General features: G+C 50.0%; 2 protein-coding genes and 2 long non-coding RNA genes across 10 annotated transcripts in view; 3 read left to right on the top strand and 1 right to left on the bottom strand.

Annotated features, from left to right (window-relative positions):
- The first annotated feature begins 57,691 nt into the window (after positions 1–57,691).
- Positions 57,692–102,504, top strand: GRIP2 (glutamate receptor interacting protein 2). The gene is made up of 24 exons (XM_077115090.1): positions 57,692–57,766; positions 71,582–71,662; positions 71,840–71,975; positions 72,921–73,066; positions 73,764–73,850; positions 74,319–74,394; positions 75,658–75,803; positions 76,948–77,095; positions 77,188–77,357; positions 79,632–79,757; positions 80,017–80,166; positions 82,380–82,566; positions 83,076–83,221; positions 84,401–84,481; positions 86,587–86,653; positions 86,745–86,890; positions 87,051–87,195; positions 89,147–89,286; positions 89,863–90,045; positions 90,979–91,177; positions 92,838–92,943; positions 97,408–97,551; positions 98,342–98,488; positions 100,015–102,504. The coding sequence occupies exons 1-24, from the start codon at positions 57,727–57,729 to the stop codon at positions 100,171–100,173; spliced, it is 3,156 nt and encodes a 1,051-aa protein (XP_076971205.1). The 5' UTR covers positions 57,692–57,726; the 3' UTR covers positions 100,174–102,504.
- Positions 102,505–104,758: 2,254 nt separating this feature from the next.
- Positions 104,759–184,837, bottom strand: SLC6A6 (solute carrier family 6 member 6). Of its 6 annotated transcripts, XM_077116427.1 has the most exons (16): positions 162,153–162,638; positions 158,753–158,862; positions 158,053–158,162; positions 144,779–145,018; positions 143,132–143,266; positions 141,211–141,445; positions 132,813–132,945; positions 125,839–125,973; positions 124,661–124,764; positions 124,407–124,531; positions 120,506–120,618; positions 116,303–116,440; positions 115,045–115,147; positions 114,414–114,514; positions 111,847–112,017; positions 104,759–109,312 (listed from the first exon to the last, which is right to left on the bottom strand). In XM_077116427.1, the coding sequence occupies exons 1-16, from the start codon at positions 162,276–162,278 to the stop codon at positions 109,172–109,174; spliced, it is 2,220 nt and encodes a 739-aa protein (XP_076972542.1). In that variant the 5' UTR covers positions 162,279–162,638; the 3' UTR covers positions 104,759–109,171. The 6 variants fall into 6 exon arrangements, with proteins under 6 accessions (XP_076972542.1, XP_076972546.1, XP_076972545.1 ...); XM_077116431.1 differs by lacking the exons at positions 158,053–158,162; positions 158,753–158,862; positions 162,153–162,638 and adding exons at positions 171,306–171,340; positions 184,586–184,837; XM_077116430.1 differs by lacking the exons at positions 158,053–158,162; positions 158,753–158,862; positions 162,153–162,638 and adding exons at positions 171,306–171,340; positions 183,144–183,572.
- On the top strand, positions 162,497–167,536 carry LOC143646956 (uncharacterized). The gene is made up of 4 exons (XR_013157763.1): positions 162,497–162,642; positions 162,833–162,945; positions 167,175–167,266; positions 167,358–167,536. It is a non-coding gene; the product is annotated as an uncharacterized LOC143646956 (long non-coding RNA).
- A 59,404-nt stretch (positions 184,838–244,241) lies between the features above and the next one.
- Positions 244,242–245,187, top strand: part of LOC143646036 (uncharacterized) — a 10,263-nt gene continuing 9,317 nt past the window's right edge. For both annotated transcript variants that reach the window (XR_013157233.1, XR_013157234.1), the window contains exon 1: positions 244,242–244,349. This is a non-coding gene — a long non-coding RNA (uncharacterized LOC143646036). The remainder of the gene's footprint in view (positions 244,350–245,187) is intronic.

Here is a 245,187-nt window from a genome sequence, read left to right as displayed (position 1 = left end):
AGGCCGCTGAGTTTTGCTGAGCTCAAGGAAGGGCCCCAAGACCTTTGGCTCCCCTGGGAGCTGTGCAAAAGACTGTACTGGAATGTCCTGGGAGGTGATGAGCTCCCCGTCAACGCTGCTACCAAAAGGGTTCCTGTACTGGGTGGACTCTGGACTAGGGGACTCTCAGGATATTTCTTTTTTTTTTTTTTTTTTTGGATTTTTTTTTCTTTTTTACAACAACAAGCAAACACAAACATTCTTAACATATGATCATTGCGTTCTACATATGTAATCAGCAATTCACAATATCATCCCATAGTTGCATTTTCATCATCATGATCATTTCTTAGAACATTTGCATCAATTCAGAAAAAGAAAGAAAAAGACAACAGAAAAAATTCATGCATATCATTCCCCTTACCCCTCCCTTTTCGGGATATTTCTTGAGGTGGTTTGACCACTGGGTGGGTGTGCCAGTTTGAAAGGATTTATGTGCCCTAGAAAAGCCATGTTTTAATGTTAATCGGTCTCGTGGGAGCAACAGTTTCTTCTAATCCCTACTCAGCACTATAGGTTGGAAACTTCATTAGGTTATCTCCATGGAGACGTGACTCAATCAAGTGTGGGTATTAAACTTGATTAGGTGGAGACCTGTCTCCACCCATTCCGGGTGGGCCTTGATTAGTTTACTGGAATTCTATGAAAGAGGAGACATTTTTTGGAGAGAATGCTTTTCTTTTCTTTTTTTAATTGACAAAGAAAAAAACAACATACAAACTCGAACATTCTTAACATACAAACGTTCCATACATGGTGTACAATCAATGACTCACAATAGTATCACGTAGTAGTATATTTATTACCATGGTCATTTTTTAGATTTGCATCACTCCAGGAAAGGAAATAAAAAGAAAAAACTCATACATACCATTGACAACTGGTATTTCCCTCTCATTGACAACTAGTATTTCTATCTACCCAGTATATCTTAACCTTTGTTCCCCCTATTTTTTTACTATACCCCTTAGCACTTCCTTTCATTGATCATTAGTATTTCAATCTACTCAATTTTAACATTCGTTCTCCTATTTTTTTTTAACATTTATGACATGCATATATTTTTGACATGCAAACATTCTCGACATGGTTACAATCAATGGCTCACAGTATCATCACATAGCTGTGTGTTCATCACCATGATCATTTTTTTTAGTTGCGTATTCATCATCATGATCATTTCTTAAAACATTTGCATCAATTCAGAAAAAGAAATTAAAAAACAACAGAAAAAGAAATAAAATGAAAACAGAAAAAAAAATTATACATACCATATCCCTTACCCCTCCCTTTCATTGATCAGTATCATTTCAATCTAAATTTATTTTAACATTTGTTCCCCCTATTATTCATTTTTATTCCATATGTTCTACTCGTCTGTTGACAAGGTAGCTAAAAGGAGCATCAGATGCAAGGTTTTCACAATCACACAGTCACATTGTGAACACTATATCATTATTCAATCATCATCAAGAAACATGGGCACTGGAACACAGCTCTGCATTTTCAGGCACTTCCCTCCAGCTTTGGAGAGAATGCTTTTTGAGAATGACAAGAAAGCCACAGCAGAGCTGAGCAGAGCCACGAGGCTGAGAGAACCACAGAGCCCACCAGCCTGCGACCTTTGGAAATGAGGAGAATGCCCCTGGGGAAGCTTCATGAAGCCAGGAGAGGAAGCTAACAGATAACACCGTGTTCGCCATGTGCCCTTCCACTTCAGAGAGAAACCCTGAACTTCATCGGCCTTCTTGAATCAAGGTATCTTTCCCTGGGTGCCTTTGATTGGACATTTCTATAGACTTGTTTTAATTGGGACATTTTCTTGGCCTTAGAACTGTAAACTAGCAACTTATTAAATTCCACTTTTAAAAGCCATTCCATTTCTGGTATATTGCATTCCGGCAGCTAGCAAACTAGAATAGTGTGTTTAGTTTTGCCAACTTGACTTGCTTCCATTTGGTGCATCTGCCTCTTTTCAGAGGACACAGTCTCCATACTCTCCCCATTGCCTCCCTGTTGATTCTCTCCTGCCCCTCTCACCAAACTCATCGGGAGCCAGAGAACCCAGTTATAAGATAAGTTAACGATCAAGGAACTGCAGCCCATGGAGTTGAACGAAACCTTGAGTGCGGCAGGGAAACAGGGGCAGTGAGGGGAGTCAGAAAGACTGATTCCACTCCTGTTCTATCCCTAACCTTGAGACCTTGCACAAACTTCTGGATTTCTCTGAGTCTCAGTGCCTTCGTTTGTGAAATGGTCCCAGTGTTGGTAACTACCTGTCAGAGTTGTGGTAAGATTGTTCTTTCATTCACTCTGCAAATGTTTACTAAGCAGCTACTATGTGCTAGGCACTGCCTTAGGCCCTGGGGACAGAGTGGTGAATAAGACAGACTAACACCTTGCTTTAATGAACCTTATATGCTATAAGGCTATATGCTAGTGGGTAGCCAGCCAAGTGTCATATAAATGAGGAGAGGTACATTCTGATGAAGCAGTATCAGGGGATAGAGAGGAATGGAGACTCCATTTCAGCTGGGGTCCTCGTGAGTGCCTCTCTGAGGAGGGGACAATTGGGCAGAATCTTGAATGATGAGCCGGGCCCAGCCCTGCAAAGAACTGCCAGAGGCAGAGGGAAAAGCAGGTGCAAAGGCCCTGAGGTACTGCATCGGTCAGGGTTCTCCAGAGAAACAGATCTGACAGGAGATATGTAATGTTAAGAGATTTATTATAGGAAACGGCTCACATGACTGTGGGGATTGGCAAGTCCAAATTACACAGGGCAGGCCACAAATTGGAAACTTGAGGAAGGTGATGTTGAATTCCCCAGGAGAAGCTGGCTGGCTGAAGCAGAGAAAGTAATTATTTCTTACTGTTGAAATGAGCAGTTCTTCCTCTAAGGCCTTCAGCTGATTGGACAAGACTTTTCTCATGGCTGAAGCCAATCTCCTTTGTTGATTGTAGAGATCATCAGCCATAGATGAAATCAACTGCCTGATGATTGAAATCCACAAAATAACCTCACAGCAACAATCAGACCAGTGCTTGCTTGATCCAACATTTGGACATCATAACCTGGCCAAGCTGAAATTAACCATCACAGGTGGGAAACAAGTTTGGCATGTTCTGGGAAGGTCAAGGGGCCTAGAGCACAATAAGATAAAGCATTAGAAAAATCTGGCAAGGTTCTTGGCCCAGAGCAACTACTCGTTGACACTTATTCCTCCTTCTCCCTGTCTGGGTGCTTTCCTGCTCTCCCTAGCATGCACTTGAATTGAACCTGTTATCTAGGAGAGAGGGTCAAAGATTCGTAAACTACCCCAAGCTGGAAAGGCTTCTCAACTTGTACAAAGATCCCTTTTGCCCCATCCTGCAGGTGCCTAAATCCCGTGAGTGGCCTCTGATCTCACCCTGTGCCCAACTTTCAGTCTCATTTAACCTGTTTAGTTATTAAACAAAGGGCTCTTATCCTGAATATATAATGAGTTCCTAGAAATCAACAAGAAAAATACAGATAACCTGTTAGAAAATTGGGCAAGAGACTTGAACAGACGTTTCATAAGAGAGGATGTCCAAATGACCAGTAAAAATATGAAGTGCTCAAACTGCATCTCACATAAGGGAAATGGAAATTAAAACCACAGTGAGACCCCTTACACACCCATCGGAAGGGCTAACATTAAAAAGACTGACAATACCGAATGTTTGTGCAGATGCGGAGTGTCAGGACTTTAGTGTGTGGAGGGTGGACTGAAATCAGACCTTCACTGAAGATTTCCTGGAGAGGTGGAGGAGCAGCTTACATCACACCCCACTGAGCAACGTGGAGTCAGTTCAGCCTGCCAATGACTCTTCTCCCTCCCAGCCTGGCTCCCAGGCAGTCCTGGTGCTGAGCCCAGTCCTTCTTTCTCTCCTTTCTTCCATTGCCCTGCTCATTAACTCTGCCTCCAAGTTTGCACTCAGCAGTGTACAGAACATATCGGGCTCGAGGGGCCAAACCACAGTAACCCCTTTTCCTCAAACCCACCTAAGAGGGCAGTACTAGTCAGGAAGCTTTTGGTTGTCAGTGACAGAAACCCAACCCCAACTGGCCTGAGCAGGAAAGAGATCTTATAAATGCACATCAGCTTCAGGAAGGGCTGGATCCAGGGGCTCAAAGGATGATACCAGAGCTTGGGCTCTCCATCCCTTGGTGCTCTCTTTCTCTGTGCTGCAGGCTTTGCTTCAGGTAGGCTCTGCAGACTCCTATCGTTCTATATTCTGGTGGGAATAGAGTGCACGGATGGCTCCAGCAAAGGTCCTGGGGCTGTCTCCTACTAGGCAGTATTATATCCCATGCCTGCTCCGGAGCTGGAGAATGAATTGCTCTGATTGGCTTAATCCATCTTTGAAGCAAGGTCAGCTCCATGAACCACATGGACGGAGGATGGGGAGGGGGGTTTGACAGAGCAAGATTGGGGAGGAAGAAGGGATGCTGGGGATGGACAGAAACAAGCAGTGTCTACTGCAGAGGTCTCAGTTTATTCAGAGGAGGAAAGTGGAGCTCAGAGAGGTAAAGACACTTCTCTGGCATCACACAGCAATTTAAAGTTATGTTTTATCCACTATTCAGGAAAGGGCAGGAGAAGCCACAAGGCCTCAGTAGCGTGAGAGGGGAAGAGAACTTTCTGGGGCCACCAGGACTTGGGCATGGTTTCTACTGACTGCTCATAAATGAGGATGGGCTCAACATTAGCTCTGGGAACTGGGACTTGGGGGCAGCCAAGACCTAGTCCCCACCCTGTAGGGGCCCCCAGCCTAAAGGCCAGAGGAAGTCAGCATGTTCGAGGAGGAATTCACAGTGGGCTGCAATGGAAGAGTCAGAGCCAGGTCTTGGAAGGCACTGGGGACCCATGGAAGGCATTGGAGCAGAGCAGTCACAGACACAATCACATTTACCTTTTTGAGAGATGACCTTGTCACTGTCCTCTGGAGATGGCTGAGGTCCCATCCCAGAGGGGCAGGAAGCCAGGCTCAGGAATGTTTGCTGAAACTCTCTGTGTGGTGGTAGTGGTGGGGTGTGTGCTCAAAGCTCGGTGCCCACTGGTTGCTTTCTCAAGCCCTCCTCCTTTCCTTCATGGCTGGGCCACTCAGCTCCTCACCCCTGTGGGCTCAGCCCACCCCATCCTTCAGGACTAATCTGCTCTGAAGCAGGAAGGATTTCCGGAGCCACGACACCTCGTTTCTTTATTTCACAATAGGGAATGGAGGAATTAGGCTGCTGGGCTTATAATCATAACCCTGGGTTATTGCCCTATCTGAATAGGACAATAAAATGCAGCTTTTGTCTTTATAACCTGATCTCTAAACACCCCCCTGTTTTTTTTGCTCATAATATTTTGTGTATATAGACACAGATAGATATAGAAATATAGTTCATGAATCTGCATAGGTTAGTATACATACAAATATTTCCTAGCTCTAAGACCCTTTCATTTATTTAATTTTTTGGACCATGTTTTGGTTTGCTAAAGCTGCTGGAATGCAATATACCAGAAAGGGGCTGGCTTCTACAATGGGGATTTATTAGCTTACAAAGTTGCAGTTCGAAGGCTATGAAAATGCCCACATTAAAGCATCAATGGGACGATACCTGGACTCTGAAGACTCCAGCCTCTGCTGCTCTTTCTCTCCCAGGTTTCATTGCTTTCAGCTTCTGGTTACAGTGGCTTCCTCTGTGGGTTCTCTCTGAGGTTTTCCGTGGCTTTTCTCTTTCTGGTCACCTCCATTTCATCTCTTTTAAAGGACTCCAGTCAGAGGATTAAGTCCCACCTTGAATGAGGTGGGTTACATCTCAATTGAAATAACGTAACTAGACGTCTCCGCCACAATCGGACTGTACCCACAGGAATGGATTAAAAGCATGGCCTTTTCTGGAGTATGTAACAGCTTCAAACTAGCACAGACCACTTAAGAAATATTTATTTTATTAGGAAGAGTTCCAAAGAAAAAATTTTTAAAACTTTTTATTATAGAAACATATACAACTCAAAATTTCCCATCTGAACCACTTTTAAGTAATTCAATGATATTCAGGTGTAATTCAGTGATATCAATCACACTCAAAATATGGTGCTATCACCGACATCTGTTACCCTAACTTTTTCACCCAAACCAGAAACTCTGCACCCATTAAGCAAAACTTCCCCTTCCCCTCCCCTGCCAGCCCCTGGTACATGCTGTCTCCTGTCTCTGACTTTGCTTCTTCTAGGTATTGCATAAATACAAAGATCGTACATAGTTGCCTTTTTGTGTCTCGCTTATTTCACTCAACATGCCGTAAGACCATTTTCTGAACTAACATTCGGAGGTTATGAGACTGCATCAAGGTCCCCTCAAGACCAAGTAGGGCAAGCCTTTCTCCACTCCATGCGGCTCAGCTTACAACTCGCCCCACCCACCATGGCCTCTTAGTTTTTCGTTTTTTTCTGTGAGGGGAAGGGAGAACCAGAAAATAGAGGGGACAACCTATGATGTAGGGGTCTCCTTGGATCTTTTTCTAACTGAGAAAAGGTTTCCTTGACAATTGGATTTCTGATACCTTTGCAACTATCCCCCCACCCCAACCCCTTTCTTTATCAATACTGAATTTCCATGGGCTGGAGTTGGCTTGTTACTAAAGGTCTGGAAAGTTCTAGAATGCGGTCCAGGCTGGTCAGGTTGGGTGTGGGGGTGAAGTCTGAAACTTTATTCATAACACATTTTGCTCCGGATAAGTTAAAACATGTTAAACAGAGGATGGAATTTGTTTTGGCTTTCCGGCTGCTAAAGCAAATACCACGCAGTGGGGTGGCTTAATCAGCAGGAATTGACTGGCTCACGGTTTGGAGGATCAGGTGAAGTTCAAAATCAAGGCATTAGCAGAGCGATGCTTTCTCCCCAAAGGCCATGGCGTGCTGGGGCTGGCTGCCAGATCCTTGGTCCTGAGCTTCTCCGTCACATGGCGGCCTCTTCTCCTTTCTCTTCTGGGTTCCACTGACCTCTGGTTTCTTCCCCCACGTCTTTCTCTCGCCGTCTTATTTTCACTCTGCTTATAAAGGTCTCCAGTAATCTGGGTTAAGTCCCAAACGGATTCATTTGGACCACACCTGAACTGAAGTGACATCTTGAAGAAATCTGAGTAACAATGGCACACCCCCCACCAGAATCTGAGCCAGGACCGAGAACATGTGCAAACTGGAGTATGTGCCTCAATCCACCACATAATTATAAAGGTGGGGGGGGGGTGACTTTGTTTGGGGTCTCTCAGAGGCAGAGCTTGAGATAAGGATTTGCGTGCAGCTTGCTTTATTTGGGAGCTGAGTTCCAGAAAAACCAGGGAAGGAAAGCCGGTGAAAAGGGGCATCATTGAGCAGGTGACCACTGGGGCAACTGGAGTTTAACCCAGGTGAGAGACACGGGGAGACAGCATAGAGAGTTAACCCCCGCAGGGGTAAGGGGGCTGGATGTTCTTATATCCATACCCTTCTGTCATTCCCGAGGGCTGCTGGCACCTCCAGTCTACTCCATGGGTGGCCAGAGTGGGCTTGAGGGCCACAGAAAGCCTTCAGGCAAAGAATTATAGATGCCAGCAGATGGCGTTGGGCTGGTGGGCAAAGAGGGGTTGGGAATCAGGGGTCACGGGCAGGGCACTGACAGCATCTGCTGTCAGGGACATCTAGGAGCTGCCTCAGAGGCCATGTCTCTAAAAAGATGTTTCAGAGTAAACCCCTCCTGTCTGTGAAACCTTCTGGAAGCTTCTTGGCATCCCAGAGCGTCAGCAACTCATCTGTAAAATAGGAGAGACCTGGTTAAGGATTCAGGCTCTGAATCCTAGCTAGCTGCAAGGTCATGCACAAATCACTGCTCTTGTCTGTGCCTCAGTTTCCCCATCTGTAAATCGGGGGTGAAAAGTGTAGCTACCCTGTGGGGTTCTTGTGAGAGTGGAATGAACTAACGTAGAAAGTTCCCCATAGATGGTGGCTCTCAATGCTCATTCTGAAACCGTCCTGCAAGGCGTTTTGGTTCTTCTCTCTCCTGGAGGGGGAAGCTGAGGCTCAGCCAGATAAATGGCCCATTTAGTGTCACACAGCTAGTGGGCGGTGCACCCAGCACTGGAACTCACATCCCTCTCTTGTGGGTTTTTCTGTCTTGTCGGGCTCCTTCCATAGAAGGAGAGAGATGCCATGTACAACACCATCCCTGCTTCTGACTCAGAGTCCTGTGGTGGAGACACCCAGGCTTTCGAGCACCCTGGCCACGGTGCTAGAAGAAGGGGGTGCCGCAACACCTTCCTGAGAAGCAGTCATCAGCAGACAGACCCAACTGGCTGTGCATGGGATGGGCAGGCCTGTCTGTGCTGGTTTGAAATTGTTACATACCCCAGGAAAGCCATGCTTTCTTTCCTAATCCAATGTTGTGGGGGCAGATCTATTGTTTAGGGTCGAAACTTTAATTGGATTGTTTCCATGGAGATGTGCCCCACCCAACTGTGGGTGTGACCTTTTGATTAGATGGAGATGTGTCTGGCCCATTCAAGGTGTGTCTTAATTCGTTTACTGGAGTCCTTTAAGAGGGGAGACCTTTTGGAGAAAACAAAGTTGCTTCAGAGCTAACAGAGACGACAGAGAACAGATGGCTAGGCATGGATGTTTGGAGATGCAGAGCCCAGCAGATGTTGCCTTGTGCCTTCCCATGAGATGCTAAGCAAGCCAGAACCCAAGGTTGTGTCCCGGAGGAGCTCAGTGAAGCCCACAGATGCTTAAGAGAGGAAGCCACTGGCACAAGAAGCTGGAAGCAATGGAATCAGGAACAAGGACCAGCAAATGCCAGCCACATGCCTTCCCATGTGACAGACATCGGCCTTTCCTGAGTCAAGGTATCTTTATCTGGATGCCTTAGTTTGGACATTTTTATGACTTTAGTAATGAAACTTATGACTTAATAAATCCCCTTTATAAAAGCCATTCCAAAAAAAAAAAAATGAAACACAAAACAGCTGTTCCATTTCTGCTATACTGCATTCCAGCAGCTTTAGCAAACCCAAACACCGTCCCACCCCACTGCCCACTCATGCGCCCAGCCCAGAAGAATACCTTCCCGAGAATGCTGTGAACAACACATGGAGCCACTGAGCCCTGGGGGGGCTCCTTCTTTCTTTATCAATACCGAATTTCCACGACTAGGGTTTCCTTGTTAGTAAAGATCTGGAAGGCTTCAGAATACGGTTCAGGCTTGTTGGGTTGAGTGGGGGGATACCCTGGTCTCCCCTTTGGTGGAATACTGGAGAAATCAACATTTGATGAGGGCCGACCATGCGCCTGTGCTCAACCCAGAGTCAGGGGCTCTGCTGTCCTTGGCTGAGAGGTTGGTTCTGGAAAACTGAGGCTCAGGGAAGGAGGCCACTTTGCCCAGGTCAGAGGGCATGCTGGTGAAGGTGGGAAGCTGGATTCCAGCCCAGGTGTGCCAGACTTCAGAGCTGTGGCAGTCTCACCTTCACAGGAGATATCGCCACCAAGCCTGCGCATTGGGCTGCTGTGCTTGTTTCGGTACCACCATAGAAAGAACCGTAATCTCTCCCTCCTGTAAATAACTTCCCAGCGTCACAAAGCTCCTGTATATCCATTGTCACATCTGGTCACATACCAGCTCTGGGAGGTTTGCAGGAAAGTTGTCTGAAGAACATTTTTTAAACATTAACTTTATCGAGGTATAATTTACATGTGATAAAATGCACTCATTTTCAGCATTCAGCTGATAAATATAGACAAACGTATTCCTCCGTCTGCTCACCATCCCAATCAAGGAATAATTACAACATTTCCATCAAACCCTGAAGTTGACTTGCACCCCTCCCCAGATAGCTCCTGCTATCCTCCCTTCCTGCTGGATGCAGGCAGTCATTGAACTGCTTTTTGTTTTATTTTATGTTGTTTTATCAGATGTGTCTTTTTTAGAATTTCAGTAATGGAATCATGCTGTATATTGTCTTCTCTCTCTGCCTTCTTTCACGTGGCATCCTGTTTTTAATCTAACAACGTCGTTGCTTGTTCTTTTGGTTGCCGAGTGGTATCCAGTGATTGGATGTACCTCCCTGTGTTTAACCATTTACTTGTTCATGGGCCTTTGGGTGGTTTCCAGGCTGGGGCTGTTATGAATGAAGCTGCTGTGAACCCTTGTTTTCAAGTAGTTTGCAAACATGTTCTCATTTTTCTTGGGCAAACACCTAGGAGTGGGATTGCTGGGTTGAATGCTGAGTCTGTTTAAATTGCCATAAGAAATTGTTAGACCCTTATGGAAGAGGAAGTTGAGGGGCAGAAAGAAGAACAGCTAGCGTGGGTTACACAGTGCAAATACTATCCGGCTCAGAGCTCTTTTACCTCACTATTGCCTTGTCTGATAAAGGGAGGGGGGGGGGCGATGCGCAGGGAGGAAAGAGAGAGAAAGAGTCACAAGTTCTTATTAGCACCTACGTATACTGTGCTGGTTTGAAAGGATGTATGTCCCCTAGAAAAGCCACGTTTTAATCAAAATCCCACTTCGTAAAGGCAGAATAATCCCTATTCAATACTGTATGTTTGAAACTGTAATCAGATCATCTCCCTGGAGATGTGATTTAATCAAGAGTGGTTGTTAGACTGGATTAGGTAACGACATGTCTCCACCCATTCGGGTGGGTCTTGATAAGTTTCTGGGGTCCTATAAAAGAGGAAATATTTTGGAGAATGAAGGAGATTTGGAGAGAGCAGAGAATGCTGCAGCACCATGAAGCAGAGAGTCCATCAGCCAGCACTTTGGAGATGAAGAAGGAAAATGCATCCTGGGGAGCTTCATGAAACCGGAAGCCAGGAGAGAAAGCTATCAGATGATGCCGTGTTCGCCATGTGCCTTCTCACTTGAGAGAGAAACCCTGAACTTCATTGGCCTTCTTGAACCAAGATATCTTTCTCTGGACGCCTTACATTGGACATTTCTGTAGACTTATTTTAATTGGGGCATTTTCTTGGCCTTAGAACTGTAAACTAGCAACTTATTAAATTCCCCCCTTTAAAAGCCATTCATTTCTGGTATATTGCATTCTGGCAGCTAGCAAACTAGAACATATACCCATTTCACATAATCCTTGCCCCAGTCCTATGAGATAAGTCATAATATCATCCCCATGTGCTGGTTTGAAACTGTTATGTAACCCAGAAAAGCCATGTTCTTTCAGTCCATTCTTGGGTGAGCAGATCTATTGTGGGTGGGACCTTTTGGTTAGGCTGTTTCCATGGAGATGTGACCCGCCCAATCCAAGGTGGGTCTTAATCCTTTTACTGGAGTCCTCTATGAAGTAAAGACAGAAAACATAGACAAATACAGAGAGCAGAAAGATAAAACCAAATGAAGGATGGAGAGAGAGAGAAGCCCTGGAGACGTTTCTAAGAGACGACCTGCAGGACACAGAAAGCTCAGAGAGGTATCCCCAGAGAAGCAAGCAAGGATACATGGAACCTAAAAGTGACAGAACCCGGGAGCGAAGGAGTAGCAGACACCTTCGCATGTGGCAGAGGAACCCCAGATGCCTTCAGTCTTTCTTTAGGGAAGGTATCTTGTTGATGCCTTAATTTGGACATTTCTATGGCCTTACAATTGTGGCTTGTAACTAATAAATCCCCATTGAAAAAACCAACCCATTTCTGGTATATTGCATCTTGGCAGCTTTAGCAAACTGAAATACCCCATTTATCAGACAAAGAGCTGAGGCTCAGAGAGGTAGTAGTGGTGTAACCAAGACTCAAAACCAATTCTGTCTTCTCTACTCTACTGCACCCACTAAAGATGCAGACAGAACAATACATACTCCCTTAGCCCATGTCTGTGACAGACATTGCTTATCAATCCCTCCACTCTTCCTGCTGTCTCAGCTGCAGAGGCTTTGCTGACATGGAGCTCCATGTGGCCAATCTGGATGGACTGGAGATGGCGTGGGAGAGAGATGCCTGCAGAGCCAGCCGGTGCCCCATCTCAGAATCTAAGCCTGCCCTGTGTTAGGTTCTTAGCACTGATATGACAATGTCCAAAAACTAGGTGGATTAAAAAACCAAAAATTTATTCTCCCCCAGTTTTGGAGGCCAGAAGTCTGAATAAAATCAAGGTGTCAGTAGTGGCTTGCTCCCTCAAAAACCTATGGGGGGGGTCAAGATGGCGGCTTAACAACATGCGCGTTTTAGTTCGTCCTCCAGAACAACTACTAAATAACCAGAAACAGTACAGAACAGCTCCGGGGGCCATGTCAGTGACCAGACACACAGCATACCCCAGTCTGGACCAGTTGGACTGGCTGCGAGCACCCCCCCGAACCGTGAGTTCCCAAAGCTGCGGTGACCAGCGCCCCTCCCACACAGGCCGCTTCCCAGAGGGGAAAGAAAAGGACTTTACCAGCAGCAAGGACTGGGCACAGTCAAACACCAATTGTGGAACTAATTAACAAATTCTGACTACTAAAAATAGGCTCCCAGCTTAGGTGAACTTGATCAAAGCGGAGGTTGCTCATTTTTGCCCCAGCGCCAACGGGGCAGGACTGACAGAAAAAGGGGGGAAAAGAAGAAGGAAACAGAGGTTTTTGTGGCTGTGTATCTACAAAGGCTTGACTGCCTCTGGATACAGCGGCAGGGCTTTTCAGGCTGCAACTGCCCCAGGCATAGGCAGAAGTGAGCTCTTTTGGGGGCTTGTCTGGAGCCTGTGCCTTCCCCAAGGGAGGGGTGAAGCCCAACTCAGGTGGAATCCCTCCATCAAGGAATTCAGACATCAGTGCTTGGTAATTTGAAGCCATTAAAACCAGCCTACAACCTCTCCTCTGTCTCCACCATGCCCCCCAGCGGGGAGAGTCTGCCAAAGTTAAAGGTACCGCATCATCTTATGCTGGTGGGACCTGCAGTCAGACAAGCGCTACACACAGGGCAGGATAAGAAAAACAGAGTCCAGAGACTTCACAGGAAGGTCTTTCAACCTGCTGGGTCTCACCCTCAGGGAAAACCGATACAGGTGACTCTTTCCTCCTGATAGGAGGCCAGTTTGGTCTGGGAAAATCTGGCTGGGGCCTATAATATCTAAGTAGACCCTCCTAAGTGTGTGTGGGAGGGAAGGCACCACACAAGCAGGGCAAGAAACAAGAAAAACAAGAACTGAAAAATTCTCCTCTGTTAAACAAAACTTAAGCTAAAGGTTCAGATAAAGCAGAACAGAATGTCAAAGAACAGATAGACAACAAATTCATCCAGCAAGAAAACCCTAGATAAAAGAAGTGAAAGCAATCTCCAGAATAAACTAATTAAGGTAATTAAATGCCTAGACACCAGCAAAAAATAACAAATCACACTAGGAAAATTGAAGACATGGCCCAGTCAAAGGAACAAACCAACAATTAAATGACATACAGGAGCTGAAACAATTAATTCAGAATGTACGAACAGACATGGAAAACCTCATCAAAAACCAAATCAATGAATTGAGGGAGGATATAAAGAAGGCAAAAGAAAGAAGCTGAAAGTCTGAAAAAACAAATCACAGAAATTACAGGAATGAAAGACACAGTAGAAGAGATGAAAAAAACAATGGAAACCTACAGTGGGAGATTTCAAGAGACAGAACATAGGATTTCAAAACTGGAGGACGGAACATCTGAAATCCGACAAGAAACAGAAACTATAAGAAAAAAAATGGAAAAATATGAGCAGGGACTCAGGGAATTGAAAGACAATATGAAGTGCACGAATATACGTGTTGTGGGTGTCCCAGAGGGGGAAGAGAAGGGAAAAGGAGGAGAAAAACTAATGGAGGAAATTATCACTGAAAATTTCCCAACTCTTATGAAAGACTTAAAATTACAGATCCAAGAAGTGCAGCGTACCCCAAATGGAATAGATCCAAATAGACATACTCCAAGACATTTAATAATCAGAATGTCAGAGGTCAAAGAGAAAGAGAGGATCTTGAAAGCAGCAAGAGAAAAGCAATCCATCACATACAAGGGAAGCCCAATAAGACTATGTGCAGATCTCTCAGCAGAAACCACGGAGGTGAGAAGACAGTGGGATAATATATTTAAATTATTAAAAGAGAAAAACTGCCAACCAAGAATTCTATATCCAGCAAAACTGTCCTTCAAAAATGAGGGGAAATTAAAACATTTCAGACAAAAAATCACTGAGGGAATTTGTGACCAAGAGACCAGCTCTGCAAGAAATACTAAAGGGAACACTAGAGACAGATACAAAGACAGAAGAGAGAGGTGTGGAGAAGAGTGTAGAAAGGAAGACTATGAGTAAAGGTAAAAAGAAGGAAAATTAGATATGACATATAAAATCCAGAAGGCAAAATAGTAGAAGAAAGTACTACCCATGCAGTAATAACACTGAATGTTAATGGATTAAACTCTCCAATCAAAAGACATAGTCTGGCAGAATGGATTAAAAAACAGGACCCATCTATATGCTGTCTCTACTCAAAGGACATGAGGCCAAGGACACAAATGGACATTTACACACCAATGTTTATAGCAGCATTATTAACAATTACCAAGAGATGGAAACAGCCAAAATGTCCATTAACAGAGAGTTGACTAAACAAACTGTGACATTTACATAAGATGGAATATTATGCAGCTGTAAGACAGAATAAAGTTATGAAGTACGTAACAACATGAATGGACCTTAAGGACATTATGCTGAGTGTGATTAGCCAGAAACATAAAGACAAATACTGTATGGTCTCACTGATATTACTGACATTAGTGAATAAACTTGGAATATTTCCTTGGTAACAGAGACCATCAGGAGATAGAAATAGGGTGAGATATTGGGTAATTGGAGCTGAAGTGATACAGACTGTGCAACAGGACTGAATATAAAAACTCAGAAATGGACAGCACAATACTACCTAACTGTAATGTAATTATGTTAAAACACTGAATGAAGTTGCATGTGAGAATGATAGAGGGAGGAGGGCTGGGGACATAAATGAAATCAGAAAGAAAGATAGATGGTAAAGATTGAGATGATATAATCTAGGAATGCCTAGAGTGTATAATAATAGTGAAATGTACAATGTACAAATTTTAAAAATGTTTTTGCATGAGGAAGAACAAAGGAATGTCATTATTGCAGGGTGCTGAAAACAGATGATAATTAATACTTTAAAATGTCACCTTATGTGTGAGACTAAAGCAAAAAATGTTTATTTGTTACAAAATTTAGATTTTGACTAGAGCATTTCCTAATATAACTCATGTAGATAGTTTGATTGAACACCATAAGTACTTGGAATCTCAGGTAGGACATGAGATTTTGTTGGTTTGTCCAGAGTGATGCCCCGATGAATCCCAGAGTGATTTGATCAGTGACTGGAAAAGTATTTGCAAGCCCCCTTCAGGGAATGGTGAGAGTGGGGAGAAATTCAACTTCCCCAAGTTGAATTCTTGATATTCTCACAAGCAGTGTGGACAACCAAAGCTATAGGCTGAGCCCCCAGTCTTGGGGTTTGTTCATATGAAACTTAACCCCACAAAGGATAGGTCAAGTCTACTTAAAATTTAGGCCTAAGAGTCACCCCCAAGAGAGCCTCTTTTGTTGCTCAGATGTGGCCTCTCTCTCCAGCCAACATGACTAGCAGTCTCACCACCCTCCCCCTCTCTGCGTGGGACATAACTCCCAGGGGTGTGGACCTTCCTGGCAACGTGGGACAGAGATCCTGGAATGAGCTGAGACTCAGCATCAAGGGATTGATAAAAACCCTAGAATGAGCTGAGAATTAACATCAAGGGATTGAGAGAACCTTCTCGACCAAAGGGGGAAGAGTGAAATGAGACTAAGTGTCAATGGCTGAGAGATTCCAAACTGAGTTGAGAGGTTATCCTGGAGGTTATTCTTATGCATTAAGTAGATATCACCTTGTTGTTCAAGATGTAGCGGAGAGGCTGGAGGGAACTGCCTGAAAATGTAGAGCTGTGTTCCAGTAGCCATGTTTCTTGATGATGATTGAACAATGATATAGCTTTCACAATGAGACTCTGTGAATGTGAAAACCTTGTGTCTGATGCTCCTTTTAGCTACTATATCAACAGAAGAGTAGAACATATGGAATAAAAATAAATAATAGGGGAAACAAATGTTAAAATAAATTTAGTTTGAAATGCTAGTGGTAAATGAAAGTGAGTGGTAAGGGGTATGGTATGTATTATCTTTTTTTTTCTCTGTTATCGTTTTATTTCTTTTTCTGTTGTCTTTTTATTTCTTTTTCTGAATCGATGCAAATGTTCTAAGAAATGATGAATATGCAACTATGTGATGATATTAAGAATTACTGATTGTATATGTAGAATGGAATGATATCTTAATGTTTTGTTTGTTAATTTTTTTTAATTAATAAAAAAAGTTAAAAAAAAAAAACCTATAGGGAAGAATCCTTCCTTGCCTCATCTGGCTTTGGGTGACCCCATATATTCCTTGTCTTGTGGTGGAATCACTCCAATCTCTGTCTCTGTCTTCACGTAACCATCTTCCCTCTGTGTCTCTGTCCAAATATCCTTCCTCTTAGAAGGATACCAGTCATATCGGATTTAGGGTCCACCCTAATCCAATATGAACTCATCTTAGTTAACGACATCTGCAGAGATGCTATTTCTTAATGAGGTCACATTCTGAGGTTCTGGGTGGATATGAACTTGGGAGGAGACACACTATTCAACCCATTACAGTCCACCCTCTGGCCTGAAGTCCAAAGCTGGAGAGACCCAAGCTCAGATCTGGGTGAGGATGGGGGCCACTGCTCTGTCGCACGTGAAGCCAGGGCTGGAAGGGTATGTGCTATACTGGATTCCTTGGCTGGCCCAGCAGGGTGGGGGCCACAGATGGTGCCAGGAGCAGAAAAAAACAATATCTGAGCACTTACTGTATGCCATGTGACCTGCTAGATGCGTCACACATGGAACCTTCTGACCTCATGTGCACCTTGCAAGCTGGGGGTTTATCCCCAGTTCTTACACAAGGCAGCTGAGACTTCACAGCTGGGAAACTGGGAAGAGACAGAGTCAAGATTCAAACCCAGGCCTATCTGACTCCAAAGCCCATCCTCTTGCTGGACCTGGGAAATTCCTTCCCTTATGCCCAAGATGTCTCCTTTTGTGGTTAGCTGGTCTGTTTGTCCATGGGTCATGTTTCCTGGGATGGACCTTTGCTCTTATTTTGATAAAACATTCCCAAGTAATTGAATGAGCAAACCAGAGCTGAGTGTCGAGAAGGGAAGGGCCTTCCAGGTTGGAGTGACTGCAGGATCAAAGTTCTGGTGTTGCAGATGCCCAACATCTGACTTTAGAGGGAGAAGCTGTCCAGCCTCCTAGTTTGGACCCTGTCCTTGGACACTGCTGAGCATTCAGGAGCTAAGCTATCATTTCATCTGTGTCTATATCTCCACTCTGGAGATCTGGGCTTGGGTCAGATCTGAGCTTGGGTATCTCCAGCTTCGGACTTCAGGCCAGAGGGTGGACTGTATCTCTCTCTGCCTCAATTTGTACTTGTCTGTTTGTCTACATCTCTCTAGGTCCATTTTTCTCTGTCTTCAGTCTCCTTTTCTTTCTCTGGCTCACAAATGTTTCAATTTCACATGAATTTCCCAAGAAAGACATAAAGACCATTTGTTCCTTATCCAAAGTGTCAGAAACACCAGTAGGAGAAACAATCAACTCAAAATAAAACCGACATCGGCTAAAATGGCACACGGTAAAAATAGATATTGATCTAAAAGTTGACAGAAGAGGTAAGTCTCCATGCCAACATTCAGATCTGCAAAATTTGACCTTAGATAATTGAAGTTGTCAGAAATGATGGCCAGGAAGGGAAGTCCACAGTAGCAGAAGTTGCCTATAATCGGTAGTATTTGATCTGGACAAAGAAATTGATTGATAAATCAAATCTTCATTACACATTTTAATTAGGAGAGATTTTATCTCAGTGAAATCGACTTCAATAGAAGAAAAATGAAAATGGAAGAAACTGGGAGTGCTTTAACTGTGCTTTTTGGAAGTTTAATCAAAGATTTAAATAGAGTTATTGGAGCTCATGCCAAAAAATGTTTCCTCACACTCATTGATGTTGGCGAAATTCCTACAAAAATGTTTGTATTTGAAATGTCCTTGCCATCTAGGGTCAAAATGGACTGTACTGTCTGGAGAAACACTTTTGTCTTGGAATCGGTGTCTGTGAGATGCTCGGTAAATGTTGAATGAGCAAGGGAATGTTCATTGATTGAATTCCACCAGTCTAGCATTGCTAGATCACTAGGTTCTACCCTGGCTGGAGAGGACCTTTGAAACACGTGTCTGATATCATCACACTCTCCCCACCTTCATTGGCTCCCCAGTGCTGTCAGGATCAAGTTCAAGGTTCTCCCGTGGCTCACGAGGCCCTGTGTGACCAGGCTGTCCCATGTGCCCTCTTCTCTGACTGCTCTCCCTCTCCTTGCTTGCTAAGGCCCAAGCCACACTGGCCTCCTTTCCATTTTTGGAATAAAACAAGCTGAAGGCAGGACAGTCTGGAACAGTGGGGGAAGAGTGTGGGTTCTGGTGCAGGATGGCCGGTGTTCAGATTCAGCGTCTGTAACTTATGAGCTGTGTGACCATGTGCAGGTTACTCAACCTCTCTGTGCCCCAATTTCCCATCTGTAAAACAGGGATAATAGTACCCCTACTAGAGTGTTGTCATGAGGATTAAATGAGTCAATGCGGTAAAGCTTCTGGAGCAGGGCCCAGTGCCTGGGAGTGATCAGTGGGGACTAACTCTTACTCTCACCCCGGGGCCTTTGCTCAGGCTGTCCTCTCTGCCTTGGATGCCCCTTGTCTGGTTAACTCCCACCAATCCTCCAGACCTCAATGCAAGCAGGTACTTTCTTGTTATATATCCTCAGAGCAACCACCTGGAGCCTATTCTCCATGGCACTCACCACATTTTATGACACATTATCTGTGAGCTCACCTCCATTCCAGCACATGCCTCGGTGCGTGATACTTTGCAGTGGCTGCTGGGGCAATAGCCCTGCCTGCTCCCTCCGGGGGTGACAGGGTGGCTGTGAGGCTTGCCCGCCCTGGGCCATGCAGATGGCACTGGTACAGCATATGCTGTCTTCTGTGGCTCCTCACACAGACGATGGGCCCTGAAGATTCCCTTTTCTCAGGCCTTTGGGAGATTAGAACGAGACTCGGCAGATGCCTGAGCAGATGCCAGCTGCCTTCCCTGGTGACAGCCCCTTAATTGCTTCCTCCCCATACTTTTTGTTTTCCTTAAAGGACTGTCAATTTGGCCTGGCCTCCAGTGTGGGCACATGAGACTGTCAGCCCCTCTGTGATGTGCCACTCCCCCTTCCAGTATCCCCCGGCACCTGGAGTTGTACCGTTAGAAATTCTTTCCTTATGCCCAAGCACCAGTCCTTTGAATGCCAGGAGCCCACGGGGTCATTTTTCAGGAGACTGGTGTCTACTGGGGCCCTCCCATGGTTTGGCCTCCGTGCCAGGGGATCACTTGGCCTCACGTGTGACACAGCGCTCAAAACCAGTGACGGCTCGGCCTGGTTTGAGAGGTGGGACCTGCTTACTTGGGGCTGGCTCTCTGGGCTTCCCAGTCTCCTTCAGGGAACCCACCCCAGCATGAGCTCTGCAGATGGTTTCCACTCCCCTCCCCCTGCCCCGTGTGGCTGCAGGACCTCATGGATAAGAACCTCCTGCACGTGCAGGTTTAAAATGCTCACCCCCAGGCCCCACCCACACCCGAGGAATCAGCATTGCTGGGAGAGAGCACTTTTTGTCCCTTTCATTTAAAATTGTAACATATACTGTGATGGTTTGAAAGGACGTATGTCCCCTAGAAAAGCCATGTTTTAATCAAAACCCATTTCATAAAGGCAGAACAATCCCTATTCAATACTGTATATTTGAAACTGTAATCAGATCATCTCCCTGGAGATGTGATTTAGTCAAGAGTGGTTGTTAAGCAGGGTTAGATGACGACATGTCTCCACCCATTTGGGTGGGTCTTGATAAATTTCTAGAGTCCTGTAAAAGAGGAAACATTTTGGAGAACGAAAGATTCAGAGAGAGCAGAGAAGAACGACACAGCCACGAGAAGCAGAGTCCACCAGCCAGCGACCTTTGGAGATGAAGGAAAATGCCTCCTGGGGAGCTTCATGAAACAGGAAGCCAGGAGAAGAAGACAGCAATTGACGCCGTGTTCACCATGTGCCCTTCCAGATAAGAAAGAAGCCCTAACTGTGTTCACCATGCACCCTTCCACTTGAGAGAGAAACCCTGAACTTCATCGGCCTTCTTGAACCAAGGTATCTTTCCCTGGATGCCTTTGATTGGACATTTCTATAGACTTGTTTTAATTGGGACATTTTCTCGGCCTTAGAACTGTAAACTAGCAACTCATTAAATTCCTCTTTTTAAAAGCCATTCCGTTTCTCGTATATTGCATTCCGGCAGCTAGCAAACGAGAACATATACCCCGAGGTAGCATAAAAAAGAATTAAAAGTTACCACTCTGGTGAAGAAATAGAGCCTTGCCAATTCCTTAGAAGATCCCAGGTACCTGCTGCCCTGACTTTTTTTTCATAATCTTTCCTGTGTTTTACTTTCTGGTGTTACCACTGTGTACACATCGCTGCAAACAGTTCTTGAACGTCATGTACGTGGAATCATACAGTGGGGACTCTTATCTGTCCAGTGTTTTCCGCTCAGGGTTGTGCTTCCAGGATTCACCGCTAATGCTGCATGTCGCGGGAGTGGTTATTTTTCAGGGCTATGTAGTATTCCACTACACAAATGCACTACGGTCTATTCATTTCTTCTTTTGAGCCTTTATGTTGTTCTGGTTTGGGTCTTCTATGAGATATGCTGCTATGAGCATTCTCATACATTTTGGGGCTGTACCTCAGAGTGGAATCTCTTGTCCATAGTGGATGCCTCTGTTTTAACAGCTTTATGGAGGTGTATTACATTTTTAGTAGACGCTTCCAGACTGCTTTTCAAAGTAGTTGTGCTATTTCAGCAACCCACCAGCAAAACGTAAGGATTTTAGTTGTTCCACATCCTCGCCATCCCACAGCACTGTCCGTCCTTTGGAGATTTTAATTTTATTTTATTTTTGCCCTGGATCTGTATTGTTATCAAGCTTCCTCCCACGTTATTTTGAATCAGGATACTCCCAGGATTTGGGGTGCAGACTTTTGTCGTCTGAAAAGGCTGTGTGCTCTCTGGTGTTTCCCCACGGGGAGCCTCTGCTCCCCCAGCTCCCCTGCCAGGTGGCCGTCCGTCTCCCAACTGCCTCTTGATTTATGGTTCTCAATGACCAGTTCTTGTCATTGCAACCTGTCATTCGTCTGGAGGCCATAACGCAGAGTCCCTTCTCTTGAGGCTGTGGGTCTCTGAGCTCCTTTTCGGGTGCCAAGATCTTTCACCGGCCCGGGCACCTTGGGAGTTGAGGCAGGGGTGAGGATGAGAGAGAGAGAGGGGGCGGGAGGCGTTGAAGACAGCTTCACCCCTGCGTGGACGCAACTCTGTCGTTTCCATGGCGACCTGCTTCGCCTGTTTCCTTGGCGACGGCCTCGCCTCCTCTGTGGGGTCGACTTTAGGGAGGGGGGATCTGAGCGGCCACCCCTTAAGAGTAAAGGATGGCACCAGGGGTTGCAAACTCGGATGTCCACAGGGGCTGGGCAGGCTGCCCTTGTGTCCATGGCCCCAGCAAAGACACATTCAAGACCTAGTCCCTGGCTCTGTGGATGTGAAACCATTTCTCGATAGGGTTTTTGGAGATGCTGTTAGTTGAGGTGACGTCAGCCTGAATGAAGGTAGGCTTAGTTCAGTGTGATTGCAGTCCTTAAAGCAAAGATTAGGACAAGGTAGTAGGACTGAGGACAGACAGCAGGAGACAGACGGCCATGTGACAGAGGCAGAGACAGCTACACATTGCCCGCGAGACACCACCAGGACGCTACATAACTTTGGAGAAAGCGTGATCCAGTTGACATCTTGATTCTGGGCTTCTAGCCTCTGAAACTATGAACCTATAAATTCCTACTGTCTAAGCTGACCAGTCTGCGGTGTTTGTTATAGCAGCTCTGGCAAACTAAGACACCATGTGAGTGAGGAAGGTGGGCAGGGAATAAAGCCTGACACACATGTACGCATGCACACCCAAAGACACGCGTACACACATAGACACGTCCCTATAGATCCACACAAAGAATTAGGCTATATAAACCAGCAACCAGTAGTTTTCAACAGCAGGCAATTATGCTTCCCAAATTTGACAACATCTGGAGATATTTTTCATTGTCACAACTGGGCACAGGGAATGCTGGTGGCATCAAGGATGCTGCTAAACCTTCTACAGGGCATAGGAAGGACCCCTATGAGGCAGAATTATCTGACCCGAAACATCGACAGTGCCAAAGCTGAGAAACCCTGTTCTAAACAAAATGACTTCAGTTTCAGTACACGTAAAAGTTTCAGGTCGTATCAAGCACTCATCTTTAATTTTGCAGCTTTATTTGATGTTGAATCACGCATCAGGCCGGGCGCTAGCTTCTTGTCCCTGGTCCCTGCCTTTGAAGCCAGTATTTTCTTTTTATTTTCAATCTGCTAGAAAGTGATACATTTGAAAGAAATAGAAAAATACAATGAATGATTAAAAAATGAAATTAAGACAGAGGCATGCAAAATACAAACCACTGATCACATGCATGGATGTCAGATGGCTGTAACAATTTCTAAACAGTTATTCTCATTTTCGCTACTGATCTGTTGATTTCCAGTGATAAATGTTTCAAGGACAGGCCCAGGTCTGCAGATTGCAATTTGAATAGCTCTTCTCTTCATCTTGTGAGGCTATAATTACCTCAGTATTCCCCTACTCCCCTCCCACCCCTCAATCCTGGCTCTGAGCACCCAAACACCCTCCAAGATTTCCTGGTGTCCAGGCGACATCCCACCCTTGCCCCTGACCTCTGGTTCTGAATTCCTGCTTCTGCTTCAGGGCTAAAGTCACATTAGCCAGCCCAAGAGGGCTGGGTGTGCCTCCGTAAAGCCAATTCGGGTCAGGCCATGAGACATAAATCCTGAAGACCCACCTGGGACAGCAGCTTCCACCGAGATGCTAACAGGTAACAGGTGATAGACAGAGCTTTCATTGCACAAACACACACATCTTCTAGTTAGATGCTCTGTCCTTAAAAATCCACCCCCTTCCCACTGAAGAATATTTTCCTAGATGCTCCCCACCCCCTCCCAGCTTTACCCCACTGCCTGAGCACCTCTTTTTCTTCATGGGCTCTGGAACCAGACAGTCTGGGTTCAAATCCTGACTCTACCACTTGCTAGCTGTGTGATCTGGGGCAAGCCACTTAACCTCTCTGAGCCTCAATTTTCTCAACTGTAAAACGGGGATAACAGTGGTACTTGTGGCAAGGGCCATAGGGAGAGATCATGGGTTAATACATGTAAAATGTTTAGGGCGGGCCACGGTGGCTCAGTAGGCAGAGTTCTCACCTGCCATGTCAGAGACCCAGGTTTGATTCCCAGTGTCTGCCCACGCAAAAAAAAAAAAAAGTCTAAATGTATTTAGAACGGGGCCTGGCACAGAGTAAGCATGATGTAAATGCAAGGCACGAGCCCTTCCCTCTCTCTCCTTGCCCCCAGCCACCTGACATTCTCAGTTCAGCCACCTTTCCCTGTTGCCTGGGCTCCTGATTCACTGGCCATCACATTCTCTCGGTCAGGTGTTTTCCCAAAGACATCTCCTCCCTAAAGGGAGGTCTGTTGCAGCTCCCCCAGTGCAGAAGAATGAGCATTGCTACAGAACAGACCCCTGACTTGATGCTGGGTGGCTTGGGAAATGGAAGCTGCCCCCGCCTTCCTGTGCCTCAGTTTCTCCACCTGTAAATTTGGGAGTGGGGAGAGGAAGGTTTGTACCAGAAGCTCTCTCTAGTACAGGTGGATTCTAAGAATCCAATCTCTGGGGACTGGCATTTAATGTTTGCGGGGACAGGATGGTAATCTTGTTCTTTCCCTGAAGCTGCAGTCCCAGGTGGGGACTCTGTCATGGTTGTCACTCCTGAATTAGTGACACGAAAGAGACCTGAGTCCAATGCAGACGATGGAAAGCAGGAGTGTGGAGCCAAGGCCTGTGAGGCTGGGCTTGGGGGTAGGAGGGTGGTGCAGCAGCCAGGGACAGTATGGGGAGGTGGGCGTGGGGGGCAGAGAGGGGAAGTCTCTGGCCCCATCCCCTTCTGGTGAGTCTGTTACCCAGCTGCCGTGTGCATTATCAACTGAGTTTATCAAGCCCCTGTTAGCCTTTGGATCAGCATTCTCCATCCATTTAGCCTATATAACTCACTTAGCAGGCAAGGCACCTGAGGCACAGAGAGGGCAAGTGATTTGCTGAGGGTCACAGAGTTGGGATTGGAACATGGGACATCTGACTGCAGACTGCTCTCCATTGCCTCCCTGCCAGGACATTTGCTATGTGCTGAGCGTTGTGCTAATGTCATACTTACACCAAGAAAACTAGAAATGTGTCTCTACCGCCCCCTTTGAGATTCTCACATTTCCCTAGGCACTCGGGGGCCCTACCCATCTCTCCCTCCCTTTCATACATGCATCCCTGTGGTCCCCTTCCCAGCTTTGCTTTCTAGCTGAATCAGGGGGCTTGTGAAGGGGGTGGGGGTGCTCCCCTGCCCATCTCAAACCCCGGACCTCATGCCAATGGACCCTCACAGCCCTCTTGCCCATCCTTGAGAAAGCACAGGCTTTGGAGCCAGATGGCCTGTGTCAGAATTCCAGCTCTGCCACTTCTCCACTGTGTGACTTCGGGCAAATAACTTAGCCTGTCTGAGCCTTGATTTCCTCTTCTGAAAAGTGGATGTAATTCTCCCAGCCTCCCAGGGTTGCCTGAATGCATAATGAGTCACAACTTACCTGGATCCCATGACATCTCACCCACCCTGGCCCAACCCGTAGCATCTCTCACTTGCATTATGATAGTGGCCTTCTCACTGGTCTCTCCACCTCCACTCTTGCCCCCCACAGTCGGCGCTTCCCTGGCAGCCAGAAGGATCCTGTTAAAACCTGAGTCAGATCACGTGCCTCCTCTGCTCAGCACCCTTCCATGACTCCCACCTTCCGTGGAGGAAAAGCCAGAGTCCTCCCTGCAGCCAACAAAGCCCTCTGCAATCTGCCTCCCTAACCTGCTTGAGCTCCTCTCCTGCTATTCCATTGCTTGCCTGCCTCAGGGCCTTTGCACTGGCTGTGTCTTCTGCCTGGAGCACTCTTCCCTCAGAGATCTGCATGGCTGGGTCCATCACTTCCTTCTTGCCTGTAAAGACTTCATCAAAGAGGCCTTCCCCATCACACAGTCCTCTAACCCTGCTTCGTTCTTCTTCAACATGCTTATTTCAACCTGATGTTATATTACTTATTTATCCATTTACTTGTTTATTGTGTCTCCCCAAACAGAAACTAAGTGCTGCAAGTTTTATTCACTCTAGAGCGTAAGAGCTCCTCAGCCACTTTTGGGTGAATGAATGAATGAATAATGATGTGGTACAGTGACTGTTTGGGGCCTGCTAATAAGTGGCGCTGGGTTATCATTAGTGTCATCCCTAATAATTTTTACCACAGTGCCTCTGCCGCTTGGGCCTCGGGCTTACCCTGGCTTGAGGATGGGCAGCGCCCACCCATAGGAGGCTGAGACGGGTCCAGCCTGAGCTCACTATAACACAAGCTATACCCGTCTCTAAGGTGGCATCTGCCCGCACCCCCAGCTTGCTCTACTGACCCCTGGATACTATGCGATGTTGCAGTATAGGGGCGCTCAGAGTCCCCAGGGAAAACCTAGATGTAATATCCTCATTAAATCTAGTCATAATGGATAGTTGGCCTCACGGAATTTGGCTTTTGGGGGTGGGGAGGGGGGCAGGGTACTGGGGAAGGGTTCTGGTTTATCTGGGAGGCAGAGTGCAGAGGCTGCGGGTTAGGGGGGCGTGGGAGGTGCGGTCCCATAAGTCCAGCAGTCAGACTTCAGAGTGTTTCTTCATTTGAGCGCGGTCCTTCCTCCGCAGAAGCTTGCGGGGAGGGAAGGCAGAGCGATCATTTCTGCAGATTATCAGAGGTGGGTGGTCCTCACGAAGGAGCCAGCTCCCTAATTTTACAGTAGGGAAACTGAGGCCTGGAGCAGGCAGGGATTTGTCCCAGATCACACAGTGGTCTTGTGACTGCCTCTCCCACCCAGCACCTTGGTGTGTGTGTTGGGGGGGAGCCTGATGGGGCTGCAGCAAGGTTAGCGTGGGATGGGGTCAGGGGCCGTGGTGATGAAGTTTGGGGTATCACAGCCTGCTTGGCAAGAAATACTGACGGCTCACACTGAAACTTCAGACAGTGAACGGTCTGGGGACTGATGATGCTGAGCCCCTTGCCCCATCCCCACCCTCCGTCTAATAACCTGTGACTTGGGTCCCCTCCCTGCTGTGGGTTCTATGTCTGTCACCCCAGTATTCTCTATGTGCTGTCCTAATGGACTGTGGCCAGGTGCCACTAAGTGTAATTCTCAGTGGTTCTAGCATTTGCATCTTGGGGCCTCATGAGTCTGTGACTCTGTGGCTGTGGGGGGTTTCAGTCTTCTGTGGCTCTGTGCCCTTGTGGCTGTTCTCAATTCTCCATGGCTTTTGGCTCTGTGGCTCCATCCCTGGGGGTTCTGTGGCCTTCGTGGGCTGTCCCCCACTTCCTCTTTACTGTCAGCTTTGTGCCCCTGTCCCTGGGGGTTCTGTGGCCCTCGTGGGCTGCCACTCAATTTCCTATTATCCTACGTTGTGGTGGCTTCTTTGAACCCCTAGAGTCACTGGACTTTGTCCAGGACATTGACACTGCTGCCCTATGGACAGCTGGACAGACAGAAGCTATCTGTCCTCAAGCCAGGCTGGGTTCCCTGAAGAGCCCAGAAGGCTCCAACAGGGCATTGACCTCTTTTTTTTTTTTTTTTTTTTCTTCAAACCTAGGTCCAGGGCAGAGCCAGCCAGGATGGAACAGGTGGCTGCTGTCTAGGGGGAGGCGGGGCTGGCGGGCCGGTGCCATGGCTTGGTCCCAGATGTGCCACTAACATGCTGCACGAATCCAACCCTCCCCCTCCTTTCTCTGTGTGAGGCTGAGGCTTTGATGGGGAGAAACATGGCAGGTTGAGGGGGGCCAGCACTGGTGGGGAGTTCAGTGGGAACAACGGCTGGGACTCTTTGTGTGGGCCCTGTGTTCCCGCGTGCCGGGCCTGGGGGTGCAGACCCACAGACTGCATGAGGGAAGGTGATGCCAGAACATGGCTCCTTCTTGGGCCCCCAGGGCGGCACTGCTCTGACACCCATTTTACAGATGCAGACACTCGTGCAGCCCCTTCTGACTGCAGCTGCACCGTCTGGCTGCATTGGGGGCTGGTTCTAGCCTCTTGGGCCTTTGAGAGTTGGCAGGGTAGGGTGGGGTTCTGTTTTTGCTACACCCTTTCTTGCCTCAGTTTCCCCGATGGAGGTATTCCCTGGCTGGGGTCCAGTAATACCAGCTCCCACATATACCCCTCCCAATCATGCAAAACGCCTAGCAGAAATCCTGACTGTGCATATGGGGAGTCCCAGGGTCACATGACTGGTCAGAGGCCGGACAGGGAGGCCCCCGAACCCCCTTGGCTGTCTGGCCTGGACGGAGGGGTCTCCTGGGGGAAAACAAGGTGGGAAGGAGCGAGAGGACCAGCGATCCGGAAGCTGGCCGTGCAAGGTCCTTTGCCGTGCTGTCCGCCCCTTTGCGCTCAGCATGCCATGTTTGCTTTATTGAATCACACTCACCCACGGGCTCACACAGAGACACACAACAGAGAGGAGCTATGTTTAGAACGACAGCGTGCATCCGAGGGCGGGCTGGCAGCCAGGCGGTCTGAGCGCCGATTCCAGCTCCACAGCCCACGAGCCGTGGACCTTGGCCCGCCGCCTGCCGTCTCTGTGCCTCAGTCTCCGCCTGCATAAAATGGGCATGCTCAGGGGCCCCACCTCGCGGGGTGGTGGAGGGGGTCCGTGTGTATTGAGGGCCGAGAACAGGGTTTCGCACTGAGGAACGCATCATAGATGTTATTTTCATCCCCGTTTCTCAGTCCGGGAAACAGAAGCTCTGAAAGCAGAATTGTCAACAGAGGTCCTCCGAGGCCCAGGCTTGCATTGTTTCATGGGACTGTCACAACCTCTTGGGAGGTGTTATTAGACCCACTTTATGGGTGAGCAAAATACCTTGGCCAAGCTGCCCAGGAACTGAGTCTTGGTACCTTGGTTCTAAGCCTCCTTGCCAGGCCATCTCCTTCCTGGGGTCCAGGAAGTGTGAGCTGGGAGGCCCAGGGAGCAGGGGTAAGTAAGGGTGGCCGATGTCTGGCACAGGACGAGCCCGGGCTGAGCGTGCCACCCCGTGGCCCTCGAGAACCAAAATTGCAGCGTTTCCAACACCAGCCTGAGTGCCCCACGGTTTAATCTGCATCCTCGTTAATGGTGCCTACCCAGGCGTTTGTTCCTAATGATCGTGCTGGAAAGGCTGTGCCAGGGAAATTAACAGGCATGCCACCTGTTTCCTGGCAGGTGGCCCTGTTGGTGCACCTGTCGGCCGACTGCCCTGGCCCACGCTGAAAACGCTTGGTGTCATTTTCTCTCTTGGCTCAGAGACGTCTTAGAGCCATCGGGTGGATGAGCCCCTCTCTTGTGGCTTCAGAGGGAGTCTGGGGCTGGAAGGAGACCTGGGTTGTGCTGGAGTCCTTTGGAAGCTGTGTGATGCTAGAGCAGTTGCTTTCCCCTTCTGAAACTCTGTGTTCTGCATCTTTATTACTGGGTGTGGTGAGGCCATGATTCCCCACCCTGGGGCACATAGAATCACTTGGAAGCCTGACAAAGATTGCACTGCTAGGGTGGGGTTGGGGGGATGGCAGAAAGAGGGGCATCACCAAAGTTTCTGATTCACTGGTGATATGTTAAGCTTCCCAGATGATTCTAGCATGCAGCCAGGTGAATCACCTTATCACCTGTGATGAGGTGGGGATTGATGCCTGAGGGCCTCTGAGCTCTGGGCACTAAGTAGGTGCTCAGTAAAGGCTGTTCTCCTCTTAAGACATGCACCTGGCTCTGAGCAGCCTGTGGGACATTTTATCTTCCTTTGTCTCTGTAGCACATCTGAACACCAGTCTGAGTTATTAACTATCATTTTATCAGTGGGGAAACTGAGGCCCAGCATGGCCAAGTGACCATGGAAAGAGGAAGAGTGGCACAGACCTCTGACTCCAGAGCTCATACTCTTAACCCAGAGAAAGGACTCTGCTGCTCTGCGAACATTTAACATTTGACCCTGGCAGAGGAAGGCAGCTCAGCCTTCCAAATGGGCCAGACTTCACACCTCTCATCACCTCCTCTACCCCCACCCAGCATGGCTCACTGGGACTGGGACTGTTGCCTCCTCGCTGATCCTCCTGCCTCCACCTTCACCACTCTGTGGTTTCTGCTTCTTCCAGCAGCTAGAGGGAGCATGTTAAAACCCAGGTCTGATCACATCCTTCCTCTGCTCAGTACCCTTCCATGGCTCCCACCTTCCTTCGAGGAAAAGCCAAAGTCCTTACGCGATGCCTGCACTGCGTTACCTTCCATTCCAACATTCTCTCCTCACTCACACCCTAATCTCCAGCCTCATTGGCTTCCTTGCGCTTCCTTGAACATGCCAGGCCTGCTCCAACCTTTTACTGACCTCCCTACACACCCACACACACACATTACTGGGGCACAACTAACCTCCTCCCCATGGCTCCTTCCCCATCTCTTTTAAGAAATGTCACCTTGTCAGTGAGGCCTTTTCTGAGCACCCTATTTATTTTCATTTTACATTTAAAATTTTCATTTACTTTTAAATGACACACACTGTACAGCAGTACCCCTGTGACATTTTCAGGGCAAATCTGAGACATTTTAAAAATGACATCTTATCTCCAACAAATAAAGACTTCTTCAGTATAATTATGATAATAGTATCCATCCAACAGAATTAACAATAATTCCTGACTAGCACCTCATTCTCAGTCCTTATGAAATTTTCCCTGATTGTCTGTGGAATGTCTTTTCACATTTGGTTTATTCAAATCAGGATCTAGCTATAAGGTTGGATATTGCATTGGGTTGATAGGTCTCTTAAGTCTTTTCTTAATCTATAACAGTCCCTTTCCCCTGTCTCGCTCTCTCTTTTCATTCTAATTATTTGTTGGGGAATCTGGGCCTGTGGACTGTCCTTGTGGTGTCATTTAATATATACTTCTGTCCTCTGTTCTTCCCGTAAACTGATCTTTAGGCCTAAAGCTGGATTCGATTCAGATTCAATTTTTTAGGTAAGAATACGTCACATGCAGTGCTGAGGGCTTCCTATTGTATCCTGCCAGGAGGCACAGAATGCCCGGCTGGCCTGCTTTTGACCAGCCATGGCATGGTCCCAGGATTCAAGTGCTCTCTACCCATGCCTTATCTGATGGCCCCTTCCAGCCTCCCTTGGGTGGTAATTGCCAGATGCATTATTCCACTCTAAAAGGGTGATTTTTTTTTTATTCTTCCATTCCTTCTGCACCTTTTGCTGTGATACTTCTATAATGAATGACTTTCCCTTTTCTGGTTCCCCCCAAATGCTGGGAAGCTGTGTGATACCGGAGCAGTTGCTTTCCCTCTCTGAACTTCAGTGTCCCCATCTTCGTTTACAGGGTGCAGTGAGGTAGTGATCCTCCCACCTGGTGCACATCAGAATCATCTGGGGAACTTGAAAAAAAAAAGACAGGATAAATGCTTAATGCTTTACGTTCACAGAGTAATGAGTTGGTGCTTTAACTACTCCCAGAGAGACCGGGAATTTTTTTTTTTTTTTTTTTTCTTTTGAGACTTGTTTTGAGCCCATGGATTTTCATATCCCTTGCAGTCATCATTCTTTTCGACACTCCCCTCGTCCCAGATTTGGCCAAGGGGACCCCTCAAGTTGGCCTCTGTGTCCTTTCAAACTTCCCCAACATACTTTGAACATTTCCTTACTTCCTGGTATCCCGGGATCATTTTGTTCTTACCCTGCTCCAGCCTGAGAATCAGCCATTTTCCTGAAAAGCCTGGAAAATCCTTTTAGTGGGAAAAGACATTTAGAGACTGCAGCATGGGTTCTGGGAAGCCACCCCCTTGCAATCAACAGCGTCTCCCTCTGTACTCTGATACCCCCTCATTTGCTCTGTTCATTCCTAGTATGTTTCAGCTGCTAGCATATTGCATCAATTCCCTAGGTATTAACTTCGGTCACTTGTTATGTCTTCTCAACTGGAATATCAGCACCCTTAAGCACTTAGATTTGTTCACGGGGTACCCTAGGGCTTAGCATACAGAAGGTGCTTAATAAAGATTGATCAAATGAGTGAATGAATGGATGGATGGTGGACTGTGTCTTTTCCCTTCCCCGGCCTGGAGAAGGGGTTGAAAGGGATCTCGCCCCCATCCAGTCCCCTTCCCTCCCACCTCCGCTCTAACCCCCCATCCCCCTGCCACCTCCAAGGCCTCTCTGCCTTATTTAATCATCTGCGTTGGATGGCAGAAAATGCCACCGCTTGGCCCACTGGGGGAAGAAAGGGCCGAGAAGATTAAAGGCATCTCTGATGAGATGCTAATTTGCTTGGGGAAGTGGGTGGGGCTGGCAGCAACTTGGGGCCTCTGGGGCTTTGCCAGGCTAAGACAGGAATGGAAAAAGGAGAATCGAGGGTGGCGGTGGCCTGAATCCCTTTGTGTTCTTTTTCTTTCTTTTAACCCATCTCTTGGGCTGTGTGCAACGTGTTTTTGAGGGGAGTCGGACAGTCCCAGGCTCAAATTCCAGCTTGGCTGTCTTAGCAGCTGTGTGACCATAGGACTTGGGACTGGACCTTGGGACACAGGAAGTGAGAGTTCCCTAAAGAGGGCGAATCCCAGGAGGACCATGATGTGCAGCCCCTTCCCATTCAGGGGGAAACTGAGGTCAGAGAACGGCAGAGACTTACTCAAGGCCACAGGGCAGTCCAGGGGGCCTCCTGCTGTTTGCTTAATGATTCAACCCGAAGCATAATGTGATGATCTCATCTCCTTTATGGGGTCCTGTGCTCCCTCACCTTCTCCCTGGGACTGCTGTCTTTGCAGAAGGAGCCCTGTGAAAATCCAGGGACCACAGGGGCCCCAGCATGCTGCTTAAATAGCAGGCAAGCTTTAGATGGCTGGAAACCATGCCGCCCTCCTGAGTGCTGACTCAGCTGTCTGCCTCATCTGCCGGTTTCACCTGCTCCCTGCGGCTCCGGTACAGACAAGGAATTAATTATCTAGCAGACTAAATTTGACTAAAATTGGGGGCTTGGAGGCTTTTGCTGAAGACAGTTTGGGGAGCATAGTAATCCATGCTTTGTTTCTCGTTCATTCTTTCTGCATTTGCTGAGCTCTTGCCCTGTGCTGGGACCAGGACTCTGCAAAGACATTGGAGAAGTCAGAACTCTCTTAAGTTCAAGTTACCCCAAACCCAATCCAAACTGGCTTAAGCAAAGAAGGGAATTTCCTGGCTAAATCACAAAGCGGTGTTACTGACTTCAGGCACGGTTGGTTGCAGGTGCTGAGATGACAGCATCAGGATTTGATTAGTCTCTCTCACTCTCCCTCTCTATCCGTTCCCGCCCCGCTTTCCCTGTCCCTGTCTCTCTTGCTCTGTATCTGGGCTCTACTGCCCTCTGAGTTGGTTACGTTTTCATGTGGGCTCTTCCTTCACGGTGCCACAGTGGTCACCAGACTGACACCCACCTTTTCTGCACCCCCAGTGGAAAGAATTTTTCCTTTCCCAGAAGGAAAGTTTCATCTCAAACCCCAGAATAGACTCTCACTGGGTCGCCGAGAGCTGATTGCCAGTGGCTGGGGGTTGGAATATGCAGGATGGCTTGCTCTGGGTCAGAGTCCTCTCCTAGGGCTGGGGAACAAAGCACCGCCCAAGCTGAGGCCAGGGGAGGTGCAGCTCCCCAAGGAAAATGGGGCTGATGCTGCCAGATTGAGAGGGGACAGGAGGCAGAAACAACAGGGCCATGTGCCGGTTATGGTGTTCAAAGAGCTCCCAGTTTGGGGAAACTGGACCTGTACTTGGGGAGAGAAGGTGTGTATTGAGCGCCTACTGTATACAGATGCTTCAATACATCATGTCATTTTTTTTCCTTCCTGTGGCCTCATGGGGTATAGATTCCTGTTTCCTAGATGGGAAACAGACTCAGGGAGAAGCAGCCATCTTCCTCAGTCAGGAACTCTTAGAGGGCAGTGACCGGGTTTTACTCAGCTCTGCTCCTTGCATTGCACCTAACACAAGAGATGGGGAAATAGACATCCCCTCCCACAATTCTTCCCTCCTGGGCCTATCACAATTTGTCTAGATTTCCACCATTAAAGACTTCTGGATCATACACATCTCTTCTAGTTCTTTCTCTTTTAGGGGAGATTCTTTCCCAAGAGTTGCCTCAGCTTACCCGCCCCACTATTTTATCAGACCCGCTGAGGTGTGTCTGAACTCCGTTTCACCTGAAGTTGGAACTCGGCTACATCTACCGCCACCAATAAAAACGAGGACACTTGTATTTACTGAGCACTGACTGTGCTGGGTACTTTTTAGATGCTTTATGTTCGTATCATCTTATTTCATCCACCAAACCTATAAGGTACATACTATTATTAACTACATTTTACAGGTGAGGAAACTGAGGCTCAGAGAGGTTAAGTAATCCAGTCAATCACACAGGTAGGAGGAGATGGAGCTGGGATTTGAACCCAGGCAGGCTGGCTCCATGGCCCGGGCCCTTCAGCACCCATATGATTTCACCCTTCAGGCATTTGACACCCTCTGAGTCCATGCCAGGGGGATCGGATGACTCAACCTGTCCCTCGGAGCTCCTTTTCTTCATTTGATGAAGGACAGCCCTAGGAGGGAGGGGGGCCGAGGTTACCACCTCCAGTTTGCAGCTGGGGAAACCGAGGGAGCCTAGAGAGGGGAAGCAACTTGCCCGAGGTTGCATAGTCTGGGAGTTCCTGAGCTGGGCGCTGTAGCCAGGTGTGTATGACTCGTGGACCCTTTAGCCTGTGTGGTTTCTCTAGGGTGGGCGAGCAGGAACCCACAGCACAGGACACCAAGCTGGGCTGATCCAACTTTCTATCCAGGTCTGGAGCTGGTCCTTGGGGTGCCTCACCTGTGAGGCCCAGGCCATTTGCACGGCATCCTCCAGGGTGGATCAGGAGACCTCCCCTGGGCTGGGATGTTGGCTCCCCACCGCTCCAAGATCACCCTTCTCAGCACCTATCTGTTCATCCTTCTTTACTGCGGTACTTTCCCCATGGCAATTTCAACTGGTGCTGGAGACCATATCCTGGGTCATCTGTCTTCTCATCGAAAGCAGCGGTGGAGGTGGGGAATGGCCTCGTCCCTGGCCAAAGCTTCTGCTCTGGATCCAGGCCCAGCTGAGTTCCTGCCCCAGCTGTGCCACTTAACAGGCTGCAGGGTTTGGGGTGAGCAGCCCCCCTCCCTGGGCCACAGCTTGCTGAGCTAAGCTGGCAGAGTGCCCGGCACAGAGCCTGGTACCCAGTAGGGGCTTTATAAGGGCTGCTCCTTTGCTCTTGATGTGACAGCAGCGGGATCTGGTGTCTGGAATCTAGACCCTGTTCTGCCTCTTGTCCACTGTGTGACCCTGGGGGAATCTCAGATCACTCTGAGCCTCAGGGTTTTACTCTCCCAGCCGCTAATACAAATACCATGCAATGGGTTGGCTTAAACAATAGGAATTGATTGGCTCACAGTTTAGAGGCCAGGGGAAGTCCGAAGTCCATGGACTTAGCAAGGTGATGCTTTCTCCTCGAAGACTGTGGCATTCTGGGCCTGGCTGCCGGCGATCCTTGATCCTTGTTTTTTTGTGTCACGTGGCAATGCGTATGGTGATATCTGCTCCCTTCTCCTCCAGATTACTTTGATTGCAGGCTTTTTCAATGTCTTTTCCTCTGTGTCCATTTTCCTTTGCTTATGCACTTCAGCCACATTGAATTCAGACCCATTCTCCGTCAGTGTGGGCACACTTGAATAACATCTTCAAAGGTCTTATTTACAAATGGTTCACACCCATGGGACGAGGGCTTGGGACCTAAACATGTCTTTTATGGGGGACATGATTCAATCCCCAATCCTCAGTTTCCTCTTTTGTGATGTGGGGGGTGGTCCTGGGTCCCGCCTGGTGTGGTGTGAGGATTAAACGAGATAGTTCATGGAAAGCATCTGATTCCCAACTTCCCGCCCACCTCTCTGGGCCTACTGTCTCCATCCACACACAAGGGGTTGGGCATGTGCATATAGCCAGTATTTGTTATTTATTGAGCACCTACTGTGTGCCAGGCAACCCAGTGCTCTGCGTGTCTGACCTTTCACAGCCCACACCATATCAGAGGCAGGAACTCACTGCCAGCTCCACCTGCTGGATGAGAAGATTTGGGGACACACTGGGGCATGACAAGTGGGATTTGAACTCAGGTCTGCCCATCTCCAAGGGTTATGCACTCTGATTTCTTCCCTCACTCTTACTGCATAGCTAAGTTTGAACTTTGCTGTTCAGCAAGAGGCCTGGGCTTCTAGTGGGGAGTGATGGAAGGTAGGGGGATGGGGGCAGTGGCCATGGGGTGACTCTCACACCATCCTCCTGCCTCACAAAGGAGCTGGGAAATCTTGCCCAAGTGCCTACTTCTAGCTTCCTGGGCTGGTCTCAGAGGCCCCTGCCACACCCTCCTTAAGGTGTGAAGAGACAGAATTCCCCAGGGGAGTTAGTAGAAAGGACCCCCAAACTTCAGGCCTCATTAAGCCACCCCCAACAGAGCCTCCCTTGGCTCCACTTTCTGCCAGGAAGCCCTTTCAGGGTGCTTGCAGGGTTCAGCTAAGATTCATCTGCCTATGGGAGGTGCTGAGCCTGGGTCTGTTTTTTGCTAAAAAAGGTGGGTCAGCATGCATTGAAGGCATGGTAGAACAAAACAGAGACTTCCTCTTGGAAGAAATCAAACGACTGGAAGATAATTGAGAAGGCAGTCATTCCTTGCTGTATAATTCATTTTTATGAATCCCGGATCTGTTTGCCTAAAATGGCCCTGAGTCCCTCCCTCCGCAGCATCCCTCACTCTGGAGAATGCTGGACAGAGGGTTGAGGGTGGAATCCCTGCCAAGGGGTTAGGCACTGATGAGAAGGCCGTGTGTGGGAGAAACCTCTGACTTTCTGAAGGGTGGTCCCTGCTGCCAGTTCATGCCCGAAGCCTAATTTCTGTGGTGCCCATGATTCCCCCTTGGGTATCTCGCCCTTGCAAAGTGTGGTCCGTGGCCTGATTTATGAGAGGGGTCTTACTGGCTTGGGAAAAGGGTGGCACTGCCTTGGTGGGGAAGGGAAAGGAGCCTGGGGTTCTCACCCCACCTCTGCAACCTATATGCTCTGTGACCACAAACAAGAGGCTGCCCCCTCTGCCTCATTCTCCCGGGTTACCCCTCTGACGTCCCAGAGAAGAGGCTAGGGGTGTGTGGGACAGGAAGGGATGCCCAGTGTTGAGATTCAGCGACATTTATTGAGCTCTTGTTGTATGTCTGAGGCATTCACATGAAGTCCAATTGATTCCACCCAACCAGCCAGTTGAGTGAATTCTCTCCTTGTCCCTGTGTTACAAACGAAGATATTTGGAGAAATTGAGTGAAGAGGCAGGACTAGATTTCAACATTCTACACTGATGATGCCCAGCCCTGTGCAGACCTCTGGGGACCCCGCCCTTATTCTCAGGATTTCCCAGTCTTGGAGGAAAGTAGACAATCTCAACCTAGTATGAAAAAGCATTGAGACCCAGCAGGCAGGGGCTTCCAGCAGTCAGGGGACTCTGTAGGCTCAGCAAACACTCCCAGGCAGAGAAGATCAAGGGATCCAGGCCAAGCAGGAAGGGCATTCATTCCACGTGGGGGGGCCCTTTGAGGCAGAGATGGGGTTGGGGTGGGGTGGGGGAAGGGGAGCACATCAAGCAGCCCAGCCTCGGGGAGGAAGGATCAGTAGATTCTAGGGAAAAATGGGTGGGCTCGGGGAGGCCTTTGGCGGGAAGACGGGGTTGGGGTTGAGGGGCGCCCGTGGAGGTAGGCCACGGGGTCTGGGACAACCCCAGATTACGGTGGAGGGAGGGCCACGGCACTGCCGCTGGCTCCGGGGAGGATCATCTATTTTAGCAACTTGGGGAGGGCCGAGGCAGGGAGCGCCCAGCCTCCAGTTAGCGCAGGCAGCTCCGGAGCCGCGCGCAAGAGCGCTGGGCTGCGGGGCGCGGGCGGCCGGGGACGCGGCGGGGCAGGCCGGGTGCTAGCCGGGCCCAGCCAGCCCGCGGGCAGGAGGATGCTGGCCGTGTCACTCAAGTGGCGGCTGGGCGTGGTGAGGCGGCGGCCCAAAGGTACCGAGCCGGGGACAGCGCGCGCAGGGTGGCTGGGCCGGCTGGATCTCGGGGGCGGGCACTGGGGACTCTGGGGACCCGCCGCAGCTCCAGGATGGGAGGCGGAGGTTAGGGGCGCTGATGGGACTTCTTGGACCTCCTCCTCTGAATGTGTTCCCTTCCCCGCCCAACGTCACACCCAGCTCCGCCTCGCCTCTGTCCCTTGTGGCGCTTTTTTGGGTTTCTCTGCTGTGCTGCTCTTTGAGTCTGGGTGTCCTTTCTTCCTAGCTGCGCGTTCCTCTCGCTTCTCTCCGGCCCGGGCTTCTCGCGGTGTTCTCCATCTGTTTGTCTGGGTCTCTGAGTCTCGCTATGTGTGTGTGTCTCTCTCTTTGCCTCTGTCTCTCTTGGGCTCTCTCTGTCTTTCTGTGTCCTTTCCTCTCTTATTCGTAGAGTCAGTATCCTTCAAAACCACCCCCCACCCCCAGTGTGGCATGTCCCCCACTGGGCAGACAGGGGGGATGTGTGGGGTGGGGGGACGGCAGACAGGGTGTGGGGAGTTGGGGCTGCGGCTGATTTTGAGTGGTTTTGCCTCTGGGTAAGATGGTGTCTCTGTGGTTTCCTGGTGTGTGCCACGTCCCATCCCTGGGCCCTGATAAAAGCCCCCTGGGGCCCTTGTGCCAACTCCAGGGTCTCGCCGTGGGAGGAAACCGAGACCCAAGCCTTGACTGCTGTAGCTGGAGGTTGGAAGTTCCCAGGAGGGAGCTTGGGGTGAGGGTGGGGTGTGGGGGAGTGTCTGGAGCTTGGCACTGAGTCCTCCCAGACTGTTATCCCAAGCTTCACACGTGGCCTCCCTGGGTTGCTGTTTCTTCTCTATCTATAGTATGGTGTGGGGGGAGGGGAGGTGGTAGATTCACCATTTCCATGCTTCAGGCAGGAGAGCTAAGAATAGTCCTACTATTAATTTTAGCGTTAATTCAGCACTCAATTAATATGTAACAGGCAATGCATTAACTCATTAATTCCTCACAATGGCCCTGTAAGGTGTGTCCTCACCTTATCCTGTTTTTGCAAAGGGGGGAGCTGAAGCACAGAGAGGTTAAGGAACTTGCCCAAGTCCACACAGTTGATTAAAGGAGATACACCAGAGCCAGCTATCATAACTACTCTGAGCATTTTCTAGACTTTGAGGGGCCTACATAAAGAAGGGCTGCCCCAGGGAGAGGACAAGCGGTGGAGGGGTCTTTGGGGCAACAGAGGGCTCTAGGCCCCCAGCCAGGTGGTTTCTAACATCCTAGAGACCCCTGGGAGACCTTTCCATAGGGACGGAGCAACTGATGCTGGAAAGCCCAGGAACAGAGTTTTCCTTGGGGTTTTCTAGGGGCACCTGTGTTGGGGCTGCTCCCAATGGAGGGGCCCCCATCTTCTATCAAGGCTAGTGTCCTCCTGTTCAGGTACACAGACCCTGGGAACCCCGTGAGATGCTCCCAAGCTAGAAGAATAAAAGGAGCCAGCCCAGGACTGCCCCAGATTCAAGCTTCCTCAGGATCTGGAAGAGAGCCAACCAAACGCTGCAGATCCAGTTCTGCCCCTTGGCAATGCTAGAATTGCTTGCATTGGCCCAGGCAGATCTGATTTCAAATTCTAACTCTGGCTTTTACTCTCTACATGGCCTTCAACAACCACTCGGAACCTCAGTTTCCTCATCAGTAAAATGGACATAAGAAAAGCCACACTCCAGAGGTAGGGCTGAAATTTAGGAGAGATTGGGGCAGGGCTTGCACCGAGCAGACTCCTGATAATTTTGAATTCCATCTTCCAATTATCAACCAGCCTTTGACTTCCTCTCTGCCTCTCCCTCTACCCCCTACCCAGACCCCAGGGCAGTCATGTCTGGGGAGCAGCCAAGCCTCTAACAGGAAGTAAGTTAAGAGAAAAAGAGCTCTCACCCTGACTGAAGGTCTGCTGTGTGCAGGGGTGTGTGTGGAGGGGGAGCAGGGCTCTAAATGTGGCATGTGAAACTTGTTTTGCCCATAAAGTGTCATCCGTAAAGTAATCCTACAAATATGAAAATATGAAAGCATAAGGGAGAAGAATTCAAGGAAAAAAATATTTTGGGGGGGTTTTCTTCTGTTTTCTTTTCCAAAGTATATATATGTTTTAATGTCTGGGAACACATCTCCAACTTTCAGCCCATATTCTTTTTTCTTAAACTTTTTTTTTTATATACATGGGCAGACACCGGGAATCGAACCTGGGTCCTCTGGCATTGCAGGCAAGCATTCTTGCCTGCTGAGCCACCTTTTCTTAAACTTTTTATTTTGAAATAATTTCAAACTTACAAGACAGTTGCAAAAATAATATAAAATCCATTCGGAGAACTCCAGTATACCTCTTCCAAATACCCAAATCCGTCACCTTTTAACATCGTGCCACATTTGTGGTATCATTTATCCATCCATCTATCTGTCTGTCTGTCTGTCTATCTATCATCTACCTACCTACCTATCCATCCATCCACCCATCATCTTTCTATCTTCTGCATATTCGAGGATAGGCTGTGCTCCTTGAACACATTACATTCCTTCCAAGCACATTTCCCGAGAACAGAGCAGCCCTTATTTTTCACAATGGGGTTTCCACTTTCCTACCTTTTCTGGGTGAGACAACCCCTCCTCCCCTCCTCGCCCCCCACCCCCCATCCCACCAGAATCTCCACCATGCAATTGCTTGAGGGGGGTCTTCAGGCCACGTGGCCATCGGAGTCTCCTCCCTTCTCCCCCAAATGGCGGTTTGAGGCTTTGTCCAAAGCCCCAGCCCAAGGCCTGGACTGGAGAAACACCTTCATTCCCGCTTCCAGCCATGGGTCCACTTAGGGCTGCGATCAGGGGACAAAGGGAGTGTACCTGATGTCAGTGCTTTGGTGGGAGGGGGCCGGTGGTGGCGGGCAGCTGGGCACCTGCCCCAAAGAGGGGAAGGGAAGGGAACCCTGCTTCAGTAGGTGTGCCTGGAGCACCTGCTAGGTATCCGCAGAGATAGGTGAGCCCCTCCGCCGTCCTGGCTGCACGTCCTCCCACCTGAGGACCTTACACCAGTCCCAATAGTGACCCTCCTTTTCTGAGAAAACAGAGGCTTGGAGCGGAAGCAGGCGTGACACCCTAGCTGGCCCGACTCTTAACAGCCTTGTTCTGGACTGAGGATGCAGCTATAACCCAGGCCAGGGAGCAGCCTCAGTTTTGTTCTTGATAGCTTGGAAACAAGGGTAGCACCTTCTGCAGAGAACACCGGTGGGGGCCTCTGCCATACAGAACTCCATCGTAGGGGCCACAAAATGGTGACATGTCATTCCAAGAGGGAGGGATTTAATTTGACGGTTGTCGGAGGGAGGAAGATGGGATTGTGCAGTGGTTAAGAGTGTAGGTCCCAGGGCTGGGTGCAAGGCTGTGCAACCTTGGCGAAACCTTTGGCTCTCTGGGCCTCAGTTTCCCCATCTGTAAAATGGAATTGGGTGGCTATGAGAACGATGGAGGTGCTTTTTTTTTTTGTATGGTGGGGGCTTCATTTCATTCTTTTCACATATGAGTATCCTGTTATTGCAGCACCATTTGTTGATTGTTGATTTTTTGTGGGAGGAGGTGCACAGGCCGGGAGTTGAACCCAGGTGTCCCACATGGCAGGTGAAAATTCTACCACTGAACAACCCTTGCACCCGAAAGAAGGTGCTATTTTTAAAGTGAGTAGGAAGAGGCCTGGCCTGTATGTAAGGCTTTTTGGCCTTATCATTATTAGCAAAAGCAAAACTGGTACACCCAAGTTGTGATGTCAAAAAAGGAGGCTAGGTTTTTAAAAAAAAGAGAAGTGAATCAATTGAAACAAATACTGAGTACATTAAAGCAGAGGCACGGCATGTAATTGTGGCATAGATTGTGACTGGTTTCTTGAGTGACTGGAGCTGGTGAACCCAGGGGTCATGGGTACAAAGACAAATGCCCCATGGCGGGCGCATAGCAGGTGCTCGTGGAAACTTCTGGTGGATTAAGGGAATGGCTTCCTGCAGGAGCCCAGCTGCTGGGCGGCTGCTTCCGTTTAAGGCAGGCGTTCTACCCAGGACCTCTTTCCCCACTTCTTTCCCTGTCTGTTGCCTTCTCATTATCCTTGATGCCCTGGGGCGAATGTCATCTCCTTGAGGAGATCCTCCCCATCTCAGGATTGCCTACACTGTGGGCCTCTGGCACAGGACTACCCTCTCAGAGAGGCAGGAGCCAAAAGTGGATCCCCATGCCTGGCCCATAGCAGGCGATCAGATGTGTGTCCAAGAAAGGACTTGATGGCTGAACAGAAGGTGGTCAGCTCCACACCCCCAGCACTTGCCCCACTCGGGCTGCCTCCATTAACATGAGAAAAGAATTTATTGTGTGGTCTCATTTGCCTTAATTCCCACCTGACTTTCAAGGGGCGTTCTTTCTTTTCCTTTTTTATAGATCAGGAAACCGAAGCTCAGAGAGGGTGACTCACTTGCTCAAGGTCACACAGCAGGTCAGGGAAGACCTTGCCTGTACCTGGGTCTGCCTGACTCTCCAGCTGGTGCTCCTCTTCTGAGGAAAAATGTTAAGAGGTCAGGTCCCCCTGACCACCTTCCCTCGGGACCTAAAGCTGGGAAGAGAGAAGACCTCTTCCCGGGTGATATGCCCAGTGCCTTCTCTTTCCCTTAGTACAAGTAGCCCTTGCAGTGGAGGGATGTAGCCATTCCACCCCCTGAGCCTCCAGCACTGTGCAGTAGAGCTTTCAGGGGGTGCCAGGGAAATCTGTCTGGGGATACTTTGGGGATTGCCCCTGCCTTTTTACCCCACCTACAGAGAACTGTCATTATCCTATTTTCCAGGTAGGGAAACTGAGGCATTGGGCGGTGAAATGACTTTCCAAAGGCCACGTGGTCAGAGCTCTTTTTTTTTAAACATGATTTTGTTATTATTAGAGAAATTGTAGGTTTACAGAAAAATCATGCAGAACCGAGCTCTTTCTGATAAATTGCCAGTCCTTCCTTTTCCTCCAATCTGTGAGGGCACCTGAACAAGGTGAGTTGTCCCCAAACAGTGGGGAATGATCTCACACATCAGCTCCCTTAACTGTGCCCCCGGCTCTGGGCTAGATGTTAGGGTCCCAAAAGGGACCCAGAGCCCTCAGTCCAGGGGGAGAAACACTTCAGGGAGGTGAAGTATCAAGAGAAGAATAAAAGGTACATTTGGTGCCTGGAGAAGGAAGCAATTTTGCTTGAGATAAGTCAGGGAAGGCTCTCAAAGTAGGGTCTTTAAGGATGAGTAGGAGTTTGTTAGGTAGCTAGAGGGGAAGTGGCTTCAGGCAAAGGGAGCCTTCAAGGGCCTGGAGGCTTTCAAGATCATCCTCAAGGAACAGAGAACACTTTGGAATGGTCCCGTGAAGGCTGTGGGGAGAGGAGGGGCCACGGTGGAAGAGTTGAGAAGGCTGTGCAGCTTGGGCTGTCCTGGAGCACAGGGAGCTGTGCAAAGTTCTTGAGCAGGAGAGGGTGGAGGGTAGCTTTGACTGTTAGAACAGGCTGTGGCTACTGTGTGGTGGGGATGTACATGGGAGAAAATGCTGTAGGGGGTGGGGAGGACTGATGAATGTCGAGGCTGGAAAATTACCAGGATCCTGCACCATTTCCTCATTCAACAAATATTTACTGAGCAACTGTTATGTGCCAGGTACTGTACCAGGCACAACAGAGAATGAGACAGACAAAATTCCCCGTCCTTGTGTAGCTGACCTTCTAGGAGGAGTGACAGAGAGTAAGCAAGACAAATAAGGAAAAGAGATCGTGGTGATGAGTGCTGTGGAGAAAGATAAAGCAGGGAAGGGAATGGGGCATACGGGTCGGTCGGGGTGCAGTTTTAAATAGGGAAGTCCTCACTGAAAGGCTGATATCAGAGCAGAGCCCTGAAGGAGGTGAGGGAGGGACCCACATGGGAAAAAGGTAGCTGGCAGCAGGCTCAGCCAGTGCAAAGATCCTGGGGTATTATCACGTTGGGTGTTTCCAGGCTGGCAAGCCTGGAACAGAGGGACTGGGGAAGAGGAAGGCAGAGGACATGAGCTTAGGCGAGTACCAGAAGTAGACTGGAGTGGGGAGAGTGATGGGCAGTTTTAGGGATGACAAGTTTGTTGGGGCCCATACTCCTGGCTGGCTGCGGGGTGAGGGCTGCCTGGACACAGGGGAGGGGCTGTACCTCAACCTCCCTGAGCATGTCTGCTCTGTGCCCTCTCCATGGGGCACGTCTGATAAATTCCTGCCTCCCTTCCCCCTGGCCCTCCTTAATGAGGCTCTCCTCCGTCTCCCACTTGCCTCCATGTCCAGCTCACGCAGTTCTCACACTGCGGCAGCGGCATCTCAGATCTCAGCTCTCACGCCCAGAGTGGAAACGAGCCCCTCCTTTCAGTGCCCGCTCAGGGACCCCGCCCTCCTCAATGCTGTGGGCACCAGAACCTCAGACCGGGATTTTCTTTCTTTATCAAGGAGCCAGGGGTAAACTCCCACCCCTGGGATTTTTCCTGAAAATGCTGCAGTGAACCTGTGGACGTGTTCTTTGCTCCCTGAGCGTTTATTTGAGGGCTTGCTGTGTGCCAGGCTCCGTGCTAAGTGGTCACATGCTTTCTCTCATCCTCACAATAGCCCCGTGAGATATGAAGTTGCTCCCCTCCCCCTTTTTTTTTTGCATGGGCAGGCACCGGGAATCGAACCTGGGTCTCCGGCATGGCAGGCAAGAACTCTGCCTGCCAAGCCACTGTGGGCCACCCAGTTGCCCCATTTTGCAGCTGAGGAATCCGAGGCTCAAAGGGGAAGCGACTTTCCAGGGTCACAGAGCAGGGAAGGAAGAGGTGAAGTCTGAGCCGACCCAAGCCCAAATGTATCATCACGAGGGCATTTCTCAAGCGGTCAGTTTGTCCACCCCTCTGTCCCCTCCTGTTAGGAGCAGGGATCCCTCTGTTGCATCTTCAGCGTGTGTTTATCTGGTCTCTACCAGGGGTCTCTGCTCTCTTTCAGCTCCCTCTCCCCAAGGGCAACCTTGCAGAAGCAGGGTTTTTCACCCCTTGCCACCTGGCTGCCACCTCTGCCTGCTGCATCCCTTGTACAGAGCAGAGCTCAGCATGGAAGCTTGGATTTAGGGAAGCCTGGGCAGGACAGAACAGGTGGAACAAGTTCAAGTCCAATCCACCCCACCCCAATTCTGGGCACAGACTTTGGGCAAACGTTTGAGAGCCTATTTGCCGTGCTCTTGTGTCCAGAGCCTGTACCGATCTCGTCTAATAATGTCCCAGCATTGTCTCCACTTGTCAGTCACATGAGCAATCCAGCGGGACCATCTGCCTGTCTTAATCGCCCGGATAATTGCAAGGCCACTGGCCCCATCTTTTCCCCCAAGGAGATCGCCTGATGAAGCAGAAAGAACATCCATCAGACAGCCGGGAGACCTGAGGACCCACCTTAAATCCCAGTGGCTCCTTGAGCAAGCCCCTGGGCTCCTCTAGGCCTCAGTTTCCCTTCTGTGCCCCCTGCCTTGTTTTCCTCTGGCTGGAAGGCCCTGTGCTGCCTCCCCTCCCCATCTGCCCACTTACTCCCCTTGGTCTGACCTTGTCTCTCCAGCCCCCACACTGCTGCCTTGGCGGAGGTGATGGTGACTCATAAGCAGATGCAGTGGGCAGGTGGGTGGATGTGGCAGTGTGTGTGTGTTGGGGGGGGCATGCCCAGAAACCTGTTAAAAACCACACAACTGGGTCGACCAGGGATCTAGCGGGATGTCTGTGCCCCTCACTTATCTCAGAGTGCCGTTTGCAGCCTGCATTGGTTGAGGCAGGTTTGCTGGGAGTTTGGAAACAGCTGGGAGTCATTTGGAGCCCAAGCTGGGACTGAGGTGAGGGGGGGGTCCCAGACTGGCTGAGCCTACAGCTGAAGTAGTCCCCAGAGGCCACGTGTCCTGCTCCCCATCCCCATCTCAGCCCACACATGCACCCCCACTTAACACATGGGACAACTGAGGACAGTTTTCTTCAAGGTCAGCTAGCTGGTCAGAGGTGATACTAGGCCTTGAACCCAGGACCCCCCGCTAAGGCCCCACTGGGGTTGTTGCTGGGGGAGGGTAGGTGCTGGCCCTGGGGATGGCTGCTGGCAGGGCAGGAGGGGGGGGCAGACTAGAATGTTCTTCGCTTATAGATCACTAGTTTAGCTTCGGGCTCATTGGGTGGTAGATGGCAAGGACACAGGTGGGATGTGCGGCAAATTGACAAACAGTGGGACAAAGGCGAGGGCTTTGGGAACCCAGATGAGGCACCAATGAGCTGGAGCGGGGTAGGAGATCGGGGAAGGCTTCCTGGAGGAAGGGATAGTGGAGCAAGAAAATTGATTCACTTGTAAGATTTAGCCAGGCAGACAAGGAAATGGGAAGAGAGCATTCCTGGAGGATGCAAAGCCTCGGAAATGGGAAACAGCTCTGATGTTTGGTGCTGGGGAAGCAAGAGGAAGCCAGTCTGGAGGGAAGGATAGGGCCGTTTTTTTTTTAAATTTATTTATTAATTAAAAAAATTAACAAACCAAATAACACATTAACATATATAATCAGTAATTCACAATATCATCACTTAGTTGCATATTCATCATTTCTTAGAACATTTGCATTAATTCAGAAAAAGAAATAAAAAGACAATAGAAAAAGAAATAAAAAGAAAAAAAAAGATTATACCTATCATACCCCTTACTGCTCGCTTTCATTGATCACTAGCATTTCAAACTAAATTTATTTTAGCATTTGTTCCCCCTATTATTTATTTTTATTCCATATGTTCTACTCGTCTGTTGACAAGGTAGATAAAAGGAGCATCAGACACAAGGTTTTCACAATCACACAGTCACATTGTGAAAGCTGTATCGTTATTCAATCATCCTCAAGAAACATGGCTACTGGAACACAGCTCTACATTTTCAGGCAGTTCCCTCCAGCCTCTCCACTACATCTTGAACAACAAGGTGATATCTACTTAATGGGTAGGAATAACCTCCAGGATAACCTCTCTGTTTGGAATCTCTTAGCCATTGACACTTTGTCTCATTTCCCTCTTCCCCCTTTTGGTTGAGAAGGTTTTCTCAATCCCTTGATGCTAAGTCTCAGCTCATTCTAGGATTTTTCTCAATCCCTCGATGCTGAGTCTCAGCTCATTCCAGGATCTCTGTCCCATGTTGCCAGGAAGGTCCACACCCCTGGGAGTTATGTCCCACGCAGAGAGGGGGAGGGTGGTGAGACTGCTAGTCATGTTGGCTGGAGAGAGAGGCCACATCTGAGCAACAAAAGAGGCTCTCTTGGGGGTGACTCTTAGGCCTAAATTTTAAGTAGACTTGACCTATCCTTTTTGGGGTTAAGTTTCATATGAGCATCCCCAAGACTGGGGGCTCAGCCTATAGCTTTGGTTGTCCACACTGCTTGTGAGAATATCAAGAATTCAACTTGGGGAAGTTGAATTTCTCCCCATTCTCACCATTCCCTGAAGGGGGCTTTGCAAATACTTTTCCACTCACTGATTGAATCACTCTGGGATTCATCGGGGCATCACTCTGGACAAACCAACAAAATCTCATGTCCTACCTGAGATTCCAAGTACTTATGGTGTTCAATCAAACTATCTACATAAGTTATATTAGGAAATGCACTAGTCAAAATATAAATTTTGAAGCAAATAAACATTTTTTGCTTTAGTCTCACACAGAAGGTGACATTTTAAAATATTAATTGTAGGGCCTGTTTTGTTCACCCATTGGCGACCTCCTTATGAATGTCCCTAAATAACACTGAGCAGGCCGCCTAACGCGGGGTGCCTCAGCTGTCAGCCGGGGGGCACTGGCCTGGAAATCTCGGGGTCGAGCCCTGTCCTCAATGAAGCCGTCTGTGCCAGGGCGCACTCCCCCCGTCTGCAGGGCTTTCTCTTCCCATCGCTCGCTAGGTCGGGACCTCTGCCAGTGGATGGTGCTGGAATATTCTGAGCTGCTCTGTATGGGGGAGGGGCCCCTCTGCAGTCTTTCCAAATGATCACGCTGCCTGCAATTCCCCTATTAGTCCAGGATCCTTTTTCAATATTTAAGTCCACCAGGTGGGCACCAAATAAGATGAGACTATCACACATCCACACAGCCCTTTTGAGAACGTGTATATACTGAACCGTGATTAAGGCTTTAAATCCAAAGAGACCTGGGTTTCTCAGTCTCCTGGCCTCTCTAAGCTCCGCTTTCTACATCTATAAGATGGAAGCGTTATCCCATCCTCACGGGAACTGAAGTAAAGGCCACTGGAATAAGAAGCAAGCAGGGCCAGGCAAAGCTTCGCTGGGATTGCTGTTCTTAGAGGTTTGTGCTTCTGTTCTCTTTCTGAGCCTCAGTTTCCCCACTTGTACAATGAGGCGCTAGGCCTAGAGGACGTCTTGTCCGCCACGGAGATGCCACATCTGGTGGTGGCTCAGACCCACGGGGCGCAGGGCTGCCCACCCTCTATGGCCTCACACCAAGGAGGAGCCCTTAGGGATGGGAGGGGAGCCACTGAGTCCCCACTGCAGCCACATCCAGACTCTGACCTCTCCTGCCAGGGTTTGGAGGGCAGGATGCGGGACCAGACACGGCCCTTGAGTCTATGCAGAGTGGTCCTGGGAGGGGCTCCAGAGGGGGGAAGTCACAGGGAGACAGGCTCCCCCTTAGATGAAGGGAACGACTGTCATCCCTCACAACTGTTCAGGAATCAGGTGAACTGCTGGGGAGGTGGTGAGTGCCCCGTGGGTGGGGGTGTGCAAGCAAGGACCAGACAGCAGAAAGGAGATGAATTATTGGTTTCTTGCCATTGTAGCAATTCAGAAATTATGTATGTTCATCTGTTTATTTCTCATTCATTCATTCATTCAGCAAACATGTATGTAGCAATTACTGAATGGAAGGCCCCGCCTGGGCAGTGAGTGTAAGTCAGTAATGCAGACAGTAGAGCATCCTCTGCTTAGTGGAAGGATGGAAAAGAAGAGGTGAGCAAACACATTGTTGGAAAGGCTGGGAGAGGGCAATAGGGGGCGTATTTGGCATGATCAGGGTGGGCATCTCGGTGGAGGTGGCATTTAGGCCAGTTTCTAAGGATGAAGAGAGGAAAGTGTGCTCCAGGAAGAAGGGAGAGCCCGTGCGAAAGACCTGAGGAGGGAAAAGAGGTGTCTTTTAGAAACTGAATGAAGCAGTGGCCATAGACTGGACTCTGATGGCCCCGAGCTTTGCCTCCTTTTAGCTGGGCAGCGTGGGTCAGCTATCTCTTCCTTTCTGGACCTCAGTTTCTCCTCCATAAAATGGGAGCAACCATGCCCACCTCTCAAGGCACCTGAAACATTCCACGAGACATACTGTGCATAAAGTGTTGGGTACCCAGTATGTGCTCAGTAAATGCCCCTTTTCTCATTTGCACAGAGGATAACACGTGGTCTGGAGGGGCAAATGGGGACTCCAGATACAATGTGAGGCTTCTCTGAGGTGGGTCTCTCCGCTCCTTGCAGTGGCCATCAGCCCAGGATGACGGGCTCTGTCTGTTCCCCATCAAAGTATCATCAGTTACTCTCCTTGTCTTACTTATCCGGCTGCAGGGAGGCATTGCTACAGTTGAACCCCAATGTGCAGAGGCTCCGGCTGCTTCTCGTGCCCCATCTTCTCATCCCCACTAAATGTGATCCACAGTGGCTGGAATGGCAGCCATTCAATGCATTTTTCCCCAGCCCACTTGCTCTTTTTGGTCCTTTGACTCCAGCCACGTCTGTTTGCTTGCCTTGCCTTACATGTATTAGATACCTTCCCACCTCCTGCCCTTTGCCCAGCCTGTCCCGCTTCCTGAAATGCCCTCCCTGCCTCATCTTGGAGTGGTTAGTTCCTTTGTCCCTTGGGATTTAGCTCAGATGCTGTCTCCTCCAGGCAGCTTTCCTTGACTCCTCATAGTACATCTTTGTGTAGCTGATGTGCTGATGTGTGTATAGTTCTTGGCCCTGTCTGAGCAGCAGGTGGGCCTTGCACCCAGGACTATATCTGTATGCTGAAGCATTTGACATCCTGAGATTGGGACACACAGTGCTCTCCGACAGCTTGCCCACTTATTTTCCCATCTTGCTTTTTCTATTTGGAAGACAGTGGGAGGGAAGCTGGGCAGAGTTGGAGTGACCTGAGTGGCGGTGGAGGGTGGGTGAGTGTTGATTGGTGTGCTGGTTTAAATCTGTTATGTACCCCAGAACAGCCATGCTCTTTTAACTGCTTTTGTGGGGGCAGATCTATTATTGGGTGGGAGCTTTTGATTAGGTTGTTCCCAGGGAGATGTGACCCCACCCATTCAAGATGGGTCTTAATCCACTTGCTGGAGTCCTTTAAGGGAAAGACATTTTGGAACGAGTTCAGAGAAGCTCAGAGACAGAAATGCCCCAGGGGAAGCTAAGAAAGAAGAGAAACGCCCAGAGACATTTTGGAGAGAGCTGATACAGAGAGCGGAGAGGTGAAGGACACAGAGGGAGCACAATGCCTGGAGATGCTGAGAGGAGACCCGCAGAAACCAGAGCGCTCAGAGGGGTGTCCCCAGAGAAGCAAGCAAGGACCCACAGACGCCCAGACAGAAAGCCACTGGAAACAGAGGCTGAGAGCAACAGAGCCCAGGAATAAGGGACTGACAGACATTACCACGTGCCTTCCTGTGTGACAGAGGCACCCCGGGTGCCAGCAGCCTTTCTTCAGAGTCAAGGTATCTTCCCCTTGATGCCTTAATTTGGATGTTTTCATGGCCTAAGAATTGTAAGTTGTAGCTTAATAAATCTCCTTTGTAAAAGCCAGTCCATTTCTGATATATTGTGTCCTGGCCGCTTTAGCAAACCGAAACAGCTTGGGTCAGCAGGGGGCCCTGCACATCTGTACTGAAAAGCCTCACACGCACCCCCACCCCACCACCTGGGGACTCTTGACACCCAGTAGTCTGTTCTCTAAAGCATTAGACTGACCCTGTCCTGCTCTCCCGTTACTTTCCCTGGTTCCCCAGGATCCTCAGAAGAGAGTTCCAATTTAACATACCATTCAAGGCATCTATTTCTTTTTCTTTTTTTTAAATGTATTTTTAACCCCAGGCTCCCGAGAGTCCAGCTAAATTCCTTAGTACATAGCACACATTGCCCTGGGACCAATCCAGAGCCCATTCTGGCTGAGTTTTTCTGATATTTTTCTCCTTCCTGCCCTGTTCTCACTCCCAGTTAACACCCTCTAAACTTTTACTCAGTGAAATAGATCTTTACACATATGTGTGTCATTGCAGCAGGTGTGCTGCTTTGTGTGTGTTTTGAATCTATAGACGTGATTCTATGGGATAGATCTTCTCCACCCTCCCTCCTCCCCCTCCTCCCCTCCCTTTCCCTCCTCCTTCCCCCCTTCCATCCCTCCTTTCTCCCTCCTCCCCTCCCTCCTCCCTCCTCCCCTCCCTCCTCTGTCTGATCCCTCTTTCCTTCCCTTCCTCCCTCCCTCCCTCCCTTCCTTTTTTTCTTTGCTTTTCAACTAGACACTGTGTTTTCCAAGATGCGTCCACATGGCTTTGTGGTGTCACACACCATGGGGTGTGGTCACCGCGTGACACCTGGCCCCTCCTGCAAGATGGAGACCCAGGTCACCTTTACTGATAGCATTCTCGTTCGTGCACCCTTAGGGATCTGTGGGGGCATCACTCTTTGACAACTGCCGGGAGTGAGGGTGCTGGGTAAGGAGTGGGCAGACACATCATTTCTCCAAACACCGCCAGGTGCCTCCATCATGCCTGCCTCAGTTTACCCTCCCATCGGCAGTGCCCAGGACTTTCCATCCCCCCATCCTCTCCAGCTCTTGGTGTTTTCACCTCTTGGGGCCATCTGTCTTACCCATTCTGTGCCCTGCCTGGTCCTAGTCGGTGTCCATTTTGGGGGAAGGATCCCCGTCTTTTTCTCCCTGTTTTGCAAAGGTGCGTCCTGACTGCAGGCGTCTTAGTTTGCCAGGGCTGCTATGACAAGTGCCACACAATGGGTTGGCTTGGACAACAGGGACTTATTGTCTCACGATTTTGAAAGCTACAAGCCTAAGATCAAATTGTTGGCAAGGTGGTACTTTCTCCCGGGCGGGACCAGTCGCTTCCTGCTGGTGACAAACCTCTGTCACGTGGTGTCTCCCTCTCCTCTCTGGCTTCTCCTGATTTCTGCCTGATTGCATCCAAGCTTCCTCTCTAGGATTAAGACCCACTCTTGTCCAGTTTGTCCACACCTTAACGAATAATGAGGTCCTTTTTACAAATGGGTTCACAGCTACAGGGACACGGATTAAGACGTGAACATGCCTTTTGTGGGGGGCACGATCTCATCCCCAACACCGTATTTTCTGACTTCTCCCACCAGGTGGTTTCCCCCAGACACACACTGCTGGCCAGCAGAGTCAGAAGGGCTTTGAGGTTCATCATTTGACAGAAGGGGAAACTGAGGCTCACCTCAAGAAGGGAGTGGCCCGAGGCACGGAGAAAGTTGGATTCCAGGTCTCCTGCTTTCGACGTGCCTGACGCACTCCCTCCACTCTGCTCTCCCTGTGCCATCCTGACCTTTGCAGCCCATTCCCCCCACTTTGAAACAGAAGGCGGTTCATGCCACAGTCTTGCTGAAAAGCCACTGGTGACTTCCTTCACACTTGTGAATCCTGCCTCCTCTCCCTGCCCCACACTGACCTTGTCTCTGGGCCTCACCTGCGTCTCCTCCTGGCTGTTCCTCAGATGCCCCAAGCCTGGTCCATCTCTCTACCTGGGATATTCCTCTTTCTGCTTTTTCCTCCTTATAGTTCTCCCCAGCTTAAATGTCACCTCCTCTCAGAAGCCCTCCCTGATCACCCTGCCTTGATTGTATAATCATTCCCGACATTCTAACGGTCTCTGTCACTCCCCTCAGTACCATTTGTGGTTAGAGATTTTTATTTTTCTTGTTTGATCTCTACCCCTCCCATAGATTGGCAGGAGACTCCCAGGAGACCAGGGTCTATGTCTGTTTCGTTCACTGCTGAAAGCGCTGGCCCAGCTGAGTTTCTCTCAGGTAGTAGGTGCTTAATAAAATAAAATATCTTTGAGTGAATGAGGGATGGGGCAGGTCCGTGATCATGCTCACCACCCCATATGCCCTGAACTCTGCAGTTTTTGAAGTGTTTTGCTCATTCACTGAGCTTCTCAACAAAACCCTGTGAAGACAACTTCATCATCCACATTTTAGAGGAGGAACCAGAAGCTCACAGAAGACCCCTGCACGGTTGTGCCCCCATGTACACTCTCTCAGGAGAGAAGCTATTTTTGTAGGTGTCCAGGGAAGTATGGAAGCTGAGGGATGGTGGCTTCAGCCCAAGAGGGACCTCTAAGGGACTGCCCCTGGACTAGGACCCACAGGGATGCTGTGTGTATGTGTAAGTGGGGGTGGAGGTGGGGAGTTGGGGCAGGGGGAGCTCGGCTGAAGGGTGGCTTAACTTTGGGCAAGAGGGCATCTCTGTTGTGCTTGGGTGTGTGCCATGACCCTGTTTAAAACCTCTTGGTGCCCTTGTCTCAACCCCAGGGTCTCACCCTCGGAGGAAACCGAGACACTAGCATTGGCAACTGTCGAGGCGGGGCAGCTTGGCTCTGACTGGCTGGAGTGGAGGCCATAGCCAAACAGGTCTCACCAAGAGGGGTCACCGACACCCCTCACCTATGGCTGGTGGAATCACAGACTGAGCCTCAGTTTCCCCATCTGTAGAATGCAAATGACAATGCTTCCCCTCCCTGCTTTGTGAAAATGTTTAATAACAGAGTCCGAGCTGGAACAGGACGAAGCAATTGGCCTGGCCTGGCCCCTGGGGGGTGGAGGTGAGAAGGGAGGGAGAAAGAAGCAACAGACAGCCCCCAGCAATAAAGGGTTTATCTCTTCTCCTCGAGTTGCCATCTCTGCAACCCTCCCGCTCAGACTTCATTTCCGGCTGTCTGTCAGGCTCCCTGGCCAGCCGGCTCAGGTCACGACTAGCCCCGTGCATGTGACATGCTCAGCCCTGGGGCTTGAGAGGAGGGACTGGTGGGGACTGCGGACAGGGTCCTCTCTGGGTCTCATTTTACCCATCTGAACAGTGTGGGGTTGGTCCGCAGTTGCTGGGCTTAGTGCCCCCGGGGTGGGTATTGTAGAGATGTTGGGTTACTTCCAGGATTTGGCCACTGCTGGCATTTAGGCCACCACTGGGCAGGGACCCTGCAGTATGAGGGACAGGTCCCCCACCCTAGAGAATTGTCCCAACAATGGCACTGGCCTGTCACACAAAAAAGAGGCTGCGACACGCCCTCCAGACCTGGCCTCACTTATGGGGAATGAATTAACCTGTGCTGGATAGCCCTTCCAAGGTCTCTCTGTCCCTCGCTCCTCGCGGATGGGGAAACGGAGGCTCAGAGAGAAGTGACTTGGTCTGTGAGTGGTGGAGCTGGAGTTCGAACCTGGGCACCTCTAACTCTGGGGTAGGTGTGCTCAGCCGCCTGGAAGTTCTGCCTCTCTGACCTGTTTCATAGCGTGGGTGTGAGACTCTTGGCAGGCAAGTGGAGAGATGAGCATTTTCTGATTCACTAACACATGGTCTCCCTAACTCTAGGGCTCGGTGCTTTTCCGTCCTACAGCCAAGGATGCTGGATGGTCCAGAAAGATTTGGGCATATGCCTATCAATAACTGGGCTGGGATCCCTCATTGATCTGTCTGTCTCCCAGTCCAACTGTCCACAAAGACAAAGACCCCAGCACAGTCCAAACCCAAGAATGAGCTCAGGAGGTATAGCCAGGGGATGCAGGAATGTCACAGCCTCTCCTGAAGATGGAGGGGCTTCCCTGCCAGCTTGGGGACCCTTCGTCTCCCCTCAGGCGTCCTGATTCCCTTCACATGCCATCCATGCTGTCACGGGGAGCCTCTGGCAGCCCCGGGTACCTGGCAAGCCTGTCTTCCAGCCACCGTGCACACCCAGCCATCTGTCCCCCTTTCCCTGTGCTTCCTTGCGGTTGGCTGCGTTGCACGAGAGGGGTCATCTTTGGACCTGAGCTGAGCAGCAGCTTTGCCTACTCTTGGCTAGCTCCCAGAAGTGGCCCTCATTGCTCTTTCCCAGGCCGCCTTCCAGGTGGAAATTCTCCTCCCTCCTCCCCTCAACTGACTCTCCGTGACTGAGGTCTTAGCAAAGCCTTCTCCCCGCCCCCCTTGCTCTACAACCATCCTAGGCTCCCTGTTGCCTGCAGGATGAAAGCCAAGCTCCTAAATATAGCATTCTCAAACTTTATACACATCGCCTGGGGACCTTGCAGAAATGCCGATTCTGATCCAGGAGGGCTGGGGTGGGGCCTGAGATTCTGCAGCTCTGACAAGCTTCCAGATGTGGCCAGTTGCTGCTGGTCCTTGGACCCCACTTGCAGGACTGAGCCTTTAGCAGATGCTTCGTGATCTGGCTCCCTCTACATTTCCTGCCTCATCTCCTTCTTCCCAGTCACATACAATTTCTTCCATGGACTCTCACACCTGGAATGTCTTTTCCCTTCTTTGACAGATTCCTTCCCATCCTTCGAAGTCAGGCTCAGAAAAACATTGTCGGTGTATCCCCCAGACAGATTGAACGGCCCCCTCATCTGCACTCCCTGACCTCCTTATTTACCCATTTACCATATCCCTGAAACACTGCAAGGCCTCAGAGCACCAGTGAGAAACAGCATTGTCCGCCCCAGACCACCTGGGTGTGAACCCTGATTCCATCCCTTATCCGCTGGGTGACCTTGGGCAATTTACTTAACCTCTCTGTGCCTTATTATTTACTTATACTCTGCCTTGTTCCAAAATGCACCACCAGTTGCTCCCAAACATATACTTGGATAAAATCAAAGAAAAATGAGCTCAGGAGGGTGATGGGAACAAAGGACAAAGAGAAAGCACTGCTTCCCATCTGTCTTTTCGTTTTTGGGACCCCCGTGCCTGGCACAGCCAGCACCCCAAGAAACACTGGAAGGAAGCTCTCCTGTAATCCATGACATGACCTTTCCAGGAGTTGCTTGTCTGCAAAAGTAAATTCCAAAATCGCATTGAGAGAGCAGAAACGTGGTGAGGTTTCCAGTTGCCGATCTTAATCGTGCATTGAAAAGCATTTGTCTGCGGAGCAAATATTTTCTTAAAAGAATGGACAGAGATAATTTCAAAGGCCTGTGCATCTTGTATGCCCTCTTCCCAGGAGGGGCTTTAAATGTGGGAGAAAGAAGTGAGGCCAGGGTGGGCCACGGTGGCTCAACAGGCAGAGTTCTCGCCTGCCATGCGGGAAATCAAACCAATGACCCGGGTTCGATTCCTGGTGCCTGCAAAAAAAAAAAAGAAAAGTGAGGCCACGGGGCAAGGATCTGTTGGAATACTTCCCTCGCTAAGAAGGGCCGTGGCTGGAAGAGCGTCTGGCCCCAAAGTGGCACCTGGTGTCCTGACGATGATTGGAGTCTTCATCACAAGCCGTTCCCTGAACAGCATGCACTTGCCTTCCCTGCCTGGCCTGATGCATCCATCAAATACCCACCCCTTTAGACCCTCCCTCTTTGACTTGACGCTCACCACTCTTTCCATGGCTGAGACTTTGACATCTCTCTTTGACCTTTGGCCTCATCTCTGGCCCATGTGAACCTTGCCTGCCCTCGGGCCTGGTGCCTGGACCCTGCCCCTGGGACATATACCTCAAGCCACCTGGAGAGGAAGGTAAGCTTGGGAAGTGGGCGACAGGGGAGCAGACAAGGCCTGTAAATAGAGGGGTACAAGTGGCCCAGACCCCAGATTTAGGATGGGAATTGTTCTGAAGGTGCCTGGGCTGAATTCCGTGGTGGGTATCGAGTGCTTGGGGGGGGACTCAGAAGCAGCCCATGGGTTTCCACCCACTGGACGACACTCTCCCATCTGCTCCAGGGCACGCAAAATACCACTGAGCCCTGCTTGCCCCCATGAGGCCAAGGGCTCCATGGGAGCTGGGGCCTTGTCTGTCCCATTCTCTTTGGCCATCAGTTGGAGAGGTGGTTCATACCCTTCCATGCCCTCAAGTCATTGCCACCCCACCCGGCATCTTCACAGTGTCTGGTACTCAGTTGGGGCCAACACACATTGCCAGGATGGAGAGCAGGAGCAGCTGGATCCAGCAGCCACCGCTTTTCATGGACAGCTGGATGGGCTGGATTTGTCCTGAGCTGGCATGGAGGGATCCTTGGAGTGTGCAGGGCAGAGGCCCAGCTGGTGCAGGGAGGGGGAGTTGCCAGCTGTGGCTGGAGCCTGTGATCAGCTGCCCCTGCCCATCAAGCCCAGAGGTGGGCAGAGCCTCTGCCCCAGCTTGCTTGGTGGAGACTCCGTGGGGTAGGGCCTCTGGGTCTCACCTTCACCAACCCCCACTTTACGGAAGAGAAAATTGAGGTCCAGGGGGAGATGGTTGGAAGGCCCCCCCCAGGGGGTGGGGGTGGTTCCAAGTGCAAAGGTTTCTAAACTTGGGATCTACTGAGATGTCTGGCATCTTTCCCACAAGAGAGGCTTTGCTGTGATCGTTTTTCCCTCCTGGGATTCTGAGCAAGCTTTCTGTTGGAATCTGCTGCTTTAAAAGAATAACATTTATAAGACATGACTCCCCTTTTCCAGATGGAGAGACTGAGACCCGGAGAGGGCAGTCACTTGCTAAACTCCCAGGGCAAGTTAGGAGCAGAGCTGAACTCAGGACCCTGAGGTCTCCTGCCTCCCTCAGGGCTCTGTCTGTCTCCTCCCTGGGGGGAGACCCTGGTATGTCATCCTCAGAGGCCTCCCCCCCAGACTCAGGGCCAGGGCCATGGGTGTTGGACCCCGTCCTGGAGCTGGCCGCGATGACAGCTGTGTTCCCTTTAAACGGAGGAGCTGCCTGCGGCAGTGGGTGGGCTCCGTTCCCAGCCAGTGGGAGCTGCGAGCTGCCCTCCCATGGCCCCTCCCTGGGGAGGGTGAGGGAGGGGCCTAGCAGCGTGGCTCCCCGAGGGGAGCCGGATGGGCAGCAGGAGAGACAGTTAGCAGACATGCTGTGTGGGCTCAGCCGGGAGACCCCCGGAGAGGCGGGTAAGTAATGGGGCACCCACAGGCAGAGTGATGGGGCAGCTGCCCAGAGAGAGAGGGGACAGGCATGGGCGAGACTGGGAGTGTCCCTCCCCAGAGCCCCAGGGCTTAGGAAGAAGGTAGGGGACTGGGAAACCTGACTGGACTTCTTGCTGGGCTGTCCTGCCGCAGAGGGAGCCGATGGGCCTTCAGGTCCAGCTTTTGCAAAAGCAAAAGCTATTGCCCAAGCTCAGGGACAGTCACAAGCTGCACGGCGGCGGTGAGTAACCTGTCCCAGAGATGTGTGAGCAAAAGCCGACTGTCGGGGCAGTGTGGGGTCAGCTCTTGTCCTGGGCAGGAGGCTGGACCTAAGAACAAGGAGGTGGAAGCCCCTGGCCTGGGGGTCAGGGCACAGCTGCCCACATTCCTGGGTGGGCCAAGGCTGAGATTCCTCAGGAAGGGGCCCTGGGACAGAATGGCTGCTCCAGCCATCATTGGCCTCTATACTCTGAACTGGCCTTGCTTGCTTCCTCTGACAGGGAACTTGTCAGGAGCAGGGCACATGTGCCCCTGGGGCTGCCCTCTGTGGATCTTTCCAGGTGCCACACTCTTGACAGCAGCTCCTTACAGCAGCCCCAGGGATAGGGACAGTGGTCCCATTGGACAGATGAGAAAACTGAGGCTCAGAGAGGGGAGTTGGCTTGCGCTAGCCTCACATCTACAATGCATCTGGAACCCATATGACTTTAACAGCAAAACGCCCCCAACCCTGTTTCCGATAGCCCAGTGAAGTTTGTCTCCCACAAACTTCCGTGGGGAACCACCCACAGAAAGGATTAGGGATGGAGCTGTGTCCCCAGTCCAGCCTTGGGCCCCCAGATTATAATAATGATAATGATAATTATAGCTGATGGGTGTTGAACTGTGACTCTGCTAGGCTCTATTCTGAGCTCTTTCCATGCATTCTGTCATTGAATCCTCACAACACTGTGAGCTGACTTCTGTTGTTCTCCCCATTTTATGGTTGGGGAAACTGAGGCGCAGAGATGTTAAGTAACTTGTTCAATGTTCAAGGTTCAAGTCAGAAGTGGTAAAGATAGGATTTGAACCCATGCAGTCTGCCCTCTTCTCTCCCCTCCCTGTAAATGAATGTGCTGGATGTGTTGTTTTTCTTCTCTTAGCTTAGGCATTTGGTGTCTGAGTCACAGGTGAATGGGGTCATTTGTCCTGCAGAGGGCATAGCCACAATGGCAGTGGAACTCTGCCCCCGCCCCAACCCCCCATGCTGTCATTGGAAGGAGCTTGCTAAAATGCAAAAAATCTACTCACAGCTCCTTATCCTGGCATTTGAGACCCGTCCTGACCCTTCTGGCTTTTTCTGCCTCTGGTGACTTACCTGAACCTCACCTTCACTACTGTGGCTTCTACCCTAGTCTTGTCCCCAGGTCACGGAACCTCAGGTCACACCTGCCTCAGTTGGAGTCAGCAATGAATGCTTTTTTTTAAGAAAAGCTCAGAGACGAGCATCAGGTACAGTGGGATTTAGGTGCTCAGTAACATTAGGACTCTGGGTCTCTTCATCTCTTGTTCTGCTTCTTTTTAGAGTAACTTCATTTCCAGAAAGACTTTCTCTTCCTCTTGGGGAGCCCAGAGGACCTCAGAGTTTGGAGCCAACCAGCTCGGCTACCCCTAAGGAGAAAGACCGTTTCCCATTTTCCCCGAGTTCTAGCAACAGTCCCAGGGCAGGCTCTGATCGGGTTAGCTTGATCACGTGACCATTCCTGAGCCAACCATTGGCCTCTGAGTGGCTAGACCTGGCTACGTGGCCTCCCATGGAGCTAGGGGCAAGGGCAGCTGACCCCGCCCTCCGCACTGTGCAGAGGAGAGAACTGAGGCCCTGAAGAGTCCGACAGCTCACGGTGCACCTTGGTACAAGAGCTAAGATTCAGATTGGAGCCTGGTGCTATCTTTCTGCCCATCCGGTGGGTTCTTTTCAGGCCCCACACCCTGGCCAATGGTACTCCCGTGTGCCTTGCTCACCCCCTCTTGCCCCAGAACCCCTTGCAGGAAGGCATTGTTACTGGCTAGGGCTGGGGCACTCAGGAGGCCCAAACACAGATTTGGGCAGGAACCCCCTCCCTAACGTTCTTGTGCCTGCAGTGATGGTGGGAGATCTCCTATGATCGCTGACCACAAAGGTGCCTCAACTCCTGGGCCCAGTGGGCCCTCAGCAGGTTCTGTGGACCAATCAGTGCCTGAGAAGGTTCAGATGGGAGGGGATGAGGCCCCCCTGGCATGGCCTGGGCTGCCCATTCCTCCTGCTCTGTGCAGGAGGGGCTGTAGTTGGGGGGAACCTCGGGCCCCCCACCACGGAGGCCGTGCACGTGGGGTTTGCTGCCTGGGCCTGCAGCCAGGAAAGTCTGGGTTTGCATTCCACCTCTGCTTCTTTCTGCATATATATATGACCTTGTGCAGCTCATTACACCCCTCTGATCCTCTTTCTCCTAATCTATAAATGGAAATTGCATATAAAAACTACTGAGCACCTACTGTATGTGAGGCAGTGTTCTCTGTGCTGGATACCCCGGACAGTGAACAAGACAGACAAAGCTCAACTCTTCTGGAGCTGACTTCCTAGTGGGTAGAGGCAGATAGTATATAAGTAAGTTTTTTAAAAATGAGCTTTGTTATATGGTGCTGAGGGCTGTGAATTAAAATGCAGCAGGGAAGGAGGTGCAGGAGGTGGCTGTAAGTTTAAATGGGGTGAGTGGGGATGTTGCTGCAAGATCTTGAAAGAGGGAAGGGACGGGGGGTGGTCTGTGGATATCTAGGCAGAGGGAACAGCCAGTGCAAAGGCCCTGAGGCAGGATCATGCCTGGTGTGTGGGACTGTGAAGAGACGTGTGTGCTGTGCCTAGGGTAGAGGACGCCAAGCAGGGAGCATTAGACAAGGCCGGGGAGGCCCTGGGTGGACAGGTAAGGCCTTGCCTCTCGTGGGGAGGACTTTTGCCTTCAGTTTCAATGGAACAAATTGCGTCTTTTCAGGACTCCCGGCAGCCACCATTGCAAAATAAAATCATTTCCTTCGTGATCCCGTTTTGAGGTCTTGCTTCTCGATGGGGCTGGTTTCAAGGGGTGAGGACTGGAGGGGAGGTGAGGAAGAGCAGGGCTTGTGGCTCCACAACACAGAAGGCCTGGCGATCACTGGAGCCCGTGTCCCATCCCTCATGTGTCAGAGCTATCGCCACCCCACACTGGTGGGCTTCAGCTGGGGTGTTGCTTTGGGCCCCGGCGAAGAGGAATTGGCTTCTGTGATTGGATTGGGAAGGGCCCCAGAACACCTTCTCCCTTCCTGAGCCTTAACGGGGGGCCTCCTGGAGTGCCAGCACTGTCTTCTTGAGTGCCCAGGTGCCCGTCTTTTGGGGTCCACTGTCCTTCTGTTCAGGGTGAGAGACAGAGCCTGGGATTAAGGGCATGGTCTGCTGAAGTGGGATTAGAGAGACTCAGATTCCAGTGCTCTCTGCAAGTTTACAGGCTGAGTGACCTTGGGCTTGTCAGTTTACCTCTCTGGGCCTGGGTTACCTCACCTTTGAGATGGAAATAATCAGTGAACCCCCCTCCCCCATCCTTCCTAGGAGAAATAAATGAGTTAATGCATGCACAGGGCTTAGAACACAGGATCGGAGTCCAACACACAGTTGCTATTGTTTTAATGTTCTTTTTCTTTGGCATGGAATGAATCAGCCTGCTAATTTTGTAATCCATTGATACATTTCTTGTTCCCCTTAAAAAGTTCATTGACAAGCTCTGTTGCCAAGCTGCTCTTTCCATGTTTTTCTGCCCACGGGGAGAGGCTGGGTTCTGGGGGAGGCTTGTCAGGTGTAGGGATTATGGGACTGTAATTAGGAGATCAGCCTGCATCCAGCTGGGGGAAGAGTGTTTCAGGCAGAGGGAACGGCAAGTGCAAAGGCCCCGGAGTGACATTGCATCTGGTGTGTAAGGCAGCAAGGAGATCCGGGCAGCTGGACTGGGCTTCAGTGCTTCTCCACCCAGTTGTCTGCCCTATTCCAGCATGACGGTCAGAGGGGCATTGTTCTGTGAGGAGAGCCCAGAGCCGTGGTGGCTGTTACCTGGAGGCCCCCCAGGACGGTCACGGATTGGGGAGGAATAGCAAGAAGAGGCCCAGAGGGCAGGGCCAAGTCTTTTAGAGACTCCAGAGCTAGGTAGCCTGGGCTTGAATCCTGGATCTGCCACTGATGAGCTGTGAGACCCTGGGCACTTCCCTTAATCTCTCTGTGCCTCAGTTTCCCAAGCTGTCAAGTGGTAAAAATGATCAAACTCACCTTAGAAAGTGGTAAGAGTTAAATGAAATAGTGCTTATAAAATATTCAGCACAGTTGCCAGCACTTAATCAATAGGAGGTGAGTAAAGGGGGAAGAGAACGACCATGTTTCCTGGCTTCTGGGTACCAATGATCTCACTGATCCCTCCTGTCAACCCATGAGGTGGGCACGAGCACCCCCACGTAGCAGAGGGGAAAATTGAGGCTCAGAGAAGTGACTTGGATCAGATCCTTTAGCCAGTTAGCAGCAGATTTAGGCTCAGAATCCGAAGTTGGCCATAAAAGTAATGTCTTCCCAGGTAGTGAGCTGTCTGTCAGTGGGGGCATTCAGGCTGGGATTGAATTACTTGGTAGAAGTGCTGTAGCACTAATTGGCCACTTGCTCCCTGAAAGCTCTTGATGGCCAGGGCCACCATGTACAGTTGGCTATCCATGTGTACAGGATAACTCACACTCGTACAGATTATGAGCCAAGGGTGTTAGTGGGGGCCACAAATACAGCCACCCAGAGGGACCGCCATCTCCTCATTGGCCCCAGGGTGCTACATGAACCGATCTGCACCTGTTCGTGGCTTGATGTCATTCCTACCCTTTCCTGGTGGTCCCAAGACTGGCCTTTAGGTGTTTGTTTTCTCTCTGGGGACCTCCAGAATCAGATGTACCGTCATGGCTGAATTTACAGCCCTGCCCAATTCCCATACCCCGTTGCCACCATCCCATTTAAATGGGACCATGTCAAAGGCAGCCTGGGAAGGGGTTGACTTCCTTTCCCCTTTGTCAAAGCTCAACAGCTCCCTGGGGCCCTGGGAGAAGAAAATAATGAAGGCAAATTAGCAGCAACTCCCAAGAGAAATCAAATAAAAAAGAAACCCACCCACTCACTTACCCCAGGCTGCCACGGGAGGCCGGGGACCAGGTGCACAGCCCATGCTCAACACCACGTATTTTCTTCCTGCCCCCCCTCCAATCCCACATTTGCCAGGGACTGGCTGGCAGTGCCGCGGAAATGAATTTCCCTCTGAAGCGAATTCTTACAGGACGGATTGACTGAAGGCAAAAGCTCATAATTGCCCATTGCTGGAAGGAGACGGGGGAAAAAAAAAACATGGATAAAAATATCTCTGTTTTTTATGCACGTTTCCAGCTGAAAATTGGTGGGAAAGATGTTTTTTGAAAAGCCTTCATCTCTAAGCATGTAATTACCAGGTCCCAGAACAAAAACGAGAGAGAGGGAGAGACGAGCATGTTCTCTGAGGGAGAAGGCCTGGGGTCTTAACCCTTTTGGGGTTTTCTATAAATAAAGTAATTCCCTCAACTTCTCAAACCTGGGAGAAAGCATGGGCAGGCCGAAATCGGGGCTGGGGGGAAGAGATGCCCCATTTTACAGATGGAGAAATAGAGACTCAGGCTACACAGCAAACTGGCCATTCCGGCCCTATTTTGAGCCTTGATTTGAAAGCTCCCTCAGTTTCCTGCCAGCGGAGAATGTCTGTGAATGTAGAGCTGTGTGTCCCCTCTGAACAGGCACCGGCAGTTATCGGTAGCATCCCTGATGGGCAATTAATGGCAGGAGGTCTTGGATTTCTAGAAGTCTCGTTATGCCAACCCACCTAATCAGAGTGGGCTCTTGGCTTCCAACAATGGCCATCAAGGCCATTCCCTAAAACCACATGCCTTCCCAAGGCATGAACATCTGAAGTCCTTTTTCTGTCATCTACTGATTCTTTGTTTGCACGTGTTTGTAAGAAGCTTGGTTGGCAGCACACAGTCAGGCTTCCCCTGAGAGCTGGAAGACGAGATGGCACACAGCCTGAGTCCAAAGGAGGGGACAGGACGAGCCATCCAAAGCATAAAGGCATAAAATTGCAGGAGGGAGGAGTTGGGGCCATTTAGAATTGAGCCAAACTGACTCATGCGTCGCAGCCGTACCACAGGTGTCACTGCAGCTCTGTTTCGCACCGTTATTCTGCCCTCATGCCCCACAATGTAGTTGCTGGGGTGAGGCAAGGGGAGGAGAGGCCTTGCCAAAGACAAATTTGGAAGATGCCACAGGGACAACCCGAAGAAATTGGTCCTCTCCTTAAACAGCCAACATTGCGGCTCCTTTGGCTTCAGGATTCCATTGTTCCTCATTGAGGGTTTCTGGATCTTTTGACTTTTAATATTAGGGCTTAAGACTCCAACCTGTGGTTCCAAGTTCCGTTCTTTGGAATTCTACTGCTCTGAATTTGGGGGGCATGGTCCTTATTTATTTATTTTGGCATGGGCAGGCACCGGAAATCAAACCCGGGTCTCCGGCATGACAGGCAAGAACTCTGCCTGCTGAGCCACCGTGACCCGCCCTGGGAGCATGGTCCTTAGCACCCTCTTTATTTTTTTTTAAATCACCATCTCCCTCCAAAACACGTGACCCTGAACCCAGTAAGCTTATCTCTGGTCTTTCCAGGCCAGCTGAGGAGAGAGATGGATTTTCCAGTGGTGGAATCTAATTTGCATGGGATAAGACGGTTTTCGTTCTAGGATTGCCCACGTGAAGTGCCAGAGACGTTCACTGTCACACCGCCGATTGCACCCAGTCTTTTTAAATTTTATTAGCTCAGAAACATCTTGTTGAATCTAAATGAAGTGTGTATTAGGGAACCTAATGGGAGGCATTAGACTTAATGGGATGGTGCCTGAATGGTAGCTGATACGAACGCAGGGCCTAAGGGTGGGAGTTGGTGAGCAGAGCTGCTAGGGCCCTGGAAATGATTCCAGGCTTAACTGCTGTGTGATTTGTTATTTACCAGCTGCTGGCAAGCTGGCCCTGGTAGGACAGAGTGACAGGGAGCTGGGCTGGGGTCTCAGTGATTAGAGTTGCAGGTTAGACTTCCATGGACCCAAGTCGAACTACAACCCCAACCCCAGACTAAATCCTGACCCTGACCCTGGCCCTGACCCCAAGCTGAGCCCTCAACCCGGACTTAGGCTGAGTTCCAACCCTGATCTCAGATTGAGCCCTGACTCTCACCCAGGCTGAGCCCCTAGCCTGAGTCCTGACCTTGACCTCAGTTGAGCCCTGACCTTGACCTTACGAGCAAGACCTGGCTGCGGTCTGCCACTTGCTGGTGCCAATTCCTCTCCAGCCCTCCTTTCTCACGGCCCCTCTGAGAAGCGAGGAGGGCAGATGGGGCAAGTGAGTCAGGTTTTACTAGGACCGTGAGGCTCAGGGAGGCAGTCAGTGGCAGAACCAGGTTCTACACTCGGGCCTGGCCAACCCTGGACTCTTTCTCTTAAAACTGGGCCAAGCTGTGGCCAGGAGGATGGGGGTAGCATGGGGGCTTTTCTTCAAGGGTGATGGGGCAGGGGGTGTGCATGGCAAGCTTAGGTGAAGCAGAGGAAGGACCAGAAGCCTGTGGGGTATACTTGGTTCCTGGAAGGGGACCCCCTGAGGCAGAACAAGGGAGCCTGCCAGTTTGATGGCTTGTCAGTTGTCACATAGCACCTGCCCTTGCCCATCTCAATCCTGTGCTGAGAAAGGCAGCTCAGAGGTGGAGTGTGAAAAGAATAAGCCAGTCAAGGGAGCCCAGGACCTAGGGTGGGATGGGCACAGAGGCCTCAGTTTGGTCCTGGCTCTTTGCATAGACTGGCTGGGCTGAGGACCTCTCTGAGCCTCAGTTTTCTCCTCTGTCAAGTGGGTGTTATGGTAGCACCTAGCTACTCCCAGCTTCATTGAGAGAAATGAATGAGAGCTTGTGGGTGGCCTACGCCGGGCGTGGTTGGTGTGTAATGTGTGAGAACCTGTCCCCTCTCCTGTCAGGATGGGGAGGAAAACCTGGAATATGCACAGTGAGTACAAGGGGGAGGCTGCAGGGAGGGGTTGGTAGCTCTGTCACTGTCACATGGCAGATAACCTGGAAACCTTTCAGCTTCAGACTCCTTTGAAAAACACAGAAGAACTCATGAAAAAGTAAGGGAAACTGAAGGCATCACAAATTAGGAAGGTGAGAGTGGAAAGGAGATAAGAATTGTCTGTAGAGCCACTTCTCTCCGCTTGGTACTGAAGGTCCTGGCCAGTGCAATAAAACACGTAAAGAAGCAAAAGATATAAAGATTAGAAAGTAAGAAATAAAGTTATCCTGTTCACAGGTGACGTGGTTATATGTGCAGAAAATCCAAAACAAATTGAATTTTTATACAACAGCAACAAATAATTAGAAAAAGACACTTGAAGAGTTTAATTCACAGGGGGTGCAAAGGTAGTTTGGTGGTAGAGTTCTCGCCTGCCATGCAGGAGATCTGGTTTCAATTCCTGGCCCATGCACGTCCCCAAAACAAAACAAGCAAGCAAGCAAACAAACACCCCAAAATTCAACAAATGGTGCAGCAATAATGGGATATTCACATGGAAAAAGAATGAAATGTGACCCCTGCCATACAGCATACAAAAAAAACAGCAATACAATAGCATTGAAACATTTCAAAGTTCTAGAACTTTATATAATGAAAGAGGTGTAAGACCTTTACTCTTAAAAGCACAAGCTATTCTTTGGAGAACTTAAGGAAGGAACAGTAAATTGATGAATATACTCTATACATCGACAGGAAGACACAGTATCATAAAGACATCAATTCTCCATAGCTGATCCTATAGATTCAGTGCATTTCCAGTTAAAAAAAAAAAAAATCTAGAAGGATGACTCCAAACTGAACCTGGGGCTCCCCTCTGGGGGGGGGGGGTGTGGTGCGGTGGTAGGAATGAGGACGGGGCTGGTCTGGTAACTGAAGATTTGGATTTTAATGTTCTGGGGTACAGCAGATGACACTGGGTACCTATTCCCTCAGTGAGAGGGGGGACAAGGAAACTGCCCACCAGGGATATCTATATCCACCAGGGAGACAAGAAAAGCTTCTCTGTCTTGGCTCAGCCTTGAGAATGGCAATCCGAGGTGTTTCTCTTGTTTCTGCTGAAGCTTGGAATTTACATTACACCCATAGTTCTAGAAGTTAACATAAACATTGGGCTCAGAGTAACGGCGCCACGGCAGGCACCTAGGGGAAGGAATTGCACAATCTCTCTGGAGTCTGGAAGTCCCTGCCCTCAACCAGAATGAATGAATTCCTACACGTGAAGATGAGCTCACAATCCAAAAATCATCCAGCACATGAAGGAACGATCCACCATGAGGGAGCGTTACCAGACCCAAACAGCAGAAATCCCTCTTGGAGTTTGAAGTAATAGAAAGATAGAACAGTACCTGAATGTTTAAAATATTGTAGGCGATTAGAGACACGAGAGCGGCAACAGAAAAGGGAAGAACCACGTAGGAAAATAGAACAAGGAGATAAGAGAAAGAACCCGACAAAGTTCTGTATTAGGCAAGGTTCTCTAGGGAAACAGAAACTACAGGAAATATATATATATATATATAATGTAAATATTATGAGATTTTTAATAGGAATTATATAGGAAAAAAATTTGTAGGAAAAAAATTTATAGGAATTGAGTCTTGTGGCTGTGGGGATGGGCAAGTCTGAATTCCCTAGGGCAGGCTGCAAGCTGGGGACTCTGATGAAGTGGTTTTTTGTTTGTTTTTTTAAGGATAAGCGTTGTTTTCTCCCAACATTTTTTTTTTTACTCTTTTTTTAATGCTTTTTTTTAAATTGTGAAATACAACAGATATACAAAAAAAAAAAAATACATTTCCCAGTACATTTTAACAAGTAGTTATAGGATAGATTTTAAAGTTGGGCATAAGTTACAGTTCCACGATTTCTTGTTTTTACTTCTAGCTGTTCCAAAATACTGGCAACCAAAAGAAATAATGATTCAGCATTTGTTAAACCCTACCTTCTCTGTATAACTCCACCATCCTTTGCTCTTTCTCACACTCTTTTGGAGTATTTGGGCTGTGCCCAATCTAACTTTTTCATAGCGGAAGGGACTGTCAATAATAAGGGTAGGGAGATGGAACTAGCTGATGTTCTGGAGAGGCTGGCCCCTCTGCATTTCAGAACTTATCTGGTCCAGGGACCCATCTGGAGGTTGTAGGTTTCTGGAAAGTTACCCCAGTGCATGGAATCTTTGCAAATCTTGTATCATGGCCTAGATATTCTTTAGGATTGGCAGGAATGGTTTTGGTTGGGGTTTGGCAAATTATGATAGGTAGCAATATCTAACTGAAGCTTGCATAAGCGTGATCTCCAGAGTTGCCTCTTGACTCTATTTGAACTCTCTTTGTCACTTATACTTTATTTGTTACACTTCTTTTCCCCCTTTTGGTCAGGATGGCATTGTTGATCCCACAGTGCCAGTGCCAGGCTCATCCCTGGGAGTCATCTCCCACGCCGCCAGGGAGACTTTCACCCCAGAATGTCATGTCCCACGTAGGGGGGAAGACAATGGTTTCACTTGCAGAGTTGAATCCCACTCCTTTTAAATATTCTTATAGCTTTTTTAAAAACTTTTTTTGTTGTATAACATATGTACAAAGCAAAGAAAGAAAAAGGCAATATTTTTCAGAGCACTCGTCAACAAGTATTACAGGACAGATCACAGAGTTTGTCATGGTCTGATGATGATTTTTAATGAATTCCCCAGGAAAAGCTGGCTGGTTGAAGTAGAAATGGAAGTTCTCCTTTCTGACTGCTGAAATCATCACTTCTCCCTATAAAGCCTTCAACTGATTGGATGAGACTTCTTTCATGGCTGAAGGCAATCTCCTCAGTTGATTGAGCCATAGATGCAATCAACTGATTTAAGTCCATGAAATATCCTAACAGTAACAATCAGGCCAGTGCTTGCTTGACCAAACAACTGAACACCATAACCTGGCCAAGTGGCCACATGGCCTTTAACCATCACATCTTCTAAAAACTAAAAATACGCTCACTGAAATTAGTAACTCATTGTAACTGGGGAAATTTGAATATGGAATGGGCATCAGGTTAATAGTTACAGAATTACTTTAATGTTTAAGGTGTGGTAATGGTAGTTTTGCTGTGTAGGAAGTATATTTCTATTTTTTAGATGTGCACATTGAAATATTTAGAGGTGAAATTTCATTAGGTCCAGAATTATTTTAAAATATTTCAATATAGAAAAAAATAAATGGAGAAAATATGACAAGGTGTTAATAACTGTTAAAACTAGATGCTGGGGGGTGAAAGGGTAGTTCAGTAGTAGAATTCTCGCCTGCCATGCAGGAGACCTGGTTTGATTCCCGGTCCATGCACTCCCCTCCCCCCCCCAAAAAAAAAACAAAGCAAAACAAACAAAAATTCAACAAATGGTCTGCAATAATGGGATACTCACATGGAAAAATAATGAAATGTGACCAGGCAACACAGCATACAAAACAAAACAAAACAAAAGGGCAGTACAATGGTGACTCAGTGGCAGAATTCTCGCCTGCCGTGCCAAAGACCCAAGTTTGATTCCCAGAGCCTGCCCATGCCAAGTGAACAAACAAACAAACAAACAAAAAACTAGATGCTGGTTCTCAAAATTTTTGCATGACAGACACTCATCCAGAGGTCTTTGGAAAATACAGATTATTGTATCTAACAAGGGATATGTATCCAGAAAATGTGAAAACTCAGTAATAAGAAAGCAAACAATCCAATTAAAAAATGGGCAAAAACTTAGAGCAGACACTTCACCGAAGAAGATATATGGGTGTCAAATCATCACATGAAAAATGCTCAATAAATGATTAGTGATTAACGTAATCATTAGGAAAATGCAAATTAAAACCACAATGAGATCCCTCTACACACCTATCAGAATGACTAAATTGAAAAAAAAAAAAAAAGAATATCTATGCAAAAACTGATATCATCAAGTGTTGGTGAGCACATGAAGCAACTGGAAATCTCTTATGTTGTTGGTGGCAATGCAAAATAGTGCAGCCACTTCGAAAAACAGCTTGGCAGTTTCTTATAAACTTAAACACATCCTTACCATACGACCCAGCAATCCCACTCATGGAAACTTACAGAAATTTATGTTGAACGTATGTTCAAATAAAAACCTGTATACGAATGTTCATTATGGCTTTATTCAAAATCTCCCCAAACTGAGAACAACCGAAGTGTCTTTCAGCTGGTGAATGGATAAACTGGTACATGCATACAGTAGATTATTACTCAGCAAAATAAAGAAATGAACTACTGATACACCCAACAACATGGGTGAATCTCAGATGATTATGTTAAGTGAAAGAAATGACTCAAAAGCCAACATACTATATGATTCCATTTGTATGACTTCCTGGAGAAGGGAAAATTATAGTGACAGAACAGATCAGTGGTTGGCAAGGCAACCTCCCATCCTTGGGGTGAGGGGAGGGGGCTGACTTGAAAAGGGCAGCTCAAGAAGATTTTGGGGGGTAATGGTTATCTGCTGAAACTTGATTGTGGGGGTAGTTAGCTCCTAAATTCATAGAACTGTACACCACAAAGAGTAAAGTTTACTGCATGTAAACCCCAAAGTGGAGAAATAAATGTTGTGTTAAGATACTAAAGCACATATGCACATTCAGATTGCTGGAACCTGCCCCCCAAGTCTCCTCATTTATTACGTCCTGGATGGGACCTGAGGATTCACATTTCTGATAAGTTCCTGATGCGCTGGTCTGGGGAGAACACTTTGAGAACCACTGCATTACATTATTCCACTTTCCTTATGCTTGAAATGTATGAAAATTCTCATGATAAATTAAAAAAACCCAAAGACAGATTTTTTGCATGTTAGACACATCCCAGAGAGATAAAGAGATAGAAAATATGGATGAGAGGCTTAAAGGGAGGATAAGGTGGGAAGGCCCAAAGTCCATCTATTTAGCATTTCAAATGAGAGAGAGAGGGAGATGAGGGAAACAAGATTTGGAGAACTAACAGGAGACTGTTTGTCAGAATTAAAGCTAAGAGAGACTGTCTTGGGCTGCCTGAGAACACACCTGGTAAACCGCCAAGTGCATCCTCCTATGAAAATATGATTTAGGACCACTCAGGTTTGAGTTGGGGTGCTTACCTACATGTGAGAGAGCTCCCTCTCCCCACAGGTATGCAAGTACAGCTCTAAATGGTGGAGACCACCCACTTGGGTTCTAATCCATATTGTATAACTCCCCAAGCTGTGTGATGTTGGGCCTGAGTTGTCCCTCTCTGAGCCTTAGCTTCCTTTTCTGTACAGTGGAATAATAACAACCCATAATAATAGTAATACCACCCGTGAAGTTGTCGAGATGGCTGATCATGGAATGGCTGTGGCTCCCATCATCCAGGAGGTACTCCCCAAAATGATATTCAGCGCTGAGAGAAGGCACTGCGCCTTCCTTGGGAGGAGAAGCCACGGGGATTCCTCTGAGGAAAGAATCAGGGGGAGCTGGTGGTCAGAAGAAACCCATTTTACAGGCCACATCCATGAAGCAGGAAGATTTCCAAAGCAGAGAGGGCCCCCTGGAGTGGAAATGAAAGGTGAGCTCAGGACCTCTTTTCCCTCTTTCTCACCTGCAGATGATGGGCCTTACTCCAAAGGAGGCAAGGATGCAGGAGGGGCAGATGTGGCCCTGGCGTGCCGCAGACAGAGCATTCCAGGTAAGGAGTCTCCTCGCCTTCTCCCTGAGTGGGCATCAGACCCTCAGCTGTAAAAAGGAACTGAAGCATAATGTGGGAAAAGGTCCTGCTTACCAAGCGTTAGCATCATTTGACTTGGAGCTGGGGCCTCAGAATTGCCCTCATGCTGCCCACTCAGCACTCTCCATCTGTTGGCAGAGGAGTTCCGAGGGGTCGTCATGGTGGAGCTGATCAAGAAAGAAGGCAGCACGCTGGGCCTGACCATCTCGGGTGGCACTGACAAGGATGGAAAGCCCAGGGTTTCCAACCTGAGGCCCGGGGGGCTTGCGGCCAGGTGAGAAGTGGGCTTGGCACAGGATGCAGAAGAAGGGGAGATGGAGGTGATCATGGGGGCCCAGGGCCAGTGGGAAACATGCTAGGTCCTTAGGCAAAACAGTTAGGCATTTGTTTCCAGGGGAACCCAAGAGTCTGTGTCTGGGGGGGGAATGCCTCCAAAGGAGGCTGTAATTGTAGGCTTCAGCTTCTCTTACCCTTTGCACTCCATGGTGGTGACTTGGCCATAGAGCCCCACACTAACCCGGATATATGGTCCCCTACAAACCTTTGCATATGTAGTTCCTACTGTTCCCTACAATATCATCCTGGAAAACTCCTATTCATCCTTCCAAACCCGACACAGAGGTCACTGCCTCTGGAAAGCCCTGCCTGACCACAGGCTGGGGCAACTGTTCTGCTCTGCTCGCCCAGCCCTAGGCACATGGTCTTGCACACCTGGATTTCCCTTTACTTCTCCTGTTCTCTTAGACTCCGAGTTCTTTGAAGCCTAGGAGTAAGTCTCTCTGTCACTACTAAAGATCCAGTTGAGCAGAATGAAAGATTAGTGGTGGAAAACCTGGAAGAGCGTTAGAGAACAGCAAAGGAAGTGATGATCCAGCCTCTCTGCGGATTTTGCCTGGGGCCTGTCAGAGTTTTAATTATGAGGGCAGCACTCCAGCACAAGGGGAAGCAGGAAGACCAGTGTCAGGGGAAAGGCAGGGGCCTGGGTGTCAGACAGCTCTAGGTGAGCACCCTGGGCTCTCCTCCTCTTTTGCTGGATGACCCCAGGCAAGTGTCATGACCTCTCTGAGCCTCAGCTTTTCCATCTGTAAAATGAGAATCCAAAGGTCATAAGAATTAAGCGAGAGGGTGGGTGTGAATGCCAGCTCCACTTGGGGCCCATAGCGGGGCTCAGTGAATAGTACCTGATACCAGGTGTGTGCTCTGCCCTCCTGGCTCCCAGGAGTGACCTGCTGAACGTGGGCGACTACATTCGGTCAGTGAACGGGATCCACCTGACCAGGCTTCGCCACGACGAGATCATCACCCTGCTCAAGAATGTGGGCGAGCGCGTGGTGCTGGAGGTGGAGTATGAGCTGCCCCCGCCCGGTGGGTGCCCTCAGATGGGGAACTCTCTCCACTGCCTTGGTCGTGGGTGGACATAGCTGCCTCCCTGCCAGGGCCTGGGTGGTGGGGGATTATGCCAGAGGGGGTGGGCAGGACTTGGAGATTGGTCACAAACATCTCTGCCTGTCCTAGAGGGCTTGCCCGCAACTGTAGTATGCCGTCACCAGGAGGCGGCAGGGTCCTGTTTTGTAACCCATTGTCATTCTGTATATTTAGTTTCCAGGTGCTTTTCTTTTAGAGGAGGTTTTGGGAACATTGGCTGAATAATATGTTCCCTGCTCCATTGCTCCCCTCACCCAACCACCCCACACTGAGTACTCTGGCTTAGAGTTTAGCCCAGCTTTGAATTCTCAAAGTTGGTCTAAAGTCTTGAATTGAGTAACTCTGCCTGGAATCAAACACTGGCCTGAGCCAACTTTGGCTTCAGCCTGAGTTCTGCCCTTGTCTCCTTGTGAGCGTGGGCAGGCCATCTGCTCTCTCTAAGTGGCAGACTAAGTGGGTGTTAGGGAAGAGGGTGCCCCTAAGCCTCACTTTTCCTATCTGTAAATTGGGTTGGGGTTTACCCTCTTTGTATTCTCTGTGAGTGGTCTCTCCACACTCTTGGACTGGCATTTGGGACATCTGCCGGCTTGGAGAAGTGACTGAGGGACTCAAGGAGTCCTTCTCCATTTCTCTGCAGCTCCTGAGAACAATCCAGGGATCATTTCCAAGACAGTGGACGTCTCTCTCTACAAGGAGGGCAATAGCTTTGGCTTTGTTCTCAGAGGTCAGTGTAAGAACTGCCTTTGGGGTCTGGAGGCAGGAAGGGGGTCTGAGACTCATTCCATTTTGCTTCCAGCTTTGAAGAACCCAGGACTATTAAATCAAAAGTTAAATGGAAAAATTTGCCAAGTGATGCCAAATGCATGGTGGGAGACTGGCGGACCAAGTTGTACCAGAAAAGGATGGTGAAAATTGCTACTGAGGTTGAGCACAAAGCTCAGAGCTGCCTAGCAGACTGGGCAAAAACGGAAAGAGAATGAGATCATAAGAAGGGAAGCAAGCCATGTAACAGAGAGGGGACTTGGATCATGTTCCCTCCCCCCAGCTCTAGGGGAGCTGGGATTTGCAGTTGGTATCTCATATGAGGATCTCTGAATTGCAAGAAGGTCCTCAAGTGGGCTGGGTCTGAGGCTCTGGGCATCGGGGATGGGGGCACCTAAGTGATTCCTGCCTCCTGTTGAATTTTGTCCAGGAGGTACCCATGAAGACAGCCACAAGTCCCGCCCGCTCGTCCTGACCTCCGTGCGGCCCGGTGGCCCAGCCGACAGGTAAGCCCTGGGCCTGAGGACACCGAACAGCCTCATGCTGCCACGACCTGCCCCTGGCTTCCCTGTGACGAAGGTAGAGGGTGGAGCTGTGCTGCCCATTCCCCAGATGAGCACGCTGAGGCCCGGAGAGGGGATGGCCCTTGCCTAGAGTCACTTGGGGGATTATTAGTAGAACCAGGATCAAACCCCAAATGAGAGTGATGCCAAGCTCTTTCTTCCTCCACAGTCTGCTGTCTCGAGGCAGGGGCAGGGGAGAGCAAGTGTCAGTATTGCTTTTCCCTTGCCTGGGCCTTGGTTTTGCTTGTCTGTAAAATGGGTCTAATATTGCAGCCCTTGAGAGCGGCTGTGAGAGAATTTAGGGCCTGGTGGTAAACCACTGCAGTGGGCAGCTGTAACACAGCCTCCCGAGTGCCGAGTGCCGCTCACACTGCCGGGTCTGGCTCAGAGGGGCCAGGCCAAGAGGATGTGGGGGAGGGGGGTTAACACTCCCAGGCAGGAGATTCTTGGCCGTTTTAAGAGAAGCCAGGAATGGCCTGGTCAGAAATCTAAATCTGTCCTTGGGACGAGGCCCTGTGATGGGCTATTCATAGACCCTCCCAGAATAGCTCTGGCCACCTGTTGGGGCAGGCGTTTTGGGTGGACATTTGACCCAAAGAGAGGTGAACCCTGGCTGGGGCCCCTTTCCCAGGCGGCTCCCAGGTGCATTTGTCACCAGGCCTGAGCCGCTGCTGATGCACCCAGGGGGTGGGGTGGGGTGGGGGCTGGGAAGGGGCCTCTCTAATGGGCAGAGTGAAGCCTCTGGACCGCCTGCTCCTGACGCTGTATGACCCTCTCTGGGCTGGGGAAGGAGGGGATGTGAACTTGAAGGCCACCCTCAGCTCAGACATTGTAGGGTTGAGCTGGGACTGAGTCTGTACATTGACGAGGCACCAAATGGGGAGGATGGATATCGAAGTGGACCCTGACTCCCATCTTTACTCGTCCATTTCATTTATTCATCTACTTACTCCTAGATTCGCTCATTCTTTCACTCACACATTCATTCGTTCTTTCACTCATTCATTCATTCACGCATTCATTCATTCTTTCACTCATTCATTCATTCTGTCCCTTTCTCCTTCATCCACTCCCTGCCCTCCTGTGGGGCTTTGTTCTCTGCACCCCTGCCTGCCTTTCCTAGTGCCCTTTCACCGTGCAGCCCCAGCCAGGCAGTGCCCACTGTTTATGCTGGGCCAGGCTGGCTGACCGGGCACTTCCCTGTAGGGAGGGCTCCTTGAAGGTGGGTGACCGGTTGCTCAGCGTTGATGGGATCCCGCTGCACGGAGCCAGTCAGGCAGCTGCCCTGGCCACTCTGCGGCAATGCAGCCACGAGGCACTCTTCCAGGTGGAGTACGATGTGACTATCCCAGGTGAGTCGGGGACCTGAGGGCGAAGGTTGGGGCAGGAAGAGGCCTTGGGGTGGGTAAGAGAGGGAGGGGCAGTGGACACTGTCTATACCAACTGCTTGTTGGGTCTTCTTAGATCCTCCTTCATGCAAGGGCTGTGCAACTTTTGGCTAGTTGCTTGGCCTCTCTGAGCCCCTCTGAGAAATGCTATGTGCCAGTCATTGTTTGATGCACTGGGGGTCCAGCCATGAATAATACTGGCAGGATCTCTCTTCTCTTACAGCTGGTATTCTGATGGGAAGAGGCGGACAGTGAACAAAAGAAACAAAATAGAGTGTGTCAGAGGGCAATAAGTGCTATGGAAAAAAAAAAGCAGAGGAGAGGGCTGGGAAGGCTGGGGAATATTCTTTAACTAAGATAGTGGGGGAGTGCATTTTGTGGACTTCTGGAGGAAGAGGGAGAGGGAACAGTAGGTGCAAAGGCCCTGAGGTAGGAGGCTGGCTGTATGTTTGAGGGTCAGCAAGGAGGTCCCTATGGCTGGGAGCAGGGGGAAGAGGATAGGGCAGACGGTTCCCAGGCCCAGAATGTGGAGGGTCTCATTGGCCTCAGAAGGGACTTTGACCTTTACTCTGAGTGATCTGACTTACAAGCTTTGGGAAAAACAGGGGGCTGGAGGTGGAGATGGAAGCCAGGAGACAGGGCGGAGATGACTGCAGCCGCCCAAGCGGAGATGATGGTACTGGACTAGGCTGGTTGTTGAGGTGGGGGAAAGCAATTCAGGAAACACGGTGAAGGTCAAGCTAACCGGATTTGCTGATGGTTTGGATGGGGCCTCAAAGAGGAAGGAGCTAAGTTCACAGTGCTGCCATTTTCTGAGCTAGTCAAGCATTGTAATGAACGCTATGGTTCAGTGCCTGGCATACAGCCAGTGCTCAATAAATGCCCTGGAGCATAATAAATTGTCATTCCCCAGTGAAGCCCTGGAGCCAGAGTCCCTCAGCCCTGAATTCCAGCTCCCCCATTGCTGGCTGACCCTGTGAGGTTGGATGAGGTCCTCACCTCTCCTATCTGCAAAATGGGTATAATAAGCCGAGCGGGTGAAGTAAGGCTGTGGAGGAAAGGGTTCGGCAGTCGCACTTCCAACTCATCTTTGCGTTCGTCGTGCCAGATACAGTGGCCAACGCTTCGGGCCCCTTGTTGGTGGAAATAGCCAAGACTCCAGGGTCTGCCTTGGGCATCTCGCTCACCACAGGCTCCCACCGCAACAAGCCGGTCATTGTCATCGACCGCGTCAAGCCGGCCAGCGTGGTGGACAGGTGAGCGGGCACTGGATGCTGCCATGGTGGGGGTGGGGGCGAGGGGTTCTGTCCGGAGCCAGCCTTGCCCCCTCGCTCCCCTGCCCGGCCAGGAGTGGCGCCCTGCACTCCGGAGACCACATCCTGTCCATTGACGGCACCACCACGGAAAACTGCTCGCTGCTGGAGGCCACCAAATTGTTGGCTAGCGTGTCGGAGAAAGTGCGCCTGGAGGTCCTGCCTGCGCCCCACGGTCGGCGGCTCCTGAAGCCTTCAGAGGCAGGTGGGTCCCCCCGAGAGGGTGAGTGGGGAGGGGGTGCACAAGACCTGCGAGACCCAGAGCCCAGGCCCTGGGCAGGCTGGAGGGAGAAGGCTAAAATTTCTTAGAACAAGTGTCTACTTTCACAGGGACATGCAAACCTATGGTTGCGGGCAACTGATGGGGCAGAGAAACAGCTTGGCGGGGCAGGGTAAGGGGGTTGAGAAAAGAGTCTGCTGGCCTTGATGCCACCTCCCCCACCCCCACCCCGAAGCTTGGTTGTATTAATAAGAGTATAAGGGCTAGAATGAGGGAGGGGACAATCCTTCCGTGCTCTGTGATACTCAGAGCTTGGATCCTGGGCTCAATTTTGGGCTGCCAGTGGGTCTAGGTGAGGCAGCTGGGCAGGCAGGGTGGGCCTGGAGCCCTTTCTGTGAGAAGCCAGAGCAGGGAGCCTCTGGGGAGCTGGGTGCTGGGCAGTTCCAGGAGCAGAGGGAGCAGATGATCTGGGGGTCAAGAAGGCAAATTTGGGGCCCAGAGTAGGGCAAAGGGTAGTCACAGGAGGCAGCTTCCAGTGTAGGGCAGGGAAGCATCTCCTGCAGTCCAAACCTTGGGCCTTGGGTTTGAATCCCAGCTTTGTCTCCATGCAGCCAGGTGACCGCAGTCATCTCTCCTCTAAATGGGAGTGAGAATCCCGAGTGTACAGGCTGGTGGGAGGTTCGGTGAGATGATGGACAGAACGAGCACAGTACAGGGCTGTGGTCGGGGTGGTTGGGACTGTGAATTCCAGGCCTCAGTGCCCAGGGGGTGGGCAAATATAACGTCTGCCCACCACACCCTTGGCTAACCCGCATCTTCTGGAAATAGAAAGAAATCCCCCAGATCAAGTGTAGGGAGATGGGTTTGGGGAACGCCCATCACCGTGGCCTCTCTGCTGGGGTCCGACAAGGCCCTTCTAAGGCACAGCCGTAGGAGCTGATCCTAGAGGCTTTGGGGCATGGAACTGTCATTCATTCCCTCACCACCTCCCAGAGGGCCTGGCTTGGCGCCGAGGCCCTTGCCTGGGGCATCTCACTTTAGCCTTGTGACAACTCTGTAATGTCAGCATGATTGTCACCCCACTTCACAGAGGTCACACTGGTAACAATGTCTTGGCTGTAATTTATTGAGCATCTACTAAGTATCAGGCATTGTTCTAAGCACTCTATATATGTTAACTCGTTTTAATCCTCCTCTTTACCTTTGGAGGTGCTACTGTTTTAGTCCCATTTCACAGATAATGACAGTGAGGCACAGAGAAGCTAAGTGTCTTGTCCAAGTACCACAGCTTGTCAGTGGTGGAGCTGGCTTTGACCTGGGCAGCAGACTTTGGACTCCACCAAGGCTGCAGGGATGGGCAGTGGGGTGGCGCACAGCTAGGGCAGAAGTAGGTTCATGAGTGAAGGGATGGGAAGAGTGCTCTGAGAAGGAATGAGCTCCCCGTCCCAGGAAGCATGCAAGCAGGGGGGTGGTCCCAATGTGCTGAGATGTTTGATTTTACATACCTGTCCATTCAAGGACATGTTGAACCAGGCCAGAGCCCCCAAGGGCCCCCCGCAGAAGCAGGAGCTGCCACAGGGGATCCCGGGCAGTCTGGGAGGAGGGGACAGTACAGGGCCAGTTTGAAGGATCGGGCTGGGGAAAGCAGTATGTTGTAGAGGGTCAGCCCCGGGAAGCAGATGCCCAGATGACGAGTAGGAGTACAAAGGGTCTATTGGGGCCTGTGAAAAGCTGAAGGGGCGGAGGCAGCTGGAGCCTCAGTCTGCCAGGCAGTTCTGAGCAGGTCTCAGCCAACCCAACACGAGTTGCCCTGGAACCAAAGATCACCCCGAAGAGTCCAGCATGGGGCAGGAACAGCCAGGCCCCCTGTACCCCAAGCTGCCTCTGCTGGCATGCACAGCAGACGGTCACCAGCCAAGCGCCCAGCCCTGCCTTGAAGGGACTTCCATGGGCCAACAGTCCTAGCCTGAAACTGCTTGGGCTCTGGAGCTGGCTGCCTGGGCACAGAGTCCCGCTTGTCACTTCCCAGTGTGGGACCTGGACCCGTCCCTGCCTCTCAGGGCTATAGTGAAAGACATACCCTGCCCAGCTCAGGGGAGCTCAGTGTCTTCTGGTTCCTGCTGCCACCCACCCCCCCCTACTTCTTTGTGTGGATGGGAAAGCAGTCTGGGTGTGGGGGAGTTAGTGAATGCTGCCAGGCTCGCTTGGCCCCTAATGCCTGTGCCTCTGTTTCTCTCCCTGCTTCTCTGCCGGCCACAGTCAAGGTGCAGAGGAGTGAGCAGCCACATCGCTGGGACCCCTGCATGCCCTCCTGCCACAGCCCCCGGCCTGGCCACTGCAGGACGCCCACCTGGGCCTCGCCCGCCGGCCAGGACCAGAGCAGATGTAATGTGCCCCACCTGCTGGAGCTCAGCTAGGCCTTCTCACCATTCCCTAGGGAGGGAGTCGTGCCCGTTTTTTTAGGGGAGGGAACCGAGATGACAGAGAAATGAAGGGCCCTTGTCCCTGGAGGCTGGGTTCCACGAGACCTGTGAAAACCTTACAGTTTCTGAGGCTCAGAGGGGGAGAGAGACTTACCTGAGGTCACACAGCAGGGCAGAGGAACCTGGCTGAGATTCACAGGGCTGTACCCTCATTTCCACAGCCTTGTCCTCAACTCCCTTTTCCTCACCGACCATGAATTATGGCGTCCCCTGTGCCAACTCCAGCACCCTTCCCCGTGGATCCCAGCCCATGAGTCCCCGGACCACAATGGGGCGTAGGAGGCAGCGAAGAAGGGAACACAAGAGCTCATGTAAGCCATCGTCTCTTCCCTCCCTGTTGGGCATGTTTGAGGGAGGTTTGCAAAGAGTAAGGGGGTATTTAGGCAAGGCCCTGGGGGGAGAGGGAGGTGGTAAATAGCATGAATGCTACACCAGGTCGCCGTGGATGGTTGGGCAGGTTGTGTACTGCACAAGGGCACTACTGGAGGGGGCAGTGACTTTGTACACTTCTAGTCTTGTGTTTTTGATGGGAAAATTTCCCAGCACGTGGTAGCAAAGTGTCTTGAGGAAGAGACGCCTTTCAGATCAGCATGCAGGGCATACAGTAATTCCACTTCATTTCTCTTTCATTCAGTCCTTCTGATCCATTCGGTGTGGGGTTATTGTATCTGTACCAACTCTCTGACATTTGTTAATTTCCCCTTAGACAAAGACGCACAGGCCTGAGACTTCAGCCATCCAGAATTTCGTAATTTTCGTTTTTCTGGTATATATACATATAGTTCCCTTTTGAAATGAAAGTATTTAAGTATTTAGAAAAGTGAATCAATGTAAGGATAAATAACAGTCAGTGATAATGCAGGAGACAAGTGAAAATCACAAGAATGCCCAGAATTTTAAAAATCTTTCCCAGAGTCTTTCCTTTGTTGATGTCGAAAGTGTTCCCTGACTCCTGCCATATAAGTTGGGTAGACATCTAGGAAGGATGAAAGGTCAGACTGGGCATTTAAGAATAAACCAGATGAAGGCAGAGAGGAGTTCAGGTTTGCCTGGTGCCTAAAAGGAGCCAAATATGGTTCTGAGCTTCCAGGTGGCTAAGGTGAAAAGGGTAACAGATTTCAGAGTCAGATGGAAGATAAAATACATCACCACTATCCACCTTTGTCAATAGCCACAGATGGAGGTGTGTCAGTTGAAAACCACAGAAATACTGTTCCCAGGCTGGGGGCTTTGGATATTCCTTCCCTGCCCCTTCCCTAGGATGGGTGGCTAATAAAGTATTATCATTATTAATATGCATAATAACAATTAATTCATTAATTTGACAACTTTTTTGAGCATCTTCCATGTACCAGGTACCATTCTTATCATTAGGATATAAATAAAAATAATAAATACAAAAAATAGCATAGTATATATAACATAATATATTCCAAGTATAACATAAAATAAAACATCTAATAAAATATGACATAAAGGACAATAGTATAATGTCATTAGTAATAGAATGAAATATAATTATTTGTTTAATAAAATCCATATTAATCATGCTAATGTATTTATATGGAATATAAAATGCTATGTATTAACTAAGGTATCAAACTGTTAAACATAGAGTTACCATTTGACCCAGCAATTCCGCTCCTAGATGTATGCCCAAGAGAAATGAAAACATACGTCCACACAAAGCTTGTTCACGAATATCCATAACAGCATTATTCCTAATAGACAGCCGGTGGAAACAATCCAATTTTGGATTGCCCATCAATTAATGAACAGATAAACAAAATATAGTCTAGCCAAGCAATGGAATATTCATCAGCCATAAAAAGGAACGAAGTTCTGATCCATTTGGAAACAATATATGGAGTGAGAGAAGCCAGCCACAGATGACCACGTTATGTGATTCCATTAATGTGGAATGTCCAGAATAGGCAAATCTGTAGGGCCAGAAAATAGATTAGTGTTTGCTCAGGGCTTTGGACAATAAGGGGGCAGGGTGCAAGGTTTCTTTTTCGGGGTGCTGATAATCGTCTAAAATTGATTGGGGTGATGGTTGCACAATGTTGGAATAAACTAAATATACTGAAGCCCATTGAACAGTGAAAATGAGTCAATTGTACAGTATTTGAATCACCTCTCAGTAAAACTGTTCCTGAAAAAAAAAAACCCTAATACAGTATAGCACTGTATAATATAAAATTATAATACATATAGTACAATAGAATTACTACAACCATATAAATATAATTGATATAGTATACTATAATACAATACCAGCCCTCAGAATCTCTGATTTTCAATGTGACAGTCCCAGCCCTGTCTTCTTTACTCCATGCCACTGTCCTGCCAGCTGGGAGTCTTGAACCCATTGTACAGATGAGAAAACCAAGGCTCACCAGGGGCTGAGGCTTGGATGGGTCCCAGGGCAAGTGAGGACTCGCAGGGGATGGGCTGGCCTCTGGGTGGGGGCAGGGGCTCTTTGGGACAGCCCACCCGAGTGCGTGTCCTGCCTTCCCCGCAGTGTCACTGGCTTCCAGCACAGTGGGGCCGGGTGGGCAGATAATTCACGTGGAGACCACAGAGGTCATGCTCTGCGGAGACCCCCTCAGCGGCTTTGGCCTCCAGCTCCAGGGCGGCATTTTTGCCACCGAGACCCTTTCCTCCCCACCCCTTGTGCGCTTCATTGAGCCTGACAGCCCGGCTGAGAGGTGAGTGTGGCCCTGCCTCCGTGCCTGTCAATCTTCTACTTTAGGGGGCTCACGGGCAGCCGGGGAAACCGAGTCACAACACCCACAAATGTATCCTTCTTAACCATCACATCAACCCCATCACCAGCCCTATTTAACAGATGAGGAAACCGAGGCCCAGAGAGGCTGACTGTCTTGCGCGGGGTCACACAGCTTGTGAGTGGAACCCTCAGGACTTGAACCCCTGTCTGTCTAAAAGCTGGCGTCCATTTTTAGACCCTCTTCTCTGTCCCTGCCTCTCATAAGGCCCATGGCATCATCCCCACTGGACAGACCTTAGCCAGGGTCACGTGGCAAATAACCCAAGGATATAGAGTGACTGGGGTCTGGGCTGAGAGTCCCACCTAACAGGTGGGCAGGCTGCAGACTGGCAGGTGGGGAACTAGAGTCAGTCCTTGGTGGGCCCGTGCACATTTTCCCTGTCTCCCGTGATGCTCCTTTCCCCTCTGCCGGGGTTTCCCGGGGTTCAGGTGTGGGCTGCTGCAGGTGGGAGACCGTGTCCTTTCCATCAACGGCATCGCCACCGAGGATGGCACCATGGAGGAAGCCAATCAGCTGCTGCGAGACGCCGCTCTGGCTCGTAAGGTCGTGCTAGAGATTGAGTTTGACGTGGCGGGTGAGTGAATGGCCCTCCCTGCCTCCCTGCATTTCAGGACCCCACCCCACCCCACCTATGCTCCCTCTTCTCCTTATTCTATTCATGCCCGGTGCAAACGTTCCTCTGCCTCCATTCCCCTTCCCTCCACCCCATCAACCCCCCTCGTCCCCTCATGGACCTTCTCCCAGGACCATTTGCATTTGCAGTTTTCACCACTAATTGGAAAAAAAAAAAAAGGCATGAGTTGGGAGGAAGGAACGTTGTGTACCAGGATGAGTCAGTCAATGAGGGATTTTTGAAGAAGGACAGAACCTGGGTGGGGGTGGGGCTGAAATTGCTCCCAGCCCCTCCTCTTGCAAGGACTAGGCAGAGGATTTACTCTAAAACCACTCAAGGCAGAATTCTGCTGCTGTGATTTAGACACTGTCCTGCTTCCCTGCGGCTGCCATAATAAATGACCGCAATCTTGGTGGCTTAAGACAACAGGAATTTATGGTCTCGTGGTGCTGGAGGCTGGAAGCCTGGAACAGAGGTGTGAGCAGGGCGGTGCCTCTTCCTAGCATCTGGGGGTGGCCGGCAATCCTTGGCATTCCCTGGTTTATAGAAGCATCATGTTGGCCTCTGCTTCCATCTTTTCGTGGTCTTCTCTGCTTGTCTCTATGTCTTTTCACACAGGCTTCGAAAAAGATCACCAGTCTTTGGGTGTAGGGTCCACGCTAATCCAGTATGACCTCATTTTGGCTAATTTCATCTGCCAAGATCCTATTTACAAATAAGGTCACCTCCTGAGGTTCCAGGTGGACAGGGATTTCAGGAGACACTATTCAATCCAGTACAGAACTAATGTGACTTTGGACAGAACACTTTGCCCTGCCCTCTGTCCTCGGTTTCCCCATCTGTAGCATCCTTCCCCCTGCAGGGTATCGTTAGGGTTAGACGAGATATAAGATGTTCTCGGTAAATCTCTGCCGAAGGGTTGGGTCTGGCTGGGGGACACTCGGGTTGGCAGTCCTGAGGTCCGGGTTGGTTGTCTTGGACAGAGCTTTCGGCTCGCTGTGCCTCAGTTTCCTCACCTGTCAGGTAGAGGAAGCAGGAAGGAGTTGGCATGGTGACTTTTTCAGATCCGTTCCCCAAGAGGGCTTAGGGCTGAGGCTCCTCCCTTGGATTTGACATCTGTCCACATCTGTCTGTATGCAGAGTCCGTCATTCCGAGCAGCGGGACTTTCCACGTGAAGCTGCCCAAGAGGCGGGGTGTGGAGCTAGGAATCACCATCAGCTGTGAGTCCCTCTGCCCTCACGCCCCCTCCCTGCTCACCCCCACAAACGGGAATTGCCTGCCAGGCTGGGGATAGCAGCAGCCCCGGGAAAGGCCCTGGGTGGGTAGGGGTGGGGTGGCCAGGCTAACTTCCCATTCACACTCGGCTCTGCGACCCCCAGCTGTGTGTCCTCGGGCGAGACCGTACTTCTCAAAGGAACCAAAAGGAGGAATGGCAGGATGAATAAATAAATATAGGATACAGGACTATAGGGAAGTTTGGAACCCTTCCACAGCCCCCATCTGGTCCCCAGCGTCTCTGGCCTCATCTCTTCCCACTGTCCCTTGCTCATGCCCCTCCAGCCACTGCTGCTCTCTGTGCTGTTCCTTTCTGCCCCTGCGCTTTTGCACTGGCTGACTCCTCTGCCCTCTTCCCCTACCTGCCCCCAGGTCTTTGCTCGGGTGTCAACGCAGTAAGGCCTTCCCAAATCACCATTTAAAATTGCACTCCCCTCGCCCCACCTCCTACAGTCCCTTCCCTTCCTTATTTCTTTCCCCACAGCACACCTCATCATCTGACAAAACTGAGTATTTTACTTTATGAATTTTGTTGATTATCTGTGACCCAATCACGTTCCCAGCTCCAGTGAAAGCAAGGATTTTTGTTTTGTTCACTGCTGTGTCCCTCCTGGAATGTAGTATGAACTCAGTAAATATCTGTTGAATGAATGAATGAATGAATGACTGCACAAGTATCAGGTGAATCAGTGGGTGGAGAGGATGAGGCTGTCAGGGGTTTGGGAGTTGGGAGGGCTGACAGTGGGGGTCAGCAGGGAGAAAACACCACCCACCTGTCCCAGCACCCTCATCCCCACTGCCTGGCTGAGGCTCTGGCCAGGGCAGCACCCATGTGGTTAGACCGACCCCGGGTCAGGCCGAGGATGCTCAGACACCCTCCCCAGGACATGCCCTTTGGGACAGCTTCGGGGAGCCCCCAGGAGTGGACAGTCCCCCTGTGGGATGACCTTGGGCTTGGTGGAGAGGTCGCTGTCCAAATAGGCTGCAGCCTCCGCTCTTTCCTGCCCCAGAATTCAGCAGTTGGTGCTAGTGGGGCTCTAGGCAATCTAGCCAGGGAGAAGCTCCTTCCAGCCTGTTCTTGGTTCTTCTCTCCCTGGGCAGTACCACCAGGTACAGTTGCACAGATTGTACATGACACAAGGGGCCCCCATTCAAGGTAGACTTACATTTGTAGCACCATATTTTCTCATCTTAAAGGTGTCATGTGGGCTGGAAGGGCAGTGTACCATCTGTACCACCAAGAGATGAGAAACCCGTTAGCTCGAATGGATTCCTTTTGCGAGAAGACTTAACCTCCTCTTACAACACCTTAGGTCCTATTCCTCAGGAAGCAGCTTCTGAGACAGGGCATTACACAGAGGAGTTTTACTGGGGAGGGCTCTTGGGCTCAACACCTGTAAGAGACCAGATAGAGAAAATCAGGTACAGTCACAAGAGAGGGCTTCCCCAACCCCATGGGGTGCTGCGAAGACCCTTAGAAGTTGTCCTGAATTGAGGCAGGGGCTGAGCCTCTGCACCCCAGGATGGTCCCTAGGAGGGGTGTAACCTTGGGTGAGACAAACTCCCCTGGCCGGGGGCAGTTCCCAGTAAGGTTTCCCACCGGAAGCACCCCCAGCTGTGAGAGGAAATAAGGAACTTGGTTTCTGAAAGGTTCGCCGAGCTCTGGGTCCTGGCCCTCTTGCCAGACACAGGCAAGACGTGGCCCCTCAGGGAACTCTTGGTTTGCGGGGCCTGAGCTGAGCAGAAGGGAAATAGAACTGACGTTTCTTTGAGCACCTGCTATGTGCTGGGAAGGTTTTGTGCTTGTGTTACCTAGCTGAATCTCACAATATCCCTCTGAGGTTGGTGATGTCATCCCCATTTCACAGAGGGGAAACTGAGGCACAGGGAAGCTCACGGGGGCCCAGGCAGGAAGCAGGCGGACAAGGATGGGAGCAGAACACGTGGCCCAGCGTCCACGCCTCCAACCCCTGGGCCTCTCCATTGCCCCCTACCCTGTCCCCAAGGCCGAGGTGACAGGAGGTGGGATTCATGTCCTTTTTCCCTCCAGCAGCCAGCAGGAAACGAGGGGAGCCCTTGATCATCTCGGACATCAAAAAAGGCAGTGTGGCGCACAGGTAGGGGTGCTGCTGGGCGTGGGGTGGGGGCCAGTGGCCAGTGGGGGTGGGCACAGCACCCGCACATGCCAGGCTCCTTCCCGCCTCCCAGGACCGGCACCCTCGAGCCGGGTGACAAGCTGCTGGCCATTGACAACATCCGCCTGGACAACTGTCCCATGGAGGACGCCGTGCAAATCCTGCGGCAGTGTGAGGACCTGGTGAAGCTGAAGATCCGGAAGGACGAGGACAATTCCGGTAGGCCCCCGCCCCTCCCCACCCACTCTGGCTGAGGAAGGGACCCCCCCCCACAAGGGCGGGCTCATGGGGGCTCCTTGAGTGAACAATGGAGTCTGGGAGCCTCCAGCTCCTGGGGGCCCTGCAAAGCCCCACCCCTGATGGGTCCCCACCCTTGCAGATGAGCAGGAGACCACGGGTGCCATCAGCTACACGGTGGAGCTGAAACGCTACGGCGGGCCCCTGGGCATCACCATCTCGGGCACCGAGGAGCCCTTTGACCCCATTGTCATCTCGGGCCTCACCAAGCGCGGTCTGGCTGAGAGGTGGGCCAGGGCTTCAGGGGCACGCAGAGGGTGGTCGGGGGAACCCTTGGGTGGACAGTAGCTAGGCCTTGGGACCAGCCAAACTGGGTTCTGGCATTTTCTCCAACATCGGTGCTCTGCATGACATCGGGCCGGTCCCCTCCCTCTCTGTGCCTCAGTTTCCTTATCTGTAAAATGAGTGTGTTAACCCCTGCCTACCAGAGCAGAAACAGACCAGCCCCAGGAGAAGTCCTGTCCCCAGATACGTGCTGGATAAACATGCATCGATCGCTCTCTGCTCCCCCCGTACCTGGAGACTGCAGTTTCTGGAATGCTGGCATTATAAGGCATTTGGGGGCAGAGTGCGTGCTTTTTTCCAGAAAGGTGCCGGGATGAATCAGGCTGGCGGGGATAGGGTGAGCTCCCCACAGGGAGAGGAGCTGGCTGTAAAGTGGGAACCTGGCCAGGGATGAAGGAGCAGGATGGGCCCCTGGAGGGGTACACAGCACAGCAAGGAGCTTGCGGTGGAGTGGGAAGGACAGAAGGGATTCTGAAGTCTGAGCCTGAGGCTCAAGCAACAGGGGCTGTCAGTGTCCCTGCTCCTGGCGCGCCCCCTGCTGGACACCTGATAGAATGCAGGCGCATTCTGAGCCCAGAAGGCTTCACCAACTTGCGCATTTACCGAGTACGTGCTGTGTGCCCTCCCCTCCTTGGCACTGGGAACGCAATGGACAAACCACCCGCCTTGTGTGACTGATCTAGCTGAGCGCTGCCTAAGAAAAACACCACCCAAGTCGCAAATTTAATTATACATTTTCTAGTAGTCTCGTTAGGAAAGTACACAGAAGCAAAATCAATCGTATATTTATTCCAGAGTACAATCAATATACAAATTACTTTGCATTCTTTTTTATACTGACACTTCTGAATCCAGTGTGCACTTTACACTTGCGGCACATCTCTTTTCAGTATAGCCACATTTCATGTGCTGGTGGTTGCTGCTCTGGACAGCCTCCCCTCCCTGAATTCATCATTCCCTGGCTCACTGCCCATCTCCTGGGGGGGGGCAGGCTCTGGGCTGGGCAGTGCTGGACACGAGGGCACACCCGCTGGGACCTGCCTCCCCAGAGACGACATCCACATTTGGGGTTCAAGACCCCCAACCCCAGTCCTCTGCCTCCTTCTCTCCCAATCCAGGTGTGTTCTCAGCACCCAAAGCAGCTTCTCTCTCCACTCACAACCTCGGTTGCACCTTAGAATTGCCACCTTAGCCACACCTGAAGAGATCCTATTTGATTGGTCTGGGGTAGAGGTCAGGCATTTATAAGTTTTAAAAAGCTCTTCAGGTAATCCTAAAGGGCATCCAAGATAGGAAGTTACTGGGCCAGAATAATGCTACTGCCTGGTTTGTTAGTCCCTCCCCACCCTGCCCCCTCTCCTGAGGCTTGACCTTGGTGATTATGCTCATTCTCCAGGTGGGGAAACTGAGGCCCAGGGAGAGGAAAAGTCTACCCAAGGCTTTCTGCCTGGAGGTGAAATGTGAACCCATTCCACTCATCCATCCCTCAGTTAAATTTGATAAATGAGTACTATTATTCTCATTTTACAGATAATAGAACCAAGACTCAGGGAAGTTAAGAAACCAGCCCAAGTTCATATACCTAGTGTATATTACTTAACTTCCCTGAGTCTCAATTCCCTCATGAAACCATTCTGAAAAGTCATCCCAGACTCTGGTTCCAGAATCTAACTTCTGAGTAAGATAGGACTCAGAATCCCCTCCCAAATTCTAGACTTTATACCTCTGTTAATGCAACCCAAGATCATACTTGCCTTTTTGTTGTTGTTGGACGAAGCCTGGGGTTTACCAGGCTTTGATCCCTTTGGCTCTTCTGGGTTCCCCATGGGCACAGCTTCTGTCTGAGGCCCTTGACATTTAATTCCCATTCCTTGCCCTGTACCCCCTCCCTAGGACGGGCGCCATCCATGTGGGGGATCGCATCCTCGCTATCAACAGTGTTAGCCTCAAGGGTCGGCCGCTGAGTGAGGCCATCCACCTTCTGCAGGTGGCTGGCGAAACCGTCACGCTGAAGATCAAGAAGCAGCTGGACCGTGAGACTCGCCCCATGCCCTGGGGACTGCCCAGCCCACTTAGGAAGGGAAATCTCCACTTCTGCACCTGGCTTTGCATGTGCCATCTCACCAAATCCTCACCATGACCCTGTGGAGGTGGGAGGCTGCCTGGTGCAGCCAAAGAAACCAAGACTCAGAGAAGGGAGCACCCCAGGTCATGCAGCTGGCGTGGGACAGAGATGTCATCATCTCATTTTTCCTGCCTCTTAGGGTGCCTGCTATAGCCCATTTGTGCCTCAGTTTCCCCTGGAGATGTCTCCAAAGCCTGTGCTTTGGGAGTCTTCTGATCTTGGCTCCCCCTGTTGCTCACCATGTGACTTGGGCATGTTGTTCAGCCTCCCCGAGCCTCAGTTTCCCCATTCGTGAAAGAGGGATGCTTATTAGTGCGCCATGTCCCAGGTGATTGTTGACTTGCCCAGCCGGCCTCAGTGCCTGTGAGTTTCCAAACCAGACTGAAGTGGGGAAACTGAGACGCACCAGACATCTTGGTGTCTCCTATTGTCGTCTGGGCCTGGAGACCAGAGGCAGTGACCAGCATCCTCCTTCTCTTCCCAGGCCCCCTCCCGCCCTGCAAGTCAGGGAGCCTTAGTGAGGCCAGTGATGCTGACACGGAGCCGCCAGAAACACTCAAAGGTGGCCTGCTGCTGGCAAGCCGGTTCTCGCCTGCTGTGCCCAGTGTGGACAGTGCTGTAGAGTCTTGGGACAGCTCGGCCACCGAGGGTGGCTTTGGGGGCCTAGGTAACACCTCAGGGCCCTGGGGTACACAGCACGCTCTCACTCCAGGTCTCCCCAGCTGCTGCAGGGGCTGTTCCCCTGCTGCCTAATCTTCCTGTCACTCCTCTCCTGGAGCTCTGTCCTCGAGACACCCTTTTCCTGAGCATGGCCCACTTACCTCTGCACATCCCCAGCTCTGCAATGGGTTATTCCAATTTCCCCACCGTGAGGCAGGGGACAAGTAGAACTGACGCAGGCTGTATTCCTCAAACCCAGCCCATTGCCTGGCATACGGCGTGTGCCCAAGTTAATGTTCATTGCACCCAGTTGAAGACAGGAAGGCAGAGAGTCCTTTGCATCCAATGAACTCATCCTGCAGGACTCAGCTTGGGGTGGCCGCGAGCTCCCAAGTTCATGCATGCTGAAACCTGCGGTGGCCTCAGGGGAGGCTGGCCTTCTGGGTTCTGTGATCTATAGGGCTTCAGGGACTCCCTGAGGCCCAACTTGGGGAACTAGCTGGAGGGTAAGCCTCTGGGTGGCCTCCTAGCCCTGCTCTTCACTGGCTGGACTCTGCCCTCCCTGGGGCTCTGCTTCCCCATCCTGAGCTTTTGGTGAATGTCTCAGCTCATGCCTTGGGGCAGGATGTCAGTGCTCCCAAAAGCAGGGGTGGGAGGTGGTCAAAACACTAAACCTCCCATTCGAACAGGGGGTTGGCCAAGCCAAACCCAATGGAGCTGGGGCAGGGTCCTGGAACCCAAGTGTTAACTCTTTATGCTGGATAATAAAGAGACTGGGGGATTCTGGGGAAGGGACAGTGCGGCAGGGTCTCCGAAGGGGCTCTGGATAGCCACACAGGACCAGAGAGGGACAGGGACCTACCCAAGGTCACCCAGCTCGGCTGAAATGGGGCAGGGAGAAGGGCAAGGATGCAGACACCTCTCTCTCTTCGCTCGCCAGGTTCCTACACTCCACAGGCAGCAGCTCGGGGTGGGAGTCCCCAGGAGTGGCGGCCCAGCCGGCTGAGAAGCAGCCCCCCACTCACTGATCCCCGGAGGCTGAGCTATACCCCGGCCCCTGCCAACGAGAGCTTCCCTGAGGAGGAGGAAGAGGAGGAGGAGGAAGAGGAAGAGGAGGATGACTGGGAGCCACCAGCTAGGTCTGTGGTGGGAACCCTACGAAGTGGGAGGCAGCCTTGGTTTCCTGGCTGCGATGGGTGAGGGTAGCTGGCCCTCGTGCCAAGGTGGGGTAGGGGAATGAGAGTCTGATCCAGCCTCCAAGGCGGGGGCCCTCCTGGAAGAGGAAGCATTGAGCAGAGTCATCTCAGCCAAGTGGAGATGGGGAAAGGCATCCAGGGAGGAGGGCACAGCAGGGCAGAGGGGTGGAGGGGGCAAGCAGCCTGGTTTGGCCTTTTCAAGTCTCATAATCTCCTGTTCTCTGAAGAGCAGCAGCAGACTCAGAAGTCGATCCCAGACCCACCTGACTTAGCCCAGATTGCTTGATGGCCCTTGGAAAGACCCTTGGGTCACTGGGCATCAAATCCTGAGCTGGGGGTGTCATTGTTTTCTTAGTGTTAGCATTAAATGCTTCAGCCTCATTCCTTGGAGGGGAAGCCTCATGCAGAGAGCAGGCCCTGTGGAGAAATGCTGTTCCTCATCTGCCCTACCCACCTATGCTGTTTGTTCAGGCAGTTCCATCTGCCTAGAATACCCTTCTGCATCTTTCCTGGCAAACTTCTATTCATCCCTCAAAATCCAGCTCAAATTCCCCTGCCTCTGGGAAGCTTCCCTGACTTTCTTAGGCAGTAGGAATTTCTGTGTCCTTTCTTCCTCTGGTGCCCATGGCCTCTCCTAGTGACACGGCCCATCTTGTGATTAACCACCTGGTTATAGTCTCTTCTATGTGGCCCCCCTATTTCAATACCTGGCATCCATAGATGCTCATAGATACTTAGTGAATGAGTAATCAGCTCCGCAAGAACAGAAGCCACACTTGACTCAGCTTCACATCCCTTGCTCAGTAGAGGGCCCGGCTCAGGGAAGGTCTGTAGAATTGACTTGAATGACATGAATTTCCTTCAGCCTCAGTTTTCTCATCTGTAAAATAGGAAGGGAAGGAGGCAACTATTTGCCCCTCAGACTCCCATATTAGAGTAAAGCCTTCATGCCTTTGTAAAAGAGAATGTGCTTTGCAAACCACGGCATGCTCTATAAACGTCATAGCAAATGGCCTGGTAAATTCTCAAGTGTGAAAATGTGCATTGTCATCATTCCAGTGAGGCTTAATTTTTGAACCAATGATGGGCTTATCCAACCAGTGATGTGAGTTCTGGGGTGGCCTCAGTCCCTTCCCCAGCACGAATGCTCCATCCTCTCCATCCGTCTCTCTGTCTTTGCTGGCTCCAGCTCTTTCCCTGTCACTGTCCTGCAATGCCATGTGTCTGGGTGGGGCCAGGGGCCGTCCTCTGGGGGTTACACTGTGGATTTCCTCTCTGTCTGTCTGTTCGTCTGTCTGTCTGTCTCTCTTCCCAGGCGTCCTGTGTCACCGCTCTCCACCCCGTCTCATCCGCCCCTGTTCTAACTGGCCACCGAGAGTCCTGGTCGCCCCTAACTGCATCTTCCCCCCATTCTGTGTCACCAACCACTACCCCGGGGCCCCAGCACTACCACGGAGGACGCCTGCCTGCCTGCCCGCCTGCCCCGTGGTCCCTCGAGCCCAGCGCTGGACCCTGGGGATCCCGAAGACTCCTCAGCTCCCCACCTGCCTGTCTGCCCCACCTGCCTGCCAGGAGTTGACCCTCTCTGGTTCCTACGTTACAGCCCGGTCCCCACCCCCGCCCGGGAGGAGGGCTTCTGGCGTGTGTTTGGGGAAGCTCTCGAAGACCTGGAGTCATGCGGTCAGACGGAGCTGCTGAGGGAACTGGAGGTACGACGCCTCCACCCCGCAGCCCTGCGGGGGCGCACCTGGCCCGTGTGGCTCTGGGAGGCGAGCATGGGGAGGGGACCGTGCATGTGTGCCACCCGTGTGTGTGTGTGTGTGTGTGTGTGTGTGTGTGCACACTTACCTGGGCACCTTTGTCCGTGTAAAAATGTCTCTATACACGTGTGCCCCGTGCACAGATGCATGTGCAAGCTCAACGGAGAGGACCGTGGCCTCGCACGTCAGGGGGTGTGGACACGTGGTCATGTTTGACATCGGCAGAGCTGCTTTGGGAGCAGGCGGGCGTGCATGGCTGTGAGCATGCTTATGCATGCACAGATGCAAGGTGTCTGAGTGTGCACACTGCATGTGTGACACAGGGACGTGGTTATGGGTGTGCCCTGTGGAAGTGGGTGGATGATGATGCCAGTGATGACTCGGAAGCTTGAAGGGTGGGGGTGGGGGGGTCCTCCTAATGGGGTGGGCTGCCCTGGAGGGAATGATCTCAGGAAGATCTGAGTTACTTTAAACCTTTGCTTTCTCTGTACTTTTCCACCTTTTTTATTCCTGATAGTGTTGTTTATTAGTCGATTGACTCCATTTTATTATTGCCGTCTATTTCTATTTCTACTAATACCAAGGCTGTATTCAGATTTCCTCCTTTCACTCCTAACTGCCCTTGACACCTGGTTTGTCCAAACCAGGGTCTAATCTATTTTTGGCAACTGGTTGTGGTGTCCTTTAAGTCTCTTGTAATTTGTGTCCAGTTCCTTTGTAATAACACTGATTTTTTTGAGATAAATTTTCTTATTGAAATAAAATTTGCATAGTATAAAATTAACTTTAACCATTTTTCAAGTGTAAGGTTTAGTGTTTTTTTTTTAGTAGATTCACAATGTTGTGTGTCCATCACCGCTATATAATTTCAGAATAATTCCATACCCCATACAGATACCCCATACCTTCCAATCTACTGTTCCCTACATCCCCTGGCAGCTGTTACCTGCTTTCTGTCTCTGTGGAGTTTCCTAGTCTGCATAGTTCATATCATTGGGACACAAAATATATGGCCTATTGTGTCTGGCTTCTTTCATTTAGCATGTTTTCAAGGTTCACGGATGCCATTGAATGTATCAGTACTTCATTTTTTATGACTGAATATTATTGCATTATATGGATAGACCATAATACTGCCTTTTGAACCTTGCCTTAAAATTTCAGCTCTTTTCTTAACCTGATTTTTCTAACAAAGTCTAATCAATACTTTTGTCCTACTCTGAATAAGACAAGCACTTGACAATGCTCCCATTCCCCAATATGTTTATAAATTACTCCTAATGAATGACATGAGGCTTTGGTCCATGCTTATTTAGATTTGTCAGCTCACCACTCCTTCTTGTATCCCAATCTTTCCTTCTGAATGCATCCTTTGGAAGCTCTATCAGTGAATAAACTCTTAGGGTTTTTTTTTTTTTTTTCCCCAGAAAATGTCTTGATTTCAGCACAACTCTGTATGACACTTTGGTTGGGTATGAAAATCACATTTTCCTTAGGGCTTTGACAATATTCCATTGTCTTCTGGCGACTGTCATTGCTGCTGTAGGTTCATTGTTATTCCTTCTAAAGCAATAGGTCCTTTCTTTCCAGTAGCTTTCAGTATTTCTCTTTATCTGTGGTGACTGTTTTTTTTTGCTCTGATGTGTCTCAGTATGAGTTTGTATTTGTGTTATGAGAGGCTCAGTCTGATTTTTTTTTTCAGTCAGATGAATCATTTTTCCTTCTATTCTGGAAAATTTCCATTATTTTTATAAATATTGCCTCTCCTTTATTGTCTCCTTTTGTGTCTTCTATTAGGTTTGCATTGGAATGTCTTATTCTATCCTCTGTGTCTCTTAACTTTTCTTTCATATTTTTCCTGCACCGTGTTTTCCTTTCCTTTCCTTGAGTTGTCTTCCAGTTCACTAATTCTTTCCTCAGCTGCATTTAGTCTACTGCTTACGCCATTTCCTAGCTATTGTATTTCAATTTCTACATTTTTTATTTCCATAACTTCTTTTTACTTTTTAAATCTTCATCGTCTTTTCCCTTAATGTCTTTGGCTCTTTATTTTCTTATTTTTCTGTATTTTTAAACAGACTGATTTTAAAGTTCCTTTTGGTTTCTCTATTATTTCTAGTTCCCTGCATATGACGTCTCCTATTTGTTATGTCTGTGGACATCACTGAGTTTACTTTCAGCAGTAGTTAATTCTGTACGCATTCTGCATGTGCTCTAGGTTTCGAAGCATCTCTGGGGTCATTTCTCATGTGTCTTTGCAGGGGCCTTTGAACTTCACCAGTTCCAGATCAGTTCTTAATGTCAATTTTTCAACTCAGCATCTCTACACTATTCATGGAAGGCAAATTCTGGCTCATGCAGAAGTCAAGCTAAGGTTTTTAGTTTCCCACAAATAATTTCCCCCCAATCACTGCAGTCCTGGTGGCTCCCTTCTATGCCCTCTGCTGCTGTGAATATACATTTTCTAGTCCCCATTCAGCCATGAGAGGACACTCCTCAGCCTCTTCTCCATGAATGGAGATCCCAACCCCTAATGTATATATCTGGTCCCATGAACTCCTATAGGCCAGCACAATGTGATGCTGTTACCTTTGCATAAGCCAAATGATTTATTTCCTCTCATGCTTGGCTCTGAATTTCTTTCATGTTTTTGAGATGTTTATTTTTTAAAATTTTATCTACCATCTCTTCTCTCTGCGTTTGGAGGGTGCTGTGAGCTCCTGTATCATCCTACAATTCTACAATTTGAGGAATCCTTGAGTGGATGATACCTAGAGTCCTTAATTCTAATTTTTAATAATTGTGTTATCCCAAGATTCCGAGTCTCTGATCTTTTCTTTTGGATCTCGGCTTTCTGGGTAAGGACCAGTTATAAGATCTGATAAAAGTGCTGTTCAGTACCCATTCCACTGTCTTCCTGTCTTCCTTGCCCGACCGTAAAACAGCTGTTATCATAATCTGCCTTCCCTTGGGGAATTGCTAGAAGGCTGAAACGTTTTTCTTCCCCCCTGACGTTAGACAGAATTGTGACCTAAAGTGGAAAGTCAGATACTCTGATGGTCAGCAAGAGAGATGTTTCTAGGCCAGGGAGATACCTGTGCCGAGGAAATTGTATATCACCTGTGAGAATGATGCCTGCCCCTCCCCTCTCCCCCACCCCAGCCAGACTTGAATGAATTTCCCTCAGGGATATACTCTTGCTCAAGTAGGGTATTTATCTGCCCACCCCTCGCTGAGCATGACTGTCGATTCATCTCCTAGATATGTCACAACCTGCTGCTTTTCCCCTTCTTTGTCCAGGCAACAGTCGTCTTTTGCTTGGACAGCTAGAGTGGCCCTAACAGGTCTACCCCCTACAGGTTTCCTTCATCACCCTCTGCAACCCAGTCTCTGCCCAGCAGCCTGAGGGTGCTTTTAAATCTGCAATCACCTTCTCCCACCCTGGCTTAATTCCTTCAATGGCTCTCTGTTGCTCTTGGGATAAAGTTAACATTTCTTACTACAGCCTACGGGACACTACAGGATTGAGTCCTTGGGGCCCTCCAGCCTCATCCCCAGCCTCATCCCAGGCCCTGCCCCTCCAGCCTCATCCCTGGCCCCGCCCCTCCAGCCTCATCCCAGGTTCCACCCCTCCAGGCCCATCCCAGGCCCCACCCTTCCAGGTTTAGCCCAGGCCAACCCCTCCAGGCCCATCCCAGGCCCCACCCCTCCAGGCTCAGCCCAGGCCACACCCCTCCAGCCTCATCTCAGGCCCTGCCCCTCCAGGCTCATCCCCAGCCATGCCCCCAGGCTTGTTCCAAGTCACACTCCTTCCAGCCTCATCCCAGTCTCTGCCCGCTCCCGCCTCATCCAGTGCCGTGCCCCCTCCAGTCTCAGGGTCTTCAGCTCTCTGGCACTGCCTGGGACTCTCTTCCCTCCCCCTCTTCTTGCTCATCTCTCAGATCTCAGATCAGAGAAGCTACTTGGACCACTCTGACTTGGGATCTGCCTGTCCTATGCTCTCACCTCTGAACCTTGCCCCTGTAGCAATTTATTGCAGCATATAATTCTAATCTTACTATTTTTGCAGTAAGTAATACAGCAGAAAGGTTAAGAGCCCTGACTTTGGAGCCAGACTCTGGATTCAAATCTTTATCTTTCTGAGCCTCAGTTTCCTCATCTGTAAAATGGAGAAAATAACAGGGCCGTGTAACTGTTAACGATTCTTATTCTTTTTGTTTGCATGACTGGTTTGCTGACTTCCCTCTCCCACCACCACTGGACAGGGAGCTCCCAGTGGGCAAGGAGGGGCTGTGTCTTCTTTGGTCACACTGTGCCTTGCGACGCTGGTACATACGTTCCAGTCAGTGACTGATCAAGCAAGCGAGAGAATAAATGGCCGCCTGAGGACAGGGGTGTGTTCTGTCCCCACAGGCATCCATCATGATGGGCACCGTACAGAGTGTGGCCCTCGACGGCCGGCCTAACCAAGGGCCCTGGCGGAGGGGCCGGGAGGTACATGTTTCCCCTGAAGGGATGCAGGAGCTGCGGCTACCGAGGCCCTTGGAGATGCACAAGGTGGGCATGGGGTGGGGGTGGGGCCGAGGGGGAGGGGACAGGGTGCCTGGTCCCGTGTCCTGGTGCCATCAGGTTTGCCATGTGACTCTAGATGGGTCCTCCGTCCTCTCCGGGCCTCATCCTTCTCAACCCCATGACAGGGATTCTGTACAAGGGAGAACTTTCTAAAACTCCTGTCATTTGGGTGAGAAACACACTGACTCTCACATACATGGGATATACACTAGGTAATTAATGTTTTAAGTAGACTCACTACTCCCCCCACTTAAGTTATTGAATATAAAGTAAAAAAAGTCCCGACTCTACCTTAAATGAGAAGGCCGCATCTCTTGCCATCTATGAGTGTCTATGCAGAGAAACAAAAGACAGAGGGAGAAAAAAACACTAACCCAATTGAATAATCCCATGAAGTCTCTGATCCTATCGTCTACCCTTTGTTAAGATGAGAAACAAGCAAGTGTTAAAGACATACGAGTTCCCACTAAGGCTTCCTCCTTCCTGAAAGCAAGAGGATTGAAAAAGATCTGTAAAGAACATACCTCTGTAAGGGTTTCTGTTGTGATTTAATGCTGTGAACTGGAGGATCTGTTGAAGGGGTAATGGGGGGGTGTGGTACATGGTCAAAGATCAGAAGCAGCATTCTGGGGCAATAAGACATGGGAGAATACAGCTGGAAAGGGTGCTGGCTGTATCCCAGAGGCATGGAATGACAGATCAAAGGATGTGGGCTACTGCAGGGAGCTGGCAGCCAAGGGCCAAGTTCCAGGGAACATCTTTCTTCTGCTCTCAGGTGGTCCTGCACAAAGACCCCAGGAGAAATGACTTTGGTTTCAGCGTCTCAGACGGCCTTCTGGAGAAGGGTGTCTATGTCCACACCGTGCGACCAGATGGGCCAGCTCAGCGTGGGGGTCTCCGGCCCTTCGACAGGGTCCTTCAGGTAATCCTGGGTCAGGGACACCACAGATGGGTGGGGCTGCTCTCTAGCCCTAGGGTGGGGAAGAAACCCCACCTGTACCCTGTCTTGGGCAGGTCACTTCTCCTCTCTGAGCCTCAGCTTCCTTAACTGTAAAAAAGACAGAGCAATGTGAGTTGTATTAGTCAGGTTAAGCTAAGTCACGTTGCAGTAACAAACAGCCCCTAAATCTCAGTAGCTTAATGTACAAACACAAATTGTCCACGAGGGTGGGTGGAGGTCTTGCTGATGGAGGACTCATTTTGTAATAACCTCATGCCCCCCTCACCTCCACAGTAGTGGAAAAGACTGGAAGACCACTTGTGTGTTTTCTTCCTACCTTCACCCATAAACAATGCGATCACTTTGCTAGTTTGCTAGCTGCTGGAATGCAACACGCCAGAGACAGATTGGCTTTTAATAAAAGGGGATTTATTTCATTAGTTCTAATAGAACTAGAACTAGAAACTGATAAAAGGGGATTAGTTTCATTAGAGGAAAGGCAGCTAACTTTCAACTGAGGTTCTTTCTTACGTGGGAAGGTACAGGGTGATCTCTGCCGGACTTCTCTCCAGGCCTCTGGGTTCCAACAACTTTCCCCAGGGTGATTTCTTTCTGTATCACCAAAGGCCTGGGCTGAACTGCAAGTACTGAGATGAGGTATGCTGAGCTGCTTAGGCTGTACTCTGTTAAACTCTCTCATTTAAGCACCAGCCAATTAACTCAAAAGTCATTCACTGCAGCAGGCACGCCTCCTAGCCGACTGCAGATGTGATCAGCAACAGATGAGGTTCACGCGCCATCGGCTCATGTCCACAGCAACAGAACTAGGTGCCTTCACCTGGTCAAGTCGACACCTGAATCTAACTACCACACTTACCTTCACAGCCTGTTCGTCATTACTAGTCGCCTGGCCCTCCTCGCTACAAGGGGGCCAGGGACATGTGGGTGAGCAGATAGAAAGCTTGAGGGGCCTCCTTGGCTCAGCCACTATGGGCCACTTTTTCCCACCCTCCACCTGCTCTCGTTCCCTCCATGTGATTTCCACCATATTTGGACAATAGTTACTGAATATATGTTTTCTCTAAATGGATGCAGCTTTTTCAGCCAAAACTTATTTTGAAAGGAAATGTATAATCACAATTAGGGATGCAAATCCAGCACCCCTTGCTTAAAGCAAAAGTCCAGTGCAAACCACAAATAAAAAAATGGAAACAAGGTAGGGGTCACTAAATTCTAGCTAGGAGGCTCTCTGAGTATGTGGTCTGCCTTCTTATGTTAGGAAGGGAGAAAAGCAAGGCTTAGAGACGTAGTGGAAGCTATGTTAGCATCTCCCTAGGGCTTTCCCTTTGCTAAAACCTAACGAGAAGGATTGAAAGAGAGTTAACTGAAGCATGAGTGTCTCCATTTGTGAGTGTGATTTACCTTTGCGTCTGGGCTGGGGCAGGTCCCTCGTTTACATCCCAGGCTGAGCTAACCCTGGTTCTGTCCCCATGGTCCGTGCACTATAGGTCAACCGTGTTCGCACGCGGGACTTCGACTGCTGCCTGGCGGTGCCGCTCCTGGCTGAGGCGGGCGAAATCCTGGAACTGGTGGTCAGCCGCAGCCCCCTGGCCCAGGCCGGCCGGAGCCTGCCAACCCCAGGCCCCAGCAGTCCCCGCATGCTCTGAAGTCGGCGTGTGTCAAGGAGCCGCCAGGCAGATCCTGGCTCCCGGACCTGTATCTGGGCTGGAGAAGAAGTGGCCATCCATCTGTCCATCTGAACGTCTGGCAGGCTCTGAGTCCAGGATGGGTCTTTGTCTCTGTTGCCTGGCTCTGTGACAACCAGGTGTCAGGCAGAGAGGTCCCTGCCCCAGCTGGAGTGACATCTGGGTCTTTGGCCAAAAGCTGGGCCTCTGGGATGGCTCAGAAGAGTGCCTCCCAGGTAGAGTCGGGGACCAGCTGCTCAGCCTGGAGAGGAGTGGTTTGGGGGCTGCCTTGAGTCTCTGCAGGGCCACCTTGGAAGGCTCATGGAGGGCAAAGCCCAGCTCGGGGTAGGGAGCACATTCTCCTAGTCACAGCCATGCGCTGAAAGGGAGGAGTGAGCTTCCCGTCACCGGAGGTGAGCAAGCAGGAGCTGGATACGCCCAGCGCAGTCAGGGACTGAAGTGCATGGCATTCTGGTGCTGCGTCCACATGGGCCAGGTCCCGTGTGGATCAGGACGCCGTGGCATTTAGGGTGAGGGTGGCCACGTCACAGTAGGATGCAGCTCTGAGTAGGGGCTCAGCTCCTTCCCGTTTTCCAGCCCTCTGGTGTTTGGGGACTGCCAGGTCCGAGATTCTCCAATTCCAAGCATCCTCGTGCCCGAGACTCAGAGCTGGAGCCTCTGTGATCCCAGGAAGGGCTCGTCCTTTGATTTCCAGTGCCCAGTGGTTCTTTCCTTCCGGCATCTCCAGTCCGGTCAGAAGCTTTTGTGATTTGAGGCAGGGGTCCCTCAGGGTCAGGCTTTAGGCTCTTAGCCCCTCCTGCTTCTTTGCAGTGTCCGTGACTGCTGGCCCATCTGCCCTGTATCCCACGCAACATGAGAGGGAGTGGTTTGGGGACAGAAAAACCAGGACGTTCCACTCACCTCATTTCGGTGCAGATTGGGGAACCATGGAATAGGATATGATAAGCTCTTACAGCTCCTCTCCAGTGTCCACATTAGTGCAGGAGGAGGAGAGGGAGAGAGGAACACAGACACACAGATACAGAGTGAAGGGGATGGGCTGAAACAGACGTTACATTTTGTCTTGCACCTGCATCCCTTAAAATCATGTTCCTCGTTTTCCACAGGCTAGAAACCCTTTGCATTTCGAGAAAGGCCTGAGAGCTCCACCTGGTGGACTCTGGGATGGAGGAGGGCAGGCAGGGTTCATCAAGGTCTGGGGATTTGTTTGGCCACCGGCCAGCTCTTAAGGGCAATCTCCAGAGAACAGAAAGTGCCCTCTCCCACCTCTGCCCTCCTCCTCCATGGGTGTCTGCCCCCTGGAGGCCCCCCAAAATGGTCTTCTACTCGAGGGACCAGATGGGGTGACGAGGCCCTGTTCTTCTCACCCTGGTTTTATCACTTTTTTTTTTTTTTTTTGCTGTGTGACCCTCCTTCTTAGGCCCCTCTGGACAGTTAAAGGGGTGGGCCATTTCTGAGCAGATTTGTATCTCACTGTCACGCCAGGCCAGGTCAATCTTCATTGAATCAGCCCACATTCTCTCTCTAAGGGGTTACCTCCCCACCTCAACCTCCCTCCATGCCCCTAGCCCCTACCCCTCGGTCCCCACCCTGGAGGGCCCTGCACACAGGCGGTTGGGTTGCCCAGTGCCTCTGCTATCTTGAACTCCTGTTTAAACGTCTGCTCCAGGATGAGGGGGTACTACCCATTCATCGTAGGGGCATCAAGCAAAAGCCAAGAACCCTCTGCCCAGGGTGGTAGGAGAGGGTGCAGCAGAAATGTGGGTTCTGGCTGCCAGCAGCCATAGCTGTGTGACCCTAGGCAGGTGGCCCAACCTCTCTGGGCATCTGCCAAGTAACAGGGCTGGACAGGACACACTCTCAGGGGCCTCTTGGCTTGGGAAAACTGAACTCCAGATGAGGGAAGATATATCCTGACTCTGATTAAGGCTCCCCCCTTCCTCCTTGGGCTCAAGGCTTCTGTCATCCCCCAGATGTATGCAACCGGGCCTGGCGGATCTCCCAGCTGCGCCTGGACCTTCTCATATGCAATATTTCTTCTGGCTTCTCATGGGGATTTTTCATCCCACACTTGACATTTTCCTGACACCCCTCCCTGGTGAGCCTCCTGCCTGCCTATGCATTTTGGGTACAGCCCCTGTGACATGCCCCTTCAACCCCCCTTCCCCCCAAAAGCTGTATTTTTTTCTCTGGCTGAGATTAGAGCATATTCCTTGTAAAGTATTTTTCTATATGGGATTTTCTTAGGGCTCTCGGGAAGCACAACATGTCAAGGGGCTGCGTGGCAAAGACCACTGGGGGCCTGTTTGGTGCCCACATGTAAATCTCTGTCCCACCAGGGCTTGCAATGACTTGGGAGTGGGCAGCGGGGTGGGGGGTGCGGAGAGTTGGGGAAGAAGTTTTTGTAAAAAATAAAATGATTTAAATGCACCTGGAGTGATATATGCTTTTGTTTTTTTCACCATGGGTTGGCTAAGCCAACTTCTGCTTGGAGCACTGAGCAGGATCTCACTTGCTTTTGATTGATTTAATGGTTTATTCATTCTTTCAAAAAGTGCTAGGTACAAGGCACCAACCTAGAGGTCCCCCCTCCCCCCACCCTGGAATATAAGGTGAACTAGACAGATGATGTCATGTCTGCACAGGGCTTATATTCTAATGGAAGACAGACAACAAGTAAGCAGATGGTAAAGAATTATTTCAGTAAGCAGGTTGGGCAGTGAAGACAAAAATAGGGTAACAGGGTACAAAAGGATTCAGGGGAGGAGGTGGGCTCTGGAGGAAGAGTATTCCAGGCAGAGGGAACAGCAAGTGCAAAGGCCCTGTGGTGGGAGTAAGCTTAGGAGCAAGGAAGAGAAAGGAGGCCCAGGAGAGAGTGGGCTTGGAGATGAGGTCTCAGGGGCTCAGTCATGGGGCTTGGTAGGAAGTGATGGATCTACCCAGTGAACCCCTTTAGCCTGGGTAGGGAAGGGGCCAGAAACAGGGACACCTAGGGCAGGGTGGAGAGGGGGTTTGGGGACCCAGACAGCAGGGCCAGGCCCACTGGGGGAATCACAGCTCCAGGTAGGCAGAAGAGCCGTACAGTGTGGAAGTGAGCTCCCTGTCTCGGGAGGGGAGTAAGCAGATGTATGTGACTACACTGTATGGTTTTTTTTCGGCTGGGGCAGGGAAATTGAGGTCCAGAGGTCTCACAGTGCACTGGGTTGTGCACAGGGCATTGCTCTTCCTTGTCCTGGGAGGATGGTGGGCTCTGGGGGGCTTCTGAGACAGGGAGGCGTGGGCCAGGCTGGGAGAGATTCCAAGGCAGGGGGATAATGGCAGCACCGTACACAGCATCGCTAAACGCCAGGCACTGTTCCGAGCATTTAGTGTGGTCATACTGGATCCTCCCCGCAGTCATTGGAGGCGGGTGCTATATCATCATGAGGACATTCGGCACAGAGAGGTTAAGCAGCTTGTTCAAGCTCACACAGGTGATATACAATGACGCCAGAGTTTGAACACAAGCCATGCTGCCGAAACAGATGGCGACAGAGGAGGGAGGTGGACAGAGGCCACCAAAATACAACCAGAACAAAGGGGGTGTTTTATTTTAGCATTGTCTATATGTAGTAAGTAATGAGAAACATTTGGCTGGTAGGGGAGTGTCTGGGAATCTGGGGAAGGAGACGCAGCAGGCTCCCATGACCTTGCCCCTCACAAAGGGTGGTGGGAGCCAGTTGGCTGAAACGCTGCCCAAAACATCCACCTGGACTGTCCCAGCCTCAGTTTCCCCTTCTGCAACATGAGTGGGGCAGGTTTGTGCTCACCAAGGCCGAGGCCTCCCCTTCCCCCCGCCAATCACTGATTAGGGCAGGGAGTATCCTCCCTTCCGAAGTCCCAAACGGCATCACCTCTATTTGCATCCTTCCAGGGCTGGGCCACTCATTACTTCTTCCAGCAGCCTGCCCTACTTTTGGCCTTTGCAGTCACTGAGACCCTAATTGGGAGTCAGTGACTGTACCTGGGGGTGGGGGGCAGGGGCAGGGGAGCAGCTGAGCATGTGGGGAGAACAGCAGCTACTCTGATTAGTCCCCTCACCCATACCCCTTCCCACACCCTCCTCCCAGGACCCCCAGAGCTGGGAAGGAAGGAAAGGAATTTGAGTTCGCCGAGCCCCTCTGAAAGCTTTGTGAACAGCCCCTTGAATTATTCCAGCAGGCTTCGTGGGGAGGACAGTTTATTGCAGATGGGAAAGCTAGGACTCAGGTGGCTCGTGCAATGTCACACAGTTGCACAGGGCTGGGTGCATGACAGGTGGACCTGAGACAGTAAGCCAGAGCAGACGTGGCGTCTGAGGTTCTGGGTGCAAATCCAGCCTCTTTCCCGGACTCGTGTGTGCCGTTGGGCAAACCACTTCCCATCTACCAGCCCTTCAGCCTCAGTCTCCCAAACTTCTGATAATAGAATCAACTTTTCAGAAGACTCCCGGGTTTGCAATCAAAGCCCTTAAGAGAAATTGTCACGCGCTGGCCAAAGTGCCTTGCCAAAACGGAACTGAAGCATATTCGATTTTAAAAAGGAAATGTTTATTTTCATGTTATCAGGTGATTACAAACTCCTCTAAAAAAAGCAAAGATGGATTTAAAATATCGATATACATATTTATCTAAAAAGCAAAAGAGGAAAAAGAACCCTGCAAAATACAGAGATTCGTTTCATAAAACATTTATACACAAAAGCTTGTATACTGCAAGATTTAATCACACACCAAGGATCTCGGTCAAATACAAATGTTCCTCCTCAGGAGAGTCTCTAATTGTTTTCATTGTGGTGGTGGTTGTTTTAAAAAAAGTTTAAAATATCTTAAAAATATTTTGAAATTTAAAAAACAAAACAGAGAAGTCCCGATGAGCCAGACCTATTTCTGGAAGGAGGCAAGACCCAATGTTCTCCGCTTTCTCTTGTGCTAAAATACAGTCACAGTTGCTAGGGCTTAGAAAATTAGTTGGGTTAAAAAGGAGAAAATGGAGCCAACATCTTAACTTGAAGCCAAATATATAATAAGATGCTCTACGGTGGACCAGTCTGTAGGGACACCCACGAGAAAACAATGACAACAGCTTCCTACTAAAACAAGGCGCATTCCGAGGGGGTGGGGTGAGAAGGGGGGGCGTAGAGGGAATGCTCTTCCCTCTGGGTTTCCCACACCCTCTCCAACGTTTGAAATCTGGGTGTGTGTAGTTTTTTTGTTTTTTTTTTTTTTTTTTGCTTTTGTATTCATTAGGTTTTCGCACACAGCGCTATTTACAGCATCCATGGGTCAGCCCAGCCTGGGGACCCCCCGGGCTTGGGGCTGTGGGATGGACGGGACCTCTAGCCACCTCAAGGTGGCTTCTCTTGGGTCCTTCTCTGGCTTGGGTCTGAGTCTTGGGAGGAAGGGGAGATGCCCCTGGCTTGTGCACTGGCTGCCCTGAGCAGTTCCTCATCAGAGAGGGGTAGTTTTGGGAGATGCTGACTGGGTCCCTGGCGACTGGGCAGCGGCACCTGGGATACGGAGAGGGGGCACTCACTCCCCTTGTGCTTTACCACTGCTGCTGGGGGTGTGCTGGGGATCTGGGGATGAGAGTGAAGGACCAGGGCTACAGAGAGGGAGCCGCCTGCCACCCACGGGGCATCCTAGAAGGGAAATCAACTAAGACTATTGCTGCTTCCTGCTGCCAACTGGGAATTTCCCACAAGGCTCCAGGAGCCTCCATTTAAATCCTGCCTAAGGGTGCAATCTCTTGCATGAACCAAATGGCTTCTTTGGGCCTCAGTTTCCTCCTGTGGAAACAGGAATCTCAATTCCTACCTCACAGAGGGCTGTTAAAAGGAAGGAGGAGCCAGTGTAGCGAGGATGGTTAAAGGGTGAGGTGCTGCTCAGCGTGTCTCTCAATGCTGGGGGCCGTTTTCCTAACGGCCCCTCTTTGGCTGCCGGGGAGGACTGGGGAGCCACGTGGAATTGGCGCCCCTAAGCCTTCCACTCAGTGCAGACAACCTCAGGGGAATGGCAGGCCAGAGCTGACTTGGGACAGTCTGGTTCCAGTTCTGGCTGGCTGGGCCAAAGTCCCTGCCCCTCTCTGGGCCTCAGTTTCCCCATTTTACAAAGAGGACGCCAGATTCAGCAGCCCCAGAGGTCTCTCTACCGCGGGCCGTCAGGCACTCTTGATTGACATGACCATCTCAACAGAAGGCTTTCCCCAGGTAAGAATTATCCCAGGGCACTGACCCATTTCTGCATCCTAAAAAATTGCCATTTCAAGTCCTTCCTCCCTTCCCTTCAAGATCTGGGGGGGGGGGGGGGGGGGGGGGGGGGGGGGCTGAACTCTTGCACAGGCATCTGAATTGCTGTCCCCTCCTAGGCAGACGGAGGACTCTGACCATTCTCAGAGACAGGTGGACCATCAGGGACTCTGACAAAAAGTTTCATTTATATGGAGACATATAAAAGTCAAGCATTATTATATCATGTATGCATAGAGCCAAGTTCTACAGATACACAGGAGCTGGGGCTTCCAGGAAAGGGGTCATAAATGGAGACAGGTGTCTCAGGAGGTTGCTGGGGAACGGGCTTGGGGACAGTGGCTGACCTTCCTCCCAGGTTGAGCCTGGGGACTTGGTCTGCGTGTGTCTTTGGTCTAGAATTTGGTCTGGGAATCTTACAGGAAGAGGCCTTCCTTGGGCCATGGCCGTGATGGTGCAATTTGGCCGAGGTTCCTGAAATTCTGCAGCCTGTCGCCCAGACGATGAGTCCCCGGCGTGGGGAGGTGTGTGAAGGGGGCAGATGCTGGGGACAGTAATGACCACAGATGCCCAGGCAGCCACAGCCTGCCAAGCCCCCCTTCTGTCCCCAAACGTCACCTGTCCTCAGTTACAACTGGTTAGTTTACTAAAGTTCCATAAAGACAAAAAAAAAAACCAAAAACAAAAATAAAAAACAGATCACATTGATACACAGTAAAATTAGGGGAAAAAAAACCACCAAAAAACAAACGAGTAAAATCAAATCAGACATGGCGGCAACCATAAAAATACAGTAAAATAGGAACACATCTGAATTGCTAACCATTTGGAATAAGACTGGATGAAGCTTGGCAGAGTATATAGCTTTGAAAACATGGATGTGTACACTTGCGCCTACCTTTTGGAAAGGGGAGAACCAAAGCGTCCTCCCCTTCCCGAATTGGGGAGAGGGTCCAGGATTCAGGGAGTCCCTGCTCTGAAAATCCGAGCTGGGAACCCACTCCCGGCACCCCTCGAGACGGTCCCTGCCTCCGTGCGTGACAAAATTTTCCTTTTCGTTTCGACTCTGAACTTGGAAGCGACGGTTTAAATGGCACAGTTTTTGTCTAAACAGGGGCTGGGATTTAGGTGGTGTGTGTACCTGGGATTATTTAAAGGTGTAGGACCTCCTGTCTCGGTTCAGAGAGGAATTTCGTTCTGCCTTAATGACTCTTGGTCAAGTCAGTTTTGGGGTGCAGCCCCCTGGGCAATTCCAATCTCCTCTCCCTCTTCCTCTCGGTGCCCTCATTAGTGTACTGTGTGGCACCAGTTATTGCAGAGAGGTTGAGACGAACGTATTAAAAATTATGTCCCAGTTCACCTAGTGCCTGAATTGGGAGAAGGAAGAGGGAAACCTCTGCTTTGGGGAGCACTTTATCCAAATAGAAGATTAACTCCAAAAGCGAGGCTGGCATTTCTTGCTAGGTGCGGGACCTACCCTACGATGGAATCTTTAACAAGAGCTTGTCAGGCGTTTCCCAGCCCCTGGGACATGAGGACAGAGCTGAAGGTGGGGAGATGAGGAAAGAAAAGCACCCCCGACCCCGACACTGGACCTGTCTGAATGCGTGGAGACCAAGTCCTTTGGTCCACGTACCCTCCCCACCTCATGCTTGGCCCTCTCCAAATATGCATCATGCTTCCAGAACTCACCATGCTTCCATTCAAGGGCAACAGACCCATCCAGTGTGAGCTTCAAAGCCCTGAGACTGCCAGCTCCTGCTGGGATGGCTTGAGTCTCAGCCCCAGGGACTCCAGGACAGACCGTGGCCTGCCCCCCACCTCTCTTACCTCTTCCAAGGCTGCCCAGTGAGGCTTGTAAAGGGTTCTCACCAGCACGCCCAGCTCTCTTGCCTCTCCCTCTGGTATAAATGGTTCTGAAAGCCTGACCGACAGTCCTACTGATTATCCACCCTCAATCTCAAAATAACAGGTAGGACTTTGCTCCTGGTGCTTTTAAAACCAGACTCCTCTCTAGGGCCTCATCTCATCTTGCCTTTAAGTGGGTTCCATTCTTTGATGGGTTGGCTCCATTATTTTGGCATTTCTCTTTTTGGCTGAGAACTGTAACAAGGTGTCTACTCACACCCCTTGCTTTCTCCAGCCCCAGTACCCATGGCCAGCTGGGGGACATTCTCACCTGCTGTTTTCTTCCACCTGAACCAGGCTTTCGAAGGTACTACACCTTTGAAATGGGTCTACTGTCCCAGGAAATTTTCAACCTGGATTTTTTTTTTTTTTTTTCGGGCAGAACTTTCTGCCAGCTACACAAGCACCGAAGAATTGCTTTTTGAAATGAGATCTATTGCTGGCAAGATCAATTCAAGTGGTAAAAATGTATGACAATCTCTAAGTGTATATATAGTTATTTGTAAAAAAAAATATATATATACAAAGAAAAATTTAACAAGTTCCCATAAAATACATCTAATTCAGTATGAAAGCTCTGCCTCTCCTCGGCCAACTGCCCGAGGGTTTTCATTTTGTACAAAATAGCTCCAAATCAAAACAAAATACACACACGCACACAGAGTAACATTTTCTGTGACAATTAAAAAAAAAATCCTAGTGCAAATATAAAGCTCTGTAAACCTGGTCCTATGAGAATCTAATGTTAGTAAACAGCAGGAAAGCGGCCCCGTTGACCCGAGAGAGCTCACATCATAGTCTCCACGATGATGTGGGTTGGTTTCATGAGAACCCCGCTGATGGCAGAGCGAGAGTTGTAGGGTATGGCCCCTTCGTTGTCCACAGCCCAGCGGTTGGGATCCTTTGGGATCAAGAGGGTCTTGAATCTCTAGAGAAGGAAGGAGACATGAGCCAGGAGAGAGAGTCAGGGTGGGTCACTGCTTTCTTCCCCACCTCCATCTACCTCCTTTGGGTCTTGCTTCTGTGTCATCTGTCCTTCAGCAAACTACAACCCTCTCTGGACCTCCCTTCTTCATCCTCTTCGGTGTTGACCCGAGCTAAGGTTCCCCTAGGCCTTGCATCTGAGCAGAAGTCCTGTTGGTGGCTTCCCTGCTTACATGCCCCTGGGGTTGGGGAGCTCACTTCCTCCATGGCCCGACTTTGTTCTCTGGTGGAGCTGAAGTAAGCTTCCCTGTGAGTCCTGCCCCCTGGCTTCTCTGATTTGCACTAGCAGCCATGGTCCAGCAATTTGCGTGCCCTTAGGTTTGGATGGCTGTCTTAAGCCTCCGATAGCTCCCGCTTTTCTCAGGGAGTCATTCCCAACACCCCAAGCTACATTTCCCGCTTTCTTCCAATGCTACCACACACATCCCCTGTTTCTCTGCAGACATCCAGGACTCCTTGCAAATTTGGTCTTAAGGACTTGGGGACCCTGGCTTGTGTCTGAATCTGCACCTTCCAGCAGATAGAAGCCAGTGGAATCCTCAGACCACCCTAGGCAGGGTGCATTTTTGTCCCCCTAGCTGGCTGCCTAGTCATGGAATCAGTGAGGGGAGGAGTTCATTCTGAGGACACCCAGAAGAGCAATGGCAGAACCGAGACTTGAACCCAGGGCTCCTGCCTCCCTGTCCACCTTCTGTGCAAGAGGCCTCTGAGAGATTCAAAGGGGCTGGCAGCTGCAAACAAGTAGCCTTCTCAGCATTTTACATTGAATTTTCGTATATTACAGTTTTGTAAAAAAAATAAATAAGCTGCTTTTAAAAGCAGATCTCCAGATTTCCACTGTCTTGAAAAACTGCAAGATCTAACAACTCCAGGCCCACATTCCCTCCTGGTAACAATTGGCCAGAGCAGAGTGGCATCAGTTGCTTGCTGTGGATGGCAGGGGCCCCACCTGGGGGGGGATCCCCTCTTATCTGTGTCACCCACCTGTCCCTGCAGGAATTGGATGATAGACTCTATGTATAGGGTGAGGGTGAAATGTCGGTGGGAAGGGGCAGGCGTCTTCTCCCCTTTTATCACTTTGCCTCGCTATGCCCAGCTTCTCTATGTGCCCAGTGGGAAGTCCAGCCAAGAGGCCAGCACCATCAGGCTGTCTCCTGGGGCTCCATTTATGAGGGAGGCCCGGATGGAACTGGGTGCACCCCAGGATGGAAGGGTCTAGAAGCTGCCTCGGAGAGAGAGAGGCAAGTTCATGGCTGCGAAGTCACCTTGGCAACCTGTTTCGAATTTCTGGAGAAAGGCAGGTGGGAGCCTTAAGGGTAAGCTGCCTTAGGGTGGGAACTGAGGCTGTAGATGGAGGGGAGGGTGCAAGGCTGGTGTGGACTGCGATTCCTTGCTGTCCCCTCCTCCCCCTTCCCCCACGCTGATGCCGCTCTGATCGAACCCCTACACTAGGGCTGGGATGACACATTCAAAGTCGGCTTTGAAGGGGGCACTAAATTAGCGAGGTGCTGTGCCACTCCTTCTCCAGCCCCAAGAGTTGGAAAACTCATTGCTATGGGCGCTGACCAGTTAGAACAGAGAGCGGGGTCGGGGGGGCCCTCCTGTGCCCCAGCCCCAACCCATTAACCCTTTAGTTTCTGGCCAGTGAGAACATTCTGGAAGTTCCCAGGGAGGGGCTGGACTTAGGGGGGCATCTGAGGAGCTCAGGGCAGTGGCCCAGCCTCAAAGTCTTTTAACAAGGGCCACTGGGCATCCTGGTTGAATGCGGGGGGATACCGCCCCGTCTACCCCAAGTGAAAGAAATACAATGGATCCAAGGCTCCAGGAACACCCAGGGCGGCCCCCGGGCTCAGACCGACCCCAGGCTTCATGTTTTCCTCCCTGCCATGCCCCTGCCTACTTCCTCCGATTCCGGAAGGCTGGTCCCTTTCGGCTTAGCTTTCTCTCTCCTTCCGACCCCGCCAGGGCCACCATCCAGGAGGAAACACACCACAGCCCAAGGGGGAGCCAGGGCCCCAGGACATCCTGGCTCCAGATTTTTTAAAAAAGAGAATAACAATAATAATTAAAAAAAAAAAACCCAGCCCAGAACAAAACAGTGAAGTCTTGGAGTCGGCCCAAGTCCAAAGGTTAAGGGGATTCTGAGAAAGGGATTTCTTGGAAAGAGCCTCTGTCTTCGCCAGGGCCTGGAACGGTTCGTATTGTTGAGGAATTTCTCAGAGAAGTTTGGAGCTGGGGAAGGGGCAGGAGGGGAGGAGGACAGACCTGCTGTGAATGTCACCACGAAGCCTTCTCCCAGGTCAACTGCACTGCGTTTCCAATTCCCCACAGTGCACTCTCCTGCCCACAAACAACTATTCCATCGACTAGGTGAGGGGTCTAGGACTCAGAGAGGGCAAGCGACTTGCCCTGGGTCACACAGCAAACTGCCAACCAGCCGGCCTTTGGCCTCCCTGGCCCTGGGGCCCCGGCACTCACCACGAGGAGCGGTCCTTTCAACTGGCAGAGGCGGATCAAGATCACCAAGGGGATACACAACATGGAGGACAGGGCCAGGCTCCAGCCCAGCCCGATGGCCCAGGTGGGGTACACATAGACTTTGTTGTAGGTCAGGGGTACGTACTTGACAAGAGAGAAGATAAAACATCCCTGCAGAGAGATGGGAGTAGTCAGAGGGGTCCTGGGCGGGACAGGGGCTGCTGGGACCACAGCAGGCATCAAGTTGGGAAGAGGAGCTCTCTCTTTGGGAGCCCAGCAGCCTGCTTTATGTCTTGCATCTGTCTCCATTCTGCTGCCATGAGGATCTCTCCCCAGTGCAAATGTGAACAGGCTGCTTCCCTGCTCAGAATCCTTCTGTGGTTCCCTAGTGCCTTTGGGATACGGTCCTAGCTCATCAGCCTGGGCTAGCCATGTCTGCCAGGACAGTGCTCCTTCTCCTCTCACCCTCTCATCTGTCACCCACTCCTCCAGGCCTACACTCCAGCAACCCTGAATTCCTTCCAATTCCCCTGTCACTTGCCTCGGGGCCCTAGCCCAGGCTATTCCCCCTACCTGGATTGTTTTCTCTCTCATCATTACCTGGCCAATGCCTCCTCATTCTAATTTAGCTCTGCCTCTCACAAGCCTGACTTGCACAGGCCCCACTCCGGCTGGAGCTCACCCTTGTCCTTCCCAGAATTGTGGGGAGTTATCGTCCCTTCTGCAGCATCCATCTCCCACCAGACTGTGAGTCCCTGACAGCAGGGGTGCATCTTTTCTGTTCCTCTGTTCCTTTAGAACCTGGCACTAAATCCTTGTTTCCCCTTGCCCACTGCGGCCCACCCCTCTCCATCCCCGAGCCATGAGCCTGGGGAAGCAAGGGGAGCTGGGCCTGGCTGGTGGCCACCCACATCTGTGTATGGCTGGTGGGGTGGCATGGGGGTGCTTAGCTCTGACCTCAGAGCCTGGGGTTCCAGCCACAATGCCCTGTGAGCAGAACGTCTGGGCTGGCTGGGAGGCTGCACGACTTTTGTTTCTGATCAGAATTAGAGCATATCACCCGGGGTGGTCTTGGACTGATCCACAAGAAACTTCATGAACAAACAGTTGGATGAAAAGAAAAAATCTATTTAAAACTGAATCGATGAGAAGGGGAAGGGTGAGCATTCAGCTCCCACTGGCACCCACTGTATACCCAGCCCCGTCAATGTTTCTGCCCTTTCAGGTGAAGCTGCGGCCTCGGCGGGGCGAATCCCAGCAGAGAGATATCTGGAGCCCTCCCAAGCAGAAGGTACGTGGATGTGCCACGTTTCTCTTCCCATCAGGGTGATCTCATCCCACTGTCTTGGAATGTGGCCTATCTCTAATTTATCCAACTCCTCAGGGAGGAGGAGAAGAGGAAACTGAGGGTCAGAGTGGTGAGAGGAGCTGTCCACAAACAAATATTATGTAAGGAGGAAAATATGGGCTTGAAACCAACTCAATTCATCTCCAGCAACAAATGCATCAAATTGCTGTGGTCTTTGGCTGCAACAGTTACTTATTTTCATGGGGAAAACAGTCTTGGAAAAATGTGCACCTCAGATGAGAAGGTCACAATTCTAATAAAGAATGGTAATAAACAACCTAAAGTTGTCGGCTGGCTCTCGAGTCCCAATTAAGTGGCTCCTTGTTTCATAAATGGGGAAACTGAGGCCCAGAGAGGGGGAGTGGTGTGCTTGAGGTCACACAGCGAGTGCATGACAATGGTGACTTGTTCTGGCCTGGGAGCAGAGGTCACAGAAGGGAGGGCACACTTATGCAAGGAATTTGGCTCCTAAATGTAAGAACCATTTCTGTGCCCTCTGTGTGAACCAAGACTGGCAAGACAGATGTCACCTTCCCCTGCAATAAGCCCCAGAGCTCATGACCGGTTTCAAACATGGTTAGGTAAGCAGCCTTTGCAGCAGAGATATTTGCATTCGCCAGAGCCTCTGCTTCTTCACCCTCCAAGGCCACATTCCAAGATGGCAGGGACAGACCACCCTGGTGGGAGTGGAAGGGAGGTGTGTCTCTGTCCTTGGGTCCTGGGTGGATCAGAAGCTTCCATGTGCGTGGGAGAGCCCAGGGCCACTCTCTGCTGGGACTTGCTCTCTCTGTCATAACCCACTCAACATACATACTTCTTACGTCTATGATCTCTCTGTTAGACGTCCCAAAGACCTTTCCATTTACCCCACTGGCCCAAACTGAGGTTGTAAGGGGAAAAGATTTTGTGCTTAATCTTGGATTCCCCTGAATTTCTTAACACACCCCAGGCATACTTCCCTCTTTTATAAAGAACTCCTTGCCGCTGCCTAGGCTGGTTCCTCTGGCAGGAACACTCTTTCTGTTTTCTCTCCGTGACAAACTCCTATTCATCCTTCAAAACTCAACTCAAGTAACCTTCCGGGGACAGCCTTCTCTACCTCTCCCAGGCAAAGTAGTGCCAGCACTTAAGCAGATGCTGAATGAGCAATGATTTAGCAGGGTACCATCGAGAAGCAGGGAGAAGAGATGACCCATAGCTGGGGCTGGACAGAACTTACCACGCAGAGAACTGGAGTGATCACAGCCCAGCTGTACTTCATCCAGGGCCCTGGCCGATAGCCAATCATATCCTCAATACCGTCATAGAAGTTATCACTGCCTGCAAGAGACAGAGGTGGCCTCACAGTGACATGACACCCAATGCCAGCATCAGCCTGGGGAATGCCAAGGACCATGAGGTGGTCTCTGGGGCCTGATTTGGGGCCTGCATCTCTGCTCTGTATGAACCCCAACGTGGCAGATGAGAGCCTGTGCTGATTTGAAATTCAAATTTCACGTGGGCATTCTCTACTTCTTTAGCAACACTAGGCAGACCCCAAATCCTAGTGTGGCCAACCCAAGGTCTCAAGTAGGTTGAAATGGACCATTCCTGGACACGAACACATTCTGTGTGTGTCAATAAAATACAGCCGCCCCTTGTACTTTAAGCAGTGGGAAATCGGTTGTGCGGCTGCGATGAAATGATCTGGGCAGGGAATGGCCAGCCCTAAGAGAAAGGGTCCAGGGAGGCAGGGCCTTTGTGTTCCTATCAGAGAGAGTCCCCATTAGAATCCTCTGCTTCCGAAGCTTCTAAGTGGAGAGGCCCCAAAGGAGAGCCTTGAGAAAGGATATGCAAAAGTTCATACTCACCATATACCCAGGCAATAGTAATACATTCAAAGAATGCAACCCACAAAAGGCATACACCGCTAGCTGCATAGTAGTCAAAGAGTTGAAATATATACATGCCACCCTGGGGAGAAAAAAGAAAAAAAATCACAGAGATGGCTGATTTGTTATTCGGTATCTAATTTCCTTCATATATAAAGAAAACTGGCATATCAAAAAGAACAAGGAACCCAAGTGTGGGGGGGGGTGGGGGGGAGGCAAAGGCTATAAACAGGTAGTTTAAAGATAAACATGTAAAAAGTTCCTCAATTTCCTTTTCGGCCAATTTAACTAAAAACACATATACAGAAAAACAAAAGCAATACACGCCCTCCCAAACAAACAAACAAAAAAATGGATTCACAGAACCTGCACTCAAAGGAGGGGCTTAAAATCGATGGCAGCAGACACAGAGGCTTAGCGCACGTGATCTGCCTTTCAGGGAAGTCTTCTGAAAGACACTTCCGGAAAAAAAACATTTATTTTTACTTCTGGTAAGGAAAGTGATGATTAAGAGGTTTGGGGACAGTTGTTAAAAGCAGCTCTTTCACGGAGAGCATGAGGAGGTGGGGGGAGGGGACCCAGACGAGAGCACACGCTGGGCCTGATTTTAAGGTTTGCATTCTTCTAAAGCGCAATAATCATCTTTCTTCTGGCTTGCCTCTTACAAAGCTGATCCCACTGCCCCTTCTGGACACTCCTGCTCCCTTCCTCTCTCGGCTTCTCTTCTTCCCGCTTAAAATCTTAAATCAAGGCTCCCGGTGGGCCCTGTCCACACCTCCGAATAACATGCATTCCCCATCAGACAAACACCCACACAGCCCCAGGACGGGTGCATGCAAGGATGCAGGCGAACAAAGCGGTGGCTGAAAGGGACTTCAGCAGGCACTCCCCCAGCTCCTGGAGTCTCCCAGGGCGGGGCAGGGACAGAGGGCGGTTGGCTGACATCTACTGCATAGCCATGGGGACAGGAAAAAGGAGCAGGGTCGTGGGCGGGGCTGAATGCAACCATATTGGGGTCAACCGTTGAGTTCTGAGACTTGTCCTGCTGCCCCCCTCCCCCCCAATCTGGACCCAAGTCCCCAGAGCACAGCTGGACCCCCGAACTGGAGAGGGGCTGGGAGACCGGCCCACCTTGGTCCTCTCCCCCAGGTCCTGCTTCCTGCCTCTGCAAGTGAACCAGTGTGCACTAAGCCCCTGCAGAGGGAGGTCCCTCACGCCAGGTGAGAGTGCCACTTACCTCTGTAACCATCATCAGCCCCAGCAGGTAGCTGATGCTACATATGAAGGCGATGAAGATTTCCCGACGGAAACCCTTCCTTAGGAAGGATGGGTAAAGATCAACCAAAGCTGTGATCTGTCCTTCGACTTCAACAAACTGAGGGGGGAGAGAGGGTGGGAGACAGAAGCAGAGAGCTGCTGAGTGCCAGGTGCCACCAAGCATGCCCCTGCTCAGACACGAATGCCTGGCACAGACAGCGCGGCGAGGAGGAGAGGAGGCGGATTTGGGTCTGGACCTGCCCGTGTCCCTCCTTGGAGTTGGATCCTGGGGACAACCTCCCCCACTTCCTGCATGAGCCCCTGTGGAGCCCCGTGCACAGCCTGCCACACCTGTGTCTATGTTTAGGGCCGTTTCTGCCACCAGAATGCCTCACCCTCCTCATTCAAGGCTCAGCTCAAGAGTGGCTGCTTCTCCGAAGCCGATACCGCCACGCTGCCATGCTGCCACACTGCCCTGGCGCGTGGGAGAGCACTGGTGTGTTTGCACGCTTACCTCCCTGAGAGTGCAGCGTCCCCGGGGAGGGCAAGGACGGTGCCGCACTCGTGTCTGGGCATTGAGTGCCGAGCCCACGGCCAGGCGGCTGGGGGCTGCTCAACGTAAAGAATGGGTGGCTCCGGCAAGTCTGGGCCTCAGCTTCTCCATTTGCGCAATGGAGAGAGGCTCGGATCAGATTCGCGCAGTGGTTTTTTTGTAAGCCTTTGGGAAAAGGGAGTGGCGGCAAAGAATTGTGTGTGCGTGTGTAAGCCAAATGCTGCCCATGATTCTGGGGGTGGCGCGGACTCCAGGAACTCATCCCCGGGCTCCCAGAGGTTAAGGAGCTGGGTCCGTCGTAGGTCACGGTGTAGGATTGGGGGACCCTGATTAAATCTTTCTATCTTCTCACCTAACAATTCACCTTGGAGACTGTACCATATCATTACATAGGGAGCTGCCTCATTTCGCAAATGGCTGCAAAGAACTTCATCCTATGGGCCCATCTCAATGCTCGTTTAACCCGCCCCTAGCTGCTGGACATTTAGATGGTTCTTGAAGCTTCTGCTGCTACTGACGAGGGCCACCATTTTCTCTCTGTGTGCATCTTTGGGTGCACGGGTGGGTGCATCTGTGGCAGTCAGAAGGGAAACTGTGGGGTTCCAGGGCACACAGAAGCTCTCTAACTGCGGACGGCAACTGCCAAATCATCCCGCCAGCCAACCAACCCGCCCTTCTGGGTCGATGTGATTCCTTTAAGAGTTGAAAAGCTTAAAACCTGGATGTATCTATTGTTTCATCTGGGAGAGGTTTGCTTTCGTAAAAGACGTTTTTCCACCATTCCTCCAAGACACATCTAACCACTCAGTCCTCTGGGACACATCACAGGAGGAGCAGGGAAAGGAATATGGAACAAGAGAAAATGACTTTCATGTGCCAAAAGGGGCTGGAGGAATGACACTCTCTTGTAGGGACGGTGGGGAACATGACTTAGAGGATCTCAAAAGAGGTCCAAAGAGAAGGGGCTGACTTTTCTTGACCTCCAACTGATGTTTAAAAAAAAAAAAAAGGGTTTGAACCGAAAACAGCAGCTGAATTCTAGCAAATGCACAGCTCACAAGCTCATGTTAAGCTTCAAAAGGAGTTAAAGAAAGGCTTATTCAGTGTCACTGATCACGCAGGGCCAAAACCAGCACAAACATCCCCTCTTCCCAGGCTCCCACGGGGCACTCGGCCACCCTTACCTCCCACCCCCAAATCTGCTCAGACTCCTTAGCTCTGGGTGTGAATTCGAGTTCCCTTGCTTAGAAGCTAAGTGGTTCTGACTCCTCTGAGCCTCAGTTTCCTCCTCTGTAAAATGGGAGGAACTTGTCTTCTCAGTAGGGATGTTAAGAATTGGAAAACCAAGAGCAAACTGGCATTGGCGGTGCCTTGTACGTAGGGGGCGCATGTCGGGGGTGAGGTGGGGGGTGAGCTCCTTAGGTGGGTGGCAGGTCCGGCTCTCTTTCCCTTTCTCTGCCTGTTCACAGCCTGTGTCCCTGCCTTGGGCAGCCCATATATAAACAGGCATCCTGCCTCCACGTGGATAACACACCCCATCTCATCGCAGAGAAGCATGATGGCTCCTAAGCCAAAGAGAGGGCCATGCCCCCTACCCCCGAATTGCTGCTCCCCAAGCCGGGAACCCTGGGAAAGCATTTCCTCTAACGAACGAACGAGGCTCTCACTCCATGGGACACAGGAATGTCAGCGAGAGGTCTCTGCCTGAGGTTGGCCACGAACCCGCACAGCACAGGAAGCAGCTATTCTGGGGAACGCCAAGGTGAGGCTTACAGACAAGCCAGCAGTGCAGAGCTCAGGTTCCGGAAACAGGCAGACTCAGAGCCAAGTTCTGGCTCCATTCCTTAATCAGACGTCTGTGGCCTCAACCACTATTTGCAAAACCCTTTTCCCATTTTCCCGAGTTCATGTAGCAAACTGATGCAAAATTGGGACTCCAGCTTGCATTGTTCGACCCCCAGTCTCTTTATCATGCTCTGGCTCCTTTGGGCTTTGAGTCTGGGAGCCGGTGACTCAAGTTCAAATCCCACCCACGCCCTGTATGTGGTAATATCAAGCTAGCTCGTTCGACTTCTCTGAGCCTTGAATCCCACGGCTGGTGAAGGAAGAATAGCGAGTGCCTACCGCCGAGGCTGGCTCTGAGCACTAACCGAGCTTCTTTAGGCACATTGGCCCTTATGGGGTCTAGCGCCAAGGGGGGGGTCCCTCAAGCAGGCCCCACCCTTCTCCTTAGGAGAAAAAGCTAATGAATAACCACCTCCACTCAGGAAGCAGTTTCAAAAGCCTAAGCAGCTTATTTTAGGCCCATGGAGATGTCATGCCTTGTCAGCTATTTAACCTCCCGGCTTTGTTTTTGTTCTTTCATTTAGAGTTCTTGAAGAAGTTATAAAAGCCATTTGCTTGGAGGCCTTCAAAGGCCAGACTCATTAAGGAGAAATGACTAACTGGGAGTCCTCTCGCTTGTTTACCCGGCCGGAGGCGATCAACAACTGCAGAAATATTTTGTTTTCCGTCTCCCAAATGTTTTTGTTCTGTCTTCTCCGCTTAATACCGATCCCCCTTCTGCCAAGCCCTTTCCTCTATTCTTGACCTCGCTGGCTGTCTGCCTCCCCTTTTTGGAATCGCTCTCCTCTGCCTGACCTTGTAAGATTTTCCTTTTACTGGGTCTGACTTCCCCAGGGGACACGTTCTGGGCACTGTCTTTGAAGGATGCTTCCTGCAGGGGACGTGGACAGCTAAGGCTGCAGCTCAGACCTCTCACCGGGGTGGGGTCTCCATTCAAGACAGTGGTGAAGCTCTGTCCAACCTCAGATGGAAGCCCCTCGGTGGTACAGCCTGGAGACTTCTCGCTGACCTGGGCTCACCTCCGGCCTCCCCTGCGCCCCATCCTTCCCCACTCCTGCAGCCACGCCTCCGGTCTGAACATGCCCACATTCCCACGGAAAGGCAAAAGCCGCTGCTGTCAGCTGTTCCCTGGGTATCTGGCTGGCCGCAAGGTAGGTCACAGCACCGTCAGGGCCACCGTGGGAAAGAAGGCATAATCGCACCCATTTGCCAGGTCAGGAGACTGAGGCCAGAGGTTAGGAAACTTGCTCAAAGCCACACCGCAGTGTGGCGGGGTCTCGGGCTGTCTTATTCCAAAGCCAGACACAGCGTCTCATCAGCTCTCCTGGCATACCCTGGTGGCCAGTCCCCTTCCAGTGGTGGCCAGAGCCCCAGAGGGATAGCAGGTGGGGGGTTTAGAAGTGCAGGGAACTACCTCGGTGCAGATGGGACTCCTGCCACGGCAGGGCAGAAGCCAGGACAGCCAGGAAACCCAGCCTCGGGCTTAGGAACTGAGCACCTGAGGATGCGATGCTCCCCTGGAGGGACCGAGCTCACCTCTCCATCTGCTCCAGGGGCCCCAAAACACCATTGGTGGGTTTAGGTAATGCATGGTTACCAGGGATGGCCGGGAAGGGAGCACCTGATGCCCTAACCTGCCACTGATGGCCCTGTGCCCCTGCCGGGACCCTGTTTGCTCCCCAGTCTGATCTGGGGGTGACTACACCGAAAGGAAGGTTCTTTTCCACAACTGCTCCCCAAGAGAAGCCCCACCACCCCAGGGCCATGCCCCTGACGCAGACACACCTGGCTATCCAGTCCAAGCAAGAGAAGCATAATAAAGAAGAGAATGGACCAAAATGTTGGCAGCGGCATCATCGTCACGGCTTTTGGGTAGGCAATGAAGGCCAAGCCAGGACCTAGAGGGAAGAGAAAATAGGGAGGGAGCAGAGGGGACACATCAGCACCCGGGTCGCCGGGACCCCTGCGCTCATACAAAGACACTCAGCTCTGAGGGGGGCCCTCCCAAACCCTCAGTGCAGGGAGGAGCCAGATCTGAATTCTTGCCTGGGGAGAGAGACCAGGCTTGTCTCCCTGGCGAGTGGGACGCACTGGGGCTCGGGCAGGGCCCCCGTTTTAGCATCTGTCTCCCACGCAGCACAGGTGGCCTGCCCGCAAACCGGCATCCACAAGGATACTGGCTCACGGGGCTGGGAAAACAAGGTCCCCCAAAACCAAGACAAAGCAACTCAACTGTTTGCTGGAAGGAAGCAAGGGGAAAAAACAAGTTCTGGTTATCTGACAAGTGGAGCCCTCCTTTGCAAAGGAGAAGTTTCTATTTGTTGAGCTGAGCTCGACATTAAAATGTTCGATGGGTGGAAACAAAAAAGAACCAAGAAGCATGCCCTGTAGGGCAAAAGTATTTTCAGGGGTCTGTCCCCTGCATGCTGTCCCAAACACCAGGGCAACCGGGCTGGGCGGGGCCTGCCCAGGGCCCAAAGGGAAGTGCGGGGCGGTGACAAATCCCACGTCTGGGAATGCCAGCGCCTAGATTTGGGTTCTCAGTCCACCGTTTCCTCACGGTATCACCACACACCCTCCTGGGGCCTCAGTTTCCCCATCTGTACAGGAAGGGGTAGGTGACCACAAATGACTCCCAAGGAGTCCTCTTGCGTTCAGATTCTCCGACACGGCTGCCGGTCCCCTAGAGAAGGGCTTTTGGTTTCAAAAGGGGGGATGGAACCTCAAGACATGGTTTGAGAGACAGGAGCTCCGTCAGCCAGCTCAGGTGGTGCCTCTCCGGAAAAATTCCAGAGACATAGAGAAACCTCTCCTCCTGGCTTCCAGCCATCCAGCTGGCCCGAGAGAAGATACCGGGGGACAGAATTCAGTGGCAACCTGAGTCCAGTGGGTCCAGGAAGCAGTCAGGAGGCAAAAAAAAAATAAAAAAAAAAAAAAGCAAAATAGGACTAAAGGGCTTGGTCTGAAAAAAAAGTAAAATCCCAAATTAAATAAAAATATATATATATCACGCACTGGGGAGCAGGACATGGGGACAATTTTTGAAAGCAAATATCAGAAACCAAATGAACGGTTTATGAAAAGAATGAAAAATAAATAAATAAACGCAGCTGGAGCCAGAAGCCAGCATGCACACGGCTGGGGCAGGGCAAGTCCTTTGACAAGCCCTGGGGGACAACTCAGTCCAAAGGGAGTATTTTCTCAGAGGTGAGAGGTGAGAGTGGTTGGTCCCAGTGACGCCATAAAATAATCCACGAGAAGAAGTGGAAGGGACGCTCTGAGCGACCCCCAAAGCTGCCTGAAAGGACAAGCGTGAGGAAAGAGCTGGGTTAAGGAAAACACGCTCCGGCCGGACCCCCACCCCAGGGCTCTGTCACATGAACTTGTGGAATCCGAAGCCACTGTTGCAATTAACAGCTGCAAAATCTTCACCTGGGCTGGGGCCCCCTCTGGCCTCCAAAAGCAGCACCCCGGTGCTGGACGCTAAAGCACTTGCGTGACCGAGTCCAGATGACTGCGAGACAGATGTAAAATGGGGTCCCCCCACGCGCCCCCTGCCTTCCCCACCCGCTGGGGCGCTGAAGATTCCCAGGTCACTCGCTTCTGTTATGTTTGGTTCTGCCTTTCTCAAAGCCAGCCTCTGGGAGAGGGTCTGAGCGTCTTTCTCTAAAAGCACACGGCGAACTATAGAGAGGGAAGTCCATGTGAAATAACGCAGCCACTCCGAGAACTTCTGGATGCCTCTCCTTGAGCAAGAGACCACGCCACGTTAACGTTTCGTTTGCGCTCCATTTGGCTAAATAATGATCTCGTTCAAATGCACTTCGCTCAATATGGTGCTTGTTAAAAGCTTATTAGAGAAATAATCACCCCTGATCTGTTGGCTAGGCAGACAGCCTCGTGGGAAAGATATGACAAGTTCTTGGAAGTGGGCGGGAGGAGGAAGGAAACAACGTGGACTGACGATGCAGACAGACAGAAAAAAGCCTGGCTGTCCACCAAGATATAGAATGTATCTCTATATTCTCTATTATCTGATATATCTTTATATTTTCTCTCTCTTATATCTCTATCTTCCATGCCACCAAATTCACACCATGCTCCTAGAGAGCTCCCCGTCAATCGGAATTGGTTTGCAAGCCCTCGACTGAAAGAAAACCATCTTCGGAGGTGGTACAAACCGTCCCAGGCTCTCCCTCGTCGCGCTAACTGCCAGACACCCAGACGGGGAGTGGATATTTCTGGAATTACTTTCTGCGTCCTCCAGTCTGCCTCTTGGGGGAGGAAAATGGTATGTCTGAAGGTCTGATTTGGAACCAGGGGCAGCAGAGGGGTGGATTTTCCCTGGCTGGGCTGTAGGGAGGGTCCAGGGTGTGGATGGGAGTGTGACGGTGGGTGTCTTTGCCAAATGAAGAGGACAGCAGAGCTCAGCCGGACCCTGGGGGACCCTGAGAGCCCAGAGGAGCCCTGCACAAGAAAGGGGCCGTATGCAAACAGGGTGGGGTGGGGAGACCATCCTTGTGTCTGAAGGGCCTGTCTATTGCGTGGTGGGTGGGAGGAGCAGTGGGCAGGGCCCTGAGAGACTCCAGCTCTGTCCCTAACCAGTCCAAGCGAGGCCCAGGCTCTAAGGCCATGGGTCTCTCCACTTGAGAAATGGACATCTGGGTGCCCAATGCCGACAAAACCTCAGCTAGGGTGGGTCCTGTGACTGGGGACCTGGGACTAGCGCTTCCTCTTATTTTACCCACAGGGAGAAGGATGACGGCAGGGGCAGAGCTGGGGGGCTCCAGCTATAGGATGTCCCCAGTCTGTGGGGGTCCCTAGAGTTTCAGCCTCACCCCAAAAGCTCTAGCTTCAGCCCGGAGCCCTCGCCTCCCTGCAAGGCACCCCAAAGAGGTTGTGAGAACCCAGGGGCAGCCAACGGCAATGTGACAAAACCGTCCAGGAAACAAATGGACAGACAGATGGAGGCCACACTCTGGAACTCCAGGGTCCCAAGTCCCTAGGATACCACTTGGTGCAAAAGCCATGTCTCTAAGCCTTTGGGATTCTCCAAGCCCAGGTGTCCTGGGGTGACAGTGACCTCCCTCAAAATCAGACGTCACCTCCTTCGGGAGCTGGGAGAGAAGATGACACCCAAAGGGCAGCCGCCCGCTCCCACTATTCCTTCTTCATCTGTGTCCCAGAGTAAAGCCTCAATACATAGATGTCAATGGAAAGAATGAATGAATGGATGGATGGATGGATGGATGGGTCTGCAGAATACAAAAACCAAGGCTGAGAAGGTGGTGATGAAATGCTGACTGGGCCTGGGTGAGAAACGTGGTTTCTGCTGCTGAAACTGGAGCTTGCTACGGAAGGGGGAGAGGTGTGGGAAGGGGGTACCCAAGACCCCACTAAGGGAGCCAAGCCACTCCCAACTTTAACCAACCGCACATTTCTGCCGCCCCTCATGCCAAATGGCCCTGAACACGTTTAGTTTTGTTTTGGTGCTCTCTGATGTTTGGGGGACGTCGTGGTGCAAGGATGGAGGGGGTGGGGGAGTCCATTTCGAAAACCAGGCTCGTTTCTCACCCCCCCCTCAAAGCCCCCTGGGGGTCGGGGGGGGTCTGGCTTCATGCCTGCAGTACTCGGCTCACACACTGGGTGGCAGTGCCCACCACCACTGCCACCGATACCACCATACCTGACTCAGCCACATCAGCAATGTCCACCCCTTGCTCTTGTGCCATGAAGCCCAGGACGGAAAAAATTGCGAAGCCAGACACAAAACTGGTACCACTGTTCAGGCATCCCAGCAGCATACAGTCCCTAAGTTACACATATGTCAGGGAGCAAGTTAATTCACAACACAAGGAAGCCACACTCCCTACTTCTTTTTTTTTTTTTTTAAACATCGTTATCTCTATGATGCACTGGGCCCACCGGCGCGACACTTGCCTGTATGAGTTGTACTTGTATTTGTTGTAGCTCCCCAGTGAGGTCATCGCTCCCAGGCAGATGGCGTAGGAGAAGAAGATTTGGGTTCCGGCATCGATCCACACCTGAGGGCCAGGGAGGGGGATGGGGTGGCGAGGGGAGAGAAAAGGGGCGGTTAGAGCTGGCCGGCTTCCTGGAGGAGGCAACACAGGGTCTCCGTCATGTGGCTGCGTCCCGAGGACTGGACCTCGCAGGGTGCCACTTCACAACCCTTCTACGGGACCAGAGAGAAAAAGAAGAGGCAGCAGATGGGAAGTGTGTGACGTTCACACTGAGCCATGAGGAACCCCAGAAGTCAGAGGGGCTCCCAGTCACCTGGCATGAGGGGTAAGAGGCCGGGCTTTTTTGAAGCAGATGGATCTGGATTCCAACTCTGGAATGATCCTGGGTGAGTGAATGTCACTCCCTGAGCCTCAGTTTTCACATCTGTAAAATGGACTCCGCTGTGCCCCAACAGCTATTTATCAGATTTGAAAAGCATTAAGCCCAGCGCCCGGTGAACTCGTTAAGTCAAGGCTGCTACTATTACTGCATAACCTAAAACGGTTCTCAGGAACCTCCACCCAATACCTGCTGATTGCCAGGAAGCTGCCTTCCCAGCCATGCCCTGGTCTGGCCTGCGCTCTCCCACCTACTTCCTCCTGAACAAACACAGGCCCTTGGGAGGCAAACCCAAAGGCCGAGGGTCCTGGGCACCAGAGGTCCTCAAAGGGGCCGATACAACCTCTCAGGGTCTGCTCCGCCTCTCTGAGGTCATGGGGAATAGTGCTGGAGGGTGGACTTGCAGCCTCTGCCCTTTGACCTTTCCGGAGGTCCTTAACTAGAAATTTCACCCTCAGCCCAAGCAAACTACCATGGGCAGAGAGGAGTGGGCCCGAGGTGGAGGGGGTCGGGGGAGACGAGCATCATAGAAAGATTTCTCTCCCTTACCTGGCGCGGGGCCTAAAGCAGACTCTCTACCTGGCCAGCCTCAGGAGTCCTCGACATGAAAAGATACACGCATGCCCGCAAAGCTCCGCAGACATTCTGAACCAACCACACCTGCCCTGGGCCCGGGCGACAGCCCGAGTAGCGGGGGGCTGCCGGCCGTCCTCCAAGCCCCACCCCACCCTGGGTGGGGGGTCCCCGCCCCGCAGTACCTGTGGGTCCTCGAGGCGGGAGATGTCAGGGTACAGATAGAATTTGATGCCTATGCCTGCGCCGGGCAGCGTGAGTCCGCGAACCAGCAACACCAGAAGCATGATGAAAGGGAAGGTGGCAGTGATATACACAACCTGCAGGGGGAGGGCAAGACAGAACAGAGGTGGATGCGGGCGGGCACAACCTCTCCGAGAGGCCAAAAGCCCGGGTTCTGGAGCCTCGCTGGGCCTCAGTTTCCATGTCTGCAACTTGGGTGTAAGCCGGATTTACCTACCTTCCAGATGCCCCTGGCACTACCTAGACCCTGGAAATACAGGACTGGGTGAGACAGAAAATAAACCCCTTGCCCTTGTGGAGCTGACCTGCCGGTGGGCGGAAACAAAAAAGACAAAAAAGAGCAGGCCACAAAGTCTATGCTTGGCACATGGCACATGGTGCTGGGTACGTCACATCGCAGCGCTCACTGTAACCCTGGCAGTTAACCATCACGTAAGCGCAGGTTCAAATCCCAGGTCTGACTTGCTGTGTGACCATGGGCCTGTGGCTTAACCTCTCTGGGCCTGTTTCCTCATGTGTAAAAACCGGGACAAGAGTGGTAGAAGCGCCTCATCGAGGGGTGAGGTGAGGATTCAACAGGATGATATTTATAAACACCCTTGAAACGGTGCGTGGCACTTAATAGGTGCTCAGAAAACAGACCCTGCGGTTGACATTGTGATCGGGTGGGAATCACATGGGAACTTCTGGGAAGCAGCTGAGGCCTCTGAAAGCCCCTGAGCCAGGTTGGGGGAAGGCTCCCATCTCTCTTGGGCCCACAGTTGACCCAAGCCCTTCATACATTGCGTCCCACACAATATAAGGGCTGAAAATGACCGACTCCTGTCCTGAAAGCACTGGTTTCTCCGTCTCCTGTCCTGAAAGCACTGGTCTCCCAAACCATCCCTATGGCTTCAGTTCCCATGGGTGTATTTTCTTCCTAAATTTCATTCAATTAAATGTAAAGTTTTAGGGTGATATTTGCACCTGGGAGGAGCTCAAAGGAGCCTGGCTCGACAGATGGTGAACAGGGTGCCTGGCTAAATAAGGACTCCCACGGTTCCAGCCCTTGCTGCCCTTGCCACACCCCCAAAAGCCGCCTGCTGGAGACAGAACCAGGGGCTTGGCTGGGCCCAACGACTTGCCCAGTGCAACTACAGTGATCAGGATTTGAACCCAGGGCCCAAGGAAAGCTAATCACCCGGCTCTGAGCAAAACCAGCGGGCAGACATGCAGGAAGTGCATGGTGGTCTCCTGAACTGCTGAGACTTGCTCACAGAGCCCCTGACAACCTCTAAAGGCCTTGGAGGGCTTGGAAGGGGGGGCCAGGGAGAACTGGGGAGCACTGTGGAGCACTTTAAGCATGCCCATTTACAGATGAGGAAACAGACCCGGAGAGCAAATTCAATGTGCCCATGGCACTGCAGGACAGTCTCCTGGCTTCAGTCTGCCCCTGCAGAACACTTCTGGGGCCCAGTGAGGTAACTGACATTGATAGATATCAAGAAGACCCCAAAAGTTGCCCACTTGGCACAGGAGCCCCTGATGGAACACAATTCTTGAGCGAGGATCTCTTTCAGTAGAAACAGTAGGAGATGGGCTTTGGAAAAGGGCAAGAAGAAAGCGTTCATGGGTCCCACTGGGCTCAGCTGCATTCAGCCCAACAGACCAGCCAGCATTTATTGAGCACTTGCTGTGTACCTGGTACTATTGTAAGTGCTAGAACTTTCATACTCACTTGATCCTGCCAGTAACACTTTGGGCAGGTTTTCTTACTATTCTCATTTTGTAGGTGAAGCAAAAGGCCCAGAGAGGGCCAATCATTTTTCCAGAGTCACACAGCACTTAAGTGACAGAGCTGGGATGTCCTAAACTCCATGCAGCAGCAGCAGCAACACAACTTTGATTCAAAGCCTTTTCACACCAGTTTATTTAATCCAATTGCCAGAGGGAGGCTGAAGTCAATGAGGGCTGTGGCTGAGACCCTCGGGCCTGAATCCAAGCTTGGAGGCTGGCCTGCCGTTGAACCCTGATCAAGTTGCTAACCCTCTCTGGGCACCTGTGAAGTGAGGGGCTCAGACCTAAACGAGTTCCACTGCTCTATGGGGAGAGGGTGGAGTGGTTGAGAAGGTTGGCTAGGGAGTCCCCCAGACCAGGGCTCCTATTCCACCTCCGCCACTGAACTTGACCTTGGCTTTCCTGCCCGGATGGTGTAACTTCTCACCCAGCTTACATCAGGCCAGCGGTGAGCAACTCAAGAACCCCCAGCATCAGTACTGGTGTGAGGACCCCTATAAGGTTAAAAGGACAGATCCTACCCCTCTCCCTCACTGAATACCCTTCCTTCCTCTGCGCCTCAGTTTCCCCAGCCAATCTTTCTCCTCCTCGGGGCTGGGAACCCTTCCAATTTCCCAAGGACATAAAGGCAGACATGGAGGGCGCGGGCACACCAGGAAGCCACAGAAAGGGGGAGAGAGACGAGCACAGAAAACCAGCCTGACCCCACAGCCTGTCCCTCCCTTCCTGCAGACAGGCGCCCCCGACGGTTTCCACCTCTGGGACTCTGCTGGCTGCTGCACCACGCCCCAGCGGCTAGCAAACAATAGCTGCTGACAGCAGCCCTCTGCAGCAGCCCCCTGGGCCAGTCCCCAGAAGGTCCCCACTTCAAAGCCAGCTGGGTCCCCACTGGGCCCGTCCACCCGGGCTGAGGCCGGAGTGTTTTGTGCCAGGGTCACAGCTCACAATCTGGAATGTTGGAGGGCGGGGTGGGGGGGGCTTCCTTTGTTTTCATGTATTTAATTTCTATCAGCCTGTACTTATGTAGTATTTACTGCATGCCAAGCACTGAGTTAAGTAACAGAAAGTCACATATTTTTCAGCTTATTTAATCCTCACAACGACCAAGAGGTAGGTACCGTCATTACCCCCATTTTCTAGAAGAAGAGATCGAGGTCCAGAGAGGTGAGGTCATAGCTGCCTGAGGTCACAGAGCTGGTAGGTGACAGGGGTGTGCTTCGAGCCCAGGCCATCTGGCTTTAGAGTCCAGCATCCTGTGTGTGTGTGTGGGGCGGGGGTTGTTCACCAAATCCAGGGTTGGATAGCCTCACCACGTCACTCCAGCTCAGCTACCTCTTCCGAAAGCCACCCTTGTTTTGCAGAATTGGCACTGGGGATGAGCCCCTGAGAGCCACTCTCTCAACTTTTCCATGCTTCTCCCGGGATCCTCGCGGGAGAAACCAGTGCCAGCCGCTGCCAGTGGGCCTCTGGCGGGTGGCCCAGCAGGCCTTGCCACAGGAACTTGGTATTTTTCCACTCTTGCTGGGTGAGCATCAGTAGCTCCTCTGAGCCCTCGACCCAAAAGCCCTGTGGCCCAATTGCCCTGGAAACCTGCAAGAATGTTTTTTATCCATTCCCTCAGGATGGTGAGGAAAGGGCTGACCTGAGAGGTGGGGGATCCCATCTCTACACTGCCCCTGAACTTTCTGGGGGAGAAAAAGGTCAGAGGGGTCATTTGCCCTATAGCGACAGGAACTCTGGGAGGTGCGACTGCCCAGTTGGCCAGCACCTAGGCAGGCCCAAAGGGCTCTCATAGCAACCCATGGTGGGGAGGCACTGCTAACTCATTCCACAGAAGGGGAAACTGAGGCTCAGAGAGGGAGAGGGGCTTGCCCAAAGTTAGGCAGCTTTGAGAGAGCAGAGCGAGATCTCAAACACCCCTACCCCTTTCTAATCACCTGTGCTCTGAAGGGGATCCCCAGCCTCAGGAAATATTTGTGCCCATTTCCAGGACTGTACACCTCTTTGGGTCCAGAGGACTGTGCTTCCCATGGGAGAGCCTGGACTTCCATGGTCTGCCTGGCCCATGCCCTATTCTGCCCTCAGGCTAGCATGAGGTGAGGGGCGGGGGGAGATGGTGAATGGCTTGGCAGGAGGAAGAACACACAAGTGTCTGGGTTCAAACCCCAGCTTGGCAGCCACCAACAAGCTGTGTGACCTCGGGTAAGTTAATTAACCTCTCTGGACCTCCGTGTCCCCTTCTGTAAAATGCAATTCCTAACCACACTGACTCCAAAATGTTATTAGGATTAAGTGAGCACTTAGAACAGTGCCTGGCACACATGGAGCATTATGTTGAAGGAACTGAGCTACCATCAAGTTTCAAACCCCTATGCATGAAGTCTGGGACAGTCCCAGCTCTGTCACTTAAGTGCTTTGTGACCCTGGGCAAATGATCGTCCAAAATTACCAAAAGGAAACGCGACTCAGCAAAGCAACATGACAGAAACTTAGGTCCTTCACCCACACCCCACTGGACTCCGCTGTTTGGACGAGTGTCGGCCACACAGCGGGGCCGTGGGCCAGGGCAAGGCCTGTCCTAACTGTGCAAGGGCCCTCTCGGCTCTGCAGCTCGAGGATACCCACAGCGCCTTAACCTGGCAATTCTCTGGGCTGGCCAAGGCCCTGCTATTGTTCTGGGAACCACGCCCTCCCCTTTCTGAGGCCTGGAGCTGCCCCAAGGTGGGGGTCACGGCTAAGAGGTTTGTGGGGGTGGGAGGGGAACCTCTCACAAGTCAAGTCCTTGCTTGGCCTCGTTTGCGGCCAGAGGCTCCCTGTGCTTTTTGGCTTTGACTCCAATTCTCCAGCATGCTCCATTGTCTCAGACAGCCACTGTTCCCGCTGGACATCAGCCTCCTCCATTAGACTGGGGGCTCCCCAAGGATGTGGGGCAGACACACCTCAGGGCCTTTGCTCTGGCTGTTTCCCTCTCCCTGCGATTTTCCCCTGCAAACGTTCAGACCCCCTCACTTCCTTCAGTGCTTTGTCCCAAAGTCACCTTCTCAGAGAGCCCTATCTAAAAACTGCACCCCAGCACTGCCTGTTCTTTTTCACTGCCTTATTCTTCATAGAAGCTCGTCATCATTTAATGCCTAAACATTCTGCTCATTTATCTTGTTAGCACCTGACTCTTCCTGCCAGATTGTCAGCGACTTGATAGCAGAGAATTTCACCTGTTTCGGTGACCTCTGCAAGACCTCTCGTCCCATTCCTAGAACAGTAAAGCCAAGTAGAGGCTCAAAAAGTATTAGTGAATATGTAAACAACTACTTCTCCAATACTGCCCGGGTCTGGTGCTTCACAGATAACCTCTGAGGGACTGAATTATATGTGGGGGAAAACAAGGCAGAGCAAAGAATGCAATTAGTGGTTATTGTCCAAGCTAGGTGCTCAACACACCTCACTCCTACCCATTCTGTAGATGAGAAGACTGAGGCTCAGAAATGACTAGTGGTCCCAGGCAAGCTACTTAACCTCTCTGAGCCTCAGTTTCCTCCTCGTTTAATGAAAGATGATAAAATGGTTTTCTCATGAGGAAGAAATCGGATAAAGCAGGGGAAAGCGCTATCCAAGGAGACAGCACCCCCAATCCCCACCTGCTGGCAGGAGCAGTGTTACCTGTAGCCTCTGGGGGGCAGGGGTGGGAGTGCAGAGTTGCATGGGCTGGCCTGCTTCCTTTGCAGACTGGGTCTGCTTGAGAAACAGGCGGAGAGGGCAGGGGCAGCACAGGACCCCATTCTGGGGACATTCCCATTTCGCCTCTGCAAACCCAGAATTGCAGATCTTGCCAAGGGTGGGACCAGATTAATTAGGTGGTTTTCTCAGCCACGATTAGATTAATCGTGGCTGAGAGCCACGATTTTATCCAAGTGGGTCTGCAATCGAGCACGTCCCTTGATGCTAAATTCAAGTATGCGACTGGTGCAGCCAAGGCCCTTTCTCCAAAACGATGTCACCTCCTGCCCAACACCCGGCTTCCAATGGCACCTGAAGAGAACCCTTGACCCTTGGAGGCTTTTTGATCCTAAATAGGTTTTCTCCTATCAAGATGCAAATGCTTCTGAGAAGGGGGGACATCAAAAGGCAAAATCCAACTCTGTTATGGGTTGAGTCTCTCCCCTCGACCGTATCAGACCCTTTTGTATCAGCCTCTGTCCTCACAGGGAGTTGTCCCAGTAATTGCTCAGCTTTATTGACAGCTTAGTCACCAGCTAACATTTTCACTGTGGCCAAGATAACCTTAATTACAAGATAACACCTTAATGATCGGCCACCACATTTGTTAATAGCTAACATCCTCGCCAGCATGTAATGTGTTCCTCTGCAGCACATAACCTCACGGGTAGCTTATAACCTTGGTTAACAGCTGACATCTCAGTTATCAGCCGATGTAATCATCAGCGAACACTCTCCTGAGCGGATGACATCATCGCCACCAGCGAAAACGTCAGTTACAAGATAACTCAGTGCAATGTGACTTAGCAGCAGCCACCTAAGCCAGCGCTTCTCAAAACTGTCAGACACATTGGAATTATCTGATTCTGCCGGTTTGGGACAGAACTATCCATCTGAGTTTCTAACAAGCTCCCAGGAGATGCCGTGCCACAAGTGAGGACAAGCTTTTGCAAAGCAAGGGTCAGTGTGGTCAGCTAATAGCTCAAGTTCAACACAGTTGCCCGCTAAGCTCTCGTCATCGGCTGATTTCTTAGTTACTACAATGTTAGCTAGCTATCTGCAGACAGCTGCATCATCAACCAACACTTATAAATGCAAAACCAGTGGTGTTTTGGCTCACACAAGCCAAGAGAGAGAGATGACTTACATTTTTAGAAAAGTTTTGCAAGCTGGTGGCTAAACCAGCAATGACTTAAAATCAGACATGAAATGGGCAAATGCTACAAAGCAGGGTGCCTTGTTCTGTTTGCTATTTTTTTTTGGGGGGGGAGGGCTGTTTGATCAGCACCCACTGGTTAACCCTCCCCCAGCCCAGGGCTAATTTTGGGCAGGAAGGTCCCTGCAGTGGATGAGAGATTTTCCCCGCTGAGGGCCAGCCTTAATATTTCTCTCTGGGAGGGAGGGAAGGAACAGAAGTACAACTTACTTTCCCTGTGGACTTGACCCCCTTCCAGATGCAGAAGAAACAGATCAGCCAGACGAAAAGAAGGCAGAGGGCGAGGTCCCACTTCAGAGAACCCGGGTGATCGATTCCAGGAGATAAGCTCAGCACGTTGCGTCTTCAAGAAAACACAGATCAGGACGTCAGTAGGTGCCTCCCCAGAGCACCCGAACCTGGGTCGGGGAGCACTGAGACCCAGAATCCAACAGGCCGGGGTTCAAATCCTGGCACAGGTGCTACACCCACACCAGCGGTCCTGCCCCTCCAAGCCTCGGGGCCCTCATCAGTCTCGGGAAGCAGTGATTACCCTTTTGGGAAAGTCAAGAATGGGATGGATTCTGACTCCTGAGTCAGGGCAAACGTGGGTTCAACCAAGCCTGGTCTCAGACAAGTTAACTAAACCCTCAGCCTCAGTTTCCCCAACTGTAAAATGGGTACAGATTCTGTGTGGCCTCAGCAGACCCTTCTTCAGCCCTGCTATGTGCCAAACACAGAGTTCACATCTCAGTCCCTCCGTCTGATCCCTGACTTTGAGCAAATTGCCCAACCTCTCTGGACCTCAGTTTCCTCATCTATACAACGGGGTTAACTACCCTCCCTCAACATTCCCTTTCTTTCATCTCTGTTTCTCCTCTGCAGGGCTCACTAAAATCTAAGCTTCAGGAGAGCAGGTATTTGTTCTTTCTGGGGTCGTGGAACATCCACTTCTTTGCAGGGACTTGTGAGGGGAAAATCCATGCAAAGGATGAAATATAGGCCCTGGGACGTAGCAAGCACTCGAGAAACTTTCGCAGTGGTTACCAGCATTTACTGGGAGATTTCCACTGGGACCCGGGGTGGGGCAGCGCCGGGTGCTGACGCCCAGAACACATCCACTGTCCAGGTCACCAATGCCCGGAGAAACTGGTCCCACTGTGCCAGGGCACAGGGACATGGGCTGTGCCTACAGGTCCACCTGGACCGGGTGGGCTGACAACTTGAACCCAGGCCTGCCCGATCGAAAGCCAGTGTTCTCTCAACTCCACCACGTGGCTGCTCGGCAATGAAATTATTAATCTTTTTTAAAAGGGGATCTGGAGGCTGCAGTAGCTTTAGAACCCCAAGGCCTGCCCTGTTTAGCTGCCAGATCTCGGCACCTTCAGTGGAGGCCCCAGGACCTCCGCTTTAACAGGAGCACCTTTCCTATCTCCAGACCTCTGCACATCCTGCCCGGCAGGCCCTCCTCTCCACGACCGGGCCATAGTCTACCTCAACCTTCAAGGCTCGGGGAAGCCCCCCCACCCTGATGTCCCATCAAACTTTCACTATAGGGCGGCAGCCCTGTCTATCTCCTGAGCTGCAAACTCTCACATCGAAGGTCACTCCCCAACCCAGCGTTTATTGCCCCCCAGCCCCAGAACTTCCCTCCCCAGAATAAGGCACACAGTAGGTGCTCATTTAATGCCAAGGAGATGCCCAGTCTTAAGGCGGCCTTTCCTTTTTCTCTAAAAGGACAAGTTGGCTGAGAAAGCTTAAAATCCCCGAGCCCGGGTCCCAACCACACCAAGCTGAGGGCCAGCTGACCCCTCACTCTTTTAGTGTTCACCGCTGGCACACCGGCCCGTTGTGGGCACCTGACAGCTACAGAGGCCACGAGGAAGCAGCCGAGCCACACAGCTGCTTCCCCAGTCGCCGAGGTCAGTCCCCTGAGGAGGTCTCACGGTGGCCATATTTGAAGGCACATTTTCTCTGACCTGGCAATTCCATTTCTAAGACTCTCTCCTGCAACTATGCTTGCACATGTGGCTGGAGACAAGGTGTCCACCCAAAGCTCTTCATCCCGGCATTATCTATAAGATTGGAAACCACCCAAACGTCCATCCACTGGGGCTCTGTGAACCATGGAGCAAGTCCCCAGTCAAATACCACCCTGCCAGAATAAAGAACAGGGAAGGTCTCCGTGTACTTTAGAGAAAGGGGACGGAGCACGGTGAAGGACAGTGCCTCTGCCGTACTGCCTGCTGTGTAACCATAAGGAGGGGTAGCGGAAACACACTGGGACTTGGAAACGCGGGACACACAAGAAACTGAGTCCAGCGGCTGCTTTTGGGTTAGGGATGGGACGTGGGGACGCGGGGCCGGGAGGGGGAGCCACATTTCCCTGACTTTCTGAAATTTTTTAATGTGCACATAATATTATCTCTATAAAAATCATTTTAAATTAAAAAAAAAAATTAATGGGCTCCTGGGAATAGAACGAATGTGTCCAGCCCATCGGAGGCTGTCCCAACAGAGCCTCTTTCTAGGGCCAAAGTGAAATGACACCTTCTTCCAAAGGGGGCAACCTGGCTGAGACCCTCCCGTGGGCCCCTCACTCATGAGCAGCAGATAAGGATCCCTGCTGGGCATTGCTCCCAGGGTCGGTGGCCCCCGCGGCTTTGGTGGCCCCCGCGGCTCAGGGAGTAAACTGTAGAGTGCTGTGCCCGAGGGAAGGCCACAGTCCCTTGCTCATCAGAGCCTCCGAAATGTCCCAGGATGAGGCTGTCCTAGTTGCAATTCGACCACCTCTCCCCGCTTCCTCTGCTTACCACCCCCTCCCCATCCAAGGCTCCCACATCCTTGGCATACGACAAGACCTGCCTAGATGGCCCCATCACTCATTCTGTGTCCCTGAAAGGGGCACAAAATTCTCTCTCATTCAGACCCAGACACTTGAAGGAGATGCTGGGACAACAGACCTGGACTGCAATCATCCTGGACTAGCCGGGACAGGGCAACGTCCCATCTCAACCCTCATCCCTGTCACCGTCCCCTTCACTTCTTCCCTTCAGCAACACTTGCCTCTGCTGCATTCTTGGAACAGGCTGAGTGGGCTCCTGCCCCAGGGCCTTCGCACAGGCTGTTTCCTCAGTCACATAGTACATGGCTCCCTCGTTCCTCTCCTTCAAAGCTCTGCTCGCTCCCCCAGAGCAGTCTTCCTCAAACCCCTGGGGAAGAGGCTGCTTCCTGGGTCACTCTCCTTCCCCTGCCCTGGCTTTATATTTCTTCACAGCAACTTTTATCACTGGCTTCTAGTTTGATTTAATTTGTGTACCTGTTTAATGTCTACCTCTCCTACCGAGATATCAGTTGCATGGAGGCAGGGGATGTGTCTGTTTTGTTCACTGCTAGAACCCAGAATAGCGCCCAATAATTAATTGTACTCAGATGGGGAAACTGAGACTCAGAGAGATTCAGGAATTCACCTGAAATCACCCAGATTGAAAAATAAATAAATAAATCAACCTGGAGCCCAGACTCTTCTCTCTTGGCCCCCTGGGGACTTACCCCCTTTGCCTGCTGGGTCCTAGGCTGTCCCTTTATGAGGGTCTCCAGCATCTCAGGCTTCCCCGCATCCCTCATACAGGAGGAATGGGGTCCAGGAGTGAGCCACATTCCTGTCCAAGAATAGTAACGACGCATTCCAGGGTGGGATCCAAAAAAGAATCGCCTGGATGTCTGTTTGGAGTCAGCCGCCCTGCTGCCGTCCGGCCGGCACTCAGAGATGTAAATACGTCCTCCAAGTGGGCCAAATCGTTTCCTTTTGACAGCGGTCCAGCCATTTATTAGCCACAGCCGGTCCCTGGAGACCAGTGGAGGCAACGATTATAAAAGCGCCTGTCGGCCCCGAGCCCCGGCCGCGCGAGGCTTTCGCCATCCGCCCCCCCCCCTTCCGGCAGCTGCAGGGGAGATTGGCTGAGCACTGCATGTTTGCAAATATGACTCATTTCTTTGATTTTAATAACATCTAATGATACGTGCCGAGCTCCCAGGGGCAGGGGAAGAGGGCTCGGTTCCAGCCTGATGGGGGGACAGGGGTGGCATTTGGCCATATTATGGCCCCGTCTGTCATCCAGGCCTGTGTGATGGGGTAGGGTAGGGTCGATGGAGGCAGAAGCCAAGCTTTCCCCACACAGCTCGACTCAGCGGTTAATTATAAAGCCAGCGTGAACTGGAAACCTCCGGGGCCCCAGTGGGTCCTCGTGAGGCTCTGGACAAGGCTGTGTTTCCTGCTTGATTTGGCTTCGCAGACCGGGATGGGGTAGAGATGCGGACCCAGAGGCAGAGAGGAGAGCCCAGGGTTAGCCCTACAGTGGGGCCACTCCTGTGACCATGGACATGGGCTGCTGGGGACCCAGACAGAAGGGTGCCGGGGAGGGGGAGGCTGATGTGAAGGGGCTGGAGCTGGTTTCATTCCAAGCTGAGCATGAAACCCTGGGTCAGGCGCTTACCCTCTTGGGACCTGAGAGTCCTTACAAGCAGTGCCTGGGGGCCCTGTCCCGAGCACCTACTCGTCTAAGCTCATGAACATTCAAGCAAGGTGGAGAGGCACAGCTCCAGTTCGCAGAGAGGAACTGGCTCATGGGGTGCAGCCAAGAAGGGTAAGTGGGGGAGCCTAAAAGTCAAACTGTTCTCCCCACATCTAAGGGACAGGGATGTTACCTGCTGTTTCTCTGCTGGAAGGGAGTGGAGGGGGCTGGCAGGGATGATTGATCAGTAAAATCCTTCCCTGTCCAGAAGAATTCAGGGAGGAGATCACAGCTCTGCAGCTGCCTCATTTGCAGAAGGAAAGGACAGGTGAGCGGTCTGAGTGCCCGGTGCAGGTAAAAGTGAAAGGAAACATTGGTTGTTGCTGGGGCGGGGCGGGGGGCTGAGCATCAGCGCTGGGTTTCAGTTCAAGTGGCATCGAGACCAGGGAGCATCCCCAAAGCTCTGCAGTCCAACTTGGGGAGGAGCCAGCGATGATACGATGACGTCTCTGTCGCCATAAATGCCCTGGCAAGCCTCACACAAGGAAAACAGTGGAGCTACAGTCACTGTGAGGCTGGTGACTTACTTTCAGGGGAAATCGTATATGGTGAGTTTCACCCTAAACCCAGATCCATGGGTTCTGTGGATGGCTGATCTCCTCAAGGCCCTGTACAAAGTCGGGGCTCAATCTACCTTCCAGGCTCTCTCTCTTACAGGTGTGTTCCCTGAGCAATGTCCAGAAAATACAGATTCAATCACATCACTATCGACGGCTTCTCCTCCTATAAGCCAAAACTCAAGCTTATCAGTCTAACATTTGAGGCATTTATCACCTGGCCTCACCTCTCATCAATTCTCCATGGGTCCTAAGCTCTGGCCAAACTAACTTCTTGCTGTTCCTAAACATTCACATGCTTTTACAATGCCATGCCTCTGCAAAGGGCTGTTCCTTCTGCCCAGAATGTCCTTTCTCTTGGCTTTTCTGCTAGTGCACTCCTACTCATCCCTCAGAGCCCAGCTCATGTGGCCCACCCATTTGCAGATGGGGAAGCAAGAAAGGGGTAGTGACTTGCTGCTCCAGGTTGCACAGCCAGGTGGAACTAATAAAAATTGGCACCTGGTAAGCACTTATTTGTGCCAGGCAGTGTTGAGATACTTCCACTTAATTCTTTCTGGCAGGGCCAGATCACAGGGTAAAGAAAGCCATGTAAAGGTCCTGAGCTGGGAAATGACACGTTTGGATTCACATCTGATTAGAGGTGCAAGGGGGAAAGAAGGGAGAGCAGCTGGTGCCCACGGAAGTGACAATGGGGACCCTGCCAGGGCAGGGCATGGTTGCAGAGAGGTGAGATTCTGGCCATACTTCGAAGATAGAGCCAACAGGGCTTGTGAATCAGACATGGGATATGGGGTCAAAAGAAGAGTTTGGAATGATTCCCAATATTTTCCCTACTTTGAGAGTCTCTGCAAAGCCGAAAGGAAATGATTTCTAAATATTTGCTCTTACTCTGTCCTCTTTGGATGGATGGAACACTTGGGAAGGCAGGTGGCCTCGGCTCATGCCCTCTGCTCCCTCCTACCCCCCGGCTTACTAACCCCCGTGACATCTGTTCAAGTCCACTTGTCTGGCCATTTGGCCATGGGCTCTGCTCACACAGGCAGCAGAACTGATACTTCTGCCTCAGCCTGTTTTCCAGGTTCTTCCTCCAGGGACCCCAGTCCTCCCCGGGGTTCCAGAGAGCCGACAAGTTATTTGTGGAAGGCCACTTGGTCCCACGGAACTCTGCTAGAGCCCAGGGTGGGGCTTGCAGAGGCCAGATTGGGAGGCAAAGCACCAGGCCAGCAGCCAGCACCCCCTGGACTCTGCAAGTCCATCTGCATCACAGAAGGGGCTTGGGAAGGGGTCTGCGGCACCAGGAGATTTCTAAGCGAAAACAACCTATCTCAGTGTCTTCCATGCCAGAAAGGCAGGGGAAGCCAGGACCTCGCCATGGGAACTCCTTCTCCAAGAATGCCTGGCCTGATGCTAACAGGGAGACAGACACACACAAAGTCACAAAGAAGGCAGCCCCTCTGCAATCTGGGGAGGGCCTTGTGGGCATTCAAGGAAGGACAGTTCTTGGTCCCCAGTTTCAGCAGCCTCCCCCAAATTTAGGACACCTCCACACATTTCCAAATATTCCTGGGGGGGTCAGTGTGACTCCCTGCGAGGAGACCACCTACTAGGCATGTCGGACTGGCTGAGCCCATGGCCTCGTTCAGTTAGGCCCATCCTGCAACTCTGGAAGGGTAGTGCTATATTAAACGCAGGGATGGGGAGGAGAAAGCACTTGCCCAAGCTAGAAGTGGTGGTGAGAATTTGAACCCAGGCAGGCAAGTCCCTGCCTGAGAGAATGAGGCCCTGGGGGCCACTCGATGAGAGGCCAAAGTCAATGCCCTGGAAGGGTCAGGCGCCTGGAGGTTAGGCTTGTGCCAAGAACACCAGAGAAAGGACAGGGCTGTGTCCTTGGGTCTCCTTCAAGAGAGAAGAATGACATGGCAGCATTTCTTTGTCTCAATCTCTCTAGAGGTCAGGCCCTTGGAAACTCTGTCTCCAGAGGGTGGGAACCTAAGGGGGTGACAGATGCTTTTTCAACGTCCTCTTCGTCTGCAAGTGGAAAATATATATGAAGAGTCTCTCCACCAGTGCCAGGTCCAAGCAGCCCCAGGGACCTGTGAGCATAAAACCCAAGGCCCAAACGTCATGACAGGGACCATCCAAAGGAGGGTGCCAGGCCAAGAGAGGGTCATCGACACTTTGCCTTCAATGTCACCCTAAAGCACAGCTGGGACCAGTCAGCAGGCAACTTCCCTACTCTCTGCAGCTGTTCCAAGAGATGGACTCGTTGGAAACTGCAAGGGCTCATACTAAAGATTAATTGGAGACCACCACCGTCCTTTACAGCCTCCCCTACCCTGGTTCTCAACTTCCGTGTGGGGCCTTAACTCAGTTATTTCCAGCTAAGTGATGTGTCCCAAATTCAACAGCTCACGAAGAGTAGGGAAAGCTATACACTAATATATTTTTGATGAGCATCCAAGCACTGTGTTAGAAGGATGTCCCCATATGTCAGCCTCGTAAGAGGTCCCCAAACTTCAGAACTCCACATCCTACCTTCATGCTGTTTTGTTCTAGTGGCATACCCCTAGAAAGTTATTAACTATATTGTGGTGAATAGTAAAAACACCCATAATTCTAATTCTCCAGTCCTCTCGTAACACAGTACACAGTTCCTTACCTCTTGAATCTGGGTTAGCACATGGCTTTCCCAAGTAGGGGCTTGAGAAGCGCCTGCCCACTGGGACTTTCTCATTTGCTGTTCTTGGAATGCCGACTTGCCTGCAAACAAGCTGAGGCTAGCCTGCTGGGTGATGAGACCAGTTGTCCCCTTTGCCCCAGCCAACAGCCAGCCAGGGAGAGCTGTCCTGATGACCTAAAACTCACTGCAGACAGAGGAAAGGACCAGCCAAGACCAGAACTATCCAGCTGAGCTCACCCCCAATTGCCAACCAGTAGGCTCATGAGCTAAATAGTGGTTGTCTTAAAGCCACTAAATAAGGGGATGGTTGTTATGAAGCAAAAGCTAACTGATACTTATTTCCACACTAGCCACACACCTTTTCACTTGAGTAACTGCTTCTGCTTCACATAGGCATTTTTCTCTGTACATTAACAGGTTTGAGGTGCTAACTACATTTTTTTTCCCCTAAAATACATTAAAAAAAATGGATCATTTTTCCAACAGCGTTTCATCTAAGGTAACTGCAAGGATGTATACCTGCCTTTGGAAAACAATCCTCACAGTGATCCCATGAGGGTCGGAACGATTCATTCCTCTCATTTGACAGGTAAAGAAACTGAGGCTCAGAGAAGGGGAGTGACTTGCCTAAACAACAAGACCATGGCAGCACAGGGATTGGATTCCAGACCTGTCTGAGACCAAAGGCATAGGTTTTTCTCAAAACCTCTACCTCCCCCCCACCCCCCAGAGAGGGTGACACCCACATCCCTGGGGAGACTCTCTGCCCCTCCCCCCTGCACCCTCCCCGCCTCCCGTGGTGAAGCCGGCCTTACTCCCAAAACTCGGTGACGGGGGAGGTGTAGTTGGTGTGGGTGAGGGTGACCCCTTCGCTCCGGTTCTTGCGTATGGTGTCCTCCATGCAGCGGGGCGTGTTCCAGCTGTGGTTGCAGTGTGCCCAGGGCAGCTCCGTCTGGAAGGAGTGGAACAGGTAGTACGTGGCCCAGGCCAGGATGATGATGTAGTATATGTTCAGGAGAGACACAATCACGATGGAGGCATAGCCGATGCCTGCGGGTGTGGGCAAGCAAGATGAGGATCAGGAGTGAGGCCAGACCCACCACGCCCACAGCCTCAGCTGGAAGGCCTTCGCATTCCCAGGCCTGGACCCCACAGCGGGCTTTCAACAGTGGCCAGCAAATATTTACAGGATGAATGGATTAACTGGGTAGATGCATAGGCGAAAGAAAGGATACTTAGATGAATGGGATGGTTGGATGAATGGAAAGGCGGATGGGAGAAGGGATAGATGAATGACAGATGATTAGATTGATAAATGGTTGGCCAGATGAATTAGTAGATGCATGGTTGGTTGCATGGATGGTTAGATGGATGGATGAGTAGATATGTGGTTGGTCACATGGATGGTTAGATGATCAATGAATAGATGCATGGATGGTTAGATGGATGGATGAGTAGATGCATGAATTGCTTGCATGGATAGATGCATGGTTGTTGCATGGATGATTAGATGGCTGGATGAGTAGATGCATGGTTGGTTGCATGGATGGTTACATGGATGGATGAGTAGATGCATGGTTGCTTGCATGGATAGATGCATGGTTGGTTGCATGGATGGTTAGATGGCTGGATCAGTAGATGCATGGTTGGTTGAATGGATAGTTAGATGGATGGATGAGTAGATGCATGGTTGGTTGCATGGATGGTTAGATGGATGGATGAGTAGATGCATGGTTGGTCACATGGATGGTTAGATGGATGGGTGAGTAGATGCATGGTTGGTTGCATGGATGGTTAGACGGATGGATGAGTAGATGCATGGATGGTTAGATGGATGGATGAGTAGATGCATGGTTGGTTGCATGGATGGTTAGATGGATGGATGAGTAGATGCATGGTTGGTTGAATGGATGGTTAGATGGATGGGTGAGTAGATGGATAGATATATGTTGGATTGATGGATGGTTGTTGGATTTGTTGGATAGTTATATGGATGGTGGTTGCTTGGAAAGTTGGGTAGATGAATGGATGGATGAAAGAAGAAGTAGATGGTAAACGAGTAGTAGTAAATGAACGAGTAGTTACATGATGGATGGATGGATGGCTAGATGGGATTTATATGGATGACAGAATGAGTAGCCTCTTATATACTCTCATCCTGCCAACTAAATAACAGTGATTATAGGGGCAAACTACGTACTAGGCAATGGGACTAAATGTTATAACAGCTACCATTAATTTGGTGCTTACTATATGCACAAAGCATTTTCACATGGCTATGTCACTTTGCCTTCACAGCAACCCTATGAAGCAAGCCTATTCTTTCCATTTTGACAGATGAGGAAAATGAAGCACAAAGAGATTAAGTGACTTTCCCACCGTCACAAAGCTAGAAAAATGGGGACGTGGGGCTCTAACCCGACAGGAAGCCTCCTGAACCTGAGTGTTTATCTGCTGTGCTATACCAATAAGCAGCTGCTGGCTTGATAATCTAAACCAGAGAGATGGATTCAGCTGACACCATCTAAGCAATTACTGTGTGATAGACACTTGCCCTGTCTCCTTTCCCCTTACTACTCAGCAGCAGCAGCCACATCACAGGTGTGACATATCGGCTGCTACCTGGCATCAGGTACAGTGCTAGGTGATTTGCATGAGGATTCAACGTGCTCAGCAATAGGAAATCTGCTGATCTGAAGGACACCGGGCCCAGGGCAGCCTCCGACCCATACTCACCGGTGAACAAGGGGCAGATCTTTTCCCAACAGGTGATGCCGCCTTCAGAGGTGTACTGACCAATGACTACCTCCAGGAAAAACACAGGCAGGCCGCCCCCGAACAGAAAAATGAAATATGGTATGAGAAAGGCACCTGCAGAGAGAGCAGAATGGGGTGAGGGTGAGGCTGCAGCCATCGCAGGGGCTGATGCTTTGGAGAACCACAGCCCATGGCATCAGAGAGAGAGAGAGGATGGGTGAGTGAGGGGAGGGATAAAAGTCAAACTCTCAGAGCTGGGCGAAATACCCTCCAGGCCCTACCCATCTGTCCAGCTGAAATCACCTTTTCAATGTGCCCAGCCTCTGAGCCTCAGTTCAAACTATGTCCAGCGCCTACCTCTGGCCTGCCTTCTCTGCATCTGTCCAGTTGAATAAGCACTGCTCAGTTTAAGACTAATCTCCAACACTTCTTCCTTGTGGAAATCTTTACCCTGGCCAAAAAGGGGCACTGAGAACTCCCCAGGAAGGGTGCAGTGATAAGAAGCCAGGGGTGGGTGCCCTTGGCTGGGGGGGGGTGGTTCCAGGAGAAGAATAAGGGGCAAAGAATAGGGGCTGGGGGGAGGGGGCTCCTACTTGGTGTCCACTAATGGCTTCCGTGGGTGCATAGACCCTTTGAGACTGCGTGAACTTAATCTATGTGTATGTGTTTCATTCTGGGGGGCTGGGCAGTGAGCAGGGTCCCAAAGGGGCCGGAGATCTACAGAAGGTTCAAAAACAGGCTCGAAGGCAGAATTTCGAAAAAGCACTTCTCCTAAGGCAGGTGGCACCTCTCTGTTGACAAGGATAAGTCTTCAGTTACAGACAGGGCCAGGCAGTGGGTAAAGACTCCCTTTCTAGTTCTCATTCATTCCCTTTTATTGCATTAGCAATAAAATGAAGAGTTGTCTCTCTTTGACACCTATTACAGGGGATGTGTGAAAGAGGGAGAGAGAGAAGATTCTAGCTCAGAATCTTCAGCAGACAAACAAAACAAAACAAAAAACCAACACCAAACCACACACCTTACATTTAAAAAACTTTTTCACTCTATCTTTTTTTGCGTACATTTTCCTTTGGCGACCGTATTGGTTTTGCGTTCCAACAAGACAAACGAAGCTTGCTTCTGAACTGCATTTGGTTGAGTCAGAAAAGCAAAAGCAAATGGGAGAGGGGTGCACGGGTGGTTCAGTGGTAGAATGCTCGCCTTTCATGCGGAGACCTGGGTTTGATTCCCAGACTATGCACCCCCTCCAAAAAAATGCAAACGTGAGGGGAGATATGAAGTAAGGAACATTCAGGGGGCACATACGAAGAGGCCGTGAAGGTCAGAGGGTTGGGAAACTTGGGCCTGTCCTAGCCCCACACCTCTTCAGAGATGACAAACTGGAGGATCAGAGAGGGTGAGGGACCAGCTCAAGATAACACAGGAAGTCCCTGGCAGAGCACCACCCTGACTCCGAGGCAGTGAGCACCCCCCTGTCCCTGAGGTGAGGCAGGGCAGGGGTGGGCTAGGCTGACCTGGCGGGGGTCAGATAAAGCCGGACACACCCACGTCCCAGCACCACCCTCCGTCTCCTGTGCGGCTCTCTGCTCTGGAGGTGTACCGTGCATCCCAGCCCAGGCTCACCTCCACCATTTTTGTAGCAGAGGTACGGGAACCGCCAGACGTTGCCCAAGCCAATGAAACCGCCAGCCACCGACAGCACAAAGTCGATCTTGCTGGCCCACTTCTCCCTTTGCGGTGGCTTCCCGTCGGCCTCGTCCTCGGGCCGTGTGCCCGGACTCTTTCCCGGCGAAGGCTTCAAGATGTCTTTGTGGAAATCTTTCAGGCACTGCAGCTTCTCTTTGGTGGCCATCTCCTCGCTTTCTGTGGGGAACAAAACAGAAGCCAACCGTAGTCAATAGGAGCTGTCCCTGGGTCCCTTCTTCCCGGGGGGCTGGCTCCATCCTGCCCACGCCTGTGGCAGGGGGACCCTCGTGTCCCCAGAAGTGTCCACTGCTTTGAAGCAACATCCTGAGTCCTCCAGGCCCTCTGTGGGGGCTCAGGGACACCGGGAACCCATAGAATCGGTAGGTTCCATTCCCAGAGCATCTGCTGAGCAGAAGCACTTGGGGTGGGGGCTGGCAGGCTGGGGTTCCCATGTCTGATGTCCCCGAATGCCATACTCCAGTCTGAAACCCCAACCCTGGCATCGCCTTTCACAAAATGCAACACACCCCTGGTGCTGCTGAGCCCCTTTCAAGTCACAGCCTGACTGCATTTTCTATAAATCACCAAACACTCTTTGCTCATTTCAGGTCTGTGCAGAAAATGACTCTTCTCATCTCACAAATGCCTCTGTGCGGTGCCTGGCCCACAGTGGGCACACAGTTCTTATGTGTTTAAAGGACGAATACATTGAAATGAGTAAGGGATGGGGTCTAAGGCTGGAATAGAAACGGCATCTGAAAATGGGTTTTCCGTCAACGTATGGAAAGCGGGTGCTTATGAAACACATTCACAAGTTATTTGCCAGTCACATCTCTGTAGCCATGAGAAAAAGGAGGGATATGCCTTGCAGAGTACTGGGGAGCTCCATGAGTTCACCCTCTCTGTCACCTCCAGCTCACCCCAGACACAGGCTGATCCCCAACGGGCAATACACAGGAGGAGGCCAGAGATAGAGAGAGAGAGAGGGTGGGGTATTTCTCCCCCACCTCCACCTGTGTGCCAGGCAGTGAGTGTCGGGCAGGACCATGGCCCCCTGAAACCCTCTCCAGATTCTATTAAAAACTCCCTCCACTTGCACCTCCTTCAGGCCTGTTGGTGCTAACGGTTCCCCACATCCGCCACTCTCTGGGGGCTGTACCACTCCCCGGTGGCTTCCCTTAGTCTCCCTGATAAAGTCTCTTAAAATGTCCGAGGGGGACTCAGTTTCTAGCCGGGGCCCTCGTGAACCACCAGACAAATCTCTAAGCCCGAGGGAGCCTGTCCAGGTTACCCACAGCTGCAAACGAGGGCTGCTGTCAGCTCTTCGTCCTGCGCTTCCTGGGGTCCCATGTCCTCACTCCCCCTGGCCCAGAGGACACAGTCACACAGCACGACATCCCGAGCTGGAGGTGGGTGACACCGCCACCAAGGGGGCTGGGAGCCCTGCCCTGAGGATGAGGCCAGGCCCCTGCCCTCCACGGTTTACCCCACAGTGGCAGAGGCCCACGGGAGACAGAGGAGCTGGAGGGCAACCAGAGCTATAGGCCCACCCACCCCTCTCTCGGGCCCCAGCTTCCCCACCTGCAAAATAAAACAGCTTGAAGCAGTATAAAATAGGACACTGCATGTCCCTGGTTTCCTATTCAGCTCTGAAAGAGTTAACAGAGAATTCCAAGTCCCTTCTTCCTTATCTAGCTCCAAAGGAACCAATACAGAACTGCAAACTTCCTGAGACGAAAATTTCCCTAGCGTCCCTAAACCTCCCCAAAGGATTGAAAACGCCCCCAACCAGAAAATCTTGTAAAATTCTGGGCTCAAAGCAAAATCTTAGTTAATGATAAGAGGTACAGGGTCATAAAGATTGTTAACCATTTGTCCAAAGACAAATTTCAGGTATGTGACAACCAACCCGGAATTCTGCTAGCTGTCTCCTAGAACAAGGAAGACACCTGGTATTCAAAGGTTGCTATGGAAACCTGCTACCTACAAAACTTTCCCATAAACAAGCTGGTCCGCTCAGCGCACGTCCCTCCCTTAGGCCTGGGGCCATCAAACTCTCTAATGTGTGCTCTCTCTTTTTGATAAACTTCTTTTGTAATAAACTTTACTATTTATTCCTACTGGCCCTATCGTCTCTAAATTCTTTTACTTTTGAGACCATCGAACCTGGATCCACACTCAAAGGTGGCAGCCACACAGCCAAGTAAGTCACCTGGAATCCAAACTGGCAGCCAACACAGAATTACCAGGAGATCTCAGAGAAAAGTGCAGATTTCTCGTTTCTCTGGAAAAATCGGAAGGTCTGGTCACTTCGGGCTCATCCTTCCTGGTGGCAACCAGCTCGCCTCCTGGCCCACGGGTTGCCCTGGTACCAGGCACGTCCGAGTTTGTATTTTCTTCAAAGTGCTCATCCCTCCCTGAAAATATTCCCATCCCTGTTTTCTCGTTAATGATCTCTTTCTTGACTAGCCTCGAAATTCCATGATGGCAAGACCTTGTGTGTCTTGTTCCCTGCTGTCAGGAGAATTATCTGCCTCAAGACCTTAAGATCAACTCTTAACCGGAATTTCCAGCTTCTCTTAAGGGGCTGTAACATCCATCCCCTTAAACAGAATTTCCAACCTGCGGGTTGCCCCATGGAATTTGGATGTGCCCCTCCCATCTGTGAGCTGATTCTCTGCCAAATAAATCTCTTTGTATATACACACGTATGCACACAATACACATAGCCTTTTGGTTCTCTCTGGAGAGAATCCTGACTGATGCGGTATTAGAAACTGGCAGTGCTGAGTTCAAATCAGGCTTTGTCACACCCGCCCCACCCCCACCCCCAGCCCTGCCCCTGGCTGTTGGGCAAGCCATGCAAACTCAGAGCCTCAGAAGCTTGCTCTCTTGGCTGCTGTGTGTTTTGTGATGATGGGACAAGGAGATAAGTGGCCCGTGGTGTCTCGGCCCATGGTGTTCTGTGATGATTTGACAAGGAGATAACCGCTTGGCTGGGAGTTGGTGGGTGCTGGGTGGCTCTGCTGAGGGGTACAGAATGGGGATAGGGTGGGGGGGGTGGGGCAGGGTGTAGGTCTGGCCCCAGAGGCCAGCTCCACCGCCCCACCCCACCCCATGGGGTTGCCTTCCGAGGAGCTGGGGCACAAAAGCACAACAGAAACTCCTGGCGCCTCCTTCCTCCCCCTGGCTCGGGGTGGGGAACCCCGATTGTTTCGCTATCTGGCCGTCAGCAGACCAAGAAAAGGTTTCCTGGAGGCGCCGGGCAGCTCCCGAGCCCTTCCTCTTGTCTCCTGGAGCGCAGACGAGCGGCGGCCCCTCGGCACTGGCATCCGCCGGGGCCTTTCTTTGCCTGCTCCCCTGGGGCGAGGCGCGGGCTGGGGCCGGCCGCGCGGCGACGGCAAAAATAGCCCGAGCGCGCATTGTTCCCGCGGGCTGCGTGCGTGCGGCCCGATGGTTATCTGAGCGGCCCATTGTGGCCGGGCTCGGCGGGAGCATAATTGGAGGATGTGAGACTCAACACCCTCCTGATGAAGATGTTTGCAAGGGAATGACCCCCCCACCCCCGGAGCCTCCTCATCCAGAAGGGCCGGGTCTGCCCTTTCGGACTTTCCCTGGATCTGGGAGCTGGAAGGGATTGACCGGCTCCTGCTGGCATCCCCTAGAAACCGGGCTCATTGCCTCCGGGCTGTGAATGACCAAAGCCCTGGCCCTGCCCTCCAGGCCCCCAGGCCCACCCGCACCCACACTGGCAGGCAGAGATCCTCCAGAAACTTCGGGGCCATGACTGGGGATCTGTGAGACTTCTTTGCTCCAAGTTCTCTCTGGTTTCTTCCAAAATAAGTCCGGGCCACGCTGGGGCCACCTCTTCTGGTTGGACCCTGCCCTTCTGACCCCCGTGGCTGAGCCAGGGTGGGTGGGGCTCAACAGGGCAGAGCAGGGGCCTGTCACGTCCCCATTCCCAAGGGCACACATGGACGTGTCCCTGCGTCACCACCACCTCTCTGACCTGTGGCAGTTGCAAAGCCGGGCCCCACCTGCCCCTCGAGCATGCACACCGGGCCCCTGCCTGCGGCTTCAGCCAAGCCTCAGACTCAAGCACATCTGGGTAAGGTCAGATGCAGATGCAGGTGTCCCCTGAACTCCTCTTGGGACCCAGGGCTCCTTCCAAGTCCCCCTGGGGCATCTGACCAACTCTACACCCGTAAAGGCCCATTTTGGCAAGATCTGGCCAATGCTGATTCTGCCTCCTGCCGTCCACCTACATCCCCCCATTGCCATGGCAACCACCACGCTTCAGGTCCTGCCAACAGGTCCTTGCAGGCCTCCCTACTGCCACCCTGCACCCTTACTTCCCTCCTGCGCTGTCCCTCGCACCCACTCTATCTCAACACAGCAGCCACAGGGAACTCAGTACAGCATAACTCACATCACAATGCCTTCTCATCCCAAATCCCGCCCCGCCCCCCACCCCCAGTTACAACCAGAAGAAAACACAACGCTCCTCACCAGGCCAACAGGGTCCCTCAGGCCCTGTCCCCACCTCCCACCCATTCATTCCCCTTTCTCCTTGGGCCAGTCACCACGGGGACCTGCTTTAGTTTCTCCCATTCCTTGGGCCACTGCTCTGACCTCTATCTGGGAAGCCCTCCCGCTCCCTGTCCAGCTGCTTTGGGTCCTTCGGTCCCTGGAGGAACCTGAGGGTATGAAGCCCTGGCTGAGAGGCTAACAGCCACTTCCTGGCTGGGTGACTCAAGGCAGATCAGTCAACCTCTGTGGGCCTCAGTGTCCTCATCTGTGAAATGGGGATAATTATGCCCACTTCAAAGAGAGATTGTAAGGATTAAATGAGAGGGGTCCCTAGAAAGTGCTTAGCACAGTATTTGGCCCATGGCTGGTACTCCATAAATAGTAGCTGATATTCCATAAATAGTAACTCATACTATTACTACTGTCGTTAAATGCTACAATTTTTCCCAGGTCCACTCCTGAGCTTGGGATCTGTAAGGCCCCCACTCTAACCTAGGGCAAGATCAGCAAGGTCCAGAGATGCCAAGTGACACCCTGGAGGTCACTCAGCTTGGTAGTGATGTGACCACTGTTAAACACAAACCCTCAGCTCCCGCCTAATTGCCCATCATTTCTGTCTGCCCAGCCTGACGTCCCCTTCCCTGCAATAGCTCCGTCCATCACTGCAGACTCGCAAGCAGATCTGCCAGTTCTCTCCCATCGGCCCCCCACAACCTGGCGCCCTGTGGTGCAGTAAGTGCTAGGAGCAAGCCCCTTCCACACGCACTGAGCAGCCTGCTTCCCTGCTGTCCGCTGACGAGAGACAGAGCTGTTTTCCTTGGCGCTGAGCCCAGGGTGATTTTGTAGCAGCTGAGATACATAATTCCCCATTTTAAGAGCTTCCTTTTTGGTTATCACAGCTATACACGATTAAAATCAGCTTTGATAAAGCAGCTCCCTCCTTGCCCAGCTGAAAACGCCTTTGTCTCCGGTTCAGAGGTTGCAGCCAGAGCCAGCCGTGCCTGAAGACCGCTTTACACCACTTGTTCAGTGTTGGCACATATGTGGACAGGTTCAACCCAGTTCTAGAGACACCGTGGGTCTAGAAGATGTTCCTTTGCTCGCCACATTTTAAAACTACCAGATTTTTGAGTATTTACTCTCTGCGGAGCTATTTATAAACATGATTCCTCATTTGCTCCTCTGCAACCTTAGCATGGAAGGGATTTGCAGTCCTGTTTCATAGATAAGGGAAGTTGAGGCTTGGGTAGGGGTATGTGTGGCCTGCTTGAGGCTGCACAGTTGGGAAGGAGGGTGTGGAGCTAGAATTCCAGCACTGGCCTGCCTAATATCTAAGCCGCTGGGGTGAATGGAAGCTTAGAAGCGAGGAAGGTCCCTTCACTGTTTGTAGGTGGGGAAGCTGAAGTTCAAGGGGGAAAGAACACACAGGAGGTACAGAGTTAGTGGCTGAGCAGGGCTGGGAACAACCAGGCATGCCACCTGCCTCCCGGTGCCCTTCCACCCCATGGCCCTTGGGTATCCAAACACCAGCCAGTTGACCTTGAACTGAGGTATAGATTCTGCTATAGTCACCTCCGCCCAGCCTTTGCCACTTGGGCCCCAGGGTTTGGGGAAACCAAGTTCTTGCCTCTTTCTCCTGGACAAGCTTCCCAGATGTGCTGCACCAGGACTCCAGCCTACCTCACCTTCTCCTGCAGACCTGGAACCTTTGCAAGTAAATGACCGGCCTCTGACACGTCTCTCTCTGCTCTCAGGAACAATGATTTAAAACTCTTATTGTCACTGACTTAGCCATTCATGAGCTTCTATCATTTTTTTTACCCCAAGAGAGCATGTACTTTGTCCTTTTCCTCTTTGGAATGCTTCCCTCACCCTGAAAGTCCCTCGCACATAGGAGGCCTCTAAGAAAGATTTCAGTACCTGATTTGATAGTTTACTGTTTCTCAGCAAACCTCTGGGGGTGCTGCTGTTCTGTGGGTTGGGCAAGCAGCAACCGGAATCCCAGAACTGGAGGCGGGGGGGAGACGCAAACGATAGATCCATTTTATAGGTAGGGGAAACTGAGGCCTGAGTGGCCCCCAGAATGTTGGGCTTGCTGCAGAAGTAAGCAAATGGCCTGACCCTTACATTGCCCATATCACAGCAGAATCTAGCCTCCTTCTCACTCTGGACTGAGGCCAGAACTAAATTGTGTGACCCCTGAGCAAGTGCCGACTTCTCTGTGCCTCAGTTTCCATGTTGGTAAAAAACAAAATGGGGATTAAAAATAATACTCACTTCCAAGGGATTAAACAGGATGATGCCTGTAAAATGTTCAGCATGAAGCCTGGTACATACTACGTGATTAGAAATATGAGCTATTCTTGGAGAAAATAGCTAACTGCATTGGGATTTCATCAGACTATGGGCCAGGCCATTGAATCCCAAGTGTTTGTTTAAAAGAAAGAAAGCTGCATTTACTGAGCACTTACTGTGTGCCAGGCATTGTGTCCAATGCCTTGCACGCATTTTTTGTTTCTCTCCTAGCGAGCGCTGTCACCAGGCCTGTCATGCAGACGAGGACACTTGCCCGAGGTCACACTGAGAGGAAAAGGCCACTTGAGCTGCAAACATCCCCCAAAGTCTGCCTTGGCCCCTGCAGTCCATGTCTCAATCCACCAGACTGTCTCAGGTCACTTGCTTTGGAGACTTTGCAAAGGGAAACCGGGTCTGGCTCCTTTAAGAAGCTAGATGTAGATGGCTGGATGGAGGTTGACAAATTAGGGAACTAGGCAGAAGAAACAGGGAAGTGGAGGGGGGTGTCACATGATAATTCAGGGCTCAGGGGCTGGGGAACCCCCTGGGGGAACCATCAGTGTCCAGAGCCACGGAATGGGCTAAGCAAAGGGCTCCTTCCAGCACTGTCTCCATAGATTCCCACGCCAGCCACAGGGTCCAGGAGAAGCAGTGCTGGGTGGATCAGCAATGACTGCTGCTTGCCAGCACCCCTGGCCCAAGGAAGTGGCATTTTTAATTATTAAGACCCCCCTGAAAAAAAAAATCTAAGTTGTGTTAAAAGTATCATTTCACACTCTAACTGGGGTAACTGTTATTGAAAGTTAATAAAAAAAAAAAGGCACTTTCCCCCTCCGCCTCATAAAAAAAAATTACACCCTTACTGGGCAGGTGATGGTGGCGCAGAGGCAGAGTTCTTGTCTACTACGCCAGAGACCTGGGTTTGATTCCCAGTGCCTGTCCATGGGAAAAAAAAAAAAAAATTACACCTTTACAATATTAAAGAATTTGATTGAATCCTGTTCCAGATCCTTCTGTCTTGGTTATCTATTCCTGAGGAGAGGCTAATTCAAGCATGGCAGGCTCAATGGCCTCCAGGGACCAGGTGAGCAAAGGATGGGAGGAAAGGGAGGCTGGGGAGAGGCTGCAGGAAGAAGCGAGGATTGCAGCAAATAGGGCACGCCGGAGCCCCCAAAAGGGGCAGCTGCTCCTTATCTCCAGCGACTGCAGCAGCCCTTTGGGACTGGGGTCCACTGAGACCAGAGTCTCCAATTTCTCAAGAGCTATTAAAACCTGGGTAAGTGTGTGTGCACACATTTTCCAATTTCTAAACATTATACAGGCCAAATACACACAAGTGTGGGGCTGGTTTGCCCCAGGTGACCTAAGGTGGCCTGCAGGAAAGCAGGACAGGCTCACAACCCCAGCTGCTTTTCCCAGTGAGGTCATCCAGGAAATCAAACATTGTTTTGTCCAGAACAAAGCCAAAACAATGAGCAACAGTATTTGCTGCTAGTGAAAGTGAATTCTGTCGGGGGGCGTTGTTTCCACGATGACCTCTCGGAGTAGAGGTGTCAGGGTCCGCAGGCAAGACCTTCCCCTCTGCTTAGCTAACTGCTGCCCTGAGCCAGCAGTCTCCCCTACCCTATTCCCTCTGAAACCTCCCCCTGTCTCCAGGGAAAGCCCCTTGCCTGCAGCTCCGTCAGCCTTCAATTTAAAGAAGCGTCTACTTCTGTCCAGACTCCCATAATCTCCTTCTGTCACAAGTCAGGAAACTGAGGTTCAGAGAAGGGGCTGATCTTGCCCTAGGTCACACAGCAAGGGGGTAGTGGAGCAGGATTTGCACCTGGGGCTCCAGTGCCATTTCCACTGGGACTACCCCAGGAGGAAAATGACCCCGATAGAGACCTGTGAGTAGGCAGTACAGTACCTCCAGTACTTTTTGGTTTTGCGATTTGCAGAGGAAAAAAATAAGTTGAAGTACACAGGTTTTGCAAAGAACTGGCCTCTGGGACAATGGGGGAGGGGGTTGGTGGACAGGATATGGACCCCCGTCTACGGCCACCTGGTCATTTGTCACTTTCCCCTAGCAAAAATGTTTGCAGGTAAACAAACACGAGTTCTGGGGACTGGGTTCAAATAGGTTTTTTTCTCCTCCTTGGAGGCAGCAGGACCTGACACAAAAGCAACCATGAATGGGCAGCCGGAAATGAAAATAAGAGGAAGAAGGTTGCAGACAAGCAAACTCCAGATACCCTGGAAGGGCAAAGAAGGCACAGATGCAGGCAGTACTGTGGCAGGAATGGGCCCTGTCAAAGGCGGAGGGGAGGAGGGCAAAAATGCCGGGCAAATTGCCCCACCTAAGGGAAGTGACCTGGCGGGGGCGGGGGTGGGGGCATGACATGCCAAGCATCAGAGGCCTTCCAAGGCAGCATCTGAGCAGGGAGCTAGTCCCAGCACTGCTGGGTCACGCGGGTAGAGTCACTTCCCTATTCTGCATGTCTGCCTGGCGGGGGTGAAACGGCAGCAAGGGTAAACCACGGCAAGCAGTGACAGTACAACAGATCGCAAATGACAATCTACCCTATCATGTGCCAGGCACTATCCCAGGAGCTAAGGACAAAGGGGTGAACCCTAAGAAGCAGACAGACATTCCAGAAGGGGAGGTAGACACTAAATGAATAAATACTTCTTAGAGGCATGAAGAAAACAACAAGGCAGGATGACAGGGGGAACAGGGGTTTCTTTAGCTTGGGAAGGCAGGGAGGGCTCTCTGGGGTCAGGCACTCTGCTGAGCCCTTCCCATGTCCCAGTTCGTTTACTCCTCGCAGCAGCCTGGATGAGGCCCAGAGAGGTGAAGCCATTTGCCCAAGATCACAGAGTTAGGATGCGAACCTTGGCTTGGCTCCAAGGTGCATGCTTTCAATTGCACTGAAGCTGAGATCTCTACAGCGGAGATGTGGAGGAATGGGGTTCCAAAGACAGGGGGATGGCATGTACAAAAGATCATGCCAAGTGTGTTAAAGGAACAGAGAGTAGGCCAGGGTAGGGCAGAGAGCAAGGAGAAATGGGACGTGTGCTAGAGCTGGGAGGGAAATGGGGCCTTGAAGACCATACTCAGACACCTGGATTTTATCCTGAAGGTGGAGGGATCCTCTGGAGTTTTATACTGGCCCAAGGAGGGCTCAGCCTCCCCACTCACTAAAAGCCCCAGCTTGTCTGTCACTGCCTGGAAGGGGATTCCAGGGCCAACCTCTATGTTGGGACTTCTCTGGAAGCAGCTGCAACTCTATGGTGGGGCCCGAGTCGGTAAAGCTGGAGTTTGGAACCTCAAGGAGCCCCCAGCTCCCATAACATCAGGATGTCAGGATGGGCTGCCTCCTTCTTCTTTTTTTTTTTTTTTGCAAAGAGGGAGCTCACAGCCAAGGATGGGTGGCTGGAATTCCTTTCCCTTGGCCAAGGGCTGATAATACTGTGGTGAACAACGCAGAGGAAACATTTGTCCCTGCATGGAGCCTGGATCCCCCCTCCCCACACCCCACCCTCCTCCCTTTGCCCCTCCTCCCTTCTCCCTGGGTAAAGCCATGGCTTTGGAAAGAACAGGATCACTCTTCCAAGCTCAGGCAAGTGGCTTCCCAGCCCAGAGCCAACACTTACTTACCTGGGGCGATACTCCCTCTGGGGAGGCCCCAACTGACATCTGACTCCTTCAGCACTCATTAATTGAGCACCTACTGCATACCAGGCAAGAGACACTGCAGAGAACACGGAGGTTGCTTTCCTGCCTTCACAGTGCTAACTGTGTTTTATTTTTTTAAAATCATTCTACAAGTTCAAAGGAGGGGTAGCAGTTACAGGTCTGGTCAAACGAAAAAGGCTTTAAGGAATCGGCTACCTTACACCCTTCTGAGCTGGGCCTCATGGGCAGGCTGGGTGGAATCAGATGCATGTGGGAAGGGGATGTTCTAGAGAACAAGAACAGTTAAACCTCACAGATGCTATCGGAGGGGTTTGGACCCCAAACACACTTCAGTAAATTTCCAGCATATGGCAAAGCTTAGCTACAGAGGGAGGAGGAGGAGGCAAAGGAGAGATGCCACAGGGTCCTCCGTGGGCGTGCATCTGTGAACAGATGGCAGGGCTCGGAATGAGCACATCTGTTGATTCTGCAAACACGGGGGCTTCTGGAACGCCTGGCCCTGACTTGGCGAGCCATTTGTGTCCGCCTTTAGCCCGCTGCTGGACTTGTCCGTGAAGTTGGGGGTTTGGTTTTTGTATTGTTTCAGTTTTTTTTCCTGATGTGTTTTGGCCAGTAACAGCAAAATGCTCAGACGGGGCCAGCCCAAGCCTGGTGGGGGCTGGGGGTTGGAATACAGGGTTGGAGGTCAGTGAAACCCCTTCTCCCTGGCCCTTCCCCTTCTCCCCGAGTCAGGCTGCTGGAGAGGCCCAGCCTGGGGAGTGGGTGAGTCAGCAGGCAACTGCCTCCTGGTACTGACTCACCCAGCGACACGCCTGTCACTCTTCTCCCCCCTCCAGCTCCCCCAGCACCCAGGCCCTCTGCCACTGCAGCCCAGGGTTTGCCAGAAGTGAGGGCAGCATCAACCCTGAGCCCCAGGGCAGGCCCTGCAGAACGCAGGATTATTTCTGGGGACCACGAAAAAAGAAAGATGAGGAAATAGAAAAGCTCAGTTTTCATTTCCTCAAACTTCCCTTTGCGGGGGTTGGGAGTAAGAACCCTCGAGCCATCCTTCTCTCTCCCATTGGCTAAGAAAGGCAAACAGAGGCCAGCGCCTCCCTGGCTCTACAGAAACTGGAAGCAGACAGGCCTTGAGTGGCAAGGTCAGAGAAAGGCGCCTGGGGCCAAACACCCGGCTCACAGCCCAGCCACCCTCAGCTCGTCACCAGGGCTGGCCGGAAGGCGCATCTCCGTGGAAACAGCCAGGGCGTCTTGGGCGAACAGCCCCGAGGGCAAGTCACCTTCTCTCTCTCTCTCTCTCTCTCTCTCTCTCTCTCCAGGCCTCGACTGTCAAACGAACCTCACGTCCCACCTATGGCATTTGACAGCCCCTATAACTCCTCAACTGCTTGTCAACAACCTCCTCATCCCCACTGTTCCTCTTTTAAACCACTGGGAAGGGCCATCTTCCTTCCTTCCTAGCTCACACCTGCTGGTCCCGCTCACCCAGAGTTCAGTGCCACAAGAGCTCGGTACCAGCGGAAAGAAACAGCCTGGGATTCGGCAAAACAGAGGGGTGATTGTCCAGCAACCAGCAATGTCTGCCTCTGAGGCCGGAGCTGGGCCACCTCTGCACCCCCAGCAGAGTGAGCTGCTGCTGGGAGTTTGGCTTCTCTTACCTGGAGGCCTTGTTTCCAGCACCCTCCCCTGTCCAGGACTCACCCAAGACCTTCAGGGGTCGCTGAGCCACAAGGCTGGCGCTTTCTCCTGCCCCCCACGCCTGGGCTCCTTAGCTTGGCGAACCCTGACTAATTCCCAGACAATCTTCCAGCCTCAGCCCAGCCGGGTCAGCCCCATGGCGAGCACCCGCCCCCCTCCCCGCCCCGGGCTGCTCAGGTCTGGTCGCTTCTGTCTCCGGCTTACCAGCCTGCTCACAATTGTCTGTTTACTCCCTCGGACGCCCCGAAGTCTGCAAGCTAGCTTGTGAGCGGGAACCGCATTTTATTAGCAAGTTTCTGGACGCCTGGCTTACTAAGTGAACAGAAAGCTCAGGGCTTAATTCTGGCGACAACTCAAGATCAGGTCAAACAGCCTTCACCTCTCAGTCATACTGAGGGCATCCCGGTCGGGGCTGGAGCGAAAAAAAAAAAAACAAAAATAAAAAATAACCCCAGCGCATTTGTCCGGAACAGCGCCCTGGCCACCCAGACAGAGGGCGGATGATCCAGCCCCTCCGCGGAAGAAACGAGGTAACTTCTCCCCCCACCTCTGAGCACTTTCGACAAAAATGATCAAAACTCTACTGGAATCGTCATCCTTCCAAGAGGGACGAGCCTTGAATCTTTAGGAAATCACGTTTCACTCAAGTTTCAGTGCGTTCCCTGAACCTCTTCTGCAAATGACAGACTTTGAAGTGAAATTTCTCCTGGCCCTTGCAGGCTTTGCTAAGTGCTCATTGGGGGCGGGGTGACCCCTCCTAGATCTCATCCCAATTCTTTGCGCATCCGATGGGGAAACTGACCCTCAGCCAACCGATGATGCAACGATGGTGCAAACCAGCAGCATCCTCTTTACAGACAGCCCAGCAGAGCCGGAGGGAACGTGCTTCACAGGTGGGGAAACTGAGGCGTGAAGGAAGTGGTGGAGGGGGAAGGTCCCCAACAACCCCAACCCTGTGAGATACAGTGGGAGTGGGTGACCAGAGGCTGAAAGTAAAGCTCTTATTCCAAACCTGGGTGAACCGGATTCATATCTAATTCTGTCAGGTTGGCGGATGGTGGAGCAGCGGCGGCAGCAACTTCCAGCTTTACAAGATGGTGCCTAACAGCAGATACTGCTTGGCTAGAAGAAAAACTCAGCGTTAAAATCCACGCCAGGGGCAGCAGGTGGGCTCAAGGGAAGGCTAGGAAGACTACCTCCCAGGTTAAGGGACAGCCTCCGTCACCTGTAACATTTCTTTGCAACTCTACTTAAGTTTTGATGGTGCACGCGGAGCATACGTGCTGGGAATATGGTGCTGCCTTCTTATAGCCTGTCATTTGTGCTGGTCTCAGTACCGGGCCACCCCAGCTCCTGCGGACTCCCTTGGAGGCATGCCCTGACCTCTGCTTCCACCAGCTTTGCCAGGTTTACTTCTAGCAAACCCTTATAGCCTGCCACGTCAGCCCCCAGCTCAAGAACTATCAGTGGCTCCCAGCTACCTGGAAAATAACCTCTAAATTACCCTCACCTGAAAGCTCAGGTTCAGTGTACTTGTCCATCCCTGTTCCCTGTCTTCCACCTTTCTCCTCTTGCCCCTATTGAATTCTGGGGCCCCCTCATTCTCCCCAGCCTCAATGCTATAGGTTTGCTTATGGGTTCTCTTAAGTCTAGATAGATTCCAGCCACCTTTGACCAAGTGTCATCTCCTCCCAGAAGCTCTTCCTGCTTACCCCACACTCCTCCCTGCCTTCTCCAGCCCACCGGGCACTGGGACCTGCAGAGGGCCAGCTGTCACTGGACAAAGTGTTAAGTTCTCCGTGGGAAACCTCAGGGTCTTCATCTGCAAAACAGGTCCCATTAGAGGTAAAAGTGTCCACCTGCTGAAATCTCGGGACTCTTAGGAGGCACTGACGGATGACCAAGTTTCTCACGCCTGCCTGAACTTCAAATTACCGGGCATGCCATCTGAAAATGCAGAGTCCTGGGGTCCGCCCCAGATAGACTGACTCTGATTCTTCAGGACAGGGGTCCAGAAATGTGTACTGCTACCCAGCTGGCCTAGGGAATCTTAGAATGAATCGGGTGAGGTTGGAAATGACCGCACTCACGAACTGAGAAACACTTGGGAAGAGGTAAAGCAAACTTAACCCATCCAAGAAATCGCTGCTGACTGACAGTGATGAGTGTGTGCATGCTTGCACACAAGTGTGTGTGGTGTCCTCTGTGAACACCGTGGGGAGGGGCAGGGGCCATGCTGGGGGTCGCTTCTGCCAGCCCCGTCACCACTTGCCCCAGACTGGACAGTTTCCCCGAGGCTTTCCTGGTCCCTACTCTTTGCTCTTAACAGACCCCCTGAGAGATGGGCATTCTCGCTTGTCCCCACTTGACAGCTGAGGAAACTGAGACTCAGAGAGGAGGTGTGAACTGGACCAAGGCTACCTAGTGAGTGAGTGACTGAGCTGGGATTTGAACCTAGCCCAACACTCCTTTTATCTGTCTGCTGAAGTGAAAAGGAGTTTGAGGGACAAAGGAAAGGCAGGTGGATTACCTGGGGCCAGGGAGCCAAGCAGAGCCCGTCTGTTGTGATCCTGGGGTGGGGGCAGAGGGGCAAATATCAGAGCCCCAATCCCACCCCACCTGAGGACAAAGGAAGGCCTGGTGGCTCTGCACACTGGCAAGGGGCAGAGTCCAGCTGAGTAGGCCACAGGCCACCCCAGGATGTGGCAACAGTCCTGGCAATGCCTCCAAGGACGGCCATGAGCTGCGGGTACCTCGCCTGGAACTCGGAACCCTCCTCCCTGGGCCTTCATTTTCTCCCTAAAGTGGAGGTGGCAAGTGGGACCCTCCCAAATGGAGAAACACCTGTCCCTAAAATGCCAGACCCCTGCCCCCCAGCACCAGGACCCACAGCAGGAAGGGCCACGGGGGACCCTGGTGAGACCCCAACTCTGCAACAACCAACCACTGGTTGAGCAAAGCAAGGCGTGGTGGAGACCAGCTCATCAGGAGACCCCCAACAGCCCGGAGCCGTCGTGTCGGACTGTCCTTCCCAACACATGCCCACACACACAGCCCTCAATCTCTCTCTCTCTCTCTCTGCCCAGGCAACCTCCCCAGCAAAGGAAACGGCACACTGTGCCTCAGTTTCCTCAGACAGAGAACATGGATAATAACAGCACAAAAAATGCACTAATATGTACAGAGCACTGAGAAGGGCTCCTGGCACACACTCAGCAAGTGTGAGCTATCAGGATAATGCCCAAACTTACAAATGTTCTCCTTTAGACCGCTTATGACCTTGACTCCAAGCCAAGCCTTGGCCAAGCAACCTGTGTGCCAGGGCCTGCTGGGAGCCTTAACTGAGTATTGTAAGGCGGGCAAAGGCTTTTTGCAGCTGAGAAAACGAAGGGGGTGGGGGTGGGGCAATGCTCACGGAGAAGCCAGAAGCAGGATGCAAACTTCGGCCACACTGGCCTCAAAACTCAGGGCAATCCCCAACCCTCCAGCCTCCTCCCTGCTGACCCTTCTGCTCTGACTTTCTCTGCCAGAACCTTGGAGGGCCTTGGCCTCCTCTCCTGCAGAGTAAGCAGGACCTGGGGACCCCGGGAACCCCACCATTACACTTGCTTGGCTGAGCAGTGACAGTCCCACGGATTGGTGGCTCCCTGGGGATCTACACGAGAATGGAGGTGGAAAGCTGCCATCACTTAACTGAGCAGTCTGTGGGTGGGGATGCTGCCCAGGAGCAGGCAGAAAGCCCAAGGAAGGAGCAGGAGGCCAGAACAGGGCTGCAGTTCCCTGTACCAAATGTTGAGTAATCCACTGGCCCTTGGGGTGGAAGCACCCGCCAGCAGGGAAGATGGAAGTTCCAGATTCAGCTGGGATCTGGGAAATGGGGCTGCAGGACAGGTTGGCCAGCCACGGGAGGGGCCAGGGGCCAGGGGCCAGCTACTTGGAGCAGAGTGGCCCGGCAGCGCCCCTCACCCTTTCTTGACGTCACATCCTGAGACTTTTCGGGCCATAGTGAATTCAACCTTCGGGAGAGGAGGGGAGTGCCTCACTGGTGCTGAAATCAGATCCTGAGATCGTTCAACCCCCAAAGGTCCTGGCCAGAGGTCCCAGGGCACCTGCCTCCTGCTCCCCACATGGCCTGAGCAATCCTGAATGAAAGATCCACCCAACCACCCCATTCCAGTGTTGACAGGTAAGGACACAAGGCCTGAAGAGGAAAGGGACCGCCAGGGAGTTCTGCAGTCAGCGGACCAGGGCTCAAATCCCGGCTTTGCTGTGTGACCCTGGGCCACCTACTGAGTCTCTCTGTGCCTCAGTTTCCTCTTTCATAAAATGAGGCTGATCACAACACCCACCCCACAGGGCTGAAAGATGCTTATGCGAACGGATGCAGGCAAACGGCTCAGCATAGCTGCACCAGTAAATAAACATTAAAACTCTGTGGCTAAGGATAGTGCAACAGCCATCCACGTCAGAGCAAATATCGGGGAACTGCTTGCACCTAGGAGGGCTGGAGACAGCAGCAATGACTGTGGTTGCTCCTTACTCAAAGAGCTTCTATTCTGAGGCTGCCCAGTGCTGATTCGTGCCAGTCGGGGAGGAAGAGCTCACTGGCTTGGTGTCAAATGAGAAATCAAAGGGGTCTGGGCACGAGGCCACCAGCGCGCCTCCCTCAAGTCTAACTGTCCCTGCCTTCCAACATGATGGCTTTCCTACTTGGACAACAGAATGGAGAGAGCGAGGGATCACTTTCTTTTTAAAATAGCCTCGAGTGGCAAAATGAAAAGTCAGGCCACTCCACTCCACAGCCCCAAACTTCTTTTTGAAATTGTACTGCCTGCTCATGGCTTTCAATCCCGTAACCTGGCCTACGGTTCCTGTTTTACAGGTGGGGAAACTGAGGCCCAGGTGGAGAAGCAGTCTGTCCTTCTCGGTCTCTGATGTGCTGCACATCCAGCTCCGTTACCTGCCCGCCTGCCATTTTCCTAGGATCACCTCAACTCCTTCCTTATTTGGGGAGCTCCTTCCCGGGCCTAGGAAACCCAGAGCCCTGAATCTCAGGGGGGTCCTCGACCCCAAGGGAATGCCCGGTCAACAGTTCTTCACCCGGACGCCTACCTTCTGTCCACTCAGGGCCTGAGAGGCTCCATCAGGCCAGGACGTGTGCCAAGGAGGTGGGAAAACAGGAGCCCCCGGGCTCGGGGGTGGTGAGGGGGGCGGGCAGCACTCAGCACGGGGAGCCATGCCCTGTGCCAAGCTGGACGCCTCCAGGATGGCCTTACTCCAGCAGGCCTCCAGCTGGGCCACTGAGCCCACTCAGGTCCCCGAGAATTAGGCAGCACCGAAGGGCTCCCCACGTTCTCCCTGCCCTTCGTTTCCCTGGTAACTGCAGCTGCTGGTGACCTCACAGGGCTAGAGTCACAGAGGGCACTGCTGAGGAATTCTGTAAAGGAACAGAGGCCTCTCTGAGCAGACAGGAACACTAGCGGACAGGCGGATCATGACTCACCCTAAGACACTGGGAAATGGGGTGCAGAAGAGGCCAGAGAAAGGGCACGAGAGGCCCAGTCCCTCCACTCTAAGCCTCAGAATATCATCCAACCATGAGGTCACAATGCCCGCTTCCAGTACAGACCCGGGGCGGGTGGGGGCTTCTCCAGGAAGACGCCACCAATCGGGAATGTCCCTTAGCAGAACTAGAGCCAGGCGGGGGGATAGGTCCTTTGTTACAGAACTCGTTGTGTCATCTCTACACATCGTTGCCTGGAAGGCCCTGGACTTTTCACAGCATTTTACAGGCTATTTCCGGGCCCTGAAATTCACATCCCTACAGTTTTCCAGCCTCAAATGCCACTTCCTCCAGGAAGCCTTTCTGGAATCCCCCCTGCCTTGCCCATCTCCTTCCTCAGCGGTAATCCTTGTTTCTTCCTCTGGGGATCACAGATTGCAGGCAGGGTGGGGACGAGGGGGGGCCCAGTCTATCACTGCCATAGCAACCCTTTGTTCTCCTGTTAGACCCTGGAGATGATGATGATGGTGATAGCAGCTAACAAACTGCCTGGCAAAGTAGTAAGCGTTTTCTATAATACTAGCTAATTTTTCTTAATCATGCAAAATACATTTCCTAATTCCTTAAATTGCTTTTCATTGATGATGACGGCTCATGCTCCTCCTAATTGGTCCAAAGATAATGAGGCTTTATAGCAATTGCAGAGATTCCCATAAGACCAACAAGCCACTCAGAATGCTTTAAATGTACACAATATTTCCCAAGCCAGTGGCTCAACACCACCATCAGCTCTGCACTCATTGCTGGTCCTTATACCCATCCTTACCAACCTCCCGATGACACGAGGGATCTCACCCCACTTCAGAGATGAGCAACTGAGGCTCAGAGAGGTTAAGCAACTTGAACAAGTTTGCACAGCCAGGGAGGAATGGATGGACTCCGGAGTCCTAGGTTCTTAGCTCCACTGGCCTCTGGGGTCCCTCATTTCCTGCCATGCCCCGTGCCAACGTGAAGTCCCACCCCCTCACCTGACATGGGAGGAAACTGAGGCTGGCATGAGGTGAGGGTGGGGGATGGCACTCTGAGAATTAACCAGAGAGGAGCAGAATCCAACCAAATCTCTTGAGTCTGCCAAGAACACAGGCATCTTCTGGCCTGAGGGGACAGCAGGCCTCGGCCAAGCGACAATAAAACGATCAATGATAACAGCAGCTGAAGGTTCACTGGGCACCAACCATGTGGGAGGGAGGGCTGCACTAAGCCCTTTACAGGATCAAAAATGGCTTGAGTCCTGTATATCTGTTGCACTCACTAAATCCTGGTGCTGCCTACCTGGGAAAAGTTTTTGGCCAACTGGAAATTCAACTGGGCCCAAGCCCTCAGGTGGTTATTGTCCAGGGATGTGGCTAATCCCAATGAACTAAAGAGGGGAAGGGGACAGAATCCAGCTGGATGCCTTCCTGACTGCCCTACCTCCCTCCCTGGTCCCCCTTCCCTGGAACACTGTCCCCTGCCCCTCACTCCCTACCCCATCTCCCATCTCCCTGCAGGTCTTAATCAGCTTAATTAAGCACCCCACACACCCAATGTCCTGGGTGATCTGAGTCTTTCTCACTCCTTGGGGGCAAGGATACCTGAAATTTAGGCCACTGCTATAAATCGCGGAGAAATCCATTCTAATTTTTAATGAACTCATCTATGTATTTGGTCAATCGGTTCTTGCTGACCCCCTGATGGCCACGTTCTACATAATTCCTCCCCGGACACTGTCATCAGTGAGAAGGGCCCCTTTTTGCCTCTCCTAGCTCTGCTCCCCAAATTCTCCATCGGGACCCCCCATGCAAGATTCGTTTCCCCACATATGTTTTGCCTCGCTCCACCTCTCCTGATGCTGCATCACCATACGAGATTCCAGTCGGGACCTAACTGTCACATGCCAGCTGCAAGGGGAACCTCAGGAAACGTCACTTTCCTCTGGGGCCTCAGTGGCCTCATCTGTAAAATGGGCCATCTCACATTACACGAGGAAGTGCCCTAAAACACACGACTGGATTTGCTGTCCAGAGAAACAGTATTTCCCTGCCTGACACATAGCAACCACCTTTCATTTCAGGCAGTTGTTCAACAAATGCCCTTTTTCCCTTCAAGCGAGGCGCTAAGAGCAGCAGAAAACATAAACGTCCAGGCGTCAAGATCCATCACGGAGGGAAAACACCAGGTAAACAGTTTCTGCATCCGGTATTCAAAGAAGCAGTCTGAAAACGGAGCCCTCGCCAAGCGTTTCACACACTCCCCGAACCATGTGAATCAGCAAAACTAGGTTAGAAATCGCATTAGAGTGGCTTTCCCCTGGGACTCAGGGCTGTGCTGTGTTTGGGTGAGGGGCTGGCTGGACTGTTTTCTTCAGCAGACACCAGTTGTCAAAACAACCAGAAGATGGTAACCACCTGCGAGGGGCACTTGGGATCGTTAAATGAGAGCCTCTGGTTCCAGGATATTTCCCCATGCGAATCAACACCCACCACTGGGCACAGCATTCACGGTCCCCAAGCTAGACTGCCAATTTGTCCAGCCGCCCTGCTCCTTCCCCAGTGTTTCGAGAACAGAACACAAGTGAAGCCATTCTCCTTAGGGCAGCCCAAGGCCCCCTCCCCACTTCCACTCTCTGCCTGCAGGGCCTTTGCACATGCTGTCTCCCCTTACCTGCCTTGTGCCCAGTGGGCATACTTCTCTTTGTCATTCAAACCTCTGGGAAGGTTTTCTGAAATTTGGGCACCTGAATTGGGCACTCCACTGATGAGGCACCTGCCTGATCTGTCTCCCTGTAGGCTTGGGACTTCTCGGGCTGGATAGAATGCTTTTTGCTCATCTCCGGGTCTCCAGGACTCAGCCAGGGTCTGCACTATCACCAAAGTTCATAACTTCTTCATGACTGAATGATCAGACTTTCACTCTTGGTTTTCAGATGCTTACAGGTTTTCCCCAAACTTCCCCTGATAACAGATATCCTCAGCTGGGCCTTTCCCACTCAGCAGGGCTGGAAGGGGGCTGAAAAGGGGTGAATTTCTCCAGTGGTCCCAGACTGGAAAGGTCAAAGGGAAAATGAAAGGTCTGAACTCCATGACCTTTGAGAAGGGTGGGACACTCTCGTCCCCAGAACCATGCCTGTTCCTCTGCCCTGAGGTCTCCAGGCTGGGCTGTGTAGGGATCGGATGGTCCAGAGAAGTTCAGAGGCGTGTGGCCTAAGAACAGCCACGGCAGTGACCTTCCAAGCAGCGGCTTTCCTTTGCCCGCTCTCTCGTTTTGCTTCTTTGAGAGTGACCACTTTCACCAAATGCCTGTACTATTCAATGTGACTTAAATCATCCCTCGAAGTACTTTTATGATGACCATTATTTGTAAGAGATATTAACAAGAAATATTTGCACCAAGTAACTCAGAGAGCAGCTACGTCCCCATTTTACAGATGGGGCAACTGAGGCCCAGTCAGGAGAAGCAACTGGCCCCAGGTCATGCAGCTAGGAAGCAGCAGAATACAAGACCATTCTTCAGGCTTCCAGTCTGGCCCAGTATTCATGGCCATTTCTTGCTCCCTGGGTGTTTATGTTTTGTCCCCAAGTGCAAGAAACTGGAGAACTGGGAACTGCTTCTCTGGGAGGTTGTTTTGAATTTTCTGCTTCCTGAAGCCCTGAAGACAGGAGATCCCCAGGGAGACGCCCCCAACTTGCTGTGAAGGCTGTCAATGAATGACGGGTAGGAGTGTAAATTAGGGCAATTTCTGGAGAATCAATGATTTGTCCACATGAGTCCAGAATCTTAAACATGTTCACTCCTTTTATCCTCACAATTCCAATTTCTTGATCAACTCCAATGTGTGTGACTCTTACTCAAAGATGTTCGCTGCAGAGTGGTTTACAAGAAAGAGAAACCAGGAATAAACTACGAAACTGGAATGCTTCACTTTTAGGCAGCCATTCAAAATCACGCCTTAGAACAGGGACGGGGTCAGCAAACTGCAGTCCCCCACTCCCAGGCCAAATCTAGGAGCCTGTTCTTATAAATAAAGTTTTATTGGTACACAGCCACATCCATTCATTTACATATATACCACCTGGCCCTGACGAAAAGCTCACCCGCCTCTGACTTAGAAAACTGAGGACCCAGAAAAAGTTGGGGGAAAGCAGACTCCCACATTAACATATGCAAGGAGCGAGCTCACTTTGGAAAAGGAAAATTCAAATAATTTACATTTACAGAGACCTTTATGAATGCCGTGTTAGAACACACCAGAATTAACTACTAAGTGGTGAAAAAAAGGTGAATTCTATTTTCTCCTTTCAGCATTTCTGTGCTTCCCGAATTTTCCGTGTTAAAAAATTTATCTATGTATTACCTGGTAAGGTGTATGGTATGCATGAATTTTTTCTTTTTCCTTTTTCTGCAGCAATGCAAATGTTCCAAAAATTGATTCTGGTGATGAATGCATAATTATTGATGATATTGTGAACATCTGATTGTACACCACGTGTGCACTGCATGTGCGTGAAGATTTCTCATTAAAAATATTTTTTGAAATGCATTACTTTAATAATCCAGGTAAACAAATAATAAATGTTTTATAAATGTCTCAGCCTTTCCTGGAAGTGAGCCCGGAGGTGGCGGTTCTTGCTTCATGAGGCTGAAGCCAGCAGGTGGCATTTCGGGAGGACACTGGAAATGGCAGGTCTGTTTGTTGCTAGCACACACTCCCTACTCCTAGGGGAGAGGCAACACGGAGAGGTTCCGACTGCTAAAGCTGTCCTCTCTCCCTGAAGGACTGGACCCAGTCCCAAGGCACTTCGGACCCGAGGCTGTCAGCTGTCGGGAAGCTCTAAGGAACCCCGCCTGGATGACAGCATGAGAAATTTTACCTGGGGTGCTTGGCTCTGATACTGTAAGCCCATTGGGGACTTCAAAGTTCCATTGTGGATAGACAGAATGATACAATAAATGTGGTAAGAACTTAACGTGGGTAAATCTGAGTATCTGGGGAGGAGGTCTGTTGGGGTTCTCTGCATGGGTTTTGTATTATTTTTGCAACTATCCTGCAGGTTTGAAATTATTTCAAAATAAAAAGTTAAACGCACACACACACACACTGTGACCACAAAACAGTGCAGTCGCCCCTGGTCCCAAGCTTGTTTTCCTTCTTGGGTGCTGCTGCTGTACCATTTTACAGGTAGGGAAGCTGAGGCTCAGAGACGTTGAGTGACTCCCCTTGAGGTCACGCAGCTGGCCTGGAGTGAACCTGGGACCATCTGACTCCCAAGCTCCATAGATTTTCCACTCCATGGGTTATCCCCTGTCAGGGATCATTTGCGGGTGGAGGGAGCTGGCTCATAAATACTAACTCAGGTACTACTGAACGAGCGACAAACGGCCACCTGTCCGTAATCTCCTCTCAGCCACGCCTGACCCTGTGAGAGGCTCATGGGCCATTATCATCGACCCTTACTTGGATGGAAACCTGGAGGTCAGAGGCTCCAATGAGGATGATGCACACCCACTGACCTTAGACTCTGGTGAGGTAATAGCTTCTGTCTTTCTACACTGTTCCTCTTAAGATGCCCCCTCCAAACCCCGCTGCCTGCCATGTCAGGGAGTCCTTTCTGGAAGAATAAACCAAAGAGGGCTGTTTGGAGGAGGCACCAGCCCGGCCTGAGAGCAAACTGGCCTCTCAGTCATCAGGCAGCGCTCCTGTAAAACGAGTTCCCCCAGGCAAGTGCAGATGGATCAGCAGGCCTCGAAAAAGAGGAACAGTGGCCAGGCTCTACCTGTTTATTGCCTATAAAGCCATCTGCCCCGGGTGGGGGCTGGGGCCCCTTGCACAAGACTCTCTTTATCTGGAAGCAGAACTCACATTCTGGCTTTGCAGCAGCAGTCGGCTCTTCTCCCGGCTGCCCTCAGCTACTTATTAACCAGCAGCAAGGTCTCGAGAAGGGGCTGGAATGGGAGACTGCACCCAGCTCGAGTGTGGGGCAGGAAAAGGGGAGGGCAATGCTGCACAGTGGGAGCACCGGGGTCAGTTACCTGGGGTTCAAATCCTTCCTAACTAGGAGACCTTGGGGGGAAAGTTGATTGACCTCTCTGAGCCTCAGTTTCCCTAACTGTACAATGGAGGATACATCAGTGTCCACGTCAGGGCTATCGTGAGGACTGCATGGGTGCATAAAGTTTTTATCAGTGCCTGATAAACAGCAGGTGCTCAATAAGTTCATTTCTCCTGCACGAAAAGGAGCAAGAGTACCTATCTCATTGTAAGGCTGTTGTGGGAGAAAACGGGTTCTACATAAAGCTTCTTAGTCCCAGATTGCACATGCAGTTGAGAGTTCAATAAATGTTAATGATTTAGTATTACTGACATTCATTATGGCTGGGAAAAGGATTGCAGAGGCTGAGGTGGATGGATCACCTCCACGCTCACTAGACAGCTGGTCAGGGAAGCGTTCAGAGCTGTCTGAGTTTGGGAGGGGGGGTGCTGATGCTTCCCCAGCGCTGGTGTCCTGACAGGGCACCCAGCCTGGGGGGGACTTGGATGGCCAGGATGGGATGGAGGGGTCGAGCCTCTGGGGGCAGCAGGCCAGGTCACTGGGGCCACGGAACAGCTTTTCTCTTAGTCTTGGTTTCACAGGTGACCCCATCCCCACTCCCAAATCAACCTGGGACTCCCAGGACAGGGAGGAACTTGGCTGGGGCAAGTTCCATAAATATTTCTGCCCAGGAAGCCAGGGTTTTCAAATTCCAGAGAAATCAATTAGAGGACGACAACTATAATTTTCATGGAACCGAAGAGAACACTGGAGAGAGCAAATGTGGGTTTTGTTTTGTGAAAGTTTGGTTTCAGTTTCAGGCGCACGCCCTGCATCTGGTCATAGAAGGCAGGTTTGCTCTCAGGCCGGGCTAATGCCTCCTCCAAGCAGCCCTCTTTGGTTTACTCTTCCAGAAAGGACTCCTGAGAGCCGTGATGAGGAGACTTTGAAAGCCTGTATGGTTATAAGCCACGTTCCAAATTGGGGTGAACAAAGCACTTGCAGTTTCCCGCCCCATGAACCCCCATTTGAAAAACACTGTTGGACCCTTCACGGAAATAATAATAATAATTTTTAAAAACCTGCTGTAGACACCCTGTGTTCAACAATGCCATCCTGACCAAAAGGGGTAAAAGAAATAGAACAAATAAGGTATCAGTGGCTGCAAAAGCTCAAATAGAGTCAAATAGAGGCTACTCTGGAGGTCACTCTGACACAAGCTTCAGTTAGACATTGCTACCTATCATAACTTGCCAAACCCCAACCAAAACCATTCCAGCCAATCCTAAGGAACACCTAGGACATTTTATAAGATTCTACAAAGGTTCCATGCACTAGGGTAACTTTCCAGAAACCTACAACCTCCAGATAGGTCTCTGGACCAGATATCTGGTTCTGGCCAGCCTCTCCAGAACATCAACTAGTTCCATCCCCCTATTTCACATTATCGACAGCCCCTTCCCACATGAAAAAGTCAGAATGGGCACAGCCCAAATACCCCTAAAGAGTGGGAGAAATATCAAAGGTGATGGTGGAGTTACACGGAGAAGGTAGGGTTTAACAAATGAGTATGAGTGCTGAATCATTAAATTGAAATTTCTTTTGGTCTCCAGTATCTTAGAGCAGCTAGAAGTAAAAATCTAAAATTGTGGCGTTGTAACCCCTACCAAATTCTGAAATCTGTTCTACAACTAATTGTTGCAATGTGCTTTGAAATTTATTGCTTTTTTCTTTCTTTGTTTTGTATATATATTATACAATTCAAAAAGTTAAAAAAAAAAAAAAAGACTTGCTATAGATATTGAGATAATCAGCAAAATGCCATTAGCTCTGCAGATTAGGTAACAGAATTGTGTCAATGTTAAATGTCCTGGGGTTGATAACTGGGCTGTGGTTATATAAAAGAATGGCCTTGTTCTTACAAAATACACGCTGAAGGATTAGAGGTAAAGGGGCATGTTGTCTACAAGTTACGCCCCGTGATTCAGCAAAAAGTGGCTAATGGTAATGTGACTATTTTGATAGCATATACTGAACAGGGAGAGAGGTAAGGCAAATGTTAGCAATAGGGTTACCTTAAGTGAAGAGTATACAGAAATTCTTTTGTCATATTTTTGCAACTTTTTTGAAGGTTTTCTTTTTCTTTTTTTTTAATAAAATGTTTAATAAAGGTACAAGGGTGGTAAAAGCCCTGGTTCCTAGGACACTCTGCTGTGCCAGAAGCCAAGTTCTCCCTTCATCGTGCACCTGATACCTAATCCTTCAGAATCCACCTGGAGGAGACCCCATCACCACACTGGGCAAAGCAAGGTAGAAAAAAAGGCCTCCTTATCTGCTGTTTGCAAACACAGAAACAGGCTGAGAATAGAGCAAAGAACTTGCCCAAGGCCATTCTGTGGCAAAGCAAGGACAGGGACCCAGGCAAGGACTCCTAAACCAGTGCTCAGTCCATCTGGCAGGGCTGACTCCCTGGCACAGGTAGGCTGGGGCGCGGGCCCAGGTAGCCAACCCGGACCTGGGGACACGCCACCCAGAGGTGTTGCATGGACAAGGTCCTCAGACCTTGGGGCGGGGGGTGTCTACCCTCTCCTCCTGGAGCCGGGAAGAGACCCCGAGTTTCTGAGGCCCACCCCCTACCCCCAGCCACCTGTGGTCAGACACAGACGCCACCAGAGAGGTCAAAGTGTCACTTACGTTTTGGAGTCTCAGAAAAGGCTGTGTTTCTGGACCTATTGCAAAGAAGGAAAGAAAAGAAGATTCTGTCAGAGTCTGACCCTGCAAGAGACTTCACGTCCTCTTCCCACATGCGGCCACAAAACATGACATACGCTGGACTCACATGTACACACACACCCTCCTACACAGACACACACATGCATGCACAAGTGTACTCAGAGACACACGCAGCCTCCGGGTCAGACACAGACATTCCCATACGCACATTCACACTTGCACGGAGACACACACTGGCATGCACTCACAGACAGTTTGCCCCTGCACCCAGGCCTTGGGCCGCCTGCCACCCAACCTGGGCCTCTCAGAACCCCAGATTCCTGGATGATGAGGGCTGAACAATAGTTAGAGCACATGTGTATGATCTGAGAACTCCTGTGCCAAAGAAGCCTATTTAACTTTGCTGGGCTAAGCAGTCCCCAAATGTGATGGCCCCAGATTTCTCCCTCTGTCTCTTTTTAAATAGAACACCTCTTGTTCTTTGGAACTCGGTTTGGGAAGAAATGCAAATGGGGGAAGTTACCTCTGCCTCCCATTCCACTAGGGAAGCTACTTGTCTTGAAGCTGGTAGGTTTTCCGAGTTTCCCAGAACAGAAAAAAAGTGGAAAACCAGGAAAAGGTTCCCTACATTTCAATGAACAGTTCAGCTGGGATTAGCAAAGAGAGGTGGGATCGCAAAGAGGCGCCCCCAGCGCTGGTTCCTTCTTTGTTCACTTCTCCAACCCTCACTTCATCAACCTCTCACACCTGCAGGCTTGCCCTTGGAGCCCTCCCCCGGGACTCAAAAACACCCACAATCACCAGTCAGTTAACATGGGTCCCCGAAATCCACACAGCTCCCCCAAATGGCGTATCCTCATTACTGTGCTATGGCCCCCACATTCAACAATTTACTGAGCAAATATTATGTGCCAGGCACTGTTGTCAGCCCTGGGAATGCAGCAGTGAACAAGCCATGCTAAGCCTGGCACTACGCCTGGTGAACGAAAACATGACAAGGTACCATCGAGGCTTTATCGTTTGGGTGGAGTGGGGCTGTGTGCAGTCTGGGGCAGATTTGCAAGATCTGCCGTGTGTGTATGTGTGGCAGGGACATGGCAACAGGTACTTGGCTATTCTGTACTATACCAAAGGGTGGAAGGAAAGGGGAAAGGGAAAGATGGAGTTAATATATTTAAAGCACAATTTCAAGCACTGGAATTGCTCTGGAGTGGCAGAAGAAGGAGAAGGTAATTCTGCCTGGGGTGAGATTTACCAGAGGCATGATGCCAGCCCAGCTCAGAGAGAAGGATAGATAACCTGGAGTCATGGGGATGAGCCCGTGTCTCGTCTATCTGGAGACCCAAACCCACACCCACTCCTGTGGGTTCTGGGCGGCTGACCCCAAAGCACCTGGACTGAGCCATGCCTGAAGAATAACCCTTGGCTTTTCAGTTACAGGAGTCAATAAAAATACTCTTTCGCTTGCTTTAGTTTGAACTGATTACTGCCATTTGCAACCATGGATCTATACTCTGCCTACTTTTATGCATAATCCCTCTATCTCTGATGCTCAGCCCATAGGAAAAATAGGGGAGGCAAGCGGGTGAAAGGACATCTGAGGTCCCCTGCAGTGCGAGCACTCCAGCTATCACATGTCCTTTGCAAAAGTTAGGGCTGAACTCTGCCCCCAACCCCATACAACCTAGATGTTGAAATCAGCCCTTCTCCAAGTCCAGGCTGCATCCAATTTGCCTGGAAGATTTGTTAAAACACAGATTGCCTGACCCCCTCCCCATCGAGGCTGCGTCAGCAGGGCTGGGTCAGGGCCCGAGATTCTGCTTTTCTAACCAGTTCCCTGGTGAGACCTAGGTGGCCCAGGGACCTCATTTCCAGGAGCAAGACTGAAAAATCTCTATTCCACTCTTCCCAGTCCCTGAAGGTCGGTGCCTGGTGCAAAAATAAATCTCCAGCCAGATGGGAGACCACGGGCCCTCTGTCGTCCAAGCAGGCCCCCCGTTAAAGAAAACACCCACGTGGTTTCAAGGATGAAGCCACTTATAAACAATTACGCCCACCCCATCTCACCCTCCCAAACAGCCCTCTACCCTGGAATTTGTCTAAACAGTGGGGGAGGCTGTAGGAGCGCCTTGGTGCCGCCTTGGCCTCCAGCAGGCCCCTCACTGGTCTTCCAGGAGTCGTGAACATCTCCCGACGGCTCCCCAATCACAGGCAATGCACCAGCACCAAATCCCGCCGCGGGTCTTGTCCTGCCACTGCCCCGTGGCTGCCCCGCTGTCAGCACTGCCTGGCTGCCAGGGCTCTCCTTGATTTACATCCGACTTGGCTGCCTTGAAACGCCTCCTGTGGCTTTTGGAACACGGACAATGTTCAGTGGAAACGGCTTCCCCACCAGCATCCTTTCCAAGGTAGCCCTGGCCGAGAGGGCCTGGCTCGACAGCTGCCCAGCTGTGTGATCTCGGGTAAGTTTCTTGCCCTCTCTGGGGCCTGGGCTTTTTTTTTTTTCTATCTGCAAAGTGGGAGGATTCAAGATGATGCTTAACAAGCACAGGGCCTGGCTTAGAAAGCACAGTTATTTTATCTCCTTTATAAAGCATAGTCTTTGGACCAGAAGCATCAGCATTGTCTGGGAGTTGGTTAGAAACACCGAACCTAAAGGCTGCTGCACTGGAAGGAGCATTTTAACAAGATTCCCAGATGACTCTACACATGTTCAAGTCTGAGTACAGCTGGCAGTAATAATTTTGTTATTGTTATTGTTGTTGTTAAATCGTCCCGAGACCGAGACAAGATGTAACCAAACAAGTCCTGGAGCTGGCTGTTCCCAGCCTCTGCAGCCCAAGCTGGAGTTAGGACAAGCAGAGGTCAGGGGTAATGAAATGTCGAGGGAGGGAACGCAAAATTCCCCGGTGTCTCTCAGCCTCCAAACTAATGGCCGGCCCCTCTGCAGCTCAGGAGGGCAGCAGTACCGCCAGGTCAGGTATGTACCCGTCCCCAGGCTCGACTCCGGGGCTCGGCCACCGTCAGCCAAGGAAACAAAATATATTGCAAACAAGGCGGGCCACAGTGGCTCAGCAGGCAGAGTTCTCACCTGCCATGCCAGAGACCCATGTTTGATTCCTGGTGCCTGCTCACGCAAAAAAAAAAAAAATCTATATATCTATGTATAGATTTATATATATTGAAAATAACATTTCAGGTCTCGGATTTGGGGTGTTTGGGCTGCCCCTGACATGAGGGGCTTGGGGCTTGGTTTTGGAGCAAACCCCTTGGAGGTTCGAAGCAGACACCGGAACAGCCCTGCCCGAGAAGGTGGCATCTGACTAGAGCTGTCATCCAGCCCGGGGCAGGGGCTGCCGTGAGCAACCCCTGTGTCACGCCTCACGGTATGGGGGCCATGTGGATTTCACCTGCCCCAGTCTTGGACACTCAGCCTGGAAAATGGGAGAGGTTGGCACCAAAAACAAATCCATAAATCCAGCACACCCAAGTGTCAATAGAGAAGTAGAACTCGTCTCCCATTCAAGCGGCTGATGATTTAAAGCAAAGTTCAAGCTCATGAATCACTTTCTTCTATGTTGCATTTAACTGTCAAATGATCTGGAGCAATAACTGGGGCTCCATGTCTGCGGGATGCTACAGTTAGCAAGGCCTGGTCTTCAGGACACTGGCGGGGGTGCCCCAGTGTCCACTGACCCCAGACCAAAGCCAGATAAGAATGGACACAGCAGACACAGATTGAATGCTTAGCTGTGCCAGGCCCTGCTGTGCACTGCACAATTGAGCAGCCATCTTCCCTCCTTTCCTCCCTCCCTCTCTCCAGCCACCCATTTGGGATGCTGAGGGATGCCAAGCACCTTTCCTGATTCTGGGCAAGACTCCTGCCCTCAAGAGGGTCAAAGTTGGGAGAGTCAGGGAGTCAACAAATACACTGAACAGAGAAGGCCTCACTGGGAAAGTGACATCTGAGCAAAGGCCTGCAAGGAAGTGGGTGAGCCACGAGAGGCTCTGGGGGCAGGACGGTGGAGGCAGAAGGCATAGCCAGTGCAAAGGTCCTGAGGCAGGGGTGCCCCTGGTGTGTTTGAAGAACAGTGAGGAGGCTGGTGGGGCTGAAGCAGGGCAGTGTTATTTTTATGACACCCACTTCATGGAACAGAGTAATTGGAGGTCAGTATGGGCATCTGACCCTTGTCCCGTGGTGTGACAGTGACAGAGGCTGGGATGGAGCTCAGGTCTTCTGACTCCTAGTGCCATGTTCTTTCCTTGGCCACTGCTCTTCCTGCTATAGGGTGCACATAGCAATAATTGTAGGGCCAGGCCACGGCATCACTGAGGAAGCAGCGTGCAGGTGGGGACCACCCTGGAAAGCCCAGGCCTCATCTGAGGTGGTGGCCAATCCCCAACACCAGTGACAAGCTGCCAGGTGGGAAGGAGGGCCCAGGGTTGCTATTTCTTCCCACTGTGTCCAGAGAAACCAGACAACCAGATGCACATATCAAAAGAAACAAAACCCCCAAAAAACCCACATTTAAAAAATATTAGCTCAAATTTATAGAACTCTCATGGACAAGACAAAATACACCTATGGGCCAAAGCCACCTCTTGGAGGCCACTTTGCAGGGACTGATAAATTGTTTCAGGTTTGGGATATGGTACTTTAAAACAAGCCCGCCTTCCACTGGTAAGAAGAGGAAGGCAAGGAAATAAACTCTGCTCATTTGGGCTTTTCTTGTCTTTTCTTTTTTTAAGGTCTGTTCTAATTTATGTTCTTCTACCACTGGTGGAAGAAACCTTGACATTGTTTCTGGAGGAAATGTTTCTTTCTAAAAGTTCGTTGCTATAGCTCTGCTCAGAACATCCATGGAAACTCCAGTCCCCAAATCTGGATGCTTCCTTTCAGACCAAGGGCCAAGACATTTTGAAAAACAAACAAGAAGATAACTGCCTCCTTAAAGGGAATCCACAGGGCAGCACCCCACGTGGTGACAGGGACAGTGTACATTCCCATGACACAGAGAAGGTTTTACCCCCAAAACAAAGCAGGGCCAGGCCACCTTTCCTGGACAGGAAATTGAGGACCAGGAAAGGGGGGGCTCACCTAGGTCACACAACACGCCAGAGGCCAAGGGCAACCTATCCCTGGTGTCCTGGTGCCTGGTACTGGGTCTGTGATTTTAAAAGGGCTCCTCTTATAATTCATTCATCATTTGTATGAAATATTTTGTTTAACATCCATCACTCCTGCCACACCATCAGTTTTGCAGGGCCTAGGTCAAGACCTGGAACAACTAAATACTAGATGGAAAGAAGGATAATGGATGGATGGGTGGATAGATGGATGGATGGGTGGATAGATGGATGGATGGAAGGATGGATGGATGGATGGAAGGATGGATGGATGGATGGATAGACAGAGGAGTGGATGGGTGGATAGATGGATGGATGATGGAAGATGGATGGATGGATGGATGGATGGATGGATGGATGGATGGATGGGTGGATGGATGGATGGATGGATGGATGGATGGATGGATGGATGGATGAATAGATGAATGGATGGATGGATGCATGGATGAAGGATGATGGATGGGTGGGTAGACGAATGGATGGATGGATAGAGGGAGAGAGGGATGGATAGACAGGTGGAGGGAGGGATGGATGGTACATGGGTAGATATAATTTTCAAGGAGGGATGGTGGGATGGATAGTGGATAGGTGGACATAATTTTAAGCCTTGAGTCACTCAACCATAAAAAGTATAGGCTCTCATTTTGGGGTAGAGGGAGTCAGATGCTCTTCATTTCTATGCTGAGCACTTACTGCATACCAGGCTCTGTGCTGGATGCTCGAACATCAGTCCTTCCCCTATAGGTGTCATAAGTCAAGGTGGATGGGTACAATGTAAGACCATAAAGCTCTGAGCTCAGGCCAGAGAAAGGGCTACAGGGGTCAGAGCAGGTAGAGAATGAGCCTACTTTAATTCAGGTAATCTGTTTTTTTTTGTTTTTTTTTTTTAGGGTTTACAGGCATTGACAAGGAGCTCAAGGGAAGCTTCAAAGAGCAGGTAGCTCCTTTGAAGGGCAGGGATAAGGAGAGATGGGAGGAAGGAGTTTGCAGCCCTGAGGTAATTGTATGGACACGGGAGGCCCTGCTGCTGAGCCTAGGAAGAGCCACCAGACATACCCCAAGGGGAGAGGAAAGAATCTGTGGCAGAAGGAGGTAAACATTGGCCAGAAGCCAGATCACGAGGGGCCTCAAAAACCAGGCTAAGGAGCTGGGACTTGATTTTAGAAAGCACTAGGGAGCCAAGAAGGCTTTTGAGCAGGTCAGTGGGCTGCTCAGAGCTGGCCCCTCGATTGTACAGAGAGGTGCCCAGGAAGTACAGGGACTGGTCAGGAAGCTGCTGCCTTGAGCCGAGGTGATGTCCAAGCTGGAAAGGAGATACCAAGTTCTATCAGGGGATGGAATGAATGTCCTTGAAGTCATGATGTCAGAGTCCCAATCAGAGCCGAGTAGCCCTTCTCTCCAGGTGCAGACAGGCTGTGGAGCCAAGAAAGCAGAGCCCTCGGGACAGCCTTCTTCTGGATCCTTGACCGCATCGCTGACCCCCACCAAGTCTGCTGGCCTCCTGGCATTAAGGGCTTTTGGCTGGAAGAGGGATTATGAAACCACTTGAATCATTTAGCACTTTTATTCTGCTAAAAGCCTTGGAAAAGGGCAGGACACTCAAAATGTCCTAGCACAGGGGATCTGACACATTAAGTGGTCAGACCCCACCGCTTAATGAGGCAACCGGGGCTCAGAGGGCACCAGGGAGGGCCCAAGGTGAGCAGATCAGGATGAGAACTCAGCTCTCCGGCTTTCCAATGCAGGCCAGCTCAGACACCCATTTAAGGGAGGAGGGTGCTGGCAGGCGGGCAGCCCTTGTCCTCAGGACCAAAAGCCGGTTCTCCTCGATTCTAGTCTACAAACAGTGACCAGAGCTGCTCACCATGTCCCAGGCCGCACGTGCATGTGTCTCGGAGCAGGAGCTCCTACTTTCCAGAAATCCCCAGCCAGGATTCTGGGATATCTTGGGAACAGCCAAACACTAAGGGATCTCCTCCACTCGCTACAGCTTCGCCCTCTCCCCATTTTCCCCATTAACTGTGATAAAATCAGGGTCTGAGAGCAATAAGGGGGGCTGTCAGAAATTTGAGGGGGAGGCAAAAACACTGTTGTGGGAAAGAGGAGCTTTATGTAATCCCTGAATCCGTCCCGGGGTGGAACTGGGTGGTGGTGGTGGTGGGGAACAATTTGTGAACAATGGGCCTTTGGCTTTTACAGATCTAAAATGTTCCCTGTTTCTCTTGGGGTCTCAGTCCCAATCCAGTGGAGATCCCAAGGTCTCAAAAGTTACCAAACTCCACTGCCACAGGGTGACCCTCCCTCTGACCTTCCACTGCAGCTCTGGGCCTGGAGGCTTGCTTGCCCTTGGCATAAACCGCCTGGAATTATTGCTTAACCTCCTCCAGATAAAGATCTCCTCTCCTATTGCTTGCCGCCCCCCTCCCCCCTGCAAAAACTGAGAGCTACTTCCATGTAGGGGCCACTTTATTTATGTATCCCTGCCCTCCTGGCCCTGACACACAAGTAGGTGATCAAGAAATGTTTGTAAGAGCAGAGGTGAGCCTCAGTGGCAGGTGGACTCCACTTCAAATTCTCTTTTCTAACTGTGTGAGCAGGGGTAGGTTGCTTCTCCGAGCTTTGACAAGCTCACTTATAAAATGGAGGTAACAGCCCGCACTCACAAGGCAGGTGCAGGGGTTAAAGGCAGAAAGGGAGAGAAAATGTAGCGGACGCTCACTAAACATAAGCTCCTTCTCTTCTCTGAGCCCCGAATGGGTCTGAGCTCTTCCTTTGCCCACCCTTTGGTGCAAGTTCAAAGTCACTGGGAAGGAGAATTTCCTTCCCCGAGCTGGCAGCACTCCTGGGTGATTAAGACAAACCAGAGCAGCTCAGTGGCTCCTAAATGTAGAGGTTCAGAATGGCCCTGGGAGAGCTATACGTTCCTACATGTGGCAGATTCGCAATGGTCTGCTGTTGTTGAAACGGAGCAAGTGGCATAACCAAGAATAGTGAAATGTCAGTCTGTCAAAAACAAAAACAGAACTACAGCTAGCTTGCGGAACAAACCCAAACCCACCGGGTCAAAGAGGAAATCAAAACAGAGAGGAAATGACAACTGATCTAGAGGGTCATAAAAGAAAGGAATATTCTTCTGTATAGAAACCTGAGGGATGCAGTTAAAGCTGTAAGCAGAGGAAAATGTATAGCCTTAGAGGTCTTTATAATGATGATGATGATGATGATGATGATAGAAAGATAGATATAGCTAGGTGACAGGTAGATAGTCAGATGGACAGACTGAACACTAGATTATTTATACTTTCTTTTCATCTGAAAGGCTAAGAGAAGGGGTCTGGCAGGTCAGAGGAAAAAATATCAGTTTTATTTTGCTGAGGCATATTATTTTTGCAAGATTTGTTTGGCAGTTTCTTATAAAATTAACTATACACCTACCTTCTGACCCAGAAGCTCCACTGTTAGAGGATTAAAAAAAAAATTGTTCAAGAATGTTCATAAAAGCTTTATTCATTGCAGCCCCCAAGCTGGAAATCACACCAATGACCACCAACAGGAAAATGGATAAACAAATGGGGTATATTCATACAAAAGAATACTACTCAGTCATTAAAAAGGAACTATCGAGGGCACACCACGGTGGCTCAATGGCAGAGTTCTCGTCTGCCATGCTGGAGACCCAGGTTCAATTCCTGGTGCCGGCCCGTGCAAAAATTCCAAACAAACAGAAAAAAAAAAGGAACTATCAATATTCTCCACAACAAGAAAAGCTTGCAAACACATTGCGCAGAGGGAAAGAAGCCAGACACAGAAGCGTGCATCATGCAATCCCATTTACATGAAGTTCCAGGCATGGCAAAACCGTCCAGTAAGTGGTCACCTCTGGGAGGCAGATGTGGAAATATTTACAATTTACAGGTACATAAACTTGTCAAAACATATTGAACTGTAACAGTATCTTCACATTTCGCCACATGTAAATTAGATTTTCACTTAAAAATAAGCTACTTTTTTAAAAAGCACATGGGAAACTTGAGAAGATACAGATTCCCAGGTTCCCCCCAGTCCAGGCTGGGCCTGAGAATCTGAATTTTTTAAAAGCACCTCCCCTCTCTCAAGTAATTCTGGTGCCTGACCACGGTGATGAGCCACCATGGTTTATCATCTAATAGAGCCCCCCAACTCTGCCAGTATCCCCCTCCTCACCTGCCTCTTTCATTGTTCTGGGGGGGTGGGTAGTTGCATGTGGGTTTTTGTAAGAGACAGTTGGTTGGCCAAACCCCATGGAGCTTTTAGATGCATGCAGCCGTGTCTGACTCCCCCCCAACCCCAGACTCCTCAACTTCTGGAACCCCTAACCTTAGCTTCGGCCTTGGCTCAGGTTTCTAAAGGTAGCCTCCAACCAGGAGAAGAGGGAAGGGAAACCCTGCAGCCCTCACCCTAAAGAAGCTGGGGCTGCATGCACTTAGGGAGGTCAAAGCCAGAGAATTAATGGCCTGTGTATCGTACCTGTTGAACAGCATGTCAGGGCTGTCACCCCGTGTTTACAGGGCAAGACTCACTGGCACGGAAAATGCTTTGTTCTCTGCCCAGCGGTGGCCCAGCCACTCTCTGTCTCCTGGACTCCCAGCTTAGTTCCTCACTCACCATCAGGAACTCCCTGGCCTCCAGGTGTGCCAGGCTTCCCCACTATTGTCCCCCAAACCCAGTCTGATACTATTTCAGATCCCAGATAAAGGACAAGTCCGTTTACCCAGCATTCAAGGTCCTGGGTCATCCAGTTTCTGCAAATTCCAGCCCAAGTGGGACCCTGGGGGACCTGTTCTAGAAACCCATTTGGCTATTTCATGCCTCTCTGCCTTTGCACCTGCGATGTCCTCTGCCTGGAACACCAGTCCAGCCCGTTTCTCCACCCACAGAAAATGTCAACTCTGACATCACCTCTCTGAGGAGGGTCTCTTGCTACAATCTCCACCATCAGTTACCATCCAGTTACTCCCTGAGTTTTTTCATAGCACCCTGGGACAATCGCCCCACTGGCCTATCTCTCTCCGGGCTGTGAGCTCCTCGAAAGTCAATATTCTACCCTGAATCCAGTGCCTGCCTAGAACTGACCTTAGAGAAGGTTCATTAACCAACCACACAGGACACATTAAAAAAAAAAAAAAAAAAAAAAGAGCTCTCATCCCCCTTCGAAGACCATTCTGCACACTCTCCCCAGATCCCATAAATCCAAACAAGCTTCAGCCTAGACTAGTTGGCAAATGCGGAGGAGTGACACGCAGCCCCAAAGAATCTGACTTTCGCTCCGGAGCTTTTGCAGGAGCAGGGGGATCAGCCTGTGTCCACTGGGGTGACCCCAGGGCTCCAGGCCAGCTCTAATTCCCAGCCCCTCCTGCGGTGGCTGAGCTGCATTCCGGACAGTCCTTGTAATTTATTTCTCAACTCCTCCTATGTAGAGGAATGTGTTCAACAACTTGCAAGCAACGTATCATTCCAGGACCTTTGGAAAGACTTTCAGAGAAGTACAGCACCCAAACCCTTTGACAGGTGGAAAGGTGGATACGTTGGGGTCTCCAGAGCCCAAACTGCCCTGCTGGCAGGGGGTGGGCTGAAGCCTGCCAGAGTTTAGGGTAGGAGGCAGGAGGGGCTGAGCCAGGCGAGATGCAGAGCTCCCGGAGAAGACACAGAAGCAAGAACAGACAGCGAGGGACAGGACGAGCTAGCCAGCCCCACGTGCTCACTCTCCAGCCCTGAGGACCAGGGAACCTTTGTCCCTTGTTTTTGCCAGACCCTGGTCCAATCCCAACTCCCAAGGATGTCCACAGACCAAAGTCCTGTGGACCCAAAACTCAGCTGTTCAAGAGAAAGCCGTCCGAAGCCCAATCCTGCCACCGTCCAATCGGTGGCCCTCGGTTTGCCCATCTATAAAATGGGCACGATCCACCAGGACGTCCAGACTCTACAAAGCAGATGTGACCCAATCACGGCAGTGTAAGACGTGGGACATGGGACAAGGGGGGCTGACTGCTGTGGCCCCACAGATCAGCACAAAGGTAGCCCCAAATGACAAAGTCTCCCCAGTGCACCTCGGCCCTCACCACATACCACAGTGACCCAGGACCTCGTGACGCCTTCTAATCAGCAGCCCTGCGGCCCAGCCCGGCTTTGCAGCTTACCACCGGCTTATGCGGCCTCATCTCCCTCAATCCCCCAAGGACGCAGTGAGGTGGGTGGTGGCACCCTCGCAGGCCAGAGATGAAAGCCAAGGCTCAGGGAAGCCAAGAGGACGCTCCCAAGGTCGCTCCGAAGGCAGAGGGACAATAGCTGAACTAGGTTCCCTGGGGACAAGCTCCTGCCCGCAGTCCCTGGATCACTCCACAACCAGAGTCTGCACTGCCCATTTTGCAGAGAGGGAAAGTGAGGCCCCAAAGTGGTTGCCCAAGGTTAGTTGGAGGCTGAGCCAGGTCTAAACCTTTCCAAGCCACTCTGCCAATCCTGCCCTATAGCAGGTTCTCAGGCAGTGCTCTCAATTTCTCCCTCTCTCCCCGCCAACACCATCCTGATGAAATTCCTTCCCCCACCTCCACCCCCACCTCCTCGTGCCCACCCCCACCCCCTGGGTGACTGACTCCATAGTGGAAGGAGGCAGGCGGTTGGTTGCTAAGCACTCACCCGCTCGCGCTCTCTCATAAAAATAAACTCCTTCTGGCTGCGAGGCTCTGGACGAGATCCCCTCCCTTTCAGCCAACAATAAAAAAAAAAAAATTTTTTTTTTAAGAAATTTTGAAAGGATCTCTTCCTTGACATTTATTTGAGAGTCAGTGGTGCCAAAGCATGGGCCAATTTACCGAAGTCCAAACTGAGACATGCACCGCTAAACCGCAGCCCGCAGACCCTCTTTCGGGCGTCTGGGCAATTCCCGAGCTGATTTATTTCCCCAAGCCAGGAAATAGGGGCCCAGTCTGCCTCCCAAGCCTTTGGGGCTGGTCTTGGGGGAGGCCGGGACCTGGCACAGCCCGGTGGTGACCAAAATAGTCAGGCTGATGGCCCTGCCCAGCACACACCTCCCTCCGCATGCTCAGGAAGGCCACACACGCGCGCCCCCTCCCCCCACTCTAATCCAGGCTGAAGTCTGGATTTGGGGATGTGTGTCCACCATCGCCCCCCCAACCCCCGCCCCACTTCAGCCCAGGCTGTAGGAGGAGGTCCCTGGGATTCACTGGCAATGGCTTCCCTAGTGGAAAGGCGAATGAGAACCTCCTGTCCAAAAGGGGAACCCACAGAAGGAAGAGGAAAAGTCTGTAGGAGGATGTGTCCTGTTGGTTCTGCCTGCTGCCCATCTGTCCCCATCCCCGAGGGGCACGTTCCAAGCCTGGGTCCCTCCGAGCCTCGGTCCTACCACACGGGACTGCTGGAAACTGGCACTGCCACCTGCATGCCACACACATCCATTGGAAAGATGCTGCCCTGTCATTTCTTCCCATTCGGTGCCTTTCCTGCACTGGAGAACCCGCTCTGTCCCTTCAGCCTCCTTGGTACCAGGGACACTCCCTTGGGTACAGCCGAGGGCACACAAGGGCCCACGGCCAGGCACCCAAAGACACAGACAGACACATTCAGGGACACACACATGCACACAGCCAGGGATCTGGAGACACAGGAATACTCAGGGACACAGGTTCACACACACCAACGCACATTTGAAGACAGAGAGACAGCTCCAATCAGGTATCGCGACTCACGCGGGACACACCGACACACCTGGACACAGAGACACAGTCCAGGGCACAGACAGCACACGTACACTGGAACCCACGCGTGCACACGGTTGGGGATATGGAGAAACTGCCACACTCAGCGACACACAGGCATACACAGGGACGCGGGCGCACACCCCCACACCCACACACCTGCCGCCCGCACTAGACGCCTGAGCCCTTTCGCCCGGGAAACAATAACAGCCCTCTCTCCCTCGGCGGTGAAAGGGGAGCCAGTACGGGGGGCACCCGACAGGGAGGAGACCCGGCCTGCTGGAACGCAAGGACGCTGGGGGCGCGGAGACAGGGAAGGGGCTCCAGGCAGCCGGGGGCGCGCCATGCCCCTCTCTCGGTTACCTGGGGCGGCCGCTGCTGTTCCCCGCGCTGCGCTCAGCCGCGCTCGGTTCCACTCGCCGGCGGCTGCCCGCGCGCTGCAGCTCCGCGCTCCGGGTCCGCTCCGCTCGGCCTCCGGGCTCACCGCGCTCGGGGCAGGGCGCTGGCAACCGATCCCGGCCGCGAGCAGAAGCCGGAGCTCGGAACTGGCGGCGGCGCGGAGGAAGCGGTAATTTATAAGCGGCTTCTTCCTGACCTCGCGTATCTGTTGTCTGAGCAGGCGGCTCTCAGCATCACCCATCCTGCTGGGTGGAAAAATACCAGCTCGGCAGGGCCGGGGGCGGGGCGGCGAGTGGGGGTGGGGGCCGGGGCGGGGCCGGGGCGGGGCCGGGGCGGGGCCGGAGTGCCCAGCCCCGCCCCAAGCGCGGACTCACATACACACACACACGCACACACACAATACTCCCGCATACACACACACACGTGCACGCACGCGCGCACTGGCTCGGACACACAAAGAAGCCCGGGCACGCCGAGCGCGCGCGCACACATCCCCTCACCCCTCACGGCGGATACTCGGACCACTGCTTCCCGGATTGGTGCGCTGGGTTTTGCAAGAAAACCTTCCCTCCCCCACCCCCCACCCAAATCGAGAGATACCTAGCCCATCTTCGGTCCCCCCCCCTTCCAGTAAAGAGTCAGAGAGAGCCCCACCCCAGCCCCCCGACCCTGCCTCTGCCTCTCTTTCCTAACGCCAGCCCCAAACCTCCCCACTTAGGCATCCACCTGGGCTCACGGGGTGGGACCCGGCACTCCTGGGATTGCGAGGTCCCAACCCCACCGGGCTCGCACTCCGCTGCCTCCTCTTGGACCCGTCGTCCTTGTTCTCTGAACCTCGGGGAAAAAATAAATGGGTGCAGAGAACCCTCCCTCCCCGCCGCCCCGCGCATTGAGGGTGAACTGAAGACTGCGGTGTGAAGCCAGGTAAAGCGCTCGGGGAATCCTGGCTTTCCACGGGCGATGTGAAGCAAGCCCTCTGGGCCTCGGTATTCTCATCTGTAAAATGGAGATTTAAAAAAAAAAAAAAAGCATAGAATGTCTCTCGAAGGGTTGTTGGGAGGATTCAAGGTTAACAGCAGAGAGTGCCGCCGCCGGGCACCCGCACCTAGAAAGTGCCAAGCCGGTGTCAGCTAATGTGACTATTTTTAAATGAAGATGGGGAATGTGCCATTATTCTTGTCCTTATTTGAATGCGTAGCTCCTTGGAGACCGTTTTCCACATCCCCCGCCCTGACTACGCAGGACGGGGAAGCTCTGGGCATGGAAATTGCCCCGCCCGTCCTCCCTTTGTGACCTCCCCAAAAGGCCACCCCTCTCTGAGCCCAGCTCAGTCCTCTCCGGCTCCTTCTCTCTTTTCCTCCCTGCACCAGAAGCACGGAAATCCTTCCACTTCTCAAACCTTATTTATTAAAAGGTATTTATTAAATACCCCACAGCCCGAAGAGAGCCACCCCCTACCCACCCCCCACCCCCACCCGGTCAGGTTGCATCTGCCACCTGAGAAGATTCATTAAAACTTTCCTACAGCCCAGCCTGGAGGGTGGAACAGGGATTTAAGGACCAAGATTCCAGGGGGGATGGTTCATCTCTCCTCCCTGTTTTCTTTGAGGAGGTCCCCTTGCTACCTGGCCCCAGCTTGACCTAGTAGGTTCCCTGACACCAGCTCTGGCCCAGCCAGACATGGTCCCCTGGGGCACATGCCCTCCACTGCCTTCCTGGGATACCTTCCCTGCTTTTCTCTGCTGGCCCCTGGTGCCCCCTCCCCTGGCATTCCCTTCGGGGCACTTCGGCTCTCTCTTATGAGTTCTGGGTCATTGAGTTCCTGAACAAAGGTCATGGATCCTTTTGCCCCATGCGCTCCATAACCAAGTCCTGAAACACCAAGGTTTCAAGGCGAGATAAAGTTTATTACTTGGCACGTAGTAGGAGAGCAGATGGCCTAGTGGCCCAAAATCTGTCTCCCCGAACTGCAGCGATTCCGATAGTTTTATTAGAGAAAAAGATGGTCAGGGTTTAGGATAAAGAGTGCAGTGGCCCCAGATGACATCGTTGGAGGGGAACTAATTAATGAACCTGTGCAGGCTTGGTCTGTTTAGTCACACAATGTAGGAAAGAAGATGGCAGAAGGAGGTAGGGGTGACTTGTAGGTTAAAATCTAAGCTCCTGCGCATGTCAGGCGGGCCCACTTTGGTCACATCCGGTCTCGGTCTATCAAGATTCCTTTGGACCTGGGGTGGGTTAGTTCTGGGTTGACCCAAGACCCCTCATTAATGAACATTAGGGGCTGTCTTTAGTGATTACAAGACTCTAAAGTTGAAAAGCTGCATAACTGGGAAAAAAATGGTTCGTCACAAGGCTTTTACAATCACAGGGGCAGAAGATAAGGGCTAAACAATCATTATCAGGCATCAGGGCAGCTGGGTACAACTTAGAGACTTCAGGCATTTCCCTCTGTCTACTCTAATATACCAGAAAGCAAAAAGGAATATCTATATAACGATTCAGTACTCAAAATCATCACTTAAATTCTGATTTCTTGGTTACAATTGCCCCCATTCTTAAAAAAAAATTTTAATTGTAAAGTATAGCATATATACAAAGCAAAGAAAGAAAAAACCAATGATTTTCAAAGTGCACTTCAACAAGTGGTTACAGAACAAATCCCAGAGTTTGTCTTGGGCTGCCATTCCACCATCTCAAATTTTTCCTTCTAGCTGCTCCAAAACATTGGAGGCTAGAAAGAATATTAATACAGGGATTCGGCAGCCATACTTGTTTGTTACATCCCATTTTGTCTGTTATAACTCCTCCTTCTCCTTCAAATCTTTTCCCAATCTATAAGGATCTTTGGGCAATGCCCGTTCTGACCTTTTCATGTTGAGAAGGGGTGTCCACACTAAAGGATAGGGGATGAAATTAATTGATGACCTTGGAGAGGCTGGTCCCTCTGGGTCTCAGGATTTATCTGAGCTAGGAACCCTCTGGGAATTGTATGCTCCAGGAAGGCAAACCTAGTGCATGAAACCTTTATAAAGTCTCAGTTCGAACCCTAGGTGTTCTTAAGAGTCAACAGGAGTGATGTTGGTTGGGGTTTAGCAAACCATGGCAATTAGCACTATCCAGCTGAAGCTTGCCAAGAGCAGCCTCCAGAACAGCCTCTTGACTCCATTTGATCTCTCTTGGCCACTGATGCCTTCCTTATTTTATTACACTTCTTTCCCCCATTTTGGTCAGCAAGGCGTACTCGATCCCATAGTGCCAGGGTCAGACGCATCCCTGGGAGTCACAGCCCACATCTGAGCAACAAAGAGGCTTCCTGGAAGTAACAATTAGGCTTGGTTATGGGTAGTCTCAGCTTCTCCCCTAGAGAAACAAGTTTCTTAAGGGCAAGCCTCAAAATCCACATTGCACCCATTTTCTAGATGAGGGGACTGCACATCTCTGCATCTCCTAAAGGGAGTGAGGTTCCTCTGTGAGCTGAAGGATCAGATGTCCAGCAACCACCCCCACCCCAAACTCTCTGTGCATGTGTCAGTGCAGTGCTCTGTGCAGTGTGAGCAGTTGAAGCGAAATGGTAGGGTCCTGGCATGAGGAACTGACTCTGGAGTTGAGGTTTGAACCAAAGGGAGGCTTTGACTAAGCCAAGAGGAGTTGAGAGGGAAGGGAAGGGGGAAGCATGTTCCAGGCAGAGGAAATAGCTTGTGCAAAGGTGGGGGCTGCCCTAAGGGAGGTGGGGTGGCCTGAATTAAGGGTTCAGAGTGAGAGCACTGAAAGCCTCTGAAAGAGTGAGAGGAGAGGAGTAGCAAGTTCAGGGCTACAATTTGAAAAGCCCATTGGATGGTCTGGCCTTCAGGGAGGCCAGTAAGAGCTGCCGCAAGTAGGTGGGGTGGGGTGTCTCTGTGCAAGGCCAGGTGAGCTGTGCAACTACAGTTTGGGCTGTGCTCAGGGGAATTAGGGCCTCCTTGGGCCTGAATCCCTGGCTGCAGAAGTCAGCCGGATTTTTGTGAGTGAGACACAGAACCAGCACAAGCTGGTCTCCTCTCACTGTCTGCCCCAAGATGGGACTTGGGGGTTCGCAGCTTGAGTGAGAAGGGTGAGGTCTCCGAACTGCTCTCCAATCCATCTGCTCTCTTCCCACCTGGTCCAACTTCCCATCATCACTTACCTGGATCACTATGGTAGGGTGCTCCCTCTTCTCCTGCCTCCTCTCATAGCCTGCCAGTCTGGGTCTTCCTGCAGCCAGGAACAGACTTGCAAAAGCTCTTTACCAGCAAACAGTGCACTTGGGAGAAAACCCAGAATCCAAACAATGCCTCAAGCACTGTGTCTTGAGTATCTAGCACTTGGATGCAAGGTGAATATCTGAAGAATAACTGAAGGAAGGAATGGGAGCAGCAGGAAGAGGAGGGAGAGCAGGCAGCAGCGCAGAAGCAGACTGGACAAAAGCAAAACTCCAACAGGAAAGGCTACTGTGCTGGTGCATTGAGCCAAACCAGCCTAAACAGCTAGGAAAAGCCTGTGAGCAACCTCTCCTGAGTGCATCTGGCCCTCAGAGCCGAGCATGGCCCAAGCACTCCTCAAGAAGTGACAAGTGGCCAGAGGAGGTGGGAGCGACTGTGGAGGATGTGCATGCCAGCACAGGACACACAGGAGAAGGCCTGTCCAGTCATCTGTCTTCCTCGAGGGGCGGGACCTGGCCCAGGGTCTAACACCGGGCCTGGCACACAGGAGGTACCCAGCAAATGCTGGAGTATCTTTATTTAGCAAAGCATCACACAGCACTCAACACAGTTCCCAGCAGGTTAACTAGGTTAACTCGTTTAATCTTTGCAACAGCCTTTGAGGTTGTTACTGTTCTTTTCCCCAATTTACAGATGGGAAAACTGAGGCACAGAGAAGTTAAGTAACTTGCCCAAAGTCATTCAGCTGGTGAGTAGGAGAATTGGGAGTTGAACCCAGGGACCATCGTCCATAAGCCACACCCATGAATGAGGGGTTTCCCCGGTATGGGTTTTTGCCGGACTAAAACAAACAAACAAACAAACAAACAAACTAATCCCCACAGTGTAGGAGAAAAAGGGAAGAGGAGAAGCCAGCAGGAAGTGCTCCACCCTCCACCCCAGCAAGAGGTGGCCAAAAGGTGGAGAAGGGATGGTCAGACAAGAGGGACAGCGATCCAGGGGGACCTGTGTCTCCAATGCCGGGGGATGCACAGGGCAGGGTGGAGAACGATTAGCATGGAGTCAGGGGCTTCCAGCTTTCCAGGTATGTGATTGGGGTTGGCATTCCTGCTCTCTGAGCCTCAGTTTCCCCATCTATAATTTGGGACAATAAGTCCTACTTTGTAAACATAAGGAGGAAAAGTCAAGGGTCTCAAAGGGGGAACCCTGCACTGAATCTAGCTCCCAGGTGCGCTTCTAAAGGCCTCCACGGGGCTTTAAAATATTTTGCATTCATTGCTATGAATTTTTTTTCTAAGTGGGAATTTCACGTTTTAAAAGTTGGAATGTCAGATTCCTCTTGAAATGTGGGAGGATGAGGCCACAGATGTCTGGAACCGAGTGGCAGTAGCTTGCATCCCTTGCAGGGGAGCCCGGGTTTCCCTGACTAGCTAACTCACTCATTTGAGCCACTGCCCCTGCCCCTGCCATGGTGGAGTTTGAGACCCAGGGCATGACTTGTGGACAGTGCCTGCCCCTTGGCAGGGGATGGGACCTGCAAGCCCTGGAAATGTAACTGAGAAATTAGGATTTCAGGGATGATTTTCATTACTGAATCGTTATACAGATATTCCTTTTTTGCTTTCTGGGATATTGGAACAGATAAGGGGAATACCTGAAATCCCTAAACTTTATCATTCAGCTGCCCTAATATCTGAAATGATTGTAAACGTCCTTTATCTTGTTCCTTTGTGACTGTTAAGAGCTGTCACTCCCTTTATCTGGTCATTTTCTTGTAGGGCAAATGCCTACAAGAATTTGAAGTCAGCCATTTGCTAGTTTCAGCCCCTTACATTTGGACATCCTATCGGTTAGACTCTGCAAGTGAGAGAGAACTTGTGTCCCCTCCTTTCGGCTTACACTTTTAGTACTGAAGCGATCTCTCTGCCTCCCCTCCTTTCTGTTTATGTTCTCCTATCGAAAGGATAGTAACACTGTCTCCTTCTCTGCTTTGCACTTACTATCTGAAATAACCTCCTCTTCCCTCGCTAAAATCCCTAAAAACCCTGAATCAGATCTTGATCTGCTAGGCCAGCTGCTCTCCTACTATGCACTTAGTAATGAACTCTTTCTCTCTTTGAATCCTAGTGTCTCAGGAATTGGTTATTGAGCTGTTTGGGCAAAAAGAATCCACAGTCTTTGTCCAGTAACAGAAAGAGGCTGTGGGCACCAGGGAAAAAACGAAAGCTTTGGCAATGAGGATGGACCTTGAAGGAAACCCGGGCTGAGTTTTCCTTCAGAAGCCAAATACCAGCAGGAAATTCCCTCAGGACCAACTCTTCCCATACCAAGAAAGAAAATCAATTGCTGGGGCGATCTGATGGAGGGTTGTGTGTCGAGGAATGCCCAAGGGTTCGGGCATCTGTCCACAGACCGTGGCTTCGAAGCAGTGAATGAGACTTTTTTTTTTTGAAAGGCCACTCGGTGATCATTTTTCCAGCAGTTGGCAATGAGAAAATAAAACCAATCCAAGATCTTGAACAGAAAACTGTCCCTTGCCAGAGAAGCATTTGTCCCATCGATCTAGCGCCTGACAAGAGTGGTTGAAATGCCTGCCGTGGGTCCAGCCTGCCAGTGCTGGGAAGCCCTCCAGCGTGGGCATTTTCTCACCTGGCCAGGCTCCTGCACCTCCCAGGTCTTCATTCCCAGGAACAGCCCTGAAGATGCCGATCAGAATGCTTGTTCAGTCTGCGCCCTGCTCCTGGCCACTTTTGCTTTCTTCTGGGCACCCTCCTGTGTGTGTGAGCCTCTGCTGATAGAACATGCCCCAGGGCCTTATCACAGCATCTGAACCTTAGGGAATGGTCTCCCCACCTCCCTACCCTCCTCTCTCCTGCTTGCAGAGCCCAGTGTTATCCCTCCCTGGCTGTGTAAACCTAGGTGAAAAAAGTGACCGCTCTGTGCCTCAGTTTCCTAGTTCATAAAGCCCCCTGATAATACCCCCCCCCCGCCCCCCGCCATAGGATGTTGGAGAGATACAATGGAGCCTGATCCTTGGCATGCATTGCTCAGCAAACACTAACCGGAACATACTGTCCCTCCTCTTCATTCGTGCCCTGGACTTTCCCACCTCCAAGCCTCCACCGAAGCACTTTGCCCTTTGCCCTCCCGCAGCTTGGATCTCAGCCCAAATGGAGCCACAACTCTGGGGGTGGGGGTGGGGCGTGGCACCCGGAAGGCAGCGCTAAAGGACCCCGGAAACAGAGTGACTTGGCGGATGTGGTCTGCGGGGTGGCAGGTCCCTTGACTCACTTCCTGCTCGGGGACCAGCCTCACGGGGATGGGAGTGAGATGGCAGATCAGCCCCTGGGAAGGTGTTGGTGCTGGGGTGGGAAGGACACGGTCACGCCACACCTGCCTGCCTATCTGCTCACCAAGCACTGCGACGAGCTCTCCAGCCGCACAGCCACCCCCAGGCCAGGTCACCCCTGTCTTCCCGAGCTACTGCAGGAGCTCCCCCCATCTCCCCCCACCCTCCCTACCCCCGGGCTTCCCAGTTTCCCTGCAGAGGCCCATCTCTACTCTAAGCCAGAGGGATCCCAGGACTCTCACACCCGCTGGTGGGACCACTGAATGGCACAGCCACTTGGAAAACAGTTTGGCACTTTCTCATAGGGTTAAACGTACACTTAACCCATGAGCCAGCAATGCCACCCCTTGGTGTTTACCGAAGAGAATCAAAAACACATGTTCACACAGTGACTGGTACAAGAAGGTAAATAACTGCACCATTCATAACAGCCAAAAAGGGAAACCACTCAGGCTGTGTATAGCCACAGGAGACTGGAAAAACATTTGGTGGACCACAATTCAGCAGTGGAAAGGAACGGACTGTGGAGATGTGTGAAAAATGAGGGGACGGTGAGAATGGGGACACCCAGGGAGAGAAGCCAGACGCAGCAGATCACGTGCTCCCAGTTCCATTTATATGGACTTCTAAAGCAGGCAAAGCTGATCTATGGGGATGGAAATAAGAACAGAACAGTGGTTGCTTCTGGGGGTTGGGGACCATGGATTGCCTGGAAAGGACCAGGAGAGAACTTTCTGCGGGTCAGAAATGTTCCGTGGCTTCTTCACGGGGATGTAGGTTGCACAGATGCACAAAGCCCACAGAGCTGTATACCACACCTTGGCGGGTTTCACTGTGTGCAATTACGCCTCAGTAAAAATCAAAACAGAAACAACCCAGATTCACCTCAAGACCATTTCTGCTTTACACCAGCCCACAGCTCCCATCCCAGTGGGATTAAATCCATACTCCACATGCAGCCTCGGAAACCCCTCATCTCTGCCACTCCTCTCCTTTCTTTCTCCCTTCCAGCCGCACTGTCTCCTGTCTTTTCCTCAAACTCCAAGCTCCTTTCTGCCACAGGGCCTTTGGACATGCTGAGCCCCCTGGGTGCAGAATCCTTTCCCCTCAGCCCTTGCCAGGTGGCTCCTTCTCATCCTTTAGGTCTGAGCTTCACAGTCTTCTCCTAGGAGATCTGACCACCATGTCTCAAATACCCAGCCCGCCCTGCCCCAGCCCTGTGCCATTTGCCATTTTATTTTCACCACCCCTTACATAAGCATGTGAATGCACCTTGATCAAATTGACCTGTTTATGTCTACGTCCCCAACTCTGTCCACTTCACATGGGCAGGGCTGTGAATGCCTGCTCTAGCCTTCTATCTCCAGGGCCTAGTGCCATGCCTGGCACATGACCGGTGTCCATCCACACACAGGGGCAGCCCCAGTCACCCCCTCCCCAAACTGCAAAACTAATTTGTGTAGCTGGGGAGAAAGGGGCCAGTTCTTCAAGACTGTGCAGTCAACCCCACCCATAGGTGCCCCCTTTGCCCACCTTCTCCCCTAGAGAGACCCGGATCCAAGACCTGATTTGGTGCCTCATATTTTTTCCCACCCAACCCCCAAACAAAGCGTCCCCTCTCGAGGCCTCAGTCTCCCCACCTGTTAGACAGATGACCTCGCCCGGTCCCCCTCCAACTGCACTGTGCCTATAGTAGCTTGGGAGTCTTCATTATGTCAATAATTGAGTCCATTGTTTTTTATGGTGGCTTTATATATATATAGAAAACAATATTGTGCCATTGTAACCATTTTTGGGTGTATAATTCAGTGGCATTAATTGCATTCACAGCTGTGCTACCATTGCTGCCATTTGTTACCAAAATGTTTCATCACCCAAAACGATAACTGCTTCCTCCCAGCCCCTGGCAACCTCTAATTTACATTCTGGCTCTATGAATTTGGCCATTCTAGATAGTTCATAAAAGTGGAATCAAATGTATCTGTCCTTTTATGTCTGGCTTCTTTCACTCAGCTTGTTTTCACGATTTGTCCATATTGTTGCATGGATCAGAATGTCTTTCCTTTTCATGGCTGAATAATATTCCATCGCATGGGTGTTCCACATTTTGTTTCTTCATTCATCCATCGATAGGCACTTGGGTTGTTTTCACCTTTTGGCAATTGTGAATGATGAATGAACACTGGTGTACAGATATCTGTCTAAGCCCCTGCTTTCAACTTTTTGCTATATTCTTGAGAATGGAATGGCCGGGCTGTATGCTAAGCCTATGCTTAATTTTTTGGGAAACCCCCAAACTTTTCTCCACGGGAGCCACACCACTGTACGTTCCCACCAGCAATGCAGTGGGTATTTCAGCCTAGAGGTCTTTTTGCAGGCAGATTTGACTGCCTAGATCTGGGAAAGGACCAGAGATCCTGACTGTCTAACAATCTCTGAGGAGACCCTGATGTGTTACCAGCCCCCAGCTCACTCTTTGAATGATAAGAGTTCCAGGGCAGTGCTTCTCGACGTGTGGTCCAAGCTGGTAGCAGTGATATCAGCTGAGAATTTGTGAGAAAAGCAGATTGTCAGGCTCCACCCAGAATTCCAAAATCAGATTCTCTTCCGGTGGGGTGGGGCCCAGCAATCTGTGTTTTCATGAGCCCCACAGGGGCTTCGGATGCTTGCTAGAGGTCCACTGGTTCCCCTGGTAGACGATGCACATTCTCAACCTTGTCTGCACATTGGAATCACTTGGGGAAGCTTTAAATAATCCTCATGCTTGGGTCCCACCCTTAGAAATTCCAGTCTAATGGGCCATGAGGCTTTTTATTTTTTATGTCTCATCAGAAGTGGGAATCCTTGACCTAATGGGTCCCCAGGCCTCCTGGAGCATCGGTCACCTCCCAGACAGACCCAGGCAGGTTTAATTCCTCTGCATTCTTGCCTGGGCCTCTCAGAGGCTGCCTTCTTATATTTGGCTATTTTTCCCTCCCTCCTCAAACACAACAATTTAAACTATTCCCAGCTCTCAGACAATAAACAAAGCTGGGAGGCGAGCTCCCTGGCTGTTTTGTTCCCACTTATGGCCTGATCCAAGGCCGGGCCTGATTGGGTCCTCAGGACTGGTCATCTGAGCCAGAGTGGGGTGAGTCCAGGCTCTCAGGGAAGCCCAGAAACCCTCAGCCCCCGGTGACCCCAAATGCCCTCCCAGCCCATTTCCCCGGGGGAAATGGAGGCTCAGAAAGGGAGAGTGACTAGCCCCACGACACACAGCACGACCCAGATGGCCCCTGTGATGTGTCATTGGTGGCCGTGGGGCAGGATGTGTGGGCTCGGGGGCTGAGACAGACGTGGTGTGGCTCCAGGTTCTGCCACTTACCAGTTGTGACGTTAGGCAAGGGACCCAGCCCCCCAGAGCCTCAGTTTGCCCATCTGGAAAATGTAGATGGCACTAGAGCCCCATCGAGGATCATCATGAAGGTGGGGGACTATATAAGGTGAAAGCTCATAATTACTTCTGATATTCTGATTTCTTTCTTGCCAAGATGGCAGAAGCAGCTGGAACACCCTATGAAGGATGGTGGGTGAAGGGGAGAGTGGAGGCTTCCCGTATGGGTCTCAGATGCCTGAGCTGGGGTGAGGGGCTCATTTCTGAGGATGGGCAGGGAAGAGACAGAGGTATCCTGACTGCCCAGACAAGGTGGAAAGAAGCCATTGATTTGTCCTCATTGTACAAGTGGGGAAACTGAGGCACTGCCGGTGAGGGGGGTGACTTGCCACAGGGACTAGAACCTGGGTCTCCTGGCACAGCACCTCCAGGGACATACTTATCACTTGGGCTTTCCTGCTATTTGCAGGTTTCAGCCCGTCATTCACCACTCATGTACCTACAGACGTGGGCCCAGCATGTTCCTTATCCAACAGTGGGTTGAGAAAGCGGGAGGACTCCAGGGCTCCCCAACCCTGTGGGGCCTGTGGCTAAACCACACACGGAGGCCCACATGCCTCTGTCTTGATATTTAAAAGTTATGCATAAGGCTAATAAGCTATTAAATTTAAATTGTCCTTTCCATGGTAAGTTGGAAGGCTAAGTTAGAATTTAAATCTCTAATCCTCGGAGTTCCAGGCTGCAAGTGACAGAGGGTGGGGGGCAGTGGGGAAGCGGAGCCAAAGCCCATGGCCCCCTCTTCCCCTGCCACCCCCCATACACTATCTCAAGCAGTTTTGCTACCTTTGGGTGTGGGATGCTCACCAGTGGACCTCTCTTCCTCGGGTGGATGGAGAGGGGACGAGACCTGCAGGTGGGGACTCTGGAGTCTGGGCTTCCCCCGAGGGTAGTCTGGAAGTTAGAGAGCACTGGGTCTGGGTTGGCACGTCCCTTTGGCCCTGTAGAATCTTCATCACATGGGGAGGGGTGCACCAGGGAAGATTCCAGAAGGGGCCTCTAAGGGACAGGCCCCTCTGGCTAGCTGTCTATGGATGGCCATAGTGTTTCCTAAACACAGCGAATGCGATGATTTAATGAGATAATGCAGGAGGGCTTAGAACACACAGGCACATAGAAAGACATCATTTGCATTATCATCGGTGGCAATACAGAAACCCCCCCATGGTATGCCTCGTGTGCGGCAGAGAAAAACAGGAGTTTGGAGCTGGCGGGACGAGGGAATCAATGTTTACTGAGCTCCTACTTCAAGCCAGGCACCAAGCCACTCACTCACACACGTTACCTCATTGACCCCTCCCAAGAGCCTAGGAGGAAAGGGCCCATCTCATGAAGGAGGCTCAGAGATGGTGAGCCACCTACCCAAGGCCACACAGCAGAATTTGAATCCATTTGTATCAGACTCCAACATATGAGCCCTGCTCCCTTCCGTGGGCCAGAAGGACAGTGAAAGCAAAGAGAAGAAGGAAGCAGAGAGGCAAAGGTGAAGAGTGTCTGGTAGAGGTTAGCCTCTTGACTCCTGTCATTTAGTGTGTGACCACATGTGACAAAATGTGACATCAGGGACAGCTGCCTGCCTTGGACTCTGATTTTTGCAACAGATGGTCTAGCCAGAGCAAGAAGAGAAAACTCTTGTGATTGTCTCTTGGATTATAAGCTTTTGTGTGAGCCACATTCTGCCCAGGTCCAATTGCCTTGGAGCATGTCACAATTCCACGTAGACTTCACCTGGTTAAAAGCATTCTGCGATAACCATATGTTTCTGAGCTTGATTGCTTGGTGTTCAGAGTTTACTGCCCTGGCTCTGTGGTCACTGCTTAGCCCATGACCATCTCTGCATGACCTGGGGCTCCAGACAGACCTAAGAAGCTCTGATGTATGATTTCCTGGAAAGCATGTTAGGAATCTGAGCTCGAATCCGGACTTGGCCAGTGACTTGCTGTGTGACCCTGGGCAAATTGCTGAACCTTTCTGGGCCTCAATTTTCTCAAACCTAAGGAAGGGTGTGGGGAATGGGGGACACTCAAGCCTGAGTTCCAGTGATTGGAGGCCTCCCAGATGGAGATGTTTTCTGGTAGTAAGCCTTTTTTTTCTCTTTCTAATTCTGCTTTCATTCTTCTAATAAATCAACTGGAGGTCTCAGGTGCTAGGGTGTCTTCAAGATGTCTCTTACATACCTTTCTCAACAAAGGAGTCCTCACATCAGAACCTTCAGGCACCAGCATCCAGCTAGAACTTAATTGTATTGGCTGGTTTTCATTGTCTTTGTTTTTAAGACACCTTCTATTTATGGAATGGATTGTGGTCTTCCATTTATAGCAATGATGGAAACTTTTCTTTTTAACAAAATGTGTGCGAGTTGTTTTAAAATGATTCTGTCTGAAGGGGAAAAAGATTACATGAGTAATGAGTTGGGTGGTTTGCAGCAATAGGTACAGGGCTACTGGCCAGACGAAGGTTTGGGAAGCTCTGCCCAGGTCAGAGAGGCAGTGGAGAGGGCTTTAGGGGGCCAGGCCCCCTCCCCAGCCTTGTCTCTTGCAACTGGAGGCACTTTGGACTACCCTGTTATCCTTCACTAAGCCTCTGTTCCTTGGGATTTTCAAACTTGGGGTCTAGGGGCGAAATGGGGAATAAGGTCAAAGGGGGCTGAACTCCAGATCCCCTCCCCCCCCCAAAAAATTTATAGAGACAGTAGGAAAATATTTAAAAATATTTTAAAAGGCATAAAATCATTAAAAAATAAAGACACTTAAAAGCCATCTGTAGGACCACGGTGGCTCAGTGGCAGAGTTCTCGCCTGCCATGCCTGAGACCTGGGTTCGATTCCCAGTGCCTGCCCATGCAAAAAAAAAAAAAAAAGCCATTTGTATTTACCAGATGATTTCCTGTAAACTTACAACTTCACTAACAACAACAACAAAATGTATCTTAAAACAAACAAACAGTGGATTAGTGGGACCATGTGATTCCAGCCAGCTTGCCCCACTCTGATTCTGACTTATTCCCCTTCCTTGGCTAAGAAGAAAACCGGCTGCTACTCACTTTTCTCTGGGGAGAGAAGGAAAGCTTCTCTTTGCATGGATTTCTTCTCAGGAAGTATCCCCAGATTCAAAATTTCTCCCCTTAACCCCAGCCAGAGAGGAAGCTGGGGGAGGTAGCTCAGCCTTTGTTGGCACTGCTTCAAGCCACACTGGGGACTTTCAGTTCCTCTAATTTAATGCTGAGTTTCTTCCTGCCGTAGGGACTTTGCACATGCTGTTCCCTCTGATGAGAACACTCTTCCACCCGTTCTTTGAAGGGCTGGCTTCTACTCATCCTTGGATCGTGTTCTTAGGGAAATCCTTTCCTGATACTCCCAAGGCAGCTGAGCTCCACTCATTTTAGAATCTATTTAACAGTGGTTCACCCCTGCTTTGCATTAGACTCACCTAGGGAGTTTTTTAAAAATGTCCAGTGCCCAGGCCCACCTCCAGAGACACCAACTGACTTGGTCTGGCATGAGCCCCGAGAATCTGAATTTTAATAAGCTCCCCAGCTCATTCTTATATGCATCCATGATCAAGAATCACCATAACGAGAACAATGATTCAGATAATCTCACTTCTATGATTCCCGTATCCACATTTTTTTGAGAAATGAAATTTTGAAAAACTAATTGTGCAGCAAAACTCGAAATTTGGTAGAACGACCTAGAAACTTCAGTTTGCCCGCATACTGTGGCAGCGTCATAGGTTTTGAGGCAGAAATATCAACTTCATTGATTGTGGGGTGCTACTCTGTATATGGTGCCTGTGCCACACTGTTTTGCTAATCTCCAAACATGTTTGGACTTAAAGGTTTGGAGAGGGGACGGCAGGCCCTAGACTATAGTTGATGATGGCAAAACTTTCTAAAGAATGTCCCATATGCCTCCCAAGGTAAGTCTTTCTGCCCACTGACATTTCATTCTCACATGAGGATGGCATCATCTCCAATCCCCTCTTACAGAGGAGACTGAGGCTCAGAGAGGGAAGCAACTTGCCCATGGTCTCATAACTGGAAAGTGGAAAGAGTGGGGGTCTGTCCAGGCAGGCTGGGATCACACCTTCAGAAGCCCCTTTATTTCTCAGACTTAGTTCTTAGGCTAATTATGTAAGAACATTATTTGATGGTATATCTGTGTGGCTTGCCCTGAAGTCTTGGGACCCAGCACAGTGCCTGGCACACAATAACTGCTGAGAACTCCAGTGGAAAATCTGTAGAGCTGGAGCCAGGCAGCTGCCTGAGGGAGGCAGCTGGGCACCCCTCCTTGCCCTTGGAGGCCTGCATTTGGTGTGTCACCCTCCTGTTTTGGCCATCCTTCAAACCCAAGGGACAGATTTTGCGCCCTTAATCCTCATCTTCAGTCAAGTCCTTGCTTGTTCAAAACTGCCTGGGACTCTTTGGAGCAGCCTCTTCCTTGAGGTCTGTCCTTCCAAACTTGAAGGCCTGAGCTCAAAGGGTGAGATCAAGGCAAAGCATGTCGGTCTGGGCCATGGAAGGTGAGCTGGACTGGGAGTCCCAACTTTATTGCTTACTAGCTGGGTGGCCCTGGGAGAATCATGGCCTCCCTTGCAAAATGAAGATTGTGCATGGAGTGGATTTATAGCTCTCGCCATTGAGATGGGATCTAGCCATACCCCTCCTTAAATCCAGGTGGATCGTGTGACTTGCTTTGCGAAGAGAATGGGGTGGGAGTGACACCTCCAGTTTGTAAAGCTTGGGTCTCAATACAGATTGCAGCTTTTGCTGTTGCTCTCTTGAAACCTTCCTTCCCCCCAGGTGAAAAAGCCTGGGCTAGCCCAGTGGAGATGAGAGACCATCGGCTGAGCACAAACTCATGCATGAACCCAGCCTGATCATCAGAACCATCCAGCTAAGCTGTGCCCAAATCATCCATTACTGAGAGCTAACTAAACCATCCTTGCTTTGAGCCACTGAGTTTCAAAGGAATTTGTAATGCAGCTAAAGCTGACTAATACCTCCCACTACCATCATCTCTGGGCTGGTGAGGAGTAAGTAAGATGACCTGGGACAGTGCCCAATAAATGTCTGTGTTCTACTGCTCCTCCTCTCAAAATGCTTTTTAGTGAGGAAAGATAAAAAAGGAAAGGTGAGGCCTCTCGTGGGTTTGGATTTTCACCACTAATTTCAGTTTCACCTGAGATGTGTACCTGCCCTTCTCCATGTCTTACGGGCTCCTGCTGGTGGCTTGGAGTTTGGTGTCCTTCATGAAAGCCTTGCTTCCCTGGCTAGAGTGTCTGATCCCTGGGAACACGTGAGACCAGAGGCAGCGTGTGTTAAGAGGGAAGAGAAGCCAACCTTGAAGGAATGAGCCTCAGAAGAAGAGCTCACAAAGGAGTCTGAAAAGGAATGATGGAAGGATAATGGAAACCAGAAGAGGGTATGTCATGAAAACAAGAGAAGAGCCTGAGTCTGAGGGCTTAACAGAGTTGATGGAAGCTCAATGGAAGAGATGATTGACTAGTGACAATTGGATGTATCCAGCTGGTGACCATTTGTCAGTGGCCCTGCCAAGATGAGATTCCCGGGGGTGGAGGGATAGAAAACTGAACAGAGTGGTTACAGGTATATGCTGAATGAGCCAGTGAAGGCAAATATTCCCAATATTCTTTTATGCACGCATGTATTCAGCTTCCATCTAGGAATGCCTCCTAGGCTAGGTACTGGGGGATACAGAAGGAAACAGAACATTCTACATCTTTAAGAGCTTTGAGACCCATCAGGAAACACGAAGATGATTGATGAATGAATACATGAACAAATGGACAAATGACTCTCCTTTGGCGCAGAGTCCCCAAGGGTTAGGCAGCTCTGCATAGAGGTCCAGCATACAGGCTCTAGAATAGCACAAACCCCAGCTCTGTTTGCTTGTGAGCCGCTGAACTTTGGACAAGCTACCTCACCTCTCTTGGCCTTGGCATTTTCACCTGTGAAGCGGGGCTGTGATCGCCCCAAACTCATCAGGCTCTTCGGGGCGAGGAGGAGCAGTGAGGACCCAGGGAAGGTGTGAGGGTGTGAGGATTTGAGGGACTCCCCCCTGGGCTGGCTTATCCTCCAGGGAGATGTGAATTTCACCTTTTATGTTTATATAAAAACATCTGGCCAGGTGGATACTTTGTTTGTTTTAGGTGGAAAAAAAAATGGGAAAAAGGGTTGTGTGCATGGGTGGAGGCCAGAGGGGAGATAAAGACAGGGAGGGGCAAAGGATCCTTGACTCTCTGCCTATCAGCCCCTCTTCTTAGCTCTCCTTAAGACAACTGATTTAATCCTAACGATAGCCTGAGGCAGGTGTTATTATTATCCCTACTTTACCAACAGGGAAGTGAAGCAAATTCCTCCTACAGGACAAAACTTGAAAGGGCACAAGCAGGATTCGAATCCTGGCCACCTGACTCCAGAACAGAAAGGAAAGGGCTGCGGTGCCCAAGCTGCCGTAGACTCACCGTAAAAATCTGGGACAGTTCCTGGCTTTCTTTAGGTCTCAGTTTCCCCACCTGTGCAATGAAAGGTAGAACCGGGTCTTCTTGAATTACTCGGGGACTTCCCCTCTCTTGGCCTCTTTCTGCTCCTCATACAAGCTTCAGGCCCCAGCTGGCCAGGTCCTCCCCGGCCAAGCCCACCAGAGGGTTCTCAGCCTAACACGGTCCAGCAGGGTCCTTGTTTGCCCAGGGCCCCGCCCCAAGCTGGGCCCCGCCCCAAGCTGGGCCCCGCCCCCGGGCTAGGCTCCGCCCCTCTATCAATACCCACCTTGCTAGGTTCTCAGCCTCCACCTGAGCCCCTGGGAAAAAGCCAATTCACCGTGTCTCTCTTGCTAAAGAATCTTCTGTGGTTCCCTATTACCGTCCAAACGACCACACCCCAGCTCCGCCGCCTGACTCTCAACGTCTCCTATATCCTAACCCTTCAACCGGACTTCCGGCCACCACCTCCCCTCCAAGACTCTTCCCACTGGCCCCACAGAAGAGTGCATTTTTACCCACCTTACTTTGGATTTTCACACAGTTGCGTCTTTGCAGGTGAGGCTCTCTCGGCTATCCCCCAGGAAAAGCCAGTGGCTCCTCCCGAATTAGGCGACAGACTCCCTGGGGTCCCCTGGGGAAGACTCAGACGTGGTTTTCCAAGCGTGTAGTTTTGCTGAGACCACGAAGCGCGTCCCCACCTCGCCTGTGCCCCGTGGGTGGCTGGGGCAGGAGGCGCCCGGCTCGGGTCCTGTTTATATGACCCCCAGGAGGCTCTGATTTCTCTGCCCAGCCCGAAGGGGTGCAGGGTGGGGGGAAGGGGGAGCGGCGTTCTTTCACTGGGGAGGTGAGTTTCTGGGAGTTGAGACAGTCCCCCGGGGCGGAGTCAGGGCTGGGGGTTCAGGGCTGGGTGGCAGTTGAGATGGGTCACCTGGGACCAGCCACAGGAGGTCGCAGGGACCCTTAAGCTGGGACTCGGTAGGGACTGCAGGTCAGGAAGTCACGCGGCGGCTGATGTAAAGACTAGCGATGTGGAGGACGCCGTGGAAATGGGTCTGAACCGATCCCGGGTTCAAATCCCGACTCTGCTGCTTTCCTCTGTGAGCAGCTGTGGACAAGGTGCTCCAAGTAGTGCGACCCCCACGGCCGGCTGGGGGAGTTCGGTGGGCGCAGAATGTGCGGTTCTCAGCCCGAGGCCACCTGTCACGCGGGCAGTGTGCAGACACTGCCGATAAACAACCACGACGGCAACAGTAATAGTAGCAGCATATGTATTAGGCGTGGAGCCCCTGCTGAGCCCAGAATCAACTGCAGGATGTGGCAACTCAGGACAAGCCATTGCCCCTCGCTCCTTCCCACTGCCAACTCTGGTTTGAGGTGGGGGTGAGCCAGGTGGGTGGGATTCTGCAGGGACTTCTCTGCCACCTTCCCCAGGCCCCCAACCGAGACCCCTAGTCCTGGGCATGCCCCACCCCCATCCCCCGACTGTCACCCAAACTATCCCGCCCTGTATTTCAGACCTGGGTCTGCTGGAGAAGGGGATGGTGGGACGAAGGCAGGGGTCTGATGTCCACTTACTGGGTGGTTGGGCCATCTGTCTGTCCCTTCATCTGGGAGGTGACTTCATGGCACTCACCTCACAGGGGGCTTTGGAGGCACTGAATCTCTCCTGAAAAGTGTTCAGATGCCCCCCACCCCCCACCCCCATCCCTCAGGTCCTCAGGTCCTTGCAGGAAGTGTTGTTCAATTTGGGAAGGGTTGAAGGGAAGTTTCAGGCAGCAGGGCATGTTGCTGGGGACAATTGTCTAGTCCATGCTGGGGCACCAGGTGGCTTCCTGGAGTCCGGTGGGGAAGGTACCTGCCTGAGCGTGCAGCGGCACCGCGGAAGATTCCAGCAATGACCCAGGAGAGCAGCTGCCTGTCGGATACCCCACTGGGCCTGGGGTGCTGTGTGCTGCTGTGGGACTCAGATCGAGGGTGAGCAGACCTCAGAGACACGCCAGGCTGACCCCCGTCTCAGGGAAACTGAGGCTCACAGAGGAGAGGGACTCTCCAAAACCACACAGGTTAGTGGAGGGTGAAGGATATTAGAGAGAGACTGTCTTGTGTATGATGCTTTTTAGGCAAAGTTCTCATCTTTCAGAAGCACATAGCTTTGCTTTTAGGTTCTGCTTCTGCACCCTCCACCCCCCAGGGGGGCTTTACTGTAACCCCAGGAGCCTAGACCAGCACCTGGCACTACTTAGCATGCCCTCTGCTGAGGTAACTCTTTGGAACATCTCCCTCTTCTGTAAAGGTGGATCTCGAAGCTTCTGATGGGTCAGTGCAGGTAGAGAGCCTGGAACACAGCTTTGCACACAGTAAGAGCCCCATAAATGCATAGAGTTGTCGTTGCTATCACTGTCCCTGTTTCCTGGGCAGGAAACCAAGCTGCAGAGGTCAAGGACACTGCCAGTCAGTGACAGAGCTGGGGTGTTCCTAGGAGTTATGTCCCCAAAGCCTGCACTTTAAATCACTTCCCGACTGGACTTTAATTTTCTCACCGCCATTCAATGGATTTTGGAGGAATGGACGCGGGAACGTAACAAGAAATTGTGTGTTTGTTTCAGGGCTGGTAGAACTGTGCAATGTGTCTGTCTCCCTAGAACCTTCAGTGTCTCCCCACTGCCTGCAGAACAAAGAACAGAGTCCTCCTCCAGCAGTCTGGCTGCATGCTCCTTTCCAGCTTTCCACTCCATTCTCCTTACCCAAATGTGCTGGAACTCTCCCCACTCCTTATCCTTGCTCACTCTGTCCCTTCATCTGGCACACCCTCCATCCTCTGTTGAAACCCCAAGCACTCTCCATCCACCATCAAGTGCCTGCCATCTCCTCTATGAAGCCTTTGCTGCATCTCCCAATTCAACTGGACATCCATAACAGTTTGCTTGTCCTGCCCTTTGCAGTCTCTCCACCTGTAGAGAATTTGGGGATGGACCAGCCTGGAAGGCGTGACTCTGGGTGCATCATTCCACCTCTTGGAGCCTCCATTTCCCCACCTGTAAAATGGACTCGAGATCACCAGCAGTTCCCCAGGCCTGCCAGAAGGATTAAAAGAAAGTACAGGGGGCAAGTGAGCTTTATCATTTCCAAGTTTCAGAAATGGGTGAGGGCTGCCTCTAGCATTGCCTCCCTAACAGCCAGGAGAGCTGTGATTTAGGGAGACTGACAAACATGATCCACCCCAGAGGACAAATCTTGACTGATCTAGGCAGCCCCATGGCCAATGACTAGTATGAGGTGGACATGTTGACCGGGTTCTTAAGAGGAAGCCTACTGGGGATTTTTGGAAAAAAATTGTCCCCCTGAAGATACAAGAGCACCTGTTTCTCCCTTCTTGGAACTGCAGCTGTCATCTTGCGTTCGTGAGGAAAGGTGTCACTGACATGCTGAAGATGGCGTTGTGGAAAGACAGACATGCTGGGACCTGAGTGATAAGAGCCAGCCAGGGGCACATCTAGAGAAGAGTGTTTCAAGTAGAGGAAATAGCCAGTGCAAAGGCCTTCTGGCACAAGAGAGCTTGGTGTTTATAAATCTCAAGGTCATTTCAGGTCCTGCCCCAGCACGGTCATTTTAGGCACCATGAGGTCAGGGGCTTGTCTGTCTCAGCCCCTGCTGGATAATCCCAGGGTCCAGCAAGAGGCCGGCACTTAGCAGAGTATGCGATCAATTGATTTGTGCCAAGTAGGAGCTGGGGGTGTGTTTCAGGAGGTCCCTTGCATGGGTCTGAGCCCCCCATCTGCACCATCTCAGCCTGCCTGTGTTCTCTTGGCTTTCAAAGCTGGCTCAGGTACCACCTCTTCCTGGAGCCTTCCCTGGGCTGAGGGAGTTCTCACTCTTCTCCTTGGTACTGTTGCCCTTCACCACACCCCCACTCCTGCTCCCTCTGCACTTATCTTTGAGGCACTGGGTTGTGCATGAGGCCCTTGCTGAAGGAAGCTCCTCCAAGCTTCAGTGGCTTCGTTATCCTCCCGTGGCCCACAGAGTTTTGCTTACCTGTTAAGTTATCTGACCTGCTTGACTAGGTGCTCCAAGAAGCCAGACCCACTGATTTCATTCATTACGCACAGGATGAGTGATGGACCTCAGTCTCTCCCCAAAGAATGGACAAGCAACCATTCCTGTTGAGATAATAATAACAGTAAAGGTCACTCTATTCCAGCCAGGAAATTTACATGCATCATCTTTTTTGCCATGGCCATGATCATATCCCTGTTTGTCAGATGAGAAAACCAAGATTCAGAGCTCGAGGCAATTGGCCAAGATCATAGCCAGACTGAGCCAGGCCTTATTCCGATTCCAGACAGAGGAGCTCAGTGGCCCCTAGCTTGGCCCTCAGGGATGCTCCACATTCCAGGCACTGGCTGGGTCTCTCCCCACTGACAGGAGACCTCTCAGGCCCAGGGCTTCACAATGGGTAGAGAAGGGTGGTGTGAGCTTGTTGTGCGGCTCAGTCTCCTTGGCTCAAGGTCAACCGTGTGACTGATTAGAAGAGCCTAGGAATGGCATGGGAAAGCTTTTCAGAGATTGTCATGGAGCTGTGTGTCACCAGGCCTCTCTCCATGGTGGGAGCTGCAGAGGTCCTGTCTCAGTAGTTCACAGGGAGCTGTCTCCTACTGTGGGACCTTTGTCTCAGAGCCCCAGTGGCCCCTCCCATTCCAGCCTCCCATGATAATAATGACCACAGTGGGTGCAGCTTCCCATGGCTAGGTGAACACTTCCGTGTGCCAAGAATTGTGCTGATAGCATCACAGCACTCCATGGAGGGGTATTCCCATTTCACAGATGAGGAAACTGAGGCTTGGCCAGGCTAACCCAGTTACCTAAAGGTACATGCAAACCCAAAGCAAGTCTTATAAAAAATGTGCAGCTGGGCGGGCCACGGTGGCTCAGCAGGTAAGAATACTTTCCTGCCATGCCCGAGGACCCGAGTTCGATTCCCGGTGCCTGCCCATGTTAAAAAAAAAAAAAATGTGCAGCTGAGGGCCATGGTGGCTCAGCAGGCAGAGTTCTCGCCTGCCATGCTGGAGACCCGGGTTCCTTTCCCGGTGCCTGCTCTTTTAGAAAAAGAATGTGCAGCCGAAAAGAGGGAAAAAATACATCATGCAAGTATTTGCCAAAAGAGAGCTGGGTAGTTACACTAATATCAGATAAAATAGACTTTAAATCAATAACGTTATGAGGAACAAAGATGGTCATTATATACTGATAAAGGGGACAATTCAATAGGAAGATGTAACAATTATAAATATATATGCACCTAACAGCAGAGCCCCAAAATATATAAAGCAAGTAGTGACAGACTTGAAGAGAGAAATTGATGGTTCTACATTAATAGTAGGAGATTTAACATACATCTCTCAATACTAGATATAATATCTAGTCAGAATATCAATAAGAGGGGGTAAAGGGTATGGTTTGTATGAGTTTTTCCTTTCTTCTTTTTATTTCTTTTTCTGGAGTGATGCAAATGATCTGAAAAATGATCATGGTGATAAATATACAACTATGTGATGATATTGTGAGGCACTGACTGTACACCATGTATGGAATGTTTGTACATTAAGATTTATCAATAAAAATATTTTTAAAAGATCAATAAGAAGGTACAGGACTTAAATAATACTCAAAACCAACTAGAACTAACAGGCATATATAGATACTGTATCCAACAAAATCAGAATACATATTCATCTCTAGTGCACATGGATCATTCTCCAGGAAAGACCATATGCTGGGTCATAAAACAACTCTCAATAAACTCAAAAATACTGATGTCGTACAATATATGTTCTTCGACCACAAAGGAATGAAGCTAGAAATCCATAGCAGAAGGAGAAAGAGAAAATTCACAAATAAGTGGAAATTAAACAACACACTCTTAAAACACTAATGTGTTAAAGAGGAACACAGAAGCAAAATTAGGAAATAATTTGAGATGAATGAAAATGAAAATACAACATACCAAAACTTATGGGATGCAGGGACCATAGTGCTGAGAGGGAAATGTATAGCTCTAAGTGCTTACATTAAAAAAGAAGAGGGTGCACGGATGGTTCTGTGGTAGAATGCTTGCCTTCCATGCAGGAGACCCAGGTTCGATTCCCGGACCATGTACCTAGAAAAAAAATTTTAAAAAAAAGAAGAAAGACTTCAAAGCAGAGACCTAACCTCAAAACTGGAAGAATTGGAAAAAGAAGAGCAAACTAAACACAAACAAGCAGAAGGAAAGAAACCACAAAGATTAGAGCAGAGACAAATGAAATAGAAAACCAACAAAAAAGAAACAACACAATTCCAACAAAACCAAAAGTTGGTTATTTGAATACAGCAACAAAATCGATAAATCTTTAGATGGACTGATAAAGAAAAAAGAGAGAGGAAACAAATAATGAAAATCAGAAATGAAAAGGGGACACTACTACCAACCCCGCTGAAATAATAAGTGGATACTATGAGCCCCTTTACGCCAATCAATAACAGGCCTAGATGAAGTGGACACATACTTTGAAACACACAAACCACATGCATTGACTCAAGAAGAAATAGAAGACCTCAACCTACCAATTACTAGCAAAGAGATTGACTCAGTCATCAAAAACCTCACAACAAAGAGAAGCCCAGGACCAAATGGCCTCACAGGGGAATTCTACAAACATTCCAAGAAGAATTAACTCCAATTCTGCACAATCTCTTCAGAAAAATAGAAAAGGAGGGAACACTCCCTAACCCATTCTATGAGGCCAACATCATCTTCTTTAAATAGACTGAATAAAGCCAAATAAAGATACCACACACACAAAAAAACTGCACACCAATATCTCTTATGAAAGCAGGTGTAAAAATCTGAACGAAATACTAACAAATTGAATCCAACAGCACATTAAAAGAATTATACTCCATGATCAAGTGAGATTTATCCTTGGTATGCAATGTTGGTTCAACACTAGAAAATTAATTAATGCCATGCACTACATTAACATAATGAAGGAAAAATATCGCATGATCATCTCAATTGATGCAGGAAAGGCATTTGACAAAATACAGTACACTTTCTTGATAGAAACATTTAGAATACTAGGAATAGAAGGAAATGTCTTCAACATGATGGGCATCTGAAAAGCCCAGAGCTAACATCCTACTTAATGGTGAAAGACTGAAAGTCTTCCCTTTATGGTCAGAACAAGAAAGAAAATGAAGCCCACTGTCACCACTGTTACTCAACTTTGTACTGGAATTTCTTGCCAGAGCAATTAGGCAAGAAAAACAGATAAAAGGCATCCAAATTGGAAAGGAAAAAGTAAAACTTTCCCTGTTTGCAGAAGATATGATCCTATATAGAGAAAAATTTGAAAAATCCACAATAAATGTCCTAGAGTTAATAGATGAATTAAGAAAAGTGATAGGGTACAAAATCAACACCCCAGCATCAGTAGTGTTTCTATGCACTAGCATTGAATAATCAGAAGAAGAAATTGAGACAAAAATTTCATTCACAATAGCAACTAAAAGAATCAAATATCTAGGAATAAATCTAACCAAAGATGTAAAGAACTTGTACACAGATAACTACAAAACATTGCTAAGAGAAATTAAAGAACTAAATAATGGAAGAATATTCCATGTTTATATATTAGAAGACTAAATATTGTTATGATGCTGATACTACTTGTGCTGGTGTACCCCCCAGAAAAGCCATGATCTGTAATCCACATTCAATATTATTGGGTGGGATTATTTTTATTAAGTTGTTTCCATGGAGATGTGACCCACCCAATTGTGGGCGGGACCTGTTGATTAAGTGGTTTCCATAGAGATGTGTGTATATCCATTCAAGATGAGGTTGCTTACTGGAGCCCTTTAAGAGGGAACTATTTTGGAAAAAGCTTCAGAGCCACCACAGAGAGAGATGTGTGGAGATGCAGAAAGAAAATATCCCCGGGGAAACTGTTTGAAACAAGAAACCGAAGACCATAGCAGATGCCAGCCGTGTGCCTTCCCAGCTGACAGAGATGCTCTGGACCCACTGGCCTTTGTTGAATCAAGGTATCTTCCCATGGACACCTTAACTTGGGCATTTTTATAGCTTTAGAACTATAAATGTGCAACTTAATAAATTCCCTTTTTGAAAGCCACTCCATTTCTGGTATGTTGCATTCTGGCAGCTTTAACAAACCCAAACACTAACCAAAGCAATATATAGATTTAATGCAATACCAATCAAAATAACAACAACCTTCTTTGCATAAATGAAAAAAAATCCAATCACCAAATTTATATGGAAGGGTAAGGTCATATAATAGCTAAAGTCATCTTGAAAAACAAGAATAAGGTTGGAGGACTCAAACGTTCCAATCTTAAAACTTATTACAAATTCACTATGATCAAAACAGCATGGTACTGGCATGAGGACTGACATAGAGGCCAATAGAATAGAATAGAATAGAATTGAGATCCCAGCCATCAACTCTTACATTTATGACTGAGTGATTTTTGACAAGGTGGCAAAGTACACTTACTTGGGGAAAAAAAAAGTCTCTTAAACAAATGGTGCTGGGAAAACGGAATCTCCATTTCCAAAAAAGGAGGAGGATCCCTACCTCATACCATATACAAAAAATAACTCAAAATAGATCAAAGACCTAAACATAAGAGTTAAAACTATCAGGCTCCTAGAATAAAGTATAAAGAAGATTCCTCAGAACCTCATATTAGGCAATGGTTGCTTAGACTTTACACCCAAAACACACATAACAAAAGGGAAAATAGGTAAATGTGACCTTGTCAAAAAAAAAAAAAACTTCTTCTCCTTAAAGGACTTTATCATGAAAGTAAAATGACAAATAGGAGAAAATATTTCAAAACCACATATCTGATAAAGGATGAATATCCAGAACATTTAAAGAAATCTGTATTAGTTAGGGTTCTCTAGAGAAACAGAATCAACAGGGAACACTTGCAAATATATAAAATTTATGAAAGTGTCTCACGTGACCGTAGGAGCGCAGAGTCCAAAATCCACAGGGCAGGCTGCGAAGCCGATGACTCCAATGGATGGCCTGGATGAACTCCACAGGAGAGGCTCACCAGCCAAAGCAGGAATGCAACCTGTCTGCTCTGAGTCCTCCTTAAAAGGCTTCCCATGATTGGATTTAGCATCACTAATTGCAGAAGACACTCCCCTTTGGCTGATTACAAATGGAATCAGCTGTGGATGTAGCTGACGTGATCATGAACTAATCCTATGAAATGTCCTCATTGCAAAAGACAGGCCAGCGCTTGCCCAATCAGATGAACAGGTACCACAACTTGGCCAAGTTGACACCTGTCCCTAACCATGACAGTCCACCCCTTGTCAACTTGGCACATATATATACATACATCACCTTAGACCATACTTAATTTCCAAATGAAAACAAATAAGCACACATTTTTTCTTTTACCTGACAATACTCAACTGTCCTGCATATAACTGGGAACACATTAAATCTCTCCAGAATAGCGTGAAAATCCTTGGGCAACATTCATTCTTAAACTTGATATCTTACAACTTAAATAATATAACACAAACAAAACAGCATTACAGTCCTCGTTTCTGTAACTGATCACGTGGTCGAAGTTCATATTTATCACTACCTTCTTCCACTACCCATTCCATGTTCCCTTTCCCCTCCGCAAGCACTTCAGCTGGCCGTGGTTCTTTGCCTGGTGGGGTGACCCAAACCTTCATTCCTGAAGTCTCAGAGCCATTAGTGGTCCTGCCTGGATTGTGTTGTTGCAGTTTTCCATTGATTTTAATCACAGGGCATGGTAGTACTAATAGACGCCCCAGGGGATCTCCTATATTCCAAGAAAACTCTTCTTTACCTCCATTATGTAGTTGCAGTCCTACTTCCTTCTGATAGTCAGGGTCAATTACCCCAGACAATAATGTAATCCCCTTCTTGGTGTGTTGATCCAGAGGCATAAGTAGCCCAAAGTGGCCAGGTGGCAATCTTAACTTCCAGTTCAGTGGTATCACTGTTGTTTCTCCTGGAGAAAGCACGCCCCGTTTTGGAACTAAAACCTGTAGACCAGCAGAACTCAGGGTAGCAGGGACAGGAAGCAAAAATTTTCCTAGTGGATCACTAGGAGTAATAGTGAGTGGCACCACACCCATTTCCACCCCTTGGTTCCTGGACCCATGGATCCTGGCTATGGGAGAAACAGCACCATACAGTGGACACTGATTCAGAGCATACACAGCTTCCTGGAGAACATTACCCCAGCCTTTCAAGTTTTTGCCACCTAGTTGGCACCGTAATTGAGTTTTCAAAAGGCCATTCCACCGTTCTATCAATCCAGCAGCTTCTGGATGATGGGGAACATGGTAAGACCAGAGAATTCCATGAGCATGTGCCCATTCCCGCACTTCATTTGCTGTGAAGTGTGTTCCTTGATCCGAAGCAATGCTATGTGGAATACCATGACGATGGATAAGGCATTCTGTAAGCCCACGGATAGTAGTTTTGGCAGAAGCATTGCGTGCAGGGAAAGCAAACCCATATCCAGAGTATGTGTCTATTCCAGTTAGAACAAATCGCTGCCCCTTCCATGAAGGGAGTGGTCCAATGTAATCAACCTGCCACCATGTAGCTGGCTGGTCACCTCGGGGAATGGTGCCATATCGGGGGCTGAGTGTGGGTCTCTGCTGCTGGCAGATTGGGCACTCAGCAGTGGCTGTAGCCAGGTCAGCCTTGGTGAGTGGAAGTCCATGTTGCTGAGCCCATGCATAATCTCCATCCCTACCACCATGACCACTTTGTTCATGAGCCCATTGGGCAATAACAGGAGTTGCTGGGGAAAGAGGCTGACTGGTATCCATAGAACGGGTCATCTTATCCACTTGATTATTAAAACCTTCCTCTGCTGAAGTCACCCTCTGGTGTGCATTCACATGGGACACAAATATCTTCATGTTTTTAGCCCACTCAGAAAGGTCTATCCACATACTTCTTCCCCAGACCTCTTTGTCCCCAATTTTCCAATTATGGTCTTTCCAAGTCCCTGACCATGCAGCCAAACCATTAGCAACAGCCCATGAGTCAGTATACAAACGCACCTCTGGCCAGTTTTCCTTCCAAGCAAAATGAACAACCAGGTGCACTGCTCGAAGTTCTGCCCACTGGGAGGATTTCCCCTCACCACTGTCCTTCAAGGACACCCCAGAAAGGGGTTGTAATGCTGCAGCTGTCCACTTTCGGGTGGTACCTGCATATCGTGCTGAGCCATCTGTAAACCAGGCCTGAGTTTTCTCTTCCTCAGTCAATTCACTGTAAGGAACTCCCCAAGAGGCCATAGCTCTGGTCTGGGAAAGAGAAGGTAATGTGGCAGCAGGAGTGGAAACCATGGGCATTTGGGCCACTTCTTCATGTAACTTACTTGTGCCTTCAGGACCTGCTCTGGCTCTATCTCGTATATACCATTTCCACTTTACAATAGAGTGCTGCTGTGCACGCCCAACTTTATGGCTTGGTGGGTCAGACAACACCCAACTCATGATAGGCAACTCAGGTCTCATGGTAACTTGGTGGCCCATGGTTAAGCGTTCAGTCTCTACTAAGGCCCAGTAGCAGGCCAAAAGCTGTTTCTCAAAAGGAGAGTAGTTATCTGCAGCAGATGGTAAGGCTTTGCTCCAAAATCCTAAGGGTCTGCGTTGTGATTCTCCTATAGGGGCCTGCCAAAGGCTCCAGACAGCATCTCTATTTGCCACTGACACTTCCAGCACCATTGGATCTGCTGGATCATATGGCCCAAGTGGCAGAGCAGCTTGCACAGCAGCCTGGACCTGTCGCAGAGCCTCCTCTTGTTCAGGTCCCCACTCAAAATTAGCAGCTTTTCTGGTCACTCGATAAATGGGCCGGAGTAGCACACCCAAATGAGGAATATGTTGTCGCCAAAATCCAAAAAGACCCACTAGGCGTTGTGCCTCTTTTTTGGTTGTGGGAGGGGCCAGATGCAGCAATTTATCCTTCACCTTAGAAGGGATATCTCGACATGCCCCACACCACTGGACACCTAGAAATTTTACTGAGGTGGAAGGCCCCTGTATTTTTGTTGGATTTATCTCCCATCCTCTGACACGCAAATGCCTTACCAGTAAATCTAGAGTAGTTGCTACTTCTTGCTCACTAGGTCCAATCAACATGATATCATCAATATAATGGACCAGTGTGATGTCTTGTGGGAGGGAGAAACGATCAAGGTCTCTGCGAACAAGATTATGACATAGGGCTGGAGAGTTGATATACCCCTGAGGTAGGACAGTGAAAGTATATTGCTGACCTTGCCAGCTGAAAGCAAACTGTTTCTGGTGGTCCTTACTAATAGCTATTGAGAAAAAAGCATTTGCCAGATCAATAGCTGCATACCAGGTACCAGGGGATGTATTGATTTGCTCAAGCAATGATACTACATCTGGAACAGCAGCTGCAATTGGAGTTACCACCTGGTTGAGTTTACGATAATCCACTGTCATTCTCCAAGACCCATCTGTTTTCTGCACAGGCCAAATAGGAGAGTTGAATGGGGATGTGGTGGGAATCACCACCCCTGCATCTTTCAAGTCCTTAAGAGTGGCAGTAATCTCTGCAATCCCTCCAGGAATATGGTATTGCTTTTGATTTACTATTTTGCTTGGTAGGGGCAGTTCTAGTGGCTTCCACTTGGCCTTTCCCACCATAATAGCCCTCACTGCACGAGTTAGAGAACCAACGTGGGGATTCTGCCAGTTGCTCAGTATGTCTATGCCAATTATACATTCCGGAACTGGGGAAATAACTACAGGATGGGTCCGGAGGCCCACTGGACCCACTGTGAGACGGACCTGAGCTAAAACTCCATTGATCACCTGGCCTCCATAAGCCCCCACTCTGACTGGTGGTCCAGAGTGACGTTTTGGGTCCCCTGGAATTAATGTCACTTCTGAACCAGTGTCTAATAATCCCCGAAATATCTGATCATTTCCTTTTCCCCAATGCACAGTTACCCTGGTAAAAGGCCGTCGGTCTCCTTGGGGAAGACTTAGAGGAAGGTTAACAGTATAAATTTGTGGCAGTGTAACAGGTTTCTTCCCCATAGGGACCTGGCCTCCCCTTCATTCAAGGGGCTCAGGGTCTGTAAACTGTTTCAAGTCTGGAAATTGGTTAAGGGGCCGTGACTCTGTGTTTTTGTAATTCAGGTTAGACTTCTGTTCACTTGACCTAGAACTCTTTTGTTTATACAGCTCCAACAAGAATTTAGTAGGCTGCCCTTCTATTGTATTTCTAGGCACCCCATTATTTACTAGCCAATGCCACAAATCTCTGCGTGTCATATAATTGTGATGCCTCCTTTGAGTTTGCTGTCTATTATAATAACCACGTCTACCCTGTCTTTGGCAATTAAGTGCTGCCACCTGGCTTCTGCCAACTCGGGATCCTGTCATCCCCATTGCGTTTAAGAATTCCAGCTCAGTGATAGCAGTTCCTACAGTAATATCTGACCTACAGAGAAGTGCAACCACAGAGCTCTTGAGGGATGATGGTGCTAGTCTCACAAACTTATTTCTCACTGTTCTGGTAAAAGGTGCATCCTCTGGACATTCTGGGGTGTAAGAGCAGGCTTTGCATGATAAATCCACTCTAACATTCCAATCTCTCTAAGCCTCTGGATCCCCTCATCTACATTATACCAGGGCAGTTCTGGCATTTCAACCTCAGGTAATGTTGGCCACCTTTTGATCCATGTTTCAACCAACCACCCAAACAAGCTGTTAACACCTTTTCTAACTGCTCTAGCTATAACACTGAATGCAGAATCTCTGCTTAGTGGGCCCATATCAATAAATTCAGCCTGATCCAGCCTTATATTCCTCCCACCATTATCCCACACTCTTAAAATCCATTGCCACACATATTCCCCTGATTTCTGTCTATATAAATTGGAAAACTCACACAGTTCTTTTGGAGTATAACGTACCTCCTCATGTGTGATACTTTGTACCTCATCTTTAGGGGCCTGTTGGGACTTTAGTCTAGTTATAGGTCTAGAAGAAATGAGGGGTGGTGGGGGTGGGTCATGAAAAGAATTAGAAATATCTTCCAAGCCATTTGCTTCAGGGCTTTCATTTGCAGTTTCATCTGGTGAAACAGGATTAATAACTTTAGGGCTAATCCCTTCAGGAGGAGGTTGGGTGGCCAATTCCTCAAGGCAGGCTGGAGGTGGGGCAGCTATGTCCTCAGGGCAGACTATTACAGGGTTATCTAAAGAAGGCTCAGCATGGTCTAGGGTTTCAACCTCACCCCCAACATCATTATCAATCCATATGTCACCATCCCATTTTTCAGGGTCCCACTCCTTTCCAATCAATGCCCTCACTTTAACGGCAGACACCATGCAAGACTGAGATTTCAGTTTACGTTGTAAAGTTGCTACTCTAACAATAAGATTCTGAGTCTGATTTTCAGAGATCTCAAGTCTACGGCTACAGGAAATAAAATTTTCCTTCAGGATACTCATAGAAACCTCTACATCTTTCAGACGGCACTTAAGCTTCTTGTTTGAAGCCTTAAGCCCATCCCTTTCACCCTTTAATGTAGACAGTGTATCTAACAATAACCAAACAACATCTCTATAACTCTTATTCCTACAAAACTCTGTAAAGGTGTCAAAAACATTATCCCCCAGAGTCTGGCTTCGTACAAGCGAAGCATTAGGAGAATCGAATGATGATATTTTGACTATCTCCTTTGCCAACTCAGTCCATGGATTGGGAGTGTCATTCTGATTACGGGAATCAGAGTCCTTAGTGTCTCTGAGCCCAGTCAGAGTAGAAAACCATTCATAAAAACCCATTTTTAAGATTCTGTTCCTTAAGAACCACTCCTGGTACCAAGATGTATTAGTTAGGGTTCTCTAGAGAAACAGAATCAACAGGGGACACTTGCAAATATATAAAATTTATGAAAGTGTCTCACGTGACCGTAGGAGCGCAGAGTCCAAAATCCACAGGGCAGGCTGCGAAGCCGATGACTCCAATGGATGGCCTGGATGAACTCCACAGGAGAGGCTCACCAGCCAAAGCAGGAATGCAACCTGTCTCCTCTGAGTCCTCCTTAAAAGGCTTCCCATGATTGGATTTAGCATCACTAATTGCAGAAGACACTCCCCTTTGGCTGATTACAAATGGAATCAGCTGTGGATGTAGCTGACGTGATCATGACCTAATCCTATGAAATGTCCTCATTGCAAAAGACAGGCCAGCGCTTGCCCAATCAGATGAACAGGTACCACAACTTGGCCAAGTTGACACCTGTCCCTAACCATGACAAAATCCTTCAACTTAACAACAAAAAGAACTCGATTTAAAAATGGACAAAAGACTTAAATAGATGTCTTTCCAAAGAAGATATGCAAATGGCCAGAAGCACATGAGAAGTGCTCAACATTATTAACCAGCAGGGAAATGCAAATAGAAACCACAATGAGATACCATTTCATGCCCATTAGAATGGCTGCAATTAAAAAAAAAAAAAAGAAAGTAGCAAGTATTGGAGAAGATGTGGAGAAATAGGAACACCCATTCACTGCTGGTGGGAATGTAAAATGGTGCTGCTGTTGTGGAAGGTAGTTTCGTGGGTCCGCAGAAAGCTAAGTATAGAATTACTGTATGACCTGGAAATCCCACTACTAGTTATATACCTAAAAGAATTGAAAGCAGGGGCTTAAACAGATATTTGCACACTGATGTTCATAGCACTATTATTTGCAATTTCCAAAAGATGGAAGCATCCCACATGTCCATCAACTGATGAATGGATAAATAAAATGTGGTATATCCATACAATGGAATATTACTCAGCTGTAAAAAGGAATGCAGTCCTGAGGCATACAACAGCATGGATGGACCTTGAGGACATCATGTTGAATGAAGGAAGCCAGACATGAAAGCACAAGTATTGTATGATCTCACTGATTTGAAATGATTAGAGTAAGCAAATTTATAGAGTCAGAATCCAGAATACAGATTACCAGAGAATGGGTAGGGATAGGGAATGGGACATTAAGGCTTAAAGTGTGCAAGGCTTCTGTTTAGAATGGTGGAAATGTTTTGGTAATAGATGATGGTGATGGTAGTACAACATTGTGCATGTACTTGATATAACTGAATTGTAAACTTGAAAGTAATTAAAATGGGGAATTTTTGAATTGTATACATAATTGCCACAATAAAAAGTAATTAAAAATATATATGTCTTGTCATCATCTATCATCTAATCATCTATCTCCTCTTTCTATCTCATCTATCTATCTATCTATCTATCTGTCTGTCTGTCTGTCTGTCTATCTATCTATCTATCTATCTATCTATCTATCTATCTATCTATCTATCTATCTATCTATCTATCTATCTATCTATCTATCTGTCTATCCATCCATCCAACTGTCCGTCCATCCGTCCGTCAATCCATCCATATTTTATCTTTCCAATGTCTTGGACTTGCTCTCCACTCTTCTTCCCCTCTGTCACCATGCCAGTCCCACCCAGCATTTTCTACCACAGCGCCTATTCGGGGGTGTTCTGGCTTCTTCATATCCCCCCCTCAAAATCCATTCTCCACCCAGCAGCCACTTTAAAAGTGTAAGTCCCATCAGGCCATTCCCCTGCAAAAACCTTCTCCAGTCTTTCATTTGGAATAAAATCTAAGCTCAACTGTGATGGCCCCCAAGAGAGTTCCTTTTCTGACCTCATCTCCTATCATTCTTGCACCTTTCTTTCTGCTCTAGTCACACTGGCCTCCTGCATGTCCCTGAAACCATCTTAGAGATGTGCCTGCCTCAGGGTCTTTGCCTTTGCTGTTCCCTCTATCAGGATCAATCACCCTTCCCACTGATGGCTTTCCTCATGTTTTAAGTCTCAGCCCAAATGTCACCTCCTCCCAGAGGCCTTCCCTGATCACACCATCTAAACTAGCTGACCAGACTTTTTTATCTCATCAACATGTTGTATTCTTTTCCAGCACTTACTACAAAGTACATGCTTTCTTGTTTGTCTCCTTCCCGAAAAAGAAACTCTAAGAGGGCTGTCCACATCTCTTCCTTTCACAGTGCCTAAAACTGTGACTGGCACATAGCAGGTGCTCCAAAAACATTTGCTGAAAGTTCAATGACCAGCCCTATGTGCGATCAGTGCAGTTATACTTCCCATTTTGGGGTGGAGGCAACTGATGCTGAGAGGGGGTTACAGAATTCTGCCCAAGGGACAGAGACAGGACTTGAACCACATCAGCTGTGCCACAGCCTGAAGCTTGCACCCACACCCAAGTGTCCTTCCCCCCTGCATTTGTGCAAAATGGCCGTGGGGGTCAGACACCAAGGCTGTGGGTGGCATCCTGGGGAGCACAGAAGGAACTTGCCCGATCTTTGATGCAGCCCCACTCCGTCTGCTTAGGACAACTGCTCTCTGTGTCCTCAGTGTCTACATCTCTTGGGAGAGAGGCCCAGGGCAGCAATCTGTACAGCCCATCCCCCTGGCCGTGAACATGGTCTGATGATGACCCTACGGCCCAACTCCAGCCAGTGAGATGCCTGGAAGCTTTGGATGGATGGGAAACCATTCCCCGAGGTCTGAATGGACTGCTGCCATCTCCCCACCATTGAGCCCAAGACTGGAGCATTGCAGAGGGAGAGGAATGAGGTGGGGGGTGAGAAGTAGGGTCCTGATGGCACTGGCTGGGTCCGTGGATTCAGCTGCACCTGAAGTGGGAAAACAATCTCTGGACTTTACAATTATAATCTGTGGTGCACTGAATTATGTACCCCCGAAAAGGCATGCTGTTAATCTTAATCCTCATTCCATTTGTTATTATTAGTTAAGGTGCGGCCCCATTGAATCAGGATAAAGAGAAGTCAGGGAAAGCCACAGAGAGGAACCAGAAGCCAAAGGTCAGCAGAAACCAGAAGAGCAGACGCAAGAGATTGCCATGTGATGGAAGCAGAAAAACAAGCCAAGGAGCCCTAAGGATGGGAGCAAGCCAGTACTGGACTTCCAGCCCCCCAAACCATGAGACAATAAGTTCCTTTCATTAAGCCAACCGATGGTGTGCTCTTTGTTATAGCAGTTTTGGCAAACCGAGACTCGCGCACCTTGTTTCTTGTTTCAGACAGTTAGGTGTGGATTTCTTGCAACTGAAAGGCTCCTGACTAACCCCCATCTCTGCTCCAACCCTGGACCAGGCCAGCAGGGGCCACAGCCTGGCCTCAGGCCTCTTATCGTGTTCCCCAAGCCCCGTATGCCCACCCTTGCTCCCCTGACTTACCATCCATGCCCTTCCCTCAACTCTACCTGGCCTGGGAGCCAGCCGTGCTCCCATGAGAGAACCCTGGCCGGTTGTCAACCCCAACCCCCTCTCATGCCAGCTGTCACTTTCCCGCCTGTGCCTCAGTGCCCTCATCTGTACAGTGGGAATTCTCACTCGGGTCTTGCACAACTGGGGGAGAAGAGCAAGCTTCTACTTTTTGAGTTCTCTGCCTGCACCTGATGCTGTGTGAAGCACATGATATTCACGATTCACAAATTTTTAAATGACATATTTCAAGCAACTAGGAAAGTGTATGCACATTATAGAGCACACACCCGTGTGCCCACCACAAAGCATGTTGATTTTTAAAAATTTTTTTTACTTGTATAGTATAACATATATACAACACAAAGAAATAAAAAGCAATAGTTTTCAAAGCCCTCTTCAACAAGTGGTTACAAGACAGATCCCAGAGTTTGTCCTGGGCTACCATATGATCCTCTCATATTTTTCCTTCTAGCTGCTCCAGAATATAGGAGGCTAGAGGGCTTAAATACTTTTTTATCATCACAATCGATATTTTTCTTCTTCTCTTTTTGTAAAAAATAACATATATACAAAAAAGCTATAAATTTCAAAGCACAGCACCACAATTAGTTGTAGAACATATTTCAGAGTTTGACATGGGTTACAATTTCACAATTTTAGGTTTTTACTTCTAGCTGGTCTAAAAATACTGGAGACCGAAAGAGATCAATTTAATGATTCAGCATTCATATTCATTTGTTAAGTCCTATTTTCTGTGTATAATTTCACCACCACCTTTGATCTTTCCATACCTCTCTTTAGGGTTGTTTGGGCTATACCAGTTCTAAATTTTTGATATTGGAAGGGTCTGTCACTAATATGGGGTAGGAAGATGGAACTATCTGATGTTCTGGAGAGGCTGGACTAAGTTTCAGGACTTATCTGAGCCAGGGACGAGGTTACAGGTTTCTGGAAAGTTATTCTAGTGCCTGGAACCCTTGTGGAATCTTATATATTGCCCTAAGTGTTTTTTAGGATTGACAAAAATGGTCCTGACTGGGGGCTGGCAGTTTATGAGAAAGAACAACCTCCAGAGTAGCCTCTTGACTCTATTTGAACACTCTCTGCCGCTGATACTTTATCAATTACATTTCTTTTCCCCCTTTTTGGTCAGGATGGAATTGTTGATACCACGGTTCCAGGTCTGGATTCATCCCTAGGAGTCATCTGAGTTGGGCTTAGAGAGAGTGAGGCCACATCTGAGCAACAACAGAGGTCCTCCAGAAGTAACTCTTAGGCATGCCTACAGGTAGGCTAAGCTTTTCTGCTACTTACATAAGCTTCACAAGAGTAAGCCTCATGATCGAGGGCATGACCTATCGATTTGGGTGTCCCTAAAGTTTGACACAGCATCAGGGGATTCCCTGGTTGTAAGGTTTAATAGTTCTATATTCTTTCTTCCCTCCCTCAGGGGACTTCGCTAAAAATACTTTTCGATTATCTGCTTAATATACTCTAGGATGTCTCCAGGCATTACAATAATCTATAAAAGGACTAAAGGAACTTTTTCTTATTCTGTGCTTCCTGTGTTTCAATTATCAAATTGAATAAGTTTGAATTCGATTATGCACTACAGAAAATTTCAGTTCCAGATGAAATAGATCTTTCTTCCATTGGTCTCCAAGAGTATGTGTGGTTCTGAAATATAGACACTGACTTCCTTACTGCTGTGTACGGAATTACTTTAACCTCAACCTGTTTGGCTTCATTCTTAACTCTAAATATCAGGTTACATATATAAAACAGCCTCTCAAAATCCAAAAATAATAATCACCACTCCGGACTAAATGTGTCTGCTCTAAAAGCTTACAATCTAGGCCCTTGTTTTCTTAGAAGCATTTTCTACAGGTGACCATACCATTGTTGTTTTTTTTTGAGTCTGACTTATTTTGCTCACCAAATGTCCACATGTTCACTCACATCGTTGCATGCCTCATGACTTTGTTCCTTTTTGTAGCAGCACAGCCTTCGTTCATAAGTATACACCATCGTTCTCCAATCTACTTCTCCGTCAGTGCCTCCTTCAGTCACCTGCATTCATCGGGCATCATGTAGAGGGCCCAAAGTCCACAGTCCATCAACATTCTCAGTTTTAGATAACTTCATTGTTCCCAAGAGACAGAAAATCAATAAACACACCCTCACCAAATATGGAATCTAAACCTGCTCTTAACTCTTGCCCCTCCCCCCATTATTTACCTCTGCTGTTGCTGTGGTAGTGCTGATGGTTTCCTTTTGAACACAGCTCATAACATGCAATAGCAGCTTTCCCCCTGTACCCTGGACTTAAGCACTCTTTATACAAGCATCATATCTTTGAAGTAATTCTTACGAGGACTCCTCCATATTTCTAGTGTGAGTCAGTGGGACATGTAGGTCTATACAACCTCTTTCAATCTTGTTCATCTTCAATATGGTAATATTACTTCTAGACCTGCTAGAGAATCACCTTCACTCCTATCTATTCCCTTACATTGGAGTTCAACCTCATTAGCTAATGGTTCACCCATCTCTAGCTTCTATGTATCTTTAAGACCCCTATATTTTGTATTATAAGCCTCTGATTATACCTTTATACTGGTCATAAAAGTGGAATATACAGTATCTATCCTTTTGTGTCTGGCTAATTTCACTCAGCATCATGTCCTCAAGGCTCATCCATTTTATCATGTGCTTCAGGGTGTCATTCTGTCTTACTGCTGCATAACATTCCATCCTATGTGATTACCACATTTTGTTGATCCACTCATCTGTTGATGGGCATTTGGTTTGTTTCCATCTTTTGGTGACTGTGAATAATGCTGCTGTAAACATTGGTGTTTTTGTGTCATTGCTTTCAGCTCTTCCGGGTATATACCAAGTAGTGCTATCGCTGGGTCATAGGGCAACTCTATATTTAGTTTCCTAAGGAGCCACCAAACAGTCTTCCGTAGTGGTTGCACCATTATACATTCCCACCAGCAGTGCAAAAGTGTCCCAGTTTCTCCAGATTCTTGCCAACATTTAGTTTCCTGTTTGTTTAATAGCAGCCATTCTTACAGGTGTGAGGTGGTATCTCATCGTAGTCTTGATCTGCATTTCCCTTATAGCCAGTGAAAATGAACATCTCTTCATGTGCTTTTGAGCCATGTGTATTTGCTCTTCAGAAAAATGCCTATTCATACCTTTAGCCCATTTTATAATTGGGTTGTTTGTTCTTTCGTTGTTGAGTTGTATGATTTCTTGTATAAGCAGGAAATCAAACCTTTGTCTGATATGTGATTTCCAAATATTTTCTCCCATTAATTTGGTTGCCTCTTCACCTTTTTGACAAAGTCTTTTGAGGTGAAGAAGTATTTGATTTTGAAGAGTTCCCGTTTATCTATTTTTTCTTTTGTTGCTTGTGATTTGGTGTAAAGTTTAGGAAGCTAGCTCCTATTACTAGGTCTTGAAGATGTTTCATTTTTCTTCTAGAAGCTTTATGTTTTGCTAGTTCTTATATTTAGGTGTTTGATCCACTTTGAGTTAATTTTTGTGTAGGTTGTAAAACAGGGGTCCTTTTTCATTCTTTTGGCTATTGATATCCAGTTATCCCATGCCATTTATTGAAAAGACTGTTTTGTTCCAGTTTAGTGGATTTGGGGGCCTTGTCAAAAATCAGTTGACCATAGATTTGGTGGTCTATTTCTGCACTCTCGATTTGATTCCATTGGTCAATGCTTCTGTCTTTGTGCCACTACCATGCTGTTTTGAGCACTGTGGCTTTAAAATAGATTTTAAAGTCAGGGAGTGTTAATCCTCCCACTTTATTCTTTTTTAGGATGCTTTTAGCTACTCGGGGTCTCTTTCCCTTCCAGATGAATTTGGTAGTTAGTTTTCCAAATCTTAAAAATAGGTTGTTGGAATTTTGATTGGTACTGTGTTGAATCTGTAGATCAATTTGGGGAGAAATGACATGTTAACTATATTTAGCCTTCCTATCTATGAGCAGGGAATATTTTTCCACCTATTTAGATCTCCTTTGATTTCTTATAGCAATATTATATAGTTTTCTGTATATAAGTCCTTTATGTCCCTAGTTAAGTTCATTCCCAAATATTTGATTCTTTTAGTTGCTATTTTGAATGGATATTTTTCCTTAACTGACTCCTCAGCTAGCTTATTGCTTGTGTATAGAAATTTTACTGATTTTTGCACATTAATTTCATATTCCACCACCTTGCTGAATTTGTTTATTAGCTCAAGTAACTTTACTGCAGATTTCTCAGGATCTTCCAAGTATAATATCATATCATCTGCAAATAATGAGAGTTTTACTTTTTCCTTTCCAATTTGGATGCCTTTTATTTCTTTGTCCTGCCTGATTGCTCTAGGTAGAACTTCTAGCACAGTGTTGAATAATAGTGGTGACAGTGGGCATCCTTGTCTTGTACCTGATCTTAGGGGGAAAGCTTTCAGTCTCTCTCCATTGAATATGATGCTGGTTTTTGGTTTTTCATATATTCCCTTTATTATATTGAGGTAGTTACCTTTGATTCCTATCTTTTGGAGTGGTTTTATCAGAAAAGGATGCTGAGTTTTGTTGTATGCTTTTTCAGCATCAGTCGAGTTGATCATGTGTTTTTTCCCTTTTGATTTGTTAATGTGCTGTATTACACTAATTGATTTTCTTGTGTTGAACCAACCTTCCATTCTTGGTATAAACTCCACTTGGTCATGGTGTATAATTCTTTTAATCTGCTGTTGAATTTGATTTGCTAATATTTTACTGAGAATTTTTGCATCTATGTTCATTAGGGAGATTGGCCTATAATTTTCCTTTCTTATAGCATCTTTACCTGGTTTTGGTATTACAATGATATTAGCTTCATAAAATGAGTTAGGTCGAATTCCTTTTTCCTCAATTTTTTGGAAAAGTTTGAGTAGGATTGGTGTTAGTTCTTTCTGGAATGTTTGATAAAATTTCCCTGTGAAGCCATCTGGCCCTGGGCTTTTCTTTGCAGGAAGATTTTTGATGACTGAATCTCTTTACTTGTGATTGCTTTGTTGAGATCTTCTATTTCTTCCTGAGTCAATGTAGCTTGTTTGTGTGTCTCCAGGAATTTGTCCATTTCATCTAAGTTGCCTAGTTTGTTGGCATATAGCTGTTCATAGTATCCTCTTATGATTTATTTCTTCAGGCTCTGTGGTAATGCACCCCTTCTCATTTCTGATTTTGTTTATTTGTATCCTCTCTCTTTTTTTCTTTGTCAGTCTTGCTAGAGGCCTATCAGTTTTATTGATTTTCTTAAAGAACCAATTTTTGGTTTTATTGATTCTTTCTATTGTTCTTTGTTCTCCCATTCATTTATCTCTGCTTTAATCTTTACTATTTCTTTCCTTCTGTTTGCTTTGGGGTTAGTTTGCTGTTCTTTCTCAAGTTCCTCCAGGTTTGCTGTTAAGTCCCTGAGTTTTGCTCTTTCTTGTTTTTTAATATAGGCATTTAGGGCAATAAATTTCCCTCTCAGCGCAGCCTTTGCCACATGCCACATGTTCTGATAAGTTATATTCTCATTTTTATTCATCTCCAGATAGCTACTGATTTCTCTAGCAATTTCTTCTTTGACCCACTGGTTGTTTAAGAGTGTGTTATTTAATCTCCGTGTATTTGTAAATATTCTTGTTCTTTGGTGGTTATTGAGATCCAGCTTCATTCCATTGTGATCAGAGAAAGTGCTTTGAATAATTTCAATATTTTTAAATTTATAAGTGCCCCAGCATATGATCTATCCTGAAGAATGTTCCATGAGTACTAGAGAAGAATATACAACCTTGTGCTTTGGGATGCAATGACCTATATATGTCTATAGGTCTAATTCATTTATCAAGTTATTTAGCTTCTCTATTTCCTTGTTGATCTCCTGTCTTATTGTTCTATCTATAGAGGAGAGTGGTGTATGGAAGTCTCCTACTATTATTTTTGAAGTATCTATCTCTCCCTTCAGTTTTGCCAATGTCTGTCTAATGTACTTTGGAGCTCCTTGATTGGGAGCATAAACATTTATGATTGCTGTATCTTCTTGGTAATTTGACCTTTTACTTAGTATATAGTGGCTTTCTTTGTCTCTTATGATGTCTTTACATTGAAAATCTGTTTTATCCAATATTAGTATGGCTACTCCTGCTTCTTTTGGTTACAACTTGTGTGGAAAATCTTTTTCCATTCTTTCACTTTCAGTCTATTTGTATCCTTGTGTCTAAGATGAGTCTCTTGTAAGCAGCATTTAGCTGGATAATGTTTCTTAATCCATTCTGCCAATCTGTATCTTTTCATTGGTAAGTTTAGTCTGTTAACATTCAAAATTATTACTGAAAATACATTTCTTGATTTCACCATTTTATCTTTTTTATTTTATTTGTCAGATCTATATATTCTTTTCCATCTTTCTCTTTGTATTCTTTAAATTACCCTTAGTGGTAGTCTTCATTCTGTGCCCTCCCAGACCTCCTTCTCCTGTCTTTTTTTTTTCAGCCAGCAGAACTCCTTTTAGTATTTCTTATAGGGCCAGTATCTTGTTGACAAATTCTTTCAGGACTTCTTTGCCTGTGAAAACTTTAATTTTCCCTTAAATTTTGAAGGAGAATTTGGCTGGGTACAGAATTCTTGGCTGAAAGTCTTTCTCTTTCAGGATCTTGAATATATCATACTACTGCCTTCTCACCTCCAGGGTGCTAGTTGAGTAGACTGAACTCAGTCTTATTTGGTTTCCTTTGTATGTAGTAGATTGTTTTTCTCTTTCTGCTTTCAGGATTTTCTGCTTCTCTTCAACGGTTGACAGACTGATTAGTATGTGCCTTGGAGAAGGCTTATTTGGATTTATTCTGTTTGGAGTTCTTTGGGTTTCTCTGACTTGTGTATTTATGTCCTTTATGAGGGTTGGGAAGTTTTCCCCCATTATGTCCTTAACTGATCTTCCTAGCCCTTTCCACCTCTCTTCTCCTTCTGGGGCACCAATGATTCGTATATTTGTGTGCTTTGTTTTGTCTATCATTCCCTGAGTTCCCATTTAAGTTTTTCTGTCTGTTTTTGCCGTTTGGTATTTTGAGTCTTCAAAGTCAAGTATCCTGTCTCTATATCACTTATTCTTTCTTCTGTCTCTTCAGATCTGGTGTTGTGCCTCTAATATGTTTTTTATTGGGTCAACAGAATTCTTTAATCTCTGTAATTTCTGCTATTTTTCTATTTGTTCTTTCAAATTCCTCTTTGTGCTCTTCTACTATCTTCTTGATCACCCTTGTGTCATTTGCTGTCCCACTTATTTTATTAAGTAGAGTTGTATGAACCTCTTTGATTGGTTGTTCCAATGTCTGTGTCTCCTATGGTGTTTTAATGTGGTCACTAGGCAGGGCTCTATCTGTCTGTATTGTGATATGCTTGTGATCTTCTGTTGTCTTCATGGCCTGTGAATATCTTGATTGATTTACTTTGGGAGTTGATTTCTTTCAGTAGTCTAAGGCCTTGTGTTTGCGGGATGGTTGCACAGCAGGAAGCAGGGCATGGGGTAGGGCACTCAGTGCAGTGACTTGTTTCAGAGCTGGTATGGGCACAGGTTGGGGATGTTACGCTGATGTTTGTGAACGTGAGTGCTCAGCGGCCAGGGAGGATGTAGCTGTGTGGGTGCACCGGTTTGGGGGTGTAACCCTGGTGTGCACTGTTCTAAGGCATGGGGCCCTTTGTGTGCATGCATAGAGCTGTGGCAGCAGGTCAGTGTTATGCCTTCGTGGATTGAGGGCAGATGTGACCCGGCTCTACTCAGGTCTGTACTTCCTCAGATCTGGGAAGTGAGGCTGAGGGCTGTGCGCATGTACGGTTTTAAAACTGTTCCTAGTCCCGCCTTCCGGGTCCCCGCACACCCCTGGGTTCTGTGCCTCTGTGCCTGGCTCCAGCTTTCTGCCTCTCAGTTGCTCAGCCTCTGCAGCCAAGTTTGCGGCATGTGGTGCAGAAGGCTCTCCCAGGTCAGCGGCATGCCTGAATTGCCACCCCAGTTGCCCTCCTGTCCCTTCTCTAACTTTTCCCTGGAGCAGGGGTAATCTTGAGCTACTCTAGTCGGCCATCTTCCCAGAATTTCCCTCAATTTTTTTTTTTGTAGGGTATATATTTTTAAGCTTTTTTATTGTATAATATAACATATATACAAAGCAAAGAGAGAAAAAAGCAATAGTTTTCAAAACACTCTTCAACAAGTAGCTACAGGACAGATCCTAGAATTTGTCATGTGCTTCCATACCACCATCTCAGAGTTTTCCTTCTAGCTGCTCCAGAACATTGGAGGCTAGAAAGAATAAATATTTTTTATCATTACAATTGACTTTTTGTGTGTATGTGAAAAATAGCTTATATATAAAAAAGCAATAAATTTCAGAGAACAGCACAATTAGTTATAGAACAGATTTCAGAGTTTGGTATGGGTTATAATTCCACAATTTTAGGTTTTTACTTCTAGCTGCTATAAGATACTGGAGACTAAAAGAGATATCAATATAATGATTCAGCAGTCGTATTCGTTTGTTAAATCCTACTTCTCTGTATAACTCCACCCTCACCTTTGATCTTTCTTCCACTCTTTAGGGGTATTTGGGCTGTGCCTATCTAACTCTTTCATGTTGGGAGGGGCTGCCGATAATATGGAGTAGGGAGATGGAACTAGCTGATGTTCTGGAGAGGCTGGGCTCTCCTGGTTTCAGGACTTATCTGGTCCAGGAACCCATCTGGAGGTTGTAGGTTTCTGGAAATTTTGTCTAGTGCATGGAACACTTGTGGAATCTTATATATTGCCCCAGGTGTTCTTTGGAATTGGCTGGAATGGTTTTGATTGGGGTTTGGCAAATAATGGTAGGTAGCAAGGTCTAATGGAGGTTTGCATAACAGTGACCTCCAGAGCAGCCTCTGGACTCTATTTGAGCTCTCACAGCCACCGATGCCTTATTTGTTAGCGTGTCAAATTTTAACAATGCATCTTTTGGATAAATTGAACGAATGCATGTCTTCATACACCTCTCTGGCATCGTCAAAAGAAACCACTGTCTTGAACTTGGTGCTTCTTGTTTTCAAGTGGATTCTATTCTATAACTATTAATTATTTAATGAGTATGTACATTCCTATGAATAATATATACCAAATGTTGGGTGTATTTAATCTTTACATACACAAGATCAGACTGAATGTTTTGTTTGGAATTCGCTTTTCTTCCCTCGATGGTATGTTTCTGAGGTTCCTCGTGTTGTTGTGTTTAGCTTGGTTCATTCATTTTTCACGGCTGTATAGCATTCCATCGAATGGCTAGAACTGAATCTACTGGGCCCGGGTTTTGCTACCAGGTTTGCTACCTGAGTTTAAACTATTTAAAAAAAGTTTATTGTTGTAACATATAGAACATAACATTCCCCATTTTAACCACCTTCAAATATAAAATTCAGTGCTATTAATTAATTTGCCATGTTGTGCCACCATCTTTTCCATCACCCCTGTACCCATTAAGCAGTAACTCCCATTAACCAGCCCCTGGTAACTTCTAATTTCCTTTCTGTGTTTTATGACTTCTCATATTTTAGTTATTTTATACAAGTGAAATTATATAGCATTTGTCCTTCTGGGTCTGGCTTATTTCACTCAACATGATGTCTTCGCAATTCACTTGTGTTATAGGGTGGCTCACAGGGTCATTCCTGTTTACGGCTGAATAATATTCCATGGTGTATATATCACAGTTTGTTGATCCACTCATCTGCTGATGGACACTTGGGTTCCTTCCATCTTTGGGGGGCAGATGTGATTCTCATTCCCAAATTACAGATGGGAAAACTAGGCTCTGAGAGGTTAAGGGTCTCATCCAGAATCAGCCAATTTCTAAATGACTGAAAACCTGTCGAGCTCCAAATGACGTGACTTGCATGCTTCTTCATATTAAATTCTGTGAACAGAAGGCGGAAGAGACCACCAGCTGGGATAGGGCTCCCCCAGCTGAATTCTTAGGGGGTAATCAGGAGAGGGTCTATCTTTGGGCTTCTCCCCATCCCAGGGTAGCTCAGGGACACACTACATAAGTGTCAGGGTGGACTCTGGTACATAGGACACCTCCTCCTGCCTGGGACTCTGAATAAGACAGTCCTGAGCCAGCTCCACGTAAGCCTCAGTTTCCTTGTCTGCACTATGGGTATAATCATTGCACCTGTGTTGGAGAATGGCTCAATCAGGGTTTGCTCAGAGCATCTGAGATATAATGATCTCAGGGGCTTCTATGCCAGGCTTCATTCATTCAGTCACTCAGTCAGTCAACAGACATCTCTTGGACTTCTGTTATGTGCCAAGTACTTGTACTTGGGGCTCTGGGGATTCAACAGTGACCAACAATTAAGAGCTAGGAGAGGTGGAGGACATGGCAACAACCCGACCGAGGTGGGATTTTAATCCCAGAACATCCAAGGAACAGGCCATGTGACCCTGCACCTCTCCACTCCCAGTTTTGCACCTCCCTCTCTGCACCTGTTGGATGGGCTTCAAAAGGAGCCCAGAGGGGGAGAAGAAGTATAATTAATAAAGTACCAGTGGCAGAGAGAGTTCAAATAGAGTCGAGAGGCTACTCTGGAGGTTTCTCTTACACAGGCTTCAGCTAGACCTTGCTACCTGTTGTAACCTGCCAAACCCCAACCAGGACCATTCCAGCCAATCCTAAAGAACACCTAGGGCAATATATAAGATTCCACAAGGGTTCCAGGTGCTAGAGTAACTTTCTAGAAACCTACAACCTCCAGATGGGTCCCTGGTCCAGATAAGTCCTGAAACGCAAAGGGACCAGCCTCTCCAGAACATCAGATAGTTCTATCCCCTTACCCCATATCATTGACAGCCCCTCCAACATGAAAAAGTTAGAATGGCCATAGCCCAAATACCCCTAAAGAGAAGGATAGAAAGATCAAAGATGATGGTGGAGTTATACAGAGAAGGTAGGGTTTAACAAATAAGTATGATTGCTGAATCATTAAATTGATATCTTTTTTAGTCTCCAGTATCCTAGAGCAGCTAGAAATAAAAGCCTAAAGTGTGGAATGTAACCCACGTCAAATGCTGAAATATGTTCTACAACTAATTGTTGTGCTGTGTTTCGAAATTTATTGCTTTTTTTTTTTGCATGAGGAGGCACCGGGAATCGAACCCAGGTCTCCAGCATGGCAGGCAAGAACTCTTTCACTGAGTTACCGTTGCACTGCCCTGCTTTTTTGTCTATATGTTATTTTTCACAAAAAAAAAGAATGAAAAAACGTCAATTGTGATGATAAAAAAAATATTTAAGCCTTCTAGCCTCCTATATTCTGAAGAAGCTAGAAGAAAAAAATCTGAGAAGATCGTACGGCAGCCCATGAGAAATTCTGGGATCTGTCCTATAACTACTTGTTGAAGAGTGCTTTGAAAACTATTGCTTTTTTATTTCTTTGCTTTGTATAAATGTTACACTATACAATAAGAAAGTTAAAAAAAAAAAGAGCCTGGACCTTTACCTGCCTGCGAAGAAGAGGGCGAGTGTCCCCCCAATTCCTGCTCTGGGCAAAGCAAAACCTGAGCCCCCCGACAGAATTGAGGTTCCAAGTCGCTGGCAAGCATATTAGATCCCAGAGCTCCTGCTGCTGGCACCGTCTCCCCCACTGGGTAGGAGATGTGGCTGCAGACACAACTGGCAGACATGCAGTCGCATCTCCCCATGGACAGGAGCCCAGGGAAAACCCCTCCTCCTCGCGTGTCCTCCACCCGCCCCTTCCTACCCCCTCCTCCCACTCCCTGGGGAGAGACAGCTGTTTCTCCACAGCCTGCCCCCCCAGCCTGCCCACACCCCAAAGACCATCAGCCCTCCACACCTGGTCCTGGCTCCCACCCACCGTGCCCGGGGTGGCTGCTGCCAGGGAAGCCTGCATGCCCTCGTGTCATTTGGGCTCCGCACAAACACGCACCAGGCAGGAAGAGCCAATTCAGGTCACCCTCAGAAAGACTCAAGGCTCAGACCATTGCAGGCCCTGCTGGGAAATCTTATCAGGGGTGTTGCCACCTACCAAAGGTCCTGTCTCTGGTTTGGTTTGCTGTTCTTCTCTTCCATCTCCAACTTTTTCTACCTCCAGCGGCCCCCAGCCCCGATGCCTGAGGAATGACCCCTACCCAGGCTGGGGGATTCAGGCTGCCAGGCTTGATCTGCCAGGGCTGCTGTAAGGAAGGCCAGCAGACTTGTTGGCTTAAACAAGAGAATTATCTCATGCTCTGGAAGCAGGGAGTCCAGGACCGAGGTGCCTTCAGGTGCTCTGAAGGCTGTTGCAGGCTGGCGGTGGTCGGCCGGCGGTCCCTAACCCCTCTGTGCCTCTGTCACGTGGCCGTCTGTATCTCTGCCTCTGCATCAGGCGTCTGTCTCCCTGTCCAAATTTCCTCTCCTTGGAAGGACTCTCATCCTATTGGATTAGGGTCCATTCTGATAGAGTCTGGGCTCACCTTAACTCAACATCTTCAAAAACTCAATTTTCAAATGAGTTCACATACTCAGGGCGGGGGGTGGGGGGCAGAGCATTGGAGCATGTCTTTTGGGCGGTGTCATTCAATCCCTGACGGACTGATCAAGGGCTGTGGCAGGAGGGTGGGAGAAGGGTCCAGGGCCCCTGCCCTCAGCCTGTCAGTGAGCTCAGTGTCAGCTGGCAGGAGTTTCTCACGCCCTCCTCCGGAGCTAACACACATAGAGTCGGCAGCTTCTCGGCCAGAGAAATCAGAGGCTCAAACTATCCTGCCTTATCGCTGGTTGTAGAAGGCAAACAAGGAAGAGAGGAGGGAAGAATGTGGCAAACACATCGATCCAGGCATGCATAAATATTAACTAACTAACATGACCTAGCAGCCCTCTTTTTTTCTTAATTAAAAAAATTTTTTATTAGAGAAGTTGTAGGTTTTCAGAATAATCATACACGGAATACACATTCCCACGCACTTCCTTGCCACCAGCACTTGCATTGGTGAGGAAAATTTGTTCCAATTGATGATAGCATTCTTTCCACAATTCCACTATGCTTTTTTTTAAAAGTGGTTACATTTGTTAGAACTGATGAAAGATTTTTAAAATATTACTAGAATTAGCGTCCATAGCATCAGTGGGGATATTTCCCCCCATCTTTCCAACCTATTATTAGTATTATTCTGTCTTCATGCATACCTTCTTCTGTTTTTATTGCTGATCTGCCCATACGCTGGGTAGAGGGAGTGTCAGTCACAAGGTTTTATAAACGCCCACAATAAAAGCCATATAGTTAAACAATCATTATCAAAGGTCAAGGCTACTGGATTACAGTTTCTCGATTTCAGGTATTTCTTTCTGGCTATTCAAATACACTAGAAACAAAAAAGAAATATCTGTATAATGAACTGGTAATCATCATCATTCGTTAAATTCTAACTTCTCATTGGATTATTCTCTCACTATTCAGGGTTGTCTGGGCAATGACTGTTCTGACTTCCTGGTGTTGAAAAGGGGTGTTGACATTATGGGGTAGAGGCATGACATGGGTTGATGTTCTTGGAAAATGATATCTCTGGGTTTCAGGGTTTATCTGGCATAGGAGCCATCTGAAGGCTTTAAGTTTCTGAAAAAGTAAACTTATAGGTAGAACTTTAATAGAGTCTTAGATAGAGCCCAGGTATTCTTTAGGGTTTTCAAGAATGCTGTTGGTTGGGGCTTGGCATTCTGTGGCAATTTGCGATATCTAGCTGAAGTTTGCATAATAGTAACCTGCTGAATAGCCTCTTGACTCTATTTGAAATCTCTTAGCCACTGAGACTTTATTTTGTTTGATTTCTTCCCCCCCCTTTTTTAGGCAGGCATTCTCAGTCCCACGATGCCAGGGCCAGGCTTATCCCTAGGAGTCATGTCCCACGTTGCCAGGGAGACTCATATCCCAGACAGCCCCCATTTTATAGATGATAAAAGTGAGGCACAGGGCAGGCCACAGTGGCTCAGCAGGCAGAGTTCTCGCCTGCATGGCAGAGACCTGGATTTGATTCCCTGTGCCTGCCCATGCAAAGAAAAACAAAACAAAACACAACAACAACAAAAAAAAGTGAGGCACAGAGAAATTCACATGAGATAAGAAAGGTTCTCTGAGCACCTGCCAAGGCACTTGGGGACATTTGAGAGGGGAATTGTGTGGCCTCTGAGAGTGCAGGCCAGGGGGAGGCTTGAACCAGGAAAAAATTCCCAAACAAGGCCCCCACCCAAGGCCCTGCAGGGCTGGAGGGATCACGGAGGCAGAGAGAGAGAGAGACAGGCAGGGAAACTGAGGCACGTGCATGGCCTTTGCCTCTCCTGCCACCTCTTTCCTGGGTGTCTGATGTTTTCTCCTTGCCAGTAACAACCAGGAGTTGATTCTGTACCAGCAGTGTCTTTGGCCCTGGGCGAGTGGGTCCCGCTTGAGAGCTTCTGTGCTGAGCTGCTGTTTGGAGGGTTTGCTCATGTTTCCAGGGTTTACTGACGTGGGAGCTGGAGAGAAGGGGAAATTCTCCAGAGCCTTTAAGCTCCTGGTCGAACCCTTGGGATTTCTGACTCTCACCTGCTGATAAATTTAGGGCAAGAAGCTGGTGCAGTCTCAATCTTCCCCTCTGTGGGACCAGGTGGTTTCAGGTGTTTCCAGCTGTTTCATCCCAGCGCTCTGGTTTGGGGTGGCCAAATGTCGGGTGGCAAAGAGACATTGATGTGTGCTTTATTTTGCTTAGAGGCAAAGAGACAGCAAGTAAGGTAGAGATGACCTTGAGGTAGAGGTGAGAGGGGGTGGAGAGAGAGAGAAACAGAGAGAGAGTGAGAGAGAAATCGAGGGACAAACGTGGCCAGAACAGAGAGAGGTAAGTGGTAGTGAAATGGAGCCACGGGTTGGGAGGAGATGAGTCAGTGTGGGGTGGGGGACATGAGGGAACCAGGTCTGCCCCTCCTTGCCAGCAGGCACAACAGAAATAGCCCCAACCTACCCGAATCTTTTCCCTAACCACCATGTCCAGCCAGGGCCACCTACTCACTGTTCTTGAGCATCCCTTCCCCATACTCTGTTCTCGGTGGTCTGACCACTGTTTCAAAGCCGTGCCCCACCTCCAGACTATTGTATGGGCTGTTTCTATGGCCTGGAATGCTCTTAACCCCTGCTCCTCCTCCTCATTCAGGATACCCCTCAAAGGGAACCTCCTCCAGGAAGCCTTCTTTGACCCCTAAATAGAGTCGACCGGCTTCTCTGGTCTCTCACAGTCCCTCATGCTGCCCCAGTTACACAGCTTTTGTCACTTTGTATCCTACTGAATAATGAGTCTGTCCCCCTTACTGGAAAGTGAGTTCTGGTTATTAGGGACAGGAGATAATTCACTTAAATTTTCAGCATGGCTCAGCACAGGGCCTGGAACAGAAGAGGTGCTGGGTAGATGGTTGAGTGGAAAGAGGGGTGGGTGGATGGATGGATCTGTGGGCAGATGGGTAGAAAGTTGGATGGATGAATGCAGAGATGGAGGCATGGAAGGATAAGGGATGTGTAGATGGAGGAATGGAAGATAGATGAATGGATGGATGGATGGGTTGATGGACAGATAGATGAGTGGATAGATGAACGGGTAAGTGGTTGTGTGGATGGGTAGATGGAGAGATAAATATAAGCGTGGGTAGGTAGATGGAAGGATAGATGAGTGGATGGATGGAGAGATGGAAGGATGGATGAATGGGCAGATGGATGAATGAATGGATGGACGGACAGATGGGTGGATGGATGAATGAATGGGTGGATGGATGAATGGATGGGTGGATGAATGGATGGATGGATGAATGGATGAATGGATGGGTGGATGAATGGATGGATGGATGAATGGATGGATGGATGAATGGATGGATGGATGGGTGGATGGATGGATGAATGGATGGATGGATGGGTGGATGGATGGATGAATGGATGGGTGGATGAATGGATGGATGGATGAATGGATGGATGGATGGGTGGATGGATGGATGAATGGATGGATGGATGGGTGGATGGATGAATGGGTGGATGGACAGTTGAGTGGGTGGGTAGGTGATGGATGAATGAGGGGAAGTTCCTATCTTGAAGGAGCTCCCAGGTGGGCAGGGGAATTACCCTTCACTACTCACTTCCACCCCAGTCAGAAAGGGTCTGGAACCCAAAAGAAGGGCCTGTGGATTTGCAGGGGGAGTCAATGGGACCCATTCATTCCACTATTATGGTAACCTAACTATGAACCTGGCCTTATACTAGGCAATAGCATGGGGTAGTGAATTGAGGTTTAGAGTTCACCTTGGACTCAGTTCTGCTATTTCCCAGCTGTATGGATTGGACGAGTCACTTCTCTGCTCTGGGTTTCAGTTTCCCTGTCCAAAATGGATATATTTAGAGATCAGATCACACAGCGGGTTTATGTGTATATGTTCTGGAGCCAGCCTGCTCCTGTGAATCCAGCTCTGTCATTTATGAGGGTGCAGCCTTCGGCTGGTCATGTCACCATCCCGTGCCTTAGTTTCCCTATCTGTGGAGTGAGGATAGTAACAGCCCCTTTCCTGTGGGAATGACTTGAGGATTAAGTGAGTGAAGTACTTGGAACAGGGCCTGGCCCACACTCACTGCTCAGTAAACGTTAATCATTGCCCATGTCACAGTGCAGTTGGGAAGAGAAAATGAAATCATGCTTGTGTAATGCTCGGTTGGATGCCTGGAACATTGAAACAGCTCAATAAACCACATTATCCTTCATACCCAACATCATTCTATTTTCCGTGGGGAAACTGAGGCTCTGAGAAGCGTGGTGACCCACCCAAGATCAGGCTGCCCATAAGTGGTGGAGGCTGCGATCTGAACCAAGGCCTGGACAATTCCAGGCCCCCAGCTCTGCCCAGGAATTTGGCAGCCCCAGGTCTTGGTGTGTGAGAAGGATTCCAGCAGGTGATGGGACAGACTAGCCAAGAGGCCTCTGGGCTGGAGGCTGAGCTGGGAAAGCACAAGACACATTTGGAGAATCATGAGTCATGGGGCCCGGCTGCTCTGGGGCAGCTGGAGGGGGCTTGGGTGCTGGGAGTGGGCAAGCATGGGTGAGGGCTGCAGGTACGGAGAGAGCTGGGAACCGAATGGGTCAAGCCAGCGGGCCATGGAGATGGAGCCAGCATGGGGAGCCCCCGCCAAGGGAGTTGTGTCTAGAAAGTGTGTAAAAGGGGTCCCAAAAGGCAGAGGCCCAGTGGGTCTTTTTCCATAGATGCTAAGGCCAAATACAGTGCCAGCAACCACTGCACCAAAGGCAGGATTTGCTGCCCATTGCAGTCTCACACAGGAGATAGTAGTCACAAACACAGCAGTGGAGGCTGACCACTGGCTGGGCACACGGCTTAAAAATCACCACAGCAACCTCTTTTTGTAGAGGAGGAGATGGAGGCATGAAGGGTTAAGTGACCTTCTCAAGGTCACAGAGTTGGGAATCTGGGTCTGGCTTCCTTGGGTGGCCCTACTTTCAGATGTTCAGAGAGGAGCAGGGGGTCCTTGGACAGACTGCAAAGAGTGGGAAGGGTATTTCTGGTAAGGGTCGCAGCCAAGGGGAAGGAGGAGAGGCAGGAATGGGCGGTGCAGCTGCAGGGCACAGCAGAACCTTCTGGAGCCCTTGATCAAAGCCAAAGTCAAGGGCTTGAGGCAGACAGAGTAGATGATTCCAAGTCCTAACGTCAGGCTCTGTTTCTCATCCATGAGGTAAGGAGCGTGTTCTGTTCAGTTCATGGGTGACAGGTAAGTTTTATTGCCCATTTCACAGAGGAGGAAACTGAGGCACAGGTCAGGGGCAAGTCAGGCTTGGAGTCTGGGGCTTTGAGGGTCAGGCCATGGGAAGGTGCTGGGGAGAGGTGGGTGGTTAAGGGCCAGAGAACTGCTTAGAGTTACAGGACAAAGGCTGGGAAACTTAATCACTTGTTTACCATGCTTGGAAATTAAGGCATTTCTTCCAGAGCAATTGCCAGCAAGGCAGGCAGGTAGCAGCAGGGCCGAGAGAGGCTGATGGATAGGGCCAGTGGTCCCCAGCTTCCAGCCCATTGCAGGCCATGCCTTTGCCAGTCAGCATGTTTGTTTAATGCTTCACAGTCTGTGTCAACTTGCGGGGTATGCGTGCTTGGCCCACATCAACATCACGACAGAGAGTCTTGACACTGTATGAGTGAGGAAACTGAGGCAAGGAGAACCACCTGAGAGCACATGGCAAGGAAAAGGTAAAGGTGGGATTTGAACCCAGACCTCCTGGCTGCAGAGTCCTTGAACTTCACCCTTCTCTTCCTGATGCTATTGCTAAAGTCAGCATGTGCAAAGAAGAAACTCAGAGTTGCATCTGGGAAATGTCTGCTGTAGTGTAAAAATCAATACATGGTTTTCAGATTTCCTCCAGATTTTAAAACTGTTACCTGAGGCTTCAGAGCCAGAGACCAGCAAGCGACAGAGACACCATAGTCCCAAGCTGAGCCCTCTGGACTTCATTAGGACTGAAAGACATTTGGAAAGGAGCGAGCTTCCCCCCAGGTAAGTTCATTCCTTAGGGCCGTGCCAGGATCTGCACCTGTGAATTTGTGTGGTCCACGCGGCAGCATTGCAAGTCCCCGTTTAACAGGTGGCAAAATGGAGATTCAGCAGTGTTGATCCTTTGCCAGAGGTCCTATGGCCCAGGTGAGGCTGAGCTGGGCTGGATTTCTCCTCCAGACTCCTGCCGGCCCATCTTTGGGACCAGCCCACTCTACAGGCACCTGCCAGCCATGCATTGCATTCATCCCAACAGAAGGTGGGCAGACGGCCCCTGCCTGGGTGCCAGGGAGCCAGTTAGGCAGGGTGGGCTCTGGGGGTGCCCACATCTGTGAGGGCAACACAGAAATGCATGGGGGACAGACATGCGTCTGCACCCCTGAGCTCCAAGGGGCCTGAGAGCCAGTGGTAATCAATTAATGATGTCTGCCATGGACGTGGTAAAGAAAAGAGAGGTACATGTGCTAGGGATTCGCTGTTGTTCCTTTCTCTCTCTTTCTTCTCTCATTACCTCAGTCTCTGTTTCTCTCAGTTTCAAAACATCCGGAATGCAACCACTTCTTGCCACATCCATTGCTACATTCTGGTCCAGCTGCCACCATCTTTCTTCACTGTTCTCGTTGCTTTTCCATTTGTCTCCTCAGCCTTGTCTCAGAGAACCCCAAGGGTTCTTATACCCTAACGCAGGCTGGGTCCCTCCTCTGCTCAGCACTCTCCCATAGCTCCCAGCTCACTTGGGGTTACAGCCCATCCACCCTCCCCTTGGCTGCCCTTCCGAAGTGCAGGGATGCATCTGCCTCAGGCCCTTTGTCCCTGCTGTTCCCCTGCTGGAAGGGCTCACTCCCTCGCCTCCTTCAGCCTTTACCCAAAAGCCCTCATAGTGTAGCCCTCTCTGATGGACCACCCTATTTAAATGGCAAGTCCCCAGCCCCGCCAATACACTCTTGTTTCCTTACCCTGCTTTATGATTTTCCCCAGCACTTCCACTTTCTAACATGTGATGTGTTTCCTTTATTATTTTTCTTCTTATTTATCATGCCTTTGAACGAGAGCTCCAGGAGGGGGGATCTTCCTCCTATTCCAGGGGCAGCCCCAGCACCTGGGACCTGCCACCAAGCAGATACTCAGTGAAGAGTGACCGAGTGAATGAGTGAACATATGAAGTAGTGAATGAGTGAACATATAGGAGGAGTGAATGAGTGAACGTATGAAGGAGTGAATGAGTGAACGTATGAAGGAGTGAATGAGTGAACATATGAAGGAATGAATTAATTGCTTGACCATTGAGCTGCCCCGGCTTATAGCAGAGGAGGGGAGGAGGGGGAACTTCCCTGGTCCACAGTGGCCTGGGTGACGAGGGGGTGCTGGGATGGAGAGAAGGAACATGCAAGAGATGAGAGGGGGCACACGGCAGAGGCCGAGGGGACAGGAGGGCAAAGGAGAGGGTGGCGTCAAGGATAACACCCATTTCTGGTGCCGCCTCCAGCCAGAAGGGTGAGCCTTGCCCAGGACATCACAGACCCCGCAGAGCTTCACCCCCACCCCCCACCGCAGTGCCTTCTGGACTTGGAGATGCTGGAACCTGCCCTGGAGCTGATCCTGTCCCACCTGGGCCTGGGGCTGGTCCAGAGTTAGGAGCTCCATCTTGGCATGCTTGCGGGCAGTTCTAATGCCCCTGGCCCTGGAGAGAGAGTGACAGCAGCTGCTAGAGAGATGTGGGGGAGCTGGCCTGAAAGAGGGGTGCCTGCACTGCCACCAAGGGTCATGGGACAGAGTCACAATAACAATGTTCAAACGAAGGCCAGGAAGTCAGAGGTGAAGGGACCTGTCTGAGGCCGTAGTCTTGCCCCCTCCGTCCATTTTCATTTCATTCAGCTCCTTTCTCAGCTGAAAAGCTTGCCAGGGCCTTCCTGGTCCTGGCATAAGACCACATGTGTAGCTCGTGCCCCACCTGTTTCTCTGGCTCCCCTCTGTGCTCATTCTCTATGGCTTATTCTAGCCCGGAAGCCACGTGATCTCCGACCCCTGGGCCTTTGCATACGTTTTGCATTTCCCTTTTTAAGAAAGCACCCCACCCCCCAACGCCCATACACGCCATGTCTTATCCTTCCACATGGCTAATTCCTTTTCATCCTTCAGCTCTCCACTTAAATGTCACCTCCACACCCTGCTACCCCTACCCCGCCCCCCATGAGTTCTCCTTTTCTGGAACAATCCAGGTTGTGAGTCTGCAAAGACACAGGCCACATATATTTTGTGCAACATCATATCTGTGGTGTGCCTGGGGCCTGGAATATAGCAGGTCCCCAATAAATGCCTACTGAAAGATCCGCTCATGCTTGGAAGCAAATGAGCTTATGCCTGCTGACTGTAACCCTTTGTCTCTGCAGCACCCCTGCTCTCGTCTCTGGGGGGGGGGGGTCGGGTGTGCCAATATTATTAACACTAAGTGATGTCTGTGCAGCCCTATATAGTTCTTTTGCAAAGCACTTTCATGTTGTCATCTCCTTACTATCCCGTGAGTAACAGCTCAGGAGTTGTCATTAGAAGTGGCTCAGAGAACGGGGAAAAATTCAGCCTCCCCAGTTGAATTCTTAATATTCTCACAAGCAGTGTGGACAACCAAAGCTATAGGCTGAGCCCCCAGTCTTGGGATTTGTTCATATGAAATTTAATCCCACAAAGTATAGGTCAAGCCTACTCAAAATTAGGCCTAAGAGTCACCCCCAGGAGAATCTCTTTTGTTGCTCAGATGTGGCCTCTCTCTCCAGCCAACAAAACAAGCAAACTCACCACCCTCCCCCTGTCTATGTGGAACATGACTTCCAGGGGTGTGGACCTTCCTGGCAATGTGGGACAGAAATCCTGGAATGAGTTGAGACTCAGCATCAAGGGATTGAGAAAACCTTCTCCACCAAAAGGGGGAAGAGTGAAATGAGACAAAGTGTCAATGGCTGAGAGATTCCAAACAGAGTCTAGAGGTTACCCTGGAAGTTATTCTTATGCATTAAGTAGATATCACCTTGTTAGTCAACATGTAATGGAGAGGCTGGAGGGGACTGCCTGAAAATGTGGAGCTGTGTTCCAGTAGCCATGTTTCTTGAAGATGACTATATAATGATAGAGCTTTCAAAATGTGACTGCGTGATTGTGAAAACCTTGTGTCTGATGCTCCTTTTATCTACCTTGTCAACAGACGAGTAGAACATATGGAATAAAAATAAATAATAGGGGGAACAAATGTTAAAATAAATTTAGTTTGAAATGCTAGTGATCAATAAAAGGGAGGGGTAAAAGGTATGGTATGTATAATTTTTTTTCTGTTTTCATTTTATTTCTTTTTCTGAATAGATGCAAATGTTCCAAGAAATGATCATGATGATGAATACGCAACTATGTGATGATATTGTGAATTACTGATTATATATGTAGAATGGAATGATCAAAATAGGAATGTTTGCATTTGTTTGGTGGTTTTTTTTTTTTTGAATTAAAAAAAAATAGAATAAAATAATTTAAAAAAAAAAAGAAGTGGCTCAGAGCAGTGAGGGGACAGGCTCCAGGTCATACAGCTTCACCCTTTCTGGCCAAGGAGGCCGAAGAGATCCGTGTGGTGCTATGGAAGGCCCACAGGTAAGGGTGCAAGGGTCCCCAAACCTGTGACAGCTAAAATAAGGGGCCAGTGGCTGACCCACAGGATCAGAAAGATTCTTTACAATCTGGAAATCTGAATTATTTGGTTCCAACTGACAGATGTTTAAGCGCCCAGGTCAAAAACAAAGAAACGAAAAAACCAAGAGAAGAATTCAGGGGTTGAGTTCTGCCCACCATCCCGTAATTCCATTCTGCAACCTTCTGCATCTTAGTGAAATGTGCATCCACCAGACTCTGTCAGAACATCTCCCAGATGATTCCAGACCTTTCTTGTGGTGGGAAGGATGGATGCAAGGCAGATGATTTTCTCCCAATAACCTCGGGAGGACGCGATCCTTAGCGGGCCCGACTTGAAAAATTCCCTGGCTTTCCTGTCTCCAACCTCTTAGCAAGTATTTGTGGCTTGTCTTGGTTTTCCAGCACCACAGGGGGAATTTTCAAGATGACCAGTCCTTAGAGCTTCACAATTCAGAACACATTAAACTTATTCGGTTCCTGGCCCGTGCACCCAAAAACAGCCAACCAAAAAACCAAACAAAAAACAAAAAACAAAATGTTCAACTATAAATGTTCCCACTGTGGACAAAAATGTACCCCCCACCCCGATGCTCTACATGCTTTGCAGACAGGATCGTGTAGCTAAGTTTTCCTGATTCTGGGCCATCAAAACATCATCTACCAAAGCACTTATTGTAAGCTAGTGAAGATTGCAGACATTGGCCCCTGCACGGAATGCCCCCAGGTACTGAGTTTACGTAGTTCTTGCATTTACACCCCAACCCCCCTCCCATGGCATATTATGTTTTTTAAAGATGGCTGCAATGCTCTCTCCCAACCCATGTACTTTTCCTATTTAATGTGACTTTGACTCTTCCATCTATGAGAGATGAGGTCCCCCTGTTGCCGCACCTCGAACCTTGACTCTGGGTGGGCCTGTGACATAGCACAAGTGATGCTGTGGCACTTCTGAGGGTAGGTCATAGAGGCCACATGCCTTCCCTCTGGTTCTTTGGGGATGCTCACTCTTGGAAGTCAGCCACAAGGCTGCGAGGAAGCCTGTGTAATTTGCAGAGAGTCCCACATGGAAAGGAGCAGAAAGATGAAAAGGAGCTGGTCAGCAGAGGAAATGGGAAGAAGGGGATTCCGGCCAAAAAAGGCACCAGCTGGGCGGGCCGCGGTGGCTCAGCGGGCAAGAGTGCTTGCCTGCCATGCCGGAGGACCCCAGTTCGATTCCCGGCCCTAGCCCATGTAAAAAACAAACAAACAAACAAAATATAATAAAACAAGAAAATGTTTAAAGATGTTTCCCTTTCTTCCTCCCTTCCTTCCTTCTCTGTCTTTCCTTCAAAAAAAAAAAAAAAGGCACCAGCATGTGCAAAGGTCGAGAAGCAAAAGAGAGCTTTGGTGCGTTTAGGCAAGAGGTTCAGGGTGGGTGGAAGAGAAAGCGGAGGCTGGGCGCGTTGGAGGGTATAGCTGTGACTGGGTCACAAAAAGTCTTGGGAGACAGGCTGTGATGGGGTCTTCTCTTGAGAGCAATGGGGAGCCATGGAGGATTGTAGCCAGAAGAGCATAGTGTTTTTAAAACAGTCTCCATGGCCTCAGCTGGGTGAGGATCCACTGGAGGGGGTGGCCCTGGAAATAGGGTGGGAGGGAGAAAATGAGCACCAATGGGACCTGGCCTAGCGTTGGCAGTAAAGGTAGAGCATGAGGGTCTTAGAGGTGGGGGTGAGGGTAGGGGTGGTATTGCTTAATGGTCTCTGGCCAGGGCTCAGGCTGGTTATTATTGAGGCTAATGTGGGCTTCAGTCTGGGCAGAGGGGAGGTGGAATGTGCAAGAGTGGATGCCTAAGTCTCTGACCCATGGGACAACCACCTGGGGTCAATGTCTGGCAGCTGGACAATGACTTGGGGTCAGAACTGTGGGCCACCTGGGGCAGGAATCCCAGAGCTGGTATCTCAGGCTTGGATTCTGGGCTGTTCACTATCCCCTCTTTGAACTTGGTTTTCTCATCAGTAAAATGGGAACAGTCAATGTAATAACAACAGCTGTCATTACTGAGCTCCTACTGCATGCCAGGCTTGGCTAAAAGAATTATGCCGTTAACTCATTGGATCTTTGTGGTCTTTTTATGAATATGAAGTGGATGCCCATTTTACAGATGACGAAACCAAGACTCAGGAAAGTTAAACAGCTTAAGGCCATGCATCTCAGAAGTGGCAGAACCGGGGTTAGAACCCAGCATCCTTTAAGGACCACGGAATCCACCAGCCTCACAGGAAGGTGAATGAGAAGTGGGGACTGGCATTTTTGGATTTGAGAGGTGCTTTTGGGGAGAGGAAAACACCATCTCTGGAGGCAAGATGGGAGCACAGGAGTATTTCATCTGAGTGAACGGGCCTGAGTGAAAGCCTACACAAACCAAACTCCAAAGATTTCATTTAAAG

The sequence above is a fragment of the Tamandua tetradactyla genome, chromosome 9, assembly GCF_023851605.1.
Source record: "Tamandua tetradactyla isolate mTamTet1 chromosome 9, mTamTet1.pri, whole genome shotgun sequence".
In the NCBI taxonomy this organism is placed as follows: domain Eukaryota; kingdom Metazoa; phylum Chordata; class Mammalia; order Pilosa; family Myrmecophagidae; genus Tamandua; species Tamandua tetradactyla.
Note: the sequence above shows the minus strand (reverse complement) of the source record. Positions and strands in the feature narration are given on the sequence as shown.

Excerpts from the sequence above, each read along its gene's own strand:
- GRIP2 (XM_077115090.1), top strand. The coding sequence starts at position 57,727 with ATGCTGTGTGGGCTCAGCCGGGAGACCCCCGGAGAGGCGG. Across the intron at positions 82,567-83,075 it reads CCTGACAGCCCGGCTGAGAG|GTGTGGGCTGCTGCAGGTGG; the intron begins GTGAGTGTGGCC and ends CCCGGGGTTCAG. Across the intron at positions 86,891-87,050 it reads GAAGGACGAGGACAATTCCG|ATGAGCAGGAGACCACGGGT; the intron begins GTAGGCCCCCGC and ends CCACCCTTGCAG.
- SLC6A6 (XM_077116426.1), bottom strand. The coding sequence starts at position 162,791 with ATGTGTAGAGATGACACAACGAGTTCTGTAACAAAGGACCTATCCCCC. Across the intron at positions 124,532-124,660 it reads TACAAGTACAACTCATACAG|GGACTGTATGCTGCTGGGAT; the intron begins GCAAGTGTCGCG and ends TGTGTAACTTAG. Across the intron at positions 115,148-116,302 it reads GGCTGATGATGGTTACAGAG|GGTGGCATGTATATATTTCA; the intron begins GTAAGTGGCACT and ends TTTTCTCCCCAG.